This window comes from Pelodiscus sinensis, chromosome 11, assembly GCF_052426305.1.
Source record: "Pelodiscus sinensis isolate ZL-2025 chromosome 11, ASM5242630v1, whole genome shotgun sequence".
Classification (NCBI taxonomy): domain Eukaryota; kingdom Metazoa; phylum Chordata; order Testudines; family Trionychidae; genus Pelodiscus; species Pelodiscus sinensis.
The window spans coordinates 29,162,277-29,450,634 of record NC_143062.1 but is presented as its reverse complement, the minus strand read 5'-3'; the positions used below and the strand labels follow the sequence as shown (position 1 = coordinate 29,450,634).

The following is a 288,358-nucleotide window of genomic DNA, read 5'->3' as shown; positions in this document are numbered from 1 at the left end:
AATCAATGCATTGTGTGTGCTTCTTGCTGTTTATGGAATAGTTGCATTTTGCACTTACAGGTGTTGGCGGGAATCTGGTTGCCATCCAAGCCAGCCGCATCTCCACATTCCTGCACTTCTGGAGCATGCCTGGAGTCCTGCCGTACAAGATGAGGCAGAACTGGCCCAACCCATGCACTACGTTCTTCATGTCAGGTAGACCGTGAACTCCAGATTTGCACCTCACAACACCCATCATCCCAACGAGAGCACTGTCACCCTTGTTGACCAAGGACCAAATGTGTTGTGGAGAGTATTCTGAAGTTTCCACTTCTAGGAAAGGAATAGGAGTTGAAAGTTGAGATACCTTGGCAAGGGGCAGGTTGTGAGAAGTTGGTTCCTGTTGCTTATGTTGTACTTGTTCTGTGGATGGACCGGGAACATTGGCCTCCAGAGTGTGGTACTGGCAACAAGCCATTTGAAAATAAACTTCAAATTCACTCTGATGGAGAGTCACCCTTTGTAACAGGGGCTGTCTTAGATGCCCCAGGGCATGGATTAATAGCAGACTGTAGCACATGGTGGGGCTTACGCTGATCTTGCTCCTGTTGGGAAAATCAGGAATAGTTCCGATCAAAGTAATGGAGTTACACTGGCACAAGCAAAATCCAAATCTGGTCTCTGTTACTTTTAGATGACTGACTCATGTTGCTTTTCCACTAGAAGTCTGTGCACTGATGAATGGGCAGAGTCAGAGCTAGGAAAGTGGATCATAAGTGATTCATAGCAGGAGCTGAGTGGGGACCAGAACTGTGTAGGACAGCTGAATGGAACAGCTGTGGGAAGCCTAAGCAAGAGGATCAGGAGAGAGTGAGGGAGCTGAGTATGTACATAAACTATGGTTTTATGATGACATTAATGCCAGAAAAAGCTGCCGGGGGCAGTCGTAGAAATACTTCACATGGCAATAGCTTTGCTTTTTATTCTAGCAAAGGTGGTAGCAGTGAGATTTGCCAGGATGGATAAAACAGCTAGTTAGTTACACATGATCCCTAATGTAATATTACGGAACTGAATGTCATTCAGAAATGAGTTGTCAACAGTCCATGTCTTTCTCCTACTCCTCTGGTAGTGATATTTAACATTCACAAATATGTTTGTAGTCATTAAAAGTTGTTCAGCTGTACGCTTCTTTCCCCCTCGAGCAGTAGCCACTCTGGTTTGTTTTAATACATGTGTTCTCTGCAGGGGTGAATTCCAAGTCAGCCCGAGTTCTATTCCTGCTAGTTATTCCTGGACACCTCGTGTTCCTGTACACCATTCACTTCCTGCAGGGCGGGCACACAGCCATCACCTTCACTTTTGTGATGTTCTATCTGACTGCTGCTTTGTTGCAGGTAACAAAAATAGTGCATCTGAGCTAAGGGTTGAATCTAGGAGATACTTCTTAAGCAGGGAAAAACTCCAGAATCCCAAACATTGTTCCTTAGACTCAGACATCTGTTCCCACCGTGCTCACCCAGTGTCCATAGTACCAGGAATTATGAATGACAGGAGCATCCCTGTGCCAGATGTTGGCTATGTTGAACAGGCTTGTGTAGTTCTCGAGTCTCACTGCAGCAGTAATATTTTATTGGGCAAATAACAATCTCTAGTTTGAGAGTTCCTCCTCTCCCCCATTATCACTGCAAGGCTGATTTCACATGCCAGAGTAGAAACCTGTGGAGTGGGGGGACTTGATTTTGTGGGTCAGAGCTACATTCATCAGGGAGAAAATCCAGCAGCAAGCAGGCTGAGAGGGCGAGAGATCCCACATCCAAAATGAACAGCTCTACATAGACTTCAGACCACCAATTCCATTGGCTCTGCTTTTGCCCCTTTATCCTTTCACTATTCTGCCTTCCCAGCCCACATGCTCCAGTGTCCTACTCACAGAAATGTTGCCGTCACTTAAATTCATTGATGCTCTTGATACATTGATTCACCCTTTGAAATGAGTCATTCTACAAGTTCATTAGCTTGCAGGGTAAAAGATTTTGTTCCTCCTTTTGCTTCCCTTTACAATCAGGCTTGCACCTATGTGTGATTTCATTGCATGTGTAGTACTTGGGTTGTCTTTGTTTTTCCAACATCTTCCACTGTGGTGTCACAGTTGCAGGTCATAAAACACAGACAGAGGATGGCAGTTTGCCACTCAATGTATCCACCATAGCAAAACTATTCCCTCTGTCAGACCCAAATATGAAAATACATGTGGTAAATTACAGCACTGGTAACCGAATCCCAGCAACATCACTGCTGATTTCTAGGGGAGCCCAGTAGAGAAGAGAACACTAGGCTTGTGCCTTTTTACAATAAGAATAGGAAACATTGCAGGGGAGTGAGTTGTGTTGGGTTTTTTCTGCTTGGTTTGTTAGATGCCCGGCCTCATGGTCCTGGGTGTGATGAGATGTTCCTTAGAGAGGATGGAGAGAGGCTGTTCTTAGTAGTGACAGATGGCAGAACAAGGAGCAATGGTCTCAAATTATAGTGTGGAAGGTCTAGGTTGGATATTAGGAAAAACTGTTTCACTAGGAAGGTGGTGAAGCACTGGAATGGGTTACCTAGGGAGGTGGTGGAATCTCCATCCCTAGAAGTTTTTAAGTCTCTGCTTGACAAATCCCTGGCTGGGTTGATATAGTTGGGATTGGTCCTATTTTGGGCACGGGGCTGGACTTGATGACCTCCTGAGATCTCTTCCAGCTCTGTGATTCTATGATATAGTGATTCACAGTGGGAGAGCTCTCTCAACACTGAACTGAATTAAGAAGGCAGTCTTTAATAATAAATCATAGCTTTGCCTCCAGCTGACTATCAGGATCTTGAGTTAAATAGGAATGAAAAAACAAACAAAAAAGAAAACAAAAAAAAAACCCAAAGGTTTTTAAACATTCTAGATTAAAAAAAAATCAGTTTTCTCTCCAATGGCTCAGGGTTCACTTGCTTGGTACCTTCAATGTGATTAAAAACCTACTAGTTCTCCAGTTGACCAGGGAGATTGACAGGAAAAACATGGTAGACAAGATCTGAATCATTAAAGGAAAAGTGAAGCATGAAACCTCCGCCTTCAGAAGTTAGCTTTTGTGGGCTAGCCAGTTGTTTTTCTCTAAACTTGTTTGGCCCAGTCCTGCTCACAGCTACATGTGTCATTGGCTGTAGGAACTCCATCCCTCCATCCCAAGGACAGTCTATTCTAGAAGTAGGTACTGTATCACTGCTGCATACTTGGCACTCACTGATAACTGGATCTGTCTTCTCACTGCAGGTGGGAATTCTGCTCTACATGGCTGATTTAATTGTGCGACTGATGTGGAGGAAGGCCCTAGATCCAGACAATTTCTCCATCCCCTACCTCACTGCCTTGGGAGACCTCCTGGGCACAGGATTCCTGGCACTTTGCTTCCGTTTGGTTTGGCTCATGAATGGGACAGAGATGAAACCGGGAAACTAGCAGGACTTCTGCTGCAGCACTGATCCATTGCTGCTCCGCCAAGCAACTCATTCAGAATGGTGCTTTAACATGGTCCAACAGGGTATTCTCGGTCTTTAAACTGCAATGGGTCTGCTATCCTGCCCATCCCCACTGACCACTGCATTGCCTTACAGCTGTTAATTCAGATTGAAAGAAGCAGAACCCATCTGGACTTATACAGCTTTGAAAGTGACCGAACCATGTGAAAACAGTGTACTTCTTCTATGTGTGCAGCAAGAAAACCAGGGGCTAAGGAACAAAGGTCATATCCTGGCAAATCTGCATTTTGATTGGCTTAAATTCACACCCCATTGAAGTCAATGGAAGTGTTTCTATTGACTTTAGTTAGTCTTCAGATAAGATCCTAGATGAGGTTGTTGCAATGTTTCCAATCAGCAGATGGAGCCTAAGCGGTTTTTTCCCCCTTCTCCATGTCTGCCATATCCTGGGGGAGGGAGAAACAATAAAGGCCTTAAAATTTTTTTTCCATAACTTGAGTATTTAGGATCTCACAGAGCATGTTCCCCATAGAATTATAGCTCACTGAACAGTCATCCAGGGCAGGGCCTGACTAAGTGAATTTATCTAATTGACAAGATGGATTGTTCTTTCACAGTTTAAGGAATGTCTGTTCAGAAGTTTTTTATAGTTTATTGAAACATGCACAAATAAAATGTAAACTTTTGTAGATTGAAAGAGGGGTTATTGCCATTATTTTATTGTTACTAATCACTGTTTTTGGCATTGGACTAAGGAGCTATTACATCACTAGCACCTAGACCTGCAGAGTATGGGACACATTTCCAAGCTAGGATACAAAATCCAGACATCCATTTAAAAATACCATCTGGTCTAGAAATGTAGGGAGGGTGGAACTTTAAAAGGACATCTTGTCCAGCTCTGGTACGGAGGCAAGACCAAGTAAACCTAGATCATTCAGGGCAGGTGTTTGTCCAACCCAGGGGTGGCCAACCAGTTTGTTCATCGCAGGGGTGGCCAACGAAGAGCCAAAATAGTGGTGGATAGAGTGCGAAGAGCCATGTATTATATATTCATTTTTTATATATCTATATATAGAAAGATAGATATAGTACACAAAATGTAGTGATTAAAAATAACATTACAGGACATTTTGGACAAAAAACAATAAATAAGTCTCTAGCCAGTTAAAAAAATTCACAGCCAGTCCATAGATCTTCAGAGAATTTGACAAGGAACAAACATCAAATTAAAAAAAAAAAACCTTTTAAAATACAATAATATTCTCACACTAAAAAAAAAGCATCGCCACCATGTATTTTAAATTCAACACTACTGCCCTAATATGTTCTGTGAGTTTTTTTAAATTAAACTGAACTGAGAAGTAAATTAGCACAATTTGAAGTGCCTGTTTCTCTCCAGCTTGCTGATCTCTGGTATGCTTTCCTCATATATTTTTTTAACTTATGAAGATTATGGCTTTTTTATTGTTCTAAAAATTCAGGCCTGTCCCAGACTGCAAATATGAGAGGTTCAAAAACAATAAGGGAGAGACTCATATCTCAGTATAATTGCTTCAGCCTGGCAAACAATAGCCTTTGAATTTTCTTTAAAGAAACACAGTGTAAACCAGATACATGCTGAGTCTTTTTTTGCCCTAGAATTTAAATATGACATCTGTGTTGGCTGCCTTATTCTGCATCCATGAAGACTTTGAGCCCAATACCCCACCCCTCCCCCAAAACCAGGCATTCCTAGCACCCCTGCTCTAACCAAACCCCCCACACCTCCCACAGAGCCAGGCACTCCCAGCCCCCCTGCTCTAACCCAACCCCTCTCCTCCTAAGCTAGGCACCCCCCCCCAACCCCATCCCTAAATTCTTCCCCAGAGCCAGGCAGCCCCTCCCCCCTCGCTCTAACCCAATCCTCCTCCCACAGAGCCAGGCACTCCTAGCCCCCCTGTTCTAACCCAACCCCTTCCTCCTGAGCTAGGCACCCCCCCCACTCTAATCCAATCCTCCTCTCTCCTAGAGCCAGGCACCCACCCCCCTGCTCCAACCTAATGCCTGGGTCCTGGAGTCGCCGCTGTTGCCACGCACTTCTCCCTCCAAGCACTGGGCACGTGTGCAGAGCGGCTGGCCATGAGCAGTCTGGGTGTGCAGCTCAGAAGTAGCAGGAGCCGATTTCCTTAATCAAAACTCCGCATCTGGCTTGAGAGCCGTGGGTTGGCCACCCCTGGTCCAACCTAGTCTAAAAGCTTCCAATAGGTGACATTGCCTGTTGATTTGTATAAAAATCTTTGATTGGGGCTATTCCCCTACCTAAGGAGAGGAGGCCTGGGGCAGTGGTGTAGGGCACTAAGTTGGGATTCTGGAAACCATAGTCCAGTTTCTCAGTCTGCTTGCCCTTGGCTACGTCTACACTGGCGTGTTCTCACGCAAAAACTCTTTTGCGGAAGAGTTCTTCTGCAAAAACTCTTCCAGAAGAGAGCATCTACACTGGCATGTGCTTTTGTGCAAGAAATCTGCTTTTGTGCTAAAGCATCCATGCCAGTGTAGACGCGCTCTTGCACAAGAAAGCTCTGATGGCCATTTTAACCATAGGGCTTTCTTGCGCAAGAAATTCATGTTTCCTGTCTACACTGGCCTTTTCTGGAAGAGCTCTTGTGCAAGATGGCTTATTCCTGAGCGGGAGCATCGGAGTTCTGGTGCAAGAAGCCCTGATTTTCTACAGTACAATGTCAGTTTACTTACGTAAGAACACGCGGCCTGTGTAGACAGGCAGCAAGTTTTTGTTCACGAGTGGCCGTTTTGGCGTGAGATCGCGCCAGTGTAGGCACAGCCCTTGTGTGTGAACTTAGGAAATTTATGTAGGGCCAGCTTGAGTACCTAAATTCCTTCCAAAAGGAGCAGGTAGGCTGCTGTGGGCACTTTCAGAATTGCCTAAATGCTTTGTCTTGAAGACCTTTAATAGATGCAGCAGCTGGAGAGATTGCAGAGTTTCAGTGGCTTAAAGATTGACTCAAACCCTAACGTCTGCTCTAGTTTTTGAACATCCTAAAGTTTTAGCCTGAGATTTTTCACAGGGCTTATAAGGACTTAGGCACCCAAATCTATTCATATTCAATGGAGCTGGCTGCCTAACTCTGTTAGGCCCTGCTGCACGTCCCAGCTTTAGTGCTGCTTTCTTTGACAGAACATTATAAAGAAAAGTATTTTCAAAATTCAGATGCCAGTTTATCTTGTGAATGCCCCTAGATTCCTGGGCTGTTCAACTCTATGGTACTGCTTAAGGCCGTGTTCTGCTTTGAAACCATAGCTCTAAACTTCAGTGACCCCTTTTCTGTTTTCATTCACATCTGTACATGCTGCAGAATATCATTTCCTGGATGGTTGCGTTTCAGCATTCACATCACATTTCCCTGTAATCACGGCCCTTTATGAGTTATCTAACCATCTGCCACCTGTGTCAAGTCAGCAAGATTTGACTGTGTTCAGCCAGAAGTGGACGTGTGGTAATTGCAGCAGCGTAGACAGGAAGATGGGTTATTTGCATTCAAACTGAAACATAATTAGGAATTACAGATGTGGAGGGCAGGGTGGTGTATAGAAGTTTGCAGAGCTCAACCCTACCATTTTTAAAGAAGTGACCATGGTGCTGGCCTGAGCTCAGGTGGCAGCAGGGCTTGCAGACTTTCTAAGGGTTCTAAGGACTCCCTTGTCTTTGATATCTTCCCTTTTAAGGGGAACAAATTAGGTGAGCATCTTCCTAATTGGTAGCCCAGGCCAGCAGGCCCAAAAAAGAACTTACGGGGGAGCTCCTAATGAGACATCTTTCCCTGATTTAAGCTGAGCACTGAATAGGTGGTTGCTCCCATCATCCAACCCTGCAGCTGTTTTCCCCACACAGAGTCACCTGGAGAAATACAGGCTGGTGCGAAGGTCAGCACACGCTCAGTACATCCATGTTGACGATTTATTTGGTGCTGGCCTTCTGCATGGGATTGAATTCATGCCTACTGACTGTGGGCCAGTCACACGCCTTATTTATGATTCCCAGTAACTGATACATGGTCTTAGTACTTACATTTTACAGCAATAATTCACAATTATAATTTTAATAAACACTATTTCTTAACTACCAGCTTTTTCTGGTTGTAAATATTTACATCAGGATGGAACATGTAATCAGACCCAGCTGTGTCCTATTTGTGTAACATGGGCATGATTGTCAAGAAAATGTTATACCTTTTGGCGGCTGGGTTTTCCTGCAGAAGGGTTTGGCAATCCCAGATGTGGCTCTGTGGCTGAGGACAACATTCCTGGGGCAAAAATGGCACTGCCAGTGAGACTGCTTGCTAAGGTCCAAGGCCTGGCCAGGCTGAAACTTGCCTTTTGGTCAAGCAGCAAAATTAATGCTCTAAGGAACACATGACTTTTAAAGTGTTTCTTTTCCATCTTCCAGAGATATAACTCAGTGGCTATGTCTAGACTGGCATGATTTACCACAAATGCTTTTAACAGAAAACTTTTCTGTTAAAAGCATTTGCAGAAAAGAGTGTCTAGATTGGCACGGACGCTTTTCTGCAAAAGCACTTTTTGTGGAAAAGCGTCTGTGCCAATCTAGACATGGTTTTGCACAAGAAAGCCCTGATCGCCATTTTCGCGATCAGGGCTTTTTTGCGCAAAACAATACCGCATTGTCTACACTGGGCCTCTTGCGCAAAAGCATTTGCGCAAGAGGGCTTTTGCCCGAATGGGAGCAGTATAGTATTTCCGCAAGAACACTGACAATCTTATATGAGATCGTCAGTGTTCTTGCGGAAATTCAAGCAGCCAGTGTAGACAGCTGGCAAGTTTTTCCGCAAAAGCAGCTGCTTTTGCGGAAAAACTTGCCAGTCTAGATGCAGCCAGTGAGTCTCACACTGTGGCTCAGGACCCCAAAGTGGGTCATGACCCCATTTTAAAGGAGGCCTGGACCAGCAGGACTAAGATGCTGGTTTTGCTTTCTCACACGCCTTCCCGGGTTCATTTAGTAATTTTTGTTGTCAGAAAGGGTGATGCAAAGATTGAGAGCCACTGAAAACAGGAGAAAATAGTTTAAAGTGTATATTCAAGGGACATTTATTTGCCTTCTTAAACCTGGTCTCTCTCTCTCTCTCGCTGTCTGTCCAGACCTTATTTCAAAAGAGCTTCCATAATAAGACTTAAGCTTTAGTGCGAAGTCAGCTGCTAAGTAGGCTGATGTACCTGTGACCAAGTTTGAAAATGGGCCTCAAAGAAGGGGAAATACAAGCAAGTGAATCTCAGGGCTGAATTGTTCACTCATTTCTGGGATTTATCAGTGCCAGCGGGCTTGATTCTCTGTGTCTTGCTCTTTATGTTGTCATTTATATCTATGCAAAGTGGATTTTCTATCATTCTATGGTGAGAGCATTTTTGCTTTTGTTTTGCTAAGCTATAACACAAAACTTAGGGCAGTGGGGAAACAATCCCCCAAAACGCAGACCTACAAATGTTAACAGGCATAAAAATGCTCTTGGCTTAAGCAGAAGTTCTTTGCCCGGAGCACTGACACTTCTAAGTCTCAGAATTATGAGCAACTGCATGAAAAGCCACATACGCCTGCAGTTAGTTGGATTCCAGCATCCAATTTTAAAAAGAGGAAGGGGGCAGAGTCTGCTTTTCTCCCTATTTTAAGCCTTTCTTGTTAAGAACAGTGAAAAACATGGATTGCCTGGGGCAGGGATAAAATGAGCTTTTTCCAATAGCGAAATGCCAAAGGTACTTGTCTCTTAGCTAGCAAATGCCCAGTTCACTTTGGAGTCAATCTTTCCATGATACCAGCCTGTTGTAAACTGACCAACACCCAGCCCTAAGCTCAACAATTCAATCCTTCAGCCATAATGATAGTTAGCACATCCAAGATAGACGCGCTCAGCCTCAAACCCCCACCCCTGGAAGCTAACCATATAGCTGGCTGAGTGCTAAGATGCTATTCAACGAGAGTGACATTCCTCCACTTGGATGATGGATGGGCCTTTGAGCCTCAAGCCTTGATGTTAGGAATAGGGGGAGGTTTTTCCCACGCACTTCCTAAGGATTGTTTGGTTCTGGTTGTGGTCTGAACTCAGGGTGTGTGGTAAAGGGGAGAGTGTTGGGAGTGAGTCTCTGACTCACTCCCAAACTAGGGGTCTCATGGTAGCTGTTAGGATCTACACCATTCCCTGTGCCCCTGCCAAAATTTTAATTACTAAATGCAATGCCCCTCCCCCTGAATGCACCAGTGGCCCTTGCTCCTAGGGATGTCAACATGTAGACGACTACATGTTTACCCAATAAGCCTCTGCTCATTGGTTAATTCTGTCAACTACATGCATCCGCCAGCCTTCGGAGCAGCTCCTGGTGCGCCCTGGAGTCCATCGACGGGGGCTGGGGCGCAGGGTCGGCCAGGGCCTCATCTGGTGAAGACGACAAGAACTCCCTTGAGGGAATTGCCTCTTCCTCAGCTATCTGTGCCCCTGGTTCCCCCGGGCAGAGATGTCCACATAGGTTGAGCCCGGCTGGGACATAGCCCCCTGCCCCTGACCAATAACCGGGGGTCTTGGCATCGCCACCATAGACGAGCTGTCTCCAGGCGGGGGAGCTGTCAAGGGGGTGGCAGACGGGGTGCTACTCCTTCGGGACGACCCCGCTGCCGGCCCCGTAAGGGGAGGCCCCTGGGCCTGGTGGTATGCCCAGGGCGTCCAGAAAGCCCACTGGGGTTGCCTCTGCCACTGCTGCTGGTCCACCGGCTCCCGGTGAGATGATCTGACCGATGAGCGGGACTTATGACTGGGCCGTGACCTATATGAAGACCTGGCCAATGCCACCGACTCGGCCTCCGACTCCAAAGAGTACTCTGATGCTGACCAGGGAGGGGCCGATGAAGCCTGCACCCTTCACTGGGCTGCCATAGCTGATGGCTTGCCCCTGTGTACCGCACGCGGTGCTGGTGGGGGCATGAGTGGAGGTCCTTGCTGCGGCGGTACCGCGCCCAGCTGCATTTGATAGGCCGGTACATAACCCTCCAGTGCTGTCATGTGCAGCGGCGCTGCGCTCCCAAGGTGTAAGCAGGGATCGGTGCCGGGAGAGGCATCAGCGTCGGTGCTGTGCAGGGCGCCTGCTGTGGCACCGCAGATGGCGCATAGTATGGTGCGGGACCCTGCACCACCCAGGGGGCCGTCTGCGGCACCGGACCCTGCACTGGTGCCAGTGCCGTCGGCGCCGCAAGCGCACTCGCTCCCGGTGCCGCTGCCAGTGCCGTTGGGAAGGGGCCCGGGGTCGGTGCCGGCGTTCGTCCCGGCTCCGGTGCTGGTGTTCTTCCCGGCACCGGGAAAAACTGCTGCTGGGCCGAGGCCTGCCCTTCGCCCAGAGGGTCCCACGACCCGGCCATAGCCTGCTGGGGGGCACTTAAGGCCGGTGCCGGCGCGGTCCACTCCTGCGGCACCGGGCCCGCCCCTTCATCCACAGCCATGTGAATGAGGTCCCGGGCCACCTCAAAAGTTTCTGGGGTGGAGGGCCGACGGACCTCTCCTAGCCCCACGGGCTGCCCCGGGCTCTTGCCCCTGTCTGGGCTGCGCCTCTTTTTGGAGGACTTAGAAGAAAGGTGCCCCTCCTTAGGGTGCACCTTCTGGGCACTCCTCTCTACCGAGCGTCCCCTCGAGCTCTTGGAGGCCCTCGGCACCGGGGACTGCGATCTGTGCCTCGGTGCCTTATTGTCCGACGGGGGTGCCGCCGACGGTGCGCTGTGGGCAGAGTAAGGCCGCTCCTTGCTCTGAGGCTGCAGTGCCGACTCCATTAGCAGGAGTTTCAGCCGGGAGTCCCTCTCCTTCTTGGTCCGGGGCTTAAAGCTCTTACAGATAGAGCAGCTTTCAGCTTGATGGGCCTCACCCAGACACTTTAGGTAGGGTTTAAAGCCCTGGGGCCCTGGCATGCCCTCCCCTCGCGGGAGGGTTCCACTGCTCCCCTATCTAACTAAATATTTACAACACTTAATAACTACTTAACTAGATAAAAACTTCAACTAGAACTATAATACAACAGATAAGAAATAAGCTGCTAAGAGATAGGCTATCAGCCTGAAGCATGCTCCAGCTACCGTCACTGGCGGTAAGAAGGAACTGAGGGGTGGGCGGGCCAGCAGGGGTATATATGCACCGGTATACCGGCGCCACTCCAGGGGGCTCCCTGCTGGCCCTATGGATACTGCTAAGGGAAAAAAGCTCCGGAATCCGTGCATGCGGCGCGCGTACACCTAATCAGAATGGACATGAGCAAGCACTCAAAGAAGAAGAGGCTGCCACAAAGCAGTCTCTGTCCACAGGGAGCGCAGACCTCCAACTGACAGGCTGCTGCCTCTGATAAAGAGGCAGCAGCATGAGGTGGCAGTGGGTCCCTGGGTGTGGGGCAGGGAGCACACTGGCTGTTGGCGCCAACCCTGGTGACTATCAAATAGTCGTGTAACTGCTAAAATTTGATGTGGTTACAGGACTAGTTAGTTACACGCTATCGACCATTCCTACTTGCTCTCACACGCACGCAGCCTACACACACTGGTTCTCACAGCTGTGTTGATTCAAGTGCTGCTAGTGTTGCTGTGCTCTGCTGACACAAGCAGCATAGTGCGGACATGCACGAGCAGTTTAATTAAAGTGGATCAACATCGCGTTTGTCACCAAAACGTGTCGTGTAGCCAAGGCTTCAATCAGCAAGCGTAGCCTGTGGGCAATATGAAGCAAGGCGGTCCTCTCAGGCCCATTGCCTCCACAAAGCCTGCTTCAGGGTGAGAGAAAGCGCGTGAGAGCGAACCAGCTCTGCCCCTTCATTGCCAGGGGGGCAGATAGACACTTGGAAAGGGAGAGAGAAAAGGGATACAGCGTCCCCTAATAGCCTCGGCAGTCGCATGACCTCAGTCCCAATGGCTATGGCTGCATTGGGACATTTTGGTGACAAAAGTGCTGTCATCACGCAACAGTCGCCGAAAGTGAAGACCAGTCAAATCAGTTTTTCTGCATCCCACTGTTGACATGTCGTGTCCACGTTGCCAGCTCCCTGGGTGACAGATAGGGCAAAACAACATGGGTGAACATCTCGCAGTGCAGTGTTGTGGGACGGCAGAGCTGATCCCTGCACTTCTTGGGATACCCTCCTAGTACTGTGAGCTCTCCGGACTGAGGAATATCAAAGCTGTCCAGCAGTTGCTCCAGCCCTCCCCCTGCAGCAGCAGAGCAGCCGCATTCCAAGGATTTGGTTTTTGTTTGGTCCCCAAAGGAAGCCGCTCACTCAGCTGTCAGGAAAGGGGCGGGGCCTATGCCTACAAGAGCATCAGCGGTCACCAAACACTGAGCACAGCCATCAAGGCAGGGATGGAGGGAATACCGGTGCTCTGGACAGCGCAGAGTCCACGCTGGCTCGTTGTGGATAAAAGGGAGAGATAAAAGTCTGTCAGGAAAAACACCCAGTTTTGGGGACAAAAAAACTTCCAGCCCTGACAAACGTTGCATCATAGTGTAAATGCTCTACTGTTTTGGTGCCAAAACATGCCAAGGTGAATTAAAAAAAAAAAAACGGACTACCGAACAGGGCTGGCCTGAGCCACCTGGTATTGCTGCATGCCTGAACGCCATGCTGCCTAGGGCTAGGGCTGCAGCTGACTGCCTTTCAATTCCCCAACATTCTTCTGTGAGAAATGCCCATTTTGCCAAAAAAAGTCAGGCAAGCCAGGACAGGGCTAAAAACAGGGGCTGTCCTGGCCTAAACAGGCTGTATGGTCACCCTACACAGAAGGCAACAGAGGAGAGAATATTCTGGTGTGGGCTGAGGAGGGGGATAACTAGGGCCACACAGCGCCAGGTAGAAGGAGGAATGGGCAGGCGATGGGAGACCCTGGTATGCAGGGGACAGGAGACTAGGCCACACACAGAGAAAGGGAATAAAGCAGGGTTGCTAGGAGCCCCTGAAATAGTGGGGGGAGGGTAGCATAGCGCCCAGGCAGCTTGTGGGGATGAGGGGAATGAAGACATGCAGGGCATCATGGTGTGTGCAGTGACTGCAAACTATGGCAGTAATCAGCTGTGTGGCTGCCTAGTATTAGCCACATTTTAGTAGTGGGGCAAGTAAAGCTGAAGCTCACACAAGTTACAGGCAGACTAGACCACAAGAGTGGCTGCTGCCCTGCCTGCTAACCACTCGGGCTACCCCTGCTCCTGACTTATTACCCTGCATTCATGTCCATTACAATACAACCCTCTGTAGGCTTGATTTGGCTCTGGGACATATGCCATTGATGTCAATGGAGTTACAGAAGCGTGAAGCCACTGTGAGAGAACTCAGTTTTATGTTCTGGTGGCCCGAGCTGCCTGGTAACTAGCACCTACCCCATGTAACCTATATTTCAGAGGTCTCAAAAGCAGAGGCTTAAAGGAACGTAGGTGTCTAATCCACAGGGAAGCCTGCTCCTGTCACAAATCTGGCACTTTGGTTGAGTTACTCCTGCCCTTACTCTTAGGCAACAGGGCAGAAGTTGCTCCTTTTCTTGGAGAGCTTACCCTCTTGGCCCACTGTGCCTTCAATGTTGAGGAATGAAAGGGCTGGGCCTGAGGGAGCTGCCTCAGGCTAGACTACAGTCCTTTGTCGGAAAAAGCTACACAAATTGCCGTTCGCAAGTTGTGTAGCTTTTTCGGATTGCTTTTCCACCATTTGGCCTAGTCTAGCCGGGGCCAAATGGTGGAAAAGCCTCCTCTTTCAGTGGAGCCCTTATCCCTCATAGAACAAGGAATACAGGGCTCCCCGAAAGAGGCATTTGCTCTTCCACACAAAAAAAGCAGAAAAGCAAACGTGGGCCTTGGATGTGGTGGTGTTTTGCCAAATCCTGCAGTGTAGCTGTACCCTCACTCGTGGCCAGCTGAGAAGCAGCACCAGTACAGCAAGAACTTGCTTTTAGGCAAAGAAGGTGATGACTTCAGCCCACCTCACAGAGGAGGGTATGTGGTTGGTGCATGGGGGTGGGGGAGAGGAACAGTAGCCTACCCAGCCTACCCAGCTACCGCCACAAGTGGCAGTTATATCATAACTCCTAGGATGCAAATGCCAACAGGTAAACACAAGCAAATCTGAAGGTAAAAAACTCCAAACAGTCTTTCGTGATCAACACTGACTCCAACGGCATATTTGCCAACACAGCTGTATTTTTCCGCTTCACTGAAAGCCTGTTTATTAGTCTGGCTGGTATACAAGCCAATCAGTGTCACCCAACAAGCACTGAAAGGAAACCTTGGCCTCATTGAATCTGTTTTGCTTTTCTGGCACACGAAACTTCATCAAATAAGCCACTGAGGTGGGGTGTTTAATATCAGGCAGTTCAGGAAATACAGCTTATAGTCTGAAAAATGACGAGACCGGTGTTGTTGACTGCTTAGAATAAGGCTGTCTTTCCATTTGCCTTACTGTAATGCCAGAAAAAGCAGAGCACTAAAGCCAGCAGTTGAATGCTCCCAACTGGTTTAGAATAGGTTGTGATGGATAGGAGGAGTACCAGCCAGCACCTGGTGACTAAAGGATTAAACTTAGGTAGCTAAGGGGGGGTGGGGGAGTAATGGCAATAACCCAGGAAAGCCAAGTTGGGGGGGAGGGGGAAGACAATTGAAATGTGAATTGTATATAGCTACCTGGCTGCTCTTCTTTTGTGTGAGTGCTAAGTTAAGGGCTGGAGGGAGCAATACACAATCATATAATAATCATTTTTTCAGGAAGCTCTTGCACAAGAAGGGATTTTTGCGCAAAAAGGCACTGTCTACACAGCTCACTCTTGCGCAAAAGGGATCTGAAGAAGAAATGCAAATGCGAGCATGACATATGCAAATGAGCACTCTATTTGCATTTTCTCTTGCAGAAAAGCCTGGCCATATAGACGTAGCCAGAGGCGCCAAACAGTGGGTTTCCTGTGGCTTTTGTTTTATTTTTTTTGTTTTGTTTCTTTTTCATGCACTCTTGTGGCAAAAGACCTTGGGGTCCCCCTCGGGAGGAATTTCAAGTGTTTCTTCCTGTTTTTTTAAGGATTAAATCACTTGATTGTAGGAGCTACTGCCCAAAGTCAGTGCATCTGTGACTCTGGGGAGTTTTTGTAAGCAGAGCCTATAAAGACAAAGTATTTAAGTCTCTTGTGGGCCCCCACCTTCTACACTCGGAGCACCAGAGTGGGAAACAGCCACGTCAGATGTACAATAATTTGCATTTCTATTAATTTATAATTGCAATAACATGAGATTATGCATAGGATCAGGCCCTGCCTTAGAGTGCTTACAGGGCTCTTTTCCTCTACATATCCAAATGCATTTTTGACAAGCTAGGCTTTATCTGCACACCCATTTTACAGTTGGATCCCCTGAAGTGCTGAAGGAGCAAAGGGCTGAATGGGCCTCTAGTTTTTGGATGACCAACTGCTTGGTGGTGTTAAGCAGTCACACCCCAGCACAAGTCAATGTGTTCTGTGTCTGTGCCACAGTGCTGAAAAATGAGACTGTAGGCATTTAAGGTTGGGCACCAAAAAACCCAGACACTACTTTTGCCAGTTTACTCCCATATTCCTCATTTTGTTCAGTGTCAGAGTTGTGAGGCCTTAAGGTTGGATCTTTTGCCTGGCATTTTGCATTTACACTGCACCTTTCATCCAGGAATCTGCAGCCACTTTAGTAAATACCGAGACACTCCCCATCCTTGTTTGACAGATCTCCACCCAGGGCTTCTGAGTTCCTGTCCCCAAGTCTTTTTACTGGGCCCAGGGGCGGATATAGGGCAGGGCGAACGGGGCGGCCGCCCCGGGCCCCGCGCTTAAAAAGCCCCACGCATGCGCCGTGGCACCACCATGCATGTGCATGGCATCACGGCGCATGCGCCGTGGCAAAGGGGGGCCCCCGCAGAGTTATGCTGCCTGGGGCCCCGCAAAACAGTCATCTGCCCCTGACTGGGCCACACCACCTCTCTCAAGGATTTGCTGCTCTTGAGGACACTTAGCATTCCCCAGAACTCACACTGCTCTTGAGCCAAGCTGGCAGAGGGTGTCTCGGAACGCCAGATAGTATCTCACAGGCACAGGGAGCAGAGGTTGGCTGAGGGAGGGGCCTGTGACTGTGGGGGGGAGGGAGGGAGAAGAGGGCGGCTCTTTTTTATTCCTTTATTTGTTCATGCATCCAGGCGGAGTTCCTCTGGGTGGTGTGCGCTGGCTCCCTCAATGTTTTCGAGGTGCATTAGGTGCTGTCTGGAGCTCTTTGCTCAGTGTCTCCTTCTGGTTCCCTTGTTTTGACTCAACACACCTGCCCCCATTTTATTTTTAGAAATACCAAATATTCCAATGGATTCTCCCTGTAGGCTGAGGGAGGGCACTTCAGTTGTGGGTGGACTAACGTCTGCTCACCTTGCAGACTCCAAAAGGATCTCTCAGCTGGACAGATTAAGACCACTGGGAAGGATTTAATGTTTAAATAAGTGCGGCCTTAAGGCTTGTGCATTCACAGCCTTTATGTTAAGGGCTGGAGGGAGCAATATGCAATAATCAGAACTACTATGCCTCCAAGGAATTCAGGGGCATGGAAGTAGACTGGACTGTGAAGGGATTGGGAGTAAACAATGTATATTTAGTCACAATCAGGGTCTTTTTCTTTGTTTTGGTTGTTTGGTTAAATATCTCTGTGTAATCACCTTTGCACCACCTTGAAAGCTAATACCGTGCCAGTCAAGTCTATCATGGTGAAATGTATAAAGTTGCAGCTGTCCCTCTATGATGGTGGTCACACATTCACATCCACATTGCCCTGCTTATGTAGACATGCTTTAGCAGTTCTAGCACAAACAAAAGCAAGTGTGCTTAAAGTCAATGTGTATAAGGAGTAAACAGGGTGCTTGAGACAGCAAGTGAGAGTCAAGGCAAATCGGCATTCTAGCCCACACTGGGGAAAAAGAACAAGCATGGGGGCTCTGCAATTTGCATAGTTTTTTCCAATAGTTTTTCTGGAAGAGACTTTTCCGCTATTTGGCCCCGTCTAGATAGGCCAAATGACGGAAAAGCATTCTCTTTTGGAGGAGCCCTTATTCCTCATAGAACGAGGTATACAGGGCTCCCCGCAATAATGTATTTGCTCTTCCGCAAAAAAAAGCAGAATAGAAAACACGTTCTCTGGCCATGGAAGAGTTTTTCCAGGATACCTCGGTATCCCAGAAAAATACACCAGACTAGACATACCCAGAGAAACCAGCCCTGGGGCATTTGGGACACATCCTGAATGAAATAAAAATGACTTGAGAATTCAGGGAGCTTATTACAGGGAAGGTGGAAGGATTTTTACTTTGAACCCAAATCTAGTTTTTAAAGTTTTAGTTGCTAGAAAGCATTTCATTTTTATTTCTCTTTAATGCCTTATGCCTGTGCTCCCTTCAAATCTCTCAGTGTACTTAAATAAACTTTTTTTAAAATCAAAACTAATCCAGTGATTAATTGGAGTTACCAAACATCCAATTAAAGTAACAATCTATTGTGTTTCTGCAAAGGGTAAATACAACAGCCCTGTACTATCTGAACTATCCAAGAAAAAAGTGGACAACCTAGAACATGTGTGTTTTTGAGGGGGTAGGGGGAAAAGCTGGGATTGGGAGTGTGCTGTGGTCACCCTGCAAGTAATAACCAAAGCTATTAGATGCCAGGATGGGGCTGGTGCGTTTCTTGGCAGGTTGTTGGGGTCAGAGCAGTTGGACCAGGGCTGTGGCACTTCACCCACAGGGTGAGACATTCATGGTGTCTGGGTGCTTATGAGGTGGCCAGGTTGAGAGCCACAGTAGGGAAGCACTGTGAGGCACGCAAGGTTTCAGGGCAAGTGGTGACATAGCCCTATGAAAGCCTGTGTTGCACCACAGGATAGGATAGGATAGTCTGCTGCAGGGCTTCTTTTCAACCCCCCCCCCCTCCAAAAAAAAAAAATCAAGATTTGCACATTCATTCCTCCCGCGTAGCTGAGCGACATGCAATTTCATCTGACCTGGATTTTCCATTCATTTCTAATCTCCAGAAATGACTAACCCAGACTTCGCTTTCCAGGGTCTGACGTGATTTTCCTTCAAGCATGTAGCCAAGGTAGAGAGCACACTGTAGTATGCGGCAGGGTGCCGGTAGGTATCACTCAGCCCTAACCAAAAGGTTCACACAGAATCTGCTTTCAGGACACATGGATTGCTTAGCAATAAGCACAAGACGCCATCCAGCTCCAAACTCTATCAGAGTTCTGGCTGTGGTTTCAACCCAGATCATGCCAAAAATATAGTGTAGCCAATGGGGACATGATGTGGTCCTCCAACTGCAAGGCTAGTTACTTATGGTGGTAAGGGTTTGCTTTGTCACTCCATCAGTGCAGAGGGGGCTCTTGAAGGAAATTTGAGAACCAATGTCACTTCATTTAAATAGCCACTCTCACTCTGTGGAAAGAAGGCTGGGGCAAAAGTTTTTTCCTCAAGCAGAAGCTCTCAAAATTAAGGACTCACCCAGAATGAATGAATGAATGAATGAATGAATGAGAGTGCCATGCCCTGCAAGAGTCTTGAAGTGAGGCAAGACTGCAAAAATCTGTCTCCTCACACCACACTGTAGCAGAAGCCAAGTCTCAGAGCAAAGGTTCAGCCTGGAGCGTGGTTTGTGCAGGCAAAAGCCACAAGCAGTGAACAGAACTGGATCAACAATGGGTGACCAATGTGTAACTCTTGTGCCTCTCACCCTGGCATTTGGGCACGTATCATGCGCCTGCTGAGCATTCCATTGGAAAAAACAGGACTGGTTTTTAAAGAATCTAGTGAGCTCTCTGTGGAGGGAGAAGGGGAACAGCTACAGGGAGGAGACCTGACTTGCCCAAATTCACAAAGGAAAGTTGTGGCAAATCAGGGAATTAAACCCAAGCACTCAGCGTCCAAAGCCAATCCTTGGACTCTACACACAAAGATGTAGCCTGTTTAACAAAAAGTGTGAATTTAAACTGATTTAGCGAAACCCCACAAGTCTGAGGGGATGCTCTTGATTTAAGCCTAAGCTTACTTCAAACAGGAACAGGCTTCAAGTAAACCAAAGCAAGCCATTCAAAGCACAACAGGGGTTTGCACCAGTGCAACTGTGTGTGTAAACAAGGTCACAAGTCCCATGTGTCCTTTCAGCAGTGTTAAATTATCAGCGCAACTGCTTCCAGCCTTTCCAGTAATTAGCTCCAGTTTTGAAGTTTACCAGGGAGCGGGATGGGGTCACAGGAGAGGGAAGATTTATTGCTCAGCTGAAATCTTTGGTTTTATGTTTAACTGAATTGATTAAAGTTCCATGCTGAGAGCCCTCCAGAGAGCCCTGGGTTCTCCAGTGTAGTAAGGGAATGAACGGCTGGCCATTTGATGGCAGTTTATTGATTACTGAAGTGAGAAAGGGGGCAGGATATGTCCTTTTATGGAATGCACTGTACTCTAATTGACAAAGATTGAAGATTGAAACCACTTGAAGTGTCTGGGATTCTTCAGCACAAGGAAATGATAAATTGGTTGCTGCAGCTGCTCCAAAGTGGAATTTGGAAGGGGGAGAGGGGAGAGAAAGAATTAATGGGCCCTTGATCATTTAGGGCACCAGTCAGGTCAGAAGAAATAGAATTCTATCACATACGGTGATAAGACAGGAGTCAGAAAAGTGACTGTAAAAATGCTCCCTAATTAGGTCCAAAAGTGACTTTCTGTTGTCTTCAAGTCACATCTGCAGAGCTTTCAGCAACCATAGGTTTTCCTTCTGCTAGCCTGAATGGCTATGGGAGAAGCAGCTGAATGCACTTTTTTAGACAAACTTGTCAGCCAAAACCTTTCCTTCTCTAGGATTCTTAAGTGTGTTGGCACCATGGTTGTGAGGAAGTGGAAAAGTGGAGTACCATGCTGTTCCTGGCAAACATGGCTCTCCTCATTAGAGTAGGTCAGAGGCACACTAAAAGAAAGGAACTATCTACTTCTTAAACTGGGGCTTTGTGCCTATTGCAGAGGATTTGGAATAAGCCTGTTGCTAGCTCTGTCACTCATTGGAACAAACTCAGTTCCCCACCTGTAGAATGGAAATGAGTCAATCTTGCAGGAACTTAAGTTTATGAGGTTTAATTAACGCCTGCAAAGCAGATGCAAAGCCCTGGCTGAATTTTAGAGACAAGTGAGATGCAGAGACCATGGTGACAGGAGCTAAATAAAAATGAAGGTAGGTAATTATTACAAAGTGCCCCAGCTTACCTAATGCACATGATCTGAACTTGCTGCTGTGTTAGATCTGCATTGAAAAATTGGCAGCATACTAGGACGATTGACCATCGCTCCCTGGATAGCAGTTTGGATATGGTCAGAATTAAGAATGGGGCTCACACAAGAAAAGCCAGCCACCTGCATCGGGAGTCTCCCATGTGTGCTCTGTCAGCTACCCTGCCTAGAAGGAAGGGTAGGAACTTGTCTCTTCCCATCTCAGCTCAGCTGTATTCCTGGGGCTCTCGTTTTCTTCCCACATCTCCCCTGCTGCCAGCAAACTTTCCCCAAAGTTTGCCGCAAGACACCACGCTGACGGGGTGTTCTTAGCAGTGAGAGCCCCTGGAAATGGTGCTTTTGCTCTAGATCCCAATATGATTCTCTGGCCTGACCTTCCTTAAGCCTGATCCTTACCAGACCAGCTCCTCTCTGCATACAAAGAATCTGTGCCTTCCTATGAAGTCAGAAGCAGCAGATGCTATCTAGCATCTGTTCTGTTTGGATGCATTCACATGCAAGTTACTAACTGCCCTGATTCAAGAAGATAGAAGAGGATGGATACTGCTTGGTCTTTAAATACATTCACAGATCATGAGACAATGTCCAAAATCCCATAGGAAATTTAAAGGATTGCAATTTTCCTAGCTGGCCTCATGATGTCCCCATAACTCCACTTGGATTGAACAGACACAGATCTGCATTCCCATGCTTACCTCTGACAGCAGGAACATGAGAAGGAGGCGGAGGCCTCTTGTAGCTGTGATAGGGGAAGGCCCAAGGATGGAAATAGTGTCTTATTGTCCCTCTTCAACACTCAGCATGATAGCAGTGTGTTGTCTCCTCTTGATAGAACAAGTAGCCGTAACTGTTCTCTTTTGATGCTGAGCCTTGGGACTCATGAGCCCTTGATCACAAGCTGTGTTTGCTGGTTCGCTTGGCAAACGCAAAGTATTTATAATACATGGTACACGCCAACCCAGTCAGACCTCATTCACTTTTGCAATAAAGCGGCCATTTTTCATGAGGGCATATAGACTAACGTTCCCATTGATGTGAAGTGAAAAGGCACTATTTTGGCAAGGGTAAAACCAAAAATTCAATCGCAATATAATGCAGAATGGTGAAAAAAACCCATGAAGGTAGTATTTTCCAAAGCACCTAGGTTACCTAGAAACACAAGTCCCAGTAACTTCCAATTGACAGTTCAGCATTGAATAGAAGGGGTATATACAGGCAGTCCCTGGGTTACGTACAAGATAGGGACTGTAGGTTTGTTCTTAAGTTGAATTTGTATGTAAGTCGGAACTGGTACATATTTTAGGGGAAACTCTAGCCAAACATTTCTCCAGAGCTCAGTTTTATTCTCCCACACCTCACTTCCCTCAGTCCTTTATTCTCAAGCTGAGGTGTCTGCTGAGAAAAGCCGCTCCACGTCTCCCTCGTCTGCTGGGGGTGGGGTGCTAGCTTCGTGTCTCCCTGGTCTGCTGGGGGGAAACAGCTAGTGCGGGGTTGCCTCACCCCGTTTATAAGTAGGGATCCGATGTAAGTCGGATCCATGTAACTCAGGGACTGCCTATACTTTCTCTTCCACGGTGCCCTTCTTGAAGGGACCAGGTCTAAGGGGGTAAGGTATTTTCCAGATCTTGAGCCCATTGTCTCCTGGATGCTAAGTAATGCTATTCAGGGGCCCAGTTTTGCTGATGTGGATATCTGTCTGCCAGGGCAGGGAATGAGATCAAATTCAAATCTGTGATAACCTAAAGATGAGAGGCAATGCAGGCCATTCCTCATCTCCTGAGTCACCCAGTCCTCAAATTCGGATACTGGAAGTCCATTGTCACAGTGACCTCCCTTGTCAATGGTGCTAAGTGCACAAGCACTCTCAACAGGGAAGGTCCTACCACTGACTCACTGGCACAGCCAACAATAGTAGCTAGAAAAGGGAAGATCAGACAAACAACATCGTAGTGGGGCTTCTTGTCCTGCTAAGAGCAGGGGTTGGAGTGGGCTAATACCAGCCTTCATGTTTCTGGTCTCGCTCTCAAACACAAACCAGGCCAACAAACTCCTTCTGAACATGAACAAACGCTGAATTGTTGTGGTGAGTCTGCAGACACAACACCTTTAAGAGCGTTGGACTGCCCCATTCAGCTCCACGGAGCCTTAACTCTGAAATCTACCTATGTCTTATTCCAGTGTCCACAGTTGTAAATGCCATCAATGTTAACTATGGCCCAGATTTGAAGAGGTGTTTTACGCATTGCTGTATTCAGCATAGTAACAAACTGATTTAGAAGTCTGAATGTTATTTTCAGAAGTGATTTAGGCACTTGAGTGTCTAAATCCCATTGACTGTCAATGGGACTTAGATGCCTCATGGCCTAAATCACTTCTGAAAAGGACATTTAGGCTGATAAATCACTTTGGCATTGCAATGTTGAGCGCCGTAATGCCTCAAATACCTTTGCAATCTGGTTCTAGGTCACTAGTGGTCATTTTAGAAAGATGACCATCAACTCTGGTGCTGTAGGTGAAGGCTGGAGTTGTGTGTGGTGCTTGTCAGGTTTTAGTCATTTGAAGTCCCAAGTATGACCCTTGACTACAATCCTCTCTCAGAAACAAAGTGACAAAGTGTTGTAGAAATGTGAGCAAGTTGGGTTTTCAACAGGCATGAGCAAAAGATGGCCAGGTAATTAAAACCAATGAACAACCAAACCTCCCAAACAAAAATTCAATACAAAACCCAGAGAAGGAAAATTCAATACAAACCTCTGAAAGGTTCAAAATCCACTGGTCACATTTTGTAATTTTTGTATGTTTCTGTGCATCTGGGTTTCAGCTAGATAGAGATGTGCCAGACTAGCCTGAGAGAGGCCATTGTCATGAGCTCTTTTATCCAGTCTGGCAGAGAAGTACTGCCAGTCCAACTTATCATCCAAACTTTTCTAGAGCTCATCCAAATCCAACTACCAAATTTGATGAGATTTTCCCACAACTGTATTTCACTTTGGCCTTACAGAGTGTGATAAAGGGCAGAACTTCAGCATTTTAGGAACATTTCAGAGGCAGAGGGAAAAGGAGGTTGAGAAACAAGATGAAAAACACCCCCCTCATTGAAAACACTTGTTTTAAAAAGACAGTCTGAGCACAAAGGTGTTTTTTTTTTTTATAAAAACCTTGCCACTGTATTGCACTAAGTCAAGTATTCACAATAGAACCAGCAGACACACTGTCCAGAAAATCCTGCTTTCAGCAAGTTTACTTACAGAGGTGATGCTCTATATGCAGAGCCAAAAATGAATTTAACAGAGCAAAGACAGAAGTGCTGTTGTGTTTAAGCAAATCCATCAGGACTGGTTGGAATTTAAAATCCTAGGTTTTCTTATTTCTTCTTTGAATAATGAATTGTCTTCATCCAGCCAACAACCTTCTTCCACTAGGTGTCTGTGTATTTTGCGCACACGCACACACTCACTCTCTCTCCCCGCTTCACCCTTTCCAAAAGTCTGTCATCTTTTCATAACTATAATATCTCTGCTGTCTATAGTGCATCCCATCCCAAAGTGCTTTACAGACAGACACACGAACTATAACTAGAAATTATTTGGCCCAGCAATGAAATGCGGCCATCTCTGGAGCAGGAAGCAGCAGCTGTTTAACAGCACCCAGCAACACCACGTGGCAGGAGGTGAAGAATATTTGGTAGGTCACATTTAAACAGCCAAACTAATTTGGCCAGGACACCAGCGTTATTATTATTGAACATTTATATTGCAGGAATCCCTAGGGGCAACCAAATTGTACAGCACCTAACACAATGGGCCCCCAAACATGGAAAATAAAATAGTCCCTGTTCCAAAGAGCAGTCAACCCTACTCTTACACACGGCCGTTAAGGGGTCTTAAGTATCATATTTAGTCAGGGGACACACGTGCGCACGCATTCACACACACAAATCTAGGCCAAGTACTCTGCTGGTATCAACCAATGCAGCTCCACTGAAATCAATGCAGCTTCATCGATGTACAAGCATTAATTTGTCCCTCTTTCTACGCGTACATAAAACAAAGTATTTAAAATTCCAATGGGGAGCGAGTGGAGAAGCAATAAAAACAGGCTTTGCCACAGAGAAATACCAGATCATAAGACGACATCGATGGCTCACATTCCCCTTTCCCATTGATTGAGGAAGGAGGCAGCTTGGGGCATGCGAGAAGGAGAGGAGAGGGAATGTTTAACAAAGAAAAAAAATACACATTAAAATATTGCTCTTCTCAGCATTCTATGCAAAATTCTGACAGACCCCTTCCCCATCCCTATCAAAGGTTGAGATCCCTCTTGTGACAGGCTGCAAACAGCCCAGTTCGTGGAAGAGGCTGCGAAGGAGGCCTACCCCCAATAAACAGCCTTCCTGAGATTTGGATCTGTGATGAATTATCTTAGCATCTAAAGGAAACAACATTTGAACATTTAACATTATGTTCCTGGAAGCCAGGATACATCTGCTGCAGGCACTGGAATGGGCTAAGGCTGCTTTGGCCCACGTGTTTCACATGCTAATCAATAAGGCAGCCTCTCGCCCTGTGGTTAGTCCCAACCAGGGTGTCAGCATGTGATGCATGGGCTTGGAGTGGAATCTAGAGGCAGAGAGGAAAGGAATGAACCAGTGAGGATGCAGGGGAAAGGCGGGAGATGCCTTGAGTAGTTAAGAATGGGGGAGGCCCCCAGTTTTAGGGCCCCCTTATCTCCACTCTCATCGGAGGTGCAGGTATGACGGGATGGAGTAGTTAAAGAGCAAATAATCCATTTTGTATAAATTAAAAAGTCTCCTTTGGTAGAAGGGGCTGATGTCCTCAAAGAACTGGGCTGTCATGTCATCTGTGGTCCTGGTGGTCTTGGACGAAGAGGGGAATTTGACACTAGCCTCGGCTCCTACGAGCTGCAGGACATAGCTGGCGTCCTCGGCCAGCGTCTCATACTTGCCCACCACATCGTAGTGGATGATGCAGGGGTGACAGAGCGAGTGCACCCGCTCCCAGTGCTCGTTGAAGGGCTCCTCGTGCTGCGTGCGTGGGTCCAGCAGGTAGTAGACGAACTCGTCAAAGCGCACGTCGTCGCCACGCTCCAGGGCCTCATCACTGGGCTCCTGCCGGTGTCGGCGGATGATCTTGGTGCCGTAGCGCTTGTGGAAGGCCGTGTTATAGCTACGGGTGAACTTGTTGCGGTAGGCAGAGACCAGGCGCTCGAAGGGCTCCCGCACAAAGATGAACTTGAGGTAGTTGCGCAGGCGATGGTTGATTTCAGGAGTGCTGTAATCTGAGAGGGTGCGCAGGTTGGACGAGACATGGGCCTCATTGGCTGGGATTTCTAGAGGGTCCCGGTATTTGCCCTGTCCAGTCAGAACCATCATGACTCGCTTCCAGTTGGTGCAGGCTACCTTAGGCACATAGCAGTAAAGCAGGCCGTGTACATCATCCACAACAAGGTGGCGCAGGTCATCAGGCGTCAGGAGGCGGCGCTTGCGGGTGTAGCGGCCGCAAACGCTGCTCAGCAACTCTCGTCTCTGCTGGTGAGTGGCCTGTAGGGACGACTGCTCAAACTGGAGAGACACAAGAGGGAAATCATCACTGCCTGGATGAACATGACATGGAGCGGGGCTCCAGCAAGGCGCACTTGAGTTCAAATGTGGGAATTAGGACATGAAGTCCATGTACACTCCCTGCTGTGGTGTACAGGGCATCCCCGCTATAAGATGTCCCGGTATACATCCATCCCGCACTAAACTCATTGAGATTTGTAGGAAAGGAGGCATTTTAAGTCCTCTCATTCCCTGCTCTTAAGTTGCATACAACCCCCTCCAATTTGCGCAAATGGAAGTCAGCTGCGGGGAAAAAAAAGTCCCCGCTTTAAGTTGTTTTGCTTGTAAGTCCAAGTTTTTTGGAACTTATCTTGAACTTACAGCGAGGATGGCCTGTAACACACTTCATTCGTGCTGCAGAGTTCACCCATGAAAAGGCAGGAGAGTGGAAGCAAATACAGAGAGAGGGGGGAAAAAGGGAGAGGGAGTGCAGAAAACAGAGCAAATAAAATTATTTAAAAAGTTTCTACAATACATACACACTGAGTATAGACTGGCCACCTGTGCTAGCACTGATGAAGGGGTCAGGAGGGAAGTTCCTGATACGAGGCATTGGCTTCCCTTTGGCTAGGGAAAAATTAAATTGAACCGAATAACTCAGAGGAAAAGCCGTGGTGGTAGAGAAGGGATTTTCCAAGGCCCAAAGGGCAGCGTGGCTGAAAGTCCAAAGGAATTGTGTGCACAACCCTCACCATTTCTGGAAATCTCTCCTTGAAACTTGGGGAACAGGGGAATGGAGGAAGCTTCATGGACTCCAACTGCAATCCCTTCCACCAGCCTTGCTTAGGAGCCTACCTGTGCAGCCTCCCATGGCATGGGCTCTGGAGATGTTCTCAGGGCTGGGGGAAGGCGAGTAGCTGGGACTTCCAGAGAGTCTCCAACACACGGGTCAGCTCCCATGTTAAGGGTAGTTCTGGCAGCTGGGACAGGAGTCGGATTCAAGTGCACATTTTCAGAGAGGCGTGGGAAACAGCAGGGAACTGGGAGGCAGAATGAGCTGTGTCCCGAGTGCCAGTCAGGAGCGGGAGTGGAAGGGAGCTTAACCCACAAAGCAGCATGGAGTGAAGTCACAAACAATCCCGAAGCCTCCCCGTCCCTAAGGCCTTTTGGCACAGACACTGTGGTGGGGTCATGCAAAGGAGCAGCCCCCTTGGAGGGCCTCCTGAGGGGAGTGAAGAAACCGCAGACAGAGGTGGGAAGGCAGGGGCGAGGGGATGAATCAGAGTCTGTCATTGTATATCCAGACTGTATCAACCTTGCTGCTAAAGCCATTTGGTGGCCTGCCTGCAGAGCAGCCCCTCGGAGCTTGGGCTGGCAACACCTACAATTCCCCTGGATTAAGAGGTTAGACCTACCTTGGCGTCAGTTCTCCTCTCACGTTATTCTCCTGGGGTCGGCAGATGAGGAGAGCAGACGCCCCTCAGTCGTCTCACCCCCACCCCCTCTTTTCTACAAGGCTGGCTCAGCATCTGAAGCTGGGGGGGGGGGGGGGGGAGGGTGCCACATGTGGCAAGACAATTGTGATCACAGACGGGTCTTGAAATCCCTCCAGGAACCCAAACAGCCCCTTTCCTATCCTCTCTCCCCCGCATTCCTCCCGGAGCTGTCTGCACAGATTTGGCAGGTCAGCACGTGGCTCCAGGCTGGGTTATGCAGAGCAAGCTCATCCACAGGAGGCTCACATTCCTATTCAGGGTCTTCCCCCACCACTGCACAAGCATGGTAGGGAAATCCCTCGCCAGTGCCACACTCCCCAACACAGCCCTGTTCTGCAGCAAGATGCAGGCATGGCTCAGGTTTCAGCCCATCAGTGCTAACTCTGCAACTTCATTTACATTTGCTCTCTCATCCCACAAGTATTTGTTTCCCCCTCTCTTCCCCACCGCCTCTTTCACCAGCTCTACCGCTTTGCTAAAAGCCAAGCAGAGATGTCTCTGCTGGACCTAAATCCCAGCGACAAGCCCTCTCCAAAACTTTCAACCAGATCCAACTTCATGCCAGCCTCTAGCTCTGTAAACCCTGGAGCCAGAGCCCAGATTCTGGGGAGGTTTGGATCTAAGCTCCATGGCACGGGCCCATCACTTACATTAATGCCTTAATCCACTAAAAGCATGTGATTTCAAAGGGAAGCCAATGCCAGGAAGCTAGCAGGAGGAGAAATCCCTTTGAAATCCCCTCCCTCTCCTGCCCACCCACTCCCATCAATGCTGGCAGAAGCAGGAGACACTCCTGTGGCTTCTCAATACCACTCAAGGCTGATGCTACAAGGGAAACTTCTAGGCTGGTTCCAGACAGTGTTCTTTGTAAGCCGTGTGCTTGGGCAGCCACCCAGGTAAGATTCAAATGCCTCCCACTTCATTAGCCGAGCGCCCACACCCAGCAGCCTATGTTTCTACTGGTGGTGCACATTAACACATGCCTCCATGCACATACAAATTATTCTGCACATGGATGGAAAAAATGAAAAGGGAACATTGCTCCAGAGTGTTACCAACCCACAGGCTATGACAACAACCTATCCCACTGCTAACGGAAAAGAAACCTGCCTTTGTGCAGCTGTTGCTTTAATGTGATGAAAGCTCCCGTATCTCAAGCCAAGGGCATCTTCTCTCTCGGACTCTGTAACTCCAGACTGCACCCCACTGTCCGGGGAAGAGCTGCTCACTGTCCTCTTCTGTAGCCTGTGATTCACATTCTTTTCCCTTGCACCAGAGCTCCCTATACATGCTGCTGACTGCGAGTGCTCTGCTAATCAGCTGGACAGCATTTGAATCTCTCCTGGGTGGCTGAGCAAGTGCTCAGCTTACGGGGAACACTGCTTCACACCCCTCTATGCCAGCACTTTTACCCCCAGAACCTCAGGGAGTTGGGAGGTTGTTCTGCAGGACTGGAATAACCCCCATGGCTTGAGATTTGAACTGGCCTCCCTCTGAGCACCCCTATCCACTTTGAAGCCCTCATTCCTGTCCACAAGGCCCTACACAGCTCCTTGCTGGCCTACTTCTCTAACCTAGTTGCTAATCACACCCCTCCTGCTGCACTCCCCTTCACCAATAATGCCTCAGTCTGTTAGTCTTTTTTAACCCCACAGCCATTTCCTGCCCTATCTCCATGCCACCCCCCTGCCCCATGGAACACCCTCCAATGACCGTTCTCTAAGCCACCTCAGAGGTTGATCTGAACAGGGAGGCAGTGCTAAACTGCTCCCAGTCTCCAGCGGCTGTCCAATGGGGAGAGCAGGGCATGCTGCAGGCCAGGACTGAGGTGTAGCAGAGCTGGATGGGGACCCTGGACTGCAATAACAGGAGCTGGAAGCCAGGTATGAGATGCTTCAGCAAAGATGGAGGGGAACCCCTGGACTGGAACAGCAGCTGCTGGAGGAAGTGCACTGGCAGAGGGGTGCAGGAAAATCTTGCACATTGACCCTTCCATATGATGAACATGCTCTGTATATTTTCTGACTCTTCAAGTGTTTCGCACAATATTTGTGGACCTTAATTTTTTTTTTTAAAACGGCTGCCCTGCAATCATTCCATCCTTGTAATCAGGCTCTGGCTGGATGCTCCTTCAGCAGCAAGACTGACATCATTATCCTGTCAGCCTGGCACCCCACCCATGCAGAGACTTTCCGCCTTGTGAGGTAAGGTGCAGCCAGATCTTTGCATTCCTCACATGCTTGCTACTGAAGCTTCCTGCCAGCCACTGTTACATCACACGTATCCACCCATCCCTCCCCAGAAGCCCACTTGCTTTGCCCGGGCTGCCTGCATGGATCCCCAGCCAGCCTGCTAGTCCCTGCAAGATTCACCTCAAGGTCTTTCTTAGCCTGGGTAGGCAGAGCTGCGGCAATAGTGTTTTGCTAGCTAGGAGCTTTCTAAACACAGCACTTTGGGCACTGGATCCCAATACAAACCTTCATCACATTGACACTTGGCATTCTACACTAAGGATATAAAATTGCGGTTAATAGACCAGTCGAGTAGTCGATGGAATTTCCATTGACTACTCGACCAGTCGATAGGCACTTTTGCATTCCTCCTTTGAAATGCGGAACTCCGCGTGCAGCCCGGGACCAGCAGGAAGTCCCCCTGGCTCCAGGCTGCATGGGTGGGCCTGCTTTGAAATGCACAAGAGTCCCCAGCAGGGGCTCTTGTGCATTTCAAAGCCACAGTGCCCTCATGGAGCCCGGTGTCAACGGCGGACTCCCCAGTGGAGCCTGGGATCAGCTGCAGACTCCACAACTGATCCTGTTTCTGGTGAAATGCCACACCGAGGTGGTGTTTCAAAGGGGCAGCACCACACAGCCGAGCCCAGGATCAGCTGTGTGGCGGCTGCCCCTTTGAAACGCCACCTTGGGGTTTCAAAGAGACAGTGCCGCACAGCTGATCCCCAGTTCAGATAGAGGCAGCAAGGTGGGGGGAATCAACTAGTCAATGGACTATCCAATAAGCACTTCTTTATCAGATAGCTGACTAGTCCTCAACATCCTTATTCTACATGGCAACCCACAGACCCATTCCTATAAGTTGCACAGCGTTTGAGATGGACAGGAAGCTTTTACTGGACAGAACTTACCACCACGGCCCGAACCCTTTGCAGATGTTTGTGCGGGTACCATCAAGGCAACTGAAACCACAGCTAACATCTCTGTTCAAAACTATAGCCAGCAGGACCCATGTTAATGGTAAATTGAAGCAGGATTAAAATAAATTATCCTTTATCAACTGGTCACTCTTTCTCCCAACAAGGAAATAATGGGCCAGATCCTGAGCAAGTATAAACTGTGACAGAGCCCCTGTTATACACCAGTGGAGCTATGACAATTTACACAGAAGATCTGCCCCCATTGTATCTGGATGGTTACTTGAAAGTCACATTAGCATCTTGCTTGTGGTGTTACAGATATGGCCCAAGAGGCATTTTCATTCTAGACCCAGATTTCAGATACCTGTAACCTCCTGAAAACAATCGCCCTCTGATTTGAAACTGTTCTTGTGGGGTTTCAGCTCAGAGTTTTTAGGTTTTTAAGTCTGTAGCCATTTCTGTGGGTGAAAACAGTAAAGTGTATGTCACACTATAGGATAGTTACTCAAGTGCTTTTTCTGTACTTGCTGAAAACCATGGGGGATAAATGGATAGCTAAAAATATGCATTCACAGCAACAAAGAAATGCAGCTGCATTTCAGGAGTTACCCAGTGGAGTGAGTGCACATCTTGTATTTAACTCAGTGCAAATTGCTCCCTTCATTTCCTTCTTTATAAAAACCAAAGACATTAAATATCAGTTTTTAAAAACCTCAGTTACATTCCTGGAGCAGTAGGTCTGAGGCTTTGAATGCACTCGAGCCAAGACATTCCACATTTACCATTCCCCCAGAGCAAATATAATGCAGCCACATTAAGACACACAAATAGTTTTACATGGCATAAGAGGGACTCTTAAGGGTTCCCAAGACAACTGTGAACTGTCTTTCCTGGAGGTGTGTCCATATTCCGCCTCAACACCACTGCTGCACAATGTGGCTGTGAGGGGTACATTGGATTTCAGATGGAGGTGTTAAACTGACCCACCCTACCTCCTCAGAGATCAGCATGGTGAGGACAACAGAGGATTGGCCTGAAGTCTCCCAGAATTGGCCTCAATCTCCCAGCAACTATTTGAAAGCAATCCTGGAAATTTTAATAGGTATTTTAAGAAAATGACATTATATCATGTTGGGAAAAAATTCCCAAAATAGCTTCAGCCACAGGTGGCAATATTAAGAAGAGGGATAGTTCTGTACAGATCTCTAGGCCCCTCACACTCCATGGCTGCTGGCAGTTTGTCAGCACGTGACAGTCTGGAATTCAGGCCTGGAGCAGGGTTGTAAGGAGGGACCAATATCCATTATATCCAGAGGGGCACTGACCCGTCACAATGTGTTTATGGGATGTTTCGGCCTTTGTGAGGTGAGCTGCTGCTGTGACATCACAACCCAGTGTCATGGAGATGCAGAATCGCTAAACTATAGCCCCAGCGGCCCCACAGTAATGGGCTCATTGGCTGAGTGACTGGAAAATCAGGACTTGCCTAGGGAACAGGGGGCTGAGTCGAGTCCCCGACTGGGGATTATGACATTCAGAAGAAATAGACACGTTGCCCCTCTTGGGCACTCAGGATATGTCTACACTACAAAGTTAATTCGAACTAACAGACGTTAGTTCGAATTAACTTTGATAGGCGCTACACTAGCGCTCCACTAGTTCGAACTTAATTCGAACTAGCGGTGTGCTTAATTCAAACTAGGTAAACCTCATTCTACGAGGACTAATGCCTAGTTCGAATTAGCTAGTTCGAATTAAGGGCTGTGTAGCCACTTAATTTGAACTAGTGGGAGGCTAGCCCTTCCCAGCTTGCCCTGGTGGCCACTCTGGACAACACCAGGGAAACCTGTCTGCCTCCCACCCAGCCCCAGAGCCCTTAATGGGGCACGGGCTGGCTACACAGTTTGTGCCAGTTGCAAGCCTGCCAGCACCCAGCCAGCAGACCCTGCACCTGGCATGCCATGAGCCAGCCACCCAATGCTGCCCAGCCCTCCGCCTCTTCCCGGGACCAGCCTGGTGGCTCCCAGGAGCCTGCTCGGGGCCGCAAGAGGCGGGTACCAGCTTAGTCTAGTGCGGAGATCGTGGACCTCATCGAGGTTTGGGGGGAAGCCTCCAATGTCCACGATCTCTGCACTAGCCACAAGAACGCGGCTGTCTACGGCCGCATGGCTGACAGCAGGGCCGCCAGAGGCCACCAGCAGACCCGGGAGCAGGTCCGCTGTAAAATAAAGGACCTGCGGCAGTCCTACTCCCGGGCCTGCCTGCCAGGGGCCGACCCGGAGGCCTGCCCCCACTTTCACGCCCTGGACCGCATCCTGGGGGCTCACGCCGTCCATGCCCCCCGGGTTGGTCATCGACCCCGGGGAAGAGGGACCCGTCCAGGACACCGAGGAGGAGGAGCCGGAGGACGCCGCGAGCCAGGAGCCTGCCCAGGACCCAGGACCCCCAAGGAACCCCACAGACCACATCTCCTGTGTCATCCAAGGCCGGGGAGGCCTCCACATGTGAGTACCATCATGCTCCCCTTATGCGTACGGGGGGGTGAGGGGGGAGAGGGAGCCCAGGGACCGTGCGTCTGGGCCTTGCCCACCATGGAGCAGCAGTTGGATGTCATGCAGGGGGCCTTGGCCTTGCAGAGGGGGGCTGAGTTTCACCCACCTTGTCCCCAGGGAGAACTGACCGCTGCTCTTGTTTCACCACAGCCGCAGCACCTGGGACTGCAGGGCGCACTACCCCACCTGCAACAGCCACCCATGCCCGGGCCAGCAGGTGTGCCAGGAATGAGGAGGACTACCAGCGGCGGGACCTCCGGTTCATGGAGCAGCTGCTCCGCAACCAGGAGCACTGGGTCCGGGAGGAACTTCGGCTGCGCCAGCGGAGCGTGGATGCGCTGGAGGAGCAGGGCTGTGGCCTCAGAGGCCACCTCCAGACCCTGGTGGACTGGTTCCTGCCTCCTCCTGCTCCGGCTCCTGCAGCTGCCCCAGCTCTCGCTCCTCCTCCCACCCCTGCTCCTTCTCCCACTTCCTCCGCATCCCCCGTCCCTCCTGCCCCACCCTCCACACCTGCTCCCCCCTCCCCCCCGATGCCCCCACACCCGCAGTGTTGCGAGACGGGAGAGCCAGCCGGACCCCCAAGCCTGAGCTTTCCCTTCCCCTCCTCCCCTTCCACCCCCTTCCAGCTCCCTCCTCCCAGGTTTCCCCCTCCCCTCTCCCACCCTCACTCCTCCCTCCCCCCACCCCAGTTATGTAAAATAGAGTTTTTTCTCCAAAACAGGAGTCTTTATTTGACATTAGGAAGGGAGGTTAGGGAGGGGAAAGGGGAAGGGGGGGAGGGTGGAAGGCGGCCCCAGTGGGGCATGCAGGGAGAGTTCAGTCCTCCTCCTCCACCTGGAAGCTCTCCCGCAGGGCTTCCTGGATCCAGACGGCCCCCCGCTGGGCTTCCCGGACGGCGGCGGTGCGGGGCTGAGCGTACTGGCCAGCCATGCGGTCAGCCTCAGCCATCCAGGCTGGCAGGAAAGCCTCCCCCTTCCTCTAGCACAAACTGTGCGGCATACAACATGCTGCCACCATGGGAGGGATGTTGTGCTTGGCGAGGTCGAGGCGGCTGAGGAGGCACCTAAATCGGGTTTTCAGTCGCCCAAAGGCCCCCTCTATCACGATGCAGGCCCTGGTCAGCCTCGCATTGAAGGCCTGGTGGGAGGGGTTGAGGTGCCCCATGTAGGGCTTCATGAGCCAGGGCTGTAGGGGATAGGCCGCATCCCCCACCAGGCGCACGGGCATGTCCACGTCCCCGACCCTGATGTGGCGGTCGGGGAAGAAGGTCCTGGCTGCAGCCTCTGGCACACGGAGGAGTTCCGGTACACCCTGGCATCGTGTGCCTTGCTGGCCCAGCCCACATTAATGTCCGTGAACTGTCCCCGGTGGTCACACACGGCCTGCAGGAGGACGGAGAAGTACCCCTTGCAGTTCACATACTGGGAGGCCTGGTGTTCCGGGGCACGAAGGGGATGTGCGTCTCGTCGATGGCCCCCCCGCAGTTGGGGAAGCCGAGGGCGCCGAACCCCCGGATGACGGCGTCCGGGATGGCGAGACGGACCACCCTGCGGAGCAGCACCCGGTTGATGGCCTTGACCACCTGCGGAGAGACACAGCAAAGCGCGAATCACTGGGGCGCCCGGGTGGCTGGGAGTGCTCGTGCCCTGGCAGTGCCCCGCACCCCACTCCCGGGAGCAACCCCGCCGGGCGGCGTGTAGTACGGCTGGGAGAGACCGGCCCCTCCGGTGCGGGGCACTTTTGCCTCCTCCCCTCCCCCCGTCACCCCGTTTTCCCTGGAGAGGCCCATCCCCTCGCCTCCGGCCCAGTGGCCGGCAAGTGCCGTACCTGCATGAGCACCGCTCCGACGGTGGACCTCCCCACGCCGAACTGGTTCCCGACGGATCGGTAGCTGTCCGGCGTGGAGAGCTTCCAGAGGGCGATGGCCACCCGCTTCTGGATGGGGATGGCGGGCCTCATGCGAGTGTCCCTTCTGCGCAGAGCAGGGGCGAGCCACTCGCAGAGCTCCAGGAAGGTGTCCTTCTTCATCCTGAAGTTCTGGGTCCACTGTTGGTCTCCCCAGCGCTCCAGGACGATGCGGTCCCACCAGTCGGTGCTGGTGTCCAGACGCCAGATGTGGTGAGGCACGCCGGCGCCCGGGCGCCGCCACAGCTGTGCCATGGCCCCCCAGGCGGAGAGGCAGGGGGTTGATGTGCACCAGGTGGAACCAGGCAGCCTCCAGCCATTGCTGGCAGGCTTGCAGCAGCAAGTCCATAAACTACACCAGAAAGTGCAGGGCGAGCTCTGGCTCCATGTTGCCACCTGCGGTGGCATCCCCGAAGGGAAGCACCGACACAGACGGGCGCAGAGAAAAATGCTTTGCTGTCGCTCGGCGAGGTAGGCAAGCAAGCGGAAAAGCTGAGAACCGGCTGTCCAGGGGGGTCCCTTTAAGCACGAGCCTCAGATAGCCTCAGACAGCAGCCACACAAAGCAACTACTGACCTGATGCCCTGCCAGAACCGGTTTCAGCCGCCCTTAAATGCGCCCCTGCGTCCAATCAGTGTGGACGCGCTAGTTCGAGTTAGCAAAACGCTAATTCAAACTAGTTTTTAAGTCGAGATGCGCTAGTTCGAATTAGCTTAGTTCGAATTAGCGCTGTAGTGTAGACATACCCTCAGAGAACTCTGCCCGTGCATTGCCATTATGGGGAAGAAGGTCAATGGAAAAACACCACAGCAAGCAGCAGACCCCCCCCACTTAGCAACAGCTGACCCAGCAACTCAGGGACTAGCTTCTGGATAAGCACCACTAACAGCATCTCCAGGGGGCCCTGAGTGACACCCCCAAAAGCCAATGGGTGGGTAGCTGTATCAGGATCTGGAGAGGTTTTGTGCAAAGGTTTGGGGAACCTTTGACAGTGGGGTAGATCCCTCAGGATTCTCCAAGGCCTTCCCCCAACACCTGTCATCAAAACATTCTCCCTCTCTGTGCTGCTGCTTCTGTCCCATGAGGGGGATTCTGTCCCCTCATTCTCACACCTTTTATCCGCATTTCCAACATACAAATTGAAGAACACCTCAAAGCATGCAAGCCCCTGACAGTGACAAGCAAGAGACTACCCCAAGAGAGAGTGGAGAGGCTTGTCCATTCCCTTCCCTGCTATTTTGGGCCAATGGGATTCTGCGTGCGCTCCCGGAGCCAGGTCCGCTTGCCAGAAGCCTGCCTGTATCCTCTCCTTCCTTTTTCTGGCAGCCAGGAATCCTAGGCTGTGCAGTGAAGTGACCTGGTTCCATTTATATTTCCCCTCTGTGGACCATTTGCAAAGTCAACAGTGCCCAGACAGGAACCCAAAGGGGAGGCATGTACTGAATGTTGAGCTGGTCTCCGGCAGCATCTGCTACTGATGTGCTTGCCAGCCACTCAAAAGACTGGGAAACCAGAGCCCGTGTCCAGGAGTGTAAGCAGCAGGCCTAGAACTCTGGGTTGGACAGCCCAGCTTAACCCTTCCCTGGTGAGGACTAAGAAGGATGACGACAATGGTCCTGAGTTTTCTGGGGTTGCTGATGAGATGGATCCCATGAAGGTTTCAGAAATGGCAGTAGGTGTCCGCACAGTGGTCTTCTGTCATGATATACGGTTAATGGTGGCAGCACATGCCCTGATTTCCAGTGAGATGCTGACCATATTAATGTGAACCCAGGTGGAGGCTAGGCTTCCTTTTTAACAGTGCTCTGACTACTTTCATCCACTATTTAATCTGAGGAAGTGGGTCTGGCCCACGAAAGCTCATCATCTAATAAACCATCTTGTTAGTCTTTAAAGTGCTACATTGTCCTGCATTTTGCTTCAACTACCCCAGACTAACACGGCTACATTTCTATCACTATTCTGACTGCAATCGACAGTGTTAAGCAAGACAGGGCTGTTATCTTGCATTTATTTTGTCAATTCTAGCTCTCAAGGATCTCAAAGCATTTTACAAGGGTGAAAAAATTAAAATTAAAACCTCTGCAAATACCAACTCCCTCCCTCTCCTGTGAGGCAGGAACTATCCTTACCTTCAGACACAAGAGGCCAAGCCAGGACTCTCAGCCCTTTGTCTTAAACACATGAGACTGTCTTTCTTCTAGGATGCATCACTGCTCTAGATTTCTATCCAAGATCTCAGAAGGCATGTTTCCTGGCAGAAGGTGCTGGTACCCTTGCATGGAAAGGCCACTTGCCCACTGTCCCGGAGATATAAAGCTCCCGCTGGACATAGTGGTGGAAGAATTTGAGTTGGACTCAGAACACGGGGATTCCAAAATCAACTATTAGCTTAACGACTGCCTCTACAAGCCCAATTAGCGATGTTATGGCTACGTACCCTAGTAGAAACACATGGTGCTGTAAAAGTGGCTGCTCATCTGCCTTAGTGCTCTTTCCTGTAGAGGATAATGGGGTTCTATTCCATTCTGCCTCTCTTGTTCAGTACGTAAGCGAGCCATGGGGGAAATACTGAGGCTGTACAGACTGGATGGTCTCCATACCTGTGGGATCTCAGCTGTCTCTTTCAACAACAGTCTGGTACAGCTGATCATCTTATCTAGTGTCTTGCTGGGATTAAGGCTTGGGTTGAGAAGAAATGGCTATATCCCAATCCAAAAAAAGATTTGGACTTACTAAGGGTGTGTCTACACTGTCAGTGCTGCAGGTGCACTGATGCAGTATATCTGGTAAAGACGCTCTATGCCAACAGAGCAATTATCCTGTTGGCATAATAAAACCATCCCCACAAGTGGCAGAAGCCACATTGGCAGGAGAATACCACCCCACAACAGAGTGGTGTTCACACTAGCACTTATGTTGGTGTAACTTATGTCACCCCATGGGGGTGGTGGAGTGACAAAATATGCTGATGCAAGCTGTACTGTAGACATAGCCTTAGGCCATATCTTCACTTGCCTCACTGGAGAGCAATCTTTTGGTGTTTGATTTAGCAGGTCTAGTTAAGACCCACTAAATCAAATGCTGAGGGTAGTCCCAGTCAGCACTAGTACTCCTGGCAATTGCAAGGAGTAAGGAAAGCCAACAGGAGCACTTGCTCTGGATCGCCTCCCTCTGTGAAGACAGCACCTAGTTTGGCTTAAGACAAGCCAACTACAGCTATGTATTTTACGTAGCTGGATTTGTGCACCTTAATCTGACCTTTCAGGTCTAGTGTAGCCCTGGCCTCAGACTGTAGGCAAGGACAATCTTTCTGTTCAGTCTGAACAGCAACTAGCACAACGGTGCCCTGTTGAGTTATCTTGGAAAACATGGAAGGGGTGTTCTCAAAATGGTTAGGGACACAACCCCCATGCTCTGCATGTCTAACTACCGGAAGCTGGTTCTATACAACTGGGGATGGAGGACTCAAAAGTGCCCTGTTCTGTTAATTCTCTCTGGCACTGCACACTGCATCTGGCACTACACGCTGTCAGAGACAGGATATTGGGCTAGATGCACCAGTGGTCTGACACAGCATGGCCAGTCATCTGTTCAGCTGGGGAAGATTTTGCCCATCTTTTGTGTTCTAGAATTTGCTTTGAAATCCTCAGCTACTATACCTCAGCCTTGCTAAGCCGGGCCAAAGGCTAATGAAACTGCTTGACACAAGTAGTAGCAGGAGCTGGTAGTACTTCTCAATAATTATCTAGACCAGGGATTGGCAACGTCCGGCATGCATGCCATAAGTGGCTCGCAAGATGATTTGCAGTGGCACACACAATGAACAGGCTCTACCTTGCTCCCCTGCACCTGCAATGGGGAGCCTATGCTGGTGATCCAGCATTGCGCCCCCTGCAAGATCGGAGCCAGTGCTGGCTTCCTGCAGGGGCAGCAGGGATGGGGAGGGGGGCAAGGAAAGTCTGTTTATTGCGTGTGCCCTGAAGATGTGAGACTGAGCCTTGAGGTGGGCAGGAAGAGCCTAGGCATGTTCACATGCTGTCGCAGGGTGCGCAAAGTGGCATTGCGTGTACATCGCCTCCGCATGCAGAAGCGAAAATGACGTACATCAGCTGAGCCGCCCCTCGTGGCAGTTTGGCCCCGTCCCTTTCTCCCCCTGGGGTGGCGACTTCATGGCATGTTCCTAGCTCCGTCACAGCCCCTAGGACGGGAGCCAATCGCAGCCAGAAGGAAGGAGAGGGCAGGGAGAAGGCGGCATGTGCTTGCACTGAAGGCCAAAGTCTGGCAGCTCAGGCTGGCCTGGAAAATCCCAAGGCTCTGCGCTGGATCCAGCTTACAGGGAAGCGCATGCGTGGCTCCTCCCCACAGGAAAAGCTGGAGCGGAGCCCGGGGCAGAAGACGAAGCGGGGCACATGCTGGAGAGAGCTCCTCCCCCCCACCCCCTAGGAGAGCGGCGCAGCCTAGGACAGGAAGGTTACATCTTGGCACACCACTTCAGAAAGGCTGCCGACCCCTGACCTAGAGGGTTGTGACCTTTTTCAGACGCTGTCCTGAACATCTCAAGGTCAGTTAATGCTGCAATTTAAGGACACACAAAAGGTCATTAAATAATGGGTCAACTCCCACCAACTCCTGCCACAGATTCCTCACCTCCACCTTTCAGTTCCTTCATTTTCACCCACCTGGTCACTGTCGTAAAGTGCCTGGAGTGGACTTCGGCCTGACTTCCCATGCCAGCTGGTCCCCAGAATCCTATCCTCTGCAGCTGGAAAGAGAAAGACGGGGAGAAGTTTATTTCTCTCGCTACTGCCTCTTGGGTATCTCTTGAGATGTTATGACCGAGAAAAGAACTGCCAGGGAGAGAGTCCAGGTTAGATATGGGTTAGTGTCACCTTCTCTATAGGCCCATTCAGCTTCTTACACCGGACTAGCAACCTGTCCCCTTCCTCCACTTGCCAAGCTGTCTGTCACACTGAGTGTGACTCCTTGTGAAGATGGTCACCTCCGGTCTCGCATTTACTGGATTCAACTCCCATATCACATACTCAAAGGTGTCAATGCACTGCTTGCTGCTGCCCACAGGTGGGATTTCTAAACACAAATCCCAGTTTGCATATGGCCCTACATACCACATGAAAGTTCTGGAGCCAACTGAGGGTTAAATTCACTATATATTTGAAAGAGATTGTCCGTCTGTCTGTCCATCCATCTGTAAGTCTGTTTGTTCAAGAACTCCTCCTGAATGGTCAGAGTTAGGACCACCCAACGGGGCATGCAACTTCCAAAAAGCAAGGCCTATATTGAGCTGTGCCAGGACAATGGGAAATGCCTGGAATGCAACTGTTTTCCATAAAATGGAAAGGGAGGGGGTCTGCTAGCAGGGACAGTTAAGCTGGCAGCAAGGGGCCTTGAGACAGGACAGCTGTAAACCTTACTGGAGCAGCAAGGAGTAGGGGTGAAAATGGGATAGATATGTACTTTATATTATATTATATAAATAAAGCCAAGGAATATGCACTCCTCCCCTGGCTGTGCCTGCAGCAGCAGCCATGGACAAGCATTTCTCACCTGGCCCCAAGCTGCTGCAGAGACAGAGGACTGAGGCTGTCCACTCTCCCAGCCTGCATACTAAACCCCATATCACCCTCCCCCCCGGCTCCAGAAAGGATTTAAATGAAGAAACACAAAACTGATTTCAGTTAAGGACCGGAGTAAATCCTCTACTACATTATAGCTAATATCAGTGTTGGTCAGCCATGAGGTGTCTGGGCACTAGGGCTGTAATAGAATAAGTGTTTAAACGGTCAACCAATAAGCATGAGCTGTCACCAACACAGCAGCTCCTGGCTGGCTGCCACCCCACATGGCCGGTTCTGTATCAGAGGCGACAGAGTGGGTGGCAGATGGCTCCCCAGGAGCTGGGCTGCAGGTGGGAGCTGGTGTGCACAGGCAGCTGGCTTAAAAGTGTATTCTGCAGAGCTCACAGCGCAGCCAGCTCAAATGAAGGCCGGCAGCGGGAAGCCAGCTCCTGGTGCCCACTGGCTGCCGGTCCTGCGCCTGGGGAGCTGGCTGTGCTGTGGGCTCTTCAGCATTAGCTTTATACTGCAGAGCCTGCTGCATGTAATGTATCAGCCCTTAGATTTTCAGCAGTGACATGGTTACGTAACCGCTTTTTAACAGCCCTACTGAGCACCCCATTGTAGGAAGCATCTTGCAAGCATTCATAAAATCCAGACAGATGTGTAATTTAAGTTGTGTGTCCCATATAACACACAGGACAACTGAGGCAATAGGCACTCAGGATTTATGGAAATTAAGCCATAAATGACTTCCCTGCAGTGAATAAGGGTGATAAGCAAGGAACAGACCTAAAAGTCTGCATTCAACTTATTGCTTTATAAACATGATTTTTCTCTCTCTCACGTACACATGCTCACCCCACCGTTTATTTGAGATTTAAAAGAGAAAGATCAGGGTGAAGTTAATAAATGTATTTGTAATGGATATGGTAATACAAAATTTCCATATCCCTGTTCTTCATAATATCTGAATTACTGAAAGTTTTCAAGTTCACCTTTCATGACTAGTGCTCTGTTGTGTGAGGTTTTTTTTCTCCTGTATTTAATTAAATTTGTAAGCCTAGTCAGACTAGTTTCATTTTTATTTTGTTTTTTCTAGTCAGTTTCTCTGGCTCTGGATACTAGCAAAACGGTTGCAATATTTGGACTGCAAACACTTCATGGGTTGTGTTTAAAATAAAATACTGCTTATGTAGAATTTAAGAAAATACATGTATCTTCAAGATATTCCTGCCAATAAACAAAATCCAAATGTGGGGTACAAACATTTCATTCAGACCCCTTTAATATAATAAACCACAAAAAAAAAGGCAATTGTATTTCATAACTTTAGTTGCAACTGCCAAAGAGCTAGACCCATGTGGACATGAGAAATGTCACTGTCTACCAGGCTTGATCAATGAGGGAATTTACTCAACTGGCAATAACCAACAGCAATCCCAACCGTTTTATCTGACAAGAGGATATTACAACATTTGTGCTGGGCTGTGCTAAGGAACAGCTCTAAACATCTACGTTTCAGGGTTCAGATCATTTGCTAATTAATAGGGAAGTTGTCAAGATACTTAACCGTTATAAATTTGTTATAAGTCTTATGTGCTTTTTTAAAAGATTGCTCTAGTGTTTGAAACTAACATCAGCCTCTTGCTCAGTTTTTATTTTTCTCTATACTACATTGATACACTGATTTTTTTACTGGAGGGTTGTTTAAACTGGTGTCAGACTCTAGGAAATATCCTACCCATCTGCTGTGTTATTCCAATCTGCAAGGCAACTGGAGATATTGAGGGAAAGTTTTCATTTATGAGAACAATGATGTTTCTAGCTCTTATTAGGACTTGTCTATACTTATCCGGAGATGGATAATCCGGAGATCTTCTGGGGTTTACTTTAGTGGATCTAGTAAGGCTGATGGTACTCCCATCGATCCTCAGACTCCATGGGGGCGCAACGAGTAAGGGAAGTTGATGGGAGAAACTCTCCCATCGACCTCCGGTAACGGGGATGTCATGGTAAGTCAAGCTAAGGTACACTGACTACAGCTATGCCATTCACATAACTGTAGATATGTATCTTAGTTTGTCTGTTTCTCCCAATGTAGACCTGGCCTTAGAGTTGTGAGAAACTCCAGATGTGAGTTGATGCAGTGCTCTTTGCCCGAGTTTGCTGACAGCCTGAAACAATAGCTATCAAGGAAGAGTCATAGAAGCTTACTTTCTCTTTATGAAAATTGACATCATCACATATCCACCTCACTCCAGGAGCTGGGCCTTATTTAGGTCAGTTGATGTTAACTCTAGAGCTTAATGACACGTGTGATGGATAGGAGTGCTGGCCAGCACCCAGTGACTAAAGCGTTAAGCTTAGGTAGCTAAGGGGTGTCGGGAGTTTTTTTTAAGCAGAAGCTTATAGAGGCAAGGCATTTAAGGTCTCTTGCAGGCCCCCACCTTCTGCACTCGGAGTGCAAGGAGGGGAACAGCCCTGACAACACGGTATTAAACATGCACATGATTCATCATTTAAACTGCTGGTGGGAACAGCAGAATCATCAAGCTCATACATTTATCCACAGCCAATGGATGCAGGGCAGCTGCTAGCTGCCAGCTACGGGCCACTTCAGTTCCTATCAGTTTTTTTTTTTTTTTTTAATCCTGCTCTAAAGGGTGGCACCAGGGGCGGACTGGCCCAGCAGGACACCGGGAATTCCCCGGTGGGCTGTGTCATGGCTCCTTCCCCACTCTGGCATGATAAATGCAGAAGTGGGGGCCAGCAAATGTACCCCAAAGCCTTATCTACCAGGCTTTGGTATAAAACTTCCCCCAAGATCTTAAAAACCTAGATCTTGGGAATAAAACTTCCGCTGCCACCACCCAAATGTTGCTAAAGAAACCAGGGGAAAGATCATTTGGGAAATCTTCCCCCTAAAACAAAAATCAGGGCACACCATTAACCACTGCCAGGTTAATAAAAGAAAAGAAAGAACTTTTATTATTACAACAATATTCTAGTTGCAAGTATAATGACTAGAGAGGAAGGTAACAAAATATACTCATGGAGAAACTCCATGGGCCTAGAACTTAGTTACAAAGAAAAGCCAAAACATCTTTCAAGCAGTGCCAGATCTCAGATCCCATACCCAATCCATAACACAATAAAACCTAACGAAACTACCTAAACTTTACCCTACTTACAGAAAATGAAGAATGATGTCTTGGAGAGAGAGAGAGAGAGAGACATGCTTACAGAGAACTCTCTGAGAGACAAAAAGGAGAAGAGAAAAAAACCCAAATTCCTTTGTCCTAGTTTGAAAAGTCCCACCTACATTCTTATTGGTCACTCCACCTGGCTAGGTGTAGTTAACCCCTTAATCCCCCGGCTGCTGGCTAACCCTCATAATCATGACAGGCTGTCCACTGAAGGGCTGGCCAAAGGGCCAGCTGGCGGCTACTGGAGGAGGAGGGGATTGTGACGGGGCACCGCAGCCCCACACTTTAAATTCCCCGGCGCCGCATGCCAGCCATCTATGGGGCACAGTGGGGCCAGGGAGCACATGTGCAGCGTGCTCAAACGCTGCGCAACAGGTGAGAGGGGGAGACGCCTGGGTGTGACGTGCCGTCATGGCCCAGGACTTTAAAAGCGCTCGGCCCAGAGTTGCACCGCACAGCCCAGCTCAAGGCCTGGCACGTGGTCTGGAGCCTCGGAAGCAGCTGGGGCCCGATCACAGACTCCAGCGCCGCAAACTGGAAGACAGAAGGTAGGGGAGGGGAGGGGAGGGGGGGGGAGGGGGGGGGGGGAAATAGGAGGAAGAGGTGGGAGAGGAAGGGGCTTGTGCTGAGGGGAAGAGGGCAGGTCAGAAGAAGAAAGGGGAAAGGCACCAAGGGACAGGGTGGAAGAGACACAAATGCCAGGGGGCCAAGAGAAGACAATGAAGAAAAGGGCAGGAGGGGAGGTGTCAGTGGGAGGGGGGAAAGGGTGATGCTGCGAGAGGAAAGGGGAAGGGCATTGGGGGCTAGAGTGGGACATGCTGGGATAAGGATTGAAAGAAGGGGTGGGCATGAGGAAGGTAGGGATGGAGCAAGTCATGTGTGAGGGCACAGAGGCATGAGGGAAAAGGGGGGCAGAGGGTGGTGAGGGGGTGGGCATCAGGGAAAAGAGGGCAAAAGGGGTAGGGGCAGTGAGGGAAGGGGGAGGCACCAGGAGGGTGCAGGGCTAAGGGAGGGTGCAGGTGCCAGGGGATTCTGGGGGTGAAGCAGAAGGGCAGACACCTGCAGGGGAGGGATCAGCACCAGAGGAGAGAGGCAGGGCAGGTGTGTAGAGGGAGGTGTTAGGAGAGGTGATGAGGAGGGGTAGCTCACACAATCAGAGTGGGGCTACTGGAGGAGTGGGCACAGGGAGGAGAGAAGGGCTGGTGGAAAGGGGGCAGGTCTCAGGAGGGCTGAGGGCAGTGAGAAGGGCAGGAGTCCGAGTCAGGACAGCAGAGGAGGGTGAGGTGTTGGGGGGCAGCAGGCACCAGGGGAGCTGATGGAGCAAGGGGAGGAGACATGGCAGCAGAGGGGAAAGGTAGAGGTTTATAAGATATTAATAACTTGGGTGCCACAGTGGCACATCCAAACAAGCTCCATGAACTCAGTTCTGGTGCAAAATTCATTCTGCTCATGGGAGGAAACTCTTAGAGGGAACACTAGCTCCAGCCTCTCTGCCCCCAAGTTAATGTCACACACCGTGGGATAATGCAATTGCAGGATAGTTGCATGAGGGGGGATTGGCGGGGACCAAACTAATCCCTATTGGTAGGAGGATGGTAGGAAAAGTCCGTAGAGGGGTCACATGACACCTTTTACTTCTGGTCATGTGCCCATCTTGCCCCGAGAGTGTGTCATCCAGAGGCCTGGCTAATAGGAGTCAGGGGATGTGGCTAATGGGGGTCAAAGAGTAAATTAAAAAAAAAGTTCTTTGATGTGAAAAAGTGGGCCATTCTCAACCCATTTCCTGGGCCTATTTTGATTGCCAGTCCGCCCTGGGTGGCACCCCAGAGCACTGTCCTATTCCTCCTCCCTCGTCTAGCTTTTATAATGCCCCACTCCCGTCCTGGGTTAAACATGAAGAATGGGGAGAACTTCCACTGGGTGTTCTACCCTCCGGTGGTCACAAGGAAACAGTAATTGTTGGTCTCCTTCTCTGATCCCCCTCCCCCCGTTGCAGTGCAGTAAGGAGGCAGAAGGAGCACTCGGGGAGAAGGGGAGCAGGGTGGAGCTGATCAGGGGGCCTAGAGAGAAAAAAGAAACTCTACTCCACACAATCTCAGCCCTGCTCTGGCCCAGGAAGGAAAGGGAGAAAGTGGATCAGGAGCAGAGGGGGAATTCTAGCTCAACCCTCTTAAAGTTAAATCACCCCCCTCCGATCCCAGGACAGAAGAAGAGGGAGGAGGAAGACAGGGGGTGGAGGGGAGAGTAAGAGAAAAGCAGAGAAAGGTACATCTAGGGCAGGGGATGCCCTGCATGAGTGGTGCTAATTGCAACAGCTAACTATCCTAGCACAGGAGCAAATCTGGCCCTTTAGGGAGGCGATGTCAAGGGAAGCTGCTCTGGCTTATATTGGGGCTGAAAGTGGCTTTAAAAAAGTAAAAGAGTTCTCTCACTACAAAGGCAACTTCTACTCTCTTGGTATTCACACTGCTCATCAAATGCTACAAATGAGCCACATCCACCCTGACTTAATTGCCTTCATTTAACCGTGGTTCTAGACTTGACAAGTGACTTCCTCTCTCTTATATACTGTACATACCCCTGCCTCTACAGACTAATATGGCTACCCCCCGAGACTTATAAATGTTTTGCTACTGCTAAAGATGGATTAAAAACCTGGATCTTGATTCCAGATCCCATCAGATTTTTTTTGATGGGATGGGGAGATAAATGAGAAGTAACAGTTTATATCTGAATCCTCCACCCTACCAATCAATAAATGAACAAACCATGCGAGGATTGTTTTCCCAGGCACGCCGGATGGTATTGCGGATAATTGACTAGTTGATGGAATTTCCATCAACTACTCAACTAGGCACTTCCGCATTCCTCCTTTGAAATGTACAAGAGCCCCCAGTGGGCCGCGGAGAATGGAGTGCATGCAGTGCAGAATGGAGCCCGGGATCAGCGGGAGACAGTCCCCCGCTGACTCCGGGCTCAATGGCTTTGAAATGCACAACAGCTGCCACTGGGGACTCTTGTGCATTTCAAAGGAGGAATGCAGAACTCCGTGCCCAGGACAGCGGGAAGTCCCACTGACTCCAGGCTGCATGAGAGTGCCTGCTTTGAAATGCACAAGAGCCCCAGTGGCAGCTGTTGTGCATTTCAAAGCCATAGAGCCCGGGGTCAGCGGGGGACTGTCTCCCGCTGACCCCAGGCTCCATTCTGAACTGGCATGCTGTGCGGAGCCGGGATCAGTTGGTGACTCCTCAGCTGACCCCGGGGTCCATGGCTGCCCCTTTGAAATGCAGAGGCAACGTTTCAAAGGGGCAGCGGCTGAACAGCTGATCTGCCGCCTCCGCATTTCAAAAGGGCAGTCATGGAGCCCGGCGTCACCTGGGAAGTCCCCAGCTGACTCTGGGTCCACACCCAGAGCCCAGCGTCAGCTGGGAACTCCTCAGCTGACCCCGGGTTCTGGGGAAATGCCACTCGAAACCGGGGTTAGCTGGGAAGTCCCCAGCTGACCCCAGGCTCCATGGCACTTCTGTGTTTTAAAGGGGCAGAGCTGCACAGCTGAGCCACAAATCAGCTGTGCCATGGCTGCCCCTTTGAAACGCTGGCTTGGGGGCTCAAAGTGGCAGCACCGCACAGCTGATCCCTGGCTCAGCTGTGCGGTGCTGCCGCTTTGAAGTACCCCTTGCCCCCCACCCCTTTTCTGCCTCTCTCATAGAGGCAGCAAGGGGGAGGGGGAGAAATAAACTAGTCGACAGACTATCCAATAAGCAAATGCTTAACGTATAGTTGACTAGTCCTTAACATCCCTAATTTGGATGCCATTGAATAAAAGTTCCAGTGTTGATTCAGCCTGAATCCCAATCAGCCTGATGCCAACACCTGCTGCAAACCCAGTCAATGAGGTTGCTCATGTGAAAACAGGAGACAGGATCAAACCTGAAAAGCCATCACTGGGCACTCTACCATGCAGGTCCCTAGCTTTGTGACCTCCCACCATACAGCCTTGGAAAATACTGTAACTTGACCCTCTCCATAACACAAGGACACCCTGAAAAGTTCAGCAGCAGATGATAATTGCTGCAGGAACATTTTAAAGGGAAAAGAAAACTTGTCTCAAAGAGGTTAAAGCATGAAAATAATTCTCATATTAGGGTTTGTACATAGACCTATTTTCAGCTAGGTAATTTGTGATCTAGGATACCCAACCATAGTCCTTTTGAAATACAACTATTTTTCTTTTTAAGGGAAAGACCAGACGTTAAGGTCTTATCACAAAACCACTGCTAAATCCAGACCCACACAGGAAATTATACTTCCTGCAGCACAAGATGATTAAGGAGTTCCTTAACCAGAAATAACTGACAGTGGTGCTAGGTTCCTCCATCCAGTGTATCCGTTAGTCCACAAGTTGATGTAGCAATATCTGTGGTGGCCAGAGAAGAGGGGCAGACCTGAGGCACCCAGCACCCTACTGGGACACTTGCCCAAGGAGCGAAGTCATTTGCAAATGAAAGGCAAATGGTTCCACTGTTTAAAATCTTGTTGTTACAAAGAAGAAATAAAATATCTTTTAAGTAAAACCCTGCGAAAATCTGAAACTGCAAGGCTGTTTCCCAAGAGGGTTTATTGCTCTGGTTCATTATTATAGAGTTGCTCATGAGCAGAGCTTGACAAACGGTGGCGAAAGTCGCTCGCCAGCCCCGCACTGCACAAGAGCCATATTGCGCATGCGCGCACCTCTGGGAAATGGGGTGCACGTCTGAAATCTACTCCCCTCAGGCGAGTAGATTCTACAGTTTGTCAAGCCCCGCTCATGAGTATCAGGCCACTCACACGGGCTTGCTATTGTAGCAGCGTTGCCAGTTCTCGTGATTTTATCATGAGTCTCATGATGCTTATTATCTTCCTTAAAGACCCAGCCCCTGGAGTCAGGTGGATGTGCGAAGTTCTCAGTCTGCATTCTTAAAGAGAAAGCACGTGTCTAGCCCTTGTAGCTGGGGAGCAAAGCTTCAAAATGTGACCCCAGTGCACCTTAAAGGCCCTAAAATCATATGGAAAATACAAAACAAATCTAATGTGTCTATGTAATCTCAAGATTTTAATGCCAATCTTATGTTAAGTGAGCCTGACTCGTGATTTTTGAATGTGTGGGGTTGGCAATATTAGGTGCCCACTGATTGTGGGGGATGCACTCTGGTTGCTTTTGAGGGCCGGCACTGCCTTTAATTCAAAACAGCAGGGAGGGATTTGCTTTGGAAAATAACATGCTTGCAAAACAGTCACATTTCTAGCTGCAGGAAATAACTGTACCACAGTGGGACAGTGTAGAAAACCAGGAGAGATTAATGGACCCCTCTCTATTTTGGGATCAGAGCCATACGTACCATAGCTGCTGAGGTTGACGTGAAGCCCAAGAATACACATGGCTCAGTGTAGCTAAGCTGGAGAAAAGGGGGCTTTAGCATCAGTATAAGGACCCCCCCATGAATACACTGGTACAGAGGTCCTGCAGGTCAGATGCAGAGCCAGCTCTGGAGGCTCAATTGGCCAGAGCCCCTTCCCCAACACAGGGCCAGCCAGAGGGGTGTGCGGGGATTGGCTGGAGTTGTGGGCAAAGCAGATCGGCTCTCCAGCAGCATAGTGCTCCTGAGGCAGGGTGTACATGTGGGCATAGTTTTTCATTGCTACCAGTACCTTTGAAGGCAACAGCAGCAAAAGCCATTGAAGCAATTGCAATTTAGACCCTATCCTGCACTGAGTCCTGCAGTGCCACCCAGAAATCCCCAAATCACTAGTGCAGGCTCTGGCTCAGGACACCCCCCTTCCACAGACACCTGCAACACCCGGCCTAGTGTGGTAACAGGGCACATACGGTGTGTTCTTAAAGACGGTTGTCGACATGCTGGTGGAGGGGGGGTCTTAGAGCCGCCCTGAGCTGCCAGTGGACAGCAGTTAGATTGCAACATTTTGCGTCTCTCTCCTGGTTTTGTTTTCACAAGCAATTACACCATCCTCAGACTAGTCCCTTGCTCAACATTCATGGCTGAAGCCAGGACCAATTCAGATTTTACAAGCACACAGCCCACAGGAAGCCTCTTAACCCAGAAAACTTCTGTTTGCTTTACACTTTAATTCCCAAGAAGAAAATGAGATGGGCTGCCCAGCTGGGACAGTCATGCATCCGAGTCCCACCTGCAGCCATGCTTTCGGCAGAGTTTTAAACCCCCAGTGAATGGGCAGTGCGTAGACACAAGTGGCTCAGCTAGACCTCGCTCACTGTCCCACCAGGACAGGAGCTTTGAAGTCACACAGCTGCCAATTGACCGTCATGTGTTCGGTCTCCTGGAGACGGGGTTGGAGTTGCAACATCAGAGGCAAGTGGCAGGATTTAGCAACTCACACGATGGCAGATTGAGAGAGAATCAACAGGACACAGGCCTTGTAGTCAGACAGAATGGGGGAGCAACAATACAGAGCAATAGGTGATGGCACCAAGCACTGAAACACTGCCAGTCGTTCTATTGACAGCAGAAGTCACTGAATCGAAGTTTACTTTACAGGGGTTCCACTGTGTATCTTTTAACAATGATTCCAAACCTGCAACACCCCCTGCTTCTCTGACCTCGAGTCTGCCTCCCGCATTCCCAACAGTGGCTCAAAGGAAGCTTCCTAGCTCCTGAGCTACAGCACCCTCCTGCCCCCCCACTCTCCTACTCTTGGAATCAACTCCTGCCAACAGCTCAGTTCATGTACTTCAATGCTGCCCTACCAGCCCCCAGCCTTTCCAGTCCTGAACTCCCCTACAGACAATTCCCCCCACACAATCCAAAGCAGACACAGACCTACGCTGAACTCTCAAGTGGCTTCTTATTGAACACTGGGTAAAATACACGGACTGAGCCTTGAACTGGTAACCAAATACATGACTAGAGGAGAAGAAATCCTCTGGTTTTTATACAAATCTGTTTCTTCCATTCAGTTTGGGATGAACCATGAATTAGAGGAGGGGGCAGGTGGGGAATAGTATTTCTGACCATTTATTGTTACCTTGGCTTCATTTCAGGAGACTGAGTGGAAGAAAAAGGCCTCACAGTTCTGCTGGGTCTCTTATAGTGGCTCAGTTCCCGGGCAGGAAGTACCTTTGCTGTATGGCCTCTGGTCTCTAGGGGATTGAGGACGAGGATGGAGCCAAAAGGTAACGGAATAGTTGTGACAGAGTGGAAAAATAGGGTAGATTAATGGACCCCCTCTCTATTTTGGGATCACAGACACAAATACCATGGATACTCCATCATGGAGACCACTCCAAGACCATAACGTTTTCTCCAGTTCTGACTTCACAGCCCATTAGTGGCTTTTCCAGATTCCACATCCAGCCCATTTTGCACACACAAATCCCTGAAAGGTTTCGCACACCCACAGTTGTTTCTATATGCAGGGATATGGTTTAGCCAGCTAGATCCAGTTCCTAGAGAGAAGAAACCCCCACACTCCTGCACTTCCTCACTGCATTTCTCAGACAACTTGGAAGTCAATGAGGAAGAGAGGTGAAAGGTGAGGATGGGACCAAGATAAAAGTTGGGATCCAGTGCCAAACTTTTCTAAGGTGCAGGGGCAGAAGGGGATGGTACTTTAATTGATTACAAAGTTTATGGCCTTTTCTTCCCCAGAGACTGGGAAGAGGGGACAGAAGAGACACAGCAGGTGTGGGGCTGGGGAAAGATGAGGAGGAGCAGAGAAAACACTTGTCAAAAAAACAAAGCTAATCCATCCCCACCATGTGATCAGAGACTAGAAATAAATACAGGTATTTTTTTAGAGCTTTCTGTGCTACTGCTGCTTTCAATCTTCTCTGTAGAGCTTTCAAAACAATAAACCAATCAACCCTCATTGCAATTTCTACTAATATTTCACTGAACACAGAAGCTGTTATTCTGCAGCAGTTTGATAGCAATAATTGTTCTGAGGATCAGTGTTTCACTTCACTCTTTTTGGAAAGGAGAAGGAAATCAATTTAACCAAGAAATTTCTAGGCTTATTAATCAATGGACTCAGCAGAGGTATTAACAGGAGGCTGATATCTAAGGGAATGCTTTGAAAAATTAGCTGGTTTAACGCTGGCCATCAAGTACCAGCAATGCCCTTCTGCCATGTATATTGGCCAAATTGGACAGTCTCTAGGAGAAAGGATTAATGGACACAAATCAGATATTCAAAAGGGTAACACAGAAACCTGCTGGGGAACATTTTAACCTGCCTGGATACCATTAATGGATCTCAAAGTTACCGTATTATTGCAAGTCAATTTTAAAAAAAACAGCTTGAAAGGGAGGCTGCAGAACTTTATTTCATTTACAAATTTGATATCTGCAACAAAGGTTTAAACAGAGACCTTGCATGGATGACTGCTACATTCCATATCCTAATGACATAAAAAAAACCAAGCACTTAGTACCCACTCTATCAGTTTCACTTAGCATGGACACTAATTGTATTTTTTTCCCCTTTTTTCCTTCTCTTTCCCTATTTATTTGGAAACTGGGCCTCTTAACTCCATTCATCTGAAGAAGTGGGTTGTGCCCACAAAAGCTCATGATACCATCTACATTTTGTGTTAGTCTCTAAGGTGCTGCAAGACTATTAGTTATTTAAATTTTTTAATAATGTCAGTCACAGAAAAGGCTGGCCTCTCCAAAGCTGCTGAACAGAGCCCGGTATAGCAAAGTCTCGTTGAAATATTCTCAATGAAATAATGAGAGAACCCTTGAATAATCTAAATGAGAAGTTTAAAGATGAATAAAGAAATGAAATTATTTCCATGGCATATAATTAACCTGTGGAACTCACTGGTACAAGACGTAACTGAGTGAAATTATTTAGTAAGTTAAAAAAAGGATTCCATTTTTTATGTGACAAAGAACAACTTACACAGTGAGACTAAGAAAAAGACATTAAGAGAGTTATCAATCCCCATGCTTCCTGGCAGAAGCTGATCACTAGCTTGGTCAGTAAGAAATCTTCCACCCTCTTCCCTCCTTGTTGCACAGTCCCATCATTGAAGCTGTACAGCATCTTTTTGAAGTAAGAGGGGATTTTTTTTCCTGCTGATAATTCTGACTGACCCCAGAGAAGGGTTTTACATCATCTTTTATTTCTGTATTTTTCCTTCCTCAGAAGTACCAAGGGCAGTTTCTGCAGAGTGGGCAAACTGTTACAGGCACAAGAGGTCTGTTGGGCTCTGGTATCACCCTGTAACTAAGTAACATCAGCTGCAGGATATCAAACTAGATATATTAGATAAATGTCTTAGTCTGGCAATTCTTGCAAGCTCTGTGGAATACGTAGGAAGCAATGAGTGTTTATTAACAATAAACAGGAGAGGCTCACTGGAATAACTACCCATGTTTAAGTTCTCTTCTTTCATCTCTGGAACCACCACATTGGCGTGGACTCAGTGACAAGATTCCATCAGCACACCAGGATTTGGCTGCGTGCACAGGAGAGAATGAGTGAGAGAGAGGGGCTGGGCTGTACCCGCAGCATGAACAGCAGTCTGGAACCAACCAACAGGAACTGAAACAGCGAGTGCAATGCCGCAGTGAACACATATGGGATGGGGGTTTAGACAGATGTCCCCATGCAGGATCTGGAATCCCTCACTGCTCAGGGCAAGCCAGGGGCACACAAAGAAAATACTGGACCACAGACAAGAGAAAAACATCCACATCCTCTGTCCAACATGCACGAGCAGGCAATGCATAGCAAGCCGGGAAAAGTTCTTTGAGGGCCTGCTGCCAGGACCTACTGTTCAACTGAGGAGGAGCTAGGAGGTTTCAGAGCTGAAACAAAGAGATGGCAAACAGCCCTCCAATGGCGCCATGTCCCCCCAGCTCTCTCAGCATCTGTTTTACAGAGCAGATTCATGTGCTCCAGGGAAGCGATCCAAGGGGAGGGAAAGAGGTTGACGGTTCTCCAGAAACCCAGGCCAATACCAGTGAGCAGCAGGAGATGACATCATGGCTGTCAGCAATAACAGGCTTTCCCTGCACTGCAGTGCTGCTGAAGAGACGAGACAGCAGCAGCATCAGAGAGACAGATTCTCTGGGAATCAATAGCATAATATCTAAAGGGAGCCCTGTGAGCATTTGCCAGCCAGTAGTCAGGAGAGGGAGGGCTAAATAAGCGATAAGAATAATTGTAATGAATGGGCTGGTGACCCACTACCCTGTATGGGACAGAATGGGAACTGCTCAGCTCCGTGACATTGGTCCTACACTGCTAACAGCTAAGAGAGATTCTCCTCAAGGAGCATTTTTGTAATGGGAAGATCTGAGTTCTGTCACCGAGGAAGCTGTGAATTTTGGAGAGCCCGAGGTAGGCAGTCCATTTGCAGCTGAAGAGGTTCGAGGTAGACACAGATTGATGCATGGTTATCATCATATACAGGGAACGCTTTTGTTACCCGCACTTATGGGGTTGGCTGTTAACTGAATGGGTTGGATAATAAAGTTTATTGCTCTGCCCTTGCCCCCTCTCGGCAGATCTGGCTCCCAGAAGCTCGAGGCAGGCCCAGGGGGTAGGAGGTGCCTGCTGATGACATCAGCAGGCAGTGCTGGCTGTCAGAAGCCCCGCAATAGCCAGCTGAAGAGGCCGGAATCAGGCTTTCTGGTCCATTAATCACTAGGCAGGGAAAATTAGCAGAGGGTTTTCCACAACTGCTACCTTAGTAATTAGTCACTCAGATTAAGTCTTGAGCCTTACACCAATCCTACACATCCTTAGACCTTGTCTACGCTAATCCCCGCCATCAATCTAATCTACATCACTTCAGCTATATAATTAGTACAGCTGAAGTTGATGAACTTACTGTAGCATCTTGTGAGAGGTAAGGTTGGTGGGAGCTGTTCTCTTGTCAATGCTGGCTAGTCTTCTTGCCCTGGTGGAATACCAGCACCGATGGGAGAGCATTCTGAGATCAATTCACCATGTCTAAGCAGATGTGATAAATCGACAGCTGACATGGGCGAGGGGTAATATCAGCTGGGGTTGGGGAGTGCTTGGCTGGGGAAGAAAGATTGTTGAAGAGGCAAGGTCTCAGGGAAAGGGGTGTGGCTTCAGATGGAATGGGCGGGGCTTCAGGTCCTTCCATGCTGGACATTTACCCACCACCCATGACAGCCAGTGGATCGAGTGCTGCAGTGTCGATCCCCAGCATAGTGGAGACAAGCCCTTAGAATGGCTTCCTATAGCACTGTGGCTCCAAAGGCATCAATAGTGGCTTCTTTCTTTACTGAAAGTACTAAGCAAAAACCACTTTTAGGGGAGTAAATTTTAACCTTATTGTACAAAAAAAAAACCAAAAAAAAAGGAGGAATCACAATATGCAAGTCAGAAGAGAGGATGTAGTGTGGGGGACACAGAATGCAGTGAGGTGCATGGGGGGGCTACATCAGGGAAGGTTACCATCATCCCTAGAGAAGACTCATCAGCTGAATGAAATAACAGCACCGTATGATTTTAATCCTATCACATCTGTGCTCTTTACTCACCGCTAAAACACATCCACTTCTAGAGCAGAAAATGTGGCAGCTGTGTAAGAGCAGAGCAGCATAGTACTACTGTTTAGGACAGTGGTCCCCAACACGGTGCCCGCGGGCGCCATGGCGCCCGCGGGGGCATTTCAATGCGCCCGCCAGGTGCTCGGGGCTGGCCTGGCCCCGGGCACATGGCGCATGGGCGCTTGCGGGGGGAGCGCCGGGCACGCGGCACTTGGCGGGAGGCGGCGGGGGGAGCGCCAGCCCCGGGCGCGCGGCACTCGGCGGGGGGGAGGAGCAGGAGCGCCGGCCTCGGGCGCGCAGCACTCGGCGGGGGGGAGGGGGTGGCGGGGAGCGCCGGCCCCGGGCGCGCGGCCCTTAGAGGGGGCCCTGCCCCCGGGCACGCAGCTATGGGGGGACCCCGCCCCCGGGCGCGCGGTAGGTGGGGCCCCGCCCCCGGGCGCGTGGATGGGGGGGGCGCCCCCGGTCCCCGCCCCCTGGCGCCCGGCGGGCAAACGGCCACGCCCCCTGGCGCCCGACAACCTAAAAAGGTTGGGGACCACTGGTTTAGGAGTAGGAATGAATGCCATTATTTTCCATAGTATTCACTGGTTTAGCTGGACCCCTTTTGCAACATCTTTGGTCTAATTTTCAAAGGTGCTGTGACTGCTGCTTTCCACTGGAGCTGTGGAGGTTCAGCACTTCGGCAAGTCAGACCCCAAGCGGGTACCCAAAATTCAAGATATCCAGCATCAGGTCTCTTGAGGCCACTGAACCGGTTACAGGGCAGCAAACAAATGGACAATGTACTGGTGCATTCCCTGCAACTCTGTAGCCCCAGGTACTGTATCATCAGTGAGGCCAAGAGCTTAGTAAGATACAGACTAAAGATTGGCCATTTAATATGGGTAATGACAATATGCAGTTATACTAGTGGGGATAAAAACACAAGGGATGGAAATCTTCATGCTCCAGGCCAAGAGCTAGTCATTGATGGGGGCTAGAAAGAAACCAATAGGAAAAAGGCAAAACTATCCACTTAGAAAAGGGTTTCTTGCACCTCTCTGAAGCACTGGGCACTGACCTCTATTGAAGACAGGGAAGTTGGGGAGACAGTGCTCTTGTCTGAGGCAATGTAGCCATTCCTAGGAAAAAGTTACTGGGAACACTGACCATGTGTATGTGTAAGGTGTGTGCTTGTGTGGTCACTCAAGTGAGATTCCAATGGCAACTGATTAGCAGAGTGCCCACAGCTAGGTTTTTGTTTCTATTGGCGGTGTATGTTTGCAGATGTCTCCGTGCATAACTAAATGTATTCCACACATGGATGGAAAAGATTAGCGGGAACACTGCACATGGTATCTCCTGTTCCACTGGCAAAATTTATTTAGTTGCTTCTATGACTGTTGCCTATGGTAAAGTTTGAGTAAAGCATGTCGTAAACAGCCTCCAGCACAGTCTACATGGGGTCAATTCTATTAACGGAAGAACAAAACACCAAGCTTTCTGGTGACTGTATCTTCTATACATACCCTCACAACCTACTGGTCTCACATCCATTTGCTTTTTCTATAGCACTGTTAGTATCTCCACCAGTTTCAGAGACCCAATTCCAACCCTGTCCTCTTCAGTGTACTGACGTGACAGTATATTTAGCAACACAACAAGGCCAGGGAACTGATCTACTTCTGCGTGCACTCAACCCAACTTGTTTTACTTTCTGTTTAATCTCCACAGCGATTGACTAACCCCTGCTGCTAATTGCTAGTAGGGATGGTTACAGTTACCCAGCAGGGACTGGACCAGCCCCCACTCGTGATGGGAGTGGAGGAGAGGCATTCCAGTTGCCTCACCCACTCCTGCTTAATTGGTTATCTGGTTAAACATAATGTGTAACTGGTTAACTAATTGCACAGATTTTGCATCCCTAATTGCTAGGCAGAGAAATCCTGAAGAAACTACTTGTCAGGCCTCTCAGGAGAAGGTAAGAAAAAAGAGAGAGGATGGAAAAATCAGAAGTCTTTCCACCCCATACCCAAGACCAAGCAATGCTACAAAAAAAGGGCTGTCAGAGTTCTGAAGATGCAGATGGTGTTTTCAGAAACATGGACTGGAATCATGCCTATATAAAGCTAGAAATTGGAAAATGAGGTTGACATTGGCTGGGCAGAACCAACATCAGTGGTGATTCAAACCCAGATTCTCTTTGATCCTAGTAGCCAATGTTCGGATTACAAGGTTTCAGTTTGGCTTTCAGGGGAGGAGATATGGGTTTCTGGTTAACAAAGGGGAAGTGTGACTCAGAAGCTAACAAACTGGCCTGAGACCCAAGAGATCTGGGTTCTATTTATGGCTCTGACCCTGGCTTGTTGGGTGACACTGGGACAAGTCACTTCCCCTCTCTGTGCCCCCATTTCCCTCATCTGTAAAAAGGGGGATATCGCTAATTACTTCCCTTGAAAAATGCTCCAATGTCTATAAGTGAAAAGTACTATAGTAGAAGTAGGGCTTGATAATTATTATTATGCACAGTACTATGAATCTGGTTCTGTCCTTAGCACCACACCAACATCCTGGGCAAGTCATTGCCAACTTGATTAACAAAGGGGCGGAATGCCCCAAGTCCCAGTAGAACTTGTGGATCTAATATCAGGACCTTAAATGTCTGTTTGCCTCAGTTACCTCTTAAGTAAAATGGGAATGAACGAGATCTACCTCCCACCCAGGTGCATGCAGTCTAGTTCCTGCCTGAACAGTACAGTGTTCTGCCGCAGGAACCAAGCCTTCAGTCGTTAGAAAATGCGCATTTTGAAGCGTGCCAGCCAGGAAAGAAAAGAGAGAGAGACACACACACAGACAGATTGTCTATAGGGTTAATTCTGGTAGAAGCAAGATTTCCATATTGTTGCCCAATACACGCTCCCTGTAGCCCTCATTTCCTGTTGTGTCTATGCAAGGCCTAAAAAGAGAAGAAATGATAGCTGTCACTGGCAGCCAGAAATTATGGCCTTGGGCATTAATTATGGCCTGTGAATCCTGGAGGCAGAGAGCATGAAAGGCGCTTGAGAGGAACTGCTTGTATTGTAGAAGACACCATTTTTATGGCAAGCCTCAAGTCATCCTTACTGGGGGCAGCTTCTCTCTTTTCTTAGTCAACAGTTGGAACAAGATACAAAAATGAGAGAAAGGAAAAAACGGTGAAGAGGCACAGTAGACCAGCCTTTATTCAGCAGACCTGCATTCCAATGCAAGTTTAGGTGCCAAATAAAATGAGTTTACTGTTCTGTGCCTGGCCTCACGTGCAAATAAAAGCTACTGCTTAGAGCGATCAATGTGGAATAGGAGGGGTCTGAAGGTCAGGACTGAGGTGCATCAGTAGAGCTCTGCTGGACTGGAACAGCACTGTGACACAGCTGTTTCCAAAGATGCCCTCCACTTTTCTGAAATACGTAAGAATTCTTAGTACTTTCCTTTCACAGATCTCAATGTGTGTTACTAAAGGCAAGTATTTTCACATCCTTTTTAAGACAGGAAAATGGAGGAACAAGGATTCATTGGTCTGCTTGAAACCACAGAATAAGTCAGTGGCACAACTGGAATTAGAATTTAAGATTACTTTGGCATCCTTGATGGCCATTGGACCACACTGATTACTTTTGCCAAACTTTGCTACTTTCCTCCATCCCCTGAAATATGTGAGCAAGTTTGGGGAGTCATGGTTTGAGTGGACAGGTGAATTCCAAATGGAAAACCCAAGATTAAAAGAAGAAAAAAAAAAAGCATCAATGCACTGAAGCAACTTCCTTGTTAAAGTAACTGCATCAGTAAAATGGCTATTAACACTGTGTTCCAATTTGAGGAGCCTGAAACGGTATTATTCAATGAGGGAAAAACAGATCTGTAGTTGCTGTTTAGTGATTATCCCATTGTCAATTCTAAAATCGAATGGGAATTAAAACTAAAAACAATAGCTCTACACAATTAAGCAAAAAATCTGGACATTTTGAATGGTGGCTGGAGTACATGTTCCAGCTGATGTCTAGAAGCTATGATGCTGTATGTGGAAAATGCACCAACAGCATTTTTCCAGGGTGATGGTCCATTCGTGTACAATGAATATTGTATATAACCTATGATCTATGCATAGTGGCTTCCCAAGCTCCATTTGGCTGGAAACAGTGAACCAGGGTCAATGGGAGCTGCAAGGCTCTGTGGCTGTGGAGACTTTACATAAACAAACCAGAGCAACCCATTAGTAGCTCTCTCAAAGTGGGCCATGGGGCCCTCTGAGAAACACTGGTCTATACCCAAAGTCTTTTTGTTTGTTTATAAATACTCTTAAAACTGCAGATAAATTGAGGAAGTGGAAAAGGAGTGGCACTCATCGAAATTCCATCTACAATCCAAACTCCTTCCACTCAACACATCAAAGCAAGACACCAATCACAGTGCACTGTGCTGGTCTTCATAATATAATTGACTCCTTTCCTGTGTGCTTTGATCGGTTGTGAAAAAGGGCAACATTTTGGGCGTTTAAATTGCCAATGTTAGTCTTCAGAGTTTAGGCCTCACTGGCATTAATAGAAGCAGTTCAGTTCTCTCAGAGTTATTATTTCAGGCTGACTGCAAAATCAGGCACCACTTCCCTACACAGGTTCATATCAGGTTCACTTGCCGGAAAATTATCTCCACAACCACAAGAACTAGAGACATGGGCCTCAATTCTCAGAAGTGCTGAGCACATTCATTCATAGCTATAGTCAATGGGAGATGCAGCTGATCAGCACCTCTGAAAAAGTCACTTAATAAAAATGCAATTGTCATTCTGATTTTGGAATAAGAGAGCCACCTCCTGAAAAAAAACTGATGAGCTGGCCCACTTTGATAATTTAGTGATTCTAAAGAGCCAACATAAAAAGGCATTTGCTTATTAAATTATTTTTTTCTAAAAATCCAGTGTACCATGTGCTTGGGGTGATACATTCAAACATTCCTTGGAGATCTATAAGCACAAAACACAACAATCTTCCCAGGATGCAGGACATAGGAAGTGAAATTTATTGGATTTCATTGAAGCTTTTCTTGTAACACTGGCCTCACTGGCTCGTGACCTCCTCCCAGAAAATGCATTTCCCCGCCCCTACCTTAAACCACAGGATGTCACTAACATGCAAGTGTTTGTGTGCAACAGCCTCAGAGGGGTATCCAGTTAGTCTGTAACTAAAAAAAACAACAATGGTCCTGAAGCACCTTAGAGACTAACACAATATAAATACTATCATGAGCTTTTGTGGGCACAACCCACTTCACACTCTTCCTTCTTGCCCAATCCCGATTTGCATCCTTCCAAACAGGATATTCTGTTCTCCAAGCAAAGGGACAAGATACATAGAAGCGCCTCACAGCTGAGGCTCATCACCCAGATGTCAGAGGGCTAATGAGAGTCTCAAAAGGTAAACATAGTTTGGCATCATATCAGTTTAATCTTTCCCATCGGCATGTTCAGTGTCACTAAGTAGATGCACTTGAGATAGGAGTCATGTTACAACTGGACTTTATAGACAGAGGGATCATTTTTATGACCAACGACTACAACATTTGTATCTGCAAATGCTTAGGTAAGACTTGTAAGAGTAATCAACCCCAGTCAGAGGGAGCTTACATAGACAGTACACCCCCGCTGGCTAGGCGTGTTACTGAAGAGCAACTGGATATTGCTGCAGATGTGATACAATGGAATAGTGGTCCAATCTGCTATAGCAATTCTTCTCTCTGTGCAGATCCTTCCTTAGGTGGGTGAAGAACCAAATCATCAACATCGACTTCTCACCTGAAGGAGTGAGTAGGAAGAACCTGACTATTCCGCTCCTATGATTGCAAATGGATTTTGTGCTGACAAATCTCGGCTCACTGCCTGGGGAAAAAGATCCAGTGCAGTATCTGCCTGATTTTCCTCTCTAGGGCTGAGCGCAAAGCCTCATGACAAAGCAAAGCAAAAAGCAAAAGCAACCAAAGTACAGATCCAGATATTCCTCAACACAGAGGAAGCAAATCTGGACCCAAACTTTCCAGCTGGTTCCCATCCTAATAATGGATTAAGCCAAAAGGCCAGAGTCAAAACTCGTCCAAACTTTACAGATTAGGGATCAAAGTACACACTTGGTGGCTCGGATACAGCTCTAATATTTTCAGTATGTAAGTTAGTTGGTTACTCAAAACTCACATCCTCCTTGGGGATAGCGGTCTGTCTGAAAATGCCAGTGTTTTAACTGCTAATGGAACTCCCCAACCCTCTTTTTCCAGCATCCCGCCATATAATGTATTCCCAAGCTGGCCAGATCAATCTCTCTCAAATAGGATCAATGCACTGGAGCATCAAAGCCATCAGGGAGGCCAAGGCAAGATGGGGTTGTGATTAGCTGTGTCCTGTCTACCCCACATAAGGCCTGAATAGGTAAAACGGGCCAATCAACCTAAACTTGCAGCTGGACAGGAGCCACAGATTGCTAAGGATGATAATGAAGCCAAACTTGGGAAGAATCTGGGACAGGCTTATAAAGAGAGGAAGTTGGTGTTAGGAGAGGGGCTGCAGGGAAGAGCTCTGATCTGACTCTATAGAGAGGACGAAACTGAGGAGGTAACAAGGAAAAGTTCTAATAGGGAGCAAGCCCAGGGATCCTGCCTCGGATTACAGATTCCGGTGAGAAGCCAAGAGAGGAAGTAGCCATGGGGAGTAGAGAAAGCTCCAGTGGTAAACTCAGAGGTGGGCCAGGTGATGGGGAAGAAAGGCAGGAAAGAGCCCAAGGAAACGGCAACAAGGACAGAGCTAGAGCTGACTGAGTGTTGGGCATAGGGTGCTTGGGCTGGAACCTGGAGTAGTGGGTGAGCTAGGTTCCCCTACCGGATGCTGGGAAAGCAGCACAGTCTGGGTGGAGCATTGAAGGGGATTGTCCAATGGGATTTGTTACCGTGGAAGGGGAGAACTACAGAGATCTCTGGCCAAAGGGCTGAGTCATGAAGAGGGAGTTCGCAGAAAGCGAGGGACAGCACTGCGTGAGCAAACAAAGGAAACACGTCATTCTGGTGGAGGCTAATACCCGAGCAGTCACAAGGAGATGCCCTAGCTGCGTGAAGTGAACCCTGCTATGCTGAGGAGGAGGCCTTAGAGAAAATGCATGCTTTGGTGTCCTGCCCGGGAGATGACTCAGGGTGGGATATCATAATGAGCAGCAACAGGCTAAAGTAAACTGCAGGGAGACAGCACATTGGGATACAGATGATGCCAAATGGCTGTGGCTACAAGTAGCTCCCGAACCATCAGCATCAAGTATTCCATCCCCTGATGACAAGGAAAGGAATAAAACAAGCGCAGCATCTAATCCCTTCATTCGGCAGACCAGGGTTCATTAAAAGGAGGTGGCTCTTCATTTCTGTCCATATGGGAGAAGCACCAGCTGTCTTCAAGAGGAGACACTCCTGTGCACCAAGTCTTGGCTCAAAGCTAGGCAAGGAGAAGTAACGAGGAGTCTGGTGGCATCTTAAAGATTAACATGTGAATCTTTGTTTTTGCAGATTAAGGTTGTTAAGGACTAGCTGACGATCCAATAAGCAAATGTTTATTGGATAGTCGAGTCAACTAGTCGCTCCCTCAACCTTGCTGCCTCTATCAGATAGAGGTAGCAAAGGGGGAAGAGGGGAGAGGGAGTACTTCAAAGTGGCAGCACCGCACAGAGCCTGGGGTACAGGCTCTGTGCAACGCTGCTGCTTTGAAATACTGTGGCGATGTTTCAAAGGGGTAGCGCCTCATAGCTGACCCCGAGCTCCATGCAGCACTGCCCCTTTGAAATGTCGGAGCAGCATTTCAAAAGAGCAGCACTGCACAGAGGTTGGGATCAGCTGTGCGGTGCTGCTCCTTTGAAATACCGTCGAGGAGTTTCAAAGCAGCAGCGCCGCACGGAGCCCGGGGTCAGTGAGAGAGTCCCCAGTTGACCCTGGGCTCCATGCAGGCGCTTCCACTTGGAAAGGCACAAGAGCCTGGGACTTCCAACTTTGAAATGCATGTCAAAGGAGGAATGCGGAAGTTCCTATCGACTACTCGATTAGTAAATTAATCGATATTTAACACCCTTACTGCAGATACAGGCTAACACAGTGACCCTTCTGATGTGATTAGGCAAGAATAACCTCTGTTCTTCCATCAGTGAGTGGCAGTCCTAACATTTCCTGTAGCGAATGTGAAGGGACAAACCCGAGAGCGACACAGAGCCAAAGGTGGCCCAGGCAGAAGCAGATGCATTCCCCATTGACTTTAATACAAGTTGCTCCTGCTTATTCCAAAGCACAGTTTGGTCCTTGGTTACAGGGCTCAACTGTGCAGAGGCTTCTGCCACAATAAACTATCCCTCCAGCATGGACAGGAAGGATCTGGGGGATTATGGGGCCTGGCGTGGTAGCAGGAGCTGCAGTACCCGACAGCCTACTACACTGCGTCACCCTCTCCCAGACTGTTGTGCACGACTTTCTCAGCAGCAGCAGGAAGTAGAGTGCTCCAGCCCACTTTGATTCCTGCTGCTGAGGAGAAGCAGGGTACTGCCCGCCAGGAGGGTGCAATAGCAGGCTGTCGGACTGCTCCAGCTCCCACATGGTGAGCCAGGAGAGGCAACCCCCCTGCCACTGCACAAGGCCTCGTCATCTCCTGGGCTGCATTGTTTGGGGGGGGGCGGCGCGAGGGGGCTAGCAAGAGTGTAGGGTGAAGCAGGGACTGGGGAGGAGGAGGAACCTGGGGGGAGGGGGGTTCCAGGCCCCACACCCCCTTCAGAGCCAGCCTAGGAAGGGGGAACAGAACAGTTTGGAATCTGAATCCAGTTCTGGTTCCAAATTCTGCCACTGACCTTATTGTGCTACGAGCCTGATGTAAATATCTGTTTACAACTCCCCCCGTCTCAGCACCCATTTGAATTCTGCGGCTGGTTTCCCTCTCTACTATAGGGTGCACGGAGGCTAATCGATGGCTTTTAGGCAAATCCAGGTGAGAAAGCACACTCATTTTGATTGACATTTGCTGTGAGAACCTCTCTCTCAAATTGATGCTCAGGGCGGGTGGACCAAGAACACCTCTCCAAATAAATAAAATATAAATGTGGTTCTAATGTACCGTTCTGAAGTGAGAAGCTGAGTCATGAGTCCTGGCTCTAGCATGAGACCTGAAACCCTCAGATCTGGCCTTCATCTCGTTAAGTGTCCAACATGCACGAAGCTTCCCCCCAGATGCCCCTCCACCATTGCATTCTATCTCTGCCTCAAAATCCTAACAAGCACATGTTCATACCACAAAACTCAGTATCGGGTTTCAAACACGCCCAGGTCAATTCTGTGCTTGGATGAGGGTGGGGAGCGGATCAGCATGATGGGGAGAAAAAACATTTGCAAAAGTCAAGATTCGCTTTGCAAACATTCCCTAATTCCAGGGTATTTGGGGCATTTGAGGCCAGCAGACCTCTGGCTTCTGCTGCTTAAAGCACAGGAAATCCAGCAGCTCCCCAGCCAGCCAGGCGCTGACCTACATCATCCTTGAATACAAAAATCTTTCTTTTGAATTTCTCTGTTCCCTTCCTCCAGATGTATTTCTCTCCTTCTAAGATAGGCTGTTTTCTTTGCTGAGAGAACGAACCAGACGGCTCTGCATGTTTGTGACCTGACAGTGCCTGGAACCGGAACTCTGTTCTAAGCAGAGTCTGGAATAGGAGATCTGAGACAGTCACACCCCAGATCTAACACCTAGCCTTGGCCATCCAGTAGGAGCCCTTCAGCTGGCACAGGCCTGCATCTGGCATGGCCTTCCCACTGGACCTGCCAGCTGCATTGACAAGAGGAAAAAACAACTCCAAGACAGTGTTTTAGTTCTGGGAGCAGGACGCAGGCGGCAAGTCTTCCCAGCAGTGGTTAAACCACTATTGAAGGAGTCAGGAGTCTACTGGCTTACCTGTGAAATGTTTTCAGGTGAGCATGACTTTCAGATTCTCTGAATAGTCAGGGCAATGCCACCGAGTCAGACACAAGATGAGTCTCCCACCTATAGCTCTACCAATGCATCTCAGTCCTGGTCTACACTCCTCCCCGGATATCCTGCCTTGATCTAATCCTGGATCTCCTCTGCTGATGCACCCAATTCTGACCTACAGCAAGTCCTGCTATCCTAAGTCTATGACCTTAGGTTCCAGCTGGGCCACTCACTCCAGCCTCAAAATGCTCATCCTGTGTAGCAGGAAGGCTAGGAAGTTGGTAAGGGATGGTGACTCTTGCAAGGGTGTGGCACACTAAAGAAGACTCAGGTTTGGGTAGCAGGGAAGGAGGATACAGCTTAGAAGGGAAGACACCGACGCCTCTGGACATAATCATATTCTTTGAAGTCCTCCAGGAATCAGAAATTCAACGATTTTTTAAAACGTCCTGTCAGAGAACCTGATTATTTACAGCCTTACAAAAAGGGGGCACCAAGGAAAAGCCAAAGTGATCGCTTGGTTCACTGATAAGGGGCAGTCTTGCAACTTGTATCGAGAGGCACCTCTCTGCGCAAAGTATTCACTGCCACATGGAGCCTGGCCATTCACTACTAGAGGCCTTATGGGAATCCAGGCTGCCTAGAGAGGCCAGGACCAGGCACCCCACCAAAGATAGCAGAACAGTGCTGAGGAGAATAGAGGGTGCTGAGTAGAGTAGTCCAAGACAAATCACGAGTCACGTGGGCACGTCCCAGGAGGGTGCTGTGGGGGCGCGCGCGCGCACACACACACACACCCACCCACCCACCCGAGAAGCTAACCAATCCCATTCCCCCCTGTAAACTAGACTGAGTGCAAACCCCAGGACACCACCCCAGCCTCCTTCTAAATGGCCTGTCTTAAGAGTACCAATGAATTTGACAGATGACATTCACGCCTCTTGCCCTAGATCATACCAGAGAGGGGCCAGGAGTCTGGTCTAATTCTCACCATCTTGCCTCTTCCACAGGAAAATGTGAGCAAGCGAATCAAAGCCGCCTTGTCATCCAAACCACTGAGCTCTGCCCTAATACAGCAGCCATATGAGCAGCAGCTTCCAGCAACACTCCAGACAAAGCCCCTGCCAGCTCAGTCTAGAGAACAAGGCTGGCACCTACCTCCACCGTGGACAGCAATACCCAGCATCCCCATCTGACAACATGTCTTTCCTGAACAGTCCCCCGCCCCCTTAAGCCACAGGCTGAGCCATCTCACTTCAGCCGTGGGTTCCATTTCCCTCCCTCGGCCTAGGAGAGTCTGGAGCGATTCCATGGACAGGGAGCGTAACCATGGCATCACATCATACCAGTGAGGTTTCAATCCAGACCCCTCCTAACACCTTTCTGGGAGAGGCTTTTCTCCAATGCCTGGCAGTCTATACTGCTCAGCACCTCGGAAAAAAAAAAAAATCAAACCATTACTGTGCTGGGAACCACAGGTTAGAGAAAAAGGGTGGGGGCTAGGAGACCTGGGGTTTATTCCCTGCTCTGCTGTTGATTGCCTCAGGTCTCCCAGGGAAGTCACTTCCCTTCTCCAGAAGTTAGTTTGCTCATTAGTAAAAACCAGGGATACTGGTTTTCATCCACTAACTGGAGAATTAAGGATGAAAGTGCTGTCCAATTTTTTTTTTTTAAAAGAAAAAATAACACGTCAATTCACTTTGAAATGTTTTGTATTAAAACTGAACAGAAAAATGCCCTGGGCTCTGGTTAATTGCCGGTGTGCTAAAACCATCTATTCAATTTCAGCCTTCTCCCTGGAGTCCAGTCACTAGTAAAGCCTTCACTACAAATGGACAGTGTACTTGGTTCATTAAACAGGTGTAGTTAAAGCAGTAGGTCTCCCTAGTGTGGACATAGTTGTACCAGCATAAAGGAAATAAGCTATTCCAGTATGAAGCACTTTTATACCACTAATTGTACTGCATCTGTACAAGGGGGTTGTACTGCTTAAGCTGGTACAGCTTATTCCCCTTTCCAGTATAACCATGTTGCTTAGGGCTGTGAAGTAATATGATCCTTCATTGACAGAGCTGTGCAGACAAAACCCCCTAGAGTAAACAACGACCAAAGAAATTGTGCTTTGACCTGTATGGCTTGTTTCATTTGTGGTGACTGACTTTGAAGTCCAGCCTCCCAAGTACAGCTGGGTCCACACTAATATAGTACATTTGCCAGTATCCAATACTAGTATCCCTATGCAGGTAAAATACTCGTAGTGCAGAAATAGCCTAGTATAGCTATTTCCACACAGGGGAAGAGAAATAAACATGATACAAGGCATTGTGTCTACAGTAAGCGGGGAGGAGCTACTGGTATAATTATGATGGGAAAAAAAATCCTCCTCCTATCAGTTCTACAGATACGACAATCTGTCTATAGTCCATGCCTAAATCACACAGGCCTCAATCTTCTTCAAAGGGGAAATGTTGATAATGCTCTAGCCAGAAGCTCACGGGTTCCTGATTTAAAGTAGTTTTGTTTGGCTAAAACGAAATAAAACCAGAAATTAAACTAACAGAGTGACCTGGACTTGGCAGAATCAGCCACTACCCAAAACACACAGTTGTCTGAGGGCTAAGTCTGGTACATTTTCCAGGACACATACTGCCTTTCCCTAGTCCATCTGAAGGGCCAAGCAAAATGACAATACCTCTTCTCGGCATATACACACGCATACGTTGACAAAAGAGAAATGTCAGCCTATGCGATCTGACCCAATCTTGCAGGATAACAGAACGGTGCACAATGGGGCTTCCACTCGAGTGATATACCTCAGCAAGATACATTGCACATGTGCAAGTCCTGTAGTACACGGTCACACCACATCTACAATGGCATAAAACCTCTCCAATACAGACAAGGCCAAACACTCACATTTTAACACCAGAGATGGTAGTTTTTACCATCTGTTTCCTGACTGAGGTTTCTACAGGCTTCTACCCTTTCCCAATCTCTGTTCCCATACAACACCAGAGCAGGCAGATACAGAAGCAGATTACGGTTTTGCAGGGCCCTGGGCCAGGACAAGTGGGGCCCTTCCCCACCCCTACCTGTTGTTTCTGCTAGGGAGTAGAGTTGGGGCATTAGGGCTTTCCCTGCTCCTCCTGTACCCCCCTCCCCAGTACTCCAGCTGGGGAGTAGGTCGGAGTGTGGGGGGTACCCAGTTTTTGAAGGCCCCCATTGGCCAGGCCCATGAGCATGCTCCACACTGTCCCAGTGCCTAATCTGCCATTGCCCAGATACACAATGCTATCTAAAAGAGCACGTAAAACGTTTTTAGCCACAATTACAGTATTTGGCTTATGTTTTTCTTCTTTAGAAGACAGTCAGGAGATTTTTTTTTAGTCACTATGTGGCCACAGGCACTGGAGATGCTTCTTAGAGAAATTTCTAAGCTCTGGAACTATAGAACCAGGAGTTCTGGGGGATCTGCCGTACCTCTGTGGCTTGAGGGGGATTCCACGATTATCCAGGGTTTAGAGTTCGCTTCAATTGCTCTCAGTACCCCCACTATACAAACTGTCTCAGCACCCTGCCTGGAAGTCCATCAATATTCACACTGCCATCCACATTTGCGCTGCATCTACCCCAGGCCCCCTACCAAGAATCACCTTCCTCATTTGTTAACATGAGTGCCTCAGAAGCGTTGCCATGGGAGCTGGTTTACCGTGTGACCCCTCCAGTATCTGAGAAAGACTTGGTCACACAAAGCAGGACAAACCAGGAAACCAAAGCAGGAGGAAAGGAAAGGGAGCAATTTTCTGACCCCCTCCCACTAGGGATGTAAAGAGACTAGTCGACTAGTGATGCAACTAGTCACTTCCCTCCCCGCCCCCCCCCCCCACCTCCTGCTTGCTGCCTCAGAGAGGGGCAGCAGGAACTGGTGCTGGGGGGAGCTGGCTTAAAATCCAGTTCCCCCCTCAGGACTGCCTCTGCGGGGTGGCCGGGGGGGGGGGGGGGGCAGAGGAAGTAGAGGCACAGCGGAAATGGCATTAGCAGGGACTGAGCAGCCTCTGCTTGCACTGCTTCTGCTTCTGAGCCAGCAGGTCTCTTGCACATTTCAAAAGTGAAAGCCCCACAGGGAGCCGGGGACTACCCCTCTGGCCCCACAGGCTTCCTTTTGAAATATACAAGAGCGCCACCAGGGCTCTTGTACATTTCAAAGGCTCAGGTGCTGCAGGGAGCGTGGTGCCAGTGAAGGAGTACACTGGTCCTACGCTCCCTGTGGGGCTTCCTTTTGAAATGTACAAGATCCCCACTAGGATCTTGTGCACCTAGTCTACCCACCTGCACTGCACAGGATTTTTCACTGCACTAGAAACCAAGCAGGGGGATTTCACGTTAGACTTGGAGTCTTCCCAGCGTGACCTGGTTGCACAAGAGGTTCACAACTGATCAGATCCTGCGTGTCTGGAATTTGCACATTATGTTGTGTCCCACCATCAGTGTCTATCAGATGAGCCGCTGGACAGCCTCTTCCCTCTGAGAACTGCCCCTAGTTCTCATCTGAAAGTTGCTCGCAGCAGTTTTTACACTATTCTCATCTCCTGCACAGAGGCAGAAAGGGCCCGTGAAGCATCTGAGAAAGTTTGATTTAAAGGTGTTGCTACACCAAAGCAAACCATAAGCTTAGCTGCCCCCTCGAACTCACAGCAGAATATGACATTAACTTGGAGATTTGTGGTTTTGGGCTGAGGAGCAGCAAGAACTTTGTGGTCATTTGCAATAGTTTTTCTTTCCCTTTAAGTCATATTAAAAGGGTCACAGTTATGCACAACCCCTGCTAAAGCACTTACATCTCCATGTCTCCCAAATAATTACCACCACACTGAGGCATCTCCTAAGTTTCAGGGCTGAGTAAAAAATTTGAGAGTAACGTGAGGTGACTGGATGGTGAAAGCATCTTTCTAGTCAAAAAAACCCACCACACTCTGGAGGGTCAAATAAGTCATGGTTTTACTTGGGATTATCCAGACAATTGCACTGAGTTAGTGCTTTTTCTGATTAATTCCCCAAGGGAATGTGCATTTTTTTGGCTGGAAGAGAAGGCAGCAATTCTAGGAGAGCAGGGCTGTAGGAGGATGTGGAGAAAAGGGAAAGTGTGTAGGACAGGTTCATCTGCAACAGAAGACCTTCTAAAAGCTTCTCTAGCAGATACCGATGATGGGAACGTCTGCCTGCATGGATGACAGATAACAAGTATGAAAAATCAAGACAGGACAGGGTGTAATAGGCACCTGTATCAAGACAACCTTCAGATCAAGATTCAGGCTTCAAGGGCCACACTTCCCAGCTGTGTGCTTCTACATCAGATTTTCCCTCCCTTACACCTTGGTGGAAATGCCCTAGTTCATATCCTTGTCATCCAGAGAGGGAATTTTCCAGCTAATGCCAGACATAATAAAACTGCAGACGTGGTGCACTCACTCCCACACTCAATGCCACCAGCTCTGGGTTTCTCTGCCTGGAGTTGGCTCAATACAGACAGACTTGAACAGGATTCCTGCCTCCCAGAAACGAGTAAACTTTGGGAGGGAGGGATAGCAGCCCTGCCTTGCCAGGAAGCAGTAACGGGAGCCTCTTGAACAGCACAGAAGTGAAAGGCTAATGGAGGATGTGGCTGTGAATACCCCCCAGCCCTTTGGAGATGCCTCTCCCTGGTACTACTCCTGCAAGATGAATGCTTCAGCTAGAGGTCACTGGAGGTCTGTTCATATCCTTTGCTATCAGAGTGTAGTACTATGGGACCAGGCCTTTATTATCTTACATTATATCCACTACAATCCCCTCCTCTCCAATCTCCCTGAAACTCATCACCCCCCCAGGTCTTCTCCAAATGATGCTGCTGAGATGCTGGCCCTACACTGTCACTGCCACCTGTACTTGCTCCTTTCCCTGCTAAGTCAGATCCAGACTTCTCTGGTCCTCACCTTTTGGGCTCTTCACAGCTTCCCTGCCTGCTTGCTGCTCCCCTTTCCTGTCTGACTGTACCACTTCTGGTCCCTACTCTCCACTCCTACCTCACACTGCAACCCATTTGCCTGTTTCCCTCACAAGTGCCTCCATGATTCCTTTCCACAGCCCCTTATGTCTGCCATATCCTCTCAAACTAAACCACTGCCCAGTCTTTCTTCACATCCCTTCTCCAGGCTCATTTCTCTTATGATGAAGCCAATCGATAACAGCTTTGAAGATCACTACTAGGGATCTCTACTATATCTCTGGTCTATGTAAAAGCACGGCCTCTCTCCCCTCCTCCCAATTGCTTGTTATGTTCCCTTTGTAGCATCTTGTCTTAATTAGACTGCAAAATCTTTGGAGCACAGTCTGTTATTTACTCCAACCCCAATGATCAGGGCCTCTAGTTGCTAATATAAATAAATAAACCAAACAACAATAGGGAAATAAAGAGGAAGTCCCATTCAGCACATACACACAGCTCACAAATGGCAATCGCAAACTCTAAGCTGGCGACCCCTCTTCAGAGTGAAGTACAAGAATTCTGAATGGCTCCAAAGCACTGCAATTGCCACAGGATACCACCGATGCCAAGAACTTGATGGGAATCGAAACAGAACTGGACATTTATCCAGATACAGAATACAGCCAGTGTTGCAATAAAATATATATCCTTCACGCTTCAGGGCATGAGCCAAAGCGGGAGGGGCTCACTGGTATGAGGTAATGAGTTCCAGCTGGCCTGACCAGTTCAGACCAGTACCCCAATTCACTGATGCCATGACTCATGATCTGTATGTAAAAGGTGTCATGTAATAGATCATTAGCTTTCCAATAAACAACAAGGAGTCTTACATGCTAACCAATTTATTTGGGCATAAGCTCCGGTGGGCAAAAACTCACTTTGTCAGATGCATGGAGTGGAAGTTATAGAGGCAGGCAAAGATATACCTATAAAATGTGAGTATATTTCTGTCTGCCTTTATAATTTCCACTCCATGCATCAGACGAAGCGGGTTTTTGCCCAAAGAGGAGAATTCCCAAATAAATCTGTTAGTCTTTAAGATGCCACAGGACTCCTTGTCATTTTTGCAGATACAGACTAGCACAGCTACCCCCTCATTGTTTCCAATGTCATATTGGGGATGAATAACATTGTGAGATGCATGTATAAATGGTATACGTGGCTTTAAGGATGCTCGCTGACATTTTTTAAATCTGTATTTGAACACAGGAGAAAATGCGTCTGTCCAGATCTTGAATACAAATAAACAGGAATGACCAGTGACAATGGAGTTGTAATTTACATATAAAGTAAATAAAAGAATAGAAGCTCCCATGGGAAGGAGGGCGGTTTCAGCATTTCCAGATCAAAAGGACTCTATATTTACTTGTCCAGCCTGCCTGGTTATAAGGCAAAGAAAAGGACATTTACTTGCAGGGTAAACAAAGCCACCAGAAGAATAAATGCATTTAATCTTGCTGGAGGCTGGAGAGAAGACCCTCCTCCCTACAAAAGTCTTGCTGCCTCTTGAAGCAAAGCCAATGAACAGTGCTCCTCTAGCTGAGAAAAATGTGTCTTTCAACCAAGAAAGGCTAAAATCTCTGGAAACTCAATATAGGTGAGAAACCCACTGAAGCAAATTTTTTTCCACTATGAAAGACAAGGGAAGTCAGCACCTTGTACTTCTGCAGAAGGTCCTGACTGAGGAAAAGTCAGCCATGACTGGGAAGAATGACTGAGGAGAGAAACCATTTTGAACAAACACTGTATCTTGATGGATGAAGTTTTAGATTTCTAAATGAGTGTTTTGCCTTTTATTTACTTGTAAACCATCCTAACACTGAGCCTTAATTTTGACATCACTTATGTCCTGTTGAGCAATGGGTTTTATTTTTAGTATTAACGAACTCACTACTGCATTTGCACAGAAGGGAGTGTTAACTTCACTTAGGTTATTAAATTGTGAGATGCCTTTGTCTCTTAAGGAATAAATTAAACTTATTGTTTCTCTGAAACATCCAGGAGAGGGCTGGACATCACAGGCCACATGGTTTGGGAAAAACATGGGACTGGGAGTGAGTTGGGATGACCTACTGGTTGCAGTCAACGCTGATAGAAGCCAGGGTAGGGCAGTAGAATTGTAGAGAGGCTGCTGGGTTCAGAGATGCTGAACCAAGGCTGGATATATTGCACGTGGACAACCATGCTTGTTGCTGATTGTGAGAATCCCAGGCTGGGAACTACAGTAACAAAGCCTTATGGGGCACCCACGGTTTCAGAGCAAGCAATGACAAAACCCTTTAATGGTCTAGATTTCATCCCCAAACTCCATGACACTGTCCTCTTAAGATTTCCATGATCTTCCACTGAGGCATGTGCAACAAGCCACAGTCCAAGACAGCATGCAGGAGTAACTGGAACATGGGTCGGAACTGCTGGGGCCCCTCCTAATTCTCCTTACAGTCAAAACTCTACTACGTGTGATGTTCTGGAGGGTGGGAAGATAGCACCAGAAGATAGTCCCAACCTTCACAGTTATTAGTGCTTTTATCCCAAATTAAAACACTAACAAACCAGAGGAAAGACGGTCTCAGCCAGAGATGGCCTTGTGCCAAACACACTCAAACATGGCTGAAAACCAAGCACAATTTTGGGCTGACTGGCCTTAGGCATCATACAGTACAGGAAGAAGGTATCTCACCAGCTCAAGCTCCTACGTTTTGCTTGTACTATTTAATGGCAGCATCTCCTCATGAGCACTCCCTTGGCACAATATTGCATGGGGTGCTTGTCTTTACCTCCCTACTGGGTTCTCCTGGACCTGCAATGTCTTTTCTCAGACTGCATCTTCCCCCAGCTCCCCCCGGTTGGGTGTTCTGTGGCTTGGCTCTAGTCTACAGCAAACCTCCCAGAAGTCTAAACCTCTTCCAATGCTGCACAAACAAGTCCCAGTAAAAGTAGAAACAAATTTTTAAACTAACAGCCCTTCCTCCTTTTAGGCGTCGCTGTCCTTCCCTTATTAAACCTCTCTCAGGGCTTCTCTCCAGAAACCTAACTTGCTCCAAAACACTTTTCCTGTGGAACATGATTAATTGGAGTTCATTGCCCCTCCTTGCAGGTGAGGGGGTTAACCCCCTCACAGAGCAAGAAATACAGGACAACGTGTTTTAGACAGGATAGGTGTGCAGCTCCTCACATCATGACCATGAGCCATGCAATTCCCAGACATACAGTTGTAATAGTGGTGTGTGCAAATCAGATATTTGTGTGTGCATTTTGCCTACCAAACTGATCTAAACATCTGGCTCACAGCTCCTTATGCACTTTCTGCTGGCTTGGCAGCTACAGTTAACACTAGAGCAAATGCTATTTCCAAAGCTGGGAAGCTATCTATAGCTTATAGTTTTGCAGCCAATTTTTTCCTACATGTGCCATATACTATCACGAACCTTCAGGCTTCCTGCTATTGCTCAACTAACTGGAATTGCTGCGAGTTTTAAAGGCCACCATTATGATTTTTATAAAACGTGATGTTACGAAGACACAAAACTTTAAAATCTTGATCCTGAATGAGATTTGTATCTTTAAATGTGCTTGTTTAGATTTCTGCCACTTCCCAACGGCTTCAGTTTGCAGGTCATTCACCTTGGGGAATGAAACTAGCCTTAATTTTGTGTTTGTCAATTTCATTGAAGAGGGACTCCCCAGCCTTTCCTGCTACCAATCCTATAGCAGTGTCCTCACCTGATCTCTGAGAGCTCCTAATCCAACCAGCCAGTTTTCAGGCTTTAACCAGATTTCTAAGGGTAAAACAATAAGGACCATCCAAGTCCAGCCAGATCTTCATTACATGAAATTCTACACTGCTGGAGAGCCCATGGAATTTTTCAGCCTTGCCATTGACAAGGAGATTAAAGTCAGGAACCAGAAACTTCCACATGTTCTAAAAAACCTTCTCAGGAAAGGTTTCTCCTACCTTGACTCCCACCTGTTTGCAAAGCTTAGCTTGGGTTTATTTTCCTATTGGTAATTTATATCCAGATTCCAACTGGCCAATTGTTGCACCATCTCAGTGCTGCATGCATCTTGTGCTGAGATCTGCCATACCAGGCCCCAGCTTGGTGGCCCCCTCCTCTCCTAAGGATGAGCAGCATCGAGTCAGAGTTTCTAAAGGGGAGAAATTCTGCCCCCGACCATTTATTCAAACCAGTCCAACAATCAGCCAAAAACTCTCCAGCCAAATGGTCTACAAGGCTCATAACTGAAGTTTTAGGCCACAATAAATTGTGCAAAGGAGAATGGATCCTTGTCAGGGATGCTGTATCCTATTTGCCAGCAGCCCAGATTTATTCCTGTGGCTAGAGAGAGAAACCAAAGCTAACAGAATCTGAACTGAACCAAGTCAAATACTGGGTGGCTCCTTCTACCTACCCGATACTCTCCTGGATGCTGGCTCTGGATCTGTATGTCTTTCATGGCTCTGGCAGAAGCTCAGATGCTTTAAGGTCGTGTTGAGGATGGGAGAGAAATTTAATATTTAGCCTGGGCATCTGGGGGAGCTGTGCTCCATTTTTCCTGCAAACTCAGCAAGAGTCCTTCCAAAAGCAGCCTTTCCAATACTACCAGCCCAGTCCGTCACTCTCCTGGCTCCGGATGGCAGCCGCAGCAGCATATGGAGGAGAGCTATGCTGCACGTCTAAACTGCAAGTGTTCCAAATCACTGTCAATAAACCCTTTCCCGGCCACTGCTTCACAGGAATTGCACTAGTGGTGCTCACCCTGCGGATGCAGAGGGAGAGGCAAGCAGCAGATTGAGCTCTATCTAGCAGCGCCCGGCTTGGACGCCAGACAGCAGATTTCCAAATGAGGAGGCGGACATTCCACACACAATCGCAGGCGAAGATTCTTTGTGCACATGCAGAATGTTTTGCTGATCTACAATTGTATGGGTTCAAAATCATGGGGGCATATGTATACAGGCACACAGCTGCACTTGGGCCCAAGCTTTCCAGTCAACTGCACCAAAACCTGTCAGATTAAGAGCCGAACATGGCAGGAAAAAAAAATTTGGTTGGGAGGGGAGGGAGGAAAGGAGACCAGAGTTGTTGAATTAAAAAAGTACTGCGCCTTTAATTCCTGTTGCTGCTCCTCCCACACACGCCAGATGCCACAGGGGAGGAATATCCCAAGTGGCCTACTGTCCGAGAAGAACAGAAAATACCGGACATTTAATATGTCCGGTATTTTCTGGCTTTTTTTAAACCCTGGCCACAAATACCGGACTATCTGGGCCAATGCTGGATACCTGGCAACCCTATTAAGAGCCTAGCTCTACCAGCCAGTGGCCACTGCTTCCTGTTTCACTGTGCTCAAAGCTCCAGCCTTGGGATTGCCATGTGAGAGTCCAGAACAGCAGACGATTGAGCACTGGGATCGGGCTTTCTTGCAGAACCTGGCCAGGGAGCTTGCACAGTGCCTGCTTTCACTTAGCTTTAGCTCAGACCAGTGCTTTTGGTTGCTCACTTTCAGGCATACTACATCAATACTCAAAAAATGCAAGTAAGAAATATCCCAGATGATGCATTGTAGACCCAGCCCCCTTCAGAGGAATATATATGTCTGACTTGTATGTTACTAGCAGCAATGCCAGCTCCACATCTGGGACTGATAAATTCACAATGCAGGACATAGCAACTAGATCATGGAAGAGGCACACACAGCAAACGCTTTCTGATAGCACCACATTACTAATGGTTACTCCTGCTTTTCCCCCTTTGTTCAGCTCTGGGATTCCCAGTGCTTCATCAACTACAGGCACAGTTCAGATCTCTCAGATTATTTCCTTTTAACATATGTTGTAGTTATCTTGTGGAACTCACTACTACTAGAGGCAAAGTTAAAGAGATTAGATTTTTTAAAGATTGAAAATTTAGATGAATAGCCATGGTTGTGTTAAAATTTTATCCTAACTAATAACTTTAGGGCATAAACCAATCATGAATTCCCTCTCCCCACCCAGTGAGAACCTTATCGCATCATTATACATCATGGAGTTTCTTGTGCCTTCCTCTGAAGCTGGCATGAGATCTTGTCTGAGACAAGGTACCAAGCTAGGAGGCACACTAGTCAGATCCAATATGACCAAGTTCCCACTTCAGTTATCATGAAGCAGCACAGATAACCCAAACTTCCCAGTCAGCATTTCCTCTACATCTTGGAGAATGAGTCTGAGCTGGGGAGGTGAATGTTACTTTAACTGGTTACTGATGGGGGCCAGAGCAGCCCCTGTCCAGCAGGGGGTGCCTCCTCTGCTCACTCCATGTAATTGGTTAACTGGTTAAATATATTAAAGGGGATTTTACACCCCAAGCCTGGGCAGAGTTTAAGCATTTACAAGGTGTTTCTCGCTGTAGCATTGAGACACTTATATAAGTATCAGTACCGCTTGGCTGTCTGAACAGCAGTAGTATTTACCTTTACCGGAACTACACTACATTAAGTCCCCCCAGCCTGTTTAGCTCTCTCTGGAACACTTGGTCTATAGGAGGCACTACAGAAAATCAGTTTCCTTTTGCAGGAATGGAGAGCCATTTAATGGCTAGTTCAGGGGCCTCAGAGTCAGAAACCAAGGATTCTCTCCCCAGCTGACTCTGGATCCATCCCTGCACCTGTTGAAATCATTAGCAAGGCTCCTACCAACTTCTACTGACTTCAGTGGAAGCAGAATCAGGCTGACTGCAGTTGTGCAAGTGCCAACTCTCACAAATTTGGTCAAGCTCCTCTTTCAGCGCAATAATAGGAGATCCAAATACTAAATCCCAAGTGCCCTCTGCTTTCTGGAGTAAGGCAGAAGTTGAACACTGCTCCTGTCTTTGGGTCTAGGCACACACTCCAGTTGCAGGTCTTGTGTCTAAGACCCTTCTTGATAGGTGGAATTCCAAGGTCCAATTCCCTAGACCCTGAATCTACTGCAGCCTCTCACATATCCCAACCAGCTCTTGCATGTTCCCCAGAATCTGATAGCGCGCACTTGTTGGTTTTCAGTTCACCTCTTTGGAGGTATGAGACAGTGGAAAGCCAAAAGAGGTTATGTATTCACTAGAGCTGGCAGAGACTGATTCAAGAGGAATCGGTTTAACACGTCTAGTATAGACTAGGGATGTTAGCATATAGACGTTTAAACGATAAGCAAGGGAGGAGGGGGAAGGAGCCAGTGCCTGTGGGGAGCCGGCTTTTTAGCCAGCTCCCCACATGTGCTGGTTCTCCCTGAGTTACCTGTCCCCCTGCCGCCTCCCGGAGGCAGCAAAGTGGGGGGCAGGCAGGAGCTGGTGCTCCGGGGAGCCTCTGTATCACAAGCAGCAACACAGGGGAAGGGGCAGGCAGGATGCTGAAGCAGCCTCTGTCCAAGGGGGGCTCAGTCCCCTCACCCACAGGGGCTGCTGCCACCTCTGATACAGAGACAGCAGCATGGGTGGCAGGCAGAAGCCAACCTGCGCAGGGAGCGGATTTTTAAGCCGGGTCCCTTCATGGACCAGCTCTACCTGCCATCTCGCTCTGCTGCCTCTGTATCAGAGGCAGGGGCTCCCTGAGAGTGGGGCAGGGAGCTGGGCGCACACTGGCTTCTGGCCCTGCCCCGAGGAGCATTTTAGTAACTGTTTAACCACTAAAAATTGTCGCAGCTACACGATTGCTAAAATAACCGATATCTAACATCCCTAGTATAGATGCTATAAATGAATCGCCGAGCGCTCTCCCATCAACTCCGGTACTCTGCCGAAACGAGAAGGATAAGCACGGTCAAAAGAGTGCGAACAGTTCAACTTACAACTGTGAAGATACTGTGGCACGCAGCCCTAATATGTTGACGTCAGCCACATTATTCATGTAAACGTTGTTACATTACTTAGGTCAGCTGCCCATGATAGTATAGCCAAGCCAGACCCACTGAGAGACTTTGCACAGGATTCTAAACACCCTTGTTCTTTACATAGGAGCCTGAGAAATACACCGATCTATACAAAGCAATAACCACAACTTACACAGTTCCCTGCCTCAGGTTCCTCACCATTCTGAAGAGTTATTTGGGATTGGGCAACTAGGAAACTAGTTCATACCTTCTCCAAATCATAGTCTCTCCAGCTCACCTGATGGTCTCCTATTTTAACTGGTCACCAGTTAAACAGGACTCCCATTTCCATCCCATTCTTTACTTCATCGGCATCCTACAGACAAGCTGGGGGAAGTAGCTTCTTCCAATTCTAGCCAACTCCTTTGCATACAAATTGTTTCATAACTATGCTCTGGACCAAAGTTGGCAACTCTCCATTGTATTTGGTCTTGGAGAGTCAGGAAACGGTGGAGGCCACATCCACCGAGATGCAGTCCCCATGAGGCAACAATTTTCATAACATCAACCCGAGTCCCTAAGACAGGGGTGGGCAAAAGCCTCTAGCAGGCTGGATCCCATCCGCCCAAGGCTTTGATCAGGACCATGCAGCAGGTCCAGGCTCCCCCCTCTAGCACATTGCCTGGGAGCCAGAGATGCACGAACCCTTTTAACTGCTTCTATTTTAAGGGCTCGTGCCTTCTGAGCGGCTGCGTTGCCTGGCAGCCATCTGGCAAGCACAAGCCCTTTAAACAGAAGAAACTGAAAGTGCTCGCAGCTCCTGGACCCATGCTTGGCCCACTGCCTGGGAACCAGGGACTTGTGAGCCCTTTCAACTGTTTCTATTTAAAAAGAAATGTGTCTTCCCTGGGGCTCTCAGGCAACAGCCACAGGGAAGGCGTGAGCCCTTTAAATAGAAGCAGTTAAAAGGGTGGCCCGTGACCACATCGAAAATTTTTGAAGTGGCTCCCATTCAAAAATTATTTCTCACCCCTTCCCTACGATGCACAGTCCAAATCTCAAATTGTCAAAACACTTCAAGCCCACTGAATTCCAAGGAAGACACGTATATTCAGTACCTCCTAGAGTCAGGTGTGACCACAGGCAAGATACATCAGCTCCCATCTTCCAAAGATGCTACTATGAGAATGTAAGAACGGCCATACTGAGTCAGAGCAAAGGTCCATCTAGCCCAGTGTCCTGTCCTCCAACAGTGGCCCCTACCAGATGCCCCACAGGGAGTGAACAGTACAAGTAATCCCTCTCATGTCACCCATTTCCAGCGTCTGACAGAGGTTAGGGATACACCATTCTTACCCATCCTGACTAATAGCCATTGATGGACCTAATCTCCATGAATTCATCATTCTTTCTTGAACCCTGTTAAAGTCCTGGTCTTCACAACCTCCTCTGGCAAGGAGTTCCATAGACTGACTATCCGTTGCATGAAGAAAAATTTCCTTTTGTTGGTTTTAAACCTGCTGCCTATTAATTTCATTTGGTGACCCCTAGATCTTATGTTATGGCAACAAGTAAATAACTTTTTAATTCACTTTTTCCGCACCAGCCATGATTTTACAGACCTGCATCATATCCTTCCTTGATCTCCTCTTTTCAAAACTGAAAAGTCCCAGTCTTTTAAATCGCTTTTCATATGGGACCCATTCCAAACCCCTCATTTTTGTTGCCTTTCTCTGAATCTTTTCCAATGCCAAAAATATCTTTGAGATAAAGCAACGACATTTGTACACAGTATTCAAGATGTGGGCGTACCATGATTTTAGAGGGGCAATAAGATATTCTCTGTCTTATTCGCTATCTCTCTTTAATGATTCCTAACATTCTGTTTGCTTTTTTGACTGCTACTGTACATTGCGTGGATGTTTTCGGAGAACTATCCACAATGATCCCAAGATCTCTCTCTCAAGCTGGACTTCCCTGGACCTCACCATTCCCAAACAAAGGGATTTTCTGGACTATGGGAGGACAATGCTGGCACCTCTGTTGCCACCAGTTGCGGAGCTCCACTCCAGGGGCAGCAGCAAGGCCAGCATTGACTGATCATGGACTCAAGGGAAGAGGCAGGATGGCTGCTGAGCCCTAAGAACGCAGCCCTGCAGCAGCCAGGGTGCACTCCGTGCTCCCAGCCCCACTCCTGGCTGCAGGGCTCTGCAGCCACCCTGCTTCTTCCTCTGAACATCCCCCATTTCCCCCTCCCCGAGCAATGCAAAGGAGGCACTCTGCAAGCTCTAGGACGGCAGGGTAGGAGTTGCTGAGTACGGGGCCCAGCTTTTCCCTGTGACTGCTCTAGCCCAGGAGCACCCATAGAGATGCCAGACCACAAAAGGGTGCTGGATCAGGGAAGTCCGGACTACAGAGGTCGAACTTGTACTATGCATAATGCTTATGTCTATTAACACACACATCCGCTTTTATTGGACTATCTACCAGGCACTGTTTGAGAGCAGTCATATGCAATGCAAAACTGGGTCCTTAATCCATAGTTCGAACTAGGGAGGCTAATGTAGGCATTCGCACTTGCAAATGAAGCCCGGGATTTAAATATCCCAGGCTTTATTTGCATGTTCCCGTCCGGTCGCCATTCTTAAAGACCACTAGTCCAGACTAACTGCCTGCAGCTACACGTGGCAGTTAGACGGTAATTCGAACCAAGTCCTTAGTTCGAATTACCTGTTACTCCTCCTGGAATGAAGTGTAACAGGTAATTCGAACTAAGGACTTGGTTCGAATTACCGTCTAATTGCCGCGTGTAGCCATAGGTAGTTAGTCCAGACTAGTGGCATTTAAAAATGACAACTGGACGGGAACATGCAAATAAAGCCCGGGATATTTAAATCCTGGGTTTCATTTGCAAGTGCGAATGCCTACATTAGCCTCCCTAGTCTGAACTAGGGGCTAGTGTAGACATACCCTCTGTGCCTCTCTTTTCTCACTTGCATCAGGGGCACAGTGCTATGTAGGTCTCACTGTTATCCAGAGAGAGGTGTTCACAATTTCATCGCCAGCTGCTGATTTAGAGGAAAGGAAAATGAGCATGGGGGAGAGGGGTGTTACTGAAAGTCTGCTGAGCACTCATTAGTTCAAGCTAATCTCCTTAGCTCCTGCCGCACAGGAAGTCCCCTTAGCTAGGCCCTAGACACACAAACAACCACCGTGAACAGTTTGAAATAAATATCAACTTTGATCCCAATGTCAGTGTCACCCGCCTTCCTGCAGGGTCAATAATCCATCATGCAGAGCAGCTACGTAACACCTGGTCAGAGGCCAGAGCTGGATCATGTTTCATACTTGTAGCCAGGATGCAAATTCAGACAATTTGCAAAGCATCCACAGAGACAACTCCTGTGGAGCTGAGTGCAATGGACGGGCACCAAGACAAGGGAACGCAGCATCCCTTTCAAACTCAATGTACTTCCAAGTCCCTCTGCAAGAGCAGAATTAGGAAAGAGCCCAGGAAATATCCACAATATGCAGGTGGCACCCTTCACAAAGTGAGGAACAGGCTGCAAAAGACTGGGCAGACAGCAATCAAGTCTGTCACTTTGCAGTCATTTTCACTAGCGCAAAGGACCTGTAAAATGCCACCAAATCAAACTGGTAACATTTCACATGCTCACCTTGCCCTGGAGCAAGTAACACCACAAGAGGCAGGACAATGGTGATGCAGACCTTTAGAGAAGAAAGGAAGGCTCTTTAGATATTTGACCCTACCATGCTGTCTGCCTTGGTCTGTCTAGGGCAGGCATGTCCAAAGTCCGGCCCGCGGGCCAATTGCGGCCCGTGTTCCGGTTTAATACGGCCCCCCAGGTAATTTGGCAATATCTATCTTTTATGGCCCCCAACGAATCCATATGTATTGAGATGAACACATTGTAAAATCTCAGTTAATGTCAGTTGGTCTAAATCAGTTATAAATATATTTGGACACAACATGTATACTTGGTGTTATGTTCCTGTTCAGATTTTTCTAACTTAAAAGTTGACAGACAACCTTTATTACCAATAATATATAATGTACTTTACAATGTTCCTGACATATATTTCAGCTTCCTGGATTTTTTTTTTCATCTGGCCTTCAGATATGAAAGGCAGAGTGATTTAACGCCTGTTTAGATTTGTCATCCATGTGACGAAATGAAAAGTATGCTGTTTGCAATAAACTTTGCATAAAATAGTTAATTTGCATTTAATTTGAATGGTTCAAAGAATGTCAGGCAAAATGGTCGGCCCTCACGCATGTTCACTTCATCAAATCTGGCCCTCTTTGAAAAAAGTTTGGACACCTCTGGTCTAGGGAAAAGAATTCAAGCACAAGAGAGCCAAGGATGTGTAAAAGCACTAGAGTGCGGAATGAGTGTATGCTGGGGATGGATACAAGATCCTACCTAAGAATACACTGGTTGTAAGGAGTCTGTGAATATCAGGTCCCAGAAGTGAGAGTGTACCAAACATTTCAACAGGTCAGTCATATCAGCTCCAAAACAATGTACACAATTTGCTTTTCCAAGTGCAATTACAACATAAAGTAACTAATGCCACCCCATTTTGATCAGAGCAGATGGTCAAAATTCAGCACCTTGGGGATATTCCAGTTGGAGATTTAAAAAAAAAAACACCAAACAAACAAACAAAACTGATGGAGACTGTTATCTTCTTTATTTACAATGTATGAAGTCCTGCTTCTCTGAACACAGGAAAGAACAAAGCCAAAAAGAGCAGTTTCTTAGCTTCCAGGTCCAAGCTTCATTCAGACAATATACCGGACTCACATGTCTCTTCATGCTTCTCCAGGGTCACACCATGCTTATAGACTGCTGCTTGGCTTTCTTACACTGGCCACTCTGTCTTTCACACACACTTACACAAACAGTTCTCAGCCTTGTCAGCAGAACTCATCCGACCACTCAATCCAAAACTCCTGGATGGCTTCACAACACTTTGTGCTAGGTGGGATCCTCTGATTAATTCATTGCAGGGAGTGCTAATGCCCAACCTCAGAGAGATCTATAATGGATACACTAAGAAATACTGCAGACTGTAACATAATTTATGCATGTAACAACACCAACGGAACTTGCTGCGGGCAGCGTGGTTTTCAGTGGTTTCAAAGGTAGCTTGAGGAAACAGCTACACAAAGCACAAAACAGCAAACAGCGTGCAATCTCCAGGCACACTGTGCACTACAGCACAGCTTTGTTAGGTTCAGGAAAGCCTCTCCAGCACATGCCAAGAGACCTTGCATGGAGCTAAATTAAAGAGATGCAGTGAAAATAAAAATAAATAGCATGGGAGAGGGTTAAAAAGGCAGAGAGATGCATCTTCAGTGGAGAGGTGTAGCGCTGATGAATCAAAAAGATACATCAGAGATGGAGGAGTTAAGAAAGAGAGGCTGTTCCAGATCAGAGGAGAAGACATCAAGGGGTGACACTGTGTGAAAGGCTGGAATTAGGGGAGGGATACGAGCAGGAGGGGCACTAGGTGGACAAAGCTGGAAATGAGGACTCATATAACCAAGCAGGAAGAAGGCAGGTTTTTTTTTTTTTTAAATCTTAAGTTTTGATGTGAGCCAAGGAACCAATGTAGCTGTGTCAAGATGTGGGTGTTGCGGTTGTGCTTCTCTGCACGAATGAGAAGGTGGTAGTAGCCTCTCCCAGGCTTTCGGTATTCAGGTAGCTACTGAATCCTCTGGCTATGTCTATACTGCGCTGTTTTGAGCAAGAAATATGCAAATGAGGTGAAGTGTGGAATATTGCTGTGCCTTATTTGCATAATTAACGAGCAGCCATTTTTTGCACAAGAGGCTTTTGTGCAGAAAGGAGCCATCTACACAGTTGCTTTTTGCGCAAAAACCTCTTCTTGCGCAAGAGCCATTCTTCCGCACTTTTTTCAGGAAGAACAGCTCTTGCGCAAAAGGGGGGTTTTGCAGAAAAAGCGGCCGCTCATTCATTATGTAAATGAGGCACTGCGATATGCCACGCTTTGCCTCATTTACATATTTTTTGCACAAACAGAAAAGTTCCCTTCTTGTTCAAGAGAAAATAACCATATCAAATGCCAAAGCATTGGAGAGCTGTAGGAACACAAGTGACTTCCAGACTAATGATGCGCAGGTCAATGCCATGCCTCATGGACAAACTAAGAAGGAATCTCTGTTCCCTGTAGTAACCATTGGGAGAGGTGGTAGTTCATCCTCAGTGGAACCCCAGCAACTACAGGAAAATGGAGTGACAACTTGAGCAGCTCTGGCATCAGGAGGGAAAGCAAGAAAGCTCTTAAGTTCACAGAACCAAGCTCAAAATTCAGCAGATCTTAGGCTTATTCCAAGGGACAGTTGGCCAGCAAGCCCTCAAAATACCCGCTGACTGCCAGGGCAGGGTAACCAAAAAGTTAAAAAAAAGCTTTAATCTTCCTCCAAACCCTTCAACACAGCACAGGTTTAAAAGCTGTGGCAAACAGAACCCGTGGCGAGAGCAACGGTGGAGTGAACACAGCAATTTTGCATTGCTAAAAAAGAAAGTGACGGAAAGCTAAGGGTTCACTCTAGCCAACCTACTGGTCAACATGTATAAAAGCATTCACCTACACCACAGGCTGTGCTTCTGTCACTCTGCTCTGTTGCAGCAGGTAGGCTGTATAACAGAGGCATACCCCCTTATCATTTGTGGTCACTATGGGGTAAGGGTGTCAACCTCAGCCTCTGACTAAACTCCACTTTGGGTAATCACTTGCTGTCAGTCAATGAACAGAAGTTTTGACTGAGGGGTTTCTACAGAGTCCTTTTATCACTGGCACTTTTAGAGGTGCCCTCCCCCCTTTTCAGACTTGCTGGATCCCCTCCTTGTTGCATTTGACTGTTCCAAAATCATACAAATGGAGCATTAGCTTTGCTCCCTACGTTTGTTAATTTATTTTTTTTAAGCAATGCATCAACATTATTCCCCAGGCTGGTAGATCACAGGGCAAAGGAGGGGAACTCAGCTGACCAATGGCCATCCCATACTTGCAGTTGGCTCCCAACAGACAGACTCACACCTCTCACATACCAGTCTAACCTCAAGCTATTGGCCTGAGACCAAGGTCTTTGCTGCAAGGAGGGGATTCTGTTAGCAATACTGTAGCCTCTACTAGGAAGTGGCATTAGACAAGAGAGAGTCCAGGTAGACCACAACGAAGACAATGCGTGAGGTCTTGACCCCTAGCATTGGCCCTCCCCCCCGAGCACAATGTAGGCTACTCTCCCATTAGAGTTGATGGGTATTTGCACTAAGTGACACAGAAAAATGGAGAGGCTAGAAGCAATGTCAAGCAAACATGATTCATTGTCAGCGGCTATGTGCTGTACTCCCAAGGACTTTGGTGAATGCAGGTATTTAGAAAGAGGTGAATTAACAGCAAGGATCCACAACAGGATTGCCATGGGATCATCTCCAGCCTGGAGAGAGCTATACACAGCATTCCACAAGCATGCACACACCATCCAATATAAAGACCAGAGGTGAGAAAAACAGCGTAAAGCCCTGCAGCTTTCCCAAGTTGCTCCCTCCCAGGAGGCAGCAGCAGGGATGTTTCCTGCCAAAGGGATAGCTGTAGTTATATACGGGGACTCTGAAGGGGAAGTCCTCAAAATCAAGTTATCCTAACTAAACACTGGATCAAACCAAAGCCTCTGATCCAGGCAACTCTCCGTACCGCCATTTCACAGCAGTATAATCTTTAACAACGGACTGTGATGCCCGCAGTCAGCCACCCTTTCCAGAGTGAGCATGCATACTAGCGGCTAGATCAGAGAGGTCTGGGAGCCAAGAACCCTGAGATGTTCTTTCCAGCTCATTACGAGCCCTCTCCCGTACTCACTGAAGAAAGGCTGCATTTCAACTGCTTTTCAATGCAAGTAAAATTAGCCTTGATTCTGCAAAGTGTCAAATGCCCTCAACACCTATTAAATCAGTGGGAAATAAACTGGGAAAAATCCCTCTGTGCCTTGTGGGGATAATACTTCTCTACCTGCAAGGTTGCAGTAACACTTAATTAACATTGGTAAGGTGCTTCAAGATCCTCCTACAAAGGCTCCATATAAAATACATTAAATTATTATTGCTGGATAGTTTCTGGTTCTGTGCCATAGTACAGCAAACGGAAACCAAGGAATCCTCCCCCAGGGTGAGCTGCCAATGAGACACTAGTTAAGGGACCCTCAAGGCACCAAATACATGTATTTTTAAGCTGTGAGACAAAGGATGTTATAGATCTTTGGTGTTCAACCAATTCTGAAGCAGTAGCCACTATAGTGGTTACTGCTATAGCAAACTAGCCACACTCAACCCGCCATGTGGCTAGTGGGTTGGATACCGCGGTTATAGACACACCCTTCCCATGCACAAAGGCATGTTACCTTTCTCCTCTAAACCCGTGTATTGCCAACCTTTGCACTGCTGATCTCTTACAGCCCTTTCTGTGCCAGTTCTTATGCCTCCTGGGTTCAATGTGCATACTGTACCCATCCAGCTTAGACAGCAAATTCCTTGGGAAAAGGTCTACATCTTACCGTGTTTGCAAAACGACACGCATGCTCCATGGAGCACAAAAAAATAAAATGAACCTGATGCTAAACAGTATGCTCAAGAGAATTTTTTCCACAACTACAAATTTCTGTGTGCCCAACTGGCACACACAAATGTTGATACACGTGACGGCTGGGACTACATATCTCAGTTCACATGTGCATCCAGGATTAGGTGTACACAAAATCGCTCCCATTGGTGCCCCAAGACTATATGCATACAACTCAAACCAATTTTGTGCATCAGCCATGTGTATGTGCAAACCATGGCAATTGCATGCACAAATCCCTCCCATAACTGTTCACCTATATTATCTGAAAATCTGGTCTAATGTTTTTATTTTCCTTTTCTTAAAAAAAAATCCAATAGCTAAAAGAATGTCAGCCCAGCCTTGGAATGGGTTTAGAATGCACAAGCTGATGGTCATCAAGGGACAATTTAAGAAAAGCTATTGTAGTTCACAGCATGTGGCATCTTCTGCATGCAATGAAAGGAACAAGTGTTGGACCCCAGACAAACTTCAAGGGCCTGATTTTTTCTGCCTTGCTTGCTACGTAGTCATCTACATCTGGGCAAAATGAGAGTCTAACCCTGCCATTCAAATCGGGTAGCATTTCTCACCCACTTTCCATTGGTCAATACAGAGGGCGCAAAACATGGGCGAATCGGGCTGCTGATGCAGATCTGAATTTCATCTCTGGGCTAGACCAGTGATTTTCAAAATAGGAGTCTCAACCCGATACTGGGTCATGCAGTGTCAGGCACTGGGTCTTCTTGCAGGATGATCAGTGGGGGTGCTAAGGCTGGCTTCCTGCTTGTCCTGGCACCGCAGACTGTGCTGCACCCCAGAAGCAGGCCTGGCTCCTGGGGGGGGGGAGGGGGGAAATCGGTGGGTGGAAAGAACAAACAGGGCCCAGCTCACTGCCCCATGCCCTGAATACTAGCTCTGCACGCCCATTGGCTGGGAACCTGCTGCTGACTGCTTCTGTGGCAAAACATAGTCGGTGGTGCCAGGACAGGCAGGAAGCTGCCTTAGGCCCTCCCGCCCCCACTGCATCACTAACTGCTCTAGGTGAGACCCCACTCTTCCAGACCAGACACTCTCCCCCCCACCAAAAGCTAGAGCCCCCCCCCCCCTACAGTTCAAAGCTCTCATCCTCACCCCAGAACCTACACGTTAGTCAAATTATGTTGGATAATGAGCATCAGCAATTTTCTTCAACTGGGTCATGAGAAAAAAAAAAAAAAGTTTGAAAACCACTGATCTAAACTAAGGAACAAACAACACGTGACAGACGCATAACCCTATTGCTCAATACAGTACCAGAAGGCACTCAATGTGCCTACACTGCAAGAAAAACCCCACAGCAGTAAGGCTGTGAATTCACACCACAGGGCTAAAAAGAGCAGTGTAGATATGCAGGCTTGAGCTGGAATCCAAGGACATCCCCTCCCCGCCCAAACCAGGTTTCAGAGCCCAGCCCAAACCTGAACAGCTACTCTGCTATCCTCTGCATGATAGCATGAGCCTGCACCAGACCAGCAGTGAGCTAGTCTAGAGAGCGGGCCACATGAGTGGTCCTCCTCCATCTCAGTGGGCTGCAACATTGTCTTCACTAACCAAAGACGGTCTCCAGGGGCAGGGTAGTTTTGCAAACAATCCTTGCGTACCTAGAACTTGTGGGATGTGCTGACTGAACCATAGCAGTGCTTTGATTGGCTGCAGATGGAGCACACAGCTCTTACAGTCAGTGTGTGTACAATTAGCACGCACCTCACTTCATGTGTGGGTCACTTTAACACTGGTAGGAAAAAGTTACACAGAAACCAGCTCCATCTGGCAACCCTGCACATGAGCAACGGTGAACAAAATGTCTGGTGGGCTACACAGAATCCTAATGGCCTGCATGTGGGTCGTAGGGTGCCCACCACTGCCCCAGATTCTCTATTGTGGGTCTTTTACTGCAGTGAAGATGTACCCTCAGATACTTACAGTGATGAGCATAGTATGAGAATCTATATAGAACAGGCATTTGCACTTATGTAACTACAGCAATATGGTTACACTAGTGCAAATCCCACAAGTAGACACTGCACCAGAGTGATTTACTCCTGCATTGTATGTTGGTGCAAGCCTGGTCTTACACCATTGCAACTCAACTAACCAGTGTAGCTATGATAGTGCAAAAACTTCAGTGTACATAAGGAACCATGTGTGGTGGTGTTCACAATAGGCCTTGTGGTTTGGGCTGATCTCTAAGTGCAGATGTTCAGTGAGATCTGCCATCTGCTTGGCTCAGGGTCATTAGTGCATTTTAGTAGGAGGAATATGAACATCTGTCCAGATGTGCCCAATAAGCAGATCCATTATGAACAGTTTGATAAGTTCTGGGGAGTGTTGTGCTTGCAGTGCAATTACAACAGAGTGGTAATGCTTTAAATCAAAACATTCATGGCAAACAGCAGCCAAGACAGACAATCATATGAAACAAATTTCAGCTTGAATAACTGATTCTGAGACTTACTGGGGAAGGGAAGGAGGGAGGGGGGAGATTTGCCAAGCAACAGTTGATGAAAAAGTTTTTTAATAATTTAGTTTTACAAATGAGACCAGTGTTCCCCTTAATTTTTTCCATCTATGTGTGGAATACATTTTGTTATGTGTACCAAGGCATGTATGGATATTGGCCGCCCAAGTGCTCAGCTTACAGGGAACACTGTATGGGACTCAGGCTACTAGTTCATCAAGAGAGTATTGAATCGCCAGCTTCAAACTGGCTGGCAGGATTAAGTTCTGGACAGTGAATGGGTCTGTTGTAACTGGCCCATCCTGCTGTCCTGTCTGGAATATTTAGTAGTTCTTCAAGAGCTGCATTCAGCACTGCCCCTGCTCAGAGGGGTTTCCAGAGTCAGGTCTTTGTCAAACTTAAGTGACGGAGGCAAAACCATGAAGCTCAGCCTCATCTGCAAGGAGGGCTTGAAAATTTTCCATCAAATCAGGCTTCTGACAGAAAATTGGTTTGCTTGTTTTGTTTTTTACTAAATGAAACTTTCCACTCAGTCTCTGCCGGCCAGGGACAAGGTTGGCTTTTCATCTAAACACTGAAAATCAAAAACTTCTCTCATATTGTGAGAATTATTTCTTCTTCTTTTGAATTTTTTTAAATTAACAATTTTTAAAGTTCAAAAATGTCCTGCTAGAGGAACTCCGTTTTCCTAACAGCTCTGCTATTCGGTCCTATTGTTTACCTTGCCCGCTACAAACTCCATTGATTACAAGGTGGGACTGGCCCCATCCTGCTGCCATGAGCGAAGCAGCAATTACAGAATCAGCACTCAGGGGCAACCACCAAGACAGTCCCCTTCTCTGGCCGAGCTTCCTGCTGTGTGGTTGGCAGCACAGCCATTCTCTCAGGCTCTCCCAACTCTGAGAAACGCCATAGGCTGAAAGGTCAGCAGGGACTATTGTGATCACTTAGTTTGGCCTCCAGAGATTGTTCACTTGTGGTAGGAGTGAAGTTGGAAGTGGTATGCCACGGGTGGTTCGCTCTTTGGGAACAGCATCAGATTCAAGTCACAATCACCATCCTGGCTCCATACAGCGATCAAAAGGTGCCCAGTGGGTACATCCATTGCCTGATACGGGTCTCCTCGCTGCAGCTCATACCACTTAGCCAAAAAACTACTTCAAGACTTGTGATACTGATCAACTCTAAGGAATGACAGCTCTGTGTCAGAGTGCAGTCACAGAAGACCCATTGGGATGGTTCTCCAGTGTGCTGATCATGCCACTGACACTCACCTTCTTGCTCTCTGGGGCTCCACACCATGCTGTCCTTCTGGGCCAGATCCTCTGGTCGCCTCCAGACAAGGCATAACGTTGGGTCCCCCTGGGTAACAATTATTTACAATGGGCCTCATAATAAATGAAAGTATTTGTATTAAGTACAAACAGTAGGATTTAAGCGGTTGCAAATGAAAACAGACATCAACATAAAGTGCTAAACTAGAGTTTAAAAAAAAAAAAAAAAAAAAAACCCATATAGCTAGTGCTAATTTTTTGCAAGAAGATTCTTACCCTAAAGAGCTGTTCTCATTTCAGGCACTACCTTCAGGTCAGACTCTCTCTTATCCTGACCTGGGTCTCCAGTACTTTATATCCTTTCAGGGTTTTCCAAAGGAGACAAAGAAGAAGAGCTGATATATTTAAGTAACGGGAAGCTTTCTTCCAGGGTGGGAACCTTTTGTTATACAGCCCCCGCCCTCCTTCCGTGGAAAACTACCAGGGTCAAAATGGAATCTCAGTACCAGGTGGTATGGTCACATGTCTTACTAGTCCAATCATCTTTGACAAACAAGGCTGTTTACAAGCTGTTAAGGCTGGGGACGGGGGAGGCATTAGTAGTTGCTCTCATTAGCACATTTAAAACTATAAACCGTTTCATACTTCATATGTATATAACATCACATCGACAAAAGATACATGCACCAAAATAGGATCTACAGATCCATCAGACTGTAACATTACAATGGATAGGCTACGTGAGGAATTTTGTCCAATGTATCCCCAAGTTGTGCATAGTTATATTTAAAGCCGATTCTTATATAGCATGGGGGAGGGGACCATCACAAGGTCTTCATTTATTTTTATTTCCACCCAGCCCTATAGGCACATCCCAGCGCTCAGAGCTGAGTCATCACACACATAGTCACGTCATCCAAAATTGGATTCTCCCACTTTGCGACCCCAAATAGAGATCTCTCCCCTGCCACCTACTTAGCCCCTACCCACAGAGGCTAAGTAGGGCACTTGACTGGACACTTGAACAGTGTCCAGTCAAGGAGGGCGAAAGAGTTCCTTCTGCTGTTAGCCTGGGGATGGGATCTCCCATTCTCGCACCCTTGTCCTCAGCAGAAATAGAAGAGAGAAGCCAGATAACGGATCTTTAATTCACACAGTAAGTGTGGGCTCTGGTCACAGCCCTTCTTGCTGGGAACGCCTCCAGCTCCCCCCTCACCATTAGACATGAAGGCTGTTAGCTTGCTGGATCTCCACACATGCAGTAATACATGAGGGACAGGGCGGTTTCAGAGATACACAGGGTAAAAAAAGAGTGAACTAGCCAAACAACATTCATGACACAGCCCCACACAGGGTGCACTGAATGAACCAAACCGTGTGAAGACAAAGGCCTGGATCAATATGGCAAAGTCCCCAAGATCATGATCGTCTATCCTTTTTCTGCATCTGCAGAAAAAGCTTCCAGATAAGCTAAGCCCCACTCTTGCCCTCTTTCAAATATCAGAGACCATCAGAAAACTGCACACAATGAGGCGGAACTAGAAAGCATTCCACATGAAAGGACTGGTCCTCAGGAACATAGGGACTTCATTACGGATCCACGATCCAGTGCAGCACCAGCCAGTGAATGCACAAGAGCGGGTCACAGATTTGACGTTACACGCCTTCCTTTCAACACCAGCAAATGCAAGCAGTGGGTGGGAACTGGCATTCCAGAGGGTGCTGTCTAATGCCGCTGCTGACATATAGGCCTATTGTTTTTAACAGCGCATGAGTATATTACTTCTTCAGCTCGGATACTGCCTCTCAGATTTCATACAGCTAAAAACTGGAACATGAGAGGAAAAAACTCATGCAACTCATTTGCTACAAAAGCAAATGTAAATAACCCCTGAAGGGGCCCTTTTATTTTCACACCAGGGCCTGTCATGTAGCACAAACCAGAGGGAAATCAGATTGGCTACATTGTCTGGGAAGATTTAGAAGTGGGTTAGTCAGCCACTAGCAAGATCCCTTGCACAAAGAATCCCAACTGACTCCAATGAGAGTTCCAACACAGTGAGACTGTAGGACTAGGTACAATACACAGATGAGTACCAGGGTTCCCTGTAAGGTGCATACCTGCACAGGCAAACACCAAGAATTTCATTCCTGCCCACGCACTCAGCAGAGCTGCACAGCTGCGGCCCCAGCTGTTCCCGGGGGCAGGGCCACATTGCAGCCTATGTAGTGGCTGCTGGAGCCTGGGCTGCGGAACTAAAAATAGCACCATGACCCGGTTCCAGTCCTGGCACATGGGGCAGCTGCCCGCTCCGGGGCCTAGCCGCTGGGAGCAGCTGGGACCGTGGATGCGTGGCGTCTGCTAGGGCCAGGACTGCAGTACTAAAAAATAGCACCGTGGCCCTGGCTCAAGTCCCGGCACGCAGAGCATGCTGCCTCATGTGCCAGGACTGGTGCCACGGTGCTATTTAGTACCGTGGTCCCGGGCCTAGCTGTCCCGGGACGGGGCCGCATGGCGTGTGGGTACCCACGTGCCAAGACTGGAGTCCCATGGTGCAGCTGCTCCTGGGCCAGGGCCGCAGTACTAAAAATAGCACCATGGCCATAACTCCAGTCCCAGCACACAGGGCAGCCGCCCACCATGCTGCCCAACCCGGCATATGCAGGTGTCAGGATGGCAGAAGGGAAGGGGCATGAGGCTAACTAAGGGGAAGGTGGAAGTGACAAGAAGGGGCTTGTGCTGAGGGGAGGGGGTATGGGGCAGGAGAAGAAAGGGGAAGGCACCAAGGGCCAGGGTGGTGGTGAGACAAATGCCAGGAGGCTAAGAAGGGATGAGGAAAAGGGCAGGAGGGGAGGGAAGGGAGGAAAGGTGTCAGTGGGGGTGAGAAAAGGGAGGGGACAGGGTGATGCTGGGAGAGAATGGGGAGGGGCAATGGGGGCAAGAGGAAGGAAGAGGAGGGGGAGGACTGGGTGCCAGGAGAAGTGGGGTTGAAAGGAGACGTGGGCTCGTTGAGGAAGGCAGGGGTTGGAGCAAGTCATGTGTGAGGGCACAGAGGGGTGTGAGGAGAACTGGGGCAGAGGGCAGTGAGAGGGTGGGCACCAGAAAGAAAGAGGGTAAGGGGGCAGGTGTTGGGAGGGCAGGGGCAGTGAAGGGAAGGGAGGCACCAGGAAGGTGCAGGGGGTAAGGTAAGGTGCAGGTGCCAAGGGGATTGTGGGAGTGAAGCAGAAGGGCAGACACATGGAGGAGAGGAGAGAGGAGGGATGGGCATCACAGGGCAGTGGAAAGAGGCAGGACAGGTGGGTAGAGGGAGGTATTAGGAGAGGGGATAGGAAGGGAGACTAGAGGAGGGATGGGCACAAGGGGAAAGAGAAGGAAAGGGTGGGTGCAGGGGTCAGAGAAGTTGGGGAGGTGGGGCAAGTCCCAGGAGGGCAAAGTGGAGTGAGAAGGACTGGAGCTAGGACAGCAGAGGAGGGTGAGGGGTAGGGGGCAACAGCAGCAGGGACCGGGGGAGCAGATGGGGTGAGAGGAGAGTGGGAGACATGGCAGCAGAGGGAAAAAGGGAGAGGTTTATAGCTTGGGTGGCACACATGCAAACAAGCGCACATGACCTCAATATTGGTGCACATGACAAAGCACACTCCGCTCATGGATGGAAAATCTTAGAGGGAACACTGGTGAGTACTCAACTAAGCAAGAGGAGGCCCAGCATGTGTTTCTCAACGCTTCTTGAGATTTCATTTGCCTTCATTTGCTAGTGTACAGCAAAGAAGAAGAGTTCAACACTACATTTTCAACACAAGACAATGATGCAACTCCCAGATGGCATTTGGGGTAACTACAACACAATCGTTTCAGTGGAATTGAGTCATTCTGATGTATTCATTTCCCTGAATTATTAGAATTAAAAACTAGGAAGGAAATTCAGATCCTATTGAAGGCAACAGGGGTTTTTGAAACTTTTTTTTTTTTTAAATGAAGAGGAACTGTTTTTAGCATTGCCAACAGTCCCTTATTACATAGGCATCTCTCTTATTTCTTCTCTGTACAACAAGTTTTGGGAGTTGTTGAGTGCTGACCCCCAGCAAATGTAGGTAAGTACTGATTATTACTTTTAATAAAATAAATAAAAATAATACTAGGAGGTAGAATGGGGCAGAGCTGCTAAGAAAACAGTCCTTTATAACTGAAATACAATGTTGGCAACTCTAATCTAGTAGTTTGAGCAGAATGAAGGATGTGGGGAGTAGGTTGGGAGCAGGGACCCACAAATCTTACACTGCTACAGACCCTCTCCAACAAGTATTCACACTCACATGATTTTAAGCATTTGAGTAGCATAATTAAAACTGAAGCCCGTGTGCATTTGCAGATTTGGGGTCCAACTCTGCATGGCCTTGGACAAGTCACTTAATCATAGAATCATAGAATAATAGGACTGGAAGGGACCTTGAGAGGTCATCGAGTCCAGCCTCCCGCCCTCAAGGCAGGACCAAGCTCCGTCTACACCATCCCTGACAGATGTCTATCTAACCTGTTCTTAAATATCTCCAGAGATAATAGCACTGTGCCTTCGTTTCCCCAGCTGCAAGACTAGTGCAATAATATTTACTTATCTCATAGGGGACGATGTAAAATATAAATGAAATAATTATCATAAAGCACATTGAGTGCCTCACCTGAAAAGCACTGGGGAAAAATCTGAGTACAGTAAGATTCCAATAATCCGGCACCTTTGGGACCTAGGGGGTGCCGGATTATTGGCTATGACGGAGTACCAGAAGCGGGGCTATGAGAGGTCTGGGGGAGGAGGGGCAGCACTCCAGCTGCTCTGCCCCCAGCTTCCTCAAGTCTGCCGCTGCTGGAACTGTCCAGCAGCGGACTTGGGGAAGCCAGGGGCAGAGTAGCTCCAATTGTCCGGCTGGCCAGAGCACTTCCAGGTTCCAGTTGGTGCTGGACTATCGGGAGTGCGGGACCACTGGATGTCGAACAACTGGAGTTTTACTGTATTATTAATTTGTAATGAAGATTTTTTTAAAAAAATATATATAAATTAAAGCATTTTTCCCACTCCCCCAGTCTTAGGGGCCAGGCCTGCAGCAGGGAATTTTCTCACTGCAGAAGCTTTGGGCCAAGCGAGAAGCGCTTCTCAATGACTGCTGCACGTCAGCAGATGCACCCCTTTCTCAGCTGTATGTCCCCAGGCTGGGGCAAGTCCATGTTCATCTGCTTCCTGCCGCACTAACCAGAGTGAGGAATGCAGCAAACTGCACTTTCCATTTGCTCCCTGACAAAGGGGAACAGCCAGCAATATCCCTGTACAAATCGGGGAGAGAGGGGGCTTCAGCCCCCCCCCCAAGGGTGCCTGGAGGGAGGGCTCAGGGCTGGGTCAGTCCTGGATGGGGGAAGGGAGAGAAGGAAGGAAATGACCCTAGCCAGCCCCTTTCACCTGCCTGGTGATTCAGTCTCTTTTCTTTATGGTTTTATGAGAAGCATATCTCATGTTCCTGGCACAACCCAAACCTTACTTTGCTTGAAGTTATGATAAGAGGAAGCTGTATACCAAATATGGTGAGCCTAGCTACCATTTAGAAGGAATTCTTGAACAAACAGACAAACTCTCTCAAATATACAGCAGAGAAGAGATGTACACGGTAGAGATGAGCACTGGACTGCGTGAGTCTCCTCTGCTTCCCCACGCTCAGATTCAAACTCACCTGAATTTTGGGATGCCCACATCCATATCCAGATTTGGTTGCTTGGATTCATATCACACAATGTAAACACCACATCACCAGGAATCACAGCTGGTGTGAATAGTACTGGACTTAGTTGTAAATTCACACAGCTCCCATGCCTTGAAAGCAGAAAACAAAAACCAAGATCTTCTGTGCTGAAAAGCACAACAGGTATGACCAGGAAATATGCTCATCGTATAGCTACTGTGTCTTGATGAATCATTTACATGAATGGATGTTCTATAGCAGGGGGTTTCAAACTCTGGATTGTGACTTGTGGGAGTAAACTGCTAGCTGGCTGCAAGATGATTTTATCATCTGAGCATCCATAGCTGCTTGCAACTCCCAGTGGTTGCGGTGCACCGTTCCCAGCCAATGAACTGCGGGAAGGAGCGCAGGCAGGGCTACCCTTTCCTACAGCTCCCATTGGCCAGGAATGGCGAACCACAGCCACTAGGAGGTACCCGTGTCCGCACCTGTGGACACGGAGATAAACAAAACATCTCGCAGTCAGCTAGTGGCTTAACCTTACAAGCCGCGACCTAAATTTTGAAAAACCCTATTCTATAGGATTTCAGTATTTTCCATAGCGGACTTCCTCTCCAGCCTTTTCCCCCTCAAAATCTGTTCTGTCTAGTTAGGATGCCCCCTACACTTGGTAATATGGGAAAGCAAAGTGGTTGCATTTCCCTGACACTTGCTCATGATCCCCAGGTGGAGAAACCCTGTTCTACAGAAACCTGCCATTGGTACGGGGGAACTTCTTTCAGCAGGACACCTTCCATCCCTGCTGTAGAACTCTCTTGCCTTCCAGTCGAGTCCAAGGACGGAGTTTGGTCCTGCAAGTGGAATGGCAAGCTTTCTGTTGGTGACATGGGAGAACCAGAATACAACCCAGCTCACTCTGCAACAGCTAGACTGCTTCTGCAGCTCTAAAAAAGTAGAGGAAAAAAAAAAGGAATGTCAACAGTTGAGAGCAGGTGAATACAGGGAGCAAGACAGGGCCTTTTTCATGGCCGTGTTTCAGAACAGAAGCACAGCTACCTCTCTGCAAATGTTAGTAGCCCTAAGCAGTGTCAGAGTGTGCAGGGCATCCAGGCCCTCTTTGTCATTCCTTTCATTAACATCCAGGTCATTAGGGGACGTGAATGTGAATGCAATTCAAGGTGTTATAGGAAATGCAGTCTCTAGGATCCCAGCCACAGAACTTACTTGCTATTCTAAAGAAATACCTTTTCCTGATCTTACTGGGTGTCATAACACCCATGGGCTATTTGCTGTTATGGATGGGCAGCAAAAGTCCTTCTGAAGTCAGCAGGACCTGTGTGCATCAAGGGCAGTTTAAGGACTTGGGGTTGGCACTGGAAGGCGTCTTTGGAGGTTCAACAACAGCTGGGCTGACAATAAATCTAGAAAATGCAGGATCCCTTGCCATATTGGGTACTAAAGGGATGTTTAAAAGCAAGGGCAGAAAGACATCATATGAACCAAAGGCAAATTAGAAATAATGCCCCAATTCTGCAACAGCAAAGGAGATTAACCATGGGATCAAACACCCAAGGGAAGTGGTGGATTCTCCATCTGAATATCGGATGCCTTTCTAGAAAAGCGGTTTAATCAGACAAAGGTATTGGTATCAATACAGGGGGACTGGGCGAAGTTTAGTGACCTGTAATATACAGGAGCTCAGAAGAGATAAGCTCACACTCCCTTCTGCCAGTAAATACTACGGCTCTAGGAATACAGCACTTTGAATTCATTGGCTGAAGTAAACCCCAATCCTGCAAGGCTCCTAGCACCCTGCACTGCCACTCAGGTCTAGCTGCTTTTCCGGAATAAGCTGCGAGCTGTCTACACTGGCTCCTTGAATTTCCGGAAAAGCAGTGATGATTTACTGTAAGAAATCAGCTGCTTTTCCGGAAAAACTATGCTGCTCCCGCTCGGGCAAAAGTCCTTTTTCCGGAAAACTGTTCCGGAAAAGGGGCAGTGTAGACAGCACAGTAGTCTTTTCCGGAAAAAAGCCATGATGGCGAAAATGACGATCGGGGCTTTTTTCTGGAAAAGCGCGTCTACATTGGCCACAGATGCTTTTCCGGAAAAAGGGCTTCTCCGGAAAAGCAGCCTGCCAGTGTAGACGCTCTTTTTCTGGAAATACTTATAACGGAAAACTGTTCCGTTTTAAGCATTTCCAGAAATTCATGCCAGTGTAGACACAGCCCTAATGTATAGAGGAAAATCCTATTTTGCAGGCAGAGGTGGTTGGTAGTAGTAGCTATATATGCGTTTCACTACGACGCCATAGCCCTTCACTAATCGGCAGACACCACAGGCAGAAATTGAAATGCCTAATGCACAGGGCATCTCTTTCTCCACTCATTTAAAAACCAGTATAGCCCCACTGGCTTCAGAAGAGCTACTTTTGATTTGCAGTGGTTAGAGGAGACTCAGACCCTGCAGAGTCGAATGTCTCTTTCAATGCTTCCTTCAGAGGCTTGTCTCTCTTACATAGGAAATATTCAAATTCCTGTGGGATGGAGTGGCCATTTGTTTAACCACTTTGAAGACTGCAGATGTCACTGAAAAGCTAAAGCATTCCTCAGCCTGGCAGTGTGGAAAGTGCCAGCCCAGGGAAGGCTAATGCAAACTGCAAACCCACAGATCCCTCTGCCAGCCTCACACCTCCCCTCCTTTAGCTGGTGTTTCAGTCCTCATGGCGACAGAGGGCACTATTACAAGTGTGCCATTCACTCCCCTTTTTTTCCCCCTATTCAAGCAGCCCCATTTCTCTGTGCTGCATTCAATGGCCTGGTTTATCTAATATTCCTCTCCTCCCACATCCCCAAACTTCCCCCTGGTGGAAGCAATGGATGGAGGTTCAGTATACCCAAGGTATCATCAAGACTTGATCTAAGTGAGATAAAATGAGGTGGACAAAGCTCCTGAAGACAAAATTAATGAGGCACAAGTACAGCGAAAACTGGAAGAAAAAATAATTCAGGGGATCAGATTTTGACTTTGGTTATACCAAGTTCAAACCAAGATCTCACTCGACTGACGCCAGTGTAACATGGATCAGAGACTAGCTTAGAGACTGCCAACGCTAAACATTTGCTTAAGGAGGTTTTACAAAGAGTTACTTCTGCCATTTTGTAATTCTGGCTAAAGTCAAGTTTAATATTGGATACACCCCCTTATCATGACAAAGTGGTCCAGAACCCGCCCTCAGTCAGACGCACATAAATCCAGAGTAGTAGCTCTACTGAAGTCAGTCAGTTAGATATGCTGTCTTTATGCTGGTGTTAACTACTAGTAGGATATGGCCAGATTCTGTTTCCACTGAGGACAACGGGAATTTGACTCTGACAGAAACAATCATGAGCCCTGTTACCAGCAAGGAAGATAGACTGTGGTCAGAGAACTTATTTAAATGGAAACTGGAACCAAAATAACCAGTCAATGGTCATTCACATTTTTATTTATTTCAGAACAATTCTATACGTCACACTCTGACTTCAGAATAAGAGTGCCGTAGTGCAATTCGATTTATTTCACTGCAAGCTGCTCCACACACAGACATATCTAAACCAGATGAAATTCCCACTTTCAATAATTTCTCTTACATGCCAATAATTTTTTTTCTATGACTAATATGTCGTCCTTATCTTTCAGGGTTTTAAGCCTTGATTTCAGGTAAAATGATGACAGAATCTATATGTGCCTTTAGCACAGATCAATCAGTTACAATTTATACACTTTAGGTCACAGATAAAATACAACCAAAAGGACGTAGCCTAAGCAACAAGTATCTGATTGCTCTAGAGAAGACTTGTGGGATGTTCTCTGGCTTTGGAATGCTTGTCTGTAAAACTAGAAATACAGGCAGTCCCCGAGTTACATGGATCCGACTTAGAAACGGGGTGAGGCAACCCCGCACTAGCTGCTTCCCCCCAGCAGACCAGGGAGACGCAAAGCTAGCGCCCGCCCCAGCAGACCAGGGAGACGCGGAGCGGCTTTTCTCAGCAGACACCTCAGCTTGAGAATAAAGGACTGAGGGAAGTGAGGTGTGGGAGAATAAAACTGAGCTCTGGAGAAATGTTTGGCTAGAGTTTCCCCTACAATATGTACCAGTTCCGACTTACATACAAATTCAACTTAAGAACAAAGCTTCAGTCCCTACCTTGTACGTAACCCGGGGACTGCCTGTACACCAAATAATTTCATGGGCAATCAGCTTTAAAACACACACACACACGCTTCTGTCTGAAATTGTTTACCTGCTATTGCTAAACATAACACCTAAATTCAAAGTGATAAATCTCAGTTTGATATCAATTAAGAGAAAATGATATTTTTCAGCTTGCTTGTTTCTGCATTTGATAGCACTCAGTGGTAAAGTCCATCTATATAGGGAAAGGGAGCAGCATAATCACAGAAACTGAAAAAGGAAACTGAGGGGTTGCAGTAATACTGGAAACTACCTTAAACTTTCATGATTTCAGATGACACTTAAGTCCCTTTAGGTGAGTCTACATTGCACCGTAACTTGAAATAAGATACACAATTGGAGGTAGACTACTGCATATCTTATTTTGATGCTATTTCAAAATAGGCTATTTCATTATTTGGCACTGTCTACATAGTGCCAAATTTTAAAGCGCTATTCCAAAACATCCCTTCCTCTTCGTCAAAATGTCAGAACAGCGAGCCTGAAGTAATGGGTTTGTTGTGAAGACGCGTGATAGCTATTTCGGGACACTGCGGTATTCCAAAATAGCATTGCAGTGTAGACATAGCCTTTGATTAATTCAATAGTCATCTGTAATATGAGCTCTAAGGGCACAATATCAGCCCACATCAATGACCACCACTTAGGACCAACACAGAGGAAAAGGTTCATAGCAGTGACCACTTTTTCTGGCTGAGGATTTGCCCCACATCTTTACCTGTAAGATGAGCATATTTCATGAGACCTCTTAAAAATGATACTTTTTTCCTGAGTAAGGATATGGTTCTTGTATTGATAGTGCTCAATTTAAAAACAAAAAACAAAAAAAACACCACACTACACACACAACCCTCAACAGGCAGCACTCAGCACCTCAGCAACATGGGTTCCAAATATGTGATTATCTCATTCCATCGTTGTTGTAATGATTCTGTCACTGGGTTTGACTGTCTGAATCAGCAAACCCTTTTGTTCATGTTTAACTTTTAATCCTGTGAGTAGTCCCGTTCAGATCAATATTAGGAGTATTCACAAGATGAAAGTTAAGAAGATGAAAAAGTGTCTTCAGGACCCAAGAAAGGCATCCTCCTATTTTAAACAAAAGAACTCCAGTAAAATCATATAACAGACCAGATTCTCTTCTCAATCACATCAGTGCAATTCCAGTGAAGTTATGTAAAATTTGGCACTGTTTCTCTCTGTGTTGTATGCATAGGTAGCTGATCTATTGCAGTATTTTTTCTACTGAATGTTCCAAATATCAAAATAAAACTGAGGTTATTAGTTTTAAATATACATTTAACCAAAAACTGAATGCAGTTTTCTAAGACTGCACAGCTCAGTAAACTTCTAACGGTAAGCATAACAAACTCATACACAAACCTAATGCCTTTTTCATATCATACATTATTCAGCCAACAAGTTATGTGTTGTTATTTTCAAGAAAAGAACTTTAAAGTGATGAAATAGCTCCTATAAAATGGAAAATTGCATGCCATTTACTCCAGACTGGTAAAAATCTACTAACACTTCTGTCAAACAGGTATCTTGAATTTGAGGATAGAACTTTAAAAGCACTTCTGCTGCTATCAGAAGACATCAGTACCCTGTTAAATTATCAGAATTACCTAATATCTCTTTGCAAATCGGAAGCAATTCCTTTTTCAAGGAAAGAGCAAAAAGCAGGCAGTGAAAATTTTCACCCTTTTAGTACAAGACTGTTTATTTTCTAGTTCTGTTACAGAATCTTCTCCCCAAGCATAATGTATTACTGAGAGCAGCCATCTAAGAGAGATTCCCTTCCCCAGTAGGATAACAATTTAACTGGATTTTTGATGCAACACCTGTCTGAGACCTGGCCCATTCTTTCACCTTTGTTGGTCCCTGTCACAGCATTAAAGATATTCTAATTCAAATAGCAGTGCAGATTTTATATTAGTGTATTCCTTGACTTCATCCAATCTAAAAGTACAACCAGTAGAGGCTTTTATCCAGCATTAGAGCCAAAAAATGTTTGAACATTTTAATGGATATGTGAAATTGAGTATATATAGTACACTCCTTCCATTTTATTTCCTATTACAAACAAGATACAAAGTGAAGGTAATGATCTCATCTGAAAAATGTGTGAAGGCCAAGTGAATTCCCCAGGGAGTTTTCACGGATTCAGGACTTTCTGGAGAGCGGGCATTTGCTTATTGCACACACAGTCTCATTACGTCTGGCCCTCAGCACACAACGAAGTTGTAACTATCTAGTTAAACCTCTCCTAAAACAAAGGGCACAAATCCGATTTCAGAGCCAGCGAGCAGTTTCGCTGAGCTCCACAGAGTTACTCCGGATCTAGGGTCCCACACTTCCCGAAGTCAAAGGGAGTCTCGGCTCGGCTCCTTTACTACTGCACCCCCAAAACTGCATGCGGCCCCGCTGCTTCCAGCCTCCTTTTAGATGCCTTTGCAGAGCAGCTGAAACTTGTGCAAATCCTCCAGCGCCCCCAAACGCACCATTCCGGGGCGAGGGGCAGAGAGAGCCGTGCAGGAAGGGGGGAGACCGAAGTGGCGGCGGGCCGGGCTCTGCGACTAGTTAACTCACCTGGGTTCAGGCTGCTTTGGAAGTAGAAAATCACCAGGAGCAAAGAGCCCAGGCAAGTGGCCAGGACCATCCGATGCACCTTGTTTTTCCTCATCCTGGCTCCGGGCAAAGCCCCCAGGGAGGGGGGCCCCCGGGGCAGCGAGCGCGGGGGCGGCTGCCCGAGAGCTGCGTTGGCTGCTGCAGCAGCAGCTGGTCATGGCCCGGGGCGCGCGAGAACCCGAGCCCCGTCTGACTTGCCGCCGCTGCCCCAGGGCACAGGAAAAGCTCGGCACACGCAGGACTCTACTAACCCGCCCCCGGCGGGGGGGGGGTCGGGCGCACGCACCTGGGGAAGCGCCGCTCTTGGCACCCCCCGCCCCGCTCCCTCACCGGCTGCCACTGTTGGCAAAGGCCCTGTATGGGGCCCGGGGCGGGGGAGCAGCCGAGGGAGGCGCGCTCGGTTAAGGAGCCCGCCTGGCCGCGCCCCCTTCCCCCCGCCCGCGCCATGGAGCCGTCCGGCGGAGTTCCAGACCCGCCGCCAGCGTGCGGCCACTTTCCCAAGTTGCTGGGTTGTGCCGGGCAGTCGCGTGGCGCGCTCCGGCGGGGCAGGGACCCAACCAGAGCCCCGGCCCGCGCTGGCTCCGGGAAGCTCCCGCCCCGGCCGGGGATAAGCCTGGCCCAACGGGGCGGGGGGTTGGGGAAAAGATCCGTGTCCCTGCTCCCGCAGGGCGGGCTCCCCACTCGGCTCCCCCCTTGCCTGGCTCGGCTCATCGATTGCAAAGCTCCTGCACCAGAGACAATCGCCCTGGTATCACGGTGGGGCCCACAGCTCCCTTTGGGCCTGAAAGTGTCGGTGCAACCCAAACAAATAACACACACAAAAGCAACGGGAGTGCTGGGGTACCTTAAGGACTAACAGATATATCTGGGCACACACTTTGGAGGGTACAGATGCACTTGGTCAGATGCATGAAACAATCAGACAAGTGAAGCAAGTTGGTCAGTTTGGCTATGTCTACACTCCAGAGCTATTTCGGGATACCTGAAATAGTGATTGTGTCTTTTGAGCAAGCCCCTTATTTTGAAATCTAACGGGCTCGCTAATCTGATGTTCCTTCAAACCTCTTCCAGGCGGAGTATGGGACGTTTTGGAATAGCACTTTATTTGAGTGGTTGAAAGTATGGTGCTTATTTCGAGCTACATGTGCAGTGTAGACGCACCCAAATTTCACTAACTAGTCACCATGGAGAAGAAATAAAGCCCTAGTTTCTGGGATGCAAACAATGCAGAGGAAGGTTCTGATCAACCTCTGCCAGCACCTCACTACTCCCCCTCAAAAATTATCCTTAAAATCACAAAAATGTTTTCAATAATAGTGCACATTTCAATTATTTTTCCACCAACACACCTTACAGGAAGGGCCTAAGATACCTGCAAAGAAAGCACTTTTAATAATTCCAGTGACTTGAGTTTTCCGATTACATTTCTCAGCATGTGAAGTGCCTCACAAGCAATATCTGGCTTTCAGATTTTGCATCTTTATATTCTATAGCTTAAGGATGACCTTAGGGAAATATCCTGTAGAATTTAATAGAGGAGATCCTTCCCATGGAGTCACTAAATCAATTTATAGAGTTCTGTAGCAGAGACAATTCTTGATTAAATTCTGTAAGGTTTTAAAAATTAGTTTTATAATATTCTATTGGTTTCAGCTGCATAAATGAAAAGGGAATACATGGAGCTTTTTCCTTTCTCTTTTTCCTTGAGAACTCTGATCAAAGTAATATTACAAACAGATACATGTAGCAGTGTTGTAGCTGTCAGGTCCGAGATATTAAAGAGGCAAGGTGGGTGAGGCAATAGCTTGTATTGGACCAACTTCTGTAAGGGCAAAAGCTTTTCTCCCTCACCAGCAGAAGTTGGTCCAATACAAACTATTACCTCACTCACCTTGTCTCTCTAAACATGGATACAGAAGTAAAATGTAGGATTTTTCTTTTCTGAACAGGTGGCAAATGAGAACAAATTAAAGAGCTAAAGGCTTAGAATAGTAATTCAATTTTCCCTTTGGAAGCATGAACAGCAGTTACTAGCCTTGAGCAGCTGAAACAAAATACAGGACTATGTAGCACTTTAAAGACTAACAAGATGGTTTATTAGATGATGAGCTTTCGTGGGCCAGACCCACTTCCTCAGATCAAATAGTGGAAGAAAATAGTCACAGCCATATATACCAAAGGATACAAATTTAAATTGTATCCTTTGGTATATATGGCTGTGACTATTTTCTTCCACTATTTGATCTGAGGAAGTGGGTCTGGCCCACGAAAGCTCATCATCTAATAAACCATCTTGTTAGTCTTTAAAGTGCTACATAGTCCTGTATTTTGTTTCAGCTATACCAGACTAACACGGCTACATTTCTATCACTAGACTTGAGCAGGAATTTCTTATGAGTGAACTTTTTCCTCAAAGTTAATACAATAGTAATTCTGATCCCACTCCTGCACTGATAACAGTTAAAATTTTGCCCCTAAAAGACAGAATTTGACTCACTTGTTATTAATCATTTTATACAATGTGTTACCCCGGAAAAGGGGCTGTATTATAGTTTGGTTCAGTAGATTCCATTTTAAAAGGAGATCTGTTGCATTCAACACCAAAAGAGGTGCACTCAGCATCAAAACGCTGCACACGGCCCCTAGGAAAGCTGCACTCAAACCTAGCTTCATTAGCATATTTTTTTCCCCACCTCTGGGCCAATAAAAGCCCTGAGGTATCAAGGGCTCGGGTCCTTGGATATTCCCCAGCCTTGGATCTACTCATTTGTTGCTCCTCTGTCTGTATATAGTTTGCCTGAAGCTCAGATACTATCTTGGTAATCTGACGCCTGGACTTTTGGACTGTGCTACTTTGTGTGGTAAATACCCACAAGGTTTTCCTGTTTGCATTGGCCACTGGAACCGGGACTCTCTTTTCCCATTATCTTCGTTGGATTACCTGCCTACTGGACCAGATGGTGTTGTTGAAGGACAGATCAGACTGTGTCCAGAAGGGATTCCTTTCCAGATCGAGGATCCATATCGGGGTCGTCTCTTCAAAAGGACTCACTACCGTGGGATCTCCCTGCTTGTCCTCCCCAGAGGCTTACAATTAGCCCGAGGGTTGAAGGAGTCGATCACCAGGAGTCACAGGCATCGATCACCTCAGGCTTTGTATATACCTTATGTATCTAGGGAACTGTTCTATCTCCTTTCTTCGGGTTAGGGAGGGTTGGTTTGTTGGGACTTGCTGTTAACTGTATATCTGTTCTACTATTCATATCAAATACATGGTTTGGCCCTAAAATTGTGTATGCCTGATTTGTGGCTAGTGATCCACCGGTGATTAGATACGGCTCTCAGGTCGGATCTTTCTTCTGTGTAGGGACTCCTTATTCCCATTTTATATCCACACCATTGGCCATTTTAATTTAATTGCTTGTCCACGTCCCTAGGACAACAAATACTATGGTTAAATTAATGTTAATCTTTGAAACAAAATTAAGGAGAGTACATATATCCTCTAGTCTAGCTCTCTTGGGGCCAAATTATCTTCTTAGTTACAGCAATGTGAATCTGCAGCATTTCTAGACTTATTCCAGAATTGCTGAGGTTCAGCTGAGATCAGAAGCTGAGTCTGCATTTACATTTATAACAAATCACACAGCATAGTCTACATCACAAATGCATTACAGCTGACAGTAAATGATAGCAGTACTGGCTGTGAAATCTAGTACAAGGGCTTGATTCTCCAATCAGCTGAACAAGAATAAGTTTTGGGTAACTATCTTGAACTCAATGGTATAAAAGTGATGCAGAATTGGACCCTATGGTAAATACAGCAGAGGCAGCACTCTTAGGCTATGTCTACATTGGCAAGATTTTGCGCAAATACTTTTAACGCAAGAGTTTTTGCGTTAAAGTATTTGTGCAAGAGACCGTCTACACTAGCATGTGCTTTTGCACAAGAGATGTGCTTTTGCACAAAAGCATCCGTGCCAGTGTAGACACTCTTGCACAAGAAAGCTCCGATGGCCATTTTAGCCATTGGGCTTTCTTGTGCAAGAAATTCATGTTGCCTGTCTACACTGGCCTCTTGCACAAGAACAGTTGCATAAGAGGGTTTATTCCTGAGGGGGAGCATCATAGTTCTTGTGCAAGAAGCACTGATTTCACACATTAGAACATCAGTGTTCTTGCACAAGAACTCCCCGCCAGTGTAGACAGGCAGCAAGTTTTTGCACGCAAAATCTTGCCAATGTAGACACAGCCTTAGTCTCTGTACTGGGGTGGGCAGAGAGTTTCTTAAAGCAACTAAACAGCAACCTCTCCATTTAATTAAAGAGTGGTACTGCCAAGCTCTGGATGGGAGACCTGTTCAGTTCTTGGAGGGAAAATATAGAGTCATTAGGATCAGAGATTAAGGTGAGAGAGAAAATTACAAAACAGGTGATCGTGATTTAAAGGACACTTATCTATGAAACACTGAAATTCTAGATTCTAATGGAAAAGTCCCATTATATGCCTTGGAGTTAGTGGACCTAATTATGTCCATTCTTCTCATGTGACGATATGCTCATTGGGATCAATGGGATCACTAATGTGAGTAAGTGGAGCAGATTTGGTCCATTTACCTTGAAAGGTCCAATACCATCATGAAAAAAAAATGCCATCTGTGGTTTCTTTCTAAACCCTGCTAGTTATTTTGGAGCATTACTTTGAAATATGTCGCTGCAATATGAATGACCAGCTAGATAGACTAGAAGTCAGTATTAAACACACACATTTTTTTCTTAAGATTATTTCCCTGTTATGCTGCATGAATATGAATCATTTCATGTGGCTGTGGCTGTTAAATGCTTGAAAACCTAAGGTTATGTCTACACTGCAGGCTTCTGGCACAAGAACTGTTTTGTGGAAGAGTTCTCGTGCAAAAAATCTTACACAAGAGCGCATCCATACTGCCATGTGCTTTTGCGCAAGAGCATCCATGGCATTGTGGACGCTCTCTTATGCGAGAAGGCTCTGATGGCTATTTTAACCATAGGGGCTTCTTGCACAAGAAATTCATGTTGCCTGTCTACACTGCCCTCTTGTGGAAGAGCTCTTGCTCAAGAGGACTTATTCCTCATGAGTGTAGACAGTCAGCAAGTGTTTGCGCAAGAACAGCTGTTCTTGCACAAGAAGCCGCCAGTGTAGACACAACCCCAGAGTTTCTGAAACATCTTTGAAATGCAAACAATGTAGTAGTACAAAGTGTTCACTCTAACATTTTCTATCCTTGGGTGGGTTGAATTTTCTTTACGAATGGGCCTTAACAAAGATGCTAATTACCTTACCCATTACAAAGATAGCTTCCCCAATTATCACCCCTAGTATCATCATCTCATAGATACTAGCCCTCCCCCTTATCCCCTTTCTGTTCTAAATCTGATTTGTCAGTTTTATAATGTGTTCACTTTTTTTTTCATTATATTCCTTTGGTATATATGGTCGTGCCAATTCTCTTCCAGAATTTGATCTGAGGAAGTGGGTCTGGCCCACGAAAGCTCATCACCTAATAAACCATCTTGTTAGTCTTTAAAGCGCTGCATAGTCCTCTCTTTTGCTTTACCAAGATCATCTCACTCTTTCCTTTGTTCCCCATCCCTCTGCATCCATTCGTGTTTCATCTTATACTTAGATTGCAACCCCCTTGAGACAAGGATGGGCTGTTTGTTTGTTTTTGTACAGTGCCCAGTACATCTAGGAGAGACTCAAGTATTCAATCTCCTTGCACAGGAGCTCCTGGAGAAGTTTATAAGCCACCTACTTGAGAAGAATTGATGAAGAAAAGTTAGGGGCACCATTCTCGGGCAATAAGAATTGGTTGGGGATGGATTTGGGGGCTTGTGTTAATGTGTTTTGATTTCTGCTTATAAACCTTCCCCCTTTAGGAAAACTCCTTACTGACTGCACAGCTTGTGTTTCTGCAGTCTTGCGCCCATTTTAAAGTTCCACAGATACACTGCACCTTTAGCTTAAAATAAAATACACAATTTGCGCATCTTATTTCAATTCTTTTTCTAAATAGTCTATTTTGAAATTTGGTACATCCACACAACGCCAAATTTTGAAATAAAACACTATTTCAAGACATCCCTTATCTCTCGTGCAACAAGATTTACTGAGATGCTGAAATAGCACCTCTGCTATATTTTTGCAATAGTGTATGTGTTCAAAAGACGTGGGGTAGCTATTTTGAGATCGCATTGCAGTATAGTCGTACCCTTAGTTATTAAAAGACGGCCTATTGAGTATAAGTTACAGAAGAATGAACATTTAAAGCAACTAAATCAAACTCCTCAAGATCCTCAAACTTTTTAAGGGAAACGAGGTGGGTTTGAAAACTGAATCCAATATTCAAAATTTGTAGCCTCAGCCCTAGTTTTAAATACAAAGGACCAAGTTTTCTAGGCTATCTCATGAATTTTCAGAAACATCTCAGGCACTTTTGCCATGTGGTACCTACTTGCATCATTCACAAAGTGTTATGCCTCAATTTTTTATTTATTTTTATTTTGCTGAAAAATGCAAATTCTGGTTAATTGAAACAGTTTGTGACTTTGTCTAATTTGCTATGTTGCTTTGGTAACCCCATCCCAAAACCAAAAAACAATCCACCAAAACCATACACACACAAATTTCACACTCAAAAGTGTTTTGGTTTAGTCTTTTTTGAAAGAATGTGTTTTTAATTTTCAGATTCCAAATTATTATTTTTTTGATTTTACTTCAGTTTCATGTAAGAAGGTTAAAAAACTCTCAAGAATTAAAATGTTTTGCTAAACCCAAAGCTCACTGGTGTCAATGAAAAATCAATCAAACCCTTAGCATTTACTAAATTTTTTAAAAGTTGCAAAACTAAAAATCAGGCAAGGATTGAGATGAGGATCTATTGCCTCTTGATAATATTTCATGCCAAAAGGGTTGGGCACTGGCATATTTGTGGTCATACCACTGTATGCTGGATTGCACTTCACATATTTTGAGGTCAGTATGCTATTAAGATTCCAAGGGTTAAATGAAATAAACTAAGATAAGAAAGCTGTTAAGATGTGATATGAGAGGTACTTTGTAAATGAACCTAGTACCCATTGTAAAGTCATTCAGTCTATCTGCCTTTGAAGCATTTTTTGCACTTTCATAGAGCCTCGATTCTGAAAAATGCTCAGTCCCACGCTGATTTAAAGGCATTGTATGTACTCAGCACTCCTTGAAAGGGAAAGCGTGCTCCAAAGAAGGATAATAAAAGCATAACATGGAATCTTACGCAACAGGAGTCAACACCTTGTCTCCATGTATCAATCAATCTCCTATCTACAGCTTCTATTGCCACAATATCTGAACATCTCACAATCTCTAACATATTTATTTTTACCTTAGGAGGCAAGGAGGTGTGACTGTCCCCCTTGAACAGATGGGGAACTGACTCACAGAGAGGCTCCTAGCTCACACAGGAAGTCTGTGGCAGAAGAAGAAACTGAACCAGAGTTTTACTGAGGCTTCATCTACCACAGGGCCGGCTTCAGGCTGATTCTCGTGATTCCCCCGAATCGGGCCCCGTGCCCTAAACCCGGAAGTGTGCCGGGCACGCTGCGAGAGGGGGTGTCAGCCCTGGAGGAGGAGCGTGGTAGCATCTGTGCACCGCGGAAGGGGGAGACGGCCCCTAGGATTGGCTGGAAGGCGGGACTCTGCCCTGTAGCTGGGGATTTAAAGGGGCTGTGACTTTTCTTTGTGTTCTTTTTTTTTTTTTTGCTCAACCAAAAAAATGTGTGGGGTTTTTTTTGGTCAACAAAAAAATCCTGGCCGCCGGGACCCCATCGAAACAGTTTGAATTGGGCCCTGCACTTCCTAAGGCCAGCCCTGATCTACCACCATCACCACTGAGCCATCTTTCCTCTTCCAAATGAGATTGGAAAAATGGAGAATTCCCCGATCTATTAAAGCAGGGGTGGGAAACCTTTTCTGGGCCGGGGGCTGCTGACCCACAGAAAAATCAGTCAGGGGCTGCACACGTCACAAGCAAAAAAACCCAAAACCAACCCTCACAGTCGTAGCCCCCAATGGTGAAGGAGAAAGACATTCTCCACATTCCCTTTCCACACCAGAGTCTAGGAGTGCCCAGGCTAGTAGATTTTGTGTGCGCCAGCCCCATGGGAGGGCAGTGGGGAGACTGAAGCACCAGTACAGGAACTCCAATGCTGGGATAAAGCCTGAGGCAAGCCAGGGCCACATCCGGCCTCTGGGCGGGCGGTTCCCCACCCCTGTATTAGAGGATTTAATGAATTTTTTTAAACAAAAATGTATCTTACAGCTGCTCATTGGCCTATGTGAAATGAGTTTAGTGGTCTCGGCCAGAGCCGTCCTATCCATAGGACGAATCGGGACGGTTGCCTCAGGCCCAGAGCTTTCGGAGGCCCCATGGCAGCTGCCCCAACTGTCGTATGGACAGGAGAGACCAGGTGATTAAGGGGCCTGGTACAGTGGCGACCTCACATACACATACTCACCACATGGATGGCAGGAGCCAGAGCAGCCAACAGCCTCTTCCACTCCTTCCCGCCACCCTCTCGCAGCTCACTGCACATGACTTCTCAGTGGCAGCGGGAAGCAGAGAGCCCCATCCCAGGGCACGCCGGTTCCCGCCGCCCACAGAGAAGCGAGGTACAGGGGGCTGGGAGAGTGACACGGAGGGTCTGAGCAGGCTGTGGGGCCACTCCAGCTCCCACTGCCTGCATGGTGAGTGTGGGGAAGGCGAACCCTGCTGCTGCCACGCCAGACTCACATAATCCCCCAAGACAGGAGTAAGGAAGTGGGGTGGGGTGAACCCTAACCCTAACCCTGCTTGAGAAGGAGTGAAACGGGGTAGAAGAGGGGTAAGGACTTAGGTGGGGGCTGCCTCAGGCCCCATGCTCTCCTCAGGACAGTTTTAATGGATATATTTCTTTTCCACAAAATCTACCACTTAAAGCACTAATTTTCCATCATTGCCACTTCTTAATTATATGGCAGTTCATCGCTAGTCCTTGCTGCCTGCTTCTTTGAAAAGTCTTGTTGCTCCTCAAGCCCCAAGTGAAACGAAGCCTAAATACTGGGTACAGGGATGAGCTGAGTGCAGATTACATAATAATTTGTTTCTTTGAAATTGATTAGGGATCTGCAATGATATATCCCCAAAGGCTTCCAGTATTCCCTTTCCCTGCTGTTGTGGAAAGCAACCTTCCAGGAACACTTTTTGATTTCACTCCAAGGCTGTGTCCAGACTCAGGGTTTTTTTCGGAAAAAGTAGCCTTTTTCCGAAAAAACTTCACCTCCGTCTAGACTGCAGCCGCGTTCTTTCGAAATTAAATTGAAAGAATGCGGCTTTTCTTTCGACGGTGGTAAACCTCATTTTACGAGGAAGAACGCCTTTTTTCGAAAGTGCTCTTTCAAAAAAAGGCGTTCTTGAATGCAAACAGGGGTTTTTCAAAAGAGAGCATCCAGACTGCCTTTCGAAAAAGCAGCTTGCTTTTTCGAAAGTTCCACTTGCAGTCTAGACGCTCTTTTTCGAAAGAGGCTTTTTCGAAAGAGGCTTGCAGTCTAGACATAGCCCTAGTTGGTTGATTCTTGCTCCACTAGGACAATGTAAACGGCTTTCACTACGCATTGGCAACACTGCCACCTGCTGAAGTTCAAGCATCATTGCACTCTGTGCCTGTCTGAAATGAGGGAGTCTTATAAAATATTCAATAACTTGATGGGATGCCCACTGTATTATACAGCTGGGCATCTTTGTGTCTCTTAATACTTTGCATTTATCTAGAGATTTTCATCCTGAAGTGCTTCAGCTAATTACTGCAGGAACCACTTCACCCATATCTAAAATTCTGCCACTTCTGGAGTGGGATGTAGCAGCCATCTAACACTGAACAGCAGCACAGCATAACATTTAAAGTGGGAAGTGAGTAGCGTTTTATATCCAAATCCAAGTGCTGGGAGGATTTAACAAGACAGAACGTAATTATCAGGAAGGAAGGGCTTCTACTGCCAGTGGGGAATCAATGTAATTTAAGTTTAAATAGCGTAAATGTGGGGGTTGGAAGGAAGAACTGAGATATGATTCCTGCAAAGTTTAAAAGTTATGTAGCATCCACTACTTGTGAGTAAATGAATGCAGACACTTGGATTTGATTTCAGTAGTGAATAACTTCCCAGCCTCACTTAGTACAAATTTTCAGAACTAAAGTCAATTCAGAACCCAGCCCTGTTACCTATATACAATGATTTATTTTTTTAAAAAATACAGTGTTTGGCCCTGTGAAAGATAGGTTCAGATCTGCCACACAAACTGTAACCAGGTTGGTCCTGCTTTTGCAAACTGTTACCATCAGGCATAGTGCAATCACTAACAGGTGTAGTACTGTGTGTCTGGAATAGTGCCATTGACCTCTAGCCCTGCTATAATCACTTATGTGGGTACAGAGTGGGTATAACATGGTCCTTCTGAGGCTACATCTAGACTGCAGGCTTCTTTCGGAAGAAGCTTTTCCAGAAGAGATCTTCCAAAAAAACTTCTTCCGAAAGCGAGCATCCACACTGCCAAAGCACATTGAAAAAGCAATCTGCTTTTTTGAAAGAGCATCCGCACTGAATTGATGCTATCTTGCATGTAAGCTGTGATTACTATGGACGGAGTGGCCACCAGGGCAGCTGTGCTTTTTCTTCTTTCATCTTCTTTCGAAAGAACTCCCTCTTCCCCATCCACACATGCCTTTTTCCGAAAGAGCTCTTTTGGAAAAAGGCTTCCTCCTTGTAGAAAGAGGTTTACCAATGTTGGAAAAACTCCTCTATTCTTTTGATTTTTTTTCGAAAGAATGCGATTGCAGTGTGGATGTAAGTGAAGTTTTTTTCGGAAAAACGGCCGTTTTTACAAAAAAATTCTGTAGTGTAGACACAGCCTGAGATGATAGCTTTTTAAACCCCACTTTGCACAGATGTAAATGACTTCCTAAGATTCATGGCAATGAACAAGGAAGCCCAATAGGCAGTGACACGTATTGCGGAATTGGGCCCTATAGGAGGACTAGGAAAGATCAAGAGTTAAGGTTATCAAGGTGGAAAGATCATTCAATAATGATAAACATAGACAATGCAATGAAGGCTGCATTTGTATCTTCTAAAACTAGGGCCAAATCCTGCCCCTTTTACTCACACTGAGTAACCCCTTATTGAGTAATCCTATTGACCGTGGTTGGACATTTTATGGAATAGTGTCAGTCCAGCAAAGACCAATATATGTGCTTATTCTCACATACCGTGTATAGTCCTGTTCGCTTTGATTGCGGGCTGACACACAGTGAGTAAGGTTGAGCAGGCGCATGTGGATGTGGATTTGAAGCCTAAGATAGTAACGGTTGGTTAGACTAAGAGAATCTGGTGTTCAGTGAAGGGAGTTGCACTCTTGTCATTTTCATGTCTTGCTACCATTTCAGTTTGGGAATACAAAATCCTAAACCAATAGCACAGGGGTGAGCAATATTTTTTTGCTGGGGGGCCCATTCAGAAATTTTTGAAGTGGCCTGTCTTCACCAGAAGGGGCGTGGCCTCAAACAGAAGGAGCGGGGCCATGATACTTCCCTGCTTTCCCACACAAACCACAATTGGTCTGGAGGTGCGGGAGCACCTTTGCCCCCCCAGGTTCCCTCTAGGCGCCCATGCCTCAGTGGTGGAAAGAGACTCCATGTGCTCCCCCTTCTGCCTCCAGGCCAATCAGGGCTTGGGGGCGGGGGAACACGTGCCATCTCCTCCCACCCTGACAGGAGCACGTGGCACTTCTAAGCGCCGGGTGCTCTTTACAGGGTGGGGGCAGGGTGGAGGAAACTTTGCACGCTCCCCCCACTCCCAGGCCCTGATTGGCCTGGGGGTGGGGGAGCGCATGGAGCCTCCTCCCACCCTTCCAGGACTGTGTGGTGCTTCTAATTGCAGGGTGGGGGCAGGGCAGAAAAAACTTTGCATGCTCCCCCCACCCCCAGGACAATCAGGCTTGCCCTGCCAGGAGCTGCGCGCTCCTGGTAGTGTGGAGGAAACTTCATGTACTTCCCCCCATCCCCAGCCCTTATTGGCCGGGGGTGGGGGAGTGGCAGGGCCTCCACAGGCCAGATCAACCTACTTAGTGGGCCGAATCCGGCCTGTGGAGTTCCTTTTTCCCACCCGTGCAATAGTACCACTGAGGGCTGCAGAGATCCCTTCACAACTAGCTCTTGGAAAATACTTCTGAAGAGAATTTGTCATGAGGAGATTGAAAGTTTGGGATCCTTCTTCCCCTCGGGGTCATGCTGTACTTTTCAGAACGAGCTTTGAGGAATTCATGCCTTCAGCCACAGCTGCCTCTGAATATCTGTACGGAAGCAATTTAAAACTAAAACTAAAACCTTGCACCTGCCTTCTTTTAAAAGCAGGTGTGGTGGGAGAACCAAACCAAATGACAGGTTGTGGGAACCTCTCGCTGCCTGCAGTGCTCAGTCTGCTGGAATACAGTACCAACATCGAAAGCAATAGTTAAACCATTTGGTTGAGCTCATGGCAATTGGGGATTGTTTGCTTTTTGAACTGTGGATTTATATTTATTTAGGGCTCCATGGTATCATAAGAAAAGAGCTAATTCACTGATGACACCTGATTTACAGATTCATATGCTGAAGGGCATGGCAAATGCATAATGGAAAACTAATTGACTTGGCTCTCAAGCACACCGGCAAACTGAGACATACAGCTGTGCAGCTGTATCAATGGGAATTCTGGTAAAGAAAACGTTCAGGAGTTTTTACATCGGTGTCACAAAGGCCTGCATTGAGCTGACCTAGATGATACAGTGACCAAAATGCCTAAGATCCTGTTTTCACTACAGTTTCCACTGCTGCTAACATCGCTTGCTGGCCCCAGGGTGAATTACAGTCCTGCGTGTGACACAGACCTAAATAAGGCTTGGGGAAAAATCAGCCCCCCCATCTTTTTTTAAAAAAAATCTCTCTGATGGGGGGGAATTACTGGCCCAGGTTTCCCAGTCATCCTTGTCTCCCAGTTTGGTCTTGTCCACACTAGAGAAGAACGGTCCCCATATTCCAGCACAACTGCAGCTGAGAGTAGCTATGGGGGAAGCCCACATGAAACAGGGTTCAGGAGCCTTTCTACTGCTAATGTCATGAAAACTCAGAGCAAATAAAATGCCTGTGTTCTGAAGCAAGTATCTAAGTGGTAGTTTCATTCCATTGCAGCTGCACCAGAGTAGTTGGCTGTGGCTGGAATACAAATATTAGTTATGCTGAGTCTATATGGATCTTACCTGTCCTGTCCCTTTTAAATTATTCCTGTCTTGCAGTGCAAATTCCAATGATCGACACTGTGCTCCTGCATGTAGGTGGGTGGGTGCTTTGGCTGAAGAAAAGGGGAGTTGCGAACACTCCAATCCACACACCTCTATACTTCATGGCAGGATAAATATTAAAGGGCCAGCTCTGTAAACTGTAGACAACCTGGCTACGTCAAGACTGGCATGATTTTCCGCAAATGCTTTTAATGGAAAAGCTTTTCCGTTAAAAGCATTTGCGGAAAAGAGCGTCTAGATTGGCACGGATGCTTTTCCGCAAAAGCACTTTTTGCAGAAAAGTGTCCATGCCAATCTAGACGCGGTTTTGCGCAAGAAAGCCCCGATTGCCATTTTCGCGATCGGGGCTTTTTTGTGCTAAACAATACCGCGTTGTCTACACTGGCCCTCTTGTGCAAAAGCATATGTGCAAGAGGGCTTTTGCCCGAATGGGAGTAGCATAGTATTTCCACAAGAACACTGACAATCTTACATGAGATCATCAGTGTTCTTGCGGAAATTCAAGTGGCCAGTGTAGACAGCTGGCAAGTTTTTCCGCAAAAGCAACTGCTTTTGCGGAAAAACTTGCCAGTCTAGATGCAGCCCCTGAGTTCATTCTGGGTTTTGCAGTTTCATCTCACAAAGCAATGGAGAGCCAACCTCATTGCACCACACTCATGCAACATTGCATGGCTAGAGCCACAGTGCGATTATTCAGGGCATCAGACACATTTTAACAGGCTTGGCAGGCCTGGTGAAGGGAGGGGAGAGACTTTCTTGTAGGAGCTGGGACAATTGTCCTTCTTCTCCCCCTGCAGCCCCTGATTCGGAGTGCCAGGTTTCAATCCCCAGATGAGGATAACATTGCCCTCCAGTGGGGAGCTCATCTGCATACTTTGGGCTTAAAATAACTCTCTCAATGTAAACCAAAAAAACAGCCATCTTCCCATCATGATACCCGTGCCACAGAAGAGTCATCACTGTGACACACACCAAGGCCAGAACGCAGGTCACCCTGGCACCCGTACATCCAGCAACATGATATCCACCATGGCCACAGCTTTGTCAGTGTCTGCCAGCTCCAGCCTACCTAGGTTCTTACACTGTGCCCATCACTGTGGTATCTGATGCTACCCAACTGGGTCACAGCACATAAGGCAAATGGTGTTTTTGTATATCCTTTGCTTTGGTGGAGAAGGAAGCAGGAAGTGGTGGGCTCTGTCCAGACACTGCAGTTTTTCCATAAGGACACACATGGCTATGGGTGGATGAACTGACCGTGCTCCTCTGTAACCAAGAAGGGGGTCAGAATCCTTTTCCTAGACATGTGCTCCATTGTCCTCCTTTCTGACCATGCGGAAGACAGCATGTTTCAGAGAGCCATTCAAGTGAATGTAGCTGATCACATGAGCATGCCTAAAACATGATGGATGCTAACATTTGTTTTGTTGCAAACTTAGGAACACATAGTAATGGACCCACCCCAACCATGCTTTATGAAATGGACTTATGGACATGAATATACATAACTCAAAGATGCTTTGAGCAAATTATTTAACGTAACCCATCAATATTCATGTCATGATCCGCTTGTTCTGTTTATCTTACTTTGATGTATGCATCATTTTGTGTGTAAAATTAGACATATGGAGTGGGAAATGCTTTGTGGGTTTTAAATATGTGAATGAGAGGCATCGAGGGTGTTACCCTCCATGTCTTGATGAACAAGTGTTAAACAATCCCTTTTGTCCTTAAGTCTGAGCAGTGTTAGGGAGTGGCCTCAATTCTTTAAAAAAGAATAGGAAAGCAGGGGCCTAGGTCTTTTGACTGGGCTGCACCTGAAGGAAGGAGGCAAAGACCCCAGGGTTTGGACACAGCCCTGGTTTGGAGGGGCAGCTGGAAAAGAGGTTTTTTAGGGTAAATTTGAAAAGTTTGTACTGAGGTTTCAGCGTAGATGTAGCTGAGGCTACATCTACACTGTAGCCTTCTTGAGGAAAAGCTTATGCAAATGAAGCTCGGCGTGGAATATTGCTGCACTTTATTTGCATAATTAATGAGCAGCCATTTTTGCACAAGAGGCTTTTGTGCAAAAAAAGAGCCATGTAGACGGCTCCTTTTTGCTCAAAAACCTCCTCTTGCGCAAGAGCTGTTCTTCCTCAAAAAATGAGTGCTCTGGTCATCTGAAGAAGTGGGCTGTGCCCACGAAAGCTCATGATCCCATCTACATGTTTGGTTAGTCTATAAAGTGCTACCAGACGATTGGTTGTTTTTTTAAGTTTATCCTGTACAGACTAACTCGGCTACCCCGGGAAGCTTCTAAGTGTTTAAGTTTCTTTTGATTTGTAATCTACTTTGCTCTGCCTGTTCTTACTTATTACCACTTAAATCCTGCAGCTTGTACTTTAAAAAATCAGTTGTATTTTCTATCAAACCCAGTGTCAATAATTGTTAACCTGGAGGGGCAGCCAGTGTGTACATTCTCCCTTTCATTGCTAAAGGGAGCTTACCCAGGTAATTCATTAGGGATTTTGATCCCATTTGGGGAGTGGTATCCCAGGAAGCTACCCCATAAACTGCACTCTCTTTGGACCTGCAGAGGTTCAGCGTCTGTACTGATTTTTGTGGGCAGTGATCCACACCTCAGGGCCTTGGTTGGGGGAGACCAGCGGAGGTGCCCAGCAGGACTAGCCGGTGAGAAGCCCCAGAAAGTGGGAAGGTGAGTTGCAGTGGCCGTGTCAGCACCCGGGGAGGCACCCCCAAGCGGTCTTCTGTGACCTCACCCAGTCACACACATTATGTTGAAAAATGCAGAAATGGACAAAACACAAAGTGTGGGCAAGCATTTGTTAAAAGAGAAGAGGAAAAAACCCACATGATACACATATAGCCAGGAACACACACATGTCCTATGCAACACAAAACACACTCGTCTGCATGGGTTTGACACTAGATTTGCATTAAAAAAATGCCATTTCTCTTCTATTCTATTTCATCTAGCCTCTCAGATAAAGTCTATCACTGACAGCGGTCCCCTTTCACTTCCATTTTCAGCTCAATACCCAGGTCCTTGTGCTTCTGCATTACAGTCCAGATCACAGCACCCTGCCCCCCGGAAAGATCGAGTCTCAGATTGCTTTTGAATAAGTCTCTCGACTGGCAACACAACAGCAGCGACAGCCTTAACTGTAAGAGTGTGATTTAATAAGTTAGACTGTCAACACAGTTTCTCCTCCACGGAATCCAGCTGGCTCAAGATGGTTATTAGAAATGCCATGTGCGCTTTGTGACGCTAGTGTTGGATAGCAGTTATGTAAACAAAAGCCAGACTGCCTCTGGGATACATTGTTAGCTTCTAGGAAATCAGCACATGCATGGATAGACCTTTGTTTTCTGCAAAAGAGCGTAACAGACAAGATGTCCCCAGGTATGAAAGCCAAGATGCAGACAGGACAGAAGCAGCCAACATGTGTCATCTTGACATATATCTTTCCGAACCCCAGCAAAATTCTATTCTATTCTTTTCAGGTTTTTACTCTGCACTGCCACTGTAGTTGCTCAATTCCTTCCAGTGATGCATTAAGTGAAGTGACTAAAACTTTCACGTTTTTTTTCTCATCCTTTCCCCAGAGGAAAAGTACATGCCTCATTTGAGTGTTTTTATACTACATATAAACCCAGGTAGCCATGTAAAAAAATGCATCTTGCACACAGAGGGGAAGTTAGTGAGGTTTGTCGGGGTCCTTAGATCTTGGAGAAATTCATTCCATAGTCCTCGGCCAGACCCCATGAATGCTCCTGACGGAAATCACTAGGGAATGGTGAACAAACCTGAAGAGGGACAGAGGTTTAAGCTGGCATAGGTACCTACCTGAAGCTGAGGCATACTTTCTGAGGGGCCTACATCCAACTAGTGGGATCTTGCTACCTACCACCCTTACCCCTTGGTTTTAGAGAATTCCCTATAGGCTAGCACCCTCTTTTCATCAGCGACATACAGGAAAGGATCCAAGACCTCTTCATGCTACTCTCTGCTGGCAGCAGGAGTCTTCCCTTAGTGATCCTTCTTAGGCTCAGATCCTGAAATCTTTGCTTCATTTATATTCAGTCTTTGCTCCAGAAAACAACAAAGAACAACAACCCTCTCCTTGATCTTTCAATAGGAGTTTTGTCATCACTTACCTGCTGGGCAGTGACCGAACCCTGCAGAGTCTCATTAATAGTAACACATTGTGTGGATCCATGCCCCTTTGCTGGGAACCTTCTCTGGGAATTACTGGGATTTTGCCTGCAGATCCTGATCTTGAAAGTGCTAGAGCTGCAGTTAGGTCCAGTTAGGTCCCCTTAACTAACGATCATCTGATGTGACAGCTACTTGCCTCTTTTCCTGTGGGTTTAGAGGACAGTATAGATATATTGATTATATGGTGCAAAGCCATGTCCTGCAGGGCAAGCAAGTGGTCTACTGAACTTCACCAGAACAATGGTGGTGTGCCTCAGCTCTCCAGCAACCAACTAAGGGGTGACAATGACAGCTCCGTAGAGACCACAACCAAAGTATTCTGGAGTGCGAGAAGCCTGCACATCGGTTGCTTCTTCTTTACCTATTATACAGACACATTTCAATCTCCCAGGCTGTCAGTCTAGCTCCTTTCTTGAACTTTAGAGTCACTTGAATATTGCATTCATATGGCAGCCAGAATCAGAAGGCAGCTGCACTGCACCTTGCAGGATCAGAATTTAGGGACAGCATGGAAAGGGCGTTGAAATATTTCAGTCCTGTCCAGTGCTGGCAGGTGACATCTGCACAGCTGCTTTGCCAGTGCTGACACAGCTAACAGGATTCCAGTATGTTGAAACAGGGAAATTCTCTCTTTCAAGCCCTGAACAGTGGTTTGAGTTAAAAGATTCCATACATGGGAGCAAGACATCTGGGGTGACACCTTGAGGGTTTGTCTAAAAAATGATACATGACTTTTAAATGATTTGACTCCAGCTGGATATGACTAAAAGGGAGAAAGGGCTTGCCCCCAAAAGTATGGCTCCTTCATTTATGTATGTGCAAGCTCAGAATTGTTAGTTTAGAACATACAATTGAAGAGCCAGATGATGTAAATAGCTGCATGACTACGCCCATTTACACAGCTGAGAGTCTGGCCTGGGAGATCTATCACTATATATACACTTTTTGCTGAAAAGCAAATCTGTTAATAACATGTCTGAAGGGAGTTCTCCTCACAGAAACCAGGCAGGAGATTATCCTAAGCTGTATTTTATTATGTTGTACATTTTCAATGTAATAGAGAAGAGCATTGTAACTTTTAGGCGGAGTTGATATAACCTCCGTCCTATAGTTAAGATTGGCCAAACCCTTCCAATCCTGTTTTCAGTTGTGTATAACTTTGCCAAATCATTGTCATCTAAGCTGAAATTTTCCAAGCCAGTTGTTTTCTGAAAAGTTTCAGCTCAAACCATTCAGCTGTTTCTGAGAACACACACAAGGGTGGGGAATTGTTATGCCCATCTTAAAAAGTTTTTACAACAATTTCTACAACTCAAGTGTCTCCACGCTTTGGAGGAAGGACTTGAAAATTGGTAGGAGGATGGGCTTTGTATACGGGATTCACCTTTTATTGTATCCAGGAAAAACCATCCACATTTTTAATAAAACCATGTGATCATGTAATTAAAGACTTATAGTGCATATGTACAAAGGGGATAAATTAAGCTTGCTCAAGCAACTTTAATTCTGGCATTTCCTAACTTCTCAGTGGTTGACTTTGCAAGCTTTTTATGTAGATTTTGTATACAATTTACACTTACAAACACACTTGCACACCCTGTAGGCTGTAATATTCAAGAACAATATGGAGAGCAAAGAAAGGCGTTCAGATTTCACTTTGAATATCTCTAATGTTTTGTCAGTTTGTGTCACTCCCTGGAGATTAGGCCTACCAGGCTTCCAAGTCCATGCTCACAGGGGGTTAAAGTGCACTTCAGACATTCTCTAGGTTGGATGTCTGCTAAGGGAAAGTGTTAACTACAACTCCCCTAAGGCTATCTACAACACCTGCTTAAAGGGAAGTTCTGCTGCCTGCTTGCCTATCTCTATGAGGGACAGCAAAGCTCTTGCAGTGCGTGCTCTGGTAGCCCAGCTTTTTTGGAAGTCACAGCATTTTTCTTTTTGCCATGGAGCCGGAGCTGCCTCTGGGCATGCGATGGCCCCACGCTGTCATGCTACAGGTTCTGCAGCAGTTTGTGCAGACTGTTTTGACAGTCCTACCCCAGCTTGACTCTGAGCTCATCTGAGAGTCCCTCTGCCTGGATGCGGGAGCAATGCCCTTGTACCTACACCCCACAGTAGACACACAAATCTGGAGGCTGGACACTAGTTCCAACTGGTGGGACAACCAGCAGAGGCTCAACAACTTCTGCATGCAGAAGGCCACCTTTATGGAGCTAAGTATCAGAGGTGTAGCCGTGTTAGTCTGGATCTGCAAAAGCGACAGGGAGTCCTGTGGCACCTTACAGACTAACCGAAGTGTTGGAGCATAAGCTTCCGTGGGCAAAGACCCACTTTGTCAGATGCATGGATCTGTGTGCCTGGCTTGCCCCCTGCCCGCCGACACGATACCCACTTGGGGCCCGCCATCCCCCTGGAGAAGCAGGTCGCCATTGCCGTCTGGAAGCTCACCACCCGAGACAGCTACTGGTCGGTGGCCAACCAGTTTGGCATGGAGAAGTCCACTGTTGGGGCCCTCCTCATGGAGGTAAGGCACTCTTGGGTTGCAGGCCCTGGGGCGGGGGAGAAAGTACTGGAAAGGGGGACCCTAGGGAAAAGGGAGGGTGTGGGTATGGGACTGGCCTGGGTGTGGGGGGGAGGAGCCCCGTCCCCAGGGAGTTGTGCCATCTGTCCCTCACACAGCCCTGCTGCTGGGGGGGCAGCCTTATAGGGGGTGGTTCCTGGGATGTTGGGGGGGGGGGGGAAGGATATCTTCCTAGGGCTCAGGCACTCCCTCTCATTCTGTGTTTTGTGTATTTCTTTGTCTCCTGCTGCAGGTCATGAGGGCCATCAATTCCATCCTGCTGCGCAGGGTCATCTGCTTCGGAGACCTGGACCCATCGTCGCAGGATTTGCCGCCTGGGTTTCCCCAACTGCAGGGGAGCCACTGATGGAACCCACATCCTGATCCACGCACCACATCATCAGGCAGCCCAATACATCAACAGGAAGGGCTATTTCTCCATGGTGCCACGTGCCCTGGTTGATCACTGTAAATGGTTTTTGGATGTTTTTGTCGAGCCGGGCACATGATGCCCACATATTCAGAAACTCCAGCCTCTACCACAAGCTGGAGGCTGGCACATTCTTACCCCAGTGGGACTCTCACATGGGGGATGTGCAGATGTCACTGTGCATCATAGGGGACGTAGCCTACCCACTCATGCTACAACTCATGAAGCCCTACACTGGCAACCTGGACCCCAGCAGGGAACAATTCAATGCACATCTCAGCTGGGCCTGCATGCAGGTGGAATGCGTCTTTGGGTGCCTCAAGATGTGGTTCAGGTGCCTCCTGACCTGCCTCGACGTGGGGAAGCAAAACATCCCTGAGGTCGTCGTGGCATGTTGTGTTCTCTACAATATTGTGGAGAAGAAAGGGGAGGCCTTCCTTCCTGGGTGGGGGCTGAGGCTGGCCACGAATGGAGGGCCTTTGAGTAGCTGTGGTCAGTTGCCATCTGCCAGGGACATCAGGCCGGAATGTGCAGCTGGGAGGCCTTGAGGGAGAGTTTCTCTGAGGGTATGTCTACACTACCCCCCTAGTTCGAACTAGGGTGGGTAATGTAGTCATACGGAGTTGCAAATGAAGCCCGGGATTTGAATTTCCCGGGCTTCATTTGCATAAAGCTGGCCGGCACCATTTTTAAATGCCAGCTAGTTCGGACCCCGTGCCGCGCGGCTACACGCGGCACGGACTAGCTAATTCGGATTAGGCTTCTAATCCGAACTAGCTGTACTCCTTGTGGAATGAGGAGTACAGCTAGTTCGGATTAGGAAGCCTAATCCGAACTAGCTAGTCTGTGCTGTGTGTAGCCGCGCAGCACGGGGTCCGAACTAGCCGGCATTTAAAAATGATGCCGGCCGGCTTTATGCAAATGAAGCCCGGTGTCGTACCTCAGTGTTTTCGTACCTCGGTACCTTTGGTGGTCTGGACTGTCAGTGTCAGCGTCGTCTGGTCAGGGTTGTCCTGGCGTGCTCCTGACAGGACCTCTACTCCGTTGTTAAACTTTCGGCTGCGTGCGTAACAATCGGTACTCCCTTTATCTAGAGCAGGGGTCTCCAAACTTTTCAGCCCGAGGGCCGCATTAACTATCAAACAGCAGTGCAGGGGCCGACTACACACTTGAGGTCCAAATAAAAAACAATCAAAACATGGATGTTGTTTTTAATTATTTATTTAATATTATTTTATTCAGTTATTATTTAATAACACATTCATACACTACACATGAACATCTGTATTAGTGTGAATGGTGAAATTGTTTCCTGGATGCCAAAATAGCAGACATTTCTGGCTTTAGATTTGTTGTCCCTAACATCAACAGTGACCTGAGATTATCATCGGACAAGTTTGTTCTCAAATTGTTCTTCACGTATTTCATTCTTGAAAATGTTTGTTCACACAGGTATGTTGTTCCAAAGATTGAAAGGTACCTTGATGCAAAAGTTTTGACATTAGGAAAGTCTTCCTTGGGCAAAAACTGGTAAAAACCCACCAGTCCTATTTTGAACTTGTCCCTAAGGAGGTCATTTGCTTGCAACTCAATGACTTCCAGCTGCAGTTCGTCTGGGCAACTGGCCACATCTGCTTCAAATGGGTTTTGAAACAATCTCACTTCTTCTGCCTTTGAATCCAAAAAGGTCTCCACGGGCCGGATGAGAGGGCCTCGCGGGCCGCATCCGGCCCCCGGGCCGTAGTTTGGAGACCCCTGATCTAGAGTGTTAGACCCTGTGCACTTGGGTCAACACAAGAGATCTCTGAGAGGCCCCGGAAACGACAGATGCAGGCAAGGTTTGAAATCAATCGAGCAGGTTTATTGTCAAATGCGAAGCTCTACCAGTTGGTAACAGAGATCAGTACAATGTTACACCACTGGGCACTATGGCCCGCGTTGACAAGGTACCAACACAGGGCAGGCCTATTGCCGTATAACAGATATTAACAGCAGTTAGTCAAAGTTAAGCTACTGTGCACTCTGTAAGTTTAGGCAATGACACCTGCCATTCAGGCGCCTAGTGCGCCCCCCCCGCAAGGTCGGCCGGAGAGCACCCTCTGCGGTGTCCTTTTATAGACAGGTACAAACTACTTACATCATTTCTTTACGCACCAGGTTACCACCCTCTGTTGCCTAGTTACCACCCCTCACCTTACGGAAGGGGGGCTTACTCACTATCCTTCATGCTGTCAATTCCGACTTGGTCCTGAACCTAGGTCGGTATGTGCATTAGTTTTTAGGGAGTTTTTGTACCAAGACATTTCTTATTAAGATGTTCCATTACTCCCCTTTGGCTCACAGTCTGTACCCAGTGCCTCCCTGTGTCCTTCCATGCTCGACCTAACTTACACAATCACACAATTATCAATAGGGCCTCTTTCTTGGCTCTTGCTACTGAACCAAAGTCTTGCACACTAGATTGCAGGTCTGTTGCTGTTTTCATGTTATAGGCCTCTATTTAGGCCTGCTGACTCCATGTTACTGACCTCAACTTACTACACCCGGGAAATTCAAATCCCAGGCTTCATTTGCAACTCCGTATGACTATATTACCCCCCCTAGTTTGAACTAGGGGGGTAGTGTAGACATACCCACTAGGACTCCAGTAACTCTCCCCACTAGGGGCCTGTGCCTTGCCCCCCATGCCTTTCCCATCACAACTGCTCCCTTCCCTGTACTCCCAGTAAAGACACCAGTTTTGAGTGGAACAACAAAAGCTTTTTTTTTTTTTTTTCTTCAAGTAAATGTAACTGTGGAGCAGGGGGGCTGGGAACTTGGATGGGTGAGGAGGACACAGGGCTGGGAGTGGCATGTGGGGTGCCTGGTGGAGCAACCTCGGGTCTGGGGACCTTGGAAAACTCAGGGGTGGCTGGGGCTTGGGACCACAAAGGGGTAGGCGGGATGAGGGGCTGGAGCGGGGTCAGAGATGGCAGAGGAGCCGGGGGAGGGGGCGTAGGTATGGCAGGGGACGCTGGAGCAGGGACAGGAGCTGGAGTGGGGAGGGCTAGAGTGGGGACAGGAGCCAGGTGTGCCCATCACTTCCCGGATGGTGGCACACAAGTTTTCGTCCTGCTGCACAAGCTGGTCCCACATGCGGTTGCACCACTCAGCTTCATGCCGGACCTTTAGAACCAGGGTTTGCTGCATATCGCAGAGGATGGCCATGTGCTCCCTCATGCGGTCCTTGTGGACCCTCCTGTGCTTGCGGCTCCCCCAGGTTCAGGCAGCTGCCACTGATGGTGTTGATCAACCCTCAGCGATGGCTGGCCCAGCTGTGGAGGACCAGAGGGAGAGGCGGTCAGTCATCCATGCAGACACTGTGCCTGAGGCTGTACCCTCCTGTGTGAGCAGCGAGCAACAGTCCTTGGGCCAGAGGATGGTGATATCCCGGGAGCAAGGCCATGTGTGGCCAGCACAGCAGGCTTTGCCTCACAGGGGCCCCGAGGTGCCAAGGGGACCATGCTTCCCGCTTCCCTCCACCCCCGTCCCACAGACAAGCAGGCATGGGAAGTGTCTGGCCACAGTGCAATCCCATGGGCGGGAAAGGGGCCTGAAGCAGCCTGGCCTTCCATGGGGGCCTCACACAAACCTGCGCCTAGCAGCACTGTCCATGAGAGCGGGTGGTTCCTCGAGCGTGCAGTCATGGCCATGTGCTGTGTGCGGCACTCTTCGGAGTGCTTGGGGTCATGTGTGCGCCCCTGTGCCCAGACTGCTTCCAGTGGTGTCTGGTGGTGGGAGGGTGTCTCCCGTAGGGGTAAGATATGTGTGGGTCCTTCCCACAACCTGGGAGCACAAGCCCGGTGGGTGCTCCAGGGCTAGCTCCTGAGGCCAGATGTTGCACACTGCCACTGCATGTGTTTGCACATGCACGGAGTGCAGCACGCTGTCCAGGCCGAGCAGGTCAAGCGATGATCGCACCCCATCCCCTCTGCACCCCCCTTCTGCCCTGTGTGTGTGTGCAAAACTGATAGCACTCACCTGATGATCCCTCCCCAGCATCAGAGGTTGCCTGGGAGATCTCCAGAGCCTGGGGTACCGGCTCCAGGGTGAGTGTGACCATATTGGCCATGTTCTCCTCCTCCCGCAGCTGCTCCTCCTCCTCGTCAAGGAGCTCCGACCAGGCCACCATGGGCACCTCAAGCCCCAAGTCCATCAGTATGGGTGGAGAAAGGGCTTCACTATCCCCCAGGATTCTGTGCAGCTCTTTGTAATATGGGCACGTGTGTGGTCCTTCCCTGGAGCAAGAGCTGCGCTCCCTGGCCCCGGTGTATCCTTTGTGCAGCTCCTTGACTTTGCTCCTGGTTTGGTCCAAGGTGCGTGAGTGATGTCTCCTCTCGGCCAGAACCTTGGCCATCTAGCCATAAATGTCAGAATTCCGCCTCCGGGAGCAGAGATATCCGGGATCTCTGCCTTGGACCAGGAGGCCGCATAGCATTTGTTGCCCCTGGGTGGGTCCTGGGAGCCCTGGTGCTTCTCCTTGTAAGGGTCAGGGAGGCCTCATGGGGCTCGTTGCTCTGCCATACCTCTGATTTGTGTGGCAGAGAGAGCTGCATAGTCAAGGTGCTACTTCATGGCCGGCTTTCTGCCACAAGGCTTGTCCAGAGTCCCTGCAGCTTTAAAAGCTGCCAGGAGACAGGAACTATAGAGTTGTGATTAGTATGGACGGAGTGTCCATCAGGACACCTGTGTTATTTCCTGGAGGCCTCTTCTTTTGAAAAAAAAGGCCTCTTCCCTGTCCATACACGCCTTCTTCCAAAAGAGCTCTTTTGGAAAAGGCATTCTTCCTCATAGAATCTGTCACGTGCCCCAGTTTCCCCTATACTTAGCATGCCTATTCAGTGAGGTGTGGGAGGAGAAAGGACTAAGTTTGATATCAGGGCAGGCTAATGACATGGCTACACTTACTACACTATAGTGTTGCAGTTGCACCTCTGTAGCAGTTAAGTCTCAGTGCTACTATGCTGATGAGAGAGCTTCTCCCATCAGTGTAGTTAATCTACCTTCATGAGAGCTGATAGCTGTATTGAAGGAAAAAGACCTCTTGTCAACACAGTGCTGTTTACATGGAGGATTAGGTCAGTATAACTGCTTTGCTGAGGGGTGTGCGTGTGGATTTTTCACACACCTGAAAAGTGTTATACCAATGTAATTTTGTAGAGTAGACCTGGTCTAAGAGATAATTGTATGCATGTCTCAGTAGTATAATGGGTCATTAAAAAGGACCATCCTAGGCCAACGTACATCAATGACAAATATGAGAAGACAACAGCAAGCTCAATCATCAGGACATTGAAACCTTGCAACCAACAACCTGAGGCCAAGTCTACACTAGGGACTATGTTGAACTAAGATAGGCAACTCCAGCTACGTGAATAGTGTAGCTGGAGTCAACTTACGTTACACTGAGTTACCAGAGCATCTTCACTGCAGGAAATCAACAGGAGAAACTCTCCCATCATCTCCTCTGATGCTTCTTTATCCAATGAAGTACTGGAGTTGATGAGAGTGTCATCAGCAGTTGATTTAGCACATCTTTACTAGACCCTCTTAATTGACTCCTGGGGGATCAATCCCTGTGCGCTGATCTTCTGGTAAGTGTAGACAAGGCCTGAGAGAGAAGGGTTTCCCTGCCTTTTAGTAGGGAAGCTGAAGAAGGAAGGGTTGAGAGATGTGAGGTGGGGGGGATTAATAGTTGGCTTCAGGAAGGAGCTGAGAGTTCTCTCACCTCAGAATCAACTAAAGAAGGATGTGAGAGAGCAAGCAGAGTGCCAGAAAAAGGAGTTCACAATCATCTGGCAAGTGGCTTGCTCTAGAATGACCAGAATAGTCTGTGCTTCACCCTCCATTTGTCTGTTCACACCCCTCCCCCGGGGTCTCTTTCACCTTCTCCCTTGTCTCCTCCCTCCCAGCCGCCCTTGATAAAAAGTCCACGTTTGTATGTTCTCGTCCTGCCCGGTGTTCTATTTTAAACGAGTACTGCTGTAAAAACAAATACGACATCATTATACGAGGATTAGCCTCCTTCATATTGTGCATCCATGTTGGCGGTGCATGGTCTATCACTAGCCTGAACGGGTTTCCTAATAGGTAGTATCTCAACGGTTTTACCGCCCACCAAATGGCCAAGGCTTCCTTCTCTATTGTGGAGTAGCGTCGCTCTCTTGGCACTAGTTTGCGGCTCAGGTATAAGATGGGCCTATCGCTCCCTCCATGCTCCTGGGCTAATATTGCCCCAATCCCGGTGTCTGATGCATCCGTCTGTACAATAAAGGGCTTAGTGAAGTCTGGTTGTGCCAACACCGGTGCCGTAGTAAGTCTTCGCTTTAGCTGCTGAAAGGCCTCTTCGCATCGTGGTGTCCACTTCACCTTTTCCGGGCAGCCCTTCCTTGTTAAGTCCGTCAGCGGGCCCACCACCGTGGCAAACTGCAGTATAAACCGACGGTAGTACCCGGCCAGGCCCAGAAACCGCCTCACCTGCTTTTTCGTAGACGGAGCCTGGAACTTTTGCACCACCTCCACCTTGGTTACCTGGGGCTTCAGGCACCCCCTTCCTACCACATACCCCAGGTACATCACTTCTGACTGGCCAAACGCACACTTGCTAGGGTTGGCCGTTAACCGGGCTTCCTCTAGTGCCTGAAGAATAGTCCAGATGTGCGCTAGATGTTCCTCCCAGGATGCACTGTATATGATAATATCATCAATGTAGGCGGCGGCGTATGCCTGGTGGTCTCTCAGCACCCTGTCCATTACCCTCTGGAAGGTGGCCGCCGCCCCGTTCAAACCGAAGGGCATCGTGAGGAAGTGATATAGCCTGGACGGGGTGGCAAAGACAGTTTTCGACTGCGAGGCTGGTGTAAGTGGGATCTGCCAATACCCCTTCGTCAGGTCCAATGTTGACAGGAACTGCGTCTGCCCTAGCCTCTCCAGCAATTCTTCTACCCGGGGCATCGGATAGGCGTCCATGCGGGAAATGGCGTTAACCTTTCTGAAATCAATGAAGAACCGTTAGGTCCCGTCCCACTTGGGGACGAGCACTATGGGGCTCCGCCAGCCGCTTTTGGACTCCTGTATGACCCCCATCCTCAGCATCGTATTTACCTCCTCTTGAACCGGTCCCCACATCTTTCAGGGTAAAGGACGGAGGGGTACTCGCACCTTCTGGCCGGGTGGAGTCTGGATATGGTGGTACCCTGCCGTCGTCCTACCTGGCTGGGCTGACAACACCCCCGCGAACTCTTGTAGCAGGTTCCTCATCTCGTCCATTTGGGCTGCCGTCAGCTCCGTTCCCAGCGTCACCTCCTTCCCGGCGTTTTCGATGTCGCCGCCCCAGGGTCCCAACTCTGGCTCGGACCTTTGTAGGCTGACCATGAGGCCTTCTCGTTCCCTCCATCCTTTTAACAAGTTCACGTGGTAGATCTGTGTTCCTTTCCGCCGGTCTGGGAGTTTGATCTTGTAGTCAACTGGGCCCACTTGCCGCACTACTTCATAGGGGCCTTGCCACTTCGCCAGCAGTTTCGACTCGGCCGACGGCAGCAGCAGGACTCAGTCCCCCGGAGCAAAGGTCCGAGCCCGTGCCCCTTGGTTGTAATAGTGCGCCTGCCTTGCCTGGGCCTTGCGGAGGTTCTCCTGAGCCAGTTCGCCCACCACCTTCATTCTTTCGCGCAGCTCCATAATATACTGTACTGTCCCTCGTACCCTCGTGGGCTGTTCTTCCCACTCCTCCTTGATTAGGGCTAAGATCCCCCGGGGCTGTCTCCTGTAGAGCAGCTCAAATGGGGAGAACCCGGTAGAGGCTTGGGGTACTTCCCGTACTGCAAACAGGAGAGCCGGGAGGAACTGGTCCCAGTCCCGGGGGTCTAACTCTACGAACTTTCTAAGCATGGTCCTAAGTGTCCTGTTAAAACGCTCTACCAACCCATCCATCTGAGGGTGGTATATGGAGGTGCGGAGCTGTTTCACTTTCAACAGGCGGCAGAGTTCCGCCATGACCCGCCCCGTCAGGTTCGCCCCCTGGTCTGTCAGTATCTCTTGGGGTAAGCCTACCCTGGCGAACACCTTGACCAGTTCCCCTGCCAAGGTCGGGGCCTTGGTGTTGTGAAGCGGAACCGCCTCTGGGTAGCGGGTGGCATAGTCTATCAACACTAAGATATGGCAGTTGCCCCGCCATGACCGTTCCAGGGACCCCACCAGATCCAGCGCGACCCTTCTAAAGGGTATGTCCACCACCGGTAAGGAGCACGGGCCACGTTCTTCCCCGCCACCCGCTGACACTCCGGGCAGGAGCTGCAAAAGTCTCTAACCTCTTTATGGATCCCTGGCCAATAAAATCTCTGCAGTATACGCTGCAGAGTCTTTTCAGTTCCCAAGTGTCCTGCCCAGGGATTGGCGTGGGCCGCCTCCAGCACCTGCCATCGCCTTCGGGTGGAAACCAGGAGCTGCTGCACCCCCCTCTTTTTGCCCCGGATGGGAGACTACCCGGTACAAGCGCTCGCCTCTTACCTCAAACCGAGGCCCCTGCTCCCCCTGTCCGTCGGGGTCCTCTTCGGTTCCCGCTTGTTCCCAGGCGTGCTTCAAGGATTCATCCTCCCTCTGCTCCCTTACGAAATCAGAGTCGGCCTCTGGAATCTCCCATCCGACTCTGCCACTCGTCACGTCCCCGGCCTGGGCTTCCCGTGCAGGCTCCTCTTCATTGTAGCGTGTCAGTCTGCCACCCTTCGGGTCAGGGTGTGCCCTCCCCCAGTCTTGAATCAGCCGGGGCAGTCCTGGCCAGTCCCGCCCCAACACTACGGGGTAAGCCAAATTGGGGGCCACCGTGACTCGGCAGGTCTGCTGTCATCCTCCCTCGGTAATCAGGACCGCCTGCGTTGGGTAGTGCCTTACGTCCCCGTGGATATACTGCATCGCTACGGTGGGGCCCGTGGCCCCTTCCCGGGATACCAGCTCTTTTCGGACTAGCGTCTGATTACAACCCGTGTCCACTAGGGCCCAACACCACTTGTCCCGTGATGCCTACCTGCACGGTGATCTTACAGTCGTCACGGCCCCTCGCCCGCTGGTCTGCCCCCGACGCTCTCCCGTAGGAGCAGTCCATAAATGGGCAGTCCCTCCTGAAGTGCCCCTCCTGGCCACATTCAAAGCAGGCTCCTCTGGCTGTGGTCTCTGTCGGCTTCCCGGGGGTCCCCTCACTTTCTCGGACAACGGTTGTTTTGGGCGGGCCTGGAGGGCTTGGGGCTACGCTTTCTCCCCACCTTCCCCACAGTATTGGGGGCTCAACCTCTGGCCCTCGCACCCTAGCTGTGCGTGCTCTCCCTTGTTCGCCTCGACCTCCAGGTCCTTCCGGACTCCGCCCTGGCTTTTCTTCTCCACTGGCCGCTGCCATGTAGTTCTCCAAAATGGCTGTCGCTTCTCCGAGAGTAGTGGATTGATGCCGGTGGACCCACAGACGACTGTCTGGTGGCAGGATCTGCAAGAACTGGTCCAGTACTATCATTTCGACCACCTGCATGGCAGACTTTTGCTCTGGCTCCAGCCACCGTACCGCCGCGTCTTTAAGTCTTTGCACCACCGCCCTGGGTCTTTCCCCTGGCCGATACTTCTCAGCCCTAAACCTCTGCCGATGGGTCTCCGGGGTAATCCCTTCCTGACCTAAAATGGCTTCTTTACCTTATGATAATATAGTGCATCCCGTGCAGACAGGCCGCGGTAGGCCCCTTGCGCGGCACCCATAAGGTAGGGGGCTAACAAGGTCGCCCAGTTCTCCTCGGGCTACCTGGCTGCCGTGGCCACCCTCTCGAAAGTCACGAGGAAGGCTTCCGGGTCATCACTCGCAGTCATTTTCACCAGTCTCAGGGGCAGGGCCAAGGCAGGGCCCATGCCTACGTTTTCCCCAACCACTCCCGTAGGGCCCCCTGAAACCGCTGCCCCCTGCGTCACCCACCTATCCATCTGACTCTGCTGTTGCTCCATTAAGTCCCTCACCAGCCTTTGTTGCTCTTTTTGTTGCTCCGCCATTTGCTGGAGGAGCTGAGTTTGCTGTTGCTGCTGTTGGCGCTGGCTGTCGGCCAGCCACTCCAGCAGCTTACCTGCGTCCATCTCTATGCTAGGGACTGATCTCGCTCTCACCTTTTCCCTTTTCTCCTTGTGTCTATACATACAGAGTCTCCCTCTGCTTTTTTTTTTTTGATGATATATATATATATAAACTGGATGCGTGCGAGTTAAGCTACACTGGCACTCCACCTGTCCACCTCCCCCCCTACAGGGACACCCACATTCTCCACCAGTGTAACCGGGTGGCCTGCTAGGGGCCTTGGGGTCCCCTCCAGTTCGAGGGCCACTATCCCGACCCTTCCCTGCCCCTGGCTTCTAATGCGCCGTTCCCACGGTCCACTCCTAACAGTCCTTTCCTCGCATCCTCGCCAATCCCACCAGAGGCTTCCTTTTGCGCCCCGTCCACTGCGCCGCTGCTCCGGATCGCTGGCTGGTCCGGCAACGCCACTACCGCAGGGCTCCCCGTCGGCTCTCTCCGTGCCGCCTTGGCCGCCCGCGTCGGTCGCCTTCCCTCTGCGTCCTCTCCTGGCTGTCCCCCCAGCTGGTCTTGCAGTCTGTCCTGTGGAGGAGGCTGAGAGCAGAATCTCCCCTGCTCTCCGCTCGCCTCCCCCCTGCTTTGTCTCTTTCTCCCCCCTTTTAAATTCCCCGCTCGGCGTTCCTCCGGCCCCCGCCCTTCCCGGGGCCGCTGCCGGTTTCCTGGGTCCTAAAACCCGTCCGTGTCAGCTTCCCCCAACCCTGCTGGCTGCCCCACCGCGCGGCACCGGCCTCCCGGCGCCAGCTGACGCTCCACGTGGGGCTGCGGATCCCGCGTCAGCTAGTGCGGGGGGGAGTCTCCCCGTCACACCAACAACCACTGGTCATACCACACTAATATCAACCCTGGTACCTTCCCTTGCAACAAACCTCGTTGCCAGCTTTGTCCACATAGTCACTCTGCTGATACCATTATTGGACCTAACCAAGTAAGTTCTAAGATCAAGAACACATATTCCTGCGCATCCAGAAATATAATTTATGCTATCATGTGCTGTAAGTGTCCGTCTGCTTTGTACATTGGACAAACGTCTCAGACACTTCGCCAAAGGATCAATGCCCACAAAACAGATATTAGACAGGATCACAAAGAAAAAACAGTTTCTTGCCATTTCAACCAGAAAGGACATTGTCTCAATGACTTAATCACCTGCATCCTGCTCCAAAAGCCTTTTAAATCTGCACTTGAAAGGGAATCCTCTGAACTGTCATTCATGCTAAAATTCGACACTCTACGCGTGAGTCTCAACAAAGACTCTGGGTATCTTACCTATTACAAAGATAGCTTCCCCAATTATCACTTCTAATACCATTAGCTCACAGACATCTACCTTCCCCTCCCCCCCCGCATCCCCCTTCTGTTCTGAAATTTGATTTGTCCTTTTCATGTGTGTTCATTTTTTTTAACTGTATCCTTTGGTATATATGGCTGTGACAATTTTCTTCCACTATTTGATCTGAGGAAGTGGGTCTGGCCCACGAAAGCTCATCACCTAATAATCCATCTTGTTAGTCTTTAAAGTGCTACATAGTCCTGTATTTTGTACCAAACAGTATTTTAAACATGTTTCTGAACTCTGCTACTGCCCTGCTAAAGTCCAGTACTACAGCATGGCTTTAGATCATGGCTACACTGCAAGATCAAACCATGTTTTAACTCTCTCAGGGTTTGTCTACACTACCACCCTAGTTTGAACTAGGGTGGTAAATGTAGTCATACGAACTTGCAAATGAAGCCCGGGATTTGAATTTCCCGTGCTTTATTTGCATGTTGCCGGGTGCCGCCATTTTAAATGTCCGCTAGTGCGAACTCCGTGCCTGCGGCTACATGCGGCACGAACTAGATAGTTCGGACTAGGCTTCCTATTCCGAACTATCTGTATGTGCCACAAGGCGTACAGATAGTTCGGAATAGGAAGCCTAGTCCGAACTATCTAGTTCGTGCCGCGTGTAGCCGCGGGCACGAAAATGGCGGCGCCTGGCAACATGCAAATGAAGCCCGGGAAATTCAAATCCCGGGCTTCATTTGCAAGTTCGTATGACTACATTAACCACCCTAGTTCGAACTAGGGTGGTAGTGTAGACATACCCTCAGGGATTACAGTGTTATAATTGGAATCTACAACATAGTAGAATAGATGGGAACAGACAGAAATAGTTGAACCTGTAATACCTTTTTGCAGGAGCCTTGATTTAGCAGGACTCTTGAAGAGTAACATATAACATTGTTAGCTTAGCCTAATGATGAGAACCAATCCTGCTTGTCTGTTCATTAGAATAATTTGCTGGCATGAAAAGGAGGATATAGACAAAACCAGAGTGAAACCTTTGATATTTTCTGTTTTCTTCGTTTATTACTGTTACAGTTTACTGGGGTGATATGAAATCTGACTTGGGTAGTTTCTGGCTATTTATGAGTGGTTGGATAGAGAGCTTGAGTTCTCAAGCAGGACTGCATAAAACCTCTTGGGTTTTGTTCACTGAAATGAATCTGGAGTTGGGGGAGAATTTCAGTTTATCTGGTTTGTAGCGCTTGGCGTTGGTTTCCCTGGCTCTCCACACTGAAATGTTTAGTTCAGATGTCTTCAAGGAGAGGGCAAGACCTAAAGGATTTTACCGGCTTTGAGGAGTTTCCATGTGATGGGTTCTAGGCCACACTCCCCATCCCACGATCTTGAGATGGAGGCAAACCCTGTCAATGAGTTCTGGCCCTACTGAGTCACCTCAGGTCTCAGATGGCAGGTAGTGTGTAGCTACCGGGCCTCCTTCAAAAACCATTCTTGTATTGGGAAGCACAGCAAGCCTGCTTGCCGGCTCCTCAGATGACGTCTGGTGGGAAGAGAGGATCATCTAGCTCCTCCTCAAAGACCTTTTGCTGGGGGAATAAAGGCCCAATTTTATATTAAAATGGCTACAGGTGTGCAGTTTATTGGGAGGCCCAGCACAATCCCAGGTTCACATGAAATGGTCTAGAGGCCAGCACACTCTCCTGAGAGCTTTGCTCTGGTAATGAAAATAGAAAAGATGGGTTTTGACATAAAAGTTGTCCACAACCCCACTTCCTAGATCTCAGCCTACCCGGTAATTAACAGCTAGGAAACACTATCCCCTTTGGCTATAGTTGCTTATTGAATATTCACTTTGATGCTAACAAGTATCAACTATGGAGTATTAATACAAGATTAAGGAAAAAATAGACAATATAGCTTGTAAAAATACATTGCAGAATGTGATCTGCAGGATTAGAAAAGCGGTCTTGTTGTGTTGTTAGCCACCCCCCGAAATGCCTTTATAAAGCCAGAGTGTGTCGCATTGCTGCAGGACGCTGAGACTGCCTGCACACAGAGTGGGGCAGAGTTTGAAGTTTCCTTTCTTTTTTGGGAGGGAATCGGACACTCAGCAACCTGTCCTCCAGTGGGCTGCTTATAGGCAGAGTAGAGGAAATTGAAGGAGTCTCAGGATTCACCAAGATGTGCCTCCTGAAAAGAAAAACAGTAGAGACATCTCCAGGTGATTGATTTTAAGATAGAGGTAGATATCAATCTTCCTAAACACTAGTGTTGTATGTACTATGTGTGGAGGATTTGGGCTATTCTGTATTCATTTAAACGCACTCTATGATTGCCAATTGTGGTAAGGGCAGTTATCAACTATATGGAGGTAAGTCAAAAGGGACTGTTAGGAAAAGCAAGCAGGAAATGAGATCACGACTAGAGGCAAAATACCTGTGGGGAAAGGTCTGGGTGAAGGGGGCGCTTACCTGGCACAGCTCCCTAGGAACGCATATGACTTCATGTCTCCCACCACCCCTTGCTGCTCCTATTGGCCATGTTCATAGCCAATTGGAATAGCAGGGGAAAAGCTTCCAGGCAGCACTTTGCTGTGCTGCCATTTTCCCAGCTGGGTGGAGCAGGGGAGGGAGGAAGTGAAGTATGCGGAGCTGCTTCCTCCCCACACCAGGCAGAGCCCATGGTTTGGATCCAGCCCTCGTTTGCCTGAATCTGACCTGAGAGGCTTGGGGCTTCCCCCTACATAGCAGAGAGCTGTCACTGGTGGGGGCAGGGGGCCACAGGGCTGCAGTGCCCGCACTGGCTCCCCGATACTGGGGAGGGAGCCCCGAGCATTGAGGACCAGATCCAGGCAAGCTGGGGTCTGGATCTGGTCCCCAGGCCATGGGTTTCCCATACCTGCTTTACATGATGGTATCAGACCATTGCCAGTGAGTGAAGCATGATGGAAGAAAGAAAAGCATGGGGGAACAACAGTGATTGTTCATCATTTGTTGGCAGACACAGAAGCTTGTGTACTCACCCCTTGCTAGGGATGGATCTTGTTGGTTGTAGTTTTCGCTCTACAAGGAGGCTGCTTGCTTTGCCGTCTTTACACATGTCCAGCTTCATCCTTGGGTAACGGAGTTTTGAATCTGGGTCATGGGTGGTCACAGGTCCCCAGGCTAGTCTAAAATATCACATTAGATGAATTTCAAATAATTGGGATAAAGAAAGATTAAAATCAAGATGAAAACAGGAGTTATGAAGGCATTCTTTTGTTCATAGCCGTGCATCTGTCTGCAAGGGTGAAACAATTGATTATTTGATTTAACTGAGGTGCTGCTTCAGACACAGGTAAGCAACTGCAATATGTAACAGTTCTCCGAGTCTTATGTTACATGAGGATTGGATTTTAATTCTCAATCCAGAGATACACTGGCGGTCAGGACTCTGGAACCACGCTTCCATCAGCATAAACCACTGTGCATCAGAATGTTATCCTTCATCTCAGGGTGTGCACGGGGATGGAGGAGAGGAAGACAAATGGCAAGGAATGGGCATATTCCTCCTCTAGTAGTGAGGAATGTGAACATTATCCCTAATTTATACATCGGGCTGCTGATTCACAGAGGTGAAGTGACTTGCCTATGACCACATGGTGAGTTGCTGGTAGGACCCAGGTATTCTGATTCCCAATCCCCTCGTTAGCAGCTAGCCCTTGTTCCTTCTCCCCTTTCTGTACAATTAAGCTCCCAGTGAAACTTTTGTGCCATAACAGGGACTGCTCTGCAAGATCCCCAAGATCACTTGTCAAACTGGGCTGTCTCCCTACTACCTGCAAAAGAGGAAAAGTCCTACAGAAGCAGCATGCTCAGCACCAGCACAGCACTGGGAGGGGATAGTTCATGATGCACAGCATTTGCGCCTTTCTTGTTCAAGGTGCAGTGTTGCTGAATTCCAGGAGGACTCCTGCCCAACTCCCCTCAGCTGGGGACTGCCTCTAGAAGGCTCGAGTGGTTTAAAGGAATCACTAGTTAAAACCAGAGACTTCCCAGGAAGAGGGAAATGCAAAGGGGAAAAAATAGTCCTCTAGGGCTTGTATTGTACCATTCCAGCCCTGGGAGTTTGTGTCCAGAACTCATCTCACTGGACTTCTTGAAAACAAAAACAAAACAAAACAAAACTGAATGCTGGGTGGTGATGCTGCATCACTGTTCCCCACATGTTCAAATCAATCTACTACAAAGCTAACAAGATTCAGAAAAGGCCTTTACTTTTTACATTTAGTCCGTGAAGCTTTAATGTTTCCTGCTGAGTAATTCACTGGCAAATGAAGAGTGAATTGGCACAGAACCCAGATTTCACCAAGTGTACTGAATGTTCTGTTTACCTGTAAGGAAACTCCCTGGAAAAGTTGATGGGGGCCTCCTCCATCACAGTGCTGGGATAGGAAAGGACCTGAGACTTCCTGTGAGGCTGCATCCAAGCAGCAAACTCCATCTCAGATTGGTTTTCAGAAATCTGCATATTTGGATCTAGAGAATGGGAAGAGAAAGCTAGAAGGATCTTCATGCATCTTTATCTACAGAAATGAATTCAGACAGATATCTAAACTACTGTATTTCACTTGCATGGGTCTGTATGCCTGGGAGTGAGAAAGATGCTAATAAGCTCCAAGCAATTGGGGAAACTTTAAATAACTCAGCATTTTATTGCATTCTTTTCTCTTACCATGTTTCTTTTATTCAGTTTATTAAGCCCATTTCTAGCACTCTATACCCTTATGTACAGAACAGCTCATTATATTTATTCATAAATACTGCTTACATGCAGTGTTTTACTAGAGGGCCAGATTCTGAGGTGATGTATAAAGGAATATACATAACATGTCAGGAAAAATGTAATTGAATTTAATGGAACCCAAGTTGGTGTCACAGAAGAAGAGACCAGAAGAGAGGAGTGTAATAGGAAAACCATCTTCTAGAAGGTGTAATAAAGGTGAGAATTAAAGTAACAGCATCTTCTGGCTCCTTGCTATTTATGTTAAACCAACTTAAACATATTTGGACTCACTTTCTGATATGTAACCCAAATTATCTATTCTAGTCTCTCTATTCTGTTCCATATAGATTCTCAGGCAAAACACATCACCAGGGTATCTGAAATACCTTTCAAAGTAAAGGATAAATCTTAGCACTTCTTCATTTGGCCTATTCTTTTTGGGGAATTAAAATGGTGTGTTTACTCAAACACACATTCTTAACCTAAAAACCAGTCTTAAAGGCTCTGTTCTCTATACTTTAATACTATCTTAGTTAAGGAAGAATGTGAGGTTGGTTTGATACATCTTTACCTGGAGCGTATAAACTGAATATTTGGAGACTGATCTCGCCTTAGACCAAAACGGATTGAAATGATTTCCTTGAAAAGTGCAAACCGCAATAGACTAAAGGAAATTGTGGGATAGTGGTACTCTGTCTTCTATGACAGAAGTCCATTTACCTGACAATTAGAGAGCAGGGCTGACAAAGAATTTGAAGTGGAGGGTTTCACAATGGAAGACACATTGGGTTTTCTCTCATACAGATCCTGCCTGCAATAGAAATGCTATTAGACATTCCAGGATGCTGGATCAATTGGTACAGTGGGGTTGCTGAGAGCCATTGAACCAGACTGTAATGGATATACATGAATCACTTCAAGCCGGGGAGTGTGGCAGTACCCGTAGATCTATGCCTATGTACCTGATAGTCCCTATAGGTAACATTTCACCACAGGTGCTGGCACAAATAAACAAGAACAAGTCTGACTCGGGTGTTTTTATCACATTGTCCTGTAATGCTGCCCAGAGCACTGCCCTTTGGGAATAATCAGTAACAGGAGTGGCCCTACACGAGCTGCCGGCAACTGGCACCCTAGGCGAAACACGCGATCGGCGCACGATCGGTGCCCCCACCTCCAAAGCCCTCATCGGCCGTTTATCTTGGTGCCCTAGGCAACTGCCTAGGTCGCCTGTATTGATGGGCCACCACTGATCAGTAAGGACATTTCTAGCACATATAACCCACAGGCACGGAGATCACTGACAAAGGAGAGTGACATCAGCTCTACAGACTTAGCTGAGAGCTAGTTAGCTTTTAGCTCATGTAGTAGAGGTTCGTGGCTTTTAGTTCCTTAGGTCACAGGTTCACTCTCTCCTGCCAATGACCTGAGTCCATTGGCTCTACACATAGATGATGCCATAGATACTTTACATTCCTAGGTTAAGGAAAACATTATTTTGCACTAAAAGTATGTGCTTTCCTCTTTGACAATAGTCATGGAATAAGAGAGGTAAAACCAGCAAAACAATCATCCCAAAGAGCTACAAACCAAGTCTAAAATGTGCCCCAAGAATCCAAACAAACCTACTCTGCTTCAGCCAAACTTTTTTTGGCTGATGCAAAACAGCTGCCATCCCCACAGCACTGATGGTTTGGCAAAAATTCCTTCCCATATTGGTGGACTAAAGTAATGTTACAGCTAATCCATTTACAGGGTTTATTTAATACATGGCAGCCAATCAGTCAAAAGCCTGAGAAATTACATCAGAAGATATATACTTGAGGTCACAATCACAACTAAATCTTCAGTGCAGGGTACATATTTTCTCTTGATGTCATTAGGCTGTTGATTAAAACAGACTTTCTATATAGGACTGTTTGGCTAGGTTATTAAGGAGTACTCTCATGGTCTTAGGCCCAAGAAGGGATTTATAGAATCTAATATTAGTGATATGTATTTAAAAAATTAATTTTTCTGATTAATTATATCCCCGATGACATGGTGGATAGAACTGAGTGAATGATTCCTTGGGAATAATTTACTTGATACATGTAACTTCTTTTTCTGCTTACGAAAAATTTATAAGCCGATCACCATTCCCTCACATTTATATTTACTCCACAAATTTTGTTGTGGTGTTGTTTTCTATGGACTGATTGCAAACAGTTCACTGACGTAATATTACATTGAGCAATGATTGGTCACAAAAGTCCCAGAGTCACAAAAGTCCCATTGCTTTATTTCTGTTGCTAAGTTATAATTCCTATAAGGAGGAGAAAGACTGAGGAAGCCATCAGGGTTTTGGAGCAGATAAACAGGATTGGGGAAATTTTGGGAGCATTAAACTTTTTCTCTTCCAGATCAGCCAGATCTTGCCCAAGGTGTTATTCCTAGAAAACACAGGCTACTGTAAAAGTTATTGGATGGGTTCAGAGGGTATATTAATGTATTGTTCTTATTACACTCACACAGAGTAATTGAGTCTGTGATTTTAGTTCTGAAAGAGGCAGTTAGCTCACAGTATGGCTCATGGAATTGCCTCTGTGCCAGGAATCTGGCCATGAGTTTGGGGAACCCTAACTATTGTGTCAAACAGTGAGACAGACAAAATAAAATATACTAGGCATATTGCATTAATTGATTTGTAATTTACACTACAGTTGTTTACCTAGACTAAGTGCAGATGCTTGCATTCAATTATTTTCAAAGAGAGAAGTCAGATCTTTCAATTATCTCTACACCAGGGCTCTGGTGAGGAGTTAAAACAATATGAATTTCAATGTGCACAATTCAAATACACTTTCTGTGAGTATTCATGATAATAATGTTCACAGAATCACAGAATTGTAGAAATGTAGAGCTGGAGGGATCTTGAGAAATCATCAAGTCTAGATGCTTGCATTGTGTCAGGACCAAGTAAATCTAGGCCTTCTCTGAGTGACAGATGTTTATCCAATCTCTTTTTTAAAACTTCAGTCATGGGAATTCCACAATCTTCCATGGAAATCACACTAGCTTTTAACTGCCCTGTTAAAAAGTGCTTCTTACCAGGGCCGGCTCTAGGCTTTTTGCTGACTCAAGCAAAACATTTTTTGGCTGCCCCGCTCACCCCCTTTTTTGCTGGCTTTTACATGTTTGCACTTCGCAATTTTTTTGCTTTGTTTTGGTGACAGAGACGAGATTTCCAGCTCACACAAAACTCTTTTTCAAGAGTGGGAAATGTACCTTAAATCTCTACTTAATTGTTCTTATAGAAATAGGCTACTTTTTAATTGTGGTTTGAATGCATGAAAAACTATTAACACAAATAGTTTATATTTCCTTAACTAAGTACCAAAAATAGAAGGGAGAACTTGTGCCACATCTAAAACTCAAGTAGTTTATGGCTATACTTAATCAATCTTCAAACCAATTACAATCAGCTAACAACACCACTCTGTTTAAACATACTTCTCAAACAATTTTGATAAATATAGCACATAAGACATCTAAACTACACCGATAAATAGTTGTATTGTTAAACTAGATTTGTTTTGGAATGCTGTGGCTCTAACATATCTATGTCATCAGATAAACTGAGATTGGTGGGTGTGCATGTGCACATTATTTTTGTGTGCCCATCTTGTTAGTAGCCATTATATATTCAAGTTTCTGAGGTGTTAGAGGGAGTGGAGAGTTGTATGTGCCCAATACAACTATATATGAAATGAAGCTTGCCTTAGAGACATCAAACACAAAAGTTTACCCAGATCAACAAAGTTTAATTCTTTAAAGAAATTTCTGTGAAACAGCATGTGTGGTTCTTTGAAGAGTGTAGAACAGTTAATAGTTTCTCTCTGAGTGTGTGTGTTCTGGATCCTTGTTTGGTTCTACTTCTACTACAAACATGAACAAGAAAAATATATTAGGAACAGACTTCAAAGGGTCCGTGGGTCTGAGGATGTCGGGGGCTGGGGCTTGGAGGGAGAGGCCAGGGGCTGGGCCAGCAGGCTGAGTGTTTGTAGGTTTGCCAGGTATTCAGTATTTTCTGATTTTTTTATGAGACAGGAAGCGAAAATACCGGACACATGGCAAGCCTAGGCGGAAAGGGGGCATCTTACCTGGGATTTCCATACGATGTAGGCGGAGGGGTGGCTGATGGCTTGGAGTGGAGAGGCTCTCGGAGGCAGCAGCCGCCGGGGAGGAGCAGGACTCAGGTCTAGGAGACAGGGCTGGCCAGCAGGCTCCGGGGCCAGGCGCACATGGTGCCAGTGCTGGCTGCACAGCCGCAGCGTCTCCTGTGTCTCCTTTAAATCGGCAGGGCTGGGCAGGGCAGGGCTAGGCATTGGCAGGGGAGGGGAGGAGCAGGAGAGGAGACAGGGGAGGCTAGCAGGCTCCAGGGCGCATTGGACCACGGGCTGTGGCCCTTTAAATTGACAGGGCGGGGCTAGGTGTTGCCGGGGGTGAGGAAGAGCAGGACAGAGAGGAGACGGGGGCGGCCAGCAGGCTCCGGTGCACATTGGGCCGCAGCTCTTTAAATCAGCGGGGTAGGGCAGGGACTAGGCGTTGACGGGGGCAGGGAGGAGCAGCAGGAGAGGAGACGGGGTGGCCAGTAGGCTCCGGGGCACATTGGTGCTGCCAGCTGGCTGCACACAGCCGCGGCATTTCCCAGTGTTTCCTGGCTGCGGCCCTTTAAATCGGAGGGGTGGGGCTAGGTGTTGCCAGGGTCGGCACCAGCTGCTTACTTGAAATTCTGCCCCTGGCAAAGTGCCACCCCAAGCACCTGCCTGATTTGCTGGTGCCTAGAGCCAGCCCTGCTTTTTACTGTCTAACCTAAATCTCCTTTGCTTCAGATTTAGACCATTGTTTTATCCTAACTTCAGTGGATGACTGATCACCTTCCTTTATAACAGACCTGAAAATATTTGAAGCCCTAATATTAGGTGCTCCCTTCAGTCTTCTTTTCTCAAGATTAAGCATGCCCAGTTTTTTTAACCTTTCTTCATAGGTCAAGTTTTCTAAATCTTTTAGCATTTTTGTTGCTGTCCTCTGGACTCTGTCAGGTCTGTCCATATCTTTGCTGAAGTGTGGTGCCCAGAACTGGACACAGTACTTGGTCTAAAGCCTCACCATCCTGAACAGACTAGAATGAAACTGACTAACCTAGTTTCATACTTCGTACTGAGTTGAATGCCAAGAAGTAAGCAGCATAAATGGTTCAAAGCAAATTTGATTTTAAAAATCCCTTCCTTTTAATAACCTAATGTGGTGCAATTTACCACATATAGAGAATGCAAATAAAGGATTTTTATGTTGACTATGTTACTTTAACTATTAAATTCGGAGAGCACAAAGGATGTCTATGGACCAAAACATCTGCCATGTTGAAAGTCTGACTGTTCTTTCCCTTTGGGAATAAAATTTTTTATTGTTATATAATTGTAATTGGATTATTTTTGGACATGCATCAGACAAGTAATTATGGGTTTACGGGTGCGTCAGTCAATGTTTTGTTGATTTTTTAAATCTGTAATTTACAGTCTTTGATCCTACAAAAGCCTCACTCTGATTAGTAGTCTTTATGATCCTGATTTTTCAAAGGTATTCAGACATTGCTGCACTCAGTGTTGCAATGCCTAACTGATTTAGGAGCCTAAGTCCTATTTTCAAAAGAGATATTAGTTGCTTCAGAGCCTAAATCCCATCAAATGGCCTATAAGTGCCTAAATCTCTTTTGAATATGAGTAAGGCGATGAGCACAGCAATGCCTAAATACATTTGAAAAATCTGTGTTTATGTGAATAGCTCTGTTCACTCCAGTGGAACTACTCATGTATGAAAGGATTTGCAGGATGTGGACTTTAGACTGTGAAGTAGTCAGAATAAGAAGCTGCTTCATTTAACTGTAAAGCACCATGCACATCTGTGGCAGAACTAAAAAATAATTATAAAAAGCCAATAATGTAGAAATAGAGGATAATTGTATACAGTATATATAAAAGCAACAAACCAAGGTTTTTCCTGTCCTCTAGCAGTTAATCTAGAAAATTTATTCTACTGATTCATCCACCAGTGGTAACATAAAAAGTGCTGTGACACGCAAGCAATAAAAGATCCAAACCCATGCTTAGTACAATAATTACAGAACTACAGACAAAACTTCAGCTCTGCCAGGATTTGCTCCATTCTAAAAGCAGAATTTAAGCATAACTCACATATTTAAAGCTACCCTTGGAAGAGATACTTTTACCAAAACCAAGGCAATGAGCTTTTGGGCAGTAGTGGAAATTTACTTCTAATTCCATGATTTGGTTTTTATATAGCACAGATTAGGTAAGAGAAAGGAGCACAGTAAAACTCAGTGGTTTCATTCTGCAAAAACTCACTCAACATTTAATCCATATGGGTTTAACAATTGTTCCCATTCCCCAGATTTAGAGTTGAGTTTGGAGTTTCCAAGAAAGCCAAAAGATTATAGTAAAACTCAATTTAACATATTCCCATACTGAAACCAGGCAAAACTGCAAATTCTACCTGGTTTTGATGTGCAACCATAAATCACCCCAGGTTTGTTCACAAGATTTATGAATTCTAAATTAAACTTTTTTTTCCATGATTCTGGCCTGAATTTTAAGCAGGTAACAGAACCAGGCAAGTTTAACATGGGTTTGCATGTCATTTGGGAAGGTCTATTATATTTATACGACTACTATTTCTATGCCAAAACCACAGGGGATGAAGACAAGGAAGGAAAAAAATATAGACTATTGGTGAAACTGTTCTGGAACAAGGTGACCTGAGCAGTGCATACAGAAGATTTAGCTTAATCCTTTAAAGTGGCAGCACAAAGGCTGGCAGACGTCAAATGAGATATACCAGCTGTGATTTGGTTGGCCAACACATTGCTCTCTCCTCTGCCTGCTGCTGGGTGTTTTCATATGAATAGGTAGATTATTAAACTACAGAATTTAACAGTCCTTGGAGCACTTGACAGAGCAGAATTTTCTTGTATTTTTAATACACTGATTGAACCTAACAACAAAGCAGAGTGGAAGGATAATACTATCTGCTTGTGACAAGGGACCTTGCAAATGCAAAATACTTGGGATAAGGAATCCAGAACTCTGTGCTGGCAATTGTGTGCAATCTTTGTTTCAGGACAACTGACATCATTTATAGACTCCAAAGTGTATATTTTTATTGTTAAGGTATCTTTATGGTAGGGAAATCTGTGCCAATCTTTCACCAATACATCTACTAAATGGCATGTATTAAAGCAGTCTAGACAATAAATCAACTGGCCAAGGCAGGAGCTGCTGCATCAAATGTCTGAATCAGACACTCATCACACACAAAAATTATTTTAGGACTTACTTTTCACCACAGAAGGAGAGAAAACCATTATTTTCCTTAGTAATGAGCTGTGTTGTCAGCCTGTACAGTAATAAAAATAACTAAAATACTATAAAAAAGGGTGTGTATCTATGTATAAGGGTGTGTCTGCACTGCATCCATAACTTGAAATAAGTTACGCAATTTGACCTACACAATTTGCATAGCTTATTTTGAGTCAATTTCAAAATAGCTTATTTTGAAATTTGGTGCTGTCTACACAGCACTTATTTCGAAACAAATCGCTGTTTCAAAACGTCCCTTACTCCTCATGGGATGAGGTTTACAGGGACATTGGAATAGTGAGCGTGTTATATTTCAAAATAATGGGCGCACTGAAAAGATGTGGAATAGCTATTTTGGGATACCATAGGTATTCCGAAATAAGCTACGTCTACACTGCAGCACTAAGGCTTTGTCTACATTGCAGGGGTTTTGTGCAAGAACCCTTTTGCGGAAGAGATCTTTTGCGCAAGAGAGCTTCCACACTGCATGGACACTCCTGTGGAAGAAAGTTCTGATAGCCATTCACAGAATGGCCATCAGAGCACCTGCGCTTTTTGTGATAGGCTCTTTTTGTGCAAGAAACCCCGATGAGCGTCCACACACACCTTTTTGCACAAGAACTCTTGCGCAAAAGGATGTCATACTTCATAGAAGGAGGTATTCCTACACTGCAAAAAGCCCTCTGTTCTGTCGATTGACTGTAGATTTTCTGGAGCAAAAACACGCTTGAGGTGTGGACGCCCCACGGGTTTTTGTGCAAGAACCCTGTAGTGTAGACAGAGCCTAACTGTATTTCTGCTCCACCCATAACACTGGGGAAAATGGGTGGAATGGCAAAAGCTTTATTTCTGTGCCTGGAGATATACATATTTTTGAAGGTGATCACAAGAAGTGATACAGTTTGAAAGAAGTAAGACAAGACAAGGAATACAGAAAGAAATAGAAATATTTTTTGTATACAGAAGTTATCTTCATGTCTCTCTAGAAAAGAGTCAGTATGATTTCTGAACCTGAAAGGCACAAAGTAAATAGCAGAGATTGGTTCAAACAGGAACTTCTGATTCAAATGCACAATGCAATCTACCTGCTACCCAAGTCTCGAAAGCAACCCCCTTCTCTTGCACTGTTTTCCTTCCATAATAAACAAATCCAGGGTCCTCTTGCCTCTGTTTGTGGCCTAACCAATATCTCTCCTTGTTAAAATTTGCAGTCTTAGATGTTCAATGGAGACTGGGGTTACTTCAAATCACTCAAGACTCAAATACACAGTGCCCAGACTCCACTGCACACCAATGCAAGGGCTGAACAAAAGAGATCTATGCTGGGCCTAGCACAGAGGCCGTTGGGTTTCAAGTTCTTCTTTAAAGTAGGAAGTGGATCCGGAGAATTTTCAAATGGAAGGAATCAGGTCAATGGTGGAGAAAGGGAAAAGCTGCAAGATGAGTGGCTGAGGAGGTAGAAGGAAGACTATAAAAAGAGAAAGCAGGAGAAGCATAGAGGGAAGTTGCATGTGGGTGTCTACCACTATGATAAAGCACACCAACATTATCCTTTTCCTATAAACTCTTTCTGTGCTTCCTAGCAACAAGTATCCCAGAATGGACACCATGCTATATTTTAAACCTTCTTACTCATCCAAATGACTGTTATAAAAGTGAACATAGGGCTGGCTGTGCTCAATAACACTGGGGACTTCAGCCTTACATAGAACTTTCTGCTAGGTCCCAGCAGTCATTTTACAAATTCAACACTTGGAATGAAAATTTTGGTGCAGGCTTAAAAAAATGCCACCCCTGCTCTCCTAGCATGTTTTCTTGGGTCATGCTCTGACTCTAAGAATACAATTGGATCAAGCCATAAATATGATGCCTAACCCTATCTGTTTCAATCAGAGACATACCAGTGAAAACAGGTATATCTGGGGGGCTGATTTCTCCTTACTAACAAATTTTTCCCCTACTTATCCTTTGTCCCATGTATAAATATTACATATTATTGGGAATAAAGAGCCTTACATTGCTGGGAAGTGATTGGTTGAGTACAGCACCAGTGACTTGTTGGAAACTGGAGATGCTGCAGTTTCTGAAGCTCAAGTATTGCTCGCTTCTTTCTTGCATGTTCAGTCCTTTCATTTTCTTTTCTTCTCCAAGTCTCCAATCTGGAAATAAGACAGACACGCATGGTGTTTTCAACTAGTATGCCTGTACATCTCAGCTTATTGTCTCCAGTCATCCAGCTTTGCTCATAATGACAAGGGGCTAGGATTGACTAATGAATTTTTGTGTCACTGTGATAGGACCATGCCCTAAGAGACTCATTTCCCTTTCTGCTTCTGCTTCTAAAAATGAGGTGTTAGAATCTGAATGTTCATCTGTCAGCAGGCTATGGTCAGGAAAGATGGGTAGTGTTGATCAGGCATGAGACTAGAAGCTAAAAGAGCTGGGATCCTGCCAGCTCTGCTCCTGAATCCCAATGTGATTTTGGGCAAATGACTCAGGGCACATTTTCAAAAGAGAGTCTAATTTATGCCAAGCAAGACAACTGCAGCCCTCTTTGACTTCAGTGGAAGTTGTGAGTGGCTTAGCATCTCAAAGTCAGGCCCAAGAAGGTTAATGTTGGGCACCCAAAATTAAAGGACACTTTTAAAATCTGAAAATCTGTACCTCAGGCTCTCCAAACAGGGAAAATAGTGCTGGCTTGTCTTACAGAAGGGCTACATCATCAATGGGGCTTGTAAATGGTTTGGGATTCTCAGATGCTAGAGTAAAACAAGGTATCCCACCCTTCTCACCCCGGGGGAGGACTCTATTTTGTGACTGGCCTCATATCTATGCTTATCGGATAGTCAAGTTGACTACTCACATTTCCCTCCCTTGCTATATCAGAGGCAATAAGGAGAAGGGAAGCAGAAGCTGGTGACAGGGGGAGCTGGCTCAAATGCTGGTTGCCCCCAGCACCGGCTCCATGGTGCCACCCATCCCCCCATCGCTGCTACCTCTGTCAGAGGCAGAGGGAGGTGGGCAGCAGCCCCTGTCTGAGGCGGCCTGGAATGTTTAGCAAATTCTGGGTACTGCAACATAAACAGAAGCAGCATTAAGTTTCAAAGGGGTAGTCGTGTTAGTCTGTAATTGAAAAAAACATAAAAAACAACGAATAGTCCTGCAGCACCTCAGAGACTAACAAAAATGTAGATGATATCATGAGCTTTGGTGGGCACAACCCACTTCTTCAGATGAAGCATTAGATACTATGACATGGCTTAAGGTTCCAAATACTGCACCTCACTAGGGCTTTATCACTCCAGGTCACATTGCTACCATCTTTTGGTTGATAAGTTTGTTTCTTCAGAAAGGTCCTAGGGAGAAAAACTGAGCATGAATCAGGAAAGAGTTGTAATCAAGACACTTACAATTATTTTTTAATGTAGAATCTAGAATATATTTTGGGTGGCTTTGCTTACAAAATTGACAGAATCAGGATTTTCTAAGAGAAATTTTAAAGTTTTTCTGTATATTTTACTTCTCACCAACTTGCATCTCATTCACTTGGACCCCTCTCTATGTTCATTTTGGAATGGCAGATGTTTCAGTTAGTGAAAACGACAGCATATGAAGATTTATAAAATCCTTGCAGGAGGCATAAGGGGTCTGTTGAAAAAGGCTTTTTTTCTCAACAGATCCCCCTCTAGATTGCCGCTTTTTGCCAACAAAGTGCTGAGTTGGCAAAAACAGCGGCCATTTTTATGCAAATTAGGCACGGGATAGCTAAATCCCCGCTTCATTTGCAATGTCGACCCGCCTAATCTCCATCCCTCTGCCGACAGAGGGATGCAGTCTAGACATACCCCTTATGATCAAATTCAACAGACAAAAAGAGAAATACAGTAAGAGTGTACATTCTGTAGTAGCATTTTAAAATACAGGGTGACTAGCATGGCAATTTAATCTTGCTTAATGGAAATAATAAACTGCTCATCAATATTCTGAGCATTGGACTTGGAGACAGGATCTTTCCTAAGTTTGTTTGTTTTAATTTGTCAGCTGACAAAATACAGGTCTAGAGTAAAGTCCAAAAATTTGCTTTCCAATGTGAATTTAAATGAAAACAACTGTCTAAGCTGTGTCCTGGCTAGAACTGGGTGAATAGCTGATTTTTCAGTTTACTGGTAGTTTCTTTTATTTCATGGTTGATTTGTTTTTTAAATAAAATGGAATAAAGGACCAGACTCAAAACAGCCAGAAGAGGAGAGAGTAATACTGTCTCCCTTTTAACCTTTAGTCCAGTGGCTAGAGCACATGCCTGACATAGAGACATTCCACAGAGATTTCAATAACCTACACCCCACCATCAACCTCAGCCTGGACCATTCTACACGAGAGATCCATTTCCTGGACACCACAGTACAGATCAACAATGGAAAATTAGACACCACTCTCTACAGAAAACCCACTGACTCATACAGTTACCTACATGCTTCCAGGTCCCATCCAGAACACACCATACGATCCATCATCTATAGCCAAGCCCTTCGATACAACCGCATCTGCTCTAATCCCACTGACAGAGACCAGAAGCTTCAGGATCTCTACTAAGCATTTATAAACCTCAACTACCCACCCGGAGAAATAAAAAAGCAAATTGAAAGAGCCAGACGAATACCTAGAAACCATCTACTTCAAGACAGACCCAAGAAAACCAACAATAGAACACCACTTGTCATCACCTACAACCCCCAACTTAAACCTGCCCAACACATTATCAATAAACTACAGCCTATACTGGAACAGGATACCAAACTCCAAGAGGCTCTGGGAGACAGACCCATAGTCTCCTATAGACAATCACCTAACCTCAAGATGATTCTTACCAACAATCACAGGACATACCACACTAATACCAACCCTGGTACCTTCCCTTGCAACAAACCCCATTGCCAGCTTTGTCCACATATTCACCCTGCTGATACCATTATTGGACCTAACCAAGTGAGTTCTAAGATCAAGAACACATATTCCTGCACATCCAGAAATATAATTTATGCTATCATGTGCCGTAAGTGTCCGTCTGCTTTGTACATTGGACAAACGTCTCAGACACTTCGCCAAAGGATCAATGCCCACAAAACATATATTAGACAGGATCACAAAGAAAAAACAGTTTCTTGCCATTTCAACCAGAAAGGACACTGTCTCAACGACTTAACTACCTGCATCCTGCTACAAAGACCTTTTAAATCTGCACTTGAAAGGGAATCCTCTACACTCTACACCTGAGTCTAAACAAAGGATCTAGTTATCTTACCCATTACAAAGATAGCTTCCCCAATTATCACCTCTAATATCATCAGCCCACAGACATTCAAGCCCCCCCCACATCCTACTTCTGTTCTGAAATTTGATTTGTCCTTTTCATATGTGTTCATTTTTTTAAATTGTATCCTTTGGTATATATGGTTGTGACTATTTTCTTCCACTATTTGATCTGAGGAAGTGGGTCTGGCCCACAAAAGCTCATAATCTAATAAACCATCTTGTTAGTCTTTAAAGTGCTTCATAGTCCTGTATTTTGCTTCAGCTACACCAGACTAACATGGCTACATTTCTATTACTATGCCTGACATATGTGAGACTTGGATTCAATTTCCTTTCTGCTTGACAGGGGAAGGAATTTGAACGTGGGTCTCCCGCATTGCAGGACAGTACAATAGCCATTAGCCAGTGCACTATGGGGTATTCAGGGGAGGAGAACTCCCAACATCTCCAGCTGAAGCTGTTCCTCTGCACACAACTAATTAGTCATTGGCACAGCGTTTCAACTTTGCATCACCTAATTCTTAAGTGAGTTCCCTAACCACCAGGTCATAGTGATTTTCACTTTCAGGCAGCAAGGCCAACAGCCTAGCCAGACTTCTGGGCAAGATGGGGGAGGCCTGCTCTCTGGGCCTCAAGTGGAAGGGCTGAGGCTGGGGCTAGGCAGGCCTCAGCACCACCTGGAGAGCACCATGCCTCCCCACCTCAGCCCTCAGTGCTGACTGAAACATGCTGCGTGGTGCTCTGGCAGTAACTTAAAGGGCCCGAGGTTCCAGCTGCAGCTGATGCCATAATAGCAGCAGTGGCAGCCAAGAGTTCTGAGGTTGTTTTGTGTCACTGAGCCACAGGGTGCCTTGCCTTCTTGCCCTCCCACTGCCTCCCTCCTCCCCACCTATTGATGGGCCTGCTCTCTGATCCATGACCCTGAAGCTTTGCAGGCTGAGAACTGTAATCTTGGAGCAACCCTTTGTATGAAAAATGAGGCTGGTTGTGACTGGTTCTTTTTCAGCAAATCAGGTGTGCCCATATGACTTCTTTGGCCAAAGTTAAACATCAAGCTATGATTAAAAAGTATGATCCCTGTGTTTGAAAGACAGTATTTGACCTTACAACACTCACATGACATTTTTTGCTCCCTTATGTTGGCTACTAAAAGCAACATTGTCCCCCAGTTTTATAATCATGATGCTCTGAGGGAAGGCTACTCATCATCATTTTTTTCTCCTTCAGGCTATATCTTTGAGCTGCAAAATCATGTCCAGAAGACAGTGCTGTGGCACAGCTGCCTGAATTTTCAATTCCTTTCCATTTTTGTCACAAAAAGCACATTAGCCTCAATTGTTTCACCATCACTGTGTCATTTAAATGACCTGACAAGGCAAAGTAGACATCCTCAAGAATGGAATTACCATGCATTTCAGTACAATGTTGGCTCATTATGACAAAGCCAAAAAGCCAGGAGAGCAACCAGAACATGTGTGTCCATGAACCAAAAAAAACCCAGTATGTTCACATAAAGAGGGGAGAACATGCCCCAAAAGGAGCAGGCTATGTCTAGCCCAAGAGTAGAGTTGCCAGATTGTTTAACCAAAAATACCAAACTCCTCTCCCCTCCCCACCCCACTCCAAAAAAACGTGGAAAAAATTTTGTTGAAAGAAAGCCAGGGGCCATCTTGCCTCCCTCCCTGCTCTGGGTCAAACAGCTCCCCTGCAGAAGCAGGTAAGCAGCGGCGGCAGGGGGAGGGGGGCGATTGCTGACTGTGTGTAGGGTTGCCAGGTGTCCAGTATTGACCCGGACAGTCTGGTATTTTTGCCCCCTGGCTGGGAAAAAAATCAGAAAATACCGGACATTTTAAGTGTCTGGTATTTTCTGATCATTTTTTTACCGGACAGGAGCTGAAAATACCAGACTGTCTGGGTCAATCCCAGATGCCTGGCAACCCTACCCAAGAGGGCAGTGTAAAAACCAGGCCCAATCACAGCACCTCTGTTTGTTAATGGGCATCCCCTGCTTCCTACTAGCATTCCAGGAAGTGCAAATGATGGAGGCATGTTATCTTCTGGAGTTCCCTCTATGTGTAGTAGCTCTGAACAATCCAGACACTGGACAGTCCTTAAATGGTACTATTTGGCTCTAATTCAAGCAAAGTATTTAAGTACCTGCCTAACTTTAAGCACATGAGTAGTCTCAATTGGCTTTAATGTTTGTCAGAGTCCAGTGAACTGAGGGAGGTACATTCCAAGCTGGAAGCTGTTACGACGTTAGGAATTCATGATGAAGGAAGAGAACAGTTGAACAAAAATAATGAATATGCTCTTTGGGGCAAGACCATCCTTTTCTTCTGTGCTTGTACAGCCCCTAGTGCAATGGGGTCCTGGTCCATGCCTGGCCCTAGACAAATAATATATAATAACAATCTGTCCCCCTTCCACTTGTTTCACTGAAGTGTCTTTCCTGTGCTGCAGTCATAGCCAACAACATACATAGAAAAAGGATGTTGGTGTGAAATGCTTTGAAACACTGTCACAATAGGAACAATTTTCTTTAGAGAATGAAATCAGACTGCACAGTTATTTTCTGTCAGCTGAAACATGAAAAGAATATAAATGAGATTACATCTGGCCCTGGGTATATAGGAGAGCAGAACCAGCCTTAACCAGATTCAGTTTTCCTCCATTGTTCTTCTAAGAAATTTAAAATCCCAAAGAAATCCTGAATCTGGTTAGATGTCTGTTCAAAGAAACCACATTCTTGCTTAGCAGAAAGAGCGTGCCTTTGATTATTTGAAAATGCATGATTTAATCATTCCACTCCGCATACCTTTTCTCAGCTGGCGCCACCGCCTAAAACACACAGACAGAGAGACAAGCATTAGATAAAACAACATGATTTCTAACTAAAGAGATGGGAGTCAAAGGGTCAAACCTTGCATGGGGCTGAGCATCTTCAATGCCTATTGACCTCTCTGAGCAGTGTGGGTGCTTAGCACATCCCAGGAGGTGCTCAGTACTTATGGAAAAATAGCAACTGGAACATGTGGCTACAATACAGAAGATCATAACTTGGGTTCAAATCTCAGCTTCCTAATTCTTCTGCTCTACATCATTATGTGTTAGCAGCCATTTTAATCAAATGACCTCAATTGCTAACAAAAAGAAATAGTCACTTCTTTAAATCCAGTTGGGAATATCCACATGAGCTTGAGCTCCTGAAAAGTGCAAGTTTGACAACATTGGAAACCTTATCCGCTCTGCAAAGGGCAAGTACCACATATTCAGCAAGACAAGCTTCCCCTTCAATACCCCTTGCTAATGTGCCTCAACCAGCCACTGGGTGATCTTAAAAAGAAAGGTTCTGTATTGCATTTCCCAAAAGTCCCTACATTCAGTCCTTAAATGGTGTTTAAAAGCATCAAAATATCTAGGAGGAGTTAGTTCCCTGACATGTCAGTCAGATGCAAAATGTGTTGAGTATGTCTAGTACTCAGGTGTTTATTGCAGATTTCATTAATAGTCCTTGCACATTGGGCACAGGAAGAAACCTGTCCATTTAGGATGTGCTATGCAAATTGCATATCTTATTTCAATTCTATTTCAAAACTGCTTATTTTGAAATTTGGCACATCTACACAGAACCAAATTTTGGAATAACGCACTATTTTGAGATGTCCCTTAACCCTCGTGGAATGAGGCTTATGGGGATTCTGAAATAGTGCACCAATTATTTTGAAAAATATTTCGAAATAACAGGCGGCTTGCTAAGACAGGGGTGGGGGTGGGTAGATATTACAGGATACCTCCAGTATCCTGAAATAGCTACACAGTGTAGACGTACCCTTACTGACAGAAGCAGCAATTGCTCACACATCTTAGAGAAAAGAAATAATCCTACCTGTCTGATTAAAAAACAAAACCTTTCAGCAGCATGATTCTGAAAATGAACTGAATGACTTAACTTACCAAGACCTGAGAGCTGAGTTTTGTCTTTCACACAGGAATCATGAAGAAATCAATAGCACTCACAGCAGAGCAAAGAGCTGCCTTTCTGGCACATTTAGGTTTTGGTAACATCATTAGTTCTGACTTCACATGTTGAGAATCCTGAACTCAGAGCTAGTAGCTTTCAACAAAAAAATTTTGTTTTTTTAAATGAATCCATTTACCATTTCGAAGCTTATGCATGACTCCAGTCCAGGATTTTGTATTTGAACGGAAATGTTTTTTTATTTTAACTTTAAATTACAATGTGGAAAGGCCACAAAAACTGCAAGCACTACTTCAACAGCTGAAACTAGAAGAGGTCCTCTTTATAACAGCTACAAGCCTCGAACACACAAGTCTGGAGAAAGGGTTTTTAGCTTTGGAGCTCATTCCCCTCTTGGTCTGAAAGAACCCAAATCTGTTGATCCTCTCCTCACAGTGTGAATTTCTTCTATTTGAGCAAGCTATCTATCTTAAGTATTTATTACTGTAGGATCTAAGCACCTTCTCTCTTTAATGTATTTCTTCTAACAACATCTCTGTGAGGTAGGGCAGAGCTATATTATCTCCATTTTATAGGCAGGAATCTCAAGCACTGGTATACTAAGTAACTTGCCATAGATCACACACAATGTCTGTAGCAAAGACAAAAATCCTCTTCTCTTGAGTGCCAGGTTAGAACTCTGACTATTTCTCTATCACTAGGTACAGTTTTTGATTGATGTTAACTCCCTAGTTTTTGCTTTGTTTCCAGTAAACATGCCCAGATAGAATATTCCAGATAAACAGCAAGAGTGCTAATAATTATTATAATCAAATGAATTACTGACTCTAGGAACGGTAAACATCCACTACAATCAGAATGATCTTGCACACAGGTGCCAAGTCAATTCATATCACCTCTGCAGCAACTCCTGTAAGCAATGAAGCTGGAGCTCTGCACGACTCCAAAGGGAATCTGTCCAATCTTTATCAGCAGGAACAAAGATGACATTGCATGGATCCTCATTTGGGGAAATGGGTTTTAAGTTGGAGGAAACACAGTCTTCAGAGAGTCAAACTGGAAACACTCTGGAGTTCTTAAAAATTCTGAACATGCATAACAGCAATACCATAAGCCCATAGGCGTGCGCAGCACATTTCATTAAGGTGTGCACCCAGAGATTTATTTTTAAAGGCGAACATTTATTGAATACTCAATCATAAAGGACATTATATTTATTCATCAAACAAACTAAAGAAACTAAAACTTAACTAAACTTATTTTTTTTTAAATTAACAACTAAACTTTACTTAAAAAATACAAACTTAAGTATGGGACGTACTTCTTAGTTTGTTTTTTACATGTGCAATTCAGCGCTTATTGCATAATACAGCAATCCATACTTTAAAACTAAAAAAGCATATCATGCGATTACATTAAAACACAAAGCCACTTTTTTTTGGAGACATTATAGGGTTGCCAGGTAGTCTTAAAAAAAATACTGGACACACTTCATGGGGGAGGGGGGACGACCAGCCGGGAGGGGAGTGGGGCTGACCGGGAGGAAAGGGGGGGGCTGGGAAGCAAAGCTGATGGGAGGGTGTCGGGGGCTGGCCGGCGGTTATCGGGGGGGGGGGGGAGGCAGCCGATGGGAAGCAGAGCTGGTTGGTAGGAGGAGGGGGGAAGGCAGAGCAGGGCTGGCCGGTGGAGATCGGGGGGAAGGAGGGGAGGCCAGCGGGAGCAGGGCTGGCCGGGGGAGCTCAGGAGGAGAAGGGGAGAACTGGCTGCCCGAAGCAGCGCTGGCAGGGGGTGCAGTGGGGCTGGCCGGGGAAAATTGGGAGGAGGAACCAGCCGGCGGGAGGTAGAGCGGGGTTGGGGAGCGGGACTGACCCGGGCAGTGCAGATCCCAGGGCGCTCCCGCCCCCCGCACGGTTCAGGCGAAGCACGAGTCAGTCTGGCTTCAGGTCCACCACGTGCTTGACCAGCGTGCAGGAGCACAGACCAGGCTGCCCCTCCTCCTCACACGCAACCAGGGCTCCCAGCGCCGATCGCGCCCTGCCTTCCAGCCACTCCCCGAGCCAGGCTTCCGGGAGCCTGGTCAGAAAACCAGAAAATACTGGACACTGCACATGTCCAGTATTTTCTGGATTTTTTTTACCGGACAGAGCCCAAAAAAACCAGACTGTCCAGTAGAAAACCAGACACTTGGCAACCTTAAGACATTAATGTGTGCCTGGGCACACCTGGCACACCCTGTACACATGCCAGTGCATAAGCCATGTTTTCAAAGCATCAAATTCTGGTCATGAAAATCCTTGGAACATATTCCCAATGATCAAAGCATTTTCCCCCTCTTGTTTATCACATACCTCAGATGGAAGAGTAGGAATCATTTTCTTTCCTGGCACAGAGAGAAAAAAATAAGCAGAAGACAACACACTAAAGGTTTTATGATCCCTAGCTACCAATGTTACTTGCACATTTCTTCAGTCTTAACATTTGTGCCATGTCTCATGGTCCCTGGCATATCGCTCATGATAAAACACACACACAGGCCTCACATTTTAGAAACAAAAGCACTGAGTGCACTTCTCTCCATATAAAACAAATGGCATTATTGCTCATGTTAACATAAAAATAGGGTTGGGCCCCAAAAAATTGAATTTAGGATTGAAATCTGAACATGGAGATAAATTTTGGAACTGATCCATATTTTTATAGTGGACTGAAATAAAAATCTAGATTCAAACACCCTAAAATTCAGTGTACTGATTCAAACTTTTCATCTTGAAACCACCTCTACCCTGACCCCCTCTAATACAAAGTGTCTGTGATTCTACATGTACAAGTACATTTGAATCCCTCCAAACATGAGATGCTAGCCAGTCAACTGGCCAAGCCAGGAACATAAGTAGTTTGCTGCTTGCAACAGTACATATGAAAACAGAGAAAGGGATGACGAGTTGGGCTCTTCATGCCCTTTTTGGGGGTTACTGTTGGAAGCTCTACCTTCAGGAGATAAAAGATTAACTCAGAGAAGACGTAGGCAGACAACATCTAAGCACTTAAACAACTTAATACAACATTAGTCCAGGCAGGAGTCTATTAACAGTGTCTAATGGAAGCAACTGTATTATTTATTAAACTGCCAAGATCAATCAACTGCTTTATACCAGTATAAAGAGAGCTATTGTACTTTCATGTCCTTTTAAACACAGAGAATAAAGTGCTCCCTGAGGTGCTTTCATGAGCTGCCTTCGATTAAGAGTTCTTAGAACATTTGATATTGTCAGAGATCAGCATACCAGAACCCTAACTGCATTTGCAGCTTTCACAAAAGAAATGAGGACGACAGCAATTATAATTAAAAGTAGGCTGGAGAATGAAGGACCTTACCTGACTTAGATGAGTACTTTACTTACTGTACCTAAAGACTAGGCTGTCAAACCTGAGGGAACTGACCTGCTTTTACATCGTTGGCAGCAGTGGCATCACAGTAGTGACGGATGCCAAGATGTTACTTCTTTTTTCCGAGTGCTAATTTTGTGGAGATCTTTGTGCTGCTTTCTAGAATGTCAGTAATACAATGGAATAGAGATATGCCTTCCTCTGAGAAGCAGACAGTCCATGATATATGTCATACCTTACATGGAGATGAAACAAAATACAGGACTATGTAGCACTTTAAAGACTAACAAGATGGTTTATTAGATGATGAGCTTTCATGGGCCAGACCTACTTCCTTCCACTATTTGATCTGAGGAAGTGGGTCTGGCCCAGGAAAGCTCATCATCTAATAAACCATCTTGTTAGTCTTGAAAGTGCTACATAGTCCTGTATTTTGTTTCAGCTACCCTAGACTAACACGGCTACGTTTCTATCACTATCTTACGTGGAGGTATAATTTATCAGAATAAGACGAAGTATTTCACATCCCACGTTTAACATACAAAAGGAAATGCCTTTGCACAATATCTTAGATCACCAAAGCACTATGCAACTTTGATCCTGGCCACTTTGCCCACCGTCTTTCTCTTTATGTTTTATTCCAGTGGTTGAAATCAGCAGGTCTGCATCAGCTAGCAAACCTTAGATTAAAAGGTCTGGGAGATGGTGCCAAGAGGCTCTTAGTAAAAGGCCCTTGACTCTGCAGTTTGTTTTCCTCACTGGCTTCATAGAAATGAGTTGGCTGACATCAAGGCCATGTTGTTAAGTCTATTACTCAAACCTTTGTCAGAAGGGGTGAGCTGGGAAGGGCTGAATAGTTTTGGGGGCATATTTTTTTCTTTTCAGTTTTCATTTTGTGCCCAATTCCTCTCCCCCACAGAAGTCAATGGTAAGGTTCCCAGTGAGTTCAGTGGGGCTAGGACGGGCATCCTTATGTCGTTAGATCCTGAGATATGTGATGTTATACTTGTGTACGCACACCAAGAGCTGTGTTTTATAAACCATAAAATAAATAAATAGTTCCAATAGCATTTGTGCTGAAATTTGACAGTAGCAGTATTCCTGAAAGGACATTTCTATGCTGTCATGGAACCTTCTGAAAATCTGAATACCACCGTTACCCCACAGATCAACAGAAATGTATACCATCTACTTTGAAGCCAGAAGACTAACTTTAGGAAGCGCCAAATCCATTGTGGGCACAGAGACAAAAGTGTCCTTCATAAAGGCCTTATTTTTCTCTAAAATATCATTCGTCTCAGTATTTAGGCCTAGCAGAATCAGAGCTTTCTTTGCAGCTCCATTAATCTCACTCCAGCTCAGGGGTCAGCAGCCTTTTCAAACCAAAGAGCGAAACTACATCAAAATTCAGAATAACTGGTCAAAGAACCATATAAGAATGCCTGTTTGCATGACTGAAAATATACAACTTAATAGTATTGATAATTGACATAATGATTAATAATAGCATAAATGAAGCACTGTACTCACAGACTTTATTTAATGGAACTTCTGCTGTTGCATCTTTTCGTACATTTCTTGGAAGTTTACATCATAACTGGTCAAATCTAGCTTCATGCACATATTCAGGCTGTCTTCAGTCAATCTTATGGCAGGGGGTGGGGATGTGGGGGTGCAGGAGTTTGGGGATGTGGGGCTCAGGGCAGGAGGTTGAAGAGTATGATGGGCTCAGGGTTGGGGCATGTGGGGTTGTTGGAGTTTTATGATGCTGCAGACAGATGGGGGCTGGGCCCCAGTTGGGGGCTTGTTGGCCAGGCTTCATTTTTAAATAAATAAACTAAAATATTACGTCCAACACAAAAGGTTTCAATATGGTCTTTATTTATGTCCGAGGTGGGGAACGTTTTTTGGGCCAGGGATCACTGTCCCACAGAAAAATCAGTTGAGGACCATACAAGTGAGAAGCAAAAGAACAACGCCTCCAAAAACCTCCAGCCCTGACTGATGTAGTGCCTGAGACACCTCACTCCCCTGGTACTCCAGGCCCATGGATGGGGAGGGGGAGGGGAAATGGGAGAAAGTTCTGGGAAATTTGGGGTCAATGGATTTTGTGGGCCTCCATAGGCTCTGGGGTGGGGCCAAAAATGAGGGGTCCAGTGTGGGGGTCAGAGCTGACAGTAGGTGGGATAGGAATGGAGGTGCAGAATCTGGGTGGGAGGTAGGGTGCTGGAGCAAGCCAGGAGTAGGTGTCTGGCCAGGGGAAGGGGAAAGGAGCAGGATGGGGGTGTAGGGTGTTGGCATGGAGCAGGGGCAAGGACGTGCAGGGTCTGGGTGGCAGGGAGGAGTAACGGTAGTTCGGAATAGGAAGCCTAATCCGAACTACCTAGTTCGTGCCGCGTGTAGCTGTGGGCACGGAGTCCGAACTAGCAGACATTTAAAAATGATGCGCCCGGCAATATGCAAATGAAGCCCGGGAAATTCAAATCCCGGGCTTCATTTGCAACTCCGGTTGCCTACATTAACCACCCTAGTTCGAACTAGGGTGGTAGTGTAGACATACCCTTACTGATAACATAGAAAAATAAGGTCTGTTATGATGGGGCCTATTCAGCCACAAGGTTTGAATATCATGACATGACTACTTTCCCCCACCCCAATTTCAGGAACAAAGGCAAACAGAGATGAATGGAAGGCTTGGCCTCTGCTCAGTTATATTCTCCTTTAACCTTATCTTTCCCCTCTAATTCTAACTCCTGTGTAATACAATGGGCTTGTTCACTGAAAGAGAAGATATAATCTATTCATTCCTGGGCCTTAAACAATAGGGTGGCCTCAGGAGCACAATTAGTGAAGGATCCTTTGGTCCAGGTTTCATATCTGAATGTGCAAAACCTGAGTTTTTCTGTAATGAAATACCTGTGAATTTCATCTCCAGTCTAGCTTTGTTTTATCCCCACTGAATCCAGTGGGCCTTGTGGCCAGCGTTCAGCATCAGAGAGCCTCTGGGATCAGTCATATAGAAAGGTTTATGTTTTAGAACAAAAGTTTTAAAACAAATAGGGCCTGTGCTCCACCTTCAGGTCAATGAAAGACATTGCATGGCAAAAATGTTTGACCATTGCTTTGCTGAAGAATTAATACAGCTCTTGGGAGAGCAAAGTCGTTTGTTAGAAACTTCTAAAGTGCGAATCATTCTAGGTCAATGGAACAGACCATTCATGGTTAAAAGACAGAGTGGCAAATTTATTAAACATTGGTGGCTAAATTCTGCCCCAATTATGCACCAGGCAATTGCACTGGTGATGACAGCTTGTAAACCAAGAGACGTTTAGAAAGAATACATCATATTTCAACAAATCTGGGGCCACAGAGAATCATAGAAGATTAGCATTGGAGGAGACTTTAGGAGGTTATCTAGTCCAACTTCTGCTCAAAGCAGAACCAACCCCAACTAAATCATCCCAGCCAGGGCTTTGTCAAGCCAGGCCTGAAAAACCACTAAGCACATGTCCGCTTCATGGCTGTCACTAGATTATATTAAGTATCAGAGGTGTAGCCGTGTTAGTCTGAATCTGCAAAAGCGGCGAGGAGTCCTGTGGCACCTTATAGACTAACTGAAGTGTAGGAGCATAAGCTTTCATGGGCAAAGACCCACTTCGTCAGATGCATGGTCTTTGCCCACGAAAGCTTATGCTCCAACACTTCAGTTAGTCTATAAGGTGCCACAGGACTCCTTGCCGCTTTTGCAGATTATATTAGTCATTCAGAACATTCCAGCAGCAGAGGAGATAACAGAACACAGATTTTCCTGCTTCCAAAACACAGGTCCCTGACACTTGAGCTATTGGAGAACCTTCTTGAACTGTTAGCACAACAGGATCTGATTTCAACAATGAACAGTCCTGCTTCCAATATCGCAATGACTTGGGATAAAGAGTTGTTAAGTCTCCCAGATTTATCAGTAAACTGCTAATATTGGGCACCTGCTGTTCCTATCTCTTACTTTCATTGGGAGAGCAGAGGAGTTGTATGGAGAAGGTACTCTAGACTTCATCACTATGGCCAAAGTTCTTGAAGGACTGAGTTAGGACTCTAAGGCTGAGGAAAATTAAGGAGGGGGAAAGGATAGGGGAAAATGCTAAGGAGACAAAGAAAAAGCAGTGGGAGGGTAAATAATTGGTATGGGGGCAGAAAAGAAAATGTGCAAATAAGTCAATGTATGTTCAAATATCCAAATTACACCACTGAATGACATTTAAGACTACAGATTCCTTGGTCTTCGGTCTTACCAGGTATGATGAAATTCAACAATTTATACCTTTAATTACAAAAGATTTTTAGTTCCTTTAAGGTTTATTGTGAGTTATTTGATTAATTACTGCAAAATGTCTTTTGGGATCACTCTGTGAAGAAGAGAATGTTAATGCCTATCATTTCAAGTACAAACTTATAATGAAGTTGGAATATCTGACCTTACCTATAGGAATAGTCGAATGGGCCGGGGAGACAGTCTTGAGGTCTCTAGCCATCAAGGCCTTCTGATTAAAAAAAATAGAATTCAACATTTTTCTTTTTAAATAAATGATCAGGGAGATACGATACCCAGCACAGGCTACAAGAGCCTTAGCATAGTAATTAATGTGTCTTAAAAATTTCAGGAAGGTAGCCAAGTTAGTCTGTAACTGGAAAAACTTAAAAAGCAACCAATAGTGCAGCAGCACCTTAAAGACTAACAAAACACATAGATGGTACAACCCACTTCTTCAGATTAATGTGTTTTAAGTGGGGCAGATTGCAGATGCCTGACAATTAATACAGAGGAAGTGAGATCTGTGCAGAAGCATAGAGATCATGTTATGTGCCCAAGGGCAAAGGCAAAATTTGCCCGTCCACCTCCCCCCACCACAGGACCTCAAACCTGGTGCCTGGTTGAACCCGACCCTGGAAGGTGGGGGGGAGAGCTTGTACTGTGTCTTCCCCTACCCCCTCCGGTTTGGGGCTGGGCCCTCGCACACACTAGCCCACTGGCAGAGGTGGAGCGGGGTCGGGCTGGGGGCAGAGAGGCAAGGGGGAGGCTCTAGCCAGTGGAGGAGGAGCAGGCTAGTTGAGGGATGACAGGGGGAGTGGAGGGGAACTAAACTGGCACCCTGCCCCACTCTTCAACTCCCCTCGCTATGCACTGGATCTATGGAGAATACAGGTTCGAGCAGGTAATATTCCATTATGAATACACTGTCAATGCATTGTCAATTTGCTGAGTTTGGTAACACTAGGTATAGAATTTCTTTCAACTGTCCTCCTCCCCGCCCGTACTGCCAATCCAATGGCCTGAGCAATTCTGGAGAAAATGGTAGGAATGCCAGATTTACAAGAAAACGTTAATAATGTGTTTAATAAATCTGACTTAAGATTTGTATTCGGGTCCTTCTGAAGCAAAACTTACTCTCTTCTGAGGTACCATCTTATACAGAATCACTGATGTAAAGGAGGTTTCTGTGTATTATTTAATATTCATTAATTTTCTAAATGAATAAAATGATTTCAAGGTGAAACTGTATTCTAAATGCATCACCAAGCTTTCTCTCCTGCCATCCAACAGCAGTTGAGGTAAACTGGTAACCCATATTTACAACAACAGGTACCTGAGTCTCTGAAGAAAATCTTTTATGTTTTAGTGTGTGTGTCTTTCTCAGACCTGCATCTTCTGAACTAGATAAATTCTTGGGCACACACTTCTAAATCATAAATAAATAAGTGATGTTTAAGAACATACTATGCAACAGCAAATGCACAAGGAGGGGAAAACTCTGTTTAATAACTAGGAATATATTTTAAAGTATATTTTTATTGAATCTTATTAAATTATTATGCGTTTTTATTTGAGTTGGGCCAAATCAGAACTTGAGAGCTAAACCCCTCAGTTTTGGGGATGCTCAAAATCCAGATATTAATTTGGAATTTTGTGAGTTGAGCCCATCAGTGGTCTATTATACACAACAAACTATATTAAAAGATCATTAATGTTGCAAAGATATGCATTCAAAGTTAGAATATATCAAAACTAAGGTTATCTGCGTGATCCAATCTGGATTTCTTGTGCGTTTGAATTATAATACAGTCTTTAATTGCATGATCACATACTATTTTTTCCACTAGACCCCTGCCTCATTCAGTGCACAGAATTCATGGTGCTCACTTCCAGAGCAGTTATTTAATATTTTATGTTTTCTTTTCTGTTTAAAGTGTGGTACTAGAACTTATTTACTGTACACTGTTCAAATCCCACTCTGAGTTGAGAATTATTAATTACCTCTTGGACTTTTCTATGCCACTTATAGTTAATGTATCTCAGCTACCAATTTTAGCATTGCTATACAAACTTCATAAAAACCCATCAGAAATAATCAATGTTTTTGGCATGAGTCATTGCCAATGCTCCTCTAATACTATCTGTAGCACTTATGCTGAGAGAAAATACCTTTTCTTTGCTGAATGGTAAGCTGTCTCTCTTTGAAGCTTTTTTCTTCTTTTTTTTAGAACCTTCAGAACGGGAACAACAAGAACTTATAATGTGATTTTTTTTCTGTGAAGACTGTTGGTGTGGGCAGAAGTGTGTGTGTGTATCAAGAAAGCAGAGCTGAACTGCACACTGAGTACTGAAGATGTGTATTGTGTAACCTTGAGAGTGTCTCTTTTACCAACAGAAGTTGGTCCAATAAAATATATTACCTCACCTACCAGTCTCTCTCGTATCTGCTCACCAACAAGGCTATGATCACACTGCTGAGTGAATAACTGATCTAGAAGGCATTTTCAAATATGGGGCAAATCATAGAATCATAGAACACTAGAACTGGAAGGGACCTCAACAGGTTATCAAGTCCAGTCCCCTGCCCACACAGCAGGACCCAGTACCATCTAGACCATCCCAGATAGATGTCTATCTAACCTGCTCTTAAGAATCTCCAGAGATGAAGATTTCACAACGTCTCTAGACAACTTATTCCAGTGTTTAATCATCCTGACAGTTAGGAAGTTTTTCCTAATGTCCAACTTAAACCTCCGTTGCTGCAGTTTAAGCCCATTGCTTCTTATTCTCTCCTCAGAGACCAAGAAGAACACTTTTTCTCCCTTCTCCTTCTGACACCCTTTTAGATACCTGAAAACCTCTATCATGCTCCTTACTAGATATGTACTCCCACTGAAGTCATTCTTGCATGAGTAAAACAAGCAAAATTTGAATAACACTCATGCTCCATCTCTGATCAACATATAATCTCTAATTACATGTTAGTATAATAATAATTTTCCATTTTGTAGCATCTTCCATCAGATCTCAAAACACTACCAACATGAATTAATCCTCATAACATTTCAGGTAAACATTATGTATCCATTTTACAGACAGAAAAGTTAGAGACACGGACTGTTTAAGTGACTTGGTCAGGGAAATCAGGAAGTCAGTGGCAGAGCCAGCAATAGAGCAAAAGGCCCTGGTCCCGCACTAATAAAGTCAGTGTGAGCTTTGTCATTGATTTCAATGAGCATAGGCTGAAGCCTGGGGAGAATATCTGTAGAAGTGTGATACACAGTAAAAGCCAACAATAAAAGAAGACATTTAATACCTGTTTCCTGCTTTATCTGTAAGGCCTGAGTTTTGTCCAAACAGAAATCTCCCTCCGTTTGAAGGTATGTTCTTGCCTGGTCTGATTCTTCTCTGATTTGGTGCTGTTCAGTGCTTGGGATATGCTGTAATAATTCTGTGTCAGGGGATTCACTCTCAGCTTCACTAACCTGAACAAAAATAAAGCAGACAAATGTTGGTTGTTGGGGGAGGAAAACACCTATTTTTTTAAGATCCCTCTTTTATGTTTTATTTTTTAAACCAACAGCTTGCAAAATGGCAAATCCATCCGGTATTGATTAATTGATTATGTGCAAAATTCTTCTCTCAGAACCACATTATGGATCTTGCTTTCTGCATGCTGTGGTCTCCACCACTGTGGATCTCGCTGTCAGGAGTTTCTGTGCACAAGGAGACCAGAATAAGCAAAAGGAGATCTGTTATGTGGATATGAAATAAAAATATATGGTTTAAATTCAGGCAATTAGAGCAATATTTCATTAAACGGCATTTGGCCGCCTTTGTGTAATTCTCTGGGATGCTGCTTGTAATATCCATTGCTGTAATACTGTCACACCCCAATGGCTCCCTCCCTCAAAGGGTCCCCCTGGGGAGGCAGGTCAGTACTGAATATTGCTAACGCAGTGGCAAGCATCGCAGGGCATTTTGGTTAGGGTCAAAGGTGTGAGTGTGGAATGAATGAAGGATTCCTTTGCAGGTCGCGAGATGCCAGGGGGACAAGAGGGGGAGGAACGAAGAAAGCAGAGAATGGGTTAACTCCTCTCCTGCTAGGCCTGAAGATAAGATGTTGATTCCAGCCAGCTAAAGGCCACAGCACACATCTGACTCTCAGCTGCCAGCCAAAAAAGAAGGGGGGCCTGGAATCCACTGGTCAGCCATAAGAAAGACAAATTCAATTGAGCAGAGCCAGCCCATAACAAGCAAGACAAGGAAAGGCCAGCATAGAGGAAAGCAAAGAAAACAACAGAGTTTAGCCGTTGTGTTTTGGGAAAGTCAAAGAGACCACAGAAAGCTGGTTTGGACTGTCACAAAGAGCACCAGGACCAGACGTTGCGGAATGGAACACCCCAAAAGGAGCCCAGGACTTAAAACCCTCCTGAGAGCTGGAGCAATTCAGAGAGATCACAGCGGAACCTGGACGACCTGTGTACACAGGACCAAACTCCATTCACCCTTCCCCCTCTTCTTTCGTTACACCCAGGCCTGGCCAGCCTCGGGTAGCGAGTGTGTGAGTATGAAAGTGGGTTAGGGTTCGGGCACCAGCGCTTTCTTCCTTCCTCTGAGTGACGTGGGAAGCACCCATCACTCTACGCTGTTATTTTATTATTTTATCAATAAAGCTTTAAAACTTAGACACTTAGGCTATGTCTACACTCGTGGCTTCTTGCGCGAGTAATATGCAAATGTGGCTAAGCATGGAATATCGCCGAGCCTCATTTGCATACCTAATGAGCCACCATTTTTTTCAGAAGAGGCTCTTGCGCAAGAAGGAGCATCTACACTGCCCCTTCTTGTGCAAGAAAAACCCTCTTGCGCAGTGCCGTTCTTCCTGAAAAGTAATAGGTGTAACGGCATTGCCCAAGAGGGTTTTTCTTGCGCACGAAGGGGCAGTGTAGATGCTCCTTCTTGCGCAAGAGCCTCTTCTGAAAAAAATGGTGGCTCATTAGGTATGCAAATGAGGCTTGGCGATATTCCCTGCTTAGCCTCATTTGCATATTACTCGCGCAAGAAGTCACGAGTGTAGACATAGCCTCGGTGTGTTCCGTCACCTCCTCCCTTAACGATCCTGTGGCCTCAGCCTGATCACCTGACATCTCAGGCAGATTAGTAACAAAAATCTGCACAATACAGACTCAAACTCATGCACTTTAAGGACAGAAGCATCCACTGTCATGATCTAGTCTGACCACCTGCACACTGTAGAACACGGAACCTTACCCACCCGCTTCCTGTAATAGACCCCGAACCTCTTGGCTAAGTTAACGAAGACCGCACATCATGGTTTAAATTCTTCAAGTTACAAATAATTTACATTAGTTTAAACCTGCCAGTGACCCATGCCCCATGCTACAGAGGAAGGCAACTTCCACCTGCCCCCATGGTCTCTGCCCAGCTGACCAGGAGGAAAATTTCTTCCCAAGCCCAAATATGGTGATCAGTTAGACCCTGAGTATGTGGGCAAGACCCACTAGCCCAGTGGTCTCCAACCTTTTTGGGTGGCGGGCGCCGCGTGGGGCTGCCAGGCCACCCGGGGGTGGGGCTGCCAGGCCACCCGGGGGTGAGGCCGTGCATTTGCTGGGCGCCCGGGGCAGGGGCCGTGCATGCGCTGCGCTGCGCTCCCGGGGGCGGTGCTAGGCGAGTGCACATAAATGCCCCGGTGGGCACCATGGCACCCTGGGGTACCGCATTAGGGACCACTGCACTAGCCAGACACTTGGAAAGAATTATCTGGAGTAACTTAGAGCCCTCCCCATCTAGTGTCCCATCTCCAGCAGTTGGAGATTTTGCTATGGGTAGTCACTGATGGGCCACATGCCATTATAGGTAGTCCTCTCATATCATCCCCCCCATAAACACATCAAGTCCAGCCTTGAAGCCAGTTAGGGCTTTTGCCCCTATTGCTCCTCTTGGAAGTCTGTTTCAGAACTTCAGTCTTCTGATTATTAGAAACCTTTGCCTAAGTGAGTCTAAACTTGAGGGTCAGTGTATAGACATTTGTCCTTATATCCACATTGGTGCTCAACTTAAGTAACACCTCTTCCTCCCCAGTGTTTATCACTCTGATGTACTTATAAAGAGCAACCATCTCTCCCCTCAGCCTTCTTTTGAATAGGTTAAACAAAGCCAAACTCTTTGAGCCTCATCTCACAAGGTAGGGTTGCCATTCGTCAGATCATCTAAGTAGCCCTTTCCTGCACCTGTTGCAAATTGAATTCTTAAGCATGAGAGACGTTGCATGTAGTATTCCAGATGAGTTCTCATCTCACTAGTGCCTTCTATAATATGACTAATACTTTCCTTTCTCTACTGGAAATCCTTCACCTGATGCTAGTTCTTCATTAGGCTTTTTCATGGCCATGTCATATTGACAGCCCATAGTCATCTTATGGTCAACCAACACACCTAAGTGTTTCTCCTTCTCTGCCACTTCCAATCAATAAATCCCCAGTTTACAGAAAAAAATCTCATTGTTAGTCCCTGTAACATGGTGCTGGTACAACAGCACCTAATTAACCTCTGCCCTGTCAGCTCCAACCAAGGGGAACAGACTGGTGCTGATGAAAATGCCTGAGGATTGGCTACCTTCCAGTCTGACAGAGCCAAGAGCTATACAAATTGGAAAAGAGCAGGGCAGGCTGTGAGGGAGAGGTCAGTCACAAAGGGCATTGGAGACTTGTTAGCAAAAGACTGACTCTGCCTGTAAAAAGAGAAAACCCTGTAAAGAATGTATGTAGTTTGGCACTCGTGGTGGGAAGAGCTAAGGTGAATAAAGACATGGGTGTTGCACAACTCTGAGGTCTCTCTGAGCCTGATTTTGGAGGGAAGCCGGCACTCAGAAAAGGGTGGTAGGAGTGCACTCGGTTACTGTTTCTATATGCATGAACTTGCATTATAAATTTCATCCTATTTCTATTACTACAGTTTACATGGGCATCCAGACCTTCCTGAATGATATTCCAGCCCCCCTCCATATTGGCATTATCTTCAAACTTTGTGTCATCTGCAAATTTTATTAGCATACTTCCACTTTTTTGCCAAGATCAGAAATAAAAATGTTAAATGGGATTGGTCCCAAGACCAGTCCCTGAGGAACTACACTCGTAATCTCCCTCCATCCTCACCATTCACTTTTCAGGATGACATGTGATAGTCTCCCCTTTAACCAGTTTGTTGTCCATCATTCAGTTCTCATATTAATGCCCATATTCTCCAATTTAACTAATAATTTCCCATGTTGAACCATATCAAATGCATTACTGAAATTCAGGTACATTTGATCTATTGCATGTCCTTTCTCTAAAAATTCAGTTATCTTCTCAAAGAAGGAGACCAGGCTTGTCTGGCATGATATACCTTTTGTAAAATAATGTTGTATTTTATAGCAATTACTGTTCACCTCTATGCCCTTAACTACATTCTCTTTCAAAATTTGTTCCACTTTTTGTTAAAAATATGAACAGTATAAACTGCATTAACATTCATTATGTGAAAAAGTTAGAGTATTTGTGGTTGCATTCCAGTGCTGTGAAGAAGAAAAAAACCCCTAAAAATATATTCCTAAACTCTGAACTGTAATCTACACTTGAACTGTAATCTTAGGGACTAAACCAGAAACATTCCCAAATTACTTTCTGTAATAGCAATGTACACGGCAATAATAGGCATTCTTGATGAGATGCAAGTCAGGCTAAATTCCCAGGCACACAATTTACTTGTGCTCAGTATTCTTCCAGCAGGTGTCAGCATAGTAAAACAGAATTATGTAAAATTTATTGTGAACTCTAAGTATGCTGGCTGTATGTAAGAAGTCCTGAGTTTAATCAATGCATTTGAGAAGGGGCCTCAAAATGAGACCGCCAAAATACACTTGAGCCATCACTATTTTTCCTTTCCATCTTGAAAAAGGTAGGTACTATGTTGAGGGTAGTCACACCTGACCTACTTTTGGACTCTGTATAGCAGCATGAAATGGTTTCATACAAACCTTTTCCTCAAGGTGGGCCTCTGAACATACACTGTGAGGAGAGGAACAGGGGGAGATTCCAAACTCAGGAATTTCCAAATCCACATCTCGTGTAGTTCTGGGGCCAAGCAAGTATTTCATATCATCAGTCAGGATCATTCTTTCAGACACTGGGAGAAAAGAGTAATGGCTGCTTTAGTTATACCCTTTGTTATGACACTCTAAAAAGAAAATGTTATGAGGAAGCTTTCTGACACGTGGAAAACAGGTCTTATTAGAATAAGAAGGGATTTCAGGATGTTTGACTCAATATTTCAGAAGACAGAATGCTTAATAAAGGCATCTGAGAACCTCTGGTGCTCCCCCATAGTCCCTCCCTTGTGCAGACACATGCTTCCTCCTCTTAATTGGCTTCACTCCCCTGGCAACTCAGTGGCAGCTATTTGGGGGGGAAGGGAGAGGAAGCTCTAAGACAGTTTATCTTCTCTAAATACCAACACACTTATTTAAGGGATGACTTGCTGCCCACTCCCCTCCATTCTGGCATTTTTACAGGAGGGAAGGGCAGCCAGGAAGCCAACTCTTCCATGAACTACCATTTGTGGGTATGTGAAAGTTAATGGAACTTGGGCTCCTATGTGCCTAAATCACTGTTGAAAATGAGACTTAGGAACTATGTCATTTAGGTGCCTTTGAAAACTTCACTATGGATCTAATAATAGATAGATGTTCAGGTGATGGCAGTGGGGTTTTACTTCCTCCTTAAACTATTTTCAGAAGTGATGAGCATTTGCACCTCCCTTTGATTGGGGCATTTTGGGTGTACAACAGACTCATCGTGCACAGGGAATTATGCAAATCTGGCCTATAGGGCCAGACCCTCTGCTGGTAAAAATCAGGTTAGCACCAAAAAAGTCAATGAAGCTGCATCAGTTCACAGCAGCTGGGGATCTGGTTCAGCGTTTAGGATACTACCCAGATTTACTTTAGTTCTTGAATAAATAGAAGCATACGAAACATAGAATTGGAAAAAAAGCCTTTACATTCTGCCTTATCTCGCTCATCTATCTTGAGGGGTCCAGGTTGGAATAGAAAGTCAAATATCTTCAGTGAAGTCGCTGAGATACTCGGAGAACAATAAATCTGTGAAGGGGCCAACGGCAACTTCCAGGGCAGCTGGAGGATGATAGTAGAGTATGCACAGATAGCAATGTTTCTTTGATTTACAAGTAATAAATTGTTAAATGAACTAGTTGTAGGTTCACATTCTTGTACTAATGAATTTCCCAATAAACTCAGTGGAACACCCTCCTTTACATTTTGGGTCCTACTTAGGCTGATGGTGACCCTTTTGGGGTGACACGTGCTCTGCTTTTAGGACTAGTCTAGACTAGAAGTAGCATAGTCACGCTGCTGTAGGATATCTGATTAAAATATTTTATGTAGATAGTTGAGAGCTCTCCAAATAGCATAATAAAACCACTTCCACCAAAAAGCAGTATTTATGTTGATGGGAGACATAGTGCAGTGCTTAAGTTGGTGTAACTTATATTGCTCATGGAGATGACTTATTTACATCCCAGTGTGACATAAGTTATACTGCCATAAATGGTAGTGTGTACAAGCTCTTAGAAAGGCTTATATAACTTCAGGGAATCAAAATGGCTCAATACATGTTTACTTCCAACACAATGTTCAGATTTCAAAGAAACTTAACTATTTAACTGAGTCTAACCTTTTCTCCACCTGTTGGTGAAACCAGCAATTCTGTGAAGTTACTGGTGAAATTAAATCCCATGTAAGGCATCTAGAGGAATGAGAAAAAATTGAGGCCTAACAATCATAAATCTGTGAGAAAAATGTTTCTATACAAACAGATTGGTGAGCAGTTCTTTTTGGTGCTACTCATATGGATGTGTTTCTAGTCATCAGGCATCCGTGTCAAACAAAAACACTGTATGAGGTCCATTGGTGCAAAGTCTCATTGGAGGAAGAATTTATCCTCAGTGGGTAAAATGTACCCCTATCCAGAGAAGAATATTGGCACTAGACCTATATAACAGTCATGGGTTTAAGTGAAGCTCAAATGGACCATAGACCTAAATGCCCTCAGGAAAGTTCTGTGTGTGTCTCTGCGTCATTTGTATTAGGAAGAGGAACCAACTATGACATATTAACTAAAAATATAGAGGAAAAACTGAATTCTTGCTATGTGGTTAAATTGCAGGAAAAGTGGTTATTTTATTTTCCATACCACTATGAGCCAGAATGTTGGTTTTTTTTGACAGGGGTTTTTAAATTTACAATTTATAAGGTCTTAGTCACTATAGTGCTGTGAAAATGTACATATAAGAATTTGCGCCCATGGTTTTCAGAATAAAATCTTAGAGTTGACTAAATAAATGGTGAGAAGCATATTACTCAGTATTAGAGGTGGTTAAAAAAATCCATTTTCCCCAAAAAGTTTTCATGACAATTTCACTTTCATCTTACATCAAAATTCCAAATTTCAGTGAAAAAAATGATAATAATTTCATAATTAGATTTTTTAATCAGCTCCATAGCAAACTGAAAAAAGAAATGAAAATGTTGGCAAAACTTTCATTTAATATTGAAATTTTGTATTCTATATTTAATAGTAAGGCACATATACATTTAGAGTACTTGCAGGTTGACTGAAAGTACAAACAGTTAAAAATGGGGAGAGGTGAACAAATTAGGAATGATACTAAACTTGGTATAATACATGCAGAGGAGTTCTGTTCAGAAATATAAACTCCATCAAATTTGGAGCGTTCACATTCAAGTGCTAATTCAGTCACCCAGCCTAACTTATACACATTTTCTTTCCTATATAATAGGAACAGCTCACTTTTCTGCAGTATGCAACCATCTCTACTTTTTGAGGTAAAGTTTATAAGTAAAACAAAGTGGAACAATAAATCTAGTAATGGAACTGAAATATTTTCTTATTAGGAAACCCATATTCCAGCTCTGGATTTTACACAGTATCTTTTCCTATCACCTACTTCCTACTATAGAAAGTCAGAGAAGAATCTTCATTAATCCTGGAACTGAGGCAAGAATTATTGTTCTTCGGTGTATTTAGCACATAATGACAGACTTTGCTGCTAGTATCAGAAATTCTTCAGTGGAACTGGTTTAATGTTTTGTCTATGAATGTTATGGCTCATTCAGAATCGGTTTCTCTTGTGTATTTGATAACAGTATGGGTTCAAGCAATTAGAACATACCAGATAAGAGTCCATGTCAGTGACTTCGGAGACATCAGTTTTTCCTTCCTTTTGGTAATTTAAAGCTTGGTTTTCATAAATGAAAGACTCTGGTAAAGATATTAAAATATCACAAGAAAAAAAGTTATATATAATACTAGCAAGTGAAGCTTGTTGTTGACAGGGCAAAGTCATTTTGCATAGATTACACTTATAAGAAAGTTCAAGAAATTAAGTATCAGAGGGGTAGCCGTGTTAGTCTCAATCTGCAAAAGCGGTGAGGAGTCCTGTGGCACCTTATAGACCAACTGAAGTGTTGGAGCATAAGCTTTCGTGGGCAAAGACCCACTTCGTCAGATGCATCTGACAAAGTGGGTCTTTGCCCACGAAAGCTTATGCTCCAACACTTCAGTTGGTCTATAAGGTGCCACAGGACTCCTCACCGCTTTTTCAAGAAATTAAGTATATGTAATAGAATTGTTATTAATGTGCTTGCAAAGGGAAGTAAAAGAACAGTTTTAAATTAGTAGAATTTCAACTTCAAATATTATTCATTTTGTTAAATAATTACCGTACATAGTAAACTTGAATCAGAAACTCCTAACGCTTCCATAAAGTGCTGCATAGTCCTGTCTTTTGTTTCAGCATTACTCTTTCTGTAACTAATTTGAATTATTTTGTGATTTGTAACAGTACAAACTCTAATTTTGTTAGCAAATATTTTTATGAATTCTAATCATAATAGTTATGATTTTTTCGATAAAAAACAAAAATAATTATTTAAACCTTTCACCCAGCATACTCCAGTGTAAAAAGTAGTACATTCAGTTAATTTAAGTGGCAATGCAAAATTTGGTATTTGTAGGTAATCCTGAAGTATGACTTTATTTTACAAAACAAATCCACAAATAAACACTTCAAAATATATAATAGATTATAATATCCTTATCTGTGTTACTGTATCTTAGATTACTTAAGAATGAAAAAAATACCCAAACTGGGTGTACCTTTTACAATTGATGCCTGGTGTGTTTCCTCCTCCTCCCCCTGCCCTCCACCATTCACTCATCCTTTGAATTCATTCAGCTCAAATATGGAACATAGATTGAATTGTTTCTGGATTCATTTCTGGATGCTGTGCACAACTAAAACAATGCTGTTATATTTGGTTGGAAATGTTGAAGGAAAAATGAAAGTAAAAAAGTGTATTATTTGAAAAGTGGAAAAAATCTTGACAACATTTCAAATAATATTAAGATTTATAAAACTATTGTTTTTATAAAAGTAAAATCAAGGACTAAATGATCCAAGATGGTTTGCCTTTTAAGAATAAGATCTTTATAATTTTCTTTTTAAAAGTAGTCAAGCATTCATTTTGACTTGCAAATACTGTATGTCACTTTGAAATAAGAGCATATAAAGGAGAACAATGCCCAGTAAAGTGCCCAAAGTTAGATTGTGACAAGGAGTCCTGTGGCACCTTATGACTAACAGATGTATTGGAGCAAAAGCTTTTGTGGGCAAAGACCCACTTCGTCAGATGCATCTTCATCAGATGACATACATCTGACAAAGTGGGTCTTTGCCCACGAAAGCTTATGCTCCAATACATATGTTAGTCTATAAAGTGCCACAGGACTCCTTGTCACTTTTGCAGATCCAGACTAACACAGCTACCCCTCTGATACAAAATTAGATTGGAATCTAACTGCAACCTAAATTATCATCATGACTGGCCCTTTTATTAAAGCACTGTTCATAGTTAATATGGTGCAATATATTTTAAAATCATAACAATCATAACAAACATGAAAATCATAACAAATGATTAAAATACCTGATTCCTAACAAGAGAGTAAATGTATCCACATAAGATTGCCTAATGTCATACCTGTTGTTGAGATTCCAGAAATATCTGTATCTGTCACTGAGATACCCAGTGCCTTACTATGAGGCAAGATATAGAGATTATTTTTGAAACCCACTAAAATATCTCCAGAATCGTTCAGGAAACAAGCAGAGCTGAGAGTGCTATCAAGCAGAATGTTGGCCAACAAATTTTTATGAATATCCCAGAGTTTCACCATGTAATCAGCACTGGAAAATAAAGAGATCAGAAACTTTCTTATCAAATAGTCTTAATACAAATTTTTATAATTCTCTGTAGGTGAATTCCTCCCTTGCACAGAGGGCCAGTATCAGGTCTGTGCACCCTTTAAATCTCACTAAATCATGAAAATAGGATTTCAGTGGAACATAAAAGGTGCATAGGTTTCATCTGGCAAAATTTTTACCCTGTAGATTCAGTAAGAACACATAAGGAGAGAAATTCTTGGTTACCCTGTAATTTTATTCCTAACACAAAGTAGATTTCTTTAACTAATAATAACCAAATTAACTCTCCAAAAGCAAAGACTTTCAGAGTTCAGAAAGGAGCAACATTTTATCATAAGGCCTTTTATGCAGTGAGAGAATTTATCTAGTATAGCACCTTCAGCATCAAAGACAATCTAGAAAGTTAATGAGGAATAAGCCCTTCCTCTGTTTCTGAGGCTATGTCTCGACTATGGGGTTTTCCCAGAAAAACTTCTCCATGTCCAAGGAACGCATCTGCTCTTCCACTTTTTTTTGGTGGAAGAGCAGATGCGCTCTTTCGGAAGCTCTGTCTTCCTCCTCCCATGAGGAAGAAGGGGTCTTCCAAAAGAGGGTTTTTTTCTGAAATTTGACCCAGTGTAGATGGGCCAAATTTTAGAAAAGCCTCTTCCAAAAAAACTATCGGAAAAGGTATGCAAATTGTGGAGCGCAATTTGCATACCTTTTTCTGATAAAGCACATTAGTGTAGACATAGCCCGAGAATGGGTTTAATTCCAACAGATTTTTTTAAGAGAAAATTTACTTTAGATAACTGAACGTTCTGATGTCTGAAGGCAACTGAATAACCACACAATTGGTATTTTACACAGACAGCTGCCATGCAAACTCCTCCAAATGTGGCCCATTCAGTAAAACTCATTCCTTCTTCTGAAGAATTTGCCTCTAAAGGAAAGAAGAGCGTTCTATCTCTGCATTCATTGTCAGCTTTTGATGTCTCTTTTAACACTGCCAAAGATTCCAATTAATTACTAAATGTGAAGGCAGGTTTTATGTTGGCCAATAGGAACTGAATTGAAACCCACCAATACCTGTGAAATTTCTTTATATTTTATTTCTTTTAAACAATAGCTTAGCTTGCACAAGAAATTTCCATTGACAATGTATATGGGGTTATTCAGCTGCTCCCTTCAATTAGTTTGGTTATGTTTGAAATCCCACTCCCACATTGTTCCGATCCTCCCTCAGTTCTACCTACACTGATTTTCCTAGATACTTGCTATATTGAAAGCTGGGTTGAATTTGGTCCATTTTGTCCATAAGTGGTACTCTCAGCATCTCTCCTGGGAAAGGTTCTAATCATGCATAATTTAACAGCAATACTAAAACCAAAGTGATGTTACCAAGCTTGAGTTTATTGCATGGAAAACCTATTGCACCAGCTATAAGAGTGTGAAATATTATCAGCCAAATGATAAGGTTTCATACATTTCACAGATATATGTTGAGCTTCCACCCCGCATAAAACCCATCTGATTACCATATAAATAAGATGATGTTCAGTGCTTCACATACCCACAGCTTAGAAAGAGAGAGAGGGTCTTGCAGGCATCCACTGCTACCACAGGGCCCTTGTGATCATTTTCAGAATCCTGAGTGATATCTGGTTCTTCATTTTCCCCTTAGAGACAGAGAAAGCACAGGGATAATTTGAACATTCTGAGTAGCTGATCTTGAATTCCTCCTTGACTTTATTGATGGTCATTTCACATGTCATTGAACAAGTAGTTCTCTCCAGATTTGCAATGGAGTTTCAGTTTTCACTTATAACCATGACTCATGAGGAGGTAATGCTCTGTATACTGGTAATGTACAGGCAGACACAGCATTTGCTAAGATTGCATTACTTTAGGGCTAAACTCAATTAGTAGAAATCAATTTTTAAAATAAAATTTATTTCCACTATACAGACCTGCTCCTTGGGTCAAAAGATCTGCCAGTATTCCTGTGCTACATGCAACCTTGTTTAGACATGGATGTTGTTAGTACAGCTCTAGCAATTTTCCTGACTTGTGATCATAGAGTTTTTTCTCAATACAAAACCATGTTAGTAAATTTGTGCTATTAAGCCCACCTACATTACAGACTTTTACTGAGATTTTATGAAGGTTGCAACACAGTTGACTTTGTACTTTCAGATGGTTAACACATAGGCAAAACTCCCATTGACTTCAACAGGGCCAGAATGTCACTCATGATTCCAAAAATGACCAGGTGAGGTGAATTGTGTTTTGACCTTGTTCATGACCAGAGCTGTAGTACAATTATCAGCTTGTAACCAAGTTATAATACTGGTATTGCTGCCATGTGGAGAGCACTGTCTAATTATATCCACGAAGCAGGTTTGCCGATCCTCCTACCGGAGAACATCAAAAGATTCATTACAGTCCACAGTTATCAATTTGGTACCTTTCACTACCGTTGTTGCTGTCATGGCTCCTTCCCCACTCTGGCATGATAAATGCAAAAGTGGGGGCCAGCAAAAGTACCCCAAAACTTTATCTACCAGGCTTTGGTATAAAACTTCCCCCAAAATCTTAACAACTTAGACGTTGGGAATAAAAACTCCACTGCTACCACCCACGTATTGGTACAAAAATCAGGAGAAAGATCACTTGGGAAAACTCACCCCTAAAGTACAAACCAGGACACAACCATTACCCAATACCAGGTTAATAAAAGGAAAGAGAAAGAACTTTTATTATCACCACAATATTCCTGTTGCAAGCATAATGACTAGATGGAAAAGTAACAAAATAATATATTAATGGAGGAGAAATTTACCATGGGCCAAGGGCTTAGTTACAAAGGAGCGCAAAACCCATTTTTAAATGCACAGACATCAGATCCTATTTCTCAAACCATAAAACAATAAAACCTAATGGATTTATCTAAACTTTATCCTAGTTACAGACTGTGAAGAGTATTTTCTAAGGCTATGTCTACACTGCACCCCTTTTCCGGAAAAGGGATGCAGATTAGACACTTTGGAATTGCAAATGCCGCGGGGGATTTAAATATCCCCCGCGGCATTTGTATTTACATGGCTGCTGCTTTTTTCCAGGCTCGGGGTTTTGCCGGAGAAAAGCGCCAGTCTAGACGCGATTTTCCGGAGAATAAACACTTTTCCGGAGGATCCCTTATTCCTACTTTCAAGTACTTTCAAGTAGGAATAAGGGATCCTCTGGAAAAGGGTTTATTCTCCGGAAAATCGCGTCTAGACTGGCGCTTTTCTCTGGCAAAACCCTGAGCCTGGAAAAAAGCGGCAGCCATGTAAATGCAAATGCCGCAGGGGATATTTAAATCCCCTGCGGCATTTGCAATTTCGAAGTGTCTAATCTGCATCCCTTTTCTGGAAAAGGAGTGCAGTGTAGACACAGCCTTAGAGGGAGACATCTTGTCCCCTTCAAAAGCTGGAGAGAAACTATGCAGGACAAAGGAGGAAAAAAACCAAAAAATAGTTTGTCCCAGTTTGAAATTCCTACCTACATTTCTATTGGCTGCCTGCCATCTGGTTTAGGTAATGGATATAGTTAACCCCTTAGTCCCCAGGATGCTGGCTAACACTCATGATCATGACAGTTTTCAACTCTACGCCCACAGTTTGAAGGTGTTTTTATAACACCTTCAAAACTGACAATCCTTTGCCACAGGCACTTGCAGCTGAAGCAGCATGGAAGAGCTACTCAGCCTTCTAAGAATGCACTGATAAAATCAGGGCTCCAAGCAGTGTGATAGGTGTGGGTGGGCCAACAGTGTGCACAATATCACAAGACAACTCCATTGCTTTTTTTTTATACTCTATTCCCATGCCCTATACTATTGTTTCTATATTGCTTATTTAGATAAGAAATTGAGGCAAAACCTTTCCCTTCTTATCTGCCTGCAAAGCCTTTAGCATGCTTTGTGGTGTTATACAAATAAATTATAAGAGTATATGTAGATCCAGAGACTAATGGACTAGCAATACTATAATGACATACAGTATGATGGGGACTAATTTGGTTATGACAAATCAGGAGAGAGATCTTGGAGTTATCATGGATAGTTCTCTGAAAACTTCCACACAGTGTGCAGCGGTGGTCAAAAAAGGCAAATAGGATGCTAGGAATTATTAAGAAAGGGATAGAAAATAAGACACAGAATATTTTACTGCCCCTGTATAAAACTATGGTAGGCCCACATCTTGAATACTGTGTACAGATGTGGTCTCCTCACCTCAAAAAAGATATTTTGGCCTTGGAAAGGGTTCAGAAAAGGGCAACAAAAATGATTAGGGGTTTGGAACGGGTCCCATATGAAGAGAGGTTAAAACGACTGGAACTTTTCAGTTTAGAAAAGAGGGGGGATATGCTAGAGGTATATAAAATCATGAGTGGTGTGGAGCAGGCAAATAAAGAAAAGTTATTTATTAATTCCCACAATGGAAGAACTAGAGGACACCAAATGAAGTTAATGGGTACCAGGTTTAAAACTAATAAAAGAAAGTTCTTCTTCACACAGTGTGTAGTCAACCTGTGGAACTCCTTGCCAGAGGAGGCTGTGAAGGCTAGGACTATAATAGAGTTTAAAGAGAAGCTAGATAATTTCATAGAGGTTAGGTGCATAAAAGGCTATCAGCCAGGGGATAGAAATGGTGTCCCTGGCCTCTGTTTGTCAGAGGCTGGAGAGGGATGGCAGGAAACAAATTGCTTGATCATTGTCTTCGGTCCACCCTCTCTGGGGCACCGGTGTTGGCCACTGTCAGCAGACAGGCTACTGGGCTAGATGGACCTTTGGTCTGACCCAGTACGGCCGTTCTTATGACAGTCAGGCCAGGGGAATAAGTTACATGTTTCTGTTTTATCGGCTAGATGGGCCCATGCAGTAAGTTTGTTTCCAGACTCTGCTAAAACCTTGAACATATCAATATTATAATGCCCTTACAGATGTAAGACGCTTGTCAGATAAGGTTGTACAAGGTGTAGGGAGACTAGGGATGCTAAATAGCGGGAAGTAAGCTAATCTAGTAGTCAATGGAACTTCCATCGACTACTTGATTAGTCGATAAGAGGGTATGCTGCAGCTCTGATTTTTAAACGTAGTAAGAGCCACCAGGGGCTCTTACTACATTTAAAAAGCAGAGGCACAGCATCTGGGACCTGGTGTGAGCCAAGACTGCCCAGTCCCAGCTTGTGCTGGGTTCCCCACAGCCCCTCTGCTTCCCCTACCCTCCTCCAGCAGAGATGGTGCTGGGGGAAACTGGCTTTTAAGCTGGCTCCCCCCAGCGCTGTTCCACCCGCTCACTGTCTCTGATACAGAGTATCAAGTAGTGCCTTGACGAGTCACTTATATCCTTAATCTAGACAGTGCTTGATTCTGCTGTGAGTGCAGGGAACTGGACTTTAATGACCTCTTGAAGTTCCTTCTGGATCTATTATTCTATGATTCTATGTCCAGACTTGGGTCAGGGGCAGAGTTAAGCATCATCTACACTAAAAATATAACTACATTTTACCAGGATAGGGGAGAACAGGGTTCTAAGCAGGTCTCACAATGCTGGTGTAAGTGGAATTCTGAAAGTCCCTATCTATCTACAAAGCTGATGTCATGATTTAAATAAGACTAAAAAGAACTCTGTTCTCAGAAAAAGAATCACAGTACAAACCAGTGGGGGAAACTATGAGTACCTTAATAAGCAATACCAGTGATCCCCAACATGGTGCCCATGGGCGCCATGGCCCCCGCCGGGGCATTTGTGCGCGCCTGCCTAGTGACCAGGGCCTGCCTGAGCCATTCTTGCACCCCGGGCCCCGGGGCCCCACCCCTGCCAGCCTGGTAGCCCCAGAAGGTTGGGGACCACTGTAATAAACTGTTTAAATGTGGTTTTGGTCACATGATTTCAACTACAGCATGGGCAGAGACAAAGTCAACCAATTTTAAAACCAATTTAAAAAAACCCGGCGAGATCAAATTGACCAGTGTATCTCACATATAATGCTGGAGCTTCAGGGGGTAGCCGAGTTAGTCTGTTACAGAAAAAACAACAACAAATGGTCTGGTAGCACTTTATAGACTAACAAAACATGTAGATGGTATCATGAGCTTTCGTGGGCACAGCCCACTTCTTCAGATGACTGGAGTAATGAGTTTGGGATATGAAAACTTGAAATAAATAGGAGAGGGGAAGGGGAGGAGGAAAGAAAGAAAAAGGGAGGGAGGGTGGGAGACAGAGCATCATTAAATATCTGGAGAATGGATACTTAAACCTAAGCAGATAAAAATTGAAGTCAGTAAATAGATTCCTAAGACAGAAAGGATACCACTCAGAGAGCTGATATTTAGTAAAGAAAACTAATCAGAGTGTTTGGGGGTGGCATTTATGCAGGCAGCAGGCCATCTATATGCAGAAATCTGGTTAGACCTGGCAGAAACTCCATTTTGCTAGTCACATGGATGTTGCTCAATATTTTGAGAGAGACCCAGGCTCAGCCCAGCTCTTGATGATGAGAAGGCAGCGGGGGAGCTGGGAGCTGGAAACTGGAAACCCTGTATATCAGTGTTTCTTAAACTTTTTAAGACAGAGGAACACCAAATAATCTGAAGAAATGGGCTGTGCCCATTAAAGCTCCTACTATCTACACTTTTTGTTAGTCTCTAAGGTGCTACAGAACTATTCATTGTTTTTTAATTTTTTTCAGTTAAGGTATATCTACACTACCACCCTAGTTCGGACTAGGATGATAATGTAGGCAACGGAGTTGCAAATGAAGCCTGGGATTTGAATTTCCCGGGCTTCATTTGCATATTGCCGGGTGCCGCCATTTTTAAATGTCCGCTAGTGCGGACTCCGTGCCCCGCGGCTACACGCGGCACAGACTAGGTAGTTCGGATTAGGCTTCCTATTCCGAACTACCGTTACTCCTCGTGGAATATGCAATATGCAAATGAAGCCCGGGAAATTCAAATCCCGGGCTTCATTTGCAACTCCGGTTGCCTACATTACCACCCTAGTTCGAACTAGAGTGGTAGTGTAGACATACCCTTAGAGACTAACACGGCTACCCCTCTGAGACTTTATAATAGGATTACTATTGATTATTTACATTTCAGGAGTTCTCATAGAGACATATCTGGGTTTTTAATCCATTTGACCTCTTCATGCTGTTACCACAGCAACTAATACTTGAATGAAAATCTTTTGGCAAGCTAGTTCTTCAGATTGTCTCTTCAAGTAGAGATACAATGGAAGTGGGAGCTCAAGGCATGTCTGAGAACTATTTATCTACATCTTTCTTAAAGAAGGTTTCAGTGTTGTTGTTCTGTTTCTTCTTCTTTTAACAAGATAAATATCAGCACTTCAGTTTTCTCTACCAAATAATACTCCCTCAGTCTGTGTGTCAGTAATGTTCTTGTTGTTAAGCCTGCTGTGCAGACTAAATAGTTCTAAAAAGCTGGCTTTCTACACTAAATGTCCATATCACACACAATTTGGATATTTTGTTGCAAACATTACTCCAGAAAGGGATGGAATAGTGGCAATATACCATTGTGAAAAAACAAAATATCACAAAAGAGATAGCTCTGAAATATGAAAATAAAATACTGACTTTCCCACAGTTTAAAGGGGTTTATAGTCATATTACAGAGGTTACCCCAAGATGGGAAGTGGAATCAGAAATATAGTTCTCTAAAAGTCTCAGAGGTGTAGCCGTGTTAGTATGTAACTTTAAAAACAAGTAGTCCTATGGCACGGTAGGGTACATCTACACAGAAGGGCAAAAGTCAAATTAAACTACACTACTCAGCGACATCAATTGCATATCTTAAGTTGAAATAGCTTAATTCAGCTTTTGACACATTCTACACAGCAGGAAGGCAAATGAAGAACACTCTTCCTTCGACTTCCCTTACTCCTTGGCTGTGTCTACACTGGGCCACTTATTCCGGAAAATCAGCCGCTTTTCCGGAATAAGCTGCGAGCTGTCTACACTGGCCCTTGAATTTCCGGAAAAGCAACGACGCTCTACTGTACAAAATCAGCCGCTATTCCGGAAAAACTATTCTGCTCCCGCTCGGGCATAAGTCCTTATTCCGGAACACTGTTCCGGAAAAGGGCCAGTGTAGACAGCCCAGTAGTCTTTTCTGGAAAAAAGCCCCGATCGCAAAAATGGCGATCGGGGCTCTTTTCCGGAAAAGCGCGTCTACATTGGCCACAGACGCTTTTCTGGAAAAAGGACTTTTCCGGAAAAGCAGCCTGCCAATGTAGACGCTCCTTTTCCGGAAAAACTGAAAACGGAATAGTATTCCGTTTTAAGCATTTCCGGAAATTCATGCCAGTGTAGACACAGCTCTTGTGAAATAAGGGTTACCATGAGATGGAGTAAGAAGTCCTCCAGCTCTACATTATTTCGAAATAAAGGCTTGTAGTTTGTATATTGCACTACAGCCACTCCCCGACTTACGGCCACCTCCACTTACAACCATCCGCACTTATGACCAAAGTGGTCATAAATGCGGATCCGAGTTACGTATGGCAATCCGTGCTTATGAACAGCACAGTCGCCATGTTACTCTATGGGATCCGAGTTACAAACAGTTCGTGTTACAGACCAAGTGTTAGTCCGTAACTCGTTCGTAACTCAGAGAGCGGCTGTATGTTATTTTGGAATAATGTCAGTTATTCCAAAATAACACTGCTGTGTAGATGTATCTTTAAAGACTAACAAAAAAAATTGTGTGGGTCTTCTAGCCCTGGTCTACCCTAGGGAGTTATTTCAAAATAACAGGCTGGTTATTCTGAAATAACAAGTCCTCCTTTCCATGAGGAATAATGCTTATTTCCAAATAGTTACTTCAAAAGTTATTTTGAAATAGCAGTAGTGCGGATGCTCCACTGTTGCTGTTTTGAAATAACTGCTCCCTAGAGTCATTCAAAGTAATTACTCCCCAGTGCTTTCAGGGCTCTGAGTGGAGGTAGCGTGACCACATTAAGGGAGCCTGTCTTGGACTAATTTTGAGGCTTCCCTGTAGTGTGGACACGCTACTTCAAAATAGTTATTCTGGGAGTTATTATTTCTAAATAGATTATTTTTAAATAATTTCCTAGCATTGACATGCCCTAAGGTGCCATGAGACTACTCAATTCTTTACAGCTCTCTAACGTCTGAAGGGATTCAGACATAGAGTTCCAGTTCTTTACAAGTTACTTTAATACTGTTTAGGACCAGGTACAGGCTCCAAGTATCAAGCTTTCTTTTGAGAAGGAAAAGCATCTCAGTGTTTGTAGCAGAAAATATTAAATGGGCTAGTCAAGCATGTGTTCATCTCACTGCTGGTTGACTGAACCAACGTGGGATTGAGTTTTACTTACAACGTAATAAAACTGCTGGTGATAAATTCTAGCTCTTTGTTTATGCCTTTAACACCAGTGTTATTTTTCATTTTTATTCAAGTTGGCTTCATGTCCCTCTGAGCCACCTGCACATATTAATTATGCTGGGATCATGAGTAATTCAAACAGGAAAGGATGAGTTAGTGATGGGAGGCAAATGAGATGTGGAAGTGGTGAGATATGCCAACAGCCACTGCAGGCCCCAAGGCAAAGGAGGGGTGGAGGTGGTGATGGCTCTGCATCCAGGGAGTGGAGCTTGTGGTGCAGTGGAGCTTGTGGTGGAAGTAGTGAGGCTGGAGGCTGTCACCATCCAGGTCATGGCACCGCCCCTCTCCCACAGCCCTCAGAGACCTGCAGAGCACTCAGCATGGAGCTCTAGAACTCTGGTGGGGATTCAAAGAGGTCCAGGGATCCAGCTGCTGCTGCAGTAGCAGTGATGGTTGCAGCCAGGGGCCCCAGGCTCCTTAGACTCATGGGGCCTTGGTGCAACTGCTATCTTTGCCCCCTCCCCACCTGTTGGTAGACTTGATGCAAGCCATACCTTTCATCCCCTCCGCCAAATCTGGTTGTTTTTGGTGGGCCAGGCTCAAGATGCCACATCTATGCCCCTGATTGGCTTTCTGGGAAATTGTTACCTGTTGCTCAATATCCAGAATTTGGCCTATTGTAGCATATTTTAAACTATTCTGTGTCACGAGTTATATGGGAGAGAGAGAGAAAGGTGCTAATGGGTACTACCCAGAAAGTGGGGAGCATAGAACATGACCCCAAAGACAAAAATGTGGACCAATATAGGTTTGAGGAAAACTTTGCCCCTCTGTAGAAGTTGTACATGATCTTTGGTACAAAAGCATGGATAAAACTCGGCAAAGTATTTGTAGCAAAAAACTTAACACATCAGATCTTTTTCTATATTTGAATAATTCACAAACACACTTTTGTTATTCAAAATTAGTTAATGTATATTTTATGCAAATATATTTCCATCTACAGATTCTCCTCACAACTATTCACTAGAGATTTTGCTTTGAGTATTTGCAATTTAAGATGTGTGACAGGTCACCTCTGGCATGTGCTATTTTTTTCTGCTCCCTTCCTGGATGACTCAACTTTTAAAAACAAGAATAGGGTTCAAATAAATCACACAGTCTATTCAATCAGTGCCAAAATAACTACACAAACATTTCTGGGATAACACTTTATTGTGAAAACATTCACATATTTATCAGCTAATTTTTTGCCTTGTGTGCATGAAAAATCACCAGCACAAATGCTGCAGAAAGCAACATTAAAAGGGCCCAAAAAGCTGACTTGCATTGGAGGTTTTTATTTCAGTGACTGTTCAGGGACAATTTTTACAGTATTGTATCTGACTGAAGCACAAACACCACAGGGTACACAAGGTCTAACTTCTGATTACTCACACAAAGCCATGGTAAAGCTCCTGCTGGCTGGACATTCACCAGGATGTTGTGTTTAGGGCCCACCTCACTGGGCCCCATGTGCTCTTTAAGCCTCTTGAGTCTAGAGTCCAAGCATTGCCACTGGCTCAGATATCTAGGAAGAGGTTGCTCAAGAGAATCTGCTATCATAGGCAAAACTTCAGTTTGCTGACATCCTCGTCATAAACTGGGGAGGCAGATTTGTCCTGGCCCCACCTCAGTCATGAATGGAGGTGGGCCAGCCAGGCCAAAGTTGAATGCATTGTAACTTGGCTTATGGGGTCACAACACGATTCAAATTTGGCCTCTCCATTTCTCTGTCATGAAAGAGGGTTGCCAAGTCAAATTTGTATGAATGGCATTGTGATCTGGCAAACTAAGTCATAACCCCACTTAAAAGGAGTTTAGCCACTTCTCTATTATAATGGAGGGATGGCTGGGACAAATCTACCACCCTAGGCAGCTGCCTCTGTTTCTAGGCACATTGTTGGGGTGCAGAGCTTCTGTCTAGTACCTGCTCCTAAGAACTGAGACCTCACAGTCCAACTAACTAGCTGCTGGGACTAATGCAAGCCTTCCGACTCCCCTCTTAAACACATCCCCTCTCAGAATTGCAGCCTTGTGAGTGCTCTGGGTTTAAAATGTAACTCTTCAGGGGTATGTGATAGTAAAGCCAACAGACACACTGACTGCACGTAATTCTAAAAACAATTATGTCTTACTTAGTATAGCATACTCACAGGCTTACAAAATAATAAAATACAATTCTACTCATTTTCCTGCCTTGGGTTCTCATCCTTCTGGAGAGTTCTTTGGGCTTGGACAGGGTTCTCTAGAGTGTTGGTGATTCCACTCCTGCAGCTCGTGGTTTCTCTTCCGAACCATGAGCCTCTGTCTAGGTCAGCCTGCTTTCTCTGACCTTAGTTGATTCCCCCACTTAAAAGGGAGACCCCTGCACCAAAGCATGCTCCTCTCTTCTGCCCACAGCTTCTTGTATCTTTCTCTGAGACTGCCTTGTATTTATGTTTCCCCACACAAAATTTGGTTTCTTTGTTCTGCTTCTGGAGATTTTCCACTAGCCTCACTATTTAATAGGTAGGTATGATTACAATGATTCAAGTCTGAGTAAGATCTTCAGAATTTGAGTTAAATTCTGAAAGACGCAAATAGCAATATCCTAATTCTACTCCCTCTGTCAGTTAGGAAAATATTTTAAAGGAATAAATATTGCAAAAATCTTGAATAAAAATTGAGTAAGTATCTGAGGATTTGACCCTTTCCTTATAGTGATTCACTTAACAATAGAAACAGTACAACTCCTATTATGAATAATACCATGAGACACCATGTTTATATCTCTTCATCAGCAATGAAACCATCAGCCACGACTTCCACTCTGTGATGAGAGAGAACTTTCATTTCTTTGTTTTTTAATGATTCTTACCTGACTTTTTCTCATTTTTCTTCAGAAACTCCATTGGGCCTCCTTCATGATGAACATCAAAGAGATTCACAGCTCCAGAATGCAGGCCAAGAAACAGTGAACTGTTCTGAAATGCCAGAAATCTAAAATTATTTTAATTGTTGGCATTTACAAGTTTCTTGCCCTTATTTACTAATGGGCTTGTTTTTAGCTCCTCCAGCATGGATGATTGAAGAGAGCTGATTTACTAGGAATTAAGATGGTACAGGCCCACTCTTGTGTCATTTTCCATTCTGGAGGCCTAAAAAGACTGCTACCAAGGATACATGCAATTCCCTCCCAGTTCTGATCTACCAAAATACCACCCTTCAAGACTCTCATTATGATTCACCTCTTCTGTGGTGCCCCAAAGTATTGTGATTAAAAGTGGTTATTACAAGAGAAAACTTTTATTGTACCATCAAGACATGTATTTACCAAAACTAAAAAACCACAAACACTTATTGTAATATATGCAGTTCCTCATCCTATTTCCCCTTCATACTGGTCTTTAACCCCACTGATCACATTGCATCTACATTTAGATCCTTCCCTAATTGGGGAGGGGGCCTCTCTGTTACTTTTGAAATGCTGTTAGGCACAATTAAGGACCTTATCAACATAAACAGGGAACATGGGATTTGTTATAGCAAATCAGAGCAATGGTCGCTCTAGCTCAGTAGCCTGTCATCAACAGGGGCCAGTACCAGGAGCCTTGAGGGAGGTGCAAGAAACCCAGCAATAAGCAGTTAAGTAATAAATAATAAAATAGTTACAATCCCCTCAACAATATACTTATATTTATACCCGCTGACAAACAACAGTTATTCTTGTTACTCACAAGCCTTGTGAAAACTACAGTTTCATTTGGGATATTGATTTGGTGAAGCAATTTCAAGGCAGGTAAACTCCGGATCTGCACCAATTTGTATTCAGATTCCTGGCACATGTTTATCAGTTGATGGTGATCTATGTCATGTTTTAATCCAATCACCTAAAACAGTTATTGCTTGTCTTTAATAGGGAATATTCCTCAGAAGACACATACTTGATAGATACACCAATCAATACACAAGTCTGGACCACAGCCAGCAGGTGGACTGGGATCCTAAGCATCCTACAGGACCTGCAGCTATAATACCAGGAGCAGGTAAAATGTACTTTGTGGCAAGCAGGATTGGGTGGGCCAAAAAGCCCCCCAAAATAAAGCAAACAAAAACAGTCTATGGTAATTTGCAGGAAAATACTATTTTTTGAAAAAATGTAAGTGTTAATACATAGAGATAAGAAAGCGATAGAAGAGATTTGATACCTATTATAACAGGCATTGAAGTATTTTATTTTACATGGTTTAAGCAAAATTTGTTTTATTCTTTTAATGGAAAAATTATGTCTGAACTCCATATTTTATATATTCAACTGATTATTTGTTATTTTTGTAGCACAGGGGAATCTGTCTCTCTTGCGGGATTTGCAGATCTAAGGCTTTTGCATGTGGGAGAGAGATAAAAATGCTAGAAATAACATGGGAGAGGGTGGGAGTGGGAATTGGAGGCTGAACCAGAGTAGGATTTAAAAAGTAGTTCGCACGGGGCTCTAGTCTGGACCACATTACCATATAAAGTAAAGGAATGTTAATTTACATTTGTTACTATTCCCAGTCATAGGATACTTGAACTGGAAGGGACCTCAAGAGGTCATCAAGTCCATTCCCCTGCCTCATCCCTTTGCTCTGCCAATGAATTCTGTCTTGCTATTCCATTTCTATTCTTCTCCCTCTCATATTCATTTCTGCCACACAGTCCCCTATTCCTGGAATTCTCTTCCTGTCCTAACAGAAAAGCCTCAGGTACCCCCCCCCTTTTCCATAGTGCACCTCAAAATTCACTTTTCCCTCACAAATGCGACAAATACTAATTTCCCCTAATTTCTTAAATTCCTAAGGGTAGGAACCTTTCTTCTGTGCCTTATATGTTTGTTATTTCATATGCTGGCACTGTTGGCCGGACTGGGCTGACACATCTACAGCATTATTCTGCCATAATTACTAATTAAATATGCCAGATTCCTTGACAAGATTTCAAACTGAGAAAAAGCTCTTTAATCCATTTGTAGTTGAGAATGAAGTTGCTCTCCCCTATGAAATAGTGGACTAAATTCAGCATACTCACTTCATTGAGGTTAAATGGAGCTACTTTTCATTTACAGCAATACTTCTGAGTTAGCATCTGGCAATTTACCTGAGCAAAAATAGCCAGATTTATTCTGTAACTGTGTTTGTGGCAGGTTACATTTCTGAAACAAAACAACTGATTGGCCTTTACATTCTGTAAGCAGGACAACGATAGTATAAAAGAAGAGAAAGTTGGATAAGACTAGATATAAAAATAAGGAACAATGTATGTTTTGTTATGAAACTCTGTAAATTCAAAGTACACTTACAGGATCTTTATAGGCCTTCAACTCATAATATACTAGATTTTGTATGGATGTGTGCAGAAACAGGATTCTTCCGTCCTATTCAGAGAGAATTTCATTATATTCCCACAGATGGAAAAACAGACCAGATTAACAATCAAAGTAACACATTGTATGTGTAAGTTTGAAAAAACTGACGAAGGCCGTATTGGCAAAACTAACACAACAGGAAAAAAACAATGAACAGAAAAGAAAACACTTATTTCTGTATGTTAATTTCCTAATTACTGTTAATATAACCGATCTTGCACAATGCAGCTTTTCAGTGAGTCACATTTCGTCAATCCATGATATAACACTTGCACAAGATGATCTTCCTTTACTAAAGAACAGGCCACAGAATCTAACTTGTGTCATTCTTAAGAAGTTGAGGACATTTCGCCTCTTCTGGCTACCTTGCTTAATGTATTTGTAGAACACAATGGCATTTAAAATCATTTCACATTTTGGGGAGTACTTTTCACAAAGTTCCTTCTTCTTACATAGGATAAGGGATCTAGAACACGATATAGAAGATTGTTCATATATGTAAGAAAGCCTCTGTCAGGAAGATACTGATTCTATGATTTTAACCTTTTTTTTTTTTTAAAAAAAAGATTGTATCACTGACTTTCGACTTTGCTTACATTGGGAATTTGTCTCAATTCAGGCTAGCGATGGTTGGAATTGAAACAAATTCCTGACGTAGAGAAGACATTGGAAACAGTAAAAAAAGCTGGTTTAAGTCAGTGCTGTGGCTCTGGTTGCCTTTGCCAAAGATGAAAGCTGACAAGAAGGCAGTATTGGCCTTTGCCTGCATACTTAATATGTAATTGTACTGGCAGGCACAAGGGCGTAATTTTAAATGCTTTAAAACTAGTAATTATATTTTAGTAAATGGGTTAGAACAGCTTTTGTTGAAAATGAAGCCTACAGTGATTAAAATAACATGCCCCAGGACTTAGACATTTTACTATATATTAATTCTTTTTGCCTTTTTCCCTTACAAGCAAGTTGATTTTTGCACAGCTTATGGCCAGGAGACAGTAACAAGATTTCACATAAGATTATTCATGTTAATCTTTGGGGTTGCCATTCTTAACACATTTTTTCAATGGACGTAGGTGCTCAGATCTTTTAAAAACTCTACCAGGTGCCTGTCTGCATCTTTAGATGACTAAATACGTTTGAAAATCTGGCACTTGGTGACCATCAGTTTGGAGGAAGCATATTCAGTACTCACAGACTAAATGTCCAAACTTGCATAGGTAATGATAGATTTCTAAACCCACATTTAAATATCTAATGCCAAATATCCTGTTTTTCAGATCACCCATAGATTCTACTGATTGCAAGGTCTTTTATTCTACATATTGCTCTGGGCTTTGATGGCGTAACATAGTGTTTCCTGAGGGCCTTAATTACCACCTCTAATTTATATGCTCACATCCACCTTTCCATATGCCATGCAGCTTCGGGCAAATTCCTCACACACATAAACAGAAAATATTGTGTAGGACAGTCTGAACAAAGAATTGTCATGCACATTTCTGAGGTAGTTAATTAAGTCCATAATGTGTATGTTAAACCATGGCTCGATCTGACCCAAATTTAGGTATCTGTCTTTATGCGCTCACATTTAATCACAATGTTTGTATCAACTCTAAAGTTTCCTAGTGGGTTCAACATAGTGAGTGCCTCTCCCTAATGGCAAAGCTTGTATCCCTCACTGTATCTTGAGGTAATTTTCAAGTCAGTTAATTATAATATCTGCACACTGGATAATTGGAAATACTTGTTGTGCTTTTTACCTGCATACCAAGAACCAGAAATTCTTGGGTATCCGCATACACCAGCCCGTCATCTACCCAGTAGCATATTGGAGAGGACAGGCTGCAGAGGCATTCACATTTCACTGGATCTCTTACACTCTCCTTTCGAGCATGTTGAAAATATTCATTCTTCTCTGTACAGCTAGGAAAACATACTACTGTATATTAGCACCAAAAGAGTTTGTATAACATGTTCACAGGTGGTCAGATCCCCATACATCAGAGGGTAACTAATGAATGAATTATTTAATGAGCTTTATTTTAGCACCAGGTCATACCAACTCTATTTAAAAATACAGAGACATGCAATATTGTTAGAAATATTTATATATGCACATGCTCTAGAGACTGCATGCGCAGCTACTGTATTCTGGGCTTCTAATTTGTTTTTGATGCATGACATAAGAAGGACTGACTCCTTTTAGGTCATTTGCCATTCCTAGGGCCACAATGGACATTGTCAGTTTCCTTGTGGCAATATTCAGTATGAAGAGTTTCAACTCCCTTTGCTCTGGACTTGGTGCACAAATTGTTAATTCACTCCCAATCAACCTCCTCTGCAATTAGAATTCCATTGCCCTCTGAGGTGGGCAGACAGCAAAGCCCCAATTTAACAATCCCTGCTTTATCCATTTTAGTGCATCTTATTAAAAGCAAATTTTATTTTTGAAATTCGCATATTTTAAAAAATCCCTACATTGTATAAGTTCATTAGTGAAAGAGAGGAAAGCAATTTAATTAAAGTTAGCTAGTAGTTAAATTCAGCCACACCTTAGCTAGACATTGCTAAGTGGGCATGAAGCTGAAGTGACAATATAAAACAATATTAACTATGGCAAGTTCAGTGTTGCAGACATGTCTGTATACAAAGCAGAAGCCCTCTATATAGTCATACATTTCAAAATATTTCTGTGGCATAAATCACAGTAGGAGAGATGATATTTCTAGACAATCAACACAACATTATGCAGTGACATCCTCAGTGAGACAATAATACATTTTTTCCCTATTCTACAGACCATTTGAATACGTTAACTTTCAGTTCTAAGCACACAAACTAATTTCATCTTTTATGTTGTCCTGTATTAAAGTCCCATTTTATTCTCTGTTTACATAGAAAATGGATGTTTATTTAATTTATATTTAAAAAAGTTTTCTGGCTGCTGAATTGCATGGATTTTACATGTATCTGTGTTTTAAAAAAATGTAGGGTGGGTGTGATCTGATGCTAAATTGATGGCTTTTAGAAATTACTATTCTTAACTCTATAATGAATATAAACAATTAATATGGACCTGGTCACCTGTGAATATCTTCTATGAACTCTTGCTTTCTATTGCTGGTGGTGCCTGATTCAGACAATAACAACTGAAATGTGAAATCACATTTTTTAAACTGACCCCATACTTGAAAAAGCTCATTTGTGCTTTATTGCAGATATAGGTAGAAGTATGGGATAAGTACATTAATATATAACCAAATGCAATTGCCCAGTACTTGCAAACAAATAATTTACAGAACACTTGGCACAACTCATTCAGAAATCTTATTATATGATACTGATCCATTTACTAGATTCATTATCTTTCTAGAATTGACATGTACTCAAGATAGATTCATTTGACAATGTATTATATTACTTTCAGTGTTGAAAACTGGTCAGAAAGTAGACTCTCTGTCCCATGGGAAATTCTAACCATTTGAAATTTGTTTGCATTCCAAATTGGAACAAAAAGTTGAAATTCCTCAAATATTATTTAGAAACAAGTTCTTAAATAAATGATAAATGATATCTCATATTGCAAACACCTTTGCAAGTAAAGATTTAAAAATTCAGCATTAGTAACCTCTCATGAGAGTATTTCTGACTAATGTAGCAATATGCTTACTGAAGAAAAAAAATAGGAATAAAATAGTTGATGCTATTTTAAGACTCATATCCACCATTAGTTTATGTGACTCTCAGGCAAGACAACATTTAGTGTAACTATTAATATTAATAAAGTCATCTGAAGTTAAATTCTGTCTCTTCTTCCTCTTTAATAATCTCAAGATATTCAGTTTCCTTATTGACCTATGGCTAATACAGTTGTCAATGCCCTAACCACTTCCTGTTTTAACTGTTGTAAGCTTCTTTTATTTGGATTTCACTACCTCTCAGTGGCTCCAATCTGTCCAAAATATCACTGTCAAATCAAACTTCCTCTTCAAACATTCTGACCACTTTATTTCCCTCCCTCAATTCTTCCACTGAATTCCATCCGTCACCACTAATTCAAATTCCTTGGCCTCACCTTGAGGGCCCCATCTTGCTTCCTTATTTCTGCTCTTATTTTCCCTGTCTCCATCTCACTCTCTATGCTTATCCCAATCTGTTCATTTTATTGCTCAGCTTCTCTTCTTTTCCAATTCTCATATAAGTTCTTTCTTCCAGACTACTCCAGTTGCTTTCATTGTTCTTACCCACCAGACAACATCTCTTTTTGCTTAATTAAGTTTCTTCTCATTTTATTGACTATAAGCTATGTGAGGTAGGGAGCACATATTACCTACCTTAGTAAATTAGTGATGCTCTCTAATTTTTTTTTTAAATCCTTAATGTACAACTAGTTCAGAAAATAAAGAATGAATCAGAAAAATATATTTTCTGCTGGTAAAACAACAAAAAACCATCAGCAAATAAAGGAAACTCACGAGGCTAAGGGATGTTTTCTGTTTAGGTGCTGGTGTATTTCTTCAATAGTCCATACTGCTGCCCTACATGCAGGATCAGTTCTGAAATAAAAAATACCACAGTGTGAAAATTTTAATGGGACAATACATCTAGGGCATGAATGCTCTTTATGCAGTACCATTTCTTTATTGAGTAAAATGATGGACTAGCTTGTCCATACAACACAAAATATTCTGGAATTGTAAATGGGCAATGAAGAAGATGAGCAAGAGTGAGAGAAGCCAGGGTAATGTACAGTACAAGCTATGCTATCTGGCACTTTAATAGGTAGAAAACTCAGTTAACTGGCATCTGTCATAGAGGGCAATGTAATTCCTCCTTTAGTTAACCAGAAAAATGTCAATAGCCATCCAGCATCATTTTTTGACATTTTCCGGCTCTTGCAGAAGTTAAATTTTTAAACTTGTAGCAGTAAAGAATGCACCCCCTGGGCCCCAAGTAAGCAAAAGGGGACTCAATGGCCACCTTCCAGGTGGTCCACAGCTCAAGCTCAGACCTCTTCCTTCCCCCCGGCAGCCTTGCCCTATTTCTCTCCATCCCCTCTCTCCCCCGAGGGCCAGCTTCCGGCTGTGGGGGGAGGAGGAGAGAAAGTCCTGAGCCTTGCTGCACTATCCAGCTCATGGGGAAGAAGCGCTCCCCTTCCTCTGGCTGGGGAAGCAGCAGCATGGCAGATGTACTTTTTGGAAGCTTTCCCTGCTGCTCCCACTGGCCAGAATCCAACTGCTAAGAGCAGCAGGAAGCAGTGCCTGGGACCTATGTGGGCCCTGAAAACAAGTAAGCGCCCCCCACCCCTTCATGCCCAGACTCTCATACCCCGGCTTACTCATACAAACACACACACCCTCCTCTCAGTGAAGGATTGTTCCTTATACTTGGGTGTATACAATTGGAGGCTTTACCTTCTTCCCAAATGTAGGGACTGCATTAATAAAGGAAACACGTAGTCTGGAACAAAAGCTCCACCTTTTCTCCTCCTCCTTCCACCAAAAAAGTTGGTCAACTCCCTTGTATGTTCTTCATTACTCTGCCCAAATATCTCACAATTTAACAGGTGCTGCTACAAGGAAGTTTCTCCTCTTTAATTTCCTCCCCTCCTTTGTGGCTCCCTAACGAACTCCTCTTCATCTCAGACTTAATACACTATAATTATCAACATTTAGCACTGTTAATGGTTTGGGCAATCATGTGACTTGGTTAGTACAGCATGGATGATGATAATACCTAGCACATACATCACTTTATATTTTCAAAACACTGCAACTGGGTTTCACAGCCACCCCAGAACCCTGGCTTATCAAGTGGTCTGCAGATGAGGAGATTATTAAGATGATGTTTCCAGAGTCCAGGAAGCACATTAGCTATTTCTGCATTAGAATAATCTGTGAGTTTTAGTATTTAACATTTATTGGTATTTAATATGTATATTACAGTAGTGCCTAGACACACTAACCTCACTATGCTAGGTACCATACAAAAGCATATGAATACATAATTCCTCGCCTCTCCATTTCAGAGCTTTGGGGAATGTGCATTTCTTCCCACCCTGATACTTTACACATTTGTGAATTGTGACAACATGACTACTCTCATCCTGGCAGATGAGAAATGACAGGAATCATGAACATTTCCAACCACACAGAACACCTGCAATTTTAAATTGTACTTTGTAAGGAATTTGTAAAGACCACTTCAGGGGAAATTTAGATGAAACACGGAAGAGAATTGTAGCCAGACAGCCCCCCCACCCCCTCCATCTCATCCATCTTATTTTGCCTCTCTGAGGTTCCTGAAGCATACAGGACAGAGAAGGAGCAATAAAATCAGCATAGTCTATGCTGGCTCATCTGATCCTGAGAAGCTGAAAACATAGATATGAGGAGAGAACAATTAAGGCAATAAGCTGGCCTCGAGGCTGCGAGAAGTACCCGGCTGGCTCCCATGTTGATACGAACACACAGTCCCTGGAACAGGAATTTCCCACTGAGAAAAGAATGCCCAGTACTTCCAATTTAGTTCTCTCTCTTACAAGTGTAAATTAAGTTCACAACTCCCTTGTAAGAACTGGTCTCACAAAAGACAGACCAGCACCATTTGGCATCACAGATAAAAAAGAGAAATACGTGACCCCATGGGTATAAATATGGGTACAGCAGCACACTCACTTTTGAGTGTCATTCTACCCTCTACCTGCTGGTCGGGTTAGGTGTTTGACCTCCCGAGGTTCTATGGGGTATCTCGTATCTTTGTCTTTCCTAGGAATTGAGGGACTGGTCCTGGCCTGACATGCTGGAGTCGAGAAGCACAGAAGGGGGGTAAAAATTGTACCTGGATGTGGTCCTCTGTCTTAAGTGTACACAGACTAAGAGCTCTTTAAAGGTTAAGCTGTTATTTGGTACTATTATTTCTGTTTTTCCTATCTTTATCTTCTTTGTAACCATTTTTAAGATCTATATTTTGTTAGCAGTTAAGAAATAGAACAATAGCCATTGCAACCATATGATTTATAAGCTTCCTCAATAAACCTGTAACTGTTTAAGCTTTAACCTGACTCCTTCAGTTGCTGTAACAGAACCAGGCACAATTTAAAAGAACTTCAGCCGGTCTTAAGGGACAGATATATGGAGAGCTTGGGCGTTTGGATTTGTGTCACTCCCAGGTGGCAGATCCGTTGGGGTACTTCTCAGCCTCCCCCAGGCTGCCCGCTGCGAAGGAATCACAGATTCTAGCAGCTAAAATCTGAAGTGTAATAAGCTCTCCCTGCAAACTTATTGGGGCACTCGTCAACCTCCTCCAGGTTGCCCGCTGCAAGGGACCCCGGTCTCAGCAGTTGAAGTCTCGGGTGTATAGCGCGCACACACACACACACACACACACACACACACACACACACACACACACACACACACACACACACACACACACACACACACACCACTCACTGCCCTGACCGTCAGCTGACAGAATGCAGAATAAAATGAGACTCTGGGTTAGTGCACTATTTTCATTTCTTGAGATACAGGTGTAAATCACAAATGAATGAAGTTTGATGATCTCATTCTGTGGTGGATGTTTACCCACATCACAACCCCATCCTGCCACAAGTCTTGTTTGAGTCTGACTCAAGAGAGGTTCAAGAATGGAGCAGCAGTAATCTAGCTCACAACTGAAATTCACACCCAGAGCTCCATGCAGAGCTGTTTGTATGTCAGGGATACAAACAGTAAGAAAAGCTACAGCTCACAGAATCCTCAATTTTAAAACAGCACACCCAGGTAGTAATTGAGAATGCACAGAAAAAATAAAAGGTTGGGTAACCCCTCTAGTACCCTATTTGGTCTAATTTATTATTCTGAGCTCCACTCTCAGGGAGCTGAGGGCACATCTACCCTGCAGTGTTATTTCGAAATAATAAAGTGTGCATCTACACAGAAAATTGTTATTTTGAAATAATTTCAAGATGACGGACATTGTACTCTGACTTCTGAAAACCTCATTTCATGAGGAATAAGCAAAGTCAAAGGAAGAGTGTTCCTTTGACTTCCTGCTGTGTAGATAGTGCCAAAATCCGAATTAAGCTATTTCGACTTTAGCTATGCAATTCATGTAACTGAAGTTGCGTATCTCAATTTGACTTTTCCCCTGAATGTAGATGTGCTGTGAGGGCCTTCTTGCCATGCCTGGCTGACATGGCATTCATGAACTGAATACTCATTCCAGCATAGAAAAGAAAACTACACAGACTAAATATGGATGCACTAAGTCATTGACTGGCTCCATATCAAGTTGCAAGACTAGATCTGCAGTGATTTATGTGTAATCTCATTGATCCAAAATGAAACCCAAACTTTCTTATGGGAGTTTTCATTCTACTGGTATCATAGAATCATAGAACACTAGAACTGGAAGGGACCTCAAAAGGTCATCGAGTCTAGTCCCCTGCCCTCAGGACCCAATACTGTCTAGAACATCCCTGATAGATGTCTATCTAACCTGCTCTTAAATATCTCCAGAGATGGAGATTCCAAAACCTCCCTAGGCAACTTATTCCAGTGTTTCACTACTCTGACAGTTAGGAAGTTTTTCCTAATGTCCAGCCGAAATTTCCCTTGCTGCAGTTTAAGCCCATTGCTTCTTGTCCTATCTTCAGAGGCTAAGGAGAACAATTTTTCTCCCTCCTCCTTGTGACACCCTTTTAAATACCTGAAAACCGCTATCATGTCCCCTCTCAGCCTTCTCCTTTCCAAACTAAACAAGCCCAGTTCTTTCAATCTTCCTTCATAAGTCATGTTCTCTAGACCTTTAATCATTCTGGTTGCTCTTCTCTGGACCTTCTCCAATTTCTCCACATCTTTCTTGAAATGTTGTGTCCAGAACTGGACACAATACTGCAACTGAGGCCTAATCAGCGCAGAATAGCCTGGAAGAATGACTTCTCGTGTCTTGCTCACAACACACCTGTTAATGCATTCCAGAAATCAAAGCCTTCCTGAGTGACTCAGCCAAGTTAATTGCTCTGTGCTTCAGTTTTCCATCTATAAAATGGCAATATTCAACTTCCTTTCCTCCTCTCCTCATTCCTTTGTATGTTTCCTCTATTTGCTCAGTAAGCTTTTTAGGGCATACACTGGCAAATTACATGTGTATGAAATTATACAATGGGGTGCTAAGCTCAGCAGGGTCCTCCAGATGCTACTGTCATACAAATAAGAAAAAGTATCTTGTAATGAATATTACTGGAGGGAAAATATCATGATGCCCAGAGATATTAGACCACCTCTGTATATGTAGTTCTTGGTTTTAAATATTATTGTTTTTGAAATGCAAAGGGACTGATGATTGCACAACTGGACACTCTGTATCTCTATAATCAATAGCGTGTGACACCTACTCACTGAGCTGTGGGGAGATCTGCAAAATAACAAGCCATCTCCTACTCACCTAATTACAAAGTTAGAGAAAAGAGCAGAATAGTCAGGTCTGGCCAAGTGTTCTAGAGTCTCATGTGCAAACACATTGACATCCGTCATGAAGGAACAATGATTTATGTTTGTGTCTCTGTCACTACTCATCTATTAAATCGGGAATATGTGCCAGTACTTACTGAACATACACTGCTATGAATTGCAAAATTAACATGTCATATATTCACAAAAATTAATGATGTGACTTCTTTATTGGCTCTGGATTTCGTAACCACCAAAAAAAAAGAAAAGGAATTATAATAAAATCTCTTCCACTGACGCTGGAAATTTAGAGAGGAAAAATAACTCTAATTCATCTATTACTTACGTGGAGCATAGTACCATCGTTGTAAGTTAGAAGAAAAGTACTTAAATGCTTTCAGTTACATTGATGATTTATAGGCAGAGGTATGTATTATATATTTTAAAATGCAGTTCTGAAAGAAGATCTGTGTTTTATTCTATTTCACATCATACAAACTAATTTTAATAATAAAAATACGGGGAGTTAATTACTCCAGGGATATTTATTAATTTCAGTTAATTCATGTGATTAGCTCAAAATTGTTAATTAATATAATTATTGTAATTAATCACAATTTTCATTGCCATCTTAAACAAGAAAATACCAATTATTCTTGGATATTTTTCTATATTTTAAAATATATTGATTTCAATTACAACACAGAATATCAAGTGTACAGTGCTCACTTTATATTATTATTTTTGATTACTAATATTTGCACTGTATCATGATAACTTGCATCATGGCTTGAGGTCAGTGGAAGGGTACGCTGGCTAACATGTTGGCGGGGATGGTCCACCAACTCAAAGACTTCACCACTTTTGGAGGTACTGCAATTCTCCTGTCAGCGTCGTGTTTGCCAGGAACGTAAACTGAGGCTATCCAGTGCTGAAGGCAAGCCTGGCATGCTCTACAACATATGTGGTAGCTGCCACGTGCCCCATGAGTTGAAGGCAGGTAAGTCGGAAATTGTGGAGCTTGTGGGAAGAACCTGTATGAGATCCCGAATAACCTGAAATCTGTTTAACGGCAGGTAAGCCCGGGCAGTAGATGAGTCTAGGCACCGATGAATTCCAAAGATTGTTGTGATGTCATTGATGATTTTGGGAAATTGATTATAAAACTGAGAGCTTTGAAGACTGCCCTTGTCATGCTGGTAGACAGCAGCAAGTCGTCGAAGGATGGGCCCTTGATCAAACAGTCATCGACATAAGGGAAGATAATGATCCCGGCTTGACAGAGGCAGGCCACTATGACCGCAAGTGTCTTCAAAAAGACTCTGGGTGCCAAAGACAAACTGAAGGGTAAAACTCTGTATTGAAAGTGCTTGGCTCTGATGACAAATCTTAGGAAATGTCTGTGTGCCAGATGGATTGTGACATGAAAGTAGATGTCCTGCAGGTCGAGGGATGCTAACCAATCCCCACTGTCGAGAGCTGGGATAATAGATGCTAAGGTCACTATCTTGAATCTCTGTTTGAGAAGATGTTGGTTGAGACAGCAGAGGTCTAAGATTGGCCTCCACCCACCTGACTTTTTCTGGGTAAGAAAATAATGGGAATAAGATCCCTTGCCCCTGAACTATTTGGGTACTCTCTCTACTGCTCTGATGGTGAGGAGGCGCAAGACCTCTTGCCTCAGAAGAGTCTTGTGAGAAGGGACCGTGAAGAGGGACAGGAAGGGTGGGGAATGAGGAGGGAGCGAAGTGAAGGCAATCGAGTACCTGGGTGTTACTAGCTTGAGGACCCACTGATCGGTGGTGATGGAGGCCCATCATCATTGGAATGGTCTTAGATGGTGATGAAACAACCTAGCCTCTTTGCATTGGTGACTAATGAGCGGAATGGTTTGCAGGCCCTCGACTAGTGCATCAAACTTGCTGCCAGTTATTCTGCTGGTTAGATGTCCTATTGTTCTGAGGGCATAATTTCTGTGGGCACTGTTTAGTACGATGCTGGTCAAACGATCTAAGCTGAGGTGCAGGTAAGGGATGGGCCCGTGCCTCTGGAAAGGAATATCATGTTTGTGTCTGTTTGGTGGTGTGTACATGCCCAGTGTTCTTAATGTAGTTCTTGAGTCCTTGCTGGAGTGTAGGACTTTATCAGTTTTCTCTATGAATAGCTTTTGTCTATCAAAGGGGTGGTCTTCCACCTTCAACTGTAATTCTTTGGTTGCTCCTGAGGACTGCAGCCATGAGGCGCTGCGCAGTAGATCATGCGGCTGTGTCGGCAATGTCAAGCGTGATCTGCAGAGCGGTACAGGAAGCGGCGTACCCTTCCTGTACCGCAGATTTTAGAATCTGGCATTTGCTGTCCAAGAGGTGCTCTATAAGTATAGTTATCGAAGTTATGATTTGCCAGGAGAGTCGCATACTGGGTCATGCTCAAGGTCAGAGTAGCCAGTGAATAAACTTTCCTGCCAAAAAAGTTTACTGTCCTTGTCATTGGTACTGTTCTTATATTGTGGGGCCCTGGCCCTCTGTTGCGCCACATCAACCACAAGGGAATTAAGTTGTGGATGTGTGAATATAAAATCCATACTTTCAGCAGGAATGAAGTATTTCTTATTGGCCCTCTTGTTGGTCACAGGGACAGAAGCAGGTGTTTGCCAAATGTCATCCACCACTTCTAAAATAGCCTCATGAAATGGCAAAGCGACCTTGGGATTTCTGAGAGGGCTGCACATTTTTTAAAAGATGGTGCTGCTTTTCCTGTATTTCCGTGAACTGGACCTCCTGACTGTCAAAAACCTGTTTGAAAAGGTCCTGAAATTGTCAGCGGTCATTGATCAGTGATGAGTCTCCTGGAAATACCCTTGTCGGGAGAAGACTAACATGGATCTGTTGGAGAAACTCCCTGCAGATGTTCTTGGTCGGAGAGTTGACTCTCCTCAGGCTCAGAATGTTGGAGTCTCTGGGATGCGCTTTGGGTAGGAGTGGGGGAGTCTCGTGTTGGCAGGGGTGGGTGAATTAGACCAGCTATGCTTGGGCTCCAATCAGTAGCAGCAAGGTGACCAATGGCAGGAATGATGACGTGAGAAGGGTTCCCAGTTCACTTGAGGAAGGCCCCCAGCAGAGCCTTTCCGAATGGGGTTGTTGGGGGCAGCTTTGCTCTGAGGCAAACCCAGAGAGCCCAGAGCCCATAGTGGCTGCTCTGGAGAGCCGGGGAAGTGGCTGACATGCAAGACCTGCCCAGCTTGCAGTGGGCCTGGGAGAGCGCGCCTGAGTCAGGGGCCTGGCCCTGGGTTACTGGCACATTCCAGAGCAGCTCGCTTGGGGGAGGAGACCTGCAGCATAGTCCCCAAACGTTGTGGCCAGACTTGAGCTCCATAGAGGAAATCCACGCAGCAAGCACATGGGCCAGGCAGGCTGGAGGTGGGGCCCAGAAGCAAGCGGATGCTGCTCCAGGTGATGTGCAGGAATGGAGTCACTGCTCCCCCGCCACCCCGCATTTCACAGATGCTGGTCAGCAGGGAAGCCTGCTGGCAGCACTGGTAGTGTGATGAGAGGCTGGCGGGGGGCCACCATCAGGGCAGTGCTTGAGCTGGTGTGGGGGGGGGAGGGTAAGTGAGGGGGCTGAGGGTGGTGTGCAGAGGAGCTGAAGCCTGTAGGGCTGCAGAAGAGGCTGGTTAGTGGGAAAGCCTGCTGGTGGCACTGGAAGCTTGGGAAAAGGCCTTTGGGGGTGGGGAGCATGTCCTGGGCTTGGAGTTGGGGGCGTGGCAATACAGAGCGAAGTGATAACATCATTCTGTCATCCCACAGGAAAAATTATATATATAGATAGATATATACAGAGAGAGAGAGAGAGAGAGAGAGAAGGAGGAGGAGGAGGAGGATGATGATGATGATGATGATGATGACTGCTTCTCATTTGCAATGTGCTTAGGTGAAAGTGAGCACAGGTGTTCGCATGGCACTGTTGTAGCCAGTATTACAAGGTATTTACATGCCACATATGCTCAACATTTGTATACTTCTTCATGCTTCAGCCACCATTCTATAGGACATTCTTCCATGTTGATGATGCTTGTTAAAAAAAGAATGATTAAATTTGTGACTGAACTCCTTAGGGGATAATTGTATTTCTCTTTTTGTTTTACCCGCATTCTGCCATATATTTCATGTCATAGCAGTCTCTGATTATGACCCAGCACATGCTGTTTTAAGAATACTTTCACTTCAGATTTGACAAAACACAAAGAAGATACCAATGTAAAATTTCTAAAGATAGTTACAGCACTCAAACCAAGGTTTAAAATTCTAAAGTATTTTCCAAAATCTGAGAGAGATAGGTATAATGCATGCTTAAGACAGCAATACTTCAATGCAGAAACCCAAACCACCAAAAAAGAAAGTCAACCTTTGGTAGGTAGCATCTGACTCAGATGATGAAAATAAACATGCATTGGTCCATCCTGCTTTGGATCATTATCAAGGAGAATCTGATTGAAGCATGAAGGGACATGTGAACTTTTAGCACAACTAGCATGTGATTATCTTGCGATGCTAGCTACAATAGTGCCATGAGAACACTTTTAGGTGACATTAAAAATAAGAAGTGGGCAGCATTATATACTGCAAATGTAAACAAACTTACTTGTCTGAGCAAGTAGCTGAACAAGAAGTAATACTGAATGGATTTTGATGCTCTAAAGTTTTATGTTGTTTAACATGCAGTTATTTTCCCCACCTAATTACACATTACTAAGTACAACTTTCATGATAAAGAGATTGCATTATAGTACTTGTATTAGAGGAATATAAAATTACTACTTTGGGTTTTTTATAGTACAAGTATTTGTAATAAAAATAAATATAAAACGAGCACTGTACACCTTGTATTCTGTGTTGTCACTGAAATCAATATATTTAAAAATGTAGAAAATATCAAGAATATTTAAATAAATGGTATTCTATTATTGTTAACAGCACAATTAATCATGGTTTTTTTTAATTGCTTGACAGCTCTATTTTACTCAAATCAGCTGTGGAGAGTCAACACAGCTGTGAAGTGGATTATATAATATTTTATGAACAATCAGTAGAATTATTACTCATGTTTCAAGTAGGGCCAAATTCTGCCTGCACAATCTTTATTACGATCAATGAGAACAAGCAGTTTAATTTATTTTTCTTATTTCTTCCAAGGATCTGAAGCATTCAGAGACAATAAGGACCAAGTTCTATCAACTCTCAGATATATACTAGCACAGCAGTTCTCAAACTTTTTGGGCTCTGGAGCCCTTTACATGTGTAAAAATTAATGCGGAGCCCCAGCAGTCCACTGATTTTATGTGTTGTACCTATCGATGTTTCCAGTTTGTCAACCTCGCGGAGCCCCTGGAGATGTCTCACGGAGTCCTGGGGCTCTGCGGAGCACAATTTGAGAAACACTGTACTAGCATGTTGGTCTTGAGGCAAAGGCATTAACACTTGTTTTGTTCTTCCTGTGTTACTTCCTGTAGCTGTTTTCATTCTTCCCCTTATTTTATCCTTAACTTTCCACCCCACTGTCCAGTATTTACATTAGATTCTCACTTCTAGGTGCGAAAGGGACATATTCTATCAAAATTAATTAAGCCCCCTACTGCCTTTATCACTTTCTAGTCATTAAAACTCCCGCTGCCTGTCTCTGATTGGAGTATTAGTCAAGGGCAGTCTACTGAATAAGTATTTAGGACAACTACTAGTAACCTTAATTATCAATTAAAACTGTGACGAACTCCTTAAACCAGTTCTGACAAGGAGGAAAATTACCTGGGTCACTGTTTTTTAAAAAGTTTAATCCATCTCCTTTTATTTTGAATCCAATGTTTACAGTTAAACCCTCCCCCCCACTATATATATACATTGTAATTACAAGATACCAACAATAAATGTAGCATCAGAGGCTTTTTTTTTATCCTGATCATTCATTGTTATTAAAGATTATATTTCTCTGTTCTCCAGAATAGGATTGTTAACCTTGGCATCCTGACCACATTCTGGCTATGGTTCTACTGACCTAAATTCCCTTCATGGTTTCAGCTGAATACATTATTCTTCTTCATTTCCTGCCCCAAATTCCCACAGAATGTTGTTATATTGTTCTGCTTTTCAATAAGATGGTTGATGAAATTATGTTGGTATATTAGCAAGCGTATAAAATTATTTGCATCTTTCATGCTCAAAGATGCCAATGGAAATAACATTGTTATAATTATCTTGTAGGGGACCAGAAGATGTGTTGTCAGTTGAAAGGGTCCATTCCTTACAATCCTCCACATAATCACAAAATCAGAAGCCTGGTCTCCAGTATACTTCAAAATGCCTGTATGCTAGTTGTTCAACTCACCCAGTCGGCAAAGATAAAAATCTCTAAAGAATTAATCCAAACTGATCATTGGGCATTAAGGTTGGATAAGCCCATAAATCATTTGGCTAATATTTTAGCTGAAATTTTGCAACTCACTGAACACATTGTTGGAAGCAATGCTTTCCTGGCAAGAGTTAAGATGCCATCACAATAGGCCTCAGAGCTGAAAGGGGAGGCAAGGATTTAATGTGATAGGGAAAGAAAACACAAACAACAGCTCTATTCTATACTGTGATAACAAACCAGGCCTATAGTTTCTGCCTTCAGTGTGGTCTCTTCCATGTTTTGCTCACTGGAGATTTAAAGTAGATGATGGAATTGCCAGTCTCCATCTCCAGAGTATTGCATGACCTCAGATTATCATTGTCTGCTATTTAGTCATCTCCAAATGTAAAATAAAATGAAAAGCAGCTGAAAACATCACTTTATTAATTAAAATTATATAAGAAACAAAATTCAAGAAGACTCTTATTAACTGAAATCCAAAAGTGATCTGGCAATGCTGCCTGTTTTTCTCCTTCAAATGATGAAAAAAGTATGCTAGTGAACCGAGTCACTAATCATGAAAAAATGAAATTCTGAAGGTAAAAGCAAATAAGCCAAATTTTTAGATTGCCTCAAATCACCCTCAGGTTTTGTAAGACATTAATTTAAATAAATTATATTTAAAAATGCTCACACAAGTATTTGCACCTGGTCAGGCTGGTTTATGCAAATACCTCTATGTTTGCTGCTCCCTGTCACCCACATTGCTCCAGCTCTCTTTTCCTGTTTGCTTGCCTATGGCATGTTGACTATACAGTGCCCTCATCAATGCCTCTAGGCACTACTGCAATGCAAGTAATGAATAATGGCAATAAAACTGCACATTCAAAGTTGCATACACCAATCAGATAGTAGGGTGTTGCTTGGCAGGTGGAATTTTGCAGCTAAGGTTATGTCTATACTATGGACCTATGGAGGTGTGATTCCCAGCTCATGCAGATATACCATGCTAGCTCTGTTCAAGTTAGTGCAATAAAAATAGCAGTGTTGTTAGGATAGCACAGAGAGCAGTGACACAGATAGCCTCCCCAAGTACATACACACCTATACTCTCATGATCTCCCTTGCTGCTGCCTGTACTATCGCAGCTATGCTGCTATTTTCAGTGCATTAGCTTGCACAATGCTAGAGCAAATACATCCACACAGGCTGAGAATCATGTCACAAGCTGTAACTGTAGATGTAACCTCAATGTCTCCCTCTACGGAGTATTTCTTGTTACCTATCTCATGGGAATGTTAGGGATTGATGGTAATTGTAAGTACAGTGTTTCAAATATGAAGAAAGGCTGTTTTTATCGTTAATGGATAGGGATCTGAGAAATCTGGGTTTTATAAGCAGCTTTACCACAGACTTTGTGTGTGACCTTAGTCTAGTTACTTTGCCTCTTTGGGACTCACTGTTGTCCTCGGGACAGTAGGCAGTAATAATACTGATCCACCTATACAATATTAATTAATATTAACATTTGTAAAACACTTTAAACATTTTCCAGAACACAAACACTCTCTTCATGTAACACTACTTCATCTAACACCAAAACATCCTACTCATCTGTTGTAATTAAGTGAAAATAAACAAAAAACCAAATACTACAGTATGAGAAAAGTAGGCAATTAAGACAGGCTAGAAAACAGTAAATGCTTAACAAAACAGATGTCGTACTTAGCTGTGTAGACCCATATATCCCAAGAAGTCAGGAGGAAATAAATTGTTCCACTGGTTCGATTATAGGCAAAGCTGAGAACTGACTGGAGCGGAGAGGGATAGGAAGGCGGCAGCACAGTACATAACTTTGTCCCATTATGCAGAGAGAAAATTCTTAAACTTAGGAAAGACAAACAGAGAAGAAAGTAATAAAGGAAAAAGGTTAATACAGAGGTGTTGTTTAATCAAGACATAGGGAAGACACTTCAGTTCATCCTCCCACAGTAATTTTAGTATGCCATGGAAACATCCCCTTTTAAATGGAGGGGCCTGTTGTTTTAAAGTGAAAAGTACCACAATTTTCCCATTCACTTTGTGTTGAAAGCTTTTGTAAGCTAGTGCACATCAATGGAGTTAAAAGTTGTGATGCTATTTTTTCCAGTAATGCCCATGTTTACAATGTTGGCCTGTATGCTGTTCTGCTCAGTTTCCACAATCTGAAGATCTCATAAGACATTGATACTTTTCTTCCTGAATGTGCAACTTTCATTAAGAATGAGTCACAGTTATTTATTTTGACTAACATAACCTAAATCTCAGAAATATGGACAATTTGTAACCTATATTGAGTCAAGCAAGCAGATACTTTCTCTATTTGATTAGTTACTTTACAATTTTAACAGGCGACAGCTAAAACCCTTTGATATGGTTGAATATGGTGTTTATTAACAGACACACTTTACCATTTTTCTATTGCAAGTTTATTGCTAGTGGTGGAGACGCAATACAACCAAGAACCCAGCTTTAAACAATCTCCAAATTCCATTAGCACACATAGTCAGACATACCTGTTGTCAGATCCCATAGCTACCACCCTACTGGATTTGCCATTGGCACCACAGAGAGACAGAGCCTTAATCTGACTGCTGACACGAGTCCAGAATTTGGTAAAATGGTTCAAGTCATACACATGAAGATTATGGGCAGAAGAACAGTATATCAATTTATCTTCAGTCAGGCCCATCCAAACAATTCCTTCAGTGAACAATGATAAACTAAATGAAAGATAAAATCACCATAAGCCAAATAAAATCATGAATTAAAATAAATCAGCAGGGAGTTTACATTAATTACATTTGAGTGCAGGTTGAACTAGATGGGACATTTTTTCAGTGATGACCATGTTCAGCCAAAAAATAATTCTTCTTGTCCTGTCTTCTATTTCTGACTGTCACTAGTTATAGTGACTGTCACCCCTGACTACTTTGATCACCTTGGTGAATCTGGTTTGCAGACCACAAAGACATGGATCTACCATGTACTTACATCCTAAGTATATTCTGTGTGAATTCCTGCAGGTTATATAAATATGTTGCTGGAAATTATAATATTCAAGAGGCCATGATTTCCATTTCAAGTTCTTATGATAACCTTTTAGAAGTTACTAAAAATGATGTATTTTATTGAATCTCTTATTACAGGCTGTAAGTCAATGACATGGAGGTCTCTTTAAAAGTCAGTTATATGATATGGTGCCTTGCAACTACAGGGCCAACACTTCAAAGCCAATTCAGAGCTGTGTAAATTATTTATGCCTCGGGAAATGTCACACAAACATTTATATATCTATTCATAACTGTAAAACAAAATGGAAGCCCATGAACTGTACATCTTATTTTTTCTTTATAAATTAAACACTTCTTGCACATCTTAGCTCTTATATAAATACTCACAGAATTACAGTAGAACTCACTACTAAAGGTGAACTGACCCTTTAATGAAGAAGACCTTGAGCTGCAAATCTTATGCTTGTGTTTAACTTTACTCACAAAATGACTTTTAAAAAAAAATTCCACCAATTTTATTTAAAAAAATTCAATGGCATTTCAATGCTTGAAATCTAGACAAAATATTTTGGTTTGGGTTTCACCCAAATTGCCATTGAACTGAAAAAAATCATTATTTGCACAGCTTTTAACAGAAGCTGTGTTGAAGAGATCATCACCATCTAATGAGCTGAGAATAGATGAGATACATAACTTTCTATTTAGCAGGGTTTCTTGCCTTACACTCAAAGCAAGTGGGGTTATCTCCAAAATATACATAAGATGCCTAACTCCCACCAAAATCAAATTCATTGAAGTTAAATGCTAAAATACCTTCGAGGATCTGGGCCCAGATGTTAAGAGATAGGTACCTTCTGCAACATTTTGAGTCCCCTCAACTCCTCACAATTTCAGCCCCCAAAGAGTTAGAAAATAGAGCTAAACTGTGGAAATATTCTTAAGACATACAATCTATAAAGATACTTACCTTGCTCCTTAAAGATTCACTATTTACCTTTTGAAATACATCCAACATACCATAAATGCTGCAAATTCTGATGGTAGAAATGCATATTAACTTGCTTATATTTCATTATTTGTTAGCAGTGAGGCTCACATAAATGGTATGACTGTTCTACATACCTGTAAAACAGCTCCATTGTATCCAGGGACCAGAGTTTCACTGTCCCATCCAAAGATCCAGAGATAAATAAAGACAAAGTGTTTGGGTGAAGGAAGACATGTGTGACAGATTTGGTATGGCCATGAAACACATGCAGCAAACAGCCCTGGTCATTCCAAGATTTTACTGGTTACATTTTAAAACAAAAAACAATAACCATCAATGAGAACTAAACTATGAAGAAGCAAAAATAAACTATATTTCTTTGTCTCTAGTTATTTTACTGAGGACAGCACTAAAAACAAGATTATTCTTTTAAAAACCCACAAACACTAAAAACACTCTGTGCTTCGGATCTAATACTCTAAGGCTACGTCTACACTGGCCCCTTTTCCGGAAGGGGCATGTAAATTTCATGAGTCGTCGTAGGGAAATCCGCGGGGGATTTAAATATCCCCCGCGGCATTTAAATAAAAATGTCCGCCGCTTTTTTCCGGCTTTTAAAAAAGCTGGAAAAGAGCGTCTAGACTGGCCCCGATCCTCCGGAAAAAGCACCCTTTTCCGGAGGCTCTTATTCCTTATTCAAAGTAGGAATAAGAGCCTCCGGAAAAGGGCGCTTTTTCCGGAGGATCGGGGCCAGTCTAGACGCTCTTTTCCGGCTTTTTTAAAAGCCGGAAAAAAGCGGCGGACATTTTTATTTAAATGCCGCGGGGGATATTTAAATCCCCCGCGGATTTCCCTACGACGACTCATGAAATTTACATGCCCCTTCCGGAAAAGGGGCCAGTGTAGACGTAGCCTAAGAGCTAATGATATACTGTACTGTGAAAAAATGCAATAGACGATGAGGGGAGTCAGTTCATGGGAGTCATGAGTACCCTGAGTTCTGTGTTTTGAAAACTAGTGCTTTTCATCATGACCATCTCTGATTTTTCTAATAATTATTGTGAGAAAATCAAAAGAGAGTGGTTGGGCATTTTCTCATGCGTTAGTCAGTATATTGAAAAGGAAGCTAGATGCTTCTTTACTTGGAAAAGACTATAAAATCTGGATAGCTATATTCTCCATTAGCCATTCAGAGTGTGCCTGCTTATCCCCTTGAAGGCTACATATTTACAAAAGAATGATTCTTGATAGATAATAGTCCAATCAAAACCTATGCCATACTGACTTAGTGAGATAATGAATAAAATATAATGTTGCTTGGAGGAATTGTTCAAAATTTAGGTTGAAAGGCTGCACAACAGGGCCCAATTCCTCAAAGGACACGAGAAATCCTTCTATAACATGAAACTGAACACATTTTGCATCTTTTAGGATGTGCTCAGCACCTTGTCATTATCACAGAAAATAATTCATGAATTCACTGGCAGATAATGGGAAGATATTTTGGAGATGTCAATATTAATAAATAATGGTTAAGAGTTATTCATCTGCGGAACTATTTTGAAAAGCTCCAGTATATTTGCATTAATAAAGAAGTCACACTTTGTATGTTAAGATTTATGTTTGTGTTTCAAATGTTAATAGTTAACATTTCTATTTATGAAAACTCAGAGAAACACAAAAGATGATGATGGGGAAGACTTAGACCCATTAATTTCTAGGTATCCTTTTTTACTACAAAAAATAGATCGTGTGACACAACATGTGACCTGGACTTTGTATTTCTGAGGAAGGCAGTCAACAGACTCCCTGCCAATATGGCCTACAGAAATTGTCCTTAATGACTTCAAATGAGAGAGCAAGTAAGTTTAGAATTAAAATTCTGTTCATACACTGAAACACTACTGATTTGCATTGATGTCTCATTAAAACATATGGTAAAGTAAAAAGAAACAAAGAAGTGTGATCATAAGCTCAGATGCTTTGCGATAGTGGTCCATCTTACTTTCCGAGTCTCTGGAGGATGTAAGCAAAGCATTAGAATATGATGAATAGACGCAGGAGAGAATGGTACTTTGGTGGGCGTTGGTTAGCTGAAACAGTATATTCCCTTTGGTATCATAGCAGAAGAGGTGGCAATTAGAAAAGCAATAGAGTCTTTGCATACTGATATCCAACTCCAAATTTGTACACCACATTTCCCTCAGGTGTGGGAATTCTGCACTATATTAAAAAAAACATGATTAAAACCACAGCAACACTTCTGCACACATTTAAATAAAATGACAGTCTCATCTGGTTTGTGAAGCTCTTTGCATACTACAAGATTACACAGTTCATTTGATCAAAGCTGCTGGATATATTTTATATTTCTAAAAAGCATGTTTTCCTAGAAGCAGTAATGAGTACATTTCAGTTGATTATAGTGTTCAAACAATTGTCTAATCATAACACAGTATGCTGGGAATATGTAATGGTGTGTTTTAGAGGTTTTAATGACACTTGTTTGGGATGGCCATCTAATTCACTCATGGATTTACTATTGGTAAGTAAATTTGATCATTCCAAATAAAAGCCAATACAATTTTACAGCATATCATCCCAGATTAAATATGTTGACATAAAAACTATTTTAGGAGTTTTTAAAAAGGTCACAAAGATTATTTTTGTATTAGGAGTAACAGTTATTTCGAGAGAGAGGTTTTCTCTCGAAATAACACTGCTACACAGGGTGTTTTATTTTGCAATAATACGATTTCAAAATGGTGCCCGGACGTGATTATGCTAATTAAGCATGGGATATTTAAATCCCGCGCTTCATTAGCAATTTCGGTACACTACATTTGCATCCCTATCTTGAGATAAGGAGCAAGTGTAAATGTACCCTTACTTATTATAAATCCAAGTCTACTGGATTCAGAAAGAGCCATGAAACCTTCCTAAATACCTTCTTTCTACATAAAAATTATACAAATTGAAAGTTCAGTACCTCAATTTCCCATGATTAGAAGATAGTCTTTGATCCCATTGAGAACCTGGGAGTATCTATTTTGTAAAGATATAATGCTACAGTTTCTAATTCTCAATGCCATATGTCAATGAATTGTAAAAATAGATGTTTATATATCTATATATATAAGCTGTTTATATGTATTGAACATTTATTTGTCCTGAACCTCAGACCAATATAATTTTTGGAAGCACTTAGAGGGCTGTGTGAGAATTTAACTCTTGGGAGTAGAAAGGGGATTTCCTTCCTCACTCCTTCCACGCCCCCCACTTCTGGTTGAAGTTACTCAAGATTTCAGAATTTTGGAATAAATACAGGGGAGATGGATTAGTTGGCAGAGTGCAGGTGAGGCATTCGAAGATGATAAACTCACTTAGTACAAGGTTCTGAATAGAAATCACAGGGCAGCAATTTCCAAATACACAGAATACGTGTTTGTGAATAGACACATAATGTAAAATCAGGAGCTACTGGTGCTGTGGCCATGGGGGGGGGGGGGGGGGGGCGTTTGCACTGGTCATGTGACCCTGTCAACCTGGGGAAGGGCGGAGATAATCCCCCGCCCCAAGCCATACTTCTCCCCACCTCTCCTCTGCCCTCTCCCAGCTTCTGGACCCTGATTTTTCTCTAGCTGAAGTGGCCCAGGAGAATAATGGGGTGGTGGAAGTGGAGCGATGCAGCCCCAGCTTGCTCTGCTCCTCTGGCCACATTGCTCTACTTTCCGCTGGTGAGTAAAAGGGTGGTCCCAAATCCCTCCCCTGAGTGACATGGCCAGAAGAGCAGAGTGAGTGAGTGGGGAAAGGGATGACCCCTGCTGAGGAACCGAGCCTCTCTACTACTCCATCCACTGGCTGCTCCCTCCCACACATGGCATTTGGAGGCATGTGACCCTGTGCCCCTGCACAATGCCCCTGTGTACAATCATTCATAATAAAAGCATTCTCAACAAAGATATACAGTAGTTTTCCCTGGAGCTAATGAAAACAGTGATATTAAAAACATCCAAGTATCACTTTTCACAGCAGACCTATAAGATAGCTTGGAAGCTGTGAAAAGTTATTTTTGTGTGTTTCTCAACATCACTTTTCACAATCTCCCATCCACCTAGTAAGTTTGTTGTGAAAAATTATATTAACAAATATATAAATATCACTTTTCACAGCATTATTTTTATTACTGAATCAGCAAAAAACCCCAAATACACAAAACCTACATAAATTAGTTACAACAATTGGATCTGTATGTGTGCATATTTATTTTTTTCTATGTTAATTTAAGAATTTTAGGAAAAAGAGTTAGTATGGTTACCAGTGAGAGTTGGTGGCTATGTTCTGAGGTCAAAAAAACCCAAAACAAACAACCCACTACTGGTTGTGAGAACAAGGGATGTAAGTGAGTAGTCAACTACTCATTCCCCCCGCTGCCTCCCTTCTCCCCCCCCCCCCCACCTTTGTATGAAAGGCAGCAAGGAGGGGGGAACAGGAGCCGGTGCTGGAGGGAGCCAACGTAAAAGCTGGTTACCCTCAGCACCATCTCCATGGTGCCACCTGCCTCCTCCCCCAGTTGGGGATAGAGGAGGCTGCTGCAAAGCAGCCTCTACTCATGCTGCCCTGAGGCTCGCTGCAGGCCACCACAAACAGGGGCTGATGGACCCGGTTTGTCCAGGACCAATGCCCCTCTGCATTTTAAACGTAGTAAGAGTCGATACAAATTGTATTAACAACATGATTATCCACATAACTGCTCTTTAACATCCTTAGTGAGAACCTGTGCACATATTCACTTGATAAACTCAAATAATTACAATTTGTTTACCTGGGGAAAAGTTTGTAATTGGACATGTGAACTGCACCAGAGTAATCTGTATTTTCTGTTTCTTTAAACTTCCAAATCTAAAAGAAAAAAGGAATACAAAGATAATTTTGCAAGCTTGATTTGGTACTTGAGTCTAGAACTAGAAATCTGAATGACAAGTGTAAAAACTTTCAACAAGCCATTATGTTCACCCATTACTTCCATACTTACCCAGCTGAATGCTTCAGAACACATAAACCTAAAGTAAGAGCAGCTTTCATGAGAAAACATTTATCAAACTTTTAATTTGTTTTGACAGAAAAAAACTAAATGATGATCATGACACAATTTCATCACCTAAAAATGCTTCTCAACTGATGATCTTTGTTCATCATGACAACTCAGCTATAAGTGAAACTAAATAAAGCAGCCAATCCACAATATTTTCTCATTTTCTTTTCAAAGTAAATACAGTGCTGAAAGGTTCTGCATTGACAGTTCTGTCTATATATATATATATATATATATATATATAGGCCCTTGGTCTCTCTGCTGAGACTACCACCAAGTTATGATAGTGTTTTTGGGATCTGAATATCTGATTACTAAAAAAAACTAATCAGCACAACAAAGCAGCCATCAGATGGTAACATCCTTCAGTCACTACTGATCATGCTGGGCTCAATCAGTGAATTAAATGTGAAAGTTCCCTTGATTTGTCCACCAAGGCATACAGTCTCACTTTGCCCTACACTAAAGTCATACTTGTGCTTTCAAAATGTTACATAAGTCAACTCAAACCCCATCTGCGATATTCCCTTACCTTTACTCCTTTGATTCCTCCAGTAATGAGTTCATCACTCACAGGATTGAATACCATAAATGTCATGAAATGTGACTCCACATTCTCTACTGAGCAAATCTCTTCATAATCCTTATTAGACACCTTATGAAAAGAAAAGTGATGATCACAAATCACGCCAAAAAGGCTGTGGGTGATTAAGTCCCAGATCACGCAAAGCACTGAAGTATGGAAGTCATCTCCTTTGAGACTAACAGCCTTTGAGAGCAAACATATAATTTCCCAAAATATATTGTACATTTTTTTTCAGAAACTTTGTCCTCATTAACAGAGTATTTATTTGAATTTTTTAAATGAAATTATAAACAGAGAAATACAAATCATCCCCAAGGGTGAATTCACAACTTGCAGGGAAAAATTATCAATCCTATTTGTAAACTTTACAGTAGCAAACAATTAGAGATATATGATTAACAGAGACAGGAACTTAGGGGTAAGTTAAGCTGTATTTCTACCAATATATGGCTCATCCATTCATTTTCAGCTACTATGATGACATGAATCCTAAAATACCTAAAATAGATTAGATACATTGATTAATCTAAGCTAAATACATTAATCACACAAAGTGATAAAAAACAAATTTCTCTTGCCATAGTTCTTGTACTGCTTTCCATACTAAGAGTGGATGCAAAAATCAGCCATTCTTTCTTCAAGGGATTGTTGTTTTCTTGCAATGTTTACTACGTCATACTAAACATCAATGGAATTAATTAGTAACTATGGTGAAAGAAACAAAATTATGGTGTCTAAATTAGCTGTTACCACTCAAGAGAGAGATCTTAGAATCATTGTGGATAGTTCTCAGAAAACATTACTCAGTGTGCAGTGGCAGTCTAAAAAAGCAAACAGAGTATTGGGAATCATTAAGACAGAGAATATTGTATTGCCTCTGTATAAATCCATGGTACAACCATATCCTGAATATTGTGTGCAAATGCGTTTGTTTAATCTAAAAAAAGATATATTGGCATTGGTAAAATTTAGAAAAGGGCAACAAAATTATTAGGGGTGTGTAACAGCTGCTATATGAGGAGAGATTAATACGCCTGGAATTTTTCAGTTTGGAAAAGAGATACTAAGGGGGAATATGATTAAAGTCTATAAAATCATGGCTGGTGTAGAAAAAGTGAATAAAGAAGAGTTATTTACTCCTTCCCATAACTCAAGAACTAGAAGTCACCAAATGAAATTAATAGGTAGCGGGTTTAAAATAAACAAAAACAAACAACAAAAGTACTTCTTCACACAACATATAGTCAACCTATGGAACTCCTTGCCACAGGATGTAGTAATGGTCAAGACTATAACAGGGTTAAAAAAAGAGCTATATAAATTCATGGAGGATAGGTCCATCCTTTTGCCAGGATGGGCAGGGATGGTGTCCCTAGCCTCTATCAGAAGCTAGGAATAGGTAACAGAGGATAGATCACTTGATATCTACCTGTACTGGTTCCATGAGGGCAGGGGACTGGACTTGATGACCTCTCAAGGACCCTTCCAATTCTAATGTTCTATGATTACCTTCTGGAACACCTGGCATTAGCCACTATTAGGAGACAGAATACTGAGCTAGATGACCTTGAGTCTGATCCAGCATAGCAGTTCTTATGGCACAATGATAACGCTGGGCTTTGCTGCCCAGATGAACTGAGTTTACACCTTGAACATTGTCTCCTGATTTTAAATAGCAGATGTACAAGTATTACAGAACAGGAATAAACAGCTTGAGAGATGGAAACGATGGGAGTAGAATGGGTTTGTATACTTCCAAAAGCAACTTCTATTTGACTACTGAACAGCAAGAGGAGAGTATCCTTAAAAGTCTGTAATTACTATGCACTATCTCTTTGCTGCCTAAATCCTGGTTAGGATTTGAGACTTTCTCCTACATATAAGAATTAGTTTATACTTCTAACAAAGCTTACATATAAATTCAAAATCAAAACAACTGAAAAAAATAAACTGAGCAGATAGTAGGTGGTTTTACCGTAAGTGAATAGTCTCTTCTCAACACAAAGTAAACATTGAATTTTTCACAGTATGTGATGCATCTCACTATGTTGAACTGATACTTGTGAAAATCCATTTCCCTTTTAACTAAAAATAAAAACAAAACACAAAATAAAAGCACAAACTAAACAATTTATAATAAATTACTTACATTCTTTTTCAGCATAGCTTACCTTATGAAGTTTTAATGCATGTGAAAAATTGCCTACTTAGATATATATAATATCCTATTACTCTTAGCAAATTTACTCAAAATATCTTTTTTTGTACGGAAAAATAGATGGCACAATAAAATATGAGAGCAGGTATTATATATATTGTCTTTAAAGGATTAAAGAAGCATTTTCACATTAATACAAATGGAAAAAGTTTATAGCAAAAAAAAAAAAAAAAAAAAAAAAAAGAATTCCATCAGCCTCTCCTTACATTCAAAGCATCTCCTACAGTTTTTCAGACAATGGACAACACTTTCAAAAAACCACCTATCTACCTTCTCCCCAACTGACTGGATCTGTTGTCTAAGATACCACTAAAAAAAAGCAACAAATGGTCTGGCAGCACTTTATAGACTAACAAAACATGTAGATGGTAACTAGTGTAGAATAAACTCCAGCCCGCCGCTCGGCAACCCTCGGCCACCACCAGAGAGAGGGGCCCAGGCCGAGTGACATCACGGGTGGGAGGGAGGAGAGGGCTCCCCTGCTCTGGAGGTGCCTGTGCAGTGGAACGGCCTGGTAGAGGCGAGTGGGGCAGCTGCCGCTCGGAGCGCTGCCCCTCCCCTCGTACCTCCGCTGCCAGCCTTAGTGAGTGACTGTCCCCTCTGCTTCCCCTGGGAAGCTGCTTCTCCCAGTACTGCCAAGATTACCTTAAAACCTTCTCCTAGATGAAAGGTTACCCCATGCAAAGTTTGGTTGCGGTAACTCTGATAGTGCCCAAGTTATCAGGGCACAAACATACAAATATTCTCCTTTATATATTAGATATAATTTTTGTTAAGATTTTTAAATTGTAATTTTTTTAGTGCTAATGGAAGGCAATAAATTAAAAAAAAAACCATGGAAACAGAAGTCTTCTTTCTACAAAATAGGTGCAATATGAACAATATAGCAATGGAAGATTTTGACACACTGCCCCACTAATGTATCTCAGCAACAAAGGGACAACATCTGCCAGCAAAAGAAGAATTCAGTGTCTGTGGCCAATTCAATCAGTGGTACTCTTGGGATAACTATCAAAAGAGCTAATTGAAGGAACTGAACTGAATCTCCCAATTCAATTCAATTCACATGGATCAATGAAGAGCCATCAGATGGTAACAATATCAAGCCATTTGCTATCAGCCTGGGATGAATAGTTTATAAGTAAAATATTCTGTTATCATATTTCTAATTTCCTGATCCCATCCAGACAGTCATGATATTCTGAAGTGTAAACAAAACCAAGAGTAGCTGAAGCCCACTCATTTACACTGCTTGCAGGTAATAAATGTACAACAGGATGCTGCAGCCCGAGGGCTTTTTCATGGAGACACATGAATGTAAATCAAAATGAGTTGAAAAGGAAGATGATCATGCCAGGAAAGTTATGTGCTAACTGAAAAACAAAAGTTTGCACATTTGCTTTAATCTTTTATGGAGTTCAAGATTGACAGACCTCTTGAACCTGACAGATAAAGATCTCTCTCACCTACAGTCTTGGAAGCAAGTAAATCCAAGCTGAACAACCCTCTGCCATCTACAAGGATCAGTCTTCTAGTCCTGCTGTTGTAGGTCACTAAACAGAATTGCGAAGAGGTCAGTTTCACTGCTTGACTGTGGCTAAATGTTCTAGCAATGTTGGAATAAAGCACTAGTTTACAACCTTTTTAATCACAAGATCACTTTTTGAATTTTAAGTGCAATGTAAGATCTACCTCAAACCCAAATACCCTGGCCCCACCTCCTTCATGCCCCTTCTCCAAGGCCCTGACCCTGCTCACTTGATCTTCCCTCCCTTTCACCAGGCATAGGCAGAGGGTTGAGCTAAGGGATTTTCAGTGTGAGGGGGCTCTGAGCTGAGCCTGAACAGAAGAGGGTTCAGGGTACAGGCTCTGTAAGGGAGTTTGGGTCCAGAGGGCTCGGGCCTCAGGCAGGGGCTTGGGATGCAGGAGGGAGTTCATGACTGGGGCAGGGTTTGGGAGCTGGCTCCAGCTGGACACTGCTTACTTCAGGTGGCTCCGTGGTGGTGGTGCAGTGGGGCTAAGGCAGGCTCACCCCTGTCCTGGCCCTGTACCACTCTCAAAAGAAGTCAGAAAACTCCCCTTACCCCCTCCCCCCCCGACCCGTTCTGTGGAGATAGAATACAGGATGGGAGGGAGCACCTTTACATCAACATCCTCCTCTCCCTTCCCTGCTCTGTTCCACAAGGAATGAGGGGACAGTTCCAAGGCAGAGAGCAGGAGCTGTGCAGCAGTGGGTGAAAGGGTAGCTGAAGTGCCAGCACTTGATAGCCTCTTGGCCAAACCAGTCAGCATTACTTCTCAGAGGCTCCAAGATCTACCAGTAGATCTTGATCTACTGGTTGGTGACCATTGTAGTAAATCATACCCCTATTGTGTTACTGAACTAACATGTGTCCTCTAACAAAATTTATGAACAACTGCAGCATTTCTGGTACAACAGAAGAGCAAATTTAACTTTATGATGTTCATAACTACTGGACTAATGCTTTAAAATGTTTCACTGAATTTGGCATTGCTTTAAACTAGCAATTAATGCTTAGATGACTCCTGGTAGCACTCTGGAGGTATCCTGTGTCCCAGCCAAAATTTTAATTGCTAAATGGGGTGCCCCCACATATCCCCTTCCTGACCCATTGGATGGCATTCCCTGAACACCCTTCCCCTGAAGGCACCAGTTGCCTATGAACTAAAGGTAAGCAGCCAAAAAGTATTCTAAATACATGATATTTTTGTCATTATTACTATACATAATGCTTATAAAGAGAAGTGCTCTTATCACATATAAACCCAGGCCTCAAACTAATCACCAGTGGGTGGGTGGCTGGTTTCTATCTTCAACAGGTGCTGTATAGAGTTTTAATTTAAACTTAGCTTATATTTATGGGTCCATTTTCAAGAGTTTATTCCAACTGCTAGCATTGTTATGTTTATAGGGAGATGCATAGCTGAACACTAGCAAAACACTATTCATGTGTTTTGGAGAAAAATTCTCCCTTTTCCATACTTCTGTGGCCTCTCCCTCTCTCCTGTGGAAGTATGGGAAAGGGAGAATTTTCACCTGTATTAAACAAAATGCTTTGCAGGTATTTAGCCATGCAATTCCCTATAAACAAACCAAATGCTTCAGCATGTTTTTCCATCATGATATTGTCAGACTTTGCTTTTCTTTTTATTTATATATTCCTCTAGCTCCTTTTATTTGACTAAACTTTGCTGCCTCTTACCTCCTACTATATTTAAGCGTTGCTGAGTAAAGCTTTTAACCAAGTAGAGGCCAAAGGTAAGAAACCAAACAGCCTTTGCAGTTTCTTCTTTTCCTGCAATTCTGCAATAGGGAGAATGATCTGTTATTTCAGTATTTACAATTGTACAGGATCAAAGGGTAACTGAAAAGATAGCAATAAAAATGTGGCAGTCAGTAATAAAATATATTTTAACCAAGGATTGTAGTAGATTCTCCATCACAGAAAAATTTTAAAACCAAGATTGGATTTTTTTCTAAAAGATATGCTCTAGTTCAAATAATAACTAATTTAGGGACGTTCTACAGCATGTGTTGTGCAGGATATCACATTACAGGGTCATAGTGATCCCTTCTGGCCTTATATCTACAAATGTCTATTCTCATTTCCCTTTCGGTGGAGATGTTCTGTGACTTTTAGTTCTAGCCATACAAAGCTCTCTGTTTCCCTGTCTTAGAATCAACATCCTTTTAACAGATCAGGATCAGACTGGATTTTATAGTTCATAATTCATTTATCTTGCCCCACGCACAGTGTGGAGCGTTTGAAGCATCCCAGGCTGGTGGAGATACCAAATATTAAACTGAAGACTCCACTCTAGTTCTAGTAAAGTGCTCTAGGCCCAATTTTAAGAACATTTAGTACCCAAAGCTCCCTCAGAAGAGAATGGATGTTCAAGTGTTCTAAAAAGGTCTTATATTTCATCAGGGAACCATCCCATCCCATCCCATCCCATCCCATCCCATATATAATACATACGTACACTTTCACGGTCTCTCTTAATTTGTGGTCATCTTCTGATATATTTATATAATCTAGAAAAGATAATCTTGACAACAACAACAACATAGAATTAGGTTATAACAATGAGTAATTTAAATAATACTTTTGAATTTATTGACACCCAAAGTCTGGCAGGGAACTCCAGAAGCAAATTGTCCCCTGGTAAATGGAGCCTTCTCCTTAGATTTTTGTCATTAATTTTTTCAGCTCTATTAATGGTTAATGATTCCTATAAGAAGCCCACATTCATATCTTGGAAGTCTTCTAACACTTCTGACCAACAAGGGTAGAATGGAAGTAGAAGGATCTGAAGCTATAGGTAAGCAGCCAAAAGGGACATTGCAGAGAAATAATTTTCCTTACTTTCAGAAGCTCAATAACTTCTCATCCACTGCTTCCCTGCAGAATCCAAGACTAGAAAAAGGAGCCAAACTGAGGTTGCATGAAGACCGCAAACTACAGTGTTATGATTCAGCCAGTTTGCATATCTAAGAGTTTACTATTTTTTAATTCTGTGTTTAAAATGTCATCATTATCAAGATAAAATATGTTCATTCACTGTTACACAGTTAGTTGTTTTATATAGATCTCAGAAATATATTAGGTTCATTGTTAAATTATACTTGTTCAAGGTGAGTTCATAGCAATCTGAAAGGACAATAGGAATGTGTTACCATGTACTTAATATGCAAGTTGAGTCTAATATTCAAATTCACCTTTTTCTGCAACTCTCTGCAGCATCTTCAGGAGGCTTTTTAGTAAAAGTGCTATTGATTGATGTGTCTAGTTCCATCTGGGAAAGTTGTTAGCCAGTGAACGTGAAATTAATCATTGGGAAGTTTTGGTTTGATTCCTGGTAATTTTCTCTGTCATTAACCCACAAAAGGATGATCTGAAATTTAAAAGTAAAAATGTTGGCTTACATAGAGTTTGTGATAAAGCAGAATTTTCTGCCAAAATAAATTGTTTTGGGTACCCAACCTGAGTCCACATTTCAGAAGTTATATTTATAGCAGTAGCAAGTATACAGAAATGAGAGGTTCTTAGCACCTTTGAAAAAATCAAGACCCAACTGTCATAAATCAATGGCTTATTTAAAAAGTGAGGGCGCAAGTAACTTGTCCAATGTCACCCGAGAAGTCTATGCCAGAGCTAAACACAAAAACCAAGATGTCCTGTACCTTAAATAAACCATACTACTTTTCCCCACTGCTCATCCTGAGATCTGGCCACATGAGCCAATCTCTGCCCAGGTGGAACCTGTTGACCAATGTTCTCTGTAATCTTTTCCATCCATGTGTGGATTTTTTTCCAACTGGGTGCAGAATAATTTTATATGCACCTGGGCATATGTGAAAGCGCACCACAAGTAGAACAAACACCTAATCTCTCCTGCATGGCTGCAGAAGCACACAACTTACAGGAAATATTGCTCTTGCCCTCTCTGTATTAGGGTTCACACACTAGGATTGGCTAAGAAAGATTGGGACTTTAGTCATCCCTGTTTCAGATTCTTTCACTCTTTTAAGTTCTCTTTGTCATCTTAAAAGAAAAATCCAGGAAAAAGGTACTGTAATTTCTTTAGAGTGTTTAAACAGGACCTCACATAATGCTAATTTAGATTACTTTCAGGCTATCACCAAGCAATTGTTTTCAATTACATAGGTCTCTTAACACTTACACAACATTTTATATTTTAGGAGTGTTGTGCAAACATTGAGTAATTGGCTCAACACCCTTATGATTTAGGAAAGTATTATTAACCCCAGAGAGGTGAAGTTACTTCCCTAAAGTTACCAGCCAGTCATTAGCAGACTCAGGCACACAGAAATCCCAGGCTTATTTCCCTGGACCATTTTACTCCTCTACTAAAGGAAAGGGGAGAAAATTCCAGATCCCCAGATCAGCAGGGATCTGGAATTCAAAGAAGCTGCCACATTATCCAAGTCACTCCTAAATTGCTTCATCTTTCTCTTTCCAGATGGGAGGAGGATAATCAAGTCATTTAAATTAAAGTTTAACAGACTGATAAAATATACTAGAGCAATGGTGGGCTGTAATGAGAAGCCTGGACATGGCGGTGGAAAAGTGGGAGGGAAACAGTGATTCGAGGATGTGTTTGAAGAAGAGGTAGAAGATTGCATGGATTAGGAAAGATGGGAGGAAGGTCTGTCCTTGCAGGGGGAATCTGCTAAAGTGGATAGGAAACAGGAAGGATCTGGAAGTGTGGGGGGAGAAGGAGAGAAGGGAAGCTGGAGGATATTACTTGGGAAGATTGAGTGTAAGTATTAGGGATGCTGAACAGGCAGGGAGATGCTTGCTCTGGAGAGAGATGAGGGCAAGTAGATGAAATACTGGAAGGCAGGGAGCTTTTGGTCTGACTGAAGGGAGTAATAAGCTCTGGGAGACTAGGGTCAGACAGATGGAAAGTAGGAGGGACAATAGGCTCTAGGGGGGCAGAGGCAGACAGATGGGAAGTGGCAGGGACAATGGGCTCCAGAGGGGGCAGGGACAGACAGGTGGAGTGAGGGGGGCAATAGCCGCCAAAGGGGCTGGGAACAGATTAGGTGGGAAGGGCAATAGGCTCCGGAGGAGGTGGGGGCAGATGGAGGCAACAGGGGCAGTAGACTCCAGAAAGAGCAAGGATAGGTAAGTAGCAGAAGTGGCAATAGGCTCTGGAAGGGATTGGGGTAGGCAGGTTCCAGAGGGGGCAGGGGGTGGGTAAGTAGGTAGAAGGCAGGAGGGGCAATAGGCTCAAAGGAGTTGGGGGCAGGTGGGTAGGAAGGAGGGGCAATAGGCTCAAAGGGGGCAGGGTAGGTAGGTGGGTAGAAAGCAGAAGGGGCAATAGGCTCAAAGGGGGCAGGGTAGGTAGGTGGGTAGAAAGCAGAAGGGGCAATAGGCTCAAAGGGGGCAGGGCAGGTAGGTGGTAGAAGGTGGGAGGGGCAATAGGATCAGGAGGGGGCAGGGGCAGGTAGAAGGTGGGAGGGGCAATAGGCTGGGTGGGGTGAGGATTTCTTACGGGGGAGGGGGCGCTATTTGCAGCCCGGGAGCAGGTCCGGGAGACGCGCTGTAGGTAAGTGGGGGATTTAGGTGGGGGCTGTTCCTGCCCCTGGAGGGAGCCGGCAGTTGCGCCGTGTCCCTGGCCCGCAGGCGCTGCAGCACTGTGCGAGGGGCCCCCCTCTGTCCCTGCTTCACACGGGGCCTCCCTGTAGCAGCCTGGCCCAGGAGCCCACACTGTTACCTGGCAACGAGCCCACACTGGCCTGCGGCCCTGAATGCGCCTTCCTGTTCAGGGCAGGGGAACAAAGGGGAGATGTGTCCCCACCGATCTGCGAGATCCCACTTCCTCCTGCAGCCCCACAGCCAAACCTCGCCAACCACAGTTCCCCCGCCCCTCCCCCATCCTCTCCCACCAGATCCCCCAAACCTCCCACCCCCTCCAGTACAGATAGCAGCACAGAGCCTCCAGTCTCCTCTAGCATAGATACCAACATCTATCGCCCAGACCTCCTCTAGCACAGATCCCCCCCAATTATTACACCCCCTACAGCCCAGCTGCCCCCAAATCTCCCTTCATCTCCTCTAGCATAGATAGCAACATCTATCCCCCCCAAAAATTATTCCAGGACCCTTCAGCCCAGATGCTCCCAAATTTCCCCTCACCTGCTCTAGCAGATGCCCCCAACCCTTCCCCATCACAATCCCTGAACATCATGAGATACCTGGCACACCAGGTTTATGTAAAGGAGCTGCTGTGAATTTAAGAGTCTTATTTCACAAGGCAACAAAACAGATTATTAGGCTGTTTCTACAGCAGTGAGGACTCTTCAGACAAATCAGTTTCTGGATATTCATTGCAAACTGGTGGTTTTTAATCTGTGGTCTGCAACCCCCCTGGGGTAGGAGTCTATGAACTACATCTAAGAGGTCTGCATAGCCCCATAGAACAGACTGGCTACGTCTAAACTGGCATGATTTTCCGGAAATGCTTTTAATGGAAAAGTTTTCTGTTAAAAGCATTCTCGGAACAGAGCGTCTAGATTGGCATGGACCCTTTTCCGCAAAAGCACTTTTTGCGGAAAAGCGTCCGTGCCAATTTAGATGCGCTTTTGCGCAAAAAAGCCCCGATCGCCCTGTTTGCGATCGGGGCTTTTTTGCGCAAAACAAATCTCAGCTGTCTACACTGGCCCTTTTGTGCAAAAGTTTTGCGCAAAAGGGATTTTTGCCCGAACGGGAACAGCATAGTATTTCTGCAAAAAGCACTGATTTCTTACAGTAGGAAGTCAGTGCTTTTGCGGAAATTCAAGCGGCCAGTGTAAACAGCTGGCAAGTTTTTCCAGAAAAGTGGAACACAGTCACTGTGTAAGATTTCCAAGAGGGCCTGTATCACTCATTTTTAGGGGTCTGCAACTGGAAAGTTGAAAACCATTGCTGTAAACCCTTTCTATCCAACCCACTGCTAATCCTTTCCCCATGAGAATCCAATGGCAACCTGCCACTTTAAGAATCCCATTTCAACTTTTTTTTTTTTAAATGAGGGTTTAAAAAAATTTTTTTTAAATGTTTTAACACAAATTCAAACAGGGGACCCTAAAACCAAACACACTTTCTTCATCTCCCCACTCTTGTATTTTAAGAGCCCAGTCCTGCAAAGACATAGGCCCACAATATCTCCATTTTGGAGAGCTCCTGTTAAGGCAGCAGAAATACTTGAATAAGTCACTCGTAGTTCTTGACATGGTTAAACCCTAAATGTGCTATACGTACATGTATGGAAGGGGTTGCAGGGTAGTGGGGTAAGAGGGTAAAAGAGGGAAAGCTCTTTCCTTATAAGCCTTCAGCTTCTGTGACAAAAAGAGCCTCTAGTTTACACAGATAATTCCTTGCTAATTCCATCCCTCTCGTCTTAAAATTACTGTGCAACTGATTTTCCTAAATTAGTCTTGAACAGGGGAGTAGTAGTTACCATGTCTATGCAAGCACCCTCGTCTCAGATTAACCTACAAATACAGCCACATTTATAATAAATGCTTGCCTGTTCACAAAACAGCAAAGAAAAATGTTACTGTTCCTGATTGAGTGGCAAAAGAGATTAGTTTAATTTTAATCAGAAAATTTCATCCCAACATTAGGGAGTATCAATAAAGATGCTCATGAATAAATTCCCTTATTCAGAAGTGTGTTGAAAGTATTTAAAACAGCTCAGTGTAGACAGATATGGCCAATTGTCCCTTATTTTTTATCATTTTAAAATAAGGAAAATTACATCAAGTAAGAAAATACATCTACAATTATTGTAGGACTATAAAATATTACAGAACTAAACAACTGTGGCAAAATAAAATGTATTCCTCAACTAAGCTATCACAAATAAATTAGTAAGGATCTAGTCACAAATATGTACTAATGACTTCTATATGAACATAATTAAATTAACATATATGAAGTACAAATTTCAAAAGGGCTGAGTCTTATTTAAACTCAGTCTGATTTAAGCAATTACATTTTTCAGGTATTTTTTTGAAAAAATAGTAATTGTTACTAGTTAAATGGACACAATCTAATCAGATTGCCATATTGATTTACTGGTAGTTAAACTGTCAAGTTTAAAAATCTAATTCCTTTTTTTCTAGGCTCTTGTTTACTTTTCCCATTTAGACATTCAGAATCAATGAAATTAGTTTCCAGGTTCTCACGGATATGAGGTTTGGACTGAAAACAGTGCAGAGGAGTGTGTTTAAAAATGTTTCAGTTGAAAACTTTGTGGTTTTTTTTTCTGTGAAACATTTCTACTAGCCCTAGTTTTTACAAGTCTTAAAAAGTCTTTAATTCCCCCCCCCCCCCCCCATCTAAACTTAGTGCCAGGTTTATTTACTTTTGTGTTCCTTTAAAACAAACATTAAATGACTAATTAAGACAGATTTTCTGATGAATTTTTAAAACAACATATTGAAAGTGACTTGTTGGATGGTTCTAACTTTTTAAAGCCTATTGTTACTCTCTAAGGCTGTGTCTAGACTACAGGGTTTTTTCCAAAAAAGTAGCCTTTTTTTGAAAAAACTTTACCTGTGTCTGGACTGCAGCTGTGTTTTCGAAAGTAAATCGAAAGAATGTTGCAGTTTTTTGATCGCGGTAAACCTAATTTTACAAGGAAAAACGCCTTTTTTCAAAAGTACTCTTTCGAAAAAAGGCACTATTGAATTCAAACTGCTTTTTCGAAAGAGCGTCTAGACTCACTTTCAAAAAAGCGGCTCATTTTTTAAAAAAAAAAAATCTGCTTGTAGTCTAGACGCTGTCTTTCGAAAGAGGCTTGCAGTCTTGACCTACCCTAAGGCTACATCTAAACTACATCCCTTTTTCGATAAAGGGATATAAATTAGACACTTCGAAATTGCAAACGAAGCAGGGATTTGAATACCCGTGCTTCATTTGCATAATCACTTAATGGTGCTCTTTCGAAAAAGCAACAATTTGAAAGTAAAACCACTGTCTAGATGTGGTTCTTTTGAAAATGGCAGGCTTTTTTGAAAGATCCTGTAACCCTCATTTTTTGAGGTTTATAGGATCTTTCAAAAAAGCCTTCTGTTTTTGAAAGAACCACATATAGACCACGGTTTTACTTTCGAAATGACGCTTTTTCTAAAAAGCACTATAACGTGATTATGCAAATGAAGCATGGATATTCAAATCCCCCCTTCATTTGCAATTTTGAAGTGTCTAATTTACATCCCACTGTCGAAGGAGGGATGTAGTCTAGACACAGCATAAGATGCCACAGGACTATTGGTTGTTTTAAAGTTATAGACTAACACGACTACTCCTCTTATCTGCTCATTCTTGCTATGTAAAAGACCCATAACCACAAAACCAACTACCCAGACTATTATCCAATTCATAAAGATTATATTGAATTTGTTGGCATTTTGGGGGAATGCAGAAAAAAAACCCCCTTGGTTTTGAATAAATTCCTTTCCAGTTGCCAGAAGTTTTTCTTTAAAACAAAAAACGAAGTGTTCAAGGAAAGTAGACTTTCCATAAACTTGTCACTTGTTAGAACAAAAAGGTTTTCCATTGGAAAACTGACTGACATTTTCCAGCCAGCTCCCCCTTAAGTATCAGGCAATATTTTGAAAGCCTTTGTCCTTTTCTTCTTTATTTAAAGATAGCTTAGCTTGTGAAACTATGACACAGGCAACTACCAGCTCAGGTGTTACTAACAACAAATTGCAGTAGTGAAGCTATAATTACAATCAAAGACTGTGGCATAAACTAATCTAATGTTTTCATATTTACACTAGCTATAGTTACTAACATTTGTAGAGTACATTTCTTCCACTTATTAGTAAAACGTGCATCTTTGGTATTTATTCATTGCTTCAAGAGAAGATGCATACACAGACTCAACCTTGATTATAAAGCAGATACAAGACCCAACATTGTTTTGACTAACAACAGACTTATTAATGTAGTTGAATTTGTTTCCAGATATAAATAAATCTGTAGATTTACTAATATGAAAGTGCAAGATTAAGTGTTTTGAGAAGCATTTTACAAGAATGCATCTCCTTTGCTATGAATATTACAGTATCTGAATTTAAACATATAGTACAGTGATTGCCATCCATAGCCAATCCCTAAGCTAGATGTAGCTCATATTCTAGATGTATTTAAGTTCAATTGTCAAAAGAAAAACAAATGAATTGTAATCCTATGAACTTCTGATGAAGGTCAAGAGTGCTTTCATGAATGAGAGTATGGCACTAATTTACTAGAAGAGAAATTAGTAAATAAGGTAAATTACTAATTAGTAAATTAGTAAACAAGGCTTAATATCATGAATAACTGCTTAGGTTACAGTTTATCAAAATAGTCTTCAAATTCTAGGATACTTCCCGAACTACAGGATAAAAATAAAGGTAGTAAATTTCACTTTTAAAGTTTCTTAACCCCTCAATTACTAAACTGATATGTTAAGAGTTTTGCCCCAGTAGATATTAACCACAGAAACCAAGCCCTGGTCTACACAAGGACTTTATTTGGAAATAATGCCCAGATCCCTATTTTGTTACAGATTTTTAGTAAGCCATAACAGGGCACAACTTATGTGACTTCTTTTTGCCTGCAAACCTGTCTGCGACTTTTACTAAAAAATCTGATGAATGATCCAGATTTTGATGTTGGAAAGAAGGGCCTGCTGAAGATATCATGCTTCCACTGCAGATCTGGTATCTCCTTTCTTGTGAAGTTCAGGCACTGCCATTCAACATCCAAACTGCAGGAAGGTGAGACTCAACGCTAGTTCAAGAAAAATGTTGTTGCAGAGAACTGCATACCAGTCGGAGTAATAACAAGACCATTAACACCATGCTCACCAGGATAACTGAGTTTTTATTTCTAAAATTGATTCCTTTACATAATCACATTTGATGGAACCCTGATCTCTTCCGCTTACAATGATCTCCATTCTGATCTCATGCTGCCATTCTGATCTCCACTTTAAAGATAAGTGCCACTGATTAATTGCTACAAGCAGAATATTCCTTGTGAGCAGACTGATACTATTTTAACATTATTCTTTGTACAAACTATTGTAGACTTCTCAGCCACTTCATTCAATATGCAGAGGCCAATTATACGAGTACAGGCAGTCCCCGGGTTACGTACAAGATAGGGACTGTAGGTTTGTTCTTAAGTTGAATCTGTATGTAAGTCGGAACTGGCGTCCAGATTCAGCCGCTGCTGAAACTGATCAGTTTCAACAGTGGCTGAATCTGGACGCCAGTTCTGACTTACATACAGATTCAACTTAAGAACCCCAGGCATCCCAAAGTCAGCTGCTGCTGAAACTGATCAGCGGCAGATTCCAGGAAGCCCGGGGCAGGGGCTTCCTGTAGTCAGCCACTGGTCGGTTTCAGCAGCGGCTGACTTGGGGACGCCTGGGGCAGAGCAGCTGGGGTGCTGCTGGGTTGGTCCAATAGCGCCGCCGCTCCTTGGCGCTACTGGACCAACCCAGCAGCACCCAAGCTGCTCTGCCCCAGGCATCCTGATTCAGCCGCTGCTGAATCTGACCAGCAGTGGCTGAATCAGGACGCCTAGGGCAGAACAGCTGGGGTGCTGCCCGGTTGGTCCAGTAGCGCCCAGAGCGGCGCTACGGGACCAACTGACAGCGCCCCAGCTGCTGTACCTCAGGTGTCCGGAGCAAAGCCACAGAGCACGGGGGCAGCGGGACAGCCCAGACGCGCCGTGGCTGTCCTGCTGCCCTCGGGCTCCGTGGCTTTGCTCCCCGTCCCCCTGGTCTGCAGACCAGGGGGACGGGGAGCAAAGCGGCGGAACACGCGGGCAGCGGACAGCCCAGACGTGTCTGGGCTGTCCGCTGCCCGCGTGCTCAGCGGCTTGGCTCTGCTTTGCCCCCCCCCCCGTCCCCCTGGTCTGCAGACCAGGGGGACAGGAGGCCAAAGCAGAGCCAAGCCGCGGAGGGCGCGATCAGCTGACAGCCCAGACGCGTCTGCAGACCAGGGGGACGGGGGGGGCAAAGCAGAGCCAAGCCGCGGAGCGCGTGGGCAGCGAACAGCCCTGTCCGCTGCCCACCTGTTCCGCTGCTTTGCTTCCTCTCCCTGGTCTGCTGGAGACCAGGGAGAGGAACGGCCCCGTTCGTAATTGCGGATCCGACATAAGTCGGATCCACGTAACTCGGGGACTGCCTGTACTGACATATTTTATTAAGGCTCCATTTAAATTGTTTATAATGGATTGATATAAGAATGTTAAAAATGTGGATAACAGTATATATACAGTGTACATGTGCATTAGAACTTAATAGGTTTGCTTATTTCTAGAGCTACTAGGACAATGCATAATCTATTAACTGATCTTTAACACCCACCCCCACCTGCCCTTTCCTGCCATCATTCTGCCCTCCTCTCCCCCCCCCCACAGCACCTTGTCCCTAAGGACATTGCTTCAGAAAAAAAAAATCACTGGGGGAAGAGGGAATAGAGGGAAGGAGCCTGGCGCAGCGTGGCAACAGCTGTCATGCCCCTCTCCTCCACATGCCACGTGGTGCCATAAGCCATGGGGGAAATGTAGCAGACTGGGAAAGTACTCTCGCTCCGCTGCACCCCACTTCCTGGTCGCTTGGCAATCCCCGAAGCTCTGTCCTCAGGGATGCACTGCCATGAAATGGGGAGGGGGAAGAGAAGAGGGCAGGGTGAGGGTGAGAAAAAGAAAGGCTTGTGGGTCAGTAAGAGAAAGCCCTTCTCCTCTCGAAGTCCTGGGCCAGAGGGCACAATCATTCCAGCTAGGGATGGCCTGCTGGCCAGAGTTTGAGACCCCTGTTTAAGAGCAATAACTTCTGAAATCTGTTTCTTCTGCTTGCTCCTCCATTCAGAGAGATTCTGCATGGTTGGAAGTTATAATTTGAATTGCCACTCAGTTCAAACAGATGTTCCACACAGAGCTATGTATAATTTCATTGATCCTCTTTTAAGCTGTTACAACTGAATGACCTGCACAGATGGTAACCATGTAAAGCTGCCCAGATAGGACTCATGCTCAGTATGCAAGGTATGTACCAGAAATAATCACCACTTCAGCAATGAACTAAACGTTGAATCCCAATCTCAGGTGAGAAATATTTATATAGGAGAGCTGAAAAAGAAAGGCCAGAGTTCCACAGCAAGATAGTACTATCAATTCAATAGACCATCCTGTTTTGTAATTAATGTGTAGTGCTTTATGGCACTTGTACACAGAGTTGGGTGCTTCTCACCCCCCAAGTCAATCCCAATTGATATGAAAACCAGATGACCAACCTGCTCTTAGTGGTTTAGTACCTTTTGCTATAAGTGTTGATGTGAACAATCTAGTCAAGTTTCTTAAGCATATTTTATATACGTAACTTCAGCTGCTGAAGTAATGCTTAATCCTGAAGCGCATCTAGTTCCTACAGATTATAGTTCCATTGGTGCTGTGTTCTTCTCCACTAAGTTTTAGTATGCAGAGACTGGTCCCTCCATGTGAACAGACTGAGTAATAAATGATTGCATCTTTCTAAGAAGTGTCAAAAGAGATCCAATACATTGGCTTCCAAAAAAGCCTATGATACACAATCCCTTCTATCAAGGGCAGATACTATATACATGTAATATATCTTTATCAAAGAATCTGACACATATGCAATTGTTCATTTATTGAATTTGAAATTTCATGATACAACATAGATTAAAAACTATATAATACAGTGTTCAAAACAGTCTAGGACATGTTTCCCAAAATAACATGAGAACAAAGGAGAGCAGCTTCAATCTGCTGACTATATAGGAGATACACAGGGCATGATAGCACAAGTCACTGTTCTCTGTTGCAACATCTTTAAAATCTGTAAAGTGGATTTTACTGCCTATTGTGTAGCAATTTCTCTCCTACTGTATTAATGGAACAGATAATATGGGATGAGAAAGAGACCATAATATAGATGCCAATTTTATCAAATAGTTCAGAATTGTGATTACTTTTACATGTAGTATTTTACATGTTGGGATAGAAAATAAACAACGCTGTCATCACTGATTAAGCTCATGGACTGCAAGGACAAATACTGACAACTTTTAGGAGCTTTTTCAATGTGCTTCAACTGGGACCCACAAAATTCCTATTTTTAATAATCTTGTGACTCAGAAAGATATTACTAGTTATGGTGGTAAAGCAATGAAGACGACAGACAAGATCAGAACATTCTCTAGCCTGTAACTTATTTGGTATTTGAATCAGGTCTTCAGAAGTTAAATGCTAGTGCATTAGTTTACACTGACTAGCATCTGTATTTGATTTGACCATTTATTTAAATTAACTCAAGAACAGCATTAAAATACATGTTAGTCACTGCAAACACACAAATGATCCAACATGAATTGTAAAATGAGCTGATGGCAAGAAAAATCCAAGTTACACATTCTTTCTTATGTCTAAAGCATTCATAGAAAACTCACTGGGGTACATAATGAGTTAACTTTTAAATTAATTATGCAACTGTAAAGCTCCTTCAAAAAGAAGCTCAAGTTTTCTGACCAGGACATAGAGGTCTCCTAAGTTTGCAAGGCAAGTCATCAGTTGTAGCTCACCCCAGAATGGGGTTCTGAGCCAAAACTTCAAAAAAACACTTAACGTGCCACTTCCAAGCAAGTCAGGATTTATAGTTAACATTTTCCCTGCTGTTTTACTCTTTCTATTGCCAACACTATCTACTGAGGAAGCTTAAGAAATGCATCATTTCTAGTTGTAATAAATTGATGCTACTGCTGTTTTCATTTATTTTACTCAAGTGTATTTAGTACTTCTGAAGCCTTCCAAAGAGATAAGTGCACATGACAAGAAACAGATACAAACAGCAGGGTTTAACCTCAGCAGCCTGTCTGAGTGATCTCTTTTCCGGAAGATTTTGTAATTTCCATTGTCGTGAATACCTGTAAGAAAACCAAAACACAAACAATTTACCTTTTGGATTTATTAATGCCTTGTGCAGTAGTCTAAATGGCTGTTTGCCCCTTATACAATAGCACAAGTGAGGCTTCTACCAAATGTCTTTCTATGTAAGCTAGATGAAGACTACATAACTAGTTATTTACAAGAAATTTCAACTTTGTATATTTAAAAGCCCTAGTAACACTGGATTTCCCTCAAAGTTCAAAATAAAAGATTTAATGTGATAATATTTTAGATAATATTTGAGGGGAGTTACACATATTCAGGAAGAGAATAAATCACAGGGTTAAATATTAACTAACTCCTGGTTTGAATAAGTTGAAATTTCCCCCTTACCTCTGCACACGTTGGATGTATACCTATTGTTTCATCAAGTAATTCTTTTGTGAGTCCACATTTCATTGCTGCACCAAAGCCTTGGGTAATTTCTCCAGCATTGGGTCCAAGAACATGAAATCCTATCACTCGGTCCTGTTAAGAAAAGAAAAAGGAAAAGGAAAAGAAAAAGGAAAAAGAAAAGAGAAAGGAAAAGAAAAAGAAAAGAAAAGGTCAGAGCAAATTAGGCCTTGTACTGGTAAAGTGGCATATTCAAATTTGAAGAGCAACTTCTAGTTGTCTTAAGATTTGTCTTGAAATGAATTGAGTCAATAGTACACTTGGCACAAGTCAACCTGCTCTGAAGCATCTATAAGTCAGACCAGGGAGATGCGGAGCAGCTTTTCTCGCCCCGGAGGTCACAGGCGGCAGGACCGCGGTGCATCTGGGCGGTCCCTCCGCCTGCGTCCTCCGGGGCGAGAAAAGCCCCATTCGTAAGTACGGATCCGACATAAGTCGGATCCGCGTAACTCGGGGACTGCCTGTATCTTGTGGATTAAAAGAACAAGTTTAAGTTCTTAATAAAATATCCTTGTTACTGCATTAATAGAAAGTGTCTGGAATTCACCATGAACCAAGACCCTGGCCTCAAGTCAATCACTAAATATGTTCTTGAGTCTGTAGCCTAGAAATTTTACTTCTGAGGATAAACATCTGTGGACACAAATTTCAATGTATAATACTTACACCATCATGTTTATTGCAGATTATCTTTGCAAAGCAAGTATTATTGTCTCGGCTGGGTACTGTCCATTCCAGAGGCCAAAACAAAGTGTGATACACCTATAGGGGGCAAGAGGAAGTAGTGTTAAGCATGATTAAAATATTTTAATTTTAGTCTGTTTTATAAGATTCCCAGTTTGTACCACAACTTTAAACTGCTAGATATCGATTTCTCTTTAACATTTGATGGCATTACTCTCCAATTTCTAACTGAGTTTATCATCTTCACTCACTCGTATCTTCCAAATGAAAAGTTTATATGTAGGGTGCAGCTAGTGGCATTACCTATTGAGCTTGCTCAACACTTCCCAAAATATCCAGTTTTTTTCAGTTACCTATAAAACATTTTGGTGGCAGTTTTCCATGCCTGGTATCTTCCCCAGGCTGATTTTTTTGGGAACTGTCAGTCAAACCAGTTCAGCTATTTCTGGAAACAAGGATAACTCTGCAAAGCACTAGTGCTCCCCATGCTTTTAGGGATGCAAGGAGTCTCGTTTCATGTGCTCTCAATTAGAATCTCTAGCTGGCACCCAGGCAGTGTGGAAGTATACTCTGTATCTGAGTCAGATGGCTCGGAAACCGAACCTATGACATTATGGGGGAAGGGCTGAGGTAAAGACTGCCACTGACTTGCAAGGAGGCAAAGTCTAGCAGCTAGGGGAGGAAAGATCCCATTGTCAAAGTGTCCCACTACTCTCTAGTGCTGATCATTAACAATACAGTGGGGTAGCTGTGTTAGTCTGAATCTGCAAAAGCGGCGAGGAGTCCTGTGGCACCATATAGACTAACCGAAGTGTTGGAGCATAAGCTTACATGGGCAAAGACCCACTTTGTCAGAAGCATGTCTGACGAAGTGGGTTTTTGCCCACAAAAGCTTATGCTCCAACACTTCGGTTAGTCTATACGGTGCCACAGGACTCCTCGCCGCATTAACAATACATTAACTGATAAGTTAATGCTTATCAGTTTGTTACCTGTTAACCTGTGCCCTCCCCAGCTTTGCTCCTGAGGAGCTGGCTGCCCTGTGTTGTGGGCTCTAAGCCCCAATCCTGGGGTGCCAGCTCTACTCCCGGGGAGCCAGCTGACCCATGCAGACTAGTACCCTGGTCGTGGGAGTTGCAGCGTGGGTTAGTCAGTTCCCTCGGAGTGTGGCTGGCTCCACCATCCTTAATTCCTCCCAGGTAAAACCGTTAACTACGTAACCAATAAGATTAACAATTACATGGTTATTTTAAAAGGCTTTGTTTTACATCCCTAGTCCAGAGGATTACAACTGAATACTGTTATCAGTTATTCCGTTAGCTCAAGTGGCAGAGGGCTGTATGTGCCAACCCTGCTGCTGAACCATGTGGGTTTAGTGCCATATGACAGGATTTCAGTTCTTATTTCTCCTTCTAAAAAGGCTAGGAAATTATACAAAAGAACGACATTAGGAGAACAGTAAAGTTGCAAAGTCAAGCACTCAAAAGATAGGCAGGAAATGACAGAATAAGGCTATGTAACTTATCTCACTACCCTTATGTTTATTCAGTATGTAGTCTTAAATTATACTAGGGGGCTGCCCCTCAGAATACTATGCTCATCAAGGGAGGAGGCAGGAGCAGGCTGGGGGTGCCGGGTCTCAGTGGAAAGGGTGTGTGAGGACGCTGGGGGTGCAGGTTCTCGGCAGGGTGCTGACTGAGGGGGCTGGGGCCACCTTGGCGCGCCAGCCTTGCCCCCTCTCAGCCGAGGTCCCACACCTCTACCCCTCACTGACTACCTTGCCGAGCAACGGGAAAAGCCTCCTTTAAAAATGTCCCTGCTCTACTATTCCCCCAGCCAGGGAACAGGCAAAGGAAGTGGCAGGACATGGGGAGCCTTGGGGTTCCCCTCCAGGAAGCTGGCGGTGGTGCTCCAGCCTCACCCCTCCACCCACGAGGATGAGGGGGAAGCAACTAGTCGAATCACTATTAGCCAACTAGTCGCTTACATCCCTGTTCTGAAGACAGAATTAATAGTTTGCTCCTAGGTTTTTTTATGGTGCTCATCACTACAGTGATTGCTTCACTCAGACTGAGTTTATGTTTACAACATGCCTGTGAGATCAGTGGTATGAACTGTTTTTCTGCAGTCCCCTGCCTCGCCTCACCATACACAATTTAACTGTTGACACCAATGAGGCAGGGATAACTCCAGATTAGTTTCTCACTACATAACCCTTATTCAGTCCCATACAAGGTCCCTCCTATGCACTAAAATGAGACTTGGATTCTATGGTAGAAGTACATGATCACCTACATTCAGACCCTTTGTCATGCATATGCACAGTTTTGATTATGATTTCACTGGTAATTAGTTCTGGCATTTTCTAACTTTTGAACATGTGGCTATGAAGCCTTAATATAGTTCGAGTAAAATATAAGCTTTGCCATTGTTATGTTTTTGTTTTAAGCACTCCTATTAAAATCTGTTTAAACTTACTTCATGATGTTTTATACGTTTTTTCCACTGGTTTCTGTTTAGTGCCAGCTGCCTAAGATGCTATAGTTGCTGCAGATGCACTTCAAATACTGTAGTTTACACACAGTATTTAAATTGCATCTGCAGCAACCAGATATTTTAGGTAACTGGCACCAAAAATTATAGTATGAACCTGCAAAGCACTGTGGTACACAAAGGGATGAATAAATACTGATTCAAAGAACTTTCCAGCCACTGTTCTAGTGAAGTGAAATTACCTTTCCTCATTCAATTTGGATTCTCGTACTCCAAAAACTTTATGGGATTATATATCTAAAGGCAAATGCTTCCAGATTCGAGACACAAGGTGTGAGAAAATCTTTTATTGGACTAACCTCTGTTGGTGAGACTAGCTTTGGAAATTGTCAGACGTCTTAGAAAATACTTGACTAATGCTGATGACACAGGGATATTTAAATAGGGATTTCCTCAATACTTGTAATGTTCATTTCAACCAGTAGCTTCAAGAGAAAATAGCACATTTAAACAGGCAACTTAGAAAATGGAAACTTCAGAATCTCACCTCTAGGTTGTCCTTTCCATATTCTTCAATGGCTCTCTCTTCAGGTAATCCACAACAGCCATACTCCAAAGGAGTAAACACTGTAGTAGGTACATTGACATAGTCACACTAAAATTAAAAGAACACAGTTTTCTTTATATGAACATGTGCATATGACTGGTGTAAAGATAAAAACATCCCTTTTTTAAATAAGGGAAAAAGCTGCAGCATTAAATTTCATTTGTTTACAAACACTTGTCATAATAGCACAAGACCCAAGATTCTCAGACAACAAATGCAGTCTGTGAGGTAAATACAATGGTGAAACTAAAGAGAATATTCTCATAGAATATGATCTTACCTTTATAAAACTACCACCAAAAAGCCTGCGAGCTAGTAGCTTGCCTGCCTGAATTGCAACTGGGGTAAGTTCAAGTTTCCCATCCAAGATATCTCCAATAGCATAGATGTGAGGCACATTGGTTTGTTCCTCATCATTTACAGGTATTTTCCCATTCCTTTGGGAGGGGTGTGTGTGTGAGGGGAGAGATGGGAGAGGAAGAGAGGGAAAAAAAGCAAGCGTACAACAATAATCAGATCATACATTCTCAGTTCAGTTTGAGACCTATTCTACTACATGGAAACACTAATACTTTCAGGTGTTCCTCATAAGAAAGAGCTAGAAGTATTTATGCCAGCTCTAGTTAGAGTGTAAACTCCTTGGGCCACACTGACTTTTCCTCCCATACAGTGCCACACAGTCAGTATTTAATGAGCCAGATTCTCATCTCTGTCAACACCACCACCACCATTTGTGAGAAATAAGGATCTGTCCTTCTATTTGACTATTATATAGTTTGCTGAAATAATATACTGCTCCCTCTTAAGCAAAAGAGTACTCTGTTGGCACAGATGATAAGCAAAGCATTCAAGCTATTTAGCCCATGCGCTCTGTTGCTTTGTTCATAATGCTAATTTAATCTGGTTAAACCAGAAGACTGAACTCAGGGTTCATCTATATAAAAAAAATGAAACACCACAAGCCAACCTTAAACAAGCAGATTGCTAAGCCATTTTAGCATTGCAAGGGACAAAAATGCAAGTATAAAGCTTGAGTTTAATGGGCATTCCCACTAAATCTCACATTAGCAAGTTAAGTTTTTTTTTTAAAGATCAGTAAATAGCCATGTAACAAAGGGATGAAAAAATATTTATTGGATTATAATTAAAGTTTACAGACTGGCAAAGCAAGAAAAGTTGCTTGAGAACTTAGTTCGATTTACTGAGGTTTACTCTGTATATTTTGACATTTCAACTGTTGTAAATCTAACCTTTTGAATCTCAGTTACTACTGTCTTTAAACTCTCTACTGTCTGACCCTCAAATTTCCCATAACTGAATATTAAATAAAAAAACCACACACACTAAAAATTCTCTGTGAAAATTTAAAAAAAAAAATAAAGTTTGTCTATCTTACTCACAGGTCAGTGAAGCAGACGCATTACTGACTACTTCAAATTAATATATACCACCCACCCACTTAAAATAGTGATTTCTATAAGAAGGATACCTTTTAATGTGGTAACACTCATGCTCCCTTTTCTTGGGGCAAGAGCATGAAGATTTTCAATCTCTTAACTGACAAATATCAGAAGCAGGAATTTCAAATTCACTATCAACTATGACTAGTAGGGTTAAGAAACAGAGTAGTCCTGGAGGGAATGTACAACATAAATTATGATACTCACTTTTCATTGATTTTGACACCAATCTTATCTAAACCAATGTTTCTGGTACAGGCATCACGACCAATGGCTATCAAAATCTGCAAAAAAGAAAAAAAGCTCTCAGAGGGGTAGCTATGTTAGTCTGTAACTTTAAAAACAATTAACAGTACTGTAGCACCTTAGACCAACAAATATCTCATTTCATTGAAAACTAAGCAAGGGGACAATTGAAGCCACATACTTAAGTAACTTGAAGACATGAAGGTTTCAGTAGTAAGCCCAATTAGTTCTAACAAGATGATAGAAACAAAAAAATTACTTTGACACTAGAATAATGGTAGGAACTGACAAATGATGACATATAAACACCATATGCAAAAATAGTCCAACTCCTAGTAGGGCAGTTAAAGTTTCAGCAATTCTGTGGACAGGGTCATAACAAAATAATACTGTAAACTTCTGATAATCTGGCACCTTTAGGACCCAGGGGGTGCCAGATTATCAGATATGCCGGACTATCGGAAGGGGGGGGCTATGAGGGGTCTGGGATGGGGGAATGCCACCCCAGACCCCGCATAGCCCCCCCCTTCCGATAGTCCGGCTCTGCCCCAGGCATCCCTGATTCAGCCGCTGCTGGTCAGTTTCAGCAGTGGCTGAATCCAGACGCCTGGGACAGAGCAGCTGGAGTGCTGCCGGGTTGGTCCGGTAGTGCCAACCCTTGGCGCTGCGAGACCAACCCGGCAGCACCCCAGCTGCTCTTGTGGACGCCTACGGCAGAGCAGCTGGGGAGCTGCTGGGTTGGTCCCGCAGCACCGCTCCTCGGCGCTACTGGACCAACTGGCAGCACCTCAGGTGCTCTGCCTCAGGTGTCCCCAAGTCAGCTGCTGCTGAAACTGACCAGCGGCTGACTCCAGGAAGCCCAGGGCAGAGCAGCTCTGCCTCAGGCTTCCTGGAGTCAGCTGCTGGTCAGTTTCAACAGCAGCTGAATCGGGATGCCTGGGACAGAGAAGCTGGGGCGCTGCCAGGTTGGTCCCGGCAGCACCACACCTCGGCACTGCAGGGACCAACCCGGCAGCACCCCAGCTGCTCTGTCCCAGGCGTACCCATGTCAGCTGCTTCTGAAACTGATCAGGGGCTGATTCCAGGAAGCCGGGGCAGAGCAGCTCTGCCTCAGGCTTCCTGGAGTCAGCCACTGGTCAGTTTCAGCAGCAGCTGAATCGGCGACAGCTGGGGTGCTGCGGGGTTGTTCCCGCAGCCCCGAGGAGCAGCGCTACGGGACCTACCCGGCAGCACTCCAGCTGCTCTGCCCCCGGCTTCCCCGATTCAGCTGCTGGTCAGTTTTAGCAGCGGCTGAATCGGGGAAGCTGGGGGCAGAGCAGCTCCAATGGTCTGGCTGCCCAGAGCACTTCCGGGTTCCTGATGGTGCTGGACTACCAGGAGTGCCAGACCATCAGATGCTGGAAGATTGGAGTTTTACTGTATTGAAATCTTTTTTTCTATGGTATACTGACAACTCTGGCAGGTTGCCAAAGTTATCGAATTTCTTATTGTTCTTCCTTTTCAGTGTTTTCAAATAATATAAATGGATTGAAGAGCTTTAATGATCATTAACATTACGCTCGGATACATGTTTGTGAGCATCATTTAGTGGAGGGATGGGGAACCTCTGGTGCACTAGTCACATGCAGTTCAAAGATTAGCTGCTGGTGAGCCCAGAGATTGTTTACCTGAGCATCCGTAGACTTGGAGCCCTGCAGTTTCCAATGGCTGAGGTTCACCGTTCTTGGCCAACGGAAGCTGCAGAAAGCAGCATGACCAAAGGCTCACCTTGAAGAACCGCATACTACCCATGGGGCCAGAGGTTCCCCATCTCTAATTTAGTGTCTGATAACAGTGATATCTGAATTATAAAACTGCTTACAGTATTATATTCTCCTTCAACAATTTCTGTTCCTTCAGTAGATTGTGCTACCACTTTCAGTCTTCCTGGCATTCCTTCCTCCAATCTTTCAATCTGTAGGAAAGAATTCATAATCTTAGTTGTTACCTTAACCAGCAGAGCCTTATTGCACTGTCACAATACACTCTTCGTGAATGTTCAGCTATAATAAAATGCTTTAATATAAATGCATGGCTACACAGAATTTTCAGCATTCAGTAGAATTCTTTTCACAAAAGACATTTTATCACAAAAAACTTGTATTCTGTATAATTTGTTCAGGTTGACTCATTATTTAACAAGAAAGGAGAGGAAAAAAGTGGAAATACTTGCCTGAATGGGTACAAATTTCCTGATGAATTTAACACCATGACTTTCCATATAGGCACCTGATCTCTCTGCCATTTCTTGGTCAAAGCCTCGAAGAAGGATGGAGCGCACCATAATTGTGACATCCAAACCAATGCCAGCAAGAAATCCGGCACACTCCAGAGCCACATAGGAGGCACCCACAATTAGAGTTTTGCCAGGGCAGTAAGGCAGGGAAAAGAGGTCATCACTGAAAAGAATCACAGTAAATATTATAACTTCTACAATTTAGCTTTGTTTCAATTTGCATGAGCAAAAGCAGACATTAGATAAGTCTTTAACGAGACTAACATCTCACTCACCTAGTAATGCAGTATTCCTTATCTCCAGGGATACCCAAATATCGGGGTCTTTCCCCTGTTGCTAAGACAAATGTCTGTGCTGTGTGAAAGGTTTCCTGTCCTTTCCTGTTGGTTGCCTGAGATACAGGGGAAAAAAAAAAAAAGTTACAGAGCTATTGTATTCTTAGGTGACAGGAAAGTTATTCCTGGCAAAAGGCATACTGCCAACAAAAAAAACCTCAACTTTATCAAGAGGTTGAAAAAATGCAATAGGATTTAGAAATGAGTTTTGATGACAGATGGATGCAAGTGAAAACCATTATATTGTGGAGTTACTGGGCTACATTGTACAAGGATTTCTTAAGAGTGACATCTATTATTTATTGGTTTATATGAGGAAATACATTAGACTACCTTCCCCATTCTAGTTGCATTGAATAACAAAGTGATTAGCTGTCTTGGGCAGGGCTCAGAAGGTTTATGGTAATAAGACAGATTTACAATTAAGTTTTACATTAGTTATTTAGGAAGGAAGTACGCTGTAAGTTTCTTCAACTTGAAAAAAAAACAAGTTCAACAGTGGAGCTGCATCTATACTACAAGCCTCTTCCACAAGAGGAAATGGAAATGGAACGCTCATTTGCATTTCCTCTTCGGATCCCTTTTGCACAAAAAAAGAGCTGCGTAGGGCTCAAGGAAGAATGGCTCTTGTGCAAAAGGGGGTTTTAGCTCAAAAGGGATCCAAAGAGGAAATGCAAATGAGAGCACAACATATACTAATGAGCACTCCATTTGCATTTCCTTTAGCGGAAGAGGCTTGTAGTATAGACGCAGCCTGATACTAGTGGCAAAACACAGTTATTCAAGTAATTTTGAGGCTTCTGTAGGAACAGTAGGCTAAAAAAGTGCTTTAAGATAGACTGATACATTAGCTAGGAAGAAAAAGACAGTCAGGGTATGTCTACACTACAAAGATAATTCGAACTAACAGACGTTAGTTCGAATTAACTTTGATAGGCGCTACACTAGCAAACCGCTAGTTTGAACTTAATTCGAACTAGCGGAGCGCTTAATTCGAACTAGGTAAACCTCATTCCACGAGGACTAACACCTAGTTTGAATTAAGTAGTTCGAATTAAGGGCTGTGTAGCCACTTAATTCGAACTAGTGGGAGGCTAGCCCTCCCCAGCTTGCCCTGGTGGCCACTCTGGGCACCACCAGGGAAACTCTTCTGCCCGTCTCCCGGCCCCGGAGCCCTTAAAGGGGCACGGGCTGGCTACGGTGCCCGTGCCAGGTGCAAGCCTGCCAGCACTCAGCCAGCAGACCCTGCACCTGGCACGGCTCGAGCTAGCCACCCACTGCCACCCAGCCCTCCGCCTCTTCCCGGGACCAGGCTGGTGGCTCCCGGGAGCCTGCCCAGGTCTGCAAGAGGCAGGCGCTCGCCTGGCCTAGTGCAGACATCGTGGACCTCATCCACGACCTCCACACTAGGCACTGGAAAGTGGCCGTCTAGGGCAGGATAGCTGCCAGCCTGGCTACCCAGGAGCAGGTATGCATGAAAATCAAGGTGGTCCACTGAGACCCCTGACCCTGAGCTTAGAATGGCCGTATTGGGTCAGACCAAAGGTCCATCTAGCCCAGTAGCCTGTCTGCCGACAGCAGCCAACACTAGGTGCCCTGGAGGGGATGGACCAAAGACAATGACCAAGCCATTTGTCTCGTGCCATCCATCTGCAGCCTTCCACAAACAGAGGCCAGGGATACCATTTCTACCCCCTGCTAATAGCATTCCATGAACCCAAACTCCATGACTTTATCTCACTTCTCTTTAAACTCTGTTCTAGTTGTAGCCTTCACAGCCTCCTGCAGCAAGGAGTTCCACAGGTTGACTCTTTGCTTTGTGAAGAAGAACTTTCTGTTATTAGTTTGAAGCCTGCTACCCATTCATTTCATTTGGTGTCCTCTAGTCCTTCTATTATGGGAAGTAATGAAGAACTTTTCTTTATGCACCCTCTCCACACCACTCATGCTTTTATAGATCTCTATCATATCCCCCCCCCGTCTCCTCTTTTCTAAGCTGAAAAGTCTCTGTCTCTTTAGCCTCTCTTCATATAGGACCTGTTCCAAACCCCTGATCATTTTAGTTGCCCTCCCCTCTCCCACCCTCTCTTTTCCCCTCTCCCACCTCCTTTTCCCAGTCTCCCCGAGTTTTGTTCAATAAAGAGAGTTTCTATTTTTGTAAACACCTGTCCTTCATTTTGTACATCAGGAAGGGGGGCTAGGGAAGGGTAAGTGGAAGGAGGTAAGGGAGGAATGGGGTACGAGCCCCTGATGGGGAGGACTGGGGTGGCTCTGCAGGGTGGAAGCTCTCCTGCAACCCCCCGACTGACTCCCCTGCCCGGATGGCAGACTGCGGCAAGTGCAGCTGGGCTGATGGCAGACTGCTGTGATGTGCCAAGTGTGGGCACTCAGGGCACTCCAAGACAGGACTGCTTTGCTGTCCCTCATCGAGTTAGATAAGCAAGCAGGGAACCCTGAAAACTGTCTGTCCGGGGTGGGGGTCGGGTCCCTTTAACCACAGCCCTCGGCTAGCCTGAGACAGCAGCTCCACGCTCTAAGTCCTAATCTGATGCCCTGTCGGCACTGCTTCCGGCCATCCTTAACCTCGGTTCAGGGTCCACTCAATGTGGACATGCTAGTTCGAATTAGCAAAACGCTAATTTGAACTAGTTTTTAAGTCTAGATGCACTAGTTTGAATTAGCTTAGTTCGAATTAACTAATTCGAATTAAGTTAGTTCGAATTAGTGCTGTAGTGTAGACATACCCTCAGTCCTTTCAGACTTCATATTACACACTGACTCTTAAAAAGGGGATTGTGAAATTATAAGTCAATCGTGTGGGAGAAGGAAAGTCAGATTTGTCCTCTTGCATTTAGCTGCTTAAAAGAAAAGTCTGCTCTACTTTCCCGTATTTCTGGCTCAGCACCAAACGTAAATTAAAGCAACAGCTGAAAATATAACCTCTCCTGTAACATTGGTTAAAAAATGAGCTCAGTAGTTTTACTCTTTGTTCAGTGTAATCTGAATTTACACTGTGCGTAGGATGGACTAAATCAAACTACCTACACCGTAGGGTCAGGCACTGTACGCAGCAAAATTGTTTATCCCTGACCTAGGTAAACCCTGACCTAGGTAAACCCTGCTCCAAGATGAAAGTCAGCTATAATACACACCGTGCAATACAAATTGTTGTCTTACAGCTCCATTCCTATGTCAATAACCAGAATACTATTCCAACACCATGATATGATCTGAACCAGGGAAGTAAAATGGGTGAGGCTTACCAGTTAACCCTTCACATTCCTAATCTGGAGAAATGGTCTGAGGTAAATAGGAGGAAGTTCAATATGGAGTACAGGCAGTCCCCGATTTATGCGGATCCGACTTATGTCGGATCCGCAGTTACGAACGGGGCTGCCCTGGAGTACACGGACTGCGGGACTTTGTGGTCCCGCCGCCCGTGTACTCCGGGCGAGAAAAGCTGCTCCGTGTCTCCCTGGTCTGCAGACCAGGAAGACGCGGAGCAAAACCGCTGCCCGAGCTCCCCCCGCGCGGCTTTGCAAAGCCGCGCGGGGGGGGGGGGGGGGGGCTCGGGCAGCGAGGCAGCCCAGGCCGCCTGGGCTGCTCCGCTGCTGGCTTCCCCGAGGCTTTGCAAAGCCGCGGGGAAAGCCAGCAGCGGGACAGCCCAGACGCCTCGCGGCTGTCCCACTGCCGGCGTCCTCAGAGGCTTTGCTCCCCGTCTCCCTGGTCTGCTGGTCTCCAGCAGACCAGGGAGACTGGGAGCAAAGCCGCGGAGGACCCAGGCGGCAGGACCGCGGTGCGTCTCGGTCCGCCGCCCGCGTCTTCCTGGTCTGCAGGGATGGGGGGGGGGGGGGCGCAGCTAGTACGCCCCCCCCCCCCCAGCAGACTAGACTTTTCTCTGGACGCCTGTGGCAGAGCAGCTGGGGCGCTGCTGGTTGGTCCCACAGCGCTGCTCTGGGCGCTACTGGACCAACCCAGCAGCACCCCAGCTGCTCTGCCCCAGGCGTCCTGATTTAGCCGCTGCTGAAACTGACCAACGCTGACTACAGGAAGCCCGAGGCAGAGTTGCTCTGCCTCGGGCTTCCTGGAATCAGCTGCTGATCAGTTTCAGCAGCAGCTGACTTGGGGACGCTTGGGGTTCTTAAGTTGATTCTGTATGTAAGTCAGAACTGGCGGTCAGTTTCAGCAGTGGCTGAATCTGGACGCCAGTTCCGACTTACATACAGATTCAACTTAAGAACAAACCTACAGTCCCTATCTTGTACGTAACCCGGGGACTGCCTGTATGTTGCATTTGACCTTTTAGGAAGGAGCAATCAGTTTCATACATATAAAATGTGTAATGACTGTCGAGGAAGGAGTACTGCAGAAAGGGATTTAGGGGTCATAGTGGACCACAAGCTAAATATGAGTCAGTGTGACACTTAAAAAAAAGGCAAACATCATTCTATGATGTATTAGCAGGAGTGTTGTAAGCAAGAGAAGTTATTCTTCTGCCTCTTCTCTGTGCCGATTAGGCCTCAACTGGAGTATTTTGTCCAGTGATGGGCACCACATTTCAGAAAAGATCAAGTCCAATCCCCTGCACCTTCTATATCATGGCTGATAGATGTGTATCTAGCCTGCTTTTAAACATCTCCAATGAAGGATTCTACAACCCCCCTAGTCAATTTATTCCAGTGTTTAATCACCCTGACAATTAGAAAGTTTTTCCCTAACATCCAACCTAAACCTCCCTTGCTGCAATTTAAGCCTGTTGCTTCTTGTTCTCTCATTAGATGTTGAGAATAATTTTTCTTTCTCCTCCTTGTAATACCTTTTTAAGTACTTGAATATCCTAGAATGTAATTCATCAGGTCCAGGTGATTTGAAGACATCTAACTTTTCTAAATCAATTTTAATTTGTTCTTTTTCCATTTTAATTTCTGAACCTACCTTCTTTTCTCTAGCATTCACTATTGTAGGCACCCAATCACCACTACCCTGCTTGGTGAAAATTAAAGTTGTTAAGCACTTCTGCCGTTTCCACATTTTCCACTGTTTTTCCTTTTTCATTAAGCAATGGGGCCTATCTTGTCCTTGATCTTCTCTCTTGCTTCTAAAATATTTGTAGAATGTTTTCTTGTTACCTTTTGTCACTGACTAGATTTAGCTTGTTTCATACCTTCACCTTTCTAATTTTGCCCCTACCTATGTGTATTTGTTTATATTAATCCTTTGTACTTTGAGACTAGTTTCAACTTTTTACAAGGTTCCTTTTCGATTTTTACACAATCTTTCTATTAAGCAGCCACTATTCTTGTCTGTCTGTCTGTCATGGGATTTTCAATTTGCCACTTCTGTGCATGTGCCAATGCAGCCACCCCCACCAGCTCCTGCAGGCGTGTTCTGCCTCCTGGCTCAGTGCCACGCGGCTCCACTCATAGGGAGGCGCTGCCATTGTGGCCGATGCGGCAGGCATGCTCTGCGGCCACCTCTTGCCACCGCCTCCCTGCCTCCGCCCCAGCCTGACCGCAGGAGCCATTGCAGGTCAGCCTTGGCTAATGGAGAATGGGGGGCTGGATGCATAGCGCTGCAGGTTAGAGCACGCCACAAGCAGACCCCATCCTGCCATAGGCGTGCCCCAGCTCATAATACTCCAGCCCCCCGAGTAGACCCACATGGCTGCCACTGAAGGTTACGAAGAACTAACAAAGAAGAGGTTACAAAGAAACAATTTCATTTTCTAGGCCCTTCACCTCATCTCTGCTGTGGAGATGTCTGCCCTGACTTGCTGCCAGCTTGGATCATCCATTTCCACTATTCCAACAAACAGCTCCCCATTTCCCGTATCTATCAAATGAGCTCCCCATCAACGTCCACAGCTCCTTCAATTTTCCCCTGAAAGCCTATTTGTGCTATAATGTGTACAGCACTCATAGGTGGGCAGATGGTGTTCTGTGTCAGCTCTCAGTGTTCCTTGCCTTCTCTCTCCACCCTTTCTCCTCAATTGTGCTTATCTGTTGTCTCACTTATATTAGGAATGGTAGGTGTGTTCTGTGTTTCTCCAACACCTAGCACTTTGAACACTCTTACACAAATTCCAATCACACTGAACTTTCTAGAAGCCCTTCCAAAAACATTTTGTAAGAAAAGTCTAGCTCAAAACATATGAGAGAGATCAAAATGAATTTTGGTGGGTTTTTTAGTTGAAACACTAGATTTAAGACGAAAAAGATTCTCCCTCTCTCCTCCCCCCCCCACGCCCTTTTTAAAAAGACAATCTTTGTGAAAGTGCATCAAAAAGTCAAAAGAAAAGTTTTAAGCCAGCAATTTAGGAGAAAGATTGGATGGCTAACAGTTAGCAACTAGCTTGAATCATACTTAGCCATCCAATGTCTCTCCTAAATTGCCAGCTTAAAACTTTATTTTTGCCTTTTTCGTGCATTTTCTAATGTTTAGTCTTTTGGTGCGCTTTTAGAAAGATTGCCTTTTTAAAAAGTTATTTTTATGTTTTTTTTAAGTTATGTTGTTCAAGAGTTCCTGGTTAAGCCAGGGTGGTTTCTTGCATCCTTAATAATGTCCTTCTGGAAAACTGCCAACTGTCTTGGATTGTTTTTCCTCTTAGTTTACTAAGGTCCCATGGGAAGCAAGACTAAGAGAGCTGGTAGATAAAGTCTGCCTTCTTGAAACCCACTGTCTTTATTTTGCTGTTCTCTCCACTATCATTCCTTAGGATCATGAGCTCTACCATTACATGATCACTTTCACCCAATTTTCAATTTCTCAACCACTCCCCTCCTATTTGTCAAAAATCAAATATAGAACAGCTCCTTCCCCTTCTCAAAAAAAATTCTCTGATTCATCAACAAGTTCTTGGAATAATATGTGCTCTGCTGTATTATTTTCCCCAACAGATGTCTAAGTAGTTGAAATCACCCATCACCACCACATCCAGTGCTTTGGATGATTGTGAGTTTTAAAAAAAAGCCTCATTCACCTCTCCTTTCTGGTTTGGTCATCTGAAGCAGACCCCTGCCATGACATTAACTTTTTTTCTTACCCCTTTTATCCTTATCCACAAACTTGCAAGAAGTCTATCTCCTATTTCCATTTTAATCTCAATTCAAGAATATATATTTTTAATATAAAAAGCAACACCTTCTATACCAATATTCCAATCATGTCTATTATCCCAGCAAGTTTCTGTGATACCAACTCTGTTTCAACTAGAGAGCAGCTTTAGGACATAGTCATGATTTTTAACAGGTCAGAGAAAATAAGCCAAAGCTAAACACACTGCAACTACCTTTATTTTGTGTGGATCAATAAATTCTGCATAGGCATTGATGTATGTCACGGTCTTCTCTCTCAAAGACACCCTGTAACCCCAATTCAAAGAGCCTATGTAGTTCTGAACTGCTTCTACCATGGTCTCCCAGTTGTGTTTCACTAAAAGAGAAACAGGAGGCATTACAGTTAAAAAGACACTGAAGTATAAAAACAGTAACTTTATGAATGTCAATATTTACAGTTTACCATAGGCTTTTAGTTACTTATTACTCAACTCAACTTATGGAAATACTTATAGGTTCAGCATTTCCTCACTAAATCAGCAAACTCAAGTACAATACAAATCTACTTTTCACATAACAATATATTAAAGTTTTCCCAGGGATACTTCATATCTAGCAGACATAGATATGTCTTGCCTTTCTTAGCACTATTTGCAAAGTTATCTGGGTTTAAGCAAACCATTTGCAAGTAACACAACAAGCTGGCTTATGCGATTTATGGTGGAATGAAGCGTTAAACTGGTTTGCTTATGTGCCTTCATAAAGAGATTTTGGGGGAGAGAGAAGAGAGAAAAGTTGCTCAAACCTCAAACAGAATTCTATTTAGTCACTTATGTACTAAAAGGATTCTACAAAAAATTGTAATCTACATCCTCCCCTACTAGTGTTCAGTATTACTAACCTTGCTCATCATACTCCCAACCAAATTTCCTTGAATCCTGAAGTGCCTGCCCCAGAAGTGCAGCCTGATGCATCAGTTTCTTAGGAATACAACCTACATTTACACAAGTGCCACCAAGTCCTGTGACCGAAAGAAAACAGTTTATTAAATATTTTTACCAGAATTAACCTAAGATGTTCACTTCTGCCTTTTGACGTGCTTTGTGTATTCCACTACCCATTCAGTCATATTTTTCAACCCATATGCAAGCAATAGGTGGAGAATTCCTTTACAACTATATACCTTACCATGGTTGACAAAGTAACAATTGGACAAGGTTGACAAAGTACCAGTTTTTCCTTAAGCACTAGCATTTTAGCACCAACTCCACTATCAAGTAGGCTACATGAGTAAAGCTTTAAGCTTAGGCCCAGCACATTCATTCATAAAAAGTAGTTTGACTAATTCACCACCACTTACTCTGTAACCAGATACAACAGAATGGCACATAAGAAATGCAAGAGACCAATCTGCAGTATTATTAGCCATGCCTATTCCACGGAATCAGACAGAGAGCTAAGGCCATGTCTACACTGCCATTTGTGGTGGTAAGGGGAGTGAAAAAAAGCTCCACTTTGAGCAACAAAAGCTTTGGCACTGAAAAGCACCAGTATATTCAGCACTTTATCCCCAGAAACGCAGCTCCTAGGGATAAAGCTCCCATCTCTCATTCAGCATGTTATTTAAAAAAAAAAAAAAAATCAGTGGAAGAGCTGTCCTCTGGCAATAGCGAGACTACACTGTCCACATCACAGCGCTGAGTTAGCAGTGCAGGCAGTATAAACATATCTTAGATCCTAAAAAAGAAATTAAGGCAAATTGTAAGAAATTCAACATCTGCTTTCTTCAGACCAAGACAATAACTCTTCTGAGTCACTGTATTAGAGTTCTTGGAGGGAAGGAATGAGGGAAGGGGAGGTTTTGGTAGATTTTATCTCTGCTATCTGAAAAAAGGTTCTCCACACAACATACATTTGCTTATGTACAGTAAAGGATGAACATTAACCTGTTCTATAGGACCTAGGATCAAAAATGTGAAAACAGAAAAAAGCAAGGTTACGGGAAAGTGAGTAATTTCTGAGACAACCAGAAAAGCATCAGTTTCTTAGGTGCCTGTATCACCTACATATATTCTCCTTTAGGACTATTAAATACTGAAGATTTCATAGTGCTAAGCACTTCAACTAATATTAGTAGATATACTGTAATCCAGCCATTCTCTCATGTGAGAAGTCAACTCAAACTAACATTTTCATCTAAGGAGCTCAAATGTGCTTTATAAATATCAGCTTTCCTATAAGGGATTAAAATGCTTAAGATTTAACAGGGAAGGTTATGTAGCAAAGAATTTAGTGTGAATGTGAAATCCAAAAGCTGTTAATAAGAAACCAAAGTAAATAATGATATGCAAGGCTAATAGAAAAATCCATCTAGAAGAAAAGGCAGGCTGAGTAAGGTTTATTTTCTCCATTATTTATGTTTTAGAATCACAGCCTCACGTTCATACAGGTAACACACTATAGGAATGCAAAACCTTGAAGCTAAAAATTCAGGTAATGCTTGACAACAGTATTTAAATCTATTCATACATCTTGTGATTTGAATCGGGAACCTTACCCCATGAAGTACCCGAAGGTGTTGGTACAACGTAATCTAGCACCAGGACTTTTTTTCCTAAGGCAGCAGCTTCCTGTATTAAAAAAAATAAGTCAAATATGAACTGCTGAACTTCTCCATTCCTTTTTGATGCTAAAAGCGTGTCACCAGAAATGCCTTCTGTCCGACAAGTCTCTGTACCACTTACCCTTCTTCCTTTCTTATTAAACAATAATACCATCAGTGCCTGTGATAACTGTCGGAATATTGTTAATACTTTTATGATGTTCATGCACAGCTGAATTTTCCTGTGCTTTGTTTTACTGTGCAATGAACACGATTCTGTTAGGCTTTGTCTACATTATGCAGCTTTTAGCAAAAAAGCTGAGAATAACGTAGTTGGAATCGATATACCTTAGGTCAAGTTACTGCATGGTCTATACCATAGAAGCCCAGGGAGACACAATGATATTCACAATACATGTTGAGTGCCGCAACTTAAGTGTGGTTGCATATACATGCAAATATATATGCAAATATATGCAAATAGCCTCTTTCACACTGATGGGCATGAATACAAAGATTAAGGCAAGACTACAAAACACACAGGCCCCATTTAAGTCAGTTCTGATGACATTTATAAAATGCAATATTTACCTGACTATCACCCATATGACAGCACTTTTAATGAGCAATGACAGTCCAAGGAATTTAACTACTAAAACACCTATCAACAGAAGACCATTATATTGACTACTTTGTGTTTTGGCTCCCACTCACAGGCCACTGTTGAGCCCTGCATAAGCCCAAACTACACCACAGGCCGCATATTGAGAAGCCCTGCCATAGGGAGACAGAGTTGTCAATGGGAGAAATTTTCCCATCAACTTACTTTACTCTTCTTGTTGGTGGTAGAATACAGGGGTTGACTGGAGAGTGATCAGTGGTCTATTTGGCAGGTCTTCATTAGTTCTGCTAAATCAATCACCGGTGCATTGATCTAAGAGTTTGATCCCCCGCTGTAGTGTATACTAGCGACGTGAATGGATACCCATGCTTACCTGGTAACTAGTTAACTGGTGCCTGGGAACAACTTCCCCACCCATGGTATGCTGCAGGTAGAGGGCAGCTCCAGCCTGGCCAGTCCACCACATAATGTTTAGCTGATTAAATGGGATTTTACATCCTTAGTACAGACCTGCTGTAACAGTATACAGCTTAGGTCGTCATAAGCTAGCTCATGCATGGGTATGAATAAACCACACCCCTGAGCACAGGTGAAGTGAGACAGTACGGTATACTGGTAAGAACCAGCTGCTGGTATCAGTCCACAAATGGCTGATGTTAAAGAGCAGCCTACCAGCAAGGCTGCTGATGGCAGGGCCAATGCAAAAGGGGCAGCTGCCCTGGGGGCAAATAGAATGAAAATGCCGAGGATTCCTGGCTGCCACATCAGCAGTAGTGGCTGCTGCCATATGGCAGCCATGAATGAATGGCTGGGGGAGTCTAATCCCCAGCCCTGGCTCTTGCACCTGAGTCCCTGTCTCTTTTGCGTGCAAGCGGCTGCTCCGGCACCATAGGACTGGCAACAAACAGGGGTGCTCCAGCGTGGCCAAAGCAGTACCTGCTCTGGTGGGGGGGTAAGAGGAGGCACTCCAACCCAGCCACAGAAGGCGGGGAGGATGATGGGGGCCAGGATGAAGCACCACCTCCATTCCCCCTTTAATCAGTTAACTGGTAAAACAATACATTTAACCAGTTAACTAATTAAATGGGATTTTACATCCCTAATCTTCACTAGATGCAGCACAGCACCATGGTTGCATTGGTACAGATGCACCACTGTATGTGTGGATATGCTCCAAGAACAAAAAAAAAACAGACAGCCAAGATAAGCTCAAAGGAGCAGGGCTTGGCAGAGCCTTAGCTCCCACCAACAGGAAACATACCCTAAATCTGCTTCTCACGCTAACCTAAAGAATTAGATTCTGGTAATTAAAACTGTTAACTTGTTTTAAGATAGTTTCTTGCTATTGCTGCAGATGTGTTATGCTCTGAAAGGGCAGGAACAAGTCTCCCATACGAGTATGGCTTGGCTGGACTTTTACTGCAGGGAGCCTCCCAGTTTCAGATACATGGAGGCTCTAGGCTTTTCCTTGTGCAACTATGTGGATCCTTTGGGTCTGGCACCTTTCTACAAAACTGATTACAGGTTGGAAAACAGACCAGATGCCGAGAACCTATGACTAGGGATGTTAAATATTGGTTAATTGCACAGTTGAGTAACCTCATGAATTCTTATCGGTTATTCAACTATTCTATAGTCCCCAGGGGCAGGGCCAGCAGCCAGTGTACTCCAGCCTCACTCCCAAGGAACTCCCTGCCACTCTGTACTGCTGTATCATAGGAGCAGTGCAGGATGCCAGACAAGAGCTAGTCCACTAGGGAAACCTGTTTTAAAACTAGCTCCCGATGGCTACGTCTACACTGGCCCCTTTTCCGGAAGGGGCATGTAAATTTCACTAGTCGTTGTAGGGAAATCCACGGGGGATTTAAATATCCCCCGCGGCATTTAAATAAAAATGTCCGCCGCTTTTTTCCGGCTTTTAAAAAAGCCGGAAAAGAGCGTCTAGACTGGCCCCGATCCTCCGGAAAAAGTGCCCTTTTCCGGAGGCTCTTATTCTTACTTCAAAGTAAGAATAAGAGCCTCCGGAAAAGGGCACTTTTTCCGGAGGATCGGGACCAGTCCAGACGCTCTTTTCCGGCTTTTTTAAAAGCCGGAAAAAAGCGGCGGACATTTTTATTTAAATGCCGCGGGGGATATTTAAATCCCCCGCGGATTTCCCTACGACGACTGCTGAAATTTACATGCCCCTTCCGGAAAAGGGGCCAGTGTAGACGTAGCCCTTGTGGACTGGATGCCTGTAGTCTATAGTATTAACATATAAGCTTTTACTTATCAGTTAATCGACACTATTACATCCTTATCTATGACATCACCTAACTCAATCAGAAGCCACAGAAGACATCCAAAGGTATGCATAACCTATACACACCTGGAGAAGAAACATCTAGAAGCATTCCAATACAACTGCCTGCACTGTCAACAATAATTATCTGAAGGAAACGTATGCATATGCCTGTCATTAACCTTTCCTCCAGCCAAGAGAGGTATCAATACTTTGAACTTTCAACCCTTCTGAACAAGCTACCAGAAGCAAAGTACTGTTTGAGTTCCTTGTTCTTGTTGGTCCAGGAGCAACTCAAAATAAAAGACTGAAGCAAAGTGACTATACTATGGGGAAGAATCTGCCCCCTAGTTCTGAATTATGAATTACAATTACATCAACATTCAGCCCATTTAATTTCTAACTGGGTGGGAAGATTCACTGAAAAGTAGAATATATTGCGTTTGAACATCAGATGCACAAAGCAAGAGAGTTTCAGGAGAAATCTTACATGCACAATTTAATTTTGCCTGAATACTAGTGCAAACCCCAGTGCATACCTTGGAACATGCAAGTCCGCCAGAGCCACCGCCAACAACAATAAGATCGTAGTCATAAACTTCTGCACCATCTGCTTGATTCCCCAGCACATTCTGCAGTGAGCCACTCTGGTAAGCCTGTAACAAACAGATTATTCATAGAGCGATAGGTAGAAGTCTGAATGACACAGCTTTTTCTATAATCTACACCATCCTGTGTGATGCTTCTACCCTAATTTTGGATTCCTTTTTAAAAAGGATCATTAGCAGGGCTCGACAGTTAGTGTAATCTACTCGCCTGTGGAAAGTAGATTACAAGCTGGCACAACCGCGCAGCGCGGTCTGCGCATGCACAGCGTGCCGAACCACGCGGCTGGCGAGCAGGGTTCGCCACCGCTTGGCGAGCCCTGATCATTAGCATACAGTTTTTCAAGTCTGGAAGTTAGAAAGGGAGTCTTCACATAATATGTAAAAATCACAGTTACACAACCTTTCATAAGACTATGTTCTCTTTTTATTTTTAAAGTCAAGTCACTCAGCAAAAACTACCTACCAAAGAAGCAAGTCAAGAGATCACTGATGATGCAGTGATCTTCCAATTATAATTCTTTCCAATGTATAAAACATCAAGGCAGGAATTAAAGTCTGCAGAAGGATGGAGCAACTTTATCTCCTTTGAACTTGAAAGTTTAAATATTGAATTTTATATTTAGTTTCTTCTTGACATTATGGAAAGTTAGATGCTTAGGACAGGAATAAGTTTGCAAATTAGTTCACTATATGTTGCAACCAATGGTTCTATCAAGCAACTAGACTATTTAAAAAACGAGATAATCTACCCCCTTAGTTCACTTCTAGTCACAGCTCATTTCAAATGCAAGAAAAGCAAGATTACCTGAAAAGTTGTGTCATATCCACCCACGTGCGTTCCATTCACAAATACATTGGGCACGGTCCTCTGGCCAGTTATATCTGCTAACACTTGCTGAATATTGGATCCGTCATCTCAGGAAAAAAAAATTACAATTAGAGGGGTTGAAATAATCCTCACTGAAAGTGAGCTTAAGGGTGTAGTTTTTTAAATAACTATTTACAACTGAACTTTTTTTAAACCAACTGCCCAACACCATAAACCCTCCTGAAAAATCAACTTGTTTCAGACATGGCAAGTTTGTAGACGTTGTTCAAACCATGAGCTATGAAACTAAAAAATAGACTTTTCAAAGTTTGTATCTCCCACAAAAGTATGCATGTAGACAGAAAGAACGAACTGGAGCATCACAAACTTAAATGCAAGAAGGTTTGTTGCATGAGGACTACCTTTTTGAGAGAGGTTATTTCCTTGTCTATGTATGTTGCCAATATCAGTGAAGTCATGTGAGCTAAAAATCAATGTGAACTGTTGGAAGGGGTGTTCTTCACTAGGATCCACCCAGACTTTGGAACTTGCTCACCTCTTTGCCAGAAACAGCTAGAATTCATGGACATTCTGATACATTGATTTATTTGCTAGCGTCTTTTGAAAAATGGAGAGGTTACTACAAAATGTAGCTTTTTAGGAAAAGCAGAGTATTTTTCTCTCTCAGCTTCAATTAGTGCTGGTTCTGACTATGGTTATCCTTTAAAACAACTGTCAACATGGAGCACACTCAGGACAGGCACCTTCTTGGTGGTTTTAAGCAGTCTAAATATAGTTCAGCCAGTATAGGAGATGTGTGGGATTAATTATAGAAATACTCAATTTTTTTTAGGTTTATTAATCTCAATAATCCCAGGATTTGCAAATTAAGCAAAGTCTTAATTATTAAAGAGCCTTAACACACAGTCACCATCCCAAAATGTAAAATGGGCTCAGCAAATCCATTTGTATGCTACAGTTCCCTTTGTCAAATTGGGATACGTTTACTGTGCAGGAGTTTCTAGCATGGAGCGAACCAAACAAAGGAAATGTCAGTGAAAGTCAGCCAGTACATTCTTTCAAACTATTCAACATAGGATTATTTTTGGAACTTTATGAAGACTTAAACTGGTGAACAATATAAGTACTGAAAGTTTCTAAATATATTCAGGATTATTCAGCAATCCTGACAACTAATTAATGTCCAGTAAACTCTTTAAAAGTCTTCTCAAGAATTAAAATAATTTTTTTTAAACAAAAGATTGTATTGTAACCTCAGAACGCCTGGCTTTAATAAAAGCTATCCATGGTTACAGCCTGAGCGCTGAAATGTAGTCATTCTTTCCCCAATGACTCAGCGAATTTGTTCACAAAGGTCATTTCTATATAAAGTCAAACATTAACATTTCATCTTGGAACATAAAATAAATTACAGGAAAGGCTGAATTTTCCTGCAAGACAGAACAGTGGGTAATTTCCATTTGATTAAACAAATCAGGTTTGTATTTCAAGTGCTGTTGTAACTTTGTACCAACAGAGGCATCACTCAAAATAGAATTAGTGTCTCTGATCAGTACAAAGCAGTTTATAGGAAAAAACGTGGCTTAACTTGGACTATTGTGAATAGTTATTGCATTTCAAAAGATGTTGTCATTTTACTTACCAGTTAAATCAAGTTCCAAAGCATAGTAATCTATTCCCATAGAATGAAAAAGTTCTTTCACCTGTAACAAACCAGAGTACTACCATTAGAGATTTACTGTAAACACAAGGACACAGCATTTTTACAAGTCAAAGATTTGATATTTAGATGCAGTTTAGGGCCAAGATCTGAGACTTAACATGATTATATAGATATAAGTATTTAAAGACACTGAGTTATGCAGCTATCAAGTTATTACTTCCAAGTTAATTTTCAGAAGCAGTCACTTTGCTGTCTTGTGATTCACCACAGGTGTAACATTCACACTATAAATGAGGACGTGATTATCGCAAGTAGATATGTCTGTCCTAGCTTTACTCTAGCTATTGTGGTTAACAATAGCAGCAAAGCCATGGCAACCCACACCTGACCACATGCCAGCAAGCCAAGTACATGTTCGGGGTTCCTAGAAAACTTGTCCTGAGGTTATTAGCCTACACTGAAGTTGTAGCTGCACTAGCGAGAGTAAAGAAATACCTGTGTTACAATAACATCTTCATTTTCAGTGCAGAACTACATTTAGACTAGAGCTTTGTTAACAAGGATTGCTGTGGTCAAGTGTTTTGTGATCTCTGTTGCCCTGTAAGCATTCGTTCCTCTCCTTTCAAAGATCCTGGAAGTATCTGACAGCTGAGTGAGCTGCTCCATTTGGGGAACAAAGGCTAGGTCTAGACTACAAAGATAAATCGGAAAAAGAAACACAATATGTGGTACACAAATTGAGTATCTTTATCCAATATATTTCCAAAAGAGGCTTTTTCGAAATTTGGCCCATCTACACAGGGCTAAATTTCAGAAAAAAAAAATAAAAATCTCTTTTGGAGCATCCCTTCTTCCTAGTAAAACGAGGTTTACAAGGATGCCAACAAAACGGATCCGCTTTTCCAACATTATTTTCAGAAAAGCAGACGTGTTCCCTGGATGCAGCAGAGACATTCCCAAAGAGCAAATCACTGGAATGCTCCTTTTCTGCTCTGCTAAGAATATAGTGGCAGGCAGACGGCTGTGCAACTTTGACATCCTTCAGCACGGAGAGCTAACAGCTACGAGGGAATTAGCTCTGTCTCCTCACAACTTTGCACTGTGGGATGCTTACCCACACTGCTTTTCTCTATCTGTTGACAAGGTGCTAACAGTGTGGCCATGAAACAGGAAGCAGAAAAACTGGTTTGACCATTTTTTACTTTTGCATATTAACAGCACTTTCATTGCCAAACCTTCTCAGTATAGAGATAGCCTAGGTAATCTCGCCACCTCAACAGGACTCAGACTTTGATATCCAACATGATATCTCCCAGGCTTCTCCTGAAGGAGATCAGAGAACTTTATCTACAGAAAGCTTAATAGCAGATATTCTGCTTACTTCTGACAATATAAGAGGGTAAAAGAACAAAAACATCAAAGTGGTAGAGGTAGAGGATAGAAAACCCAAGGGTTGTTTATTTAGTAAATACACACATATGGCCTAAGAATCTCTGGGGATGGATTACAGTTTTACGAAGAAGCTATTAAGTAGCACAATTAGGTTAAAATCCAGAGGTGCACTTAGGGATATAAGGGAGTAGTCAACTACCGAATAAGCCTATGCTTATTGGGTAGTCGAGTCAACTACTCATACTCCCCTCCTCTTTGCTGCTTCTGTACCATAGGCAGAAAAGGGGTGGTGATGGGGAGGGAGAGAGCTGGTTTAGAAACCGGTTCCCCGCAGCACCATCTCTGTGGTGCTGCTCATCCTCCCGCTTCTGCTACCTCTATTAGGAGGCAGCGGGAAAGGGAAGGGCAGGAGCTGCTGCTGTGAAGCAGCCCTTGTCCGCAGGGAGCCGGGATCCTCCGCAGACAAGACTTGCTTCACGGCAGCAGCCTCTGTGCACAGGGGATCTGGGACCAACTCCCCGCTGAGACCTGGGTGCACAGAGCCAGCTGGGCAGGCAGCCCAAGACAGTCCCAGCTCACTCTAGGTGCAGGACCAAACCCCACTTCCCCCACTGCCTTTTAAATTGCAGAGCTGCAGCAGGGTTTGGTCCCACACCCAGTGCGACCCAGGACTGAGCCAGGCTGCCTATGTACTACTTGCTTAGCTAAATACCTACCTCTTAACATCCCTGGTTGCAGTTTCATCATTTAACTGTACAGCAAATTACTAGATCAATGGCTGAAACCCATGCCAGGATTAGGAATGTGTTTACCATCTGTCTCAATCCTCAGACTTTGAAGTGACCCTCAGAATAAGGGACTTAAAAAAAAAAAAAAAAAAAAAAAGCCTGTTCAGTAAAGAAAATTAAAGCATGCAAATAGCCTGGAACTTCTTATAATGAAAATGAGCAGTGACTGAGTACTAAAACCATACCTTATGGAGAAAACGCTAGCTTTCATGTGAGACGTGATCATGTCAAGCACAAAGATGTGCAGCTCGCAACCAGGAAGACTTGCTGAGCGCTTAATAGAGACTATGCAATAACAAAGCAGGACAACTTTAAAAACAAAAACGAGGCCAGCTATGGGATGTCTTGCACAATGCTGAACATCTGAGAGGTATATAATATACCCTACTCGTCCTCCCATCTGGCTACCCAAGGAATAATTGCAGACTCTTGGTCTAAACGGACACCAAAAATTAATACTTTATCAATAAAAAAAAAAATCAATGAAATGTCTACATTGGCTGCAATTTTATAAATATTGCTGTCAAACATAACTAATGCTAAACCTAGCACATGTTCATGTTTGACAGATTTTAACCTTCCTCTTTTGCTTCCTGTGAAGTAAGGGCTTTGGTTTTAGATTTAACCCCTCATTCTTGTCTCCCAAGAAAAAAAATCCAACTGTCAAAATTAGTGCCAAGTTTTAAAAGTAAGAATATTAGTCAGTAGTGTGTCAAAGAGCTCAAGTGCAAGTAAAGTCAATTCAATCCTGTCACCAGTTTTACAGGTGGAAGTTTTAAGACTAGCACGGACCATCTGATACCACTATGTAGCTACTTGAGCCCCTGCAGACACCAAAGTTCAGTGTCACCCTCAGTGCTTAGTAAGAATTAAGTCTGTAAATCTTTAAAAATTAGTGGAGATACCCTTTCTAGATCAAGGGTAGGCAAAGACCTCTCAGCAGGCTGGATGTGGCCTGCCTTGGGCTTTGATTTGGCCTGCGAGGCAATTACAGACCCTGGGTGGGGAGGGCGGGAGGGAGGGGGCAGGAGAAGGGTAAAGGGGGGGAAGGGAAGGGAAGGAACTCAGCCCCACCCCATCACTCCCCATGATACCACTGGAGGAGGTGTCAGTGCTGGGGCTGAGGCTCCTCAGCAGTAGCGGTGCCTCCAGGGCTGGCTCCAGGCCACATGCCTCTGGGACTGGCTCCAAACTGCATGGTCGCAGCGCCTCTGGGGGTGGCCTGTGACCGCAGTGCCTCGGGGCCAGCCCTGGATCATGTGGCCACAGCAGCGGTGTCTTTGGCTTCCAGGACCACATGGCTGCGGCAACGGGGCCTCCCTCCAGCACCTTGTGGCTGCAGCCGTTGCTGCAAGAGAGCACGAAGCCAGGTAAGGTTTCCCCTCATTTCCAGACACCTCCCCCAATCCCTTCACTCATCCCCCCCCCCCAAGACCCCGCATCCCCAGCTTGCTGTGACACCCTCCCTTGCTCTTGCACCCTCTCTCCTGGCCACATACGGCACTCTCCCTTGTTCCTGCTTCCTCTACCTAGCCAGACACCCTACTCCCAGCCTGCTTCTGCATCCCTGCTCCCTCCCAAAGCCTGCACCCCACTCCTACCCTATTTGCTGGCAGCCCTGTCTCACTCACTATACCCTTCATTTTTGTCCCTCAGAGCCTAAGAAAGTTCCATAAAATCCACTAACTCCAGAAAAGTAAATCTGATCTATGGGAAGCCCTGAACTTCAGTTTCCCCCTTCCCTTCGTGATGTTGGGGCACCAGAGGAGTGAGGTATCTCAGTTGGGGACACATCAGTGAGTGTTGGGGGGGGAGGGGTTGGAGGAGTTTTTTTGCTTCTCACTTGTGTGGTCCCCAACTGATTTCTTTGTGGGTCAGTGACCTCAGACCCAAAAAGGGTTCCCATCCCTCCCATAAATAAAGAAAACATTGAAACTTTGTGTTGGACATAATATTTTACTTCATTTAAAATGAAGTTTGATAAACTAACATGAGAAAATTAAAACATTTAATCTATTTCATAATTTAAAATTAAACTGTTCTTACTAGATGCAGCTGGTTCAGAAAATAAGGTCACTGTACTCAGCAGGGTAGTTCTCAGCCCTGCCCCTTCTGCCCATGGACACTTCCAATATTTGTGAAGTGGCTCCCCTTCCAAAATTATTGCTCACCCCCTGTTCTAGATGTAATTATGAGTATCAGATTATGCTTTAGACTTGAATGCTAATGTGAAACTCTTTGACTTAAAAAGTTCAAAATAATTTCTCTAAAATAATGCAATTGCAATTTCATGTTTGGTTCAATTTTCAACCAAAACTTAACTCCTAGAAAAAAGGGGATACTTTATCCAGTTTTCTTTGATAAGTAGACTTCTAAAGACTTAGTCACATGAAACTGAAATGCAGGGATACTAATATTTTAATCCTATATTGGTGGGATGATTAACAAAGCCTCTTTCAATAGACATTACAAAAAGATTTTTAAATGTAACAAGAAAGTCAGTTCTGGAAATTATACGGCTTAATCACCTAGAAATGCAAGTGCTGTTACTGGGCTTAAAATGAATTCATTACAAGACTGAATCAAATAATTTACTTTTTAAGAAAAGATAAATTCTGATTTCACATGCAGTCTTTAAACCCCACCCCCAACAAGCAGTAATGCAGGCATTTGCTGTGTTTTAAGATATTTAGTAGGGCTGTTAATTAAGTGCACTGCTAAACAACAGAAACCAACTGAAATTAAATTTTGATTTTTTTCTACATTTTCAATTACATTGATTTCAAGTATCACACAATACAAAGTGTACAGTGCTCACTTTATTATTACAAATATTTGCTTTGTAAAAATGAAAAAAGTATTTCTCAATTCACCTCTTACAATTACTGTAGTGCAACTGCTTTATTGTGAAAGTGCAACTTAAAAATGCAGATTTTTGTGTTATATAACTGCACTCAAAAATAGAATATAAAATCTCAGTGCCTACAAGACCGCTCAGTCCTAATTCTTGTGTGGTCAACCACTCAGACAAACAAGTTTGTTTACATTTATGGGAGACAATGCTGTCCACTTGTTATTTACAATGTCTCCTGAAAATGAGACCAGGCATTTGCATGGCACTTTTGTAGCTGGCATAACAAGATATTTGTGCCAAATATACTAAACATTTGTATATGCCTTCATGCTTCAGCCACCATTCCAGAGGACATGCTTCCATGCTGGTGATGTTTGTTACTAAAACAATACGTTAATTAAATTTGTGACTAAATTCCTTAGAAGAGAATTGTATCTCACCTGCTGTTTTGCCTGAATTCTGCCATGTATTTCATGTTACAGCAGTCTCACATGACCCAGCACATTTTGTTCATTTTAAGAACACTTTCAATGCAGATCTGATCAAAGTCAAAGAGGATGTCAATATGAGGTTTCCAATGATAGCTACAGCACTGGATCCAAGGTTTAAAAATCTGAAGTGCCATCCAAAATCTGGGTGGGAAGAGGTGTGGAGCATGCTCTCAGAAGTCTTAAAAGAGCAACACTCTAAAGTGCAAACTACAGGACTTGAACCACCAAAAAAGAAATTCAACATTCTGCTGATGGCATCTGACTCAGATGATGAAAATGAACGTTGTTAGTGTGCACTGTTTTGGACTGTTATCAAGCAGAATCTGGCATAAGCATGGATGCATGTTCTTGAATGGTGGTTGAAGCCTGAAGGGACCTAAACATTTAATACATATGGAATATAAGTATCTTGCAATGCTAGCTACTATACTGTCATGTGAACATCTGTTCTCACTTTCTGGTGACACTAAGCAAGAAGTGGGCAGCATTATTGCCTACAAATGTAAACAAACTTGTTTGAGTGCTTGGCAGAACAAGAAATAGGACCCAGTGGACTTGTAGGTACTAAAGTTTTATGGTGTTTTATCTGAGAGCAGTTTTTTTGTACATCACATCACATTTGTAAGTTCAACTCATGATAAAGAGATTGCACTACAGTACTTATTAGGTGAACTGAAAAATACCTCTTCTACTGTACATGTCTCGCTTTATATTTCCATGAGGAAAGATGGTTTAAAAACCAGTATCCCGCGCAAACCAGCTCTAAGGATGTTAAGGAACAAGTATTTTGCTAATTGTTTAGTCCATACCAATTGTATGGACTACACGATTAGTTGATAAGTGGAGGCACTCTGCAGAGCGCCAGCGGGAGTAGTTCCTGGAGCCGGGGAGCCAGGATTGAGCAGTCTTGGCTCACGCGAGCTCCGGGACCACTGCGACTCTGCATTTTAAGCATAAGAAGAGCTGCTGGGCTCTTACTACATTAAAATGCAGCACTGCAGTGCAGGTGGCTCCCAGAACTGGTGCTAACCAGGGCTGGGAAGTCCTGGCTTACGCCACCTCTGAGACTGCTGAGCCTCTGCATTTTAAACTTAGTAAAAGCCTGACAGCAGGGGCAGCAAGGGGGTGGAGTGCGTGTAATCAACAAGATTAACTGATAAGCCCCAAGCTTACTGGTTAATTGTGTAGTCCTCTACATGTTGGCATTCCTCATAATTAGAAACAGTGGCAGTTTACAACAGTAACCCTACTTCTAATCTTGCAAAGTCCTTACAAAAAGTTAATGCTACAAAGCAAGATGTTTGCAGTAGTCATTCCTTCAAAGTCTAACAAATTAGATACTTAAGTCAAGCAAGCTGCTAGATCAAATATGGATATACAGTAGTTCCCCTTAAGTAAAAAACAGTTTCCCTTTATTTTTTAAAATAGTTCATGTTTAACATACTACTATACTTTTTTTGGGGGGGGGGGAGGAGTGGGAAAAGTTCTGATGCTGCCTGATTACTTACTTCAGTTTCAATCGAGGTGTGTGGTACACTTGTTAGTTCATAATTCTGAAGTTCTACCATAGAACAAACAGTTCAAGTGTGGCAGTAGCACAAGGCAAAACTGAACTGTTATACTCCTAGGGTACGTCTAGACTACAAGACTCTGTCAACAGAGCCATGTAAAATAGTTTACTCGGCATAGTCAAAGAAGCAGGGATTTAAATAATCCCCGCTTCATTAAAATAAAAATGGCCACTGCGGTGTGCCGATAATCAGCTGATCTGGCACAGCGCGGCAGTCTAGATGCGGTGCGGTTGACAAGGGAAGCCTTTGTCAACTGCTCTGGTAAACCTCGTTTCATGCGTCTAGACTGCCGCGCTGTGCCGGATCAGCTGATTGTTGGCACAGAGCGGCAGCCATTTTTATTTTAATGAAGCGGGGATTAGTTAAATCCCTGCTTCTTTGACTATGCCGAGTAAACTATTTCACATGGCTCCGTCGATGGAGCCATGTAGTCTAGATGTACCCCTAAAGTACAGCAATGACAGTTCTTTAGGAGAGAGGCAAGAGCAAGAAAAGAGAAAAGTTTTACAATAATTATGCTGGAAAAGACAGGGTAAATTTTTCCTTACACACTTCAGATTTTATTTTAAAAGACTTGTTAACTTGGCCATCTTTATTTTTTTTCAGCCGTTGGGTACTTTTCCTGTAAGTGTTAACAAAACATGGAAGGGGTTAGACTTACTCACAATACAGAAAGAGGACATTTGCAGTTTGTATATTGACTTGCAGCATACAAATATTCAACTGGTGCATTTGTACACAGATAAGAAATCCCTTACAAAAGAAACAAACGGCTAAGGGACAAACACAACTAGTGAGTAGTCAACACCAAGTTTCACATGGAAAGTAATTTGGAACAAAGGCATTATGGTGTGACAATGCACTTTTAAAAACTCCTTCTGGCAGCATTCATTCATTATTTCAACCTGTTTAGCTACTTTAAACCCCACAAGGTGGAGTCAGTTAATAAGCAGTGTCCTAATAAACAGTCTACTGTTTCATAAGTCAATTAGCATTCTGTAAATCTAAATTGAGCTGACCTGACATGCCATTATATACTAGCTGAGGGTATATCGTAAGACTGGATAATCAGCAGTCACCTGAAGTTGTGGTTATTCTGTATATCAAGTTGTTTCTGTGTGGCAGTGAAGCAATTACTAGCATTTAAATGTTTTTCATTTCATCCAGCACACATTTCTCAAAAGGTGGCAAGAATTTAAAATACATAAATATTTACTCTTAACTGCCAGTAACAGCAAGAAAATCAAACCAGGACAACTCAACTTGTACAGCTTTGTTTAAACAGGCATGCATTATCAGAATTAAAAAAAGTCTACATGACTAAGAATTCCATCGGCTCACTTCTGAATAAAAGTCATCTGCACTAAGAAGTGACACTATCTTTGCTTTTCTAAAAAGGCTTTGAATATAATTCCTCAGGGTTTGTTTGTTTTTTTAAAGATTAGGTTCTTCTAGAAATTTCTCAATCTTTCCTAGTCTTCACTAACCTTATCTGTAAGTTTTCCAGTTGACTACTCAACCTACTCTTCCAAGCTGAGCTCTTCTCCCCTTCCTGCCCATCTCATTCCATCCATATCTCTACAACCTAACCAAAACAAGGAGTAAACATGCAATAAATGTCCAAAATCTTTTAATGGAAGAAAAGATGTCAAGCTTGATTTGATAAAACAGTTAATACAGGGGTGTCCAAACTTTTTTCAAAGAGGGCCAGATTTGATGAAGTGAACATGCGTGAGGGCCGACCATTTTGCCTGACATTCTTTGAACCATTAAAATTAAATGCAAATTAACTATTTAGTCACATGGATGACAAATCTAAACAGGTGTTAAATCACTCTGCCTTTCATATCTGAAGGCCAGATGAAAAAAAAATCCAGGAAGCTGAAATATATGTCAGGAACATTGTAAAGTACATTACATATTATTGGTAATAAAGGTTGTCTGTCAACTTTTAAGTTCAAAAAATATGAACAGGAACATAACACCAAGTATACATGTTGTGTCCAAATATATTTATAACTGATTTAGACCAACTGACATTAACTGAGATTTTACAATGTATTCATCTCAATACATATGGATTCGTTGGGGGCCATAAAAGATAGATTTGCCAAATTACCTGTGGGACCATATTAAACCGGAACACGGGCCGCAATTGGCCTGCGGGCCAGACTTTGGACATGCCTGAGTTAATATAACAGTTTAAAGTCTATTGTGTTTCCTGTTCATTCTCATTTTAATTTAAGAGTTTTTTACTTCCTTTTTATTTTGTGTCTAATACAATTCTCCTCCTCTTAGCAAAAACGATTTTCCCCTGTGATGAGTCAGTATTTCTTACTTCTGCTCCTATCTGCTCTCCTGTTTTCCCTTTGACTCTTTTAGTAGATACATTTCCTTGATCTTGTTTGACCTACTCTCTGCCTATCTCTTCCCCTTCTTGCTTGGCCCAAGAGGAAAACACATTAGGAATCCTTATTCCACTCATTTTCCTCAAACATCTTTCCTTGTTCCAGATTTACCACTTGCATATTTCTTGTCATCTTCTCCCACTAAGGACTGGACTACTTTACCACAGGAGATAGATCTAAATTACCAGGGCTTGACAAACCCCAGTGAGAGCTACTCGCCAGACACGCACTGCGCATGCGAAGCACCGGTGAATGGGGCGCATGGAGCGACCGGCTGAAATCTACTCGCCACGGGCTAGTAGATTCAGTGGTTTGTCGAGCCCTGTAAATTACACCGTGTAGCTTAAGTTAATGTACTTAGATCTACTTACAGAAGTGAGGCCACTGCAGTAAGTCAACTGGAGATGCCCTCCGATTGATTCCTGTTGCACTTCTCATTAAGGTGTGAATACTGGAGTCAATGGGTGAGCGGTCAGTAGTCAATTTATTGTGTCTATACTAGACACAATAAATTGATCCCCAATGGATCAGTTTCATTACAGGCCAGATCTACGGGGCAGCACACAAGCACCAAGCCCAGAGCCAACATGCTCCACAGCCTACATGCAGCAGTACTTGTCCTTCTCCTCTTTGGGGTGGTAAGTATAATGCTTCAAGAGCTGGCTGTTTCCGTGGTTAGAGCCCTGCAAATCCATGGAGATCCACTTTATATCTATGTGTATCTGTGGCTCCTTTTTGCAGATACAATATTTTGTACCTGCGCAGGGATCTATCTATGGAGGCAAAAGCCCTGCGTGAGCAGTGGCGGGAAAGAACACTGAGCAGCAACAAAGCTCTAGACAGACTCCATACGCAGATTTGTAGCCATTTCATCTCAACTTAGAATAGCCTTTGCAGCATCAGCAACTGGTGAAGTAATAGGGTAGAAAAGAGTCTCTTAAAAAAGTGACAATACCATTTAACTGGATTCCAATACAGTCCTAAAAATGGCTGCCTACCATTGCAACTAGTATTGCAAATGTTGATAGACCAAATACGACTACTAAGCAGTACAGACAAAGTCAGGCAAATAAACTAGCACCAATTGCTGAATAATTCTTTTGGTGCATCTTTCTAATCCAGAGTCACCAAGAAAAGAGAATCCTCGGTAGAAGAGATTTGTTATACCTATATTTCATATACCACCCTATGATCACTTCATTTGCTAAACTTCTCTGAATGGATGGTTTGAAAAGTTTCCAAAAGTCTAAATAAAGTCTAGCAACAGACTATGGTATTTTCAGAACTTAGAATCTTGATAGCTATCTGAAGTACCTACTACTATATTTTGAGACTACATAATTTATATCACTCCTGTTACATGATGGGATGCTTCTTTCTTGGAACTTACTTAAGGTCCAAATACAACTGTATGTCAACTAGAAAAAAACATGATCATTGGGACTCTTCTTTAGTAGATATCACAAGTCTCCATTTCCCCATCTTCACTACCTCATCTACACCCATGGATCCAAGTTCAGATGAGACAATGGGAATAACTACCAAGGAACCAATTTCAATGTAAAATTTAGAAAAATGTTCTAGCCTATTATTCCAATTTTGCTTTTCCTCCACATAAGATTTTCAAGTCTTAAAAAAGGTTTCACTTCTAAGTGAAAAAGCATATTTGAGACTCAACGAAGCTGTGCATAAATCTGCACCAAGATTCTGCAATTAGGATTTGAGTGGAAGTTGTTTACGATTCATAATATGCAAGGCCTTGTTTGTACCAAAGTACAAATCCTTTTCTGGCCACTGCAATGCTCAGCAACTTTTTTGTTTATTAAAACACTGAGGACAATATTGGCATAATACAGAATTATCATCCAACAACATAAAAGACAAGTCAGTGATAAGCCTGGCTTTCCAACATCATCTCCAAGATGATGGGAAGCTTTAAGCTTGGTACAGAGGCAACAGTTTAGTTTCACTCAGACTGGTTACCAAAGAGATGCCTTCTGCCTGAAAATTTGAGGAACACACCAAGAACACACTGCTGACCTAGAACAGTGGCTGTAAGATTGGCTTAACACAAGAACTAGTGTATTGTGCAGCATCACCCTCCTTCAACCAACTCTCCTGGCACCTCACTGATAGATGGCCTGTTAGCTCCTGTCCATAAAATTAGAGCCCTGTAAATCTGCAGATATCTACTTTATATCTGTGGGTATTTGCACCCACAAACATGGCTAGGGATGTAAATATAAGTTAACTGAATAGTTGATTAATCTCATGAATTCTTATCAGTTACTCAACTATTCTATAGCCCCCAGGGTGGCAGGGCCATCAGCCACTGCAATCTGGCCCCACTCCCCAGGAGCCTCCTGCTACTCTGCGCTGCTGCCTGTGTATCAGAGGTAGCAGTGTAGGGTGCCAGGTGGGAGCTGGTCCCTGAGAGAAGCAGGTTTAGAAACTAGCTCCCTCTCACTGACCGGCTGCCTGGCACCCCACGCTGCTGCCTCCGATACACAAGCAGCAGCATAAAGTAGCATCAGCCCCTATCCAGGGGTAATGTGAGCTCCCAGACCTGACATGAGCCGTACGGAGCTAGGCTGCCTGCCCACCAGCTCCTAATACACTTTAAATGCAGACCTACAGCAAGGGTAGGTCCCAGACCTGGTACAAGCCAGGATGGAGCCAGGGTGCTGGCCTCTCTGCTACAAAATTTACTGGCCGGGGGGGGGGGGGGGGGGGAGGAGGCAGAGGGGGAGGGGGGGAGGGAGAAGAAGAGGGAAAAATGCATGTAGTCTACAGCATTAACCTATGAGCTTTTGCTTTTCAATTAATGGACTACACTATTATTACATTAGATAATGGAGCAAGCAATTAAGGGATTAATCTACAAACATCTGGAAGAAAATAAAAGTTATAGGTAACAGCCAGCATGGATTTGTAAAGAACAAATCATGTCAAACCAATCTAATAGCTTTCTTTGATAGGATAACAAGTCTTGGGGATAAGGGAGAAATGGTGGATGTGGTATACCTAGACTTTAGTAAAGCATTTGATACAGTCTTGCATGAACTTCTTATCAATGAACTAGGCAAATACAACTTAGATGGGGATGCTATAAGGTGGATGCATACCTGTCTGGATAACAGAGTACTTATTAATGGCTCACAATCATGTTGGAAGGGCAAAACAAGTGGGGTTCTGCAGGGGTCTGTTTTGGGAGCAGCTCTGTTCAATATCTTCATCAACAATTTAGATATTGGCATAGCGAATACGCTTATTAAGTTTGCAGATGATACAAAGCTGGGACAGGTTGCAACTGCTTTGGAGAATAGGGTTATAATTTTAAATTATCTGGACAAACTGGAGAAATGGTTTGAGGTTGATAGGATTACGTTTAATAAGAACAAATGCAAAGCACTTCACTTAGGAACAATTAGTTTTACACATACAGAATGGGAAGTGATTGTCTAGGAAGGTGTACTGCTGAAAGGGATTTAGGGGTCATAGTGGAGGATAAGTTAAACATGAATCAACAGTGTGACACTCTTGCAAAAAAAAAAAAGCAGACATGATTCTGGGATGCACTGACAGGAGTGTTGTAAGCAAGACATGTCAAGTAATTTTTCTGCTCTACTCTGTGCTGATTAGGCCTCCACTGGAGGGAGTACTGTGTTCAGTTCTGGGCACCACATTTCAAGAAAGATGTGGGAGAAACTGAAGAAGGTCCAGAGAAGAACAACAAGAATGATTAAAGGTCTAGAGAATATGACCTATAAGGGAAGACTGAAAGATTTGGGCTTGTTCTGTTTGGAAAGGAAAAGACTAAGAGGGGACATGACAGTGGTTTGCAAGTATCTAAAAGGGTGTCACAAGGAGGAAGGAGAAAAATTGTTCTTCTTGGGCTCTGAGGACAGGACAAGAAGCAATGGGCTTAAACTGCAGCAAGGGAGGTTTAGGTTGGACAGTAGGAAAAAGCTTCCTGTCAGGGTGGTGAAACACTGGAATAAGTTGCCTAGGGAGGTTGTGGCATCTCCATCACTGGAGCTATTTAGGAGCAGGTTCTATCATCCATCAGGGATGATCTAGACAACACTGGGTTCTGCCATGAGGGCTGGCGACTGGACTCGATGTCCTCTCAAAGTCCCTTCCACTTCTGGCGCCCTATGACTGTCGGCTCCCCAGTGGAGACAGATGCCCCCACTCATACACACGTCGGATCTGGAAGCCTGCCCCTCCGCAGCTCGTTTTCGCAGACACAGATGCTCTGCCCTGCAATTAGGCCAGACGGGGGCCAGCCCAGGGCTCCCACGAGCCAGCCCGGCCCCAGAGATGAACATTCGCCTCCGGCCCCCACACAACGCTCGGGGAGCTCAGGGCACGAGACACACGCGCTGCGGCGGACGGCGAGTCCCCTCCGGGGCCGCTCGCGGGCGGCCTCCCCTCAGGCGCTGCGCGTGCGCGGGCCGGGCGGCAAGGCCCACCCCAGGCGCCCGCGCGGCCCCTCACCTTGTGGCAGAAGGGGCAGTAGCTCTTGCTGAAGATCGCGATCCGGTGGGAGCCGATCAGCGTCTGGACGCGGAGCCGCAGCGCATCCCAGTCCGGCAGCCGGACCTGGCCCGGGGGAGGCATGGCTGTGCCGCAGGAGGCAGCTCTCGCGCGCTCTCCTCGCGCCAGGCGACGCGCGCAGCAGAAGCCGGCACTCACTCACACCTTAGCCCCGCCTCTTTCCTTCCGGAGAGATCGAGGAGGGGGGGGGGCGTGGGAGGAAGGAGGAGTCTGGAAGAGTCTATTGGAGATGAGGTGGGGATGCGCATTAACATCCGTACAATAGACTGAACCTAGGAGGGAGAATCCTATATCAGTCCCACCCCCGCAAGGAAAACTTGGGACATGCCAAGAAGAGAGGGCAAGCGCATGCGCAGCAGGCACCCGTATGGTGTGGGCAGTGCAGTCGCGATACTGCTTCCTGAGGGTTTGAGCGTTCCAGTGCCGGACCGCAGCGTGAAGGGCTCGATTCCTGGGCACTCTTCCTGTCTGTGGCATTAGCTCCCTATGCACACTTATTCTTTCCGGCGTGTTCCTTAGCTTCGCAGCTGGAAAATAGGAACGAAGGGGGTTTGGTTAAAAAAATAGTGAACAATAAGGGATAAATGTGCATCTGATTGTACATTTAATGTCCATGGCCAATTGCACTTTTTTCAACCAACTGCAAAATTTTCTAATTGTTGCTACAGATTGCGACGCTGCAACTTTTCATTCCTAGCCGCAGGTGATGTCTAAAGCAGCAGCTCTCAACCAGGAATCCGACGCTCCCTGGGGTGAGGCACAAGCAGGTTTTAGGGACGCTGCCAAACCACAGTGGCATTAGATTAACTGGAGCCAAGAGCAAAAAGCCAGAGCCCCACCATACAGGGCTGATGTCCTGGGTCTTGCCACCCAGGGCTGAAGCCAAAGACTGAGTAACGTAGCTTTGCCAGGTGTTCTATGGTGTGGGTCTCCAACAATTGCCCTACTTACTACCCCTTATCACTGACCCTGGTTTTTATATGCAGATAAGCAGTTGTGGTACATGTGGGCTGTGATGCTTTTTTAGATTTTGTGTGGGGGGGGAGGGGTAGTAGAATCAGAAAGGAAAGGTTGAGAACTCCTGGTCTAAAAGACCCTGTAAATAGGGCTGTAAAAATATCCTGTATATCTCATTTATGAATTCCATAGAGTGATAAAAATTGGGAGAAGGTGCCATCTACAGGACAGATTATTGGAGCACAGCCTTTGTGGTTCATCAAAAAGATTGGGGCTGAGGGAGAGTGAAAGTAAGGGGAAATGGACAAACCTCTGTATAAAAACACATTTTAAAAAAGCCAATTCATGTAAAAACACCCTTGCAGTGAGGTAAACTTATGTGTTTAAAGTTGTTACATAATGAATAAAGAGTTTGATAGAATGAGCTACGACAGCAATGGGCAACTAAGACTAGTGTGTGGGCCGCATGAGTGGCCATCCTTCATCTCAGTGGGCCTCATGATTACCAGTGGTGGGCAATCTGTGGCCCACAAATTATTGGGGTTCCACCTGCAGCCCACACACGCCCTCTCTGCCCTCTTCCCCTATGCACCTCTTGCGCACTGGAGTACTGGAGCTCCGCATTTCTGTTTCCCCCCTTTCTCCAGCACTTTTGGAGTTCCATGAATCTGCTGATTCACACTCTGTCCCTGCTCCTTCCAGAACTTGAACAGCAGTGAATATCTGATTCTAGGCTGTGGGGTTTGGGCAGGCTTCTAGGATTGTGTAGTAATTTTTGTTGTCAGAAGGAGGTTGCATTGTAATGAAGTTTGAGAATCCCTGCACTAGGGTAATAAAATCGGTAATTTCTGCAGTAAAGTTGTCAATGTTCTAATTATGCAAAACTGAACATCTGGCCCTGTCCCCAATCACTACATTCCCTCTCCCCTAGTGCCTTGCTGTCCCCCACCCAGATTCACTTTAACTGGTCTGGGGCTGAGGTGTATGGGAGGGAGTGTGGGCTCCTCTTGGGGGTGCGGACTCTGGGGCGGAGCCAGATAAGAGGGGTTTTGAGGTGTAGGAGGGGGCTCCAGGATAGAGGATGGGGCCAAGCCATTCAGAGTGTGTGAGGGAGCTCCAGGTTGGGAGGCAGAGCTGGGACAAGTGGTTGGGGTCCAGGCTTAAGTCAAATGACTGCCGGTCAGCTCCTTCCCTGCCTGCCAAGGCACCACACTGCACCCTGGAAATGGCCAGCTGGTCCAGCTCCTAAGCAGAGGGGTGAGGGCAGAAAAAAGAGGCTCCACATACTGCAATTACACATAAGCACTGCCCTCCCAGCAGCCACTGGCTGATTCCCTAAAGGGTTGGTGTGAGCATGGGCTCCAGCTGCTGGAATCTCTGGCCCAGAGCTCCGGCCATGGATGAAGAACCCCCAGATCACAAGGGGTAAGTAGGAAGATGTCCTGGACTGGGGGGTGGAGCATGGACAAAACCACACTGAGCTGTTTGGAGAGGCACGCCCTTTCCCCTTTGATACCTATGCCATCCATAGATAATATATTTTATTGACACTGAGTAAGTTTTCCAGACCTGAAGAAGAGCGCTGTATAAGCCTGAAAGCTTGTCTCTCTTACAGGCAGAAGTTGGTCCATTAAAAGATATTACATCACCCACCTCGTCTCTCTAATACAAAAGAGAGTAAGACAGAGCAATGCAAAGGTTCTAAACTGGTATCCTATTCTCCTGCCACGCAAGTGTGCTAAAACCTCTCATTGGCTTCTGTGGAAGTTGCTGGTCCTATAGGAGAGGAATAGGGCATATAGGATTTTCAGCATTAACATTTCACAGGAAACTAAACTACATTTGCTGTTGTTATGTGCAATCAGCCCCCTATGCCCCCTAATCACACTGCAGCTTTGGAGCTGAAGGTAGAAATAGAAATTTGGAGCCTTCTTCAAAATGAATGATAAACTGGATGACCTTAGATTGATACATCAATCCGTCATATGTCAGAAAACAGCCCAGGTCCTATCAGGGCTTTTGCCCCCTCCCCTTTGTCAAGATTAATGATGAAAGGAGAGAGCCATTCTGGAGCCTGTCAGAAGCCTAATTTGATATCCAGTCATTTGGGTGACATGCAAATTGCTCCATCCCAGAATTTATTGACTAATGTTCATGGCAAATGATGTCAAAAGCCTTTAGGCAAGTTCACAGATTTTGGCACCATTAAGTAAATTATCACTGGCGGTGACAGTGTGTGATTTGCATAATAACCATGCATTCCAAAAAGGGACTGGGATGGGATTTGAGAAGCTTTCAAACAGTGACGGCTAGTCTACACTACTGGACTACATTGGCGCAGATGCACCAGTGCAGTGCATCTGGTGAAGATGTGCTGTGCTGTGCTGACAGGCGAGCATTCTCCCATCGGCATAATTAGTCTACCTCAACAATGGTGGAACCTGTGTCAGTGGGAAAGTGTCTTCCTCTGACATAGCATGCTGTGGACACTACTTTAGTAAGTCTAGGTAAGTTACATTGCTCAGGAGGATGGTCTTTTCACACTCTGAGCGATGTATCTTACATAGCCTTAAGTGTCAGTGTAGACAACCACTGAGAGACTTTAGTATAGGGCTGAACCTGCATTGAAATGGGAATTAAAACTGTTCAGCTAAGAAGCGGAACTCCTGAGACGGGGACGAGTTTAGTTGGCTTTGGCATGCAGGTACTTCAAAAGGATATGTCACACGGGACCTAGATTTCACTCTGGAGAGGGAAAGCATCTGTCCTCTCCATAGGTGTTCTCCCCATCTCTCTGCAGACATAGGGACAGGGTTGCCAACGAGGGGGGGGGGGCAAAGGGAGCAATTGCCCTGGAGCCCTAAAACTGAAAGAGCCCTGCCATGGCTCTGAGGCTTGAGGGGGCACCGTGGTCTGTGTGGCGCTAAGGCCTTACTGCCCTTGATTATATTCAGAGCTAGCTTTAAAAGCTTTTGGTGTCTCAAGTCAAGAAAGGACACTAGGGTCGATGTAGAGTCAAACACAGGGACAGTCACTTCTTTGAACACGTCATTCATATGGTTGAATGTTTTGAGAGCCCTTAGGATAAGCCCTGATATGCCAGCAGTGCGATATTATATTTGCACCAGTTACCTAGCAGGATTTGGCTGGATGTGTGAGTGAAGGGCCAAGCAGGTAACTTAGTAGTTAGGTTCTGCACTGCCTTGCAGAAAGGTGACCTGAACAACACAGATGCTGACTGAGGCTATGTCTAGTCTATAGGCTTCTTTCAAAAGAAGCTTTTCCGGAAGAGATCTTATGGAAAAATTTCTTTCGAAAGAGAGTGTCCACACAGTTAAAGTGCATCAAAAAAGCGATCTGCTTTTTTGAAAGCTAGCATCCACATTGATTGGACGCTATCTCACATTTAAGTCGTGATTACTATGGATGGACTGGCCACCAAGGCACCTGTGCTTTTTCCTGGAGGCCTCTTCTTTAGAAAAAAAATCTCTTCCGTGTCCACACACGCCTTTTCCAAAAAGAGCTCTTTTGGAAAAAGGCTTCTTCCTCGTAGAAGGAGGTTTACTGCTGTCAGAAAACCCCCTGCATTCTTTTGACTTTCTATTGAAAGAATGCAATTTCAGTGTAGATGTTTTTCTGGGAAAACACCGCAGCTTAGACATGGTTATTATGCAAATCACACATTGTCACTGCCTGTGCAAATCACACACTGTCACTAGCAGAAGCGGATATAGGGCAGGGCGAGCGGGGCGGCCGCCCTGGGCCCCGCGCTTCAAGAAGCCCCGCACATGCGCTGTGGCGCCACCGTGCATGCGCCATGGCAAAGGGGGGCCCCGCGAAATTGTGCTGCCCTGGGCCCCACAAAATGGTCATCTGCCCCTGGTCACCAGAAACTCTGAGTTGGTATCTGAGCAGGTCCCAGGCTCTGGAGATCCATATTGGCAGCTTCTTGGAAATTCAAGAGCATTGGAGCGCAGTTAAACCACACTCAGCTGCCTTACGTTGCTTCTAGAGTCCCCAGAACTTAGCAAACTGAAACAAGGTTTTATTTTTTTAAAGATACTTCCTTGTTCTACTGGCATCATCACAATATAATACAGAGACTTTAGGTAGAGATAGAATTTATTAGTTTGTGCTAAGGATGTTAACTAGTGATTAATTTACTAGTCAGGTGGTCAATGGAATTTCCATTGACTACTTGACTAGTCGATAAGCACTTCCACATTCTGCCTTTGAAACATTTCAAAGTTGGAACACCGCGTGGAGCCCAGGGCCCATGGGAAGTCCCGCTGACTCTGGGTTCCATGAGGGCACTTCCTCTTTGAAATGCACAAGAGCCCCTGCTGGGGACTCTTGTAGATTTCAAAGCTGGCACTCTGCACAGAGCCTGGGTTAGCTGGGGAATCCCCAGCTGATACAGGCTCTATCCAGCATTTCAAAGCGGAAGTGCTGCACTGGGATGTCCCCAACTGACCCTGGGCTCAGTGTGGCGCTGCTGCTTTGAAATGCCAGTTGGAGCCTGGATCAGCTGGGGACTTCCCAGCTGAACCTGAGCTTCATGTGGTGGTCCCGCTTTTAAGTACTCCCCTGTTCCCCCCCCCCCCTTGCTGGCAGGAAGAGGGGGAGTGACTAGTCGACTATCCTGTCGATTATCCAATAAGCATTTACTTGTCGGATAGTCAACTAGTCCTTTACAATTCTAGTTTGTGCTCCAAAATTATAGGCCCTTTTCACTGGAACTAAAGGAGAATCTTCCTCTATCTTCACTATTAATACATTTTATTTTTTAAAATGCGGAATGAACAAGATAGGGATGTAAGTAAGTAAGTATCTCTCCTGTGTTATTTTCTGTGCAGTCACTGTTCTCTCTACTCCCTCTGTTGCCCATTTTTCATCACCATCTCTTGCTCTGTATCTAATTTAAATTATGGTCTATTAAATTATATTTTATTCTGCATAGGTTCTTAATCCCCACTGTGATATCTGAGTGCCTTCCAGAATTTATTTAAATTTAGAAGATGATTTACACTAAGACAGGAGTAAATCTGTATTTGCTTTCATCTTCACGTACATCTGTGGTGCTCTGTAAATAATAGATATTAACAATAATCTAACTATACTAGCATAATTTGAACCTCTCTAGTCTGGCATTCTCTGGTCCAGCACCATACATGATGGTCCAGCACCATACATGGTCCAGCATGATTTTAGATAGCTGGATGTCCACTTATCATGGGTGTGGCCAAATTTCCTGCAATCCCATAAAGTTTATTTACAAGCTCTTAGTGTTCTGTGCTATTACTTTGTTCTAATTTACCCCTGCATGTCTTCAGTGGAAGTGTGGGTAATGCTGTTAGGCAATATTGACCTCCTGTGGTTCAGCAAATTCTCCGGTTCAGCACCGGTCAGGTCCCAAGGGTGCCAGACTAGAGAGGTTCTACCTATTCTAGGGTTTATCAACTCTGTGAGCCTTTGCTCACTAGAGGGCAACATAATTATACACACCATTGAAAGAGTTATCTTTCCATCTAGTAGAGCATGGACACTGTCACAGCTGTGGAGAGAAAGCTTGTCAGTTCACTGTTGCTGAGCAGACAGTGGGGATCTCAAGAGTTACCAAGCATTATTTTTGCAAGGTTACAGATGAATGGTGAGAAGCTGTTTAGCTGTTTTTTTGTTATTGTTTTTTTAAAATAATGTGACAAAAGGGGAGGGGGAGAGATTTATGGATCATGTTCAGACGGAGGCTTCTAAGCTGTTAACAGTACAATGCGCTGTACACACAAAACCTACATTTTACACGCAGTTCATCCAGAATGGGTCCTGTGCATGCAGATGAGAGGTAAAGATGCTTGCACTTTTCTGAAGACACAGTGTCGCTGCCTGTATTTTAAAATTTTGCCCTCAAAGTGGAATATGCCTCCCCAAATATTATAGTATGGAAGCAGTTTGCATTGTCAGTGTAAATTCTATGACCAGTGTCTGTTTATAAGTGAAATCATACCATGCCATAAGTGTGCATGGTGCTTTACAGATGCTCCACATTTTGACTGTTAGGACTTTGGCTCAGGGAATGCATCTTTTTCTGTGCATCTAGGGCAGCTGTCATAAATCTGTGCTTGGCAGAGTGCCCCCTTCAGGAGCTATGTGGGGATCACAAGCATGCACATCTGATTGCTCTACTCCAACGGGTGTGTCAGGGCCTGTCAGTTTAGCAGGGTGGGTGCTCAACCTCTCTGCCCAAGGCCTTCTCAGTGCCATGTATGAAAGAAACCAAACAGTCCCCATTTTCCAAGAAAAGAAAGAAAAACCTCAAGTGGCTTCTGTGAAGATATTGGCCTCTTTTGCTCCAAAGGAACCTTGGCAGTATCGTAGCACACCCAAGGTCTCCAATACAAATCTCAGCCTGTTTTTCTCCTCAGCTCAGTGGGGGTCTGTGTTCTCCTTTCTGCAAGGGCAAGGCAAGATCTGTCTTTGCTGTCAGCCTTCTCTCCAAGAGGTGGGCTTCTCAGGATTGCCTTTCCTTCCCTTTTAAATGGAGTTCCCTCCTTATATCTCTTTCTCCTGTCTTAGCATGAGATGCAGATATGGAAGGTCAGGAACACCCTAGCCCAAAGCAACACCTATCCTCCGTTCATGCCAGTGTGAGGGTTTTATGACCCATTATAGCAGCATGCATGTTTACAACTCTGCATGTATTTTATAATTTTACCATCATAATGTACAGTTTGGCAGGACTCCACCCTCAGAAGGTTGTAGTTGAAGGGCATGTCTATACTAGGAAATTATTTTGAAATAACTTATTCTGAAATTATAGCTCCCAAAATAACTACAGGCAGTCCCCGACTTACGCGGATCCGACTTACGTCGGATCCGCACTTACGAACGGAGCTTTCTCGCCCCGGAAGTCGGGGCGAGAAAGCCCCGTTCGTAAGCTGCTCCGGTGCCCCTGGTCTGCTGGAGACCATCTCCAGCAGACCAGGGGCACCTGGCGGGTTCCCGCGCTTCTGAGGCTTTGCCAGAGCAAAGCCTCAGAGGCGCGGGGAACCGCCGCTGCTGCCGCTCCAGTCTGGGTGCCTGTGGTCTGCTGGGGACGGTCCCCAGCAGACCACAGGCACCCTGACTGAAGCCGCAGCCGCGGGGGGGTCCCTGGTCTGCTGGGGGGGGGGGCGCAGCTAGTGTGCTCCCCCCCCCCCCAGCAGACCAGGCTTTTGTTTTGGACTCTGGGGCAGAGCAGTTGGGGCGCTGCCGATTGGTCCTGCAGCGCCCGCTCTGGGCACTACTGGACCAACCCGGCAGTACCCCAGCTGCTCTGCCCCAGGTCCTGATTCAGCCGCTGCTGGTCAGTTTCAGCAGCGGCTGAATCAGGACGTCTGGGGCAGAGCAGATGGGGTGCTGCTGGGTTGGTCCAGTAGCACCCCAGCTGCTCTGCCCCAGGCGTCCCCAAGTCAGCTTCTGCTGAAACTGACCAGCGCTGACTACAGGAAGCCCGAGGCAGAGTTGCTCTGCCCCGGGCTTCCTGGAATCAGCTGCTGATCAGTTTCAGCAGCAGCTGACTTGGGGACGCCTGGGGTTCTTAAGTTGATTCTGTATGTAAGTCAGAACTGGCGGTCAGTTTCAGCAGTGTCTGAATCTGGACGCCAGTTCCGACTTACATACAGATTCAACTTAAGAACAAACCTACAGTCCCTATCTTGTACGTAACCCGGGGACTGCCTGTATTTCAAAATAAGCTTATTCCCCCAGGAAAACAGGAGTACAGATTTTGAAATAACTAGTTTGCTATTTCAAAATAAGAGGCTTGGTAGTGTGGACACTCCGCTTATTAGTTCAAAATAAGAGGATTATTAATAAACTAGCCAATTAGCCTGACATAAAATGGGATTTTCAGGTCTCTCCTCCACGTCCTATTTCCTTTCTATCTCGGTCTTCTCTCCTGAGCCTCCGGTCTCTCGCTCCGTGTCTCTCTCTCTCTCTCTCTCCTCCTCCTACTGCCTCCCTCCCCCCGTCAGCTCTCCTCCATCTCTCTCCGTCTCTCTTTCTCTTCTCCTTCCCCTCCTGCCTCTCACTCTCCCTTTCTCTTCTCCTCCTCCTCCTGCATGGGGAGCGCAAAGCCCAAATGGCTGTTTGCACCTCTTGCTCCCACGCGGCAGCCCGGCTGGGCGGCGGCCTATGAGCTCCAGCTGCCCCCCTGCACCATTTCCCTTCACCCCAGCACTGATCCTGCAGCCTCCCAGGTGTTCTCCACCTTCCCCTCCCCCTCGCTCCCTTGCCCTCCCCCTGGCCAAGGTCTGTTCATGGCCAGGGGGGCGGGGCCTGGAGCCGCTGTCACACTGCACGTCACCGCCCTATCCCCCTTCGCCTCCCGCTGTGGCACTTGGCTGACTTCTGCGCCGCTCAGCCGGGCCGTCGTGGGGGGATCAAGCAGAGAAAGTGGCCGTTTGGGCTCCCCCATGGCGGCCCGGCTTAGTGGCGCAGAAGTCAGCCAAGTGCCATGGTGGGAGGGAAAGGGGGGCAGGGTGGTGATGTACATGGTCAGGCCCCCACCCCCGGCCATGTACATCACCGTCCCACTCTCCTTCGCCTCCCGCCGTGGTGCTCAGCTGACTTCTGCACCGCTCGGCTGGGCCGCCGCGGGGGAGCAAGCAGCGCAAGCGGCAGTTCTGGCCCCACGCTCCCCATGCAGCACGGGCGTGCTACGTGGGGACCGCAGACCTGGCCACTGGCGCTGCTTGCTTCCCCGCAGCAGCCTAGCTGAGCGGCGCATAAGTCAGCTGAGCACCAGGGTAGGAGGCAACTGTGCTGCCCAGAGGGAACAGCCAGCGTTTCAGTGTTACAGAATCACAGACATTGGGCTACTATATATATGATGACTCCCTAGTAGCCCTGGTCTAGGGGATTCCATGTGGGTCTAAGTGCCCAATCCTGCAGAGCAAAGGGATTGCCAGAAATTAAGGCATAATGGAAAATGCCTGAACTCTTCTGACCAGGGGAAGTTTTGTTGAAGTCTAAGGCAGGGCTACTCAACTTTGGAACCCCGGGGGGATACTCACAGCACATGCCGAGGGCCACAACTTATGTGTGGTTGCATATACATGCAAATATATATACAAATATATGCAAACATCTTCTTTCACACTGCCGGGCATGAATACAAAGATTAAGGCAAGTCTACACAACACGCAGGCCCCATTTAAGTCAGTTCTGCTGATATTAATAAAATGCAATATTGATCTGATTTCCACCATACGACAGCACTTTTAATGAGCAATGACAGTCTAGGAATTTAACTACTAAAACGCATATCGACAGAAGACCATTATATTGACTGCTTTTTTGGTTTGGCTCCCACCCACGGGCTGCATGTTGAACCCCGCGTAAATCCAAACTGTACTGCAAAGAAACGGGCTGCGGGCCACGTGTTGAGTAGCCCTGGTCTAGGGGATTCCATGTGGGTCTAAGAACTTCTGCACATGGATTCTTTTGCAGAAGTAAGGTTTGGGGCTTAGTTCAGCAAAGATAGTTAAGGGTCTGGGAGTTAGGTGCCAAGATCACTATGAGGATCTGGGCCTTAGGACTTAATCTTGGGAGATGATGTAAATCTAGTCCATTTCTTATTGAAGTCAACAGAAGCTGTAGGTGCTCAGCCCTTTGGAGGATTGGCCCCTAACTTTTCTAAGTTATAAAAAACTACTTTCTGTCCATCTCCTACACCCCAAAGTCACCTTCCTATGCTAAGCTTCTTACAAGGGCTTCTTAAAAAAAGAAAAGAGAAAGAATAGAAAGGGTTTTAATCTTTTAGAAATATGGGAATTTGGCTATAGTTCTAAGCAATCCCAGTTCCTTTAAGAAGTCAGATTCTGCACATTTCCCTGGAGAGGTTTTTTTTCTGTTCAGTCAGTCATGGTGATATAGCTCAGACACACTTGCAATACAGCAGTCACGGCCTTGGGTTCTACTCCCACTTGCATTCCTTGCTTTCAGTGAATTTCTTCATCTGTCCTCAGTAACTGTGCCACTCAACTCAGGGGAAAGAAGGTCAGCAGCATCAAAGGTCAATATTACAGGGAAGGGAATATTCACAGGTTTCCTGCCGTTCCTTTAGCTAGACCAATTTATTTTATCCTGCAGCAGCACAAGAATGCACAGTGGGGATGGCTGGATAATATATTCAAAAGCACAGATTTATACACTGTCTTTTGTCAAAGATTTATTAGCAGCTTGTCTCTTAAAGTGTTTTTACGTGGCTTTTCCTCTGGGCATTTAATGCTATTCTGTACAGAGCGTGGGTTCTCCTAACTTTTCACCCTGTGGAAAACAGTATCAAAGAGAGATTGTCTCATGGACTTATATTTCCACCCAACTTCTCCATCCTCTTCAGGTTGGTTCTTTTGGAGTTCTGTGGACCAACAAGTGGATTTTGCAGAACCCTTGGTAAAAAGAGTGAGATACATCCTTCTCCAGCTGCACTCTACTTATTCATGCAGTCCTGGCTGCTAAATAGGCCAAAGGTCCAGGAGTGAGAACCACAGATACCAAGAAAGGCCACCGTTCTGAGACTCTCCCCAACTGAGTTAAATAAAGTGATCAGTAGTGGTGGGTAAAGTTTAAAGGATCAGAAATATGGACCAGTACTCCAAATTCTGGATACTTTTCTGAATCACTCAAGTTTGTCAAATGGAGTTGGGTCTCCAAGAAAAATATAGAAAAAGGCTTGCTCATGAAGTTAGCAGTATTTCCAGCTTCAGCCTTTTTTGTGATTATTTGATACTTGCAGGCTTATCTAGAACTGAAGGATGCAGAGGAAACACAAAAAAGGACATAGGGGCTACATCTACACTGCAGTACTATTTCAGAGGTATCCCCAAATA

General features: G+C 44.8%; 5 protein-coding genes across 8 annotated transcripts in view; 1 reads left to right on the top strand and 4 right to left on the bottom strand.

Annotated features, from left to right (window-relative positions):
- SLC41A3 (solute carrier family 41 member 3) overlaps positions 1–4,186 on the top strand; it is a 39,043-nt gene extending 34,857 nt beyond the window's left edge. For all 3 annotated transcript variants that reach the window (XM_006131256.5, XM_006131255.5, XM_006131257.5), the window contains 3 exons: positions 61–195; positions 1,228–1,376; positions 3,284–4,186. In XM_006131256.5, the coding sequence (XP_006131318.2) occupies positions 61–195; positions 1,228–1,376; positions 3,284–3,469 (470 nt within the window). In that variant the 3' untranslated portion in view covers positions 3,470–4,186. The remainder of the gene's footprint in view (positions 1–60; positions 196–1,227; positions 1,377–3,283) is intronic.
- A 14,309-nt stretch (positions 4,187–18,495) lies between these two features.
- Positions 18,496–105,005, bottom strand: CHST13 (carbohydrate sulfotransferase 13). Of its 2 annotated transcripts, XM_075938778.2 has the most exons (4): positions 104,609–105,005; positions 92,056–92,143; positions 40,152–40,234; positions 18,496–26,389 (listed from the first exon to the last, which is right to left on the bottom strand). In XM_075938778.2, exons 2-4 carry the CDS (start codon positions 92,081–92,083, stop codon positions 25,544–25,546), a joined length of 957 nt encoding a protein of 318 aa, XP_075794893.1. In that variant the 5' UTR covers positions 92,084–92,143; positions 104,609–105,005; the 3' UTR covers positions 18,496–25,543. The 2 variants fall into 2 exon arrangements, with proteins under 2 accessions (XP_075794893.1, XP_014433097.2); XM_014577611.4 differs by lacking the exon at positions 92,056–92,143 and having other exon boundaries at positions 22,231–26,389; positions 104,609–104,768.
- Positions 34,276–40,112, bottom strand: LOC149523810 (uncharacterized). Its single transcript, XM_075938777.2, has 2 exons — positions 35,392–40,112; positions 34,276–35,146 (listed from the first exon to the last, which is right to left on the bottom strand). Exons 1-2 carry the CDS (start codon positions 35,875–35,877, stop codon positions 34,979–34,981), a joined length of 654 nt encoding a protein of 217 aa, XP_075794892.2. The 5' UTR covers positions 35,878–40,112; the 3' UTR covers positions 34,276–34,978.
- A 32,490-nt stretch (positions 105,006–137,495) lies between the features above and the next one.
- On the bottom strand, positions 137,496–229,042 carry C11H3orf22 (chromosome 11 C3orf22 homolog). Its single transcript, XM_025183140.3, has 33 exons — positions 228,850–229,042; positions 226,547–226,722; positions 225,811–225,876; positions 225,030–225,130; positions 223,272–223,358; positions 221,563–221,672; positions 219,534–219,656; positions 218,732–218,808; positions 215,912–216,129; positions 214,041–214,206; positions 212,421–212,627; positions 211,591–211,752; positions 198,502–198,582; positions 195,787–195,949; positions 193,961–194,035; positions 192,360–192,512; positions 191,501–191,606; positions 180,757–180,862; positions 178,981–179,186; positions 177,111–177,199; positions 175,592–175,663; positions 174,900–175,032; positions 173,878–174,026; positions 169,153–169,321; positions 168,006–168,067; positions 166,005–166,065; positions 160,489–160,520; positions 156,977–156,999; positions 152,127–152,201; positions 150,862–151,004; positions 141,036–141,180; positions 139,686–139,832; positions 137,496–138,853 (listed from the first exon to the last, which is right to left on the bottom strand). The coding sequence occupies exons 2-33, from the start codon at positions 226,621–226,623 to the stop codon at positions 138,664–138,666; spliced, it is 3,774 nt and encodes a 1,257-aa protein (XP_025038925.3). The 5' UTR covers positions 226,624–226,722; positions 228,850–229,042; the 3' UTR covers positions 137,496–138,663.
- A 7,961-nt stretch (positions 229,043–237,003) lies between these two features.
- Positions 237,004–276,703, bottom strand: TXNRD3 (thioredoxin reductase 3). Its single transcript, XM_075938781.2, has 16 exons — positions 276,471–276,703; positions 262,446–262,506; positions 260,780–260,889; positions 259,906–260,022; positions 256,419–256,491; positions 254,763–254,882; positions 254,095–254,237; positions 246,747–246,862; positions 246,409–246,634; positions 246,058–246,150; positions 244,158–244,234; positions 242,771–242,927; positions 242,431–242,538; positions 239,373–239,468; positions 238,647–238,781; positions 237,004–238,291 (listed from the first exon to the last, which is right to left on the bottom strand). Exons 1-16 carry the CDS (start codon positions 276,591–276,593, stop codon positions 238,223–238,225), a joined length of 1,824 nt encoding a protein of 607 aa, XP_075794896.2. The 5' UTR covers positions 276,594–276,703; the 3' UTR covers positions 237,004–238,222.
- Positions 276,704–288,358: the final 11,655 nt, after the last annotated feature.

Excerpts from the sequence above, each read along its gene's own strand:
- LOC149523810 (XM_075938777.2), bottom strand. The coding sequence starts at position 35,877 with ATGCCACCGCAGGTGGCAACATGGAGCCAGAGCTCGCCCTGCACTTTC. Across the intron at positions 35,147-35,391 it reads TCGGAGCGGTGCTCATGCAG|GTGGTCAAGGCCATCAACCG; the intron begins GTACGGCACTTG and ends GTCTCTCCGCAG.
- CHST13 (XM_014577611.4), bottom strand. The coding sequence starts at position 104,702 with ATGAGGAAAAACAAGGTGCATCGGATGGTCCTGGCCACTTGCCTGGGC. Across the intron at positions 40,235-104,608 it reads CCAAAGCAGCCTGAACCCAG|CTGCAGAGGATAGGATTCTG; the intron begins GTGAGTTAACTA and ends TTCTCTTTCCAG. Across the intron at positions 26,390-40,151 it reads CACTTTACGACAGTGACCAG|TTTGAGCAGTCGTCCCTACA; the intron begins GTGGGTGAAAAT and ends GTGTCTCTCCAG.
- C11H3orf22 (XM_025183140.3), bottom strand. The coding sequence starts at position 226,623 with ATGGAACTAGACACATCAATCAATAGCACTTTTACTAAAAAGCCTCCT. Across the intron at positions 216,130-218,731 it reads AATTACAAACTTTTCCCCAG|TGCAGAATTCCCACACCTGA; the intron begins GTAAACAAATTG and ends TTTTTAATATAG. Across the intron at positions 177,200-178,980 it reads TTCTGGAATCTCAACAACAG|AGTCTTTCATTTATGAAAAC; the intron begins GTATGACATTAG and ends TATCTTTACCAG.